Source organism: Oryzias latipes, chromosome 4 (genome assembly GCF_002234675.1).
Source record: "Oryzias latipes chromosome 4, ASM223467v1".
NCBI lineage: Eukaryota > Metazoa > Chordata > Actinopteri > Beloniformes > Adrianichthyidae > Oryzias > Oryzias latipes.
Genome location: NC_019862.2, coordinates 2098206 through 2386563, shown reverse-complemented (window position 1 = coordinate 2386563; position 288358 = coordinate 2098206). Strand labels below are relative to the sequence as shown.

Genomic DNA, 288358 nt, shown 5'->3' with positions numbered 1-288358 from the left:
TGTAAAAGAAGGAGTTTGTTGTAGATGTTAAATCTGTCTGCGCATTTATTGGGTTGCTTTAATCGCAGCTTTCTTCCCCAGTTCTAATTGCCTTTTTTCTCTGTTTGTGCTGCTTTCTATGCAAGGATTATTGGCTTTGACACTTTTGGAGAGAGCATCATCAGTGGGGCTCTGCGCTGAAAAAAGTGCTGTGTACAGGCAGTGCAATTAGGAAGGAATACTGGTGTGTCACTTCCTGGAGGTTCCAATTTGTGGTAAACCAGGTCAGTTCAGTGACCCAGAAAGGCAATCAACACGCTGTACTCAATCATTCGGCTCCTGTGAAGAGGACTACCTGAATGAAAGGTTATATGAGCTGATGGTGAAAATGAGAATGAGGGAAGGTGGAGGAAAGAATGCATGCACAGAGACAAGGCACACTGATGGGAAAGCTGCACCAGAAGGGTTGTTAGATGCTGAGGTAAAAAAAAGAAGAGTCAGCAGACCAGGGAAGCTGTAAATGAGAGAGTAATGAAGCCGTGCTGGTGGGGGCAGGTGATCCATAATGAATGAAGCTGAGAAAGGAGGTGAAAAGAGGTTAGGAGCTGGCTTTTGCCTGGTCTGTAATAAACAGACATCCAATCAGAAAGTCCCTGACCGGCCTGGGGGAGGAGAAAAGGGGGAAAGGGTTGGTTTTGATCTTTAATGGTCCTCCAGGTGTGATTATGAGACCGACAAAGAGAGATGGCCCAATGTGTTTTTTTCAACCAGCATCAATGCCACCATTTATCTTATTATTAGGACATGCAGTCTAACAAATGTTTATTTGGGATAGCTTTGAAGCAGACAACAATGGGTTTCAGGGAAAGGAAAAGTTTAAAGTTTTTAGATTTTCAGGTAAAAAAGATAAGGACATGGAAAGAAATTCCCATAAGTGAAGGACAAACTGCCAACTCGGAAGTTGGTTAACGTACACTTGAACTTTAATGCTAATAACTAAATTGTGAGGTCAAGAGAGAATCTGCATAAAGAACACTGTTATCTGCTGCATATAAAGGAAAATGTGAAGACAGTTTGCTGCTTAAACCTACCAGATAATCCAGAGGCGCTTGTGTATTACAGTATTACAATTTGATAGGGTAATTTACTCATTAAAAACAACTCTCAATCCCAGGTCACTGTTGCTGGATGGTAAAACAAGAAAACTGTGTTTCCCACCTGCATTCTTGACGATTGAAGGTTCTTCAAGATCCTGTCACAAGTCCATTGAAGAAGCGGCAAAAAGCAGTCATCCTTCAGATGAAGCTCCCGCAACAAGAGTGAAGCTCACCGTTCTGAGAAAGACTGAATGATTTCATGAACTTGAACTTTTGAAGAGCTCTTCATTATAAATAAACCCAGTGTCAGACCGTGCATTACACACCTGGGCCTTCAGTAGTGCTACGTCTGAATCACTCAACCTCTCAATAACCATTTTACGATGCAGAAAGGAGCTTTGCATATTGAAAATTCCTGTAGCCACAATAAATGCCTCTAAATAAACTGAATAAAAAAACAGTAAACAAATCTCCTACTGGAACTACAGCCAGGAAAAAACATTGAAAATAACCACATAAATTTGGAACATTATTTATTATTATATTAAACATAATATATATTAAACAAAACACCTCTCTTTCTTCAAAAACAGTTCATCCCCCTGTCATATAGATTATGGTCTTCAGTTCCATCAAGAAGTCCTTTTCTACTCCATCAAGGCCAGTGCTGAGAGCTCAGTCTGTCCAGTTGTGTTTCTGTAGGTATGAATTCGCTTTAGAGCCGAAAATGTCCGCTGAACAGACACAGTGGACACGGGGACGGTCAGTGCCAAACACACAAATCCTTACGGCTGCTTCATGATTCACTCAGATTTTTCTGATGAAGGACATGAAGGAGATCAGTGGGAGATGTTCCTGCTAAATCCTCCATGGAGTCAGTCTGTTTTTAACTGAGACAGATCTAAAAGTGCTCCGTGTCTCTGTGTCAAACTGGACAAGGCTACATGTGACTTCCTGAAACTTCTGTCCAATCAGAAGGTCTGAATACTGTGACGTTGTCTAAGTCTGCTAGAAAGCCCTGCTGACATCAACTCAAAATCTGATTGGTTGAAGGAGATGAATGACCGACATTGTTGTTGCATTAGGGGGCCTTCAGAACAGATAGTGAAGATTTCTTTAGCTCTGATCCTGCCTGGCAACAGAGCACAGCTGAAAGGCTATTGGTTAAATGCTCCAATATGAAAACACATGTCTGTCTGGATGCAGCATAACCAACGTAAACAGAATAAAAGGGAATGGACAGACCATGTGGAATGATTTAATGCGTATGCATGGACAGAATATAATTGACACATTATTCCGATATTTTTTAGGCCTTCAGAGAAGGTCTTGAAGGCCTGACGACCCACCACTGAATAAACCTGATCTCTGAACATTACCCGTGTCTTCCATGAATTGTGGATGAGATAAAGACAGACACTGCTGCATTGCGATCAGGATAAAAACATTTGACAGTAGCTCCTCCCCCACGCGTCTGGGGCGACAAGCTTATGAACAGATTTTTGGACAGGCATTATGCAATGAATTTTACGCATGAGAGAAGCATGTCTAAAAAGACACATCTGGTGCGAATTTGACACGCAAACTTAAGGGGTTTTTGGCTTCTTGGAACCAGCAGGTACTTCCTGTTTGGAAGTTGAGAGGGCATAGGTCACTCAGTCCAGTTCTCTTATACATTAAAAAAATATCAATATGCATTTGCAATTTGCTTCCTTTTATGGAAGCATATTGCAGTCAATTGAGAAAAACTGTTATTTTCATTCTAATTTTTTTGTGTTTCAAGAGAAAAAAAAACAACCAAGGAGGATCATTTCTTCAACTCTTTTCCATGATTTTCTTTCTAATATTTAAAAAAAGCAACGAAAGCAAAGAACAAAAAGCCGGCTGGGCTCTAACCTTATCTGCTCATGAAAACTGAGACGACCTGCAATGACAAGTGGTAAAGCCACCACCGGTCTGTGTCATCAACATGATCTGTGTCCGTTTCATGTGCTTGTCACAATATCAAAACAGTGAACTGATATGCATTTTATACACACACCTCTGTGGCACACAAAGTTCATGTTTTGGATGTGTTCGTCGTCAACGCAAAACGTTGGGGAAGTATTAGTTATATCGACCAGAATGGACTGCTAATTTTCTTTGTGAGTCAATCCCAAAGACAACGTTGGACACATAGTCGTAGTGACTTGGTGGACGCTCACGTTGTGGGTGTGGTCAACTTTGTGGCTGGCACTCTGTTTTACAAGATTCTTTTTATTTTTTTGTTTTTCAATTTTTTTAAAGACTTTTTCATACACTTTTTTCTTTTCTATTTTTTTAGATATTTTTTTGTTTTTTGCTCTAATTTTTCTCATTTTTGCTTTATTGTTTCGGACCACTGTACAACAGTTGTAGTCCTAAAGTGAGAAGATAAGGACGCATCTACAACTTGCATTCCTCGAACATTCTGGTTTACTCTAAGAGAAAGATATTAGGGATTTCTGGGGAGTTTCTCGTAACAACAAGGAGGACTTGTGATGTCTTTTTAGATTACTTAAGGCGAGTTACAGAGAAACTGCTGTTGTTTGTCTGCGGTGTTTTCGTGAACTTTGTTGACGGTCCCTGCCTGTCTCTGCAGCTTCTCAAGCACATCAAGGCAAACCTCAAAGCTCAGGGGGCGTTCCAAGATGGTGACCTGGTCGGTCTGTTTTTTGCTTTGCTCTGCACCCACTTTAATTAAAAATAAAAGTTGTGAAAAGATACATAGCAACGAACCTTGCTTTCCAAAGTTTAATCTTGAATATTTTAGATTTTTTCTAATCACCATGGCGAAAAAGCGTGAATGTAGAGTTTCCGCCGTTGCCGCTAACTCCAAGTAGCCACCTGTAACAAAGAAAAAGGCTCAAAAGCAGGTTACATCATCATCCAAAGATGACATTTACACCCAGCTTGCCAGTAGAACCGAACTACTTAATATTAGGTTGGATGCTATTGAGGACAAAATAGCTGCTCTTAACAACAAGGTGGAAGCTGTGGCTAACGAAGAACAGCACAAAGGTGGCTGTTCTGGAACAGTGGGTAGACTCCTTGGAGATGCCTGTTAAACTTCTACAAAGAAGAATGGATGAGCTTGAATCTGACGCAAGAAGATGAACTCTGACGCTTGTGGGAGTTCCTGTGACAGAGAAGGAAAACACCCGCCTTGTCGTAGTAAAGATCTGTCAGAGGGTCCTCCCTTCCATGAAGGAAAAGTTGGTGGATGTTCTAGACACTGTACATGGACTTGGCAATAAGAGGCAGCCTTCAAGCAACACACGGAGGCTGAGATCCATAAAGCTCAAGCTGCGGGAAAAGTGGCCTATTATGCTGGTGCCAGGGCCTTCATCCAAGGAGAAGGGGAAATCCTCATTGGTGATCAATAACGTAACTACAATTTGAGGAAGAAAAAAAAAAGGTTCAGCTTGAAGTGTTAACACAATGGGCATATAAATGTTATTTTTCTTGACATTTTTATAAAGAGGCTGTTGAGTTCATGCTTTAATGTTCTCAGTAATATTTTTCACACTAGTTTGATTTAAGAAGGTGCGACTGCATTTGCTGTTGACCCAAGTATTTTTTTTGGACTAAAGTTTTCTTACAAGTTACTAAGGTTCTATTTTTCTACTTATTTTTCTACTTATTTTTCTACTTATTTTCTACTTTTTTGTCATTGTCTGTTTTCTCGTTAAATTTCAGAGGGTTAGGGAATCATGTAAAACGTAAAGCCTCATTTTTGCTCGCAAACCAGCAAAAAAATTATATATTTTTTAGGAATCTCATTCACTTGCTAAGGACGCAGATTTTTTGAAAGACTTATGGTTTTCACATGGCACAGAATTCTCTGCGGGGATATGTTGCATGAGGAATCACTGCACTCTGTAATTCAAATGGTCACTTTAGTTGTCTTTTTGTGGGGATGAGCAATATTCATTGCACAAGGATCAATATTTATGGCTATAACTGCAACTCAGATCTAACAATCAGCTTCTGGACACTTTAGAAGATAAAATCATTTTCTGGTGTCTCTTCCAGCCACCATGACTACTAATACATGAGATACTTTGCTCATGGATAACTGGAGACCTATCAGTCTACTTAATAATGACTACCGGTATACATTTCTGGCCACAGTTTTAGCCATGAGAAAGTAAAGTGTTCTTGATGTAGAATCATTCAGGTTTCATGAAAGGCGATGCATCTCCAACAATCTAGACTACTTCTTGATCTCATCAGACTTTATTACTGATGATGAAAGCTTCATTGATCTTTTGTAAGGCGTTTGATACGGTTGAGCATCCTGTTTTATTCTACTGACTTTAAAAGCTGGGTTTTGGGGAATATATGTGTAGTGCTGTTAAAACCCTCTATGCAAACGGAAATAGTTCTGTTAAGTTGAGTGCTGGCACTACTCACAGATTCTTTCTTCAGAGAGGAATAAGACAGTGGTGTCCTGTCTCTGTTTACTTTGTCTTTCTGGTGTTCAAGTATTCTGCATATACTACGCTGGCTTGGTCATTATTACAAACAGATGAGAGGCACTAGAGTTCCTTGTACTGCTGTTTGATGTGGTTTTCCTTTCTTCAGATTTTACACCGCATCAACCTCGTAGAACACTTTGGCCTGCTAATGAACCAACCGGTGAACTAAACACAGAAAAACCTTCTTAATTGCTCTCTTTTCGCTTTCTGTTGTGCTGACTTTGCATGTGCTGCTTTAGCTGAATTCAGTTAATCTGAACATTTAACCCTCCTATTATCCTTGGGGTCAATTTGACCCCAATTCAATGTTTGTCATTAAAAAAAATAATAGTTAACCTTTTCCTTTTTACTTTATATTTAATGACTTTTCCTAATTTGATGGGGACAACTGATTAAGCATAAATCTATCATGATGATCTTTTTTTCAACGTGCTAAACACATATTGCATACATTGGTGTTCCTCGGGGGTCAATTTGACCCCAAGCTGGTTTAGCTGTGTAAAACGTGTCTGTCTGTGTGTGTGACCTAACATCCCCACACCTTCAGGTGCAGAGTTGATACTTTTGAGTTGATAAATAACAGGGGGGTGGGGGAAACAACTTTCCCACAAAAACTTTGATATTTCTCGTGGCGAAGTGTGAAATCCTGCCAAAATGAGGAAGCCAATGTAGGCTTGTGAGTTGATCACATCCAAGTCTTTCCAACTACATATGCCTCCCCTCTAAAATTATCATCTCAAGTAAAATCTTTTAAATTGATGGTTATATATTTTAAGTTATACATATATTATAATGATGAACTGTAACACTTGAAGGTCACTTTACTTTGCTGAACATCACTTTGCTGCTGAACACCAGTTCCTGACAACAGAATTTGGGATTAATAAAGTTTAATCTCATCTCATCTCTCAAATGAAGAGCTCCAATAATGACTTTGTCTTCAACATGAGGGACTGTGTGTCTGGTGGGACACACTCTTAACAAGAAATACGTCTCCAAGGAGCATGCACCAACTCTCCTACTCTACTACTCATCCTGTGTACAGTAGTGCAGACTAAAAGCTTGACTCTGGGCATAAAGACCTGTTCCATGTTCTGACAATCTGACTTACTGTATGTTCTCATTATGATTTTCTGTTTCACACAAAAACATTAAAAAAAGAAAACAAAAAGGAAAAAAAAAACTCTGCCACTGCCGGTCCCAAGCCCGGATAACAAAAGAGGAGGGGTAAGTGAAACTTTATAGTGATTAACCACAAATATGTCACAAAAAAGGAGATACAAAAGAGTAAAAATGTTCCTAACAGGAAAGGGGGGTCACTAACATCAGCCAATAAGCTCTATTCTGTGAGAGTCGTGAATGTGCATCCCAAATTAAAAAAGATTTGGATTGAAATTTTTCAAGTATCATTAACTCTAAAACTGAAAGTTTAATCTGATGGTGGCACTACAGCAAAGGTCATATCATCACCAAAACCAATAGGGTTCAAACTCTTGCTCACTGAAATGTGTGAGTAATATTTGAGGATAATACGAGGGTTAAATATTCTTCAAACTTAAATATTATTGCTCCTACAGCTCCATACATGTGGTATAAAGTGTAGAAAATACAAATATTAAAATGTACAAATTAAAGAAAAAAATCATTTAAACGTTTTCAGTAGCACTACGGCAGAGCGCCCTCTGGTGGCTAAATAAATAAGCACTCACATATCAACAGCTGCACTCCCACCATCACTACAAACAGTATGTGATCCTGAATAGAAGCTTATACTGTAAACAAACATTAACAGACTCTTCCTCAAGTAAGAGAACAGTCTGCTGGACTGGTCTTTCCAGAACAGTCTTGGTGCCGCGCGTTCCTCCTTTATCTTCAATAGAGTCACCAAGAAGAAGCTTAACCTTCCTGACCCTGCCGTCGGCTCCTAGAGTGACCTCTGTGACTCTGGCGCTTCCCCTGGTTTCTTGGAACACACTCTTCTTGTAGCAGAACATTGTCATTTACCTTTGCGTTTCTTCTGGTCTTCTTCCACTTACTTCTCTGTTGCAGATTTAACAAATATTCCTTTCTCCATCTAGTCCAGAACACATTCCTCAAATACTGCACTCTTTTCCATCTTCTCAGCAAGTAGAGATCCTCTTTAACACATTTTTTTAGTTGGTGGTGAGATCACTGTGGATTGTTACTGGAGCCATCCCGGGTGCTGTTAGACTTCTGTGTAGCAGTTCTCCTTCAAATGTTCTCCTCCCAAATGAACCAAATTGTGGTGTGGAAAGATTTGGCACTGACATATTAAGGCTTTTTTAAACACGAAAAAATTTGAACGAATTAGATCGCCATTTGTTTTTTTATCAAATGTTTATCTTTTCTATAACATCTTTGGATCATGTCGAAAAAAATGAATATTTTAAAGGGACTTTACTGACATCTAGTGGTTGAAAAAAGTGACGCATTGACGTCACCGTCGTCCAAACAACACCACGTGCCCTCCACAGTCGGAGCAAAGATGGCGTCTTTGATCTGCTGTGAAACGCAGAGCAGGTAAAACCGTTTGAACGTGATTAGAGGAACTGAAGGCGCGTCTGTGGACGCTCTGCAGACGCAGTGACGTGTCCGATTCCCTCTGCTTTAGGGTGAGTTCGGTGCTAAACAGAGATGGAAAGAACTACGGAAAGAAGAACATGTTCGACTGTGATGAGGAAACCTGCTGGAACTCAGACCAGGTAGCAGACACTCACAGGTCAGGACGGACGCTCCCCTCAGGTGGAGTCCTCACTAAACACACTTGGATGAGGCAAACATAAAAGTCCACGGACTTCTGATGGAAAACATACTCGAAACCTGCTGAAAAATCAGACTAATCTAATCCAAAATGAAAAACATTAAACAAGTTTTTATTGATAGTTCTCATGAGTTCAGTTCTTTGATTCTAACATTCATTTCAACAAGAGATCAAATAAACACTGATTTTTGAGTCGGGACAAAACGTGACCCACATAGAAAAGTCTTATTCATATTAAAGAGAAATCTATTTCTCATAATTGTCATACTCACCAAGTTAGAAGATCTAAAGGAAATTAGCATAGATAATTACTTGGGGGGGGGGGGTTATAATCTTTTAATCTGTTTTCAAAGTGTTTCTTTTAATGATAATAATGCCGGTTTTAGTTAAAATAAAAAAAACCTGTATCGTTTTCTAAAACATAGATTGTATCTGAATTCTCACCCAGAGCTCTTCTAGGGCCGGCGTTTGGGGGTGGGGGCCTGGGCTTGCTCCGGGGGGGGGCCGGCGCTTTCTGGCTCCTCTCCCTCTGTGTGGGGTGGGTGGTGCTGGGCCTGGGGTGTCGGCGCCTCCGGGGGTGGGGCCCCTGGGCTGGGTGGGCCTGGCCCCCTTGCTGGGGGGGGGGGCGGGGGACAGCTGTTTGACCACCGGGGGACAGTCTACCAGCTGTCCTCAACTTACCCCCTTCCTCATATAACCTCATAATAGGGTGAGGGGGTGGGGGGATTAGCCTGCGATGAGCCTTGGGGGGGGGGGGTTTACTAGGCAGTGGCCCCCCCTCCTATGGTTGCCGTATGGAGTGGTCCCCCCCTCTTTCGGTTTTATTTGCACCTTAGACATGTAGGGCCCTTGGTAGGGGGGGTGCTTGGACATCACTGCCAGCAAGCAGCAGATGTCCTCCTAGCACCCTACCCGCCAATTTTAACCGCACCTTAGACATTTAGGGCCCCTTGGTGGGGAGGGTGAGGGGACATCACTGTGAGTAATCAGGAGATGTCCCCTTAGTGCCCTACCCGCCAATTTTAACTGCACCCCCCTTAGTACACACACCCCTCCCCCCGCAATATATACATCCCAACATAAACACACACACATGCACACACACACCCTCTTAAACACACATATACGCACACACATTTTGCAAGGAAGGTGGGACCTAGGACCATCTGTCCCCTGCCTCTTCCCTGGTGGGGGGTGCGGGCCCCTTTGCAGCGGCGGCCGTGTCCCCGGGGTGCCGGCTTCCTGGGCCCGGCGGTGCTCTCTCCGCGCGGTGGGGGGGTTCACATTACATCTGAGCCGGGGGTGTTGGTGTCCCTGGGGGGTGGGTTCTGGTCCTTGCTCCTGAGCGCTGGGCCCCGCCTAACTTCCAACTGTGGCCGAGCCTGGTCGGGCCATATTTACAACACCCCTTGTGGGCCCTCTTTTTTCCCCGGGGTTCCCCCCTCCTGGGCGGGGGCGGCGGGCCCCTGCCTTGCTCCTCCCTGGACCAACCGTGGGCCGGGCGGATGGCTGCCTGGAGTGCGGGGCGGGTCTCCCTTGGGGGGTCCTGGCTCGTACCTGGGGTTGGGGCGGGGGGATGCCCGGAACTCCTGGGTGGTGGTGGGGTGCTCGTCTGGGGCTGTGGGCGTCCCTCTCCGGTGGGGCCCTGCGTTGGGCTCTCCCGGCGCGGCGGGGGGGCTGCTCTCCTGGTTGGGCTGGGGCGGCCCTCTCTTTCCCTCTGTGCCTCCCTGCTCTCTGGCTCTGGGGGGCCTTGCGGCGGTCCTGCTGGCCCTGGCCTGGGTGGCGGGCTTGGTCGCCCGGGCGGCGGTTGTTCCCTGCCGGTTTCCGTGTGGCGTGGGGGGGATTCCGGCTGCCGCTGCTGCTGCGGTGGGGGTCTTGGGGTGGGGATGGCTGGGCGCTCTCCTTCCTTCTTTACACATTCCACCATCCATATTAGAAGAACATGAGCACTCACCTGAGCACGGGTGTTGGCTCACCTTTGCACTGGCGGTTTGCGTGACTGAATGACTGAAATGTTTCACACTAGTTGGTTTTAAGGCATAAGTATGCGTGTGAGCACTATCTGTTTTGTGTACATGTCGACAGATGGACATTTTTGCAACTAGCAGGTGTGTTTGACACTTGGGTGTGTGTGTGGACAGGCTCCGCCCTTTTTGTACTGCATTTGAGCCTTACCATGGTGATTAACAACCAGTAAACTTGTTGCTCTATGCTGCTTCATGGTCTTACCCCCCTTCCCCTCCTATTATCACCCTCCTACCCCCCCCTCTCTCTAACGTCCCTCTCTCTTCTTCCCCTCTTTCCTTTTCCGTCCGGTCCAACACCAAAGATCTTCAAACATGTTTGAAATTAATAAATTTTGGCCTCAATTACAAAAGGGGTTTATTCAGACATACCTTTGGTTTGTCTGAAGATTAATAACCCCTCTTGTTAAAGTAAAATATGTCCAACACAAGAGGCCCTCAGCTCTCATCTGTTTGCCCAGCTGTTGGACAGGACAAGGTAAAAAAAAAAAAAAAAAAAAAAAAAAAAAAAAAAGAACACATTCCTCAAATACTGCACTCTTTTCCATCTTCTCAGCAAGTAGAGATCCTCTTTAACACATTTTTTTAGTTGGTGGTGAGATCACTGTGGATTGTTACTGGAGCCATCCCGGGTGCTGTTAGACTTCTGTGTAGCAGTTCTCCTTCAAATGTTCTCCTCCCAAATGAACCAAATTGTGGTGTGGAAAGATTTGGCACTGACATATTAAGGCTTTTTTAAACACGAAAAAATTTGAACGAATTAGATCGCCATTTGTTTTTTTATCAAATGTTTATCTTTTCTATAACATCTTTGGATCATGTCGAAAAAAATGAATATTTTAAAGGGACTTTACTGACATCTAGTGGTTGAAAAAAGTGACGCATTGACGTCACCGTCGTCCAAACAACACCACGTGCCCTCCACAGTCGGAGCAAAGATGGCGTCTTTGATCTGCTGTGAAACGCAGAGCAGGTAAAACCGTTTGAACGTGATTAGAGGAACTGAAGGCGCGTCTGTGGACGCTCTGCAGACGCAGTGACGTGTCCGATTCCCTCTGCTTTAGGGTGAGTTCGGTGCTAAACAGAGATGGAAAGAACTACGGAAAGAAGAACATGTTCGACTGTGATGAGGAAACCTGCTGGAACTCAGACCAGGTAGCAGACACTCACAGGTCAGGACGGACGCTCCCCTCAGGTGGAGTCCTCACTAAACACACTTGGATGAGGCAAACATAAAAGTCCACGGACTTCTGATGGAAAACATACTCGAAACCTGCTGAAAAATCAGACTAATCTAATCCAAAATGAAAAACATTAAACAAGTTTTTATTGATAGTTCTCATGAGTTCAGTTCTTTGATTCTAACATTCATTTCAACAAGAGATCAAATAAACACTGATTTTTGAGTCGGGACAAAACGTGACCCACATAGAAAAGTCTTATTCATATTAAAGAGAAATCTATTTCTCATAATTGTCATACTCACCAAGTTAGAAGATCTAAAGGAAATTAGCATAGATAATTACTTGGGGGGGGGGGGTTATAATCTTTTAATCTGTTTTCAAAGTGTTTCTTTTAATGATAATAATGCCGGTTTTAGTTAAAATAAAAAAAACCTGTATCGTTTTCTAAAACATAGATTGTATCTGAATTCTCACCCTAACCCCTACATAGTGCACTATATAGTGTGTTCACCATTTCCTAGTGCTGTCTGAACCTACAACTCCAAAGGGCCTGGAAATTTCCCAGAAGTCTCTGCGAAAAACCAGTGTGCATCGATGCTCACTAGATCGGTGAATACAGACCACAATGCATTGTATCGGAACATTTCTTACCAAAAAAATGTATTTTTTCATCAACGTTTTTATCTTCAGAAGACAGTGGATTCATAAAAAATCGTCACGAAACGCTCATATCAATAAGATTTTGACTTCGATGACGTCATACTTACGTTAAAAAAAAAAGTAGTGAGCATGGTGTCTGAATTGCTTTCAAAATTCACAGCACTTCATAGCTTTTTAGTAGTTAGGGAGGATGATGGGAATTCGGACACAATCATAGAGCGGCAAGAGTTCATGAGAAGTTCACCTCTGAGCCCTCATTTCCCGCAATCCCTTTGTTTACTCTCTCCCTCTAGCTTACAGCCCCTCACAACTCCAACATAACATTACAACAGTGCAACAAAAATGGCGAGCCGACTGCACCTGCGTCACTCCTACAAGCTTTTTTTCATCTGCTCCTGATTCACAACAATTAAGATAAAGAAATACTCAGAAATGTGATTTTAATCTTAAATTAGTTTATTTCTATCTTCCATTATGAGAAAAATGCTACAAGAACGTCTTAAAAACCCAATTTTCTTCAGATTGGGTCTTTGATCGATGAAGCAGTTGTTGGAAATACTGTTATCTCTCTTCTCCTTGGCAGAAGGTCACAATAGTCTCCATTGACAGACATTAAAAAATGTATCAATTCAGAGGTCATGATTCAAAATATATCAAACGGTATATGACATAAAAAACTCAAAGTTTTTGCCATTGCAATCGGCCTATCAAAAGTCTGTCCTCTGCTTTTGTCAACCGTCAGATTTTCAATAAAAATGAATTTATTCAGGTAAAAACCTGAATTTTTGCATCCTTGAAGACCTGTTTTCATTCTCCTAGCTGTGGTGGATGCAGCAGGACCACACATGGTCCGCTCAATTGAACCTCTATATTTTAGATAAAAACGTCCATTTTTCCTGTGGTCACAGCTGCACAACACCGTCCCTCTGTCACAATACTTTTTAAACCCCCAGTGGAATCAATTCTTGCTTGTTTTGGAGAAAGCAAATAGCAGGAGCCAAAAAAGCTAGCTAGCTGAAGCAAGCATGCAACTTTGTCGATTTAGTCAGTGTCAACGCCATCAGCGTTCATGTCTGACAGAGCTGACAAATCCAACAATAACTGCCTAATCCCATAATAGTGTGTTTTTTTCCTCATGGTAAAGGAAGAGAATAACATTTAGGTGGTGTTCTTCTGCACATTTACAATCATACGCAGTTAAAAAGAAGAAAGTGTCAATGGTGATGTAGTTTTTTTTTTTTGGCCGCACAGACCCAGAGGAAGGTCTAAGTTTAGGATTATGGTTACGTTTCTGGTTAAACCACCAAATAGTTCCTGTTTCTGCAGCTCACCTCTCCTACAGGATCCTACGGATGACATGTTGAGAACACGTCACACACCTAGGAGCGTGACAGCTGACGGGACTTTAGCCAACAACAAAATGCAACCTTGGAGGTACTTAAAATACGTGCGGTCAATACAACATTGTGCGTCTTGGCTCCACGTCTTCCATGCGGCCGATGCGAATTTCCATCAGGTTTGTGCTGGTCGCACAGAAATACGTGCGAATAACATCCGCCTAAAAATATGTAACTTTTTTTTTATTGTTGAAGGAAAGTTTGGCTGGAGAGAAACTGTCAGTTTAGGGGTGATGGAGGAGAAATGGAAAATCAACGCAAGCAACGAGAAAAGTCCAAGTGTTTGCTTTGTAAGCTAAGGAAAGACAGGTGGAGGAGAAGTCAAGATAAAAAGTGATACAGATAGAGAGACACGGCACCGAGGAAACACTGAAGGAGTAGTGGAGAGAGGAGCAGGAAGAAGATAGACGGCCTAAGCCATCTATTTTTGAGCGATGGCGGGGTTACACCCTGGACGGGTCACAGGGCCACAATCACACACCTAGATGCTCATTCCTGGTCCTTAAGATCTTTTTTTTTTTTTTTTTTTTTTTTTTTTTTTTTTTTTAACTTGTCCTGTCCAACAGCTGGGCAGACAGATGAGAGCTGAGGGCCTCTTGTGTTGGACAGATTTTACTTTAACAAGAGGGGTTATTAATCTTCAGACAAACCAAAGGTATGTCTGGATAAACCCCTTTTGTAATTGAGGCCAAACTTTATTAATTTCAATCATGTCTGAAAATCTTTGGTGTTGGACCGGACGGAAAAGGAAAGAGGGGAAGAAGAGAGAGGGACGATAGAGAGAGGGGGGGTAGGGGGTGATAATAGGAGGGGAAGGGGGATAAGACCATGAAGCAGCATAAAGCAACAAGTTTACTGGTTGTTAATCATTATGGTAACGTTCAAATGTAGTACAATAAGGGCGGAGCCTGTCCACACACACACTCAAATGTTATAAACACACCTGCTAGCTGCAAAAAATGTCCACCTGTCGACATATATACAAAACAGATAGTGTTCACACGCATACTTATGCCTTAAAACCAACTAGTGTGAAATATTTCAGTCATTCAGTCATGCAAACTGTAAGTGCAAAGGTGAGCTAACACCTGTGCTCAGGTGAGTGTTTATGTTCTTCTAAAATGGATGGTGGAACGTGGAAAGAAGGAGGGAGAGTGCCCAGCCATCCCCACCCCAAGACCCCCACCGCAGCAGCAGCGGCAGCCGGAATCCCCCCAACGCCACACGGGAACCGGCAGGGAACAACCGCCGCCCGGGCGACCAAGCCCGCCACCCAGGCCAGGGCCAGCAGGACCGCCGCAAGGCCCCCAGAGCCAGAGAGCAGGGAAGCACGGAGGGAGAGAGAGCGCCGCCCCAGCCCAACCAGGAGAGCAGCCCCCCCGCCGCGCCGGGAGAACCCAACGCAGGGCCCCACCGGAGACGGACGCCCACAGCCCCAGACGGGCACCCCACCACCACCCAGGAGTTCCGGGCATCCCCCCGCCCCAACCCCAGGTACGAGCCAGGACCCCCCAAGGGAGACCCGCTCCGCGCTCCAGGCAGCCATCCGCCCGGCCCGCGGCTGGTCCAGGGAGGAGCGGGGCAGGGGCCCGCCGCCCCCGCCCAAGAGGGGGGGAACCCCGGGGAAAAAAAAAGAGGGCCCACAAGGGGTGTTGTAAATATGGCCCGACCAGGCTCGGCCACAGTTGGAAATATGGCGGGGCCCAGCGCCCAGGAGCAAGGACCAGAACCCACCCCCCAGGGACACGAACACTCCCGGCTCAGATGTAATGTGAACCCCCCCGCCGCGCGGAGAGAGCACCGCCGGGCCCAGGAAGCCGGCACCCCGGGGACACGGCCGCCGTTGCAAAGGGGCCCGTACCCCCCACCAGGGAAGAGGCAGGGGACAGATGGTCCTAGGTCCCACCTTCCTTGCAAAATGTGTGTGCGTGTATGTGTGTTTGAGAGGGTGTGTGTGTGCATGTGTGTGTGTTTATGTTGGAATGTATATATTGAGGGGGGAGGGGTGTGTGTGCTAAGGGGGGTGCAGTTAAAATTGGCGGGTAGGGCACTGAGGGGACATCTCCTGATTACTCACAGTGACGTCCCCTCACCCTCCCCACCAAGGGACCCTAAATGTCTAAGGTGTGGTTAAAATTGGCGGGTAGGGTGCCAGGAGGACATCCGCTGCTTGCTGGCAGTGATGTCCAAGCACCCCCCCTACCAAGGGCCCTACATGTCTAAGGTGCAAATAAAACCGAAAGAGGGGGGGCCCACTCCATACGGCAACCATGGGAGGGGGGCCACTGCCTAGTAAACCCCCCCCCCAAGGCTCATCGCAGGCTAAGCCCCCCACCCCCTCACCCTATTATGAGGTTATATGAGGAAGGGGGTAAGTTGGGGACAGCTGGTAGACTGTCCCCCGGTGGTCAGACAGCTGCCCCCCCCCCCCCCCCCCCCCCCAGCAAGGGGGCCAGACCCACCCAGCCCAGGGGCCCCACCCCCGGAGGCGCCGACACCCCAGGCCCAGCACCACCCCCCCCACACAGAGAGAGAGGAGCCAGAAAGCGTCGGCCCCCCCCAGGAGCAAGCCCAGGCCCCCACCCCCAAACGCCGGCCCTGGAAGAGCTCTGGTCAGGCCTCGACGGGACCGAGGCAGCCGACCGGCCGGGGAAACCGCCGATGGCCTCAGCGGAGACCCCGACCCGTCAACCCCCCCTGCCCCGTACCAATAGAGCCCCCCCCCCTCCCCCAGAATGCCCCCCCACAAGGCAGGGCCGACAAGACCCCCCCACCCCACCACCCCCCAGACCCCGCAGCCAAAGCGGATGACACCCAGAGCGACCGGGGGCCCCAAGAGGGCTGTCCCGTCCCGCCCCAGAGCCAGGGAAGGGCCGATCCCAGCCCCAGGTGTAGGTGGGAAGCCCATCCAGCGCCGCTGGGCCCCCCCCCGAGCAGCGCCCCCCGCCAACCCCCCCCAGCACAGGCAAAGGGACCACCCCCCCAAGCCAAGCCAGACCACCACCCCACCCCCCCACCACGCACCCCCACACCCAAGCCCAGAGGACCACGCAGCGCCCCAGCCCGCCCAACCCAGGCGCCGGACCCGACCCCCCGACCAACGGAGCCCCCACCACCCCCCGCCAGGCACCGGAGGCCCCGACCCCCACCCCAGCCCACGGCAGAAGGGCAAGGAGCGGCGACGACCAGGCCCCCCCCACCCCCTAAGTCACGGAGTTAGCTATGGGAGACCAGAGAGACTGAGTTCTTTCAAAGTTACTTGAACCTTGGGCTGACATTTTTTCCAAGCTGATATGATCAAGCAGCAGATTTCTGTGTTGACTTATATTTATATTTTTCTTGCTTTTCCAATTTATTAAAATAGTTTTTTTAGCAATGCAAAGAGTTATGAAAATGATAGAGCCTAATCCTCCTTCTACATCGATGGCACTCATGTCACCAAGCACACAAAGTGACGGTGAAGCTGTGATTGAAACCTTAAGCCAGACTGATAGATCGGCACATACCTGCTGCCAGAGAGCCTGGACAGGCGTGCAGAACCACAGTGCATGCATGTAATTGTCGGGTAGATTACTGTCACAGTGCTGACAAATGTCTGAGTTACTGAGACCCATCTTGAACATCCTCTGTCCAGTGTAGTAAATTCTGTGAAGAGTTTTGAAATGGATTAGCTGCAGATTTGGACTTTTTGTCAGTTTAAAGGTGTTTAGACAAAGTTCTGACCAAAAGCTTTCATCTGTGCTGATGCTCAAATCCGCATCCCATTTTGTTGTCGGAAGTGAAATATTATTATCTAAATTACATAAAAGTTTGTATATTTTGGAGAGAGTTTTATTCATTGTGAAATTGATCAGAGTGGTAACTACATCTGGTAGCTTTAAATCGTTGTCTCTGTATTTAAACTTTTTAGTAATAATTGATTTAAGTTGCTGATATTCCAAGAAGTTATATATTCCATGTTTGTCTTGAAGTTCCTGGGGAGTTATGAATCTTCTATCAATAATTATGTGCTCTAGTTGTTTTATGCCCCCTGCTTGCCAAGCTGGGAAGTGGATAATCTTTTTGTTTATGAGGATGTCTGGGTTGTTCCAGATGGGTGTCATTTTGCACGGTTGAATTGATGATTTTGATATTTTGAGAAATTCCCACCAGGCTGTTAAGGTGGCATTTATATTGGTACTTTTGAAACAATCCTGTCTTTTAACTATTTGGCTGATAAATGGAAGATCTGACAGGTTGATCTTTCCACATAACGCCTGTTCCAAGTCTAACCATGAGTTGGTTTCTGGATTATTTTTTAACCATTTTAAGATATATTGTAATGTATTTGCAAGAAAGTAATTGTGGAAGTTAGGTAATTCTAATCCTCCACAGCTTTTTGCAGATTTTAAAGTTTTTAGACTAATTCTTGCAGGTTTATTGTTCCATAGAAAGCTTGATATGGATGAGTCTAATGTTTTGAACCATTTTAATGGCGGTTGTGTGGGAATCATTGAGAAGAGATAATTAACTTTGGGTAAGATTTTCATTTTTACCGTGGCTACCTTGCCCATAAGGGACAGAGGCAGGTTGGTCCAGCGTGTTAGATCGTCCTGTATGTTTTTCAGTAATGGGGTGTAGTTTAGCTGCACCAGTTCTGATACTTTGGGGGGAAAATAAATACCTAGATATTTTATATTGCCTGATTTAACTGGTATTGTGGGTCCTTGCTCCGCATTACTGTTCAGTGGTAATAAAACAGATTTATTCCAATTAATGGAATAGTCTGATATAGAAGAGAATTCATTAATGATTGTTGCCGTTTCATTTACAGAATGTATATTACTTAAAAACAGTAATATGTCATCTGCATAGAGACTAATTTTATGATGGCTGTGTTTGGTTTTAATTCCTTTGATACTCTCATTCTGTCTTATTGCTGCAGCTAGAGGCTCGATAAATATTGCAAAAAGAGAGGGGGAGAGTGGGCAACCCTGTCTAGTTCCTCTTCCAAGAAAAAACCTGTTGGAAGTCTGTTTATTAGTTCTAACTGATGCATTGGGGTTGTGATATATTTTGATCCAATTGATGAATGATTCTCCAAACCCAAACTTATGGAGGGCAGCAATGAGGAACTTCCAATTTACTCTATCAAAGGCTTTTTCAGCATCCAGTGATAGTATAGTCATTTCCTGGTTTTTGATGGTGGCAAAGTCTATTATGTTAACGAGTCTGCGGACATTGTCATCCGAGTGTCTGCCTTTGATGAATCCAGTTTGATCAAGGTGAATTATGTGAGGAGTGACTTTTTCTATTCTCTGTGCTAGTGCTTTGCAGATAATTTTTACATCTGCATTAATTAAAGAAATGGGGCGATAGCTTGAAGGACTCGTGGGGTCTTTGTCTGGTTTTAGAAGAAGGATAATGTTGGCAGAGTTCATGTTAGGTGGTAGAGATTGGCTTTCATTGATAAATTTTACCGTTTTATAAAACGTTGGTGCCAGTTGTTCCCAGAATTCCTTATAAAACTCTGCTGGAAAGCCGTCGGGTCCTGGTGCTTTGCTGTTAGGCATAAGTAACAGAGCTTCATGAAGCTCAGACAACGAGAGCGGAGAGTCTAAATTTGTGATTTGATCTTCGTTTAACTTGGGCAGGTTTATATTGTTAAGAAATGAGTTGATGCTTTGTTCTGATGGATTGATCTGTGGAGTGTATAAGTTTTGATAAAAGTCTTTAAACGCATTATTAATTTTTACCGGGTCATGGGTGACATTCCCTGTTTTGTCCATAATAGAAGCGATTGTTGATTTTTCTTTATTAATTTTAAGCTGATTAGCTAGAAATTTGCCAGATTTATTCGAGTTTTCATATCTTTCCAGTCGAAGCCTTTGTATCTGGAATTGTGTTTGTTTATTGATGATGTCATTAAACTGCAGCTTTAAATTTTTCAGGTCCCCCAGTATGTGTTCCTGTGCAGAAGCAGCATAAGCAGTCTCCAGGGTTTTGATTTTATTTTCTAATTCTAATAAATCTGCTTTCTCTTTGCGTTTTTTATGCGTTGAATAAGAGATGATTTTCCCTCTCATGACTGCTTTTGCTGTTTCCCAAAGAATACTTGGTGATATTTCAGAAGTATTGTTGAATTCTAAGAAGGTTTCCCACTCTTTTTTAAAGAATTCAATAAATTCCTGGTCTTTTAACAGAGACGTATTAAACCTCCAGGTTGAACCTGAGGGTGTGGGTACTTCCCTTGAAATAGTAACAGAAACTGGTGCATGGTCACTGATAATAATTGGATGAATGTTGGAACTTTTAATTTCTTTCAAAAGGGAGTTACTGACTAATAAATAATCTAAACGAGAGTGTGAATGGTGAACTGGAGAGAAAAAGGTGAACCCCTTAGTGTTTGGGTGACATGAGCGCCAAGCGTCGCAGAGACCCAGATCATTCATGTACTGCTTTAGAATACTTGCAGACTGCCATGTACGCTGATTTGCTGCTGTGCTGAGTCTGTCAAGTTCAGGGTCCATAACAAGGTTAACGTCTCCTCCTATAATGATTGTGGAGTCAGAGTGAGCTGAGAGTGAGGTGAAGAATCTGTGAAAGAAGGAAGAGTCGTCAACATTCGGACCATAGATGCTGGCGATACAAAAGTCTTTATTCTGAATGGATATATTAATGATTACAAATCTGCCTTCTGGGTCAGTAACTGTATCCTTATGAGTAAATGTAACATTTTTCTTAATCAAAACTGCAACCCCTCTTTGTTTGGAGTTGAAACTGGCAGAATACATAACTGGATACTGGGAACAGCACAGGAGATTACCAGCTGATAAAGATAAATGGGTCTCCTGCAGCAGAGCTATATCTGCTTTAAGATCATTCAGGTGATTTAACACTTTCAATCTCTTTGGTCCAGCGCCAAGTCCACGCACATTCCAGCTAACGATGTTAAGACTGTTCATAGCTGTTCTAACCGGGAGAGTGCAAGGCTAAATAGTGCGTGTGCCCGTCCGTGTGCGCGTGCCCGCTGTGCGTACCTGCTACACTGACAAGCGCTGTGCGTAGGAGGTGGACATGTCTTGGCTGTGAGCTGCATGTTGCGTGCGTCCTGTGTGAGCCTAAGTGAGGTTTTTGCAGTTTGTCAACGTGTGTGTGCTGGATCGCGTGTGCATGCTCTTATGCGCGCTAGTATGCGCGCGCGCCCGTTCCGTGCATAAATAAATACTCACCGTGGTTGCGTTGACTTTACCTGATTCACATATGAGGACATGGGAAGGGGGGGGGACAAGAGAAAAGAGAGAGGAAAAGAGAAAGAACAAAAAACAAAAACAACGAAACAACAACAGAAACATGAATGTGAGAGAAAGAAAAAACACTTTTCCTGAGAGGTGTGGATTATTGATGATCCGATTATTTCCTATTCAATTAAATAAGTTTGCGGGTTTCTTCTGGGCGGCGCAGATGTCAGTGCACCTCTGAAAGCCTTCAGCACAGCCAGGGTGTTACCTCTGGGTCCCGGAACAGCTTGCCATTCACAAAAAGTTTATCAACGGCAACCACCGCGCGTGCTCCAGCAGACAGGTGCTTCCTCCTCAGCGGGAAGAGGATTTTCCGCCGGCGGAGGATCTCGCCTGGAAACTGATCATTCACGCTGTAATGTGTGCCTTTCAGCTCGCGTCCTCTGCTTTTTACCTGCTCCTTTTGTTTATAATGTTCAAATTTAGCAACAATAGGACGGGGACGCTGATTGTCCGGCCTTTTCCCTCCGAGCCGGTGAACCCTGTGGAAGGAGATCTTCTGGACTTCCTCCTTGGGGATCTTCAGATGGTCTTCCAAAAAGGACCTCACCGTGGCCTCGGGGACTTCTCCTGCCTCCTCTGGAACCCCGGAGATTTTTCCAGATCTCCAAGCCCTGCTAGCTGCTGATCAGACATCTCCACATTCAGCAGCAAGCAGTGCAGGGAGAGCTGAAAGCAGGCAGAGTGGTAGATCCTAAATCAGGAATGAGCAGCCCTGACTTAGTCACCCGTTAACCTGTGCTGCAGGATTTTGGACTGTGGCAGGGAGCCGGAGTCCCCGGGGGGGAACATGCAAACTGCATAGAGAACGGTCCCTGCTGGGACTTGAGGCAAGAGCGCTAACCACTGTACCACTGTGCCACTGTGCAGTCCATGTATCTGCATGGGTTAATTAAACCCTTTCTTTTGTTTTTGTCATTTATGCAATGAAAGATCATCATCATCTAAATCCTTCTGTGTTTTATTCAGTGAAGGTTTGTTTTTCTATGTAGGCCCAGTAAAATAAAACAAAAAGTGAAAACGCCATTAAAAAAAAGTGTGTTTTCAATGAAGCGTGAAACTTAGGCTGTCTGAATTCCCATCATCCTCCCTAACTACTAAAAAACTATATAGTGTGGTACTATGTAGTGCCGTGAATTTTGAAAGCAATTCAGACATCACGCTCATTACTTTTTCTTTTTTTTAACGGTAAATATGACGTCATCGATTTCACAAAAGTAAAATGTCATTGATATGAGCGTTTTGCAACGATTATTTATGAATCCACTGAGTTCTGAAAATAAAAACGTTGATGGTTTATTAAAAAAATAAATTTAAATACATTTTTTGGGTAAAAATTGTTCCGACGCAATGCATTGTGGTCTGTATTCACCGATCTAGTGAACATCGATTTACACTGGATTTTTGCAGAGACTTCTGGGTAATTTCTAGGACACTATTATGGAATTGTAGACTCAGACAGCACTAGGAAATGGTGAACGCGCTATATAGTGCGCTATGTAGGGGTTGGGTGGGAATTCTGACACCACATTAGTCTTTAGTATAGATATGACATTTTATTGCATGTCAGAGTACCTAAACACTATTACAAGATAACTCAGAACTTAAGAATCATTCTATACCAGGGGTGGGCAATTCCAGGCCTCGAGGGCCGGTGTGTCTGCATGATTTCCAGATAGTCTTGCCCTTCTCATGGCTGATTACCTGGTTCAGGTGTGTCCAGCCAATTAGAACATGCCAGAGCAGGGTATGCTGGAAAACATGCAGGAATGCGGCCCTCAGTGCCCACCTCTGTTCTATACTGTGAGTGTTTGACGGAGTTTACATAAATCAAGGCATTAAGGTGAATCCCCTCACACGTCTCCCACTTTGGGCTAAACTTCACAAAGGAAACTTGTCCTGCACGTCTGTTCCTCCCCCCGTGATAATCACAAAAAGTTCAAGTCTTCTGTCTTCTGCTGTAGCTGGGCAGGTAGATGCATTACCCTTTGACCAGTACAGTGGTCCTGGGATCAGTAGAATATGCATAGTATGATAGCAGATATTTTACTACACACTTTCTACACTTTTCTAAAACAGACATGAACTTTTTCTCACGTTTCTCTTGTTTAAATTCTTAAGTCCAGACCTTCACAGAAGAGCTTGTGGGACGTGGAAGACAATCTAAGCAGCAGACTTTTCCAGTGGTGCACAATTTTCCAAAACGGCGTCCAGTCCAATATGAAATCCTGCTTTATTTTGAAAGGAAAGAAGCATTGCTGTAATGTCCCACGTGTCCCTGCAAAGACTGACGTGCACATCACAGTGGCGTCATGAGAAATCCCTGTTGTTCAGGGTGAGTGCCAGTGGGTGTCGCTGGAGTTTCCCGGGCCTGTACGGGTGTCAGAAGTTAAAGTCCAGTTTCAGGGAGGCTTTTCAGCCAAAACCTGCAGATTAGAAGGTAAGACCAAAACGCCAGCCCACCACTGGATTAGTTACAGTTGGAACTGCTTTGTTTCTGACTGAATGTGTGAAAGCAAATGTAAATAATTATCCAGAATGTGTTTTCTGCAGGGGGCTTGAAAAATGGCGACTTCACCGAGCTCGACCAGTTTTACCCAGAAGACAACAACGCCCTTCAGATATCCTTCCTACTGCTCTGAGAATGCTGCCTCACCTATTAAATGGTAGTTACCTTCACTTAAACACAACTTGTGTGTCAGAATTGTGATAATCTCATTGAAAGCGATCATCAATCAAAAAGAAAGTCAACAAGTCAGAAAATGATCACTTCCTCTGTCTGCGTTACATGGACCATAAAAAGAGCTGCTGAATATTTTCCCAGGTCTCTGGATCTGTCTTTACGTTATTCTTAACTCCACACCCACAGCTTTCCCATACAGGAGGCCACTACAGTGAACAAAGTCAAAATATTTTTTGAGAACAGTGTTGACTTTTTTGGGAGAATTATTGTTTATTCCCTGGATGTCCTCGGGGAAAAGGCCTCATGACCGTTTCCTCCATGCTGGTGAGAGACGTAAAGGAGAACGGGTCCTACGGAAATTCTTGTCTTACGCTGCCCCCTTGAGAACTCTAGGAAATCTGTCTTTTCTTTGGCATAAGTGCCTTCATGGACGGAACTGCCAATCCCCCACATCTCAAATCAATCGGATGCTTTGGTTTTGAATGCATCTGTTTCTGAGACTGGATTAAGGCATCAACATGTCTGCAAAGGAGCATTTTTAAAAACTTTATTGCAGTTTTTTTAAGACAAAATATTTCTACTGCACAGCAATAGCATGTCATACCTCTTCTCTAGACATTTGACATAATGTAATCAAGTGTATTCAAATGGAATAAACTGCTTTTACATCAACACGTTCAGCTTCCAGAGTTCACCTTTCATCGTGTCTACAGACTTTCTGATAACGTTAAACGTATTTTTGGGGGCCCCCCCTCCATCTCATCAGATCTGAATGGCTTGTAGGTCTGTGATCAAATCCGTTGGGTTTTTTTCAATGGATGGGTTGTAGCTTGGTGTCATGTTGGTGGCCTGTAGAGTTTCAGGATGTGGTCCTCCAAAACCTTCTGAACTGAGAAAAAAAAGAAAGAAAAATGATTGGACATTTCTGACTTAAACTGCTTCTAAAGTAAACTACTCCCACCATCTTTTGATCTATCAAAGCGTTCACAGTGCTCTGTTCATTATGTCTGTTCAGGTTTTAGGCAAAGTTTTAATAAGCCTGTGCTGTTTAACCCTTGTGCTATCTTAGATGACCCCCCCCCTTACATTGACGTGTTCTCCCTACCATGACAAAGGTGGATAAAGGTGGAAAGATTTCATGTAATCCATAGACACCGGTGAAGATCACAAATTATTGAAGAAAAAAGGTTCAGAGCACTGTCTAGTGGGTCTAGATGACCCAACTCCCAATGTTAAAGTGCCTAGGATAGCACAAGGGTTACGACATATTTATTGTGAAGCAGCAAAAATTGCCCTCATGTCCCATGATTCCTATGTTTACACCATCTCCCCCTAGCTTACAGCCTAACATTAGTGGTGTAACAAAAATGGTAATCAACATTGGAGCCGTCGGTCCAGTTCTGATCCAGATTCCAGCTCAGACCTGGAAAACAAAGACGTTCATGGATCTGTGTGTCCTACAGTGGATGATCAGAATGGAGCAGAGCAGGAAGACTTGGGTCGACTGAACATTACAATCGTTTTTTAAACTGCATTTTTTTCATCTGCTATGATTTTAAAAAAATAAAAAGTCGATCTCAGAAATGTAATTTCAGGCTGAATTTTCTTTAACCCTATCGTACTGTCGCCGGGTGATTTTCACCCGAGCAAAACTATTTGCATTAATTTCCACGTTTCAAGGAGTCTGTGCCTTCACCAGGGAAGACTCATGTCCCAGGAATGGGGGGGACCAAAAACCGAGTTTCTAGGATCATTTTAGTATTTTTTTGTTCTCAGATTCCTATTTTTCAGTGATTTTTGAGCATGTGTTTAGAAACTTCCTATATTTTTCATTTTGTTACACATACCACTGTTGAAAATAAAAGAAAACCACTCTAATTTATCATGTGCTGTCTTTTTTTGATCTATTACTGATAAAAAGTACGTTTTGTTGGATAAATTATATCGGGGGGAAATTACCCAGTGATGGTGTAACGTTTTATAGCAAAAGTGTTAAATATGTCTGAGAAAAATGCTACAAGAACACAATCTTCATTGGAGTGGGTCTTTAAGCTCAACACTTAACTCTGAAAGCATCAAAACTTAAGCCAGCATGGCTTAAAGAAACTGTTTCATAGGTTCTACAACCAAACGTGGATAAATGATGCCAGGTACTCTGTATGCAGTTTTTATTTTATTCAGTTTGAGGCTTTATTTTTGTCAAGTTGCACAGACTGTTTGGTTGTAGCCACAAACGATCTCTTAGCAAGTTCTAATCATCCAAAGTATATCAGGTAGAGCAGCATGATTCATACTTTTTTTGTGTCCCAGAGCAACCGCTAAGGCCATCGGACTGTAGCCAGAGTCCGACTCAATCGTCATGTCTGCTCCTTTGGCTGAAACGGACAAGAGTGATCAGAATCAGTTTTGAAGGCTTCCTTTTCTACATCTAAAACATGAGGCATACCTAGTAGCGCTTCTACACATTTGACATGGTTCCCTCGTACTGCGTAAAGAAGAGGAGTTCCACCATTCTGAGAACAAAGAGATCCATCATGAATAAATCAAACGTCTCACTATGTGTATGGAAAACAGACTCTACATTTTACCCAGTCGTAGGTGTTAATGTCCACTCCGTGTCTGAGAAGTGACTCAACAATGTCCACGTAACCCCCAGAGCTGGCCAATGTCAGGGCGCTCTCTCGCTCCCTGGCAATGGTTTTGGGGTCGGCACCCTTGATAACGGATCACATGAACGTCTGTGAGCTGCTGCGTGTCACGTGTAAAATAAAACATGTCTTTGTTCCAACCTTTTCCAAGAGAAAGTCCACCACTGCCTTCTCTCCGAACGCTGCTGCCCACATGAGAGGAGTGAAGCCTCGTTCGTCCTGCCTGCTGAGCAGCGAGCTGTCTGCCGGATAAAGCAGGAAACAGTCCATCTGAAAGAAGCCTCAATGGTTTAAGCTTGAAAGAAAAAGGTTGCCGTTGGTGAAACTAGTCTGGCACCTTTACTCAGACGTGCAGCCACCTGTGAAACCTCGCCCTGCGCCGCCAGCTGATGCATAGACAGAGCTAACGGGGAGAAAAAGAGCTGCAGGTGAACAAAGCACTCATTCGGCCTCAGCTGTTCTCTGCCCGTGAGCCACGTACAGTCCAGTGTTGCAGGGCGAACAGAAACCTCATTGCCTCGCTGCTTGTTGGTCAGCGCGGTGGAGTGCTTCAGCAGATCATCTTCGTCTACATCGGGGTTGTCTGGGGGCAACAGTGACGGCCTTACTAATGAACAATTGCTTTGTCTGCTGGCATGATGATATGGACGACATCTGACTGACAAACTGTCCACAGATTTCTACCCTGCAGCACCTCCGAACAGTCAGTGAACGGCTGAACGTGTTGCTCACCTGCCACCTCGTCATCCCCTCTGGTCTCCATGGTAACTTCAATAAAGAGCAAAAAGGCTGCATGGCATAAGATGACAGTTAGGGCATCATTTCATTATATAGCAATCCACTTTAGGTTTGCACCCTTAACGTTGACAGCAGTCACCTCGACCCCTCACGGTGGGGGTTTGTGGGATGATGATTGGATGAAAACATCCCGGTGTTCATGGGGAAGGTACTAGTGCTAATAATGAGCTCGAAGCAAAAACACGGAAATGGTCTGCTTGATCATGAAAATGACGTCAATCAAATACAGGTAGGATATCGTTTTATCGCCCGCTAACTGGTCAAAGTGAATTTTTAAAAATCGTAACCGGAAACTGGCAGGTTGGCACATATTAAAGCACACATATTCATTTCCTACTCACCACATCGATCCTCACAGTTGCGCTAACTTAACTTAATGTGAAACTAAAAGTGTTTTTTTTTTCTAGATCCCACAAAAGCTCTTCTTAGTGGTGCATTTGGAGCACAGATGATGTAGTGATGTCCCGAAAGTGGTTAGCTGTTTAACAAACCGTTGGTTCAAACCAAAGCTGGACAAACATGTTGGAATCGCGAGCTCGTTTGTCGAGCCGTCTGGTTTCCAAGGCGGAACTTTTGTTACAGTAGAGATTTCTACCCGGAATACTATCAACGTGGCACACAACATCGGAACAGCAACAAATTGGGCGATTCCATTGTTTTTTTAACAGGTTGGGAAACCCGAACAGAAAAATAATCAAATAAAAAAGCAGCACTATGGAGGACCAGGAAATGCACCTGAAAGTGAGACGAGGTAAACCACACACACGTGTACGTGACCTTTCAACTCAGAGCTTTGATGGGGGCCGTCATTTACAAATGACGCAGACATGTCTTTGTTTATGCTTGTTATCGCCTTTCAGTCAGCGACAAATTCACCGAGAGCATGTACGTCCTGGCGAATGAGCCGTCCGTGGCTCTCTACAGGCTCCAGGAGCACGTCAGAAGGTCTCTGCCGGAACTGGTCCAACACAAGGTATCGGTGGGAAAACGACCTCATACCGAACAAGCACGCGCCGCTCCTCCCAATAATAACAACTATTGACATAGATTAAATGCTCATTGCTGGGGGGTATTCCAGAGAACAGGTTATGCTAGCTCCCACGGTAAGTTTGAGGCTAAGGAAGTTGATAACCTCAGCTTTCGGTTCCAGAAATGGAGGTATGTTTCAGGATATGTCAAGTTGCCATGGCAACTCATGCTCTGAACATAACCTGGTATGGAGCAGGTTTAGTTGAAGGTTAGTTTGTTTTCAGAGAGGTGAAGCAGCATGGCGTGTCCATTTGAAGATGATTTAGTGGATGAAGAAGCTCAGATAATACTTTTTCCACCGTGAGAGGCTGATAAGACCACATAGGGATGTTGGAAAGATAAACTTTTTACTTTGATCTAACTTAATTATTTGCTTCAGTTAAGATAAATCTTTTTTTTTGTTAAGTCAGCTTAAAAATAACACATAGTTTTCAGACAGTTATTTTACTTTCATTCAAATTAATTCAATTAAGTAGGTGTAACTTTGGTGCTGCTGTTAGATCGGCACCGCAAGGGATTGTGGGATTCCATTCCCTTTGCCTATCTGGATGGATTTGGGTTTAAGTGTGGGTTATTGACCAAATGTGTTTAGTTGTTTAGCTGTGTTACTGTGTTTTACCGTGTTCTGTTGAGTTATTTTGTCCTACTAAGCTGATGTCTCTGCACCATAAGTGAGAGGAAGGGATTGCGTAATTACACTAACTCATATCAGTCTTTTGGAACCGACATACCCAGAGTAAGCAAGTTCAGGCGGATTTCAGCCAGAGTTGAGGCTTAAAGTCAGGCTAGTTTAAACATGCTTCCTGAGGGGTATTCCAGGAAGTATGTTTTACGCTAATTAAGCTCGACTTGGTAACCCTGGGTTAATGCACGTGCACAGCAAGAACATAAAGACATTCTCAATGGATCGGCGATTTCCGGAGTCACCATGGAAACGTGTGGAGAAAAAAAGAGAGCACTGTACTTCAGTGAGACGGAGTCTGAGATTTTAATGACAGCGTATGAAGATTATACGTCCGTCAAAAAAGTAACACGGCTGCATCATCAAAAGAAAGAGTTTCTGCTTGGAGAAAAAAGAACGGACAAAGTAAACGCACAAGTTTCTGATCTTATTTCCATTTTCCTTGTAATTGAGTTAAATTTATTCAACCTAATTTCTTACGTCTATAAAAATAATTGTTTATACAACTCAAATTTACATATTTATCTAACTAATTACAGTAAACCCTTGTTTTTCGCGGGGGTTACGTTCCAAAAAGACCCCGTGATAGGCAAAATCCGTGAAGTAGAAACCTTTATTTTTTTAAACTATTATTATACAATTAAAAACTCTATTATACATTGAAAAGAAAGAACAAACCAATTTACATTCTCAAGCATTCGTTTCACAAATAAAAGTACTTTAGAAACCTTTTTTGCAACAAATAACTCTGTACTGAACTGTCAAATAATAATTTTAATTCAATTCAATTCAATTTTATTTGTATAGCCCAAAATCACAACAACAGTCGTCTCGATGGGCTTCGAAGTAAAACATGAATTCAAAAGGATCATGAATACAAAGAGTTCAATAGAAAAATACTAAAATGAACTAACAAACTAACTAAGCTATACTGGCATCCCTGCCCTTAGACCCCCCTTCGCGGTAAGGAAAAACTCCCAAAAAAAACGAATTCCGGAAAAAAACGAAGAAACCTCAGGGGTGCCCACATGAAGGAGGGATCCTCCCCCAGGACGGACAGGCGATTTACCAGAATTCTTAGAGAAGAATTAACTTATCTAAATCTACAACTACATATATAAAAGTCCAGCAGACGAGCTTCAACCAGACGGAGTTGGGGGGACAGTCGAGGGCGCGAGACGAGCCGTAGACAGGATCCACAGCCAGGTGTAGAAGCAGGAGCAGAGACGAGGTAAACGGTCAGGAACTGGAGCACGGATGAAACAACTGGAGTCTGGAAGCACTCCCACTCCCCAGGAGGGGAGAGGAAAAGAGGGACAATACATGAATCGCACTGCACCAAACAGAGGCATGGAGAACTAAATGATGAATTATGATCAAGAATAGAGGAGAGGAAGGGTAGAAGTAAAAAAAGGAAAGAGGACAGAACCCCAGTGTACCATAGTTACCCCAGCTTCAACTTCTAGCAGCCTTTTAAAAGAAATAGTTATTAAGTTTAATTTAAACAAATTAACATTAAGTTAAATAATCTCTGAATACTAACTAGTCTGACAATAAGCCTGTCCAAAGAGGAATGTTTTCAGTCTAGCTTTGAATGTAGAAACTGAGTCGGCCTCTCTTACATGAGCTGGGAGTTTATTCCATAAGACAGGGGCTTGGTGGCTAAACGCTCTACCTCCAACCGTACTTTTACTAATTCTAGGAACCACAAGCAGTCCTGCATTTTGCGAGCGAAGTGTTCTGATTGGATGGTAAGGGACTATGAGGTCCTTAATATAGGACGGGGCCATTCCATGTAAGGCCTTATAGGTTAACAGGAGGATCTTGAACTTGATTCTGGAATCAACTGGGAGCCAATGGAGCGAAACTAACATAGGAGTGATGTTATCTCTTCTGCTAGTTCCTGCTAACAATCTAGCTGCTGCGTTCTGAACAAGCTGGAGACTTCTTAAGGAACTCTTAGGACACGCTGCTAACAAGGAGTTACAGTAATCCAGCGTCGACGTAACAAATGCATGGATGAGTTTTTCAGCATCACTCTTAGAAAGTATATTTCTGATCTTGGCAATATTCCGCAGGTGAAAAAAGGCAGTTCTGCACGCCTGAGATATGTGAGCCTTAAATGATAAATCCTGGTCAAGTAAAACCCCAAGGTTTCTAACTGTGGAATTAGGGGCTATACTTATGCCATCCAATTTTAATGAATGTCAACAGAAGGCTTCAAATCGCGGAGATTAGCCCCGCCCACCGCAACCCGAGTATTGGATTAAACGGGAGAAAATTAAAAATGATTATGAAAAAAATACAAAGTACAGTAGGACAAATAGTGACTCAGGTGTATTTCACTGATCTACAGACTCAGTCGCTGCATCCTGACTCCGCTCTGCAGTGTTTTCTTCTTGAAGCCCGCGGTGCAGCTGTGTTTGTTCAGGAGAAGAACATAGTGGTAGGCTGTTGTTGTCGCTCCTTTTTTCTGCTTTGCAAAAAGATCCTTATACACTGACATGCCACCATCAAGAGAATTTGCACGTAGTAATGAAAATTTGGCAAGCTGATTTACGTACATGCACATATTAAACTGCAACGTTATTGACGCACAGGTAGAGAAGAAGCGGAGTGACTTTTTAGCCAATCAGAATGCAGAACACAATGCACGATGCAAATCCGTGAAGTAGCGAAACCGTGAAAAGCAAACCGCGTTATAGCGAGGGATCACTGTACTCCAATTCAATTAATATTATTTCCATCTTAATTAATTATAATTCTTGAACTCTCATATGTCTAAGTTTAAGCCGACAGATATGCTCATTTGTATAAAAATAAAAAGAACAAAACTACATACATATTGATTTGGGAATTTTCCTACATTGTCAATACATTATGGAGCAGTAGGGGTGCTATCTAAACTCATCATCCTCTCCCTCCCTCTCACTCATGGTGCAGAGACTTAAGCATAGTAGGAACAAAAAATAACACGGTGAAACACAGTAACACAGCTAAACAACTAAACACATTTGGACAAAAACCCACACTTAAACCCAAATCCATCCAGATAGGCAAAGGAAATGGTATCCCAGAATCCCTTGCGCCGCCGCTCTAACAGCAGCACCAAAGTTACACCTACTTAATTGAATTAATTTGAATGAAAGTAAATAACTGTCTGAAAACTACGTGTTATTTTTAAGATGACTTAACAAAAAAAATGATTTATCTTAACTGAAGCAAATAATTAAGTTAGATCAAAGTAAAAGGTTTATCTTTAAAACATCCCTATGTGGTCTTATTATCCTCTCACGGTGGAAAAAGTATTATCTGAGCTTCTTCATCCACTAAATCATCTTCAAATGGACACGCCATGCTGCTTCACCTCTCTGAAAACAAACTAACCTTCAACTAAACCTGCTCCAGACCAGGTTATGTTCAGAGTTGCTATGGCAACTTGGCATACCCTGAAACATGCCTCCATTTCTGGAACCGAAAGCTGAGGTTATCAACTTCCTTAGCCTCAAACTTACCGTGGGAGCTAGCATAACCTGCTTCCTGGAATACCCCCCTGGTTTGTCCGTTTTTGTTTTGAATAACTCAGTGAAAATGGAAGAGACAAATGAATAAAGCACTGAGGTGTTTTTATGATGACCAAGATGTTTAGCTTTAGCTGTTGGCATATGGGACTCCTTCCAAAGAAAAATGTGTTCTTGGAAAATTGTGTTCTTCATGTTCTTGTGTGGGATTTTCTAATGATATAAGTCACAGATACAAAGAAGTTGAGCTTCAAATGGCGTGTCTGAATATTTCTATCTTCAAATGTTAATTAGCAGAAGACAAAAACTGCTGTTTGAAAAAAGCAACGTGTGGTTGTGTTATGATGTCGAAGCTACTACTATCACACGCCCATTGACTGGATGACACCTGGACAAAGCGAGTGTGACGTCACCCATAGACTATGCTCCAGCCAATTTAGTCGCTAATCTTCTGCAGCACAGAAGCCACTACTTGGAGCCACAGAGGTTAGTAAGCAGTGATTGGGCCAGGTCATTCTGAATCAACGTTTCTATGGCAACTACTGTCGCCAATCAAGAGGGAGCTTGTTGGGAGACCACACCCCTTCGAGGGAATCTGTCAAACGTTTGGATCATGCGTATTCTGACAAACGTAATGACTGAGGAACAGCTGTTTGTCTTTATAGACGTCTGTGGGATTTGGCCTCTTGGAGCGAGCAGGTACTTCCTGTCTGGAGCATTGCGGCGGCGGCGGGGGGGGGGGCAGTTTTCACATACAGTCAGTGGAGGATCCACAAGCTCCCTGCTCCGCTCCATTCTGATGCATCCACTCTCAGACAAATAGATCTGTCATTTTTGTGAGCTGGAATCTGGATCTACACTTCTGGATAGCTCTGATGTTGGGGTCATTTTTATTGCACCACTAATGTTAGGCTGGGGGTTTGAGAGGGGCTGTTAGCTAGGAGGACCGATAGTAAACAAAGAGATGACGGGAAGGGGGGGCGGGGTTACTCCATGCCAACAGTTTCTGATGACCTCTGAACCAGGTTTTTTTTTTAATTGGCTAAAAACGGCATAGTACATCATGAAAAGATCACTCAGAACATTTGAGAATAGATGAAAAGATGGACAGATTGAGACTTTAGAATGTTAATTCTCATTTAGCCATGTATTTTGCTGCAAACAAAAACAAAACAATCTTTCTCTTTCCTTCCTCAGACAGACATGCAGAACTGGGAGGAGCAAAGCCAAGGCGCCATCTACACTGTGGAGTATGCCTGCAGGTAGGATACTTCATCCTTTAAAGACGTCTGAGAAGAGAAGCTGAAGTTATGTTTTGTGTTTTTTTGTATGTTCAGCGCCGTGAAGAGCATGACAAACAGCAGTTTCTACTTCAAAAACATCGATAGTCTTCTCCGTCAAGCCATCAACTGGAAGGAACAGAGCAGTAACTCTCAAGGACGCAGGTAGGACGCAGTAATGTCTTTACCAGAGTTACAGATGAGGAAGGTTGTTTGACACGCCCATAAAATACCCCCCTTTATAAATATGTACTTCATATTATATTTTTACACATATTTATTAAATGTGTTCTATATTTTAGTCCTCTGGTGGTGTTTCTGCACAGACGTCCTTAACTTTTCATGCATTCGCACAATAAAAGTTTAATAGAGTCCCATTGCATTTAAAACTTTAATAAAATATCCGTATGTTGGTTTTTAATCCCTTCAAGAGTTATTTATATGAACGATTGGACATGTGGATGTTGGATGAAGACCCTCCTGATGCTCAACTAGATCTTTACTATCATCAGTTCATTAATTATCTACATGTTTTTTTCTTTTTTGGACCATTCCACTTTTTCCTACTTCTTTATGAAGATGCCAGCTACTTTATTTATGGATATTCTGTAGGTGAATGTTAACTCAGTCTACTCATACCTGCAACATCGTTTAACTCCTGTCTAGTTTAGACCAAACTTTAATGTGAGACTCTCCTTTTTTTTCTAACCTTTTATCCTTGCATTTATGATTTTTTTTTCTCTAATGACATTTGCATGCAGATTACATGATGTGACCCCTCCTCCCAGTTCCCTTGTCTCTACTCCACATGCCCCACCCACTTCCTCATGACCTGTGTTCAAATGCACCTGAGGTTAGTACTTCCTCTAGATGTGATCAAAGTGAGGTGAAGCCAAAAAAAGAAAGAAAAGTCTTAACTAACCCTTCAAACCCTGGAGTCTGTCTTTATGAGTTTATTTACAGTTGACTCACAAACGCCTGAACACGGCAGAGGGAAGAACATGATCAGAATGGAAGCTATCTGTCTGCCTGATTGATACTTGGACCACAACATTTTTATTCATTTCATTTGTGTCCATTTAAAAGAAGAGAATGTTGATGAGTTTTCCTTCAATCAAAACACTACATTTGAGCACAATACAAATATCAGAATAAATGATCTCATACAAAACTGAAAGTTGGATCTATGAACTTGAAATTCCTTCTTTTTCCTGGTGTACAGTCACACGAGAGTCGAGTCTTTAGCAGAAATCCCTGACTTCCGTGCGAGAACACTCCTCATTTCGTTGTTGACCCCATTCCAGGGTTTAGTCTGGGCCTGTAGTAGAGCCGACTCGGTGGACAGAGTCCTGTGCATTCTGGGAAAACTGCCCCCACTATTGTAGCACTCGTTGTCGTTGATGTGTCCCTGGAGCCCCTCAGCGGGAGAGTGCTGCTGCTCATACTGCTCCTGCTGCCTCCGGCTGCTGCACGGTTGGTACGGGACCGGATGCTGAAGGTGAGACTGGCTGCGGTGAATCCGCGGCTGGTCCACGCCCACCCTCAGCTCGCAGGGCCTTGAGAGGGGCAGGCTGCTGCTTCCCTGTTGGTTCTCATACAGGCTGTGGATGTGGTCACTTCGGTAGTGTCTGGCAGAGTGGGAAGCTTTGACCAGAGAATGGATCACAGCCACAAACAGGATGAGGATTCCTGAGGAGAGGATGCAAGCGCTTGCAATGCCCGTCTCCGTCTCAAATATCAGGAGCATGAAGATCGACATGGCTGTTGAAAAAGAGGAGACGCATACATTTACAGACTTTCCTTTTTATTCTCTTCCAAAACTTCCTGAAAGACGGAGATGGCTGCTTCTTGTTGAGCTTGTCCTGTTTTTCTTCAGGAAAAGGGCCGTGGACTCCAGCACGCCGAAGGAGGGCGGGGAGAGGCACCGGATATGACGGCCTTTTCCGGATTCGTGCTGTCCTTTTGACTGTGGCTGAAGTTAGGCTGGAAGAGGCAACTCCCACTGCAGGGAAATGCCTGCCTCCAGCGGACCCCCCACCTCCCAGCACCACCAGGTTCAGCATCAAAACACTTCAGTCATGGCTGCTCAAAGAATGCATTGTTCTTATCCACCGGATCAGAGCGGACACACCAGAGCTGTTTGCCTCCTGTTTTTCCAAACAGTCACAGGGATTTGAACACTTGTTTTCAGGTTTCATGGCAAATTCTGAGAAATCTTCTAATAAAATACAAAGGTTTCAAAAATGTCCTGCTTTTCAGTCTGCTTCTCTTACCTATCAAGTAAACTGACACTCCCAGACAGAAGAGTCCAATGGCCACGTGTCGCACTCCTATGCTGTCCAACAGGAACCAGTCTGCTCTGTTAAAGGACGTCAAAACGCTGGTCAGCATCAAGACCTGATCAACACACTCCTCAGGCAAAGCATACATTTCTACTTCTTTCAATGGAATCATTATTTGGCTACATTGATGGATCTTCTGACAGCTTCATACTATTTCCATTCTTGGAATTCCCCCGTCAGGAGGGGGTTCCTGGGGTAGATGACCCACAGTGTTGGCCTATGTGGGGAAGGGCCAGCTAGAGGCTGGGGGAATAAGGGGGGGGAGGCCATTGTTGGAATGAGATTGATCCGAGCTGGGTGGGGGTTGATCGACCATATCAGCGTTTGCTCTCTGACGCGGGGGGGGCAGCACCATACCTCTGAAACGGGTTTTTCTTTTGGCCACACAGCCTAACAGCAGAGTTTGGTGTTGGGGATGAGGCTGAAATTTAATCGTGTCAAAAGAAAACAGGAGCATCTTTGTGGGGTTGGGATGGATTTTCAAACCTTAAGTGCCCCTCCCATCATCTTTTGATCTACTCTAAAATCGTTCCTGTTTTCATAATGATGATGCTGTTTTAGTCGAAATCAAAACCTGTGTCTTTTTTTAGGACATAGTTTCTGCAGAGCGGCAGGAGATCTTCAGAAATACTCCTCTGAGTTGAGGGCAGGACTGTAAGCCAGCCTCCACTTCCCGTCATCCATTTGTTTAGTGGTAGTTTACAGCCTCACATCCCCAGCCTAACATTAGCGGTAAAACAAAAATGGTGATCAGTATCACAGCCATCCGGCCTCACAGTTCTGATCCAGATTCCTGCTCAGATGAAGAAAACAAAGACGTTCATGGATCTGTTTGTCTGACAGTGGATGATCTGAAGCTTGTGACCCACCCAGCGTATTTTCTGCCTCACAAACAGCTTTTTTGCTCCCAATCATCACGATTTCAATAAAGAAATACTCAGAAATGTAATTTTACTTTCTACATGTCCTCCATGAGAAAAACGCCACAAGAACATGTTAAAACAGCAAAAACATCATTTTCATTGTGTGGGTCTTTAACCTCCACAGGTGTGGACATCACTTTTTGGGTTATGCTACCATGGTAGTACATTCTGCTTAATACGGCCCCTGGACTGGTAAAAGTCTGGCAAACAAGAGGTGGGGTCTGAGGTTAAACACACCTTCATTATCCTTGAGTTTGATTCCCTCCAAACTTTGGTTATATTTCTGAGTCTGAACCCTGAAAATAAAAAAGCTTCACTTGTCAAATAGAAATCCAAACTCTGATTATAAAGGAACATGTGTTAAGCTGCTTATGCTTCTTGTAAACTTGATGATCCAAAATTATAAACTGCAAGAGTGGAGCAAAACTTTTTAAAAGTAACTCTGCAATGAGAACTGCCTTCCTTCAGCCTCGTGTGGTTTCTGGCCTCGGAGCCTGACGCGTTACCGGGCTGGGGGCTCTGCGTCACAGTCACCGAAACGGCGCACGAAGGCTCCTGGCTACCACAACCATTTGTGTTGTGATTGTAAAAAGTTGCTCCCCTCTGAGCGGACCCCCCTCCTCAAGCTCAGGTGTTTGGGAGCGGGACAAATACCTGTGGGTGTCCTGCTCCTCCCTGCAGACTTCGGTTGAGAAGTAGCTGTGGAGGAGGCACACCAGCACGGAGCTCAGGTGGAGGGTGAGGGACAGGGCGGACAGGACCGTGGAGACGGGCTGCAGGACGGCCCAGACCGAGGCGGGTATGAGCGCGGAGTCCCCGCCCGCCGCGCGCAGGGACTGCAGCTGGAAAATGAGAATGACCGATAACGCTGCCATGATGGCAGACAGGACCCCCTGTAAGGACAGAACCAGCAGGGATCTCTGGCTGTACTGGTGCGCCATGGCGTTCCTGAGGTCCAGAGGTGGTCCTGCTCCCCAGGACGAACGGTCTCTGACTGAGCGGCGCGCGGCGCGTCCGTGCGTAAAGCGTCCAGCACGGTCGCTGTCCTCGGACTGGATCTCCGCTGCCCCGTCCGAGCACGTGACGGGGTTCCAATCCCCAGATTAACAGTTCCCAACAACAATGGAGTTTTTCTCCACCGCCACAGAACAATGCACGGACGTGTCCGCGGGAGAGGCAGAGCTCAGCCCCAGCCCGCCACAACAAGGACCTCCACCTTCATGGGATTCTACTTTGCTCTTTCTGGGAATCTCTCATTTCATCTCTCTGTTTAGTACAAAATATTGTCAATTTCTGTGAATTAAAAATACTACATGATAGTTACTAATAGTTCTTAGTTAGTAAAAACGTTTGGATGTTTTTGTCTGTTAAAAGTTGTGTTATAATCACCCTTTTAGTTAGTTTAGTTAATGCAGTATTTTTACTTTTCTAATTGATTTTAAAAAAATCAAACTGTTTGTACCATGTCTTTTATCTTTTCTTGCCAGAGAGCTGTTTGAACTAATTTGTGGGGATTAATAAAGTAAACTATCTATTTGTCTGTCTGTCTGTCTGTCTGTCTGTCTGTCTGTCTGTCTGTCTGTCTGTCTGTCTGTCTGTCTGTCTGTCTGTCTGTCTGTCTGCCTGTCCATCTATCTATATTTTTATCTATCTGTCTGTCTGTTTCGTTCTTTTTCTCAGCGTGGAATCCTAAGGCCGTTTCCTTTTCATTCATTTGGCTCTAAAACGGCAGCAGCAATCTGCAATAGTACTTTTTTGATCAAAGTGTATCCTAACTTCGTTTTGCTTACAGCTAATATGGAGGTTTATTCAAAACACTTATATTTGATATTTTCAGTGCTCCAGAAAAATCCAATCAGAAGAGATTTTTATGTTGTTGTTTTTTCAGATGAAGTCTTAAGAAACCTTGTGGAGCATGTGTCTGTGCTTCAGAAAAGAGAAAGTGTGTTTAGCAGGCTTGTCTTCTGTAGATTAGCCTACTTATTATGCTGTAACATTGATCACTGTTCTAATGAAGCGATTAAAGGATTACAGGAGCTTCTCCTAGGAGACTGTTTAAGCATGTGTGTTGTCTAACACAACCAAAAATGGTGACGCACAAATTCTAGATTAAATGCAAACGGTTTAAAGAAATTCCTGGGGGAACTCTGAGCCACTTCTGGGTTAAAATAATGTGGAGTTCTTCCAAAGTGAAATGGACCTGAGCCAGGTGTTTGCCACTGCAAACATTTGCAGCAGGGCAACCCCTCAGGCTCCCCCAAATATTTCCTGGTTTCCATGGAAACTTGCACAGTTTGCCACAGATTAACAGAATTTCTCCACTTATCGATACACTTTTGTGTTGCAGTGACAGAAAAATTCAAATGTGTTTCTCTTATAACCCTGGACCACAAGCTCCTTGACACACTTACAGTGTGTGACCTGTGTTACAGAGGAGTTATTGTTCTGTTTGAGACTGGAGGCTGGTGCACAGGGAGGCAAAGGTGTAAGCCCTCATTCTGTTGAGATGTAGATAAGACTGTTGCTATAAAGAACCCTGTGAGCAAGTTCTCTCACACATGTACACTGACCATGGAGGCTATTTCTGAATCCAGAAGCTTCACCACAGACTCGAAAAGGTCGCGGCTGATCTTGTCAAAAGCAGAAGTGAGAAGTTTCGGGAAAATAAAAAAAAGTGCTTGAAGTTTTCAAAGAGAGCTTTATTTTTGTGCAGGTTCTTGTCTTTGTTTCTTTCTCTTCTTCAAGGAATAGTGCAGAGGAAGCATCTGCAGAAACACACTGCACACAGATCTGCTGCTGCTGATTATCTCGCAGTGTTTGCAGGTGGATGCAGACCCTTTCTCCTCTGTTTGGGTTTTTATTTGGGGATTTTTATGTGTTTTCATTTGCCAGTTTATTTGTTACACAATTATTCTTAGTTGAAAAATAGCCGATAATGCAGCTTTGGCAGTGGCTCCATTATTAACTATCAAATAATTGACATCATGCCTGCTTTCATTTTCCCACAATTGTTTTTTCAGATGCTATCAGTGATATGATGAACATTTATGTTTTCTACAAATCAAACAGCGCGGTTCATACAGATTCAGCTCAGAGGTTGAGTGCAGGAACTGACAGCTATTTTTTTGGTTGTTTTTTACAGGAGTACAGGCATTTTGGCAAAAATGCCATGGAGACGGGCATTTTTGCTCGAAGTGTTCAACGGTTATTAGAAACTCCAGAGAGTAAGCTTTGTTTTTTAAGCAAAGGTGGTGTTGCTTTGCTTTAGTTTAATGGAAAGGCTTAAAACTGTTTCATAGCCATCCACAGAACACAAGCCACCTCTTCATTCTTCAGTTAAATTCAACACAGTTTGCAGTCTTTACATCATAATCCTAATCTAAATATGTGTCAGTAAAATGACCAAAATCTTTGATTCTGTTTGTTTCATATCAGGTTTTCACATGAACATCCACTGAATTAATTCAGAAATTGATGATCATACTCTTAAAACATTTTTGCTCTTGTGTATGTATAACCTGTGTCATCAGAAGTGGACTAACTGTTTTGATGCATACTTATTTGGCATTTAAAACATCTTTTTGTAAGCCTATTTTGAGTTATCAAGTAGATGCAAACTAAAGCAGACACTAGGAGAAAAGAAAAACTCCATTCCTCAAAATAAACCGACAGTCTGAGTGGGTTTTAGAACATCTCAAAAAGGACTGAAATGGTGGAGGAGCCTGTGTGTTTGGGTGAAATAAATGCTGAAATGTAAATCTAGAGACCTTCCCAGCTGTGGAGCAGTTATGCTTTCAACTGATGCAGAAGTTTTTGTTTTAAAGAATATTTTAGTAGAAGGAAAGGCGAAAGAAACACATCTTAAAATAAAATGTCAAATCATTTCTAGAAAATGATTGAAAATTAACTATGAATGATCACCACCACTAAAACCCCCACTGACACAATCCACGATGAAGTTGCTGACTAGAAATGGGGGCTGGAGATTTCACCGCTACCGTCGTCTTACCAGAGCACAAATGAGACAGAGCATTTGTAACACCTATCAGTCATTACTGTTGGGTGGCCTTACTTTTATTTTCTTAAACACACAAAAACTTTAGGATAAACTGTAAAAATGTGTAATTTTCTCATAGAATACAAGCAGTGCTATTTATTAGGTTTTAAGAAATTAGTGAACATTAAATACACTTCTGGGATCACTTTTATAGGATCAGTAAAGAATCAAAGCTGGACCTGAACAAAGTCCAGCTGAACATGGGCTATTGAGCAAAAAGTGGCGACCCAAAAAAATGTCACCGGCACTGAGCCGGAGGATTCAAAGAGATGTCCGCCAAGACATGGGACTGTGCTGGACCCAAATGAAGACGGTCGGTGGTGCTGACTGTGGCTCAGTAACAATCAGACGCCATCTGCAAGAGAAGGACTCTTTTAAGGAACTCCGAACAGCAAATGTGGGACATTTAATAGTGGTTGAATGTTCTCGATTAGTAAAAGTTCTCTCTTGTGATGAGAAAAAACTGGCATGACAAAGAGATCCCACCGGACAAGTTTTCTACGCGGCACAGTGGAGGAGGAGCCATCATGGTCTGGGCTGCTTTTTCCTCTAATGGAACAATGGCCCCAGGTTGTGGAAGGCTGCATGGAGACTTTGCACGGCCATGCTTCATGATTGAGGGCCTCGTCTGTGTGGTGATGACTGGGTTTTTGGACAGGACCTGACACCTGACAAAGGACTTTTTTAGAAGAATAACCTCACTCTGTTGGACCGTCCTGCATGTTCTCCTTATATAAACCCAGTTGAAAACCTTTGGGGATGGATGGTGGGGGAAGTTTACATAAATGGACATCAGTTCCAGACGGTGGATGCTCTTCAGAAAACCATCTTCACCACTTAGCACAACCTTCCCAAAGCCTTTCAGAAACCCTCAGATCAAGCAAACCAAAACAATTTTTGAGGTGATCAACAAAGAACGAACGGTGGACCAATCATTGCTGTTTTGATGGGACCCAGGACGTAACAGGGTTTTTTGTGTTATGGTCCTAAACTTTTAATCAGCTGATGAACAGCCCATTTCAGTTAAATTATTGTTTAAATTAAAGGCCTTCCTGCCTTTTTGTAAGCCTTTCAGAGTAAACTATATCCATATAAACAGTAATATATTCTATTTGACACACTAAAGAATTATTTTTTTATGAAATATGATTTATCTTATTTTTATTTAAAATGACTCGATCTGTGAGGCTCCGCCTTTCACTCCTTGTGGGTGCCGCCCATTTCATGACATCAACTTAGAGCCGGCCTTGGCAGTGTGTCTGTGTTTCTCTCATTAAAACAAACAACATCCAAACTTTTGCAAAGATGGATGTGCATATTGTTCGTATGAGATGAAACAGTTTCACCGATCACCGCTTGCTCCACAAAGACAGTTTGGATGTGTGTTAACCTGGGGGTGGTGCTGGCCGTGGAGACTCTTCCTGGAAGGGGCTGGTCCTCACTTTGTGATGTCTCAATGTGAGAACCCACTCATTTTTGTGGGTTGGGATGAGCTGGTGCTCAGAGCGCATGTTCTTAGAGGAATACTCTAAGAATTCTAAGAATCAAAATATCGTTTTGGGGTTGTTTTTGGGTAGAATTAGCATTATAATACACTTAAACGCTGAAAAAAATTGATATTACATGATATAGGCCCTTTAAAGTGTCTGCTCAAAATGTTTGGCCTCTTTCTTTTTCCCATTTCCTGCAAATTCATGCAATTTCTTAACTGGTCTTGTGATTTTGATCAGGAGTGGATCTTATTAAATATTACATTATTTTCTCTCACAAAATTCAGATGTTCCGTTTTCTTGCTTTCTATTCAGCCCCATATCCCCTCTTACTGGAACACGGAAAGATGTCTGCGAATGCCGGTGTTCGACGTGGGTGTTGCCAAAAGGCAACTTCTGGGAGAAAGTAGTTAAACTGCGGGGTTGTTGGTGCCCTGCGGAAAGGGGGACCTTCCTGTTTTCAGCCCATAAATTAGTGGTGTCCTGTGCAGGTGCACCTCTTCTGTTTTGTATTTTCTTTTAATCACTGTTTGGGTTGTGGTGTGTTTTTGTGTGTATTGGGGCCCTGAGCAGGTACTCCTGGTGAGGGTTTGGATTGGACATCTCCCTTGGCATCGTTGATTGGCTACCCACCGGTGCAGTGGGGCTGAGGAGATCCTGGAGGCAGCCGCCCTCATGCAGTGTTGGAGTACGGTCCAACTGTCCGAGTTTATTTTAACCTTCTCTTTTATGGAACTTGTGTCAAGTTTTTAATAAATTGTATATTTTTAACCACTATCAAATCCAGTCTCCATTTGGGGTGCAAGTGTAAGAGGGCATACGGTCACACTAAGTGCAGCCAAGTAACCCAGAACATATCAAAGCCTCCTCCATGTTTCACAGTTCTTTTCTTGATATGCTTCTTTTTTCTGTCTGTGAACATAGAGCTGATGTCCTGTTGTTCCATGTGGACTTGCTTGTCTATGATTTTCTTTCTAATCCCCTTGTTTAACTCTTTCCTTCACTTCTTCTGGTCCATGTTGAGTGTGGTGCACCATCTCACCAAACAGCTCAGTGTTTACCTGTGACTACCCTTATATAAACCCAAAGATTGACTACAATACTGTAGACACCTGTGATGTTAATTAGTGGACACCTTAGACAAACATGTCCCTTTGGTCACATTAGTTTCACTCTTTTCTAGTTATTCCATTAATATTGTTCAGTCCCTTTTCATGATTTCACGTTTGGGATTAATTCATCGTTGAAAATCAATCTCTGACTTTCACTGGTAAAATTTCATAGAATGTTTATTTATCATTACTTTGACAATTGTGACTTTTTCCTTCATTTACCGAAGGGTACCAACAATATTCTCCACATGTGTATCTATTTAATCAGTTTAGTGTTGCACCTGTCATTTCTATTTCCAATACCAACCTGATCTGCACCAAATTGGTCCCTCCCCATTGCCTGCCCCAGCCTTCTGCCAGTGGATGGTCCAGTTGCTCAGGCTGCTCCTTCCTCATTCCTGAGTCACAAAATCTCCCCCCTCCCCTTTCTTCTCCTCTACATGTGATCCATGCCCTTCACCTGCAAATCATATAAGCCTCTGGCTCGTCTCTGCTCTGTACCTGGCCGTGTACCTCGTCTCTGCTCCTGCTCCTACACCTGGCTGTGGATCCTGTCTACGGCTCGTCTCGCGCCCCCGACTGTCCCCCCAACTCCATCTGGATGAAGCTCGTCTGCTGGACTTTATATATGTAGTTGTAGATTTAGATAAGTAAATTCTTCTCTATGAGTTCTGTAACATTGTCTGTCCGTCCTGGGGGAGGACCCCTCCTTCATGTGGACACCCCTGAGGTTTCTTTGTTTTTTTCCGGAATCCGTTTTTTTTAGTTTTTCCTTACTGCAAAGGAGGGTCTAAGGGCAGGGATGTCCAGTTTAGCTTAGTCTATTTGTTGGTTCATTTTAGTATTTTCCTACAGAATTCTATGTATTCATGATCCTCTTGATTTTATGTTTAACTTTTTCAATTACCAATACGAAGCCCATCGAGGTGACTGTTGTATTGAATTTGGACTATACAAATAAAATTGAATTGAAAACTTAGAGCTCTGCTTTCTTGCTCAGCTCTCTCTTCACCACAGCAATGTGGCACAATGACCTCATGACAGCGGACGCCGCCCCTGTCGATCTCACGCTCCGATCTTCATTCAGGCCTTAATAAGACCCCACTCTATCCATATTTTTTAAACATTTTGATTTAAATAAAACACTTATATATTTATGTTAAGCATTTAGAATAAAGATTTATATTTAGCTTTTATGTTTTTTATACTAAGCTTTAGAATCAGCATGTTCTTAAATGACACACATTCGTTTGGAGTCTGACATAAAGGCAAGAAAAATACTGGTGTCAAGCCAGCCCTCTCTCGTCAAACGGCTGTCAAGTGAGCCCTCTCTCAAATACGGTGTGCCGCTTTTTTACATACATTGCGGTAACAGCAAGAAAGCCTTCATTCGAGTAAATGCAAAAAGTAAGAACTGTCATTATACTCATATGTATATATTTACACATAAGCCCCCCTCCCCGTATATAGCTATATATTTATATGTGTATATTTAATTATATGTTTCAGGTGAATGATCAATTAAAGACGAAATTAAAATCATATGTTGAAGAGGATTTACTGTAATGTTCATTTATGTTTAGGAAAAAAACTCCTAGTTTCCACAGACTCATTTCACATCTCACTTATAGTATCCCACCTGGTGATGTTACAAAAAAAGTTTCAGATAGATCTGATGTGGAATTTCAAAATAAAATCCCAGTGAAATCTGTTATAACAGCATTATTGCCACATGTTGACAAAGCTGTAAATTGAAAACTCCTAGTTTCCACAGACTCATTTCACTTCTCACTTATAGTATCCCACCTGGTGATGTCACAAAATAAGTTTCAGAGGGATCTGATGTGGAATTTCAAAATAAAACCCAATTGAAATCTGTTATTACGGCGTTATCGCCACACGTTGACAGAGCTGTAAAATGAAAACTCCTAGTTTCCATAGACTCATTTCACTTCTCACTTATAGTATCCCACCTGGTGAGGCCACAAAATAAGTTTCAGAGGGATCTGATGTGGAATTTCAAAATAAAACCCAATTGAAATCTGTTATTACGGCGTTATCGCCACACGTTGACAGAGCTGTAAAAGGAAAACTCCTAGTTTCCACAGACTCATTTCACTTCTCACTTATAGTATCCCACCTGGTGAGGCCACAAAAAAGTTTCAGAGGGATCTGATGTAGAATTTCAAAATAAAAGCCAATTGAAATCTCTTATTTCAGCGTTATCGCCACATGTTGACAAAGCTGTAAATTGAAAACTCCTAGTTTCCACAGACTCATTTCACTTCTCACTTATAGTATCCCACCTGGTGAGGCCACAAAAAAAGTTTCAGAGGAATGTGATGTGGAATTTCAAAATAAAACCCAATTGAAATCTGTTATTACAACATTATTGCCACATGTTGACAAAGCTGTAAAATGAAAACTCCTAGTTTCCACAGACTCATTTCACTTCTCACTTATAGTATTCCACCTGGTGAGGCCACAAAATAGGTTTCAGATAGATCTGATGTGGAATTTCAAAATAAAACACAAGTGAAATCTGTTATCAGAGCATTATTGCCACATGTTGACAAAGCTGTAAAATGAAAACTCCTAGTTTCCACAGAGTCATTTCACTTCTCACTGATAGATACCCACCTGGTGATGCCACAAAATAAGTTTCAGAGGGATCTGATGTGGAATTTCAAAATAAAACCCAATTGAAATCTGTTATTACGGCGTTATCGCCATATGTTTACAGAGCTGTAAAATGAAAACTCCGAGTTTCCACAGACTCATTTCACTTCTCACTTATAGTATCCCACCTGGTGAGGCCACAAAATAAGTTTCAGAGGGATCTGATGTGGAATTTCAAAATAAAACCCAATTGAAATCTGTTATTACGGCATTATCGCCACACGTTGACAGAGCTGTAAAATGAAAACTCCTAGTTTCCACAGAGTCATTTCACTTCTCACTTATAGTATCCCACCTGGTGATGCCACAAAATAAGTTTCAGAGGGATCTGATGTGGAATTTCAAAATAAAACCCAATTGAAATCTGTTATTACGGCGTTATCGCCATATGTTTACAGAGCTGTAAAATGAAAACTCCTAGTTTCCACAGAGTCATTTCACTTCTCACTTATAGTGTCCCACCTGGTGAGGCCACAAAAAAAGTTTCAGAGGGATCTGATGTGGAATTTCAAAATAAAACCCAATTGAAATCTGTTATTATGGCGTTATCGCCACATGTTTACAGAGCTGTAAAATGAAAACTCCTAGTTTCCACAGACTCATTTGACTTCTCACTGATAGATACCCAGCTGGTGATGCCACAAAATAAGTTTCAGAGGGATCTGATATGGAATTTCAAAATAAAACCCAATTAAAATCTGTTATAAATGCGTTATCGCCATATGTTGACAATGGTGTAAATTGAAAACTCATAGTTTCCACAGACTCATTTCACTTCTCACTTATATTATTCCACATAGTGATGCCACAAAATAAGTTTCAGCAGGATCTGATGTGGAATTTCAAAATAAAACCCAATTGAAATCTGTTATTACGGCGTTATCGCCATATGTTTACAGAGCTGTAAAATGAAAACTCCTAGTTTCCATAGACTCATTTCACTTCTCACTTATAGTATCCCACCTGGTGAGGCCACAAAAAAAGTTTCAGAGGGATCTGATGTGGAATTTCAAAATAAAACCCAATTGAAATCTGTTATTACGGCGTTATCGCCATATGTTTACAGAGCTGTAAAATGAAAACTCCTAGTTTCCACAGACTCATTTCACTTCTCACTTATAGTATCCCACCTGGTGAGGCCACAAAAAAAGTTTCAGAGGGATCTGATGTGGAATTTCAAAATAAAACCCAATTGAAATCTCTTATTTCAGCGTTATCGCCACATGTTGACAAAGCTGTAAATTGAAAACTCCTAGTTTCCACAGACTCATTTCACTTCTCACTTATAGTATCCCACCTGGTGAGGCCACAAAAAAAGTTTCAAAGGGATCTGATGTGGAATTTCAAAATAAAACCCAATTGAAATCTGTTATTACAGCATTATTGCCACATGTTGACAAAGCTGTAAAATGAAAACTCCTAGTTTCCACAGACTCATTTCACTTCTCACTTATAGTATTCCACCTGGTGAGGCCACAAAATAAGTTTCAGATAGATCTGATGTGGAATTTCAAAATAAAACACAAGTGAAATCTGTTATTAGAGCATTATTGCCACATGTTGACAAAGCTGTAAAATGAAAACTCCTAGTTTCCACAGAGTCATTTCACTTCTCACTTATAGTATCCCACCTGGTGATGCCACAAAATAAGTTTCAGAGGGATCTGATGTGGAATTTCAAAATAAAACCCAATTGAAATCTGTTATTACGGCGTTATCGCCATATGTTTACAGAGCTGTAAAATGAAAACTCCTAGTTTCCACAGACTCATTTCACTTCTCACTTATAGTATCCCACCTGGTGAGGCCACAAAATAAGTTTCAGAGGGATCTGATGTGGAATTTCAAAATAAAACCCAATTGAAATCTGTTATTACGGCGTTATCGCCACACGTTGACAGAGCTGTAAAATGAAAACTCCTAGTTTCCATAGACTCATTTCACTTCTCACTTATAGTATCCCACCTGGTGAGGCCACAAAATAAGTTTCAGAGGGATCTGATGTGGAATTTCAAAATAAAACCCAATTGAAATCTGTTATTACGGCGTTATCGCCACACGTTGACAGAGCTGTAAAATGAAAACTCCTAGTTTCCACAGAGTCATTTCACTTCTCACTTATAGTATCCCACCTGGTGAGGCCACAAAATAAGTTTCAGAGGGATCTGATGTGGAATTTCAAAATAAAACCCAATTGAAATCTGTTATTACGGCGTTATCGCCATATGTTTACAGAGCTGTAAAATGAAAACTCCTAGTTTCCACAGAGTCATTTCACTTCTCACTTATAGTGTCCCACCTGGTGAGGCCACAAAATAAGTTTCAGAGGGATCTGATGTGGAATTTCAAAATAAAACCCAATTGAAATCTGTTATTATGGCGTTATCGCCATATGTTTACAGAGCTGTAAAATGAAAACTCCTAGTTTCCACAGAGTCATTTCACTTCTCACTGATAGATACCCACCTGGTGATGCCACAAAATAAGTTTCAGAGGGATCTGATGTGGAATTTCAAAATAAAACCCAATTAAAATCTGTTATAAATGCGTTATCGCCATATGTTGACAATGGTGTAAATTGAAAACTCATAGTTTCCACAGACTCATTTCACTTCTCACTTATATTATTCCACCTAGTGATGCCACAAAATAAGTTTCAGCAGGATCTGATGTGGAATTTCAAAATAAAACCCAATTGAAATCTGTTATTACGGCGTTATCGCCATATGTTTACAGAGCTGTAAAATGAAAACTCCTAGTTTCCATAGACTCATTTCACTTCTCACTTATAGTATCCCACCTGGTGAGGCCACAAAATAAGTTTCAGAGGGATCTGATGTGGAATTTCAAAATAAAACCCAATTGAAATCTGTTATTACGGCGTTATCGCCACACGTTGACAGAGCTGTAAAAGGAAAACTCCTAGTTTCCACAGACTCATTTCACTTCTCACTTATAGTATCCCACCTTGTGAGATCACAAAAAAAGTTTCAGAGGGATCTGATGTGGAATTTCAAAATAAAACCCAATTGAAATCTTTTATTTCAGCGTTATCGCCACATGTTGACAAAGCTGTAAATTGAAAACTCCTAGTTTCCACAGACTCATTTCACTTCTCACTTATAGTATCCCACCTGGTGAGGCCACAAAAAAAGTTTCAGAGGGATCTGATGTGGAATTTCAAAATAAAACCCAATTGAAATCTGTTATTACAGCATTATTGCCACATGTTGACAAAGCTGTAAAATGAAAACTCCTAGTTTCCACAGACTCATTTCACTTTTCACTTATAGTATTCCACCTGGTGAGGCCACAAAATAAGTTTCAGATAGATCTGATTTGGAATTTCAAAATAAAACCCAATTGAAATCTGTTATTACGGCGTTATCGCCACACGTTGACAGAGCTGTAAAATGAAAACTCCTAGTTTCCACAGAGTCATTTCACTTCTCACTTATAGTATCCCACCTGGTGAGGCCACAAAATAAGTTTCAGAGGGATCTGATGTGGAATTTCAAAATAAAACCCAATTGAAATCTGTTATTACGGCGTTATCGCCATATGTTTACAGAGCTGTAAAATGAAAACTCCTAGTTTCCACAGAGTCATTTCACTTCTCACTTATAGTGTCCCACCTGGTGAGGCCACAAAATAAGTTTCAGAGGGATCTGATGTGGAATTTCAAAATAAAACCCAATTGAAATCTGTTATTGTGGCGTTATCGCCATATGTTTACAGAGCTGTAAAATGAAAACTCCTAGTTTCCACAGAGTCATTTCACTTCTCACTGATAGATACCCACCTGGTGATGCCACAAAATAAGTTTCAGAGGGATCTGATGTGGAATTTCAAAATAAAACCCAATTAAAATCTGTTATAAATGCGTTATCGCCATATGTTGACAATGGTGTAAATTGAAAACTCATAGTTTCCACAGACTCATTTCACTTCTCACTTATATTATTCCACCTAGTGATGCCACAAAATAAGTTTCAGCAGGATCTGATGTGGAATTTCAAAATAAAACCCAATTGAAATCTGTTATTACGGCGTTATCGCCATATGTTTACAGAGCTGTAAAATGAAAACTCCGAGTTTCCATAGACTCATTTCACTTCTCACTTATAGTATCCCACCTGGTGAGGCCACAAAATAAGTTTCAGAGGGATCTGATGTGGAATTTCAAAATAAAACCCAATTGAAATCTGTTATTACGGCGTTATCGCCACACGTTGACAGAGCTGTAAAAGGAAAACTCCTAGTTTCCACAGACTCATTTCACTTCTCACTTATAGTATCCCACCTTGTGAGATCACAAAAAAAGTTTCAGAGGGATCTGATGTGGAATTTCAAAATAAAACCCAATTGAAATCTCTTATTTCAGCGTTATCGCCACATGTTGACAAAGCTGTAAATTGAAAACTCCTAGTTTCCACAGACTCATTTCACTTCTCACTTATAGTATCCCACCTGGTGAGGCCACAAAAAAAGTTTCAGAGGGATCTGATGTGGAATTTCAAAATAAAACCCAATTGAAATCTGTTATTACAGCATTATTGCCACATGTTGACAAAGCTGTAAAATGAAAACTCCTAGTTTCCACAGACTCATTTCACTTTTCACTTATAGTATTCCACCTGGTGAGGCCACAAAATAAGTTTCAGATAGATCTGATGTGGAATTTCAAAATAAAACACAAGTGAAATCTGTTATTAGAGCATTATTGCCACATGTTGACAAAGCTGTAAAATGAAAACTCCTAGTTTCCACAGAGTCATTTCACTTCTCACTTATAGTATCCCACCTGGTGATGCCACAAAATAAGTTTCAGAGGGATCTGATGTGGAATTTCAAAATAAAACCCAATTGAAATCTGTTATTACGGCGTTATCGCCATATGTTTACAGAGCTGTAAAATGAAAACTCCTAGTTTCCACAGACTCATTTCACTTCTCACTTATAGTATCCCACGTGGTGAGGCAACAAAATAAGTTTCAGAGGGATCTGATGTGGAATTTCAAAATAAAACCCAATTGAAATCTGTTATTACGGCGTTATCGCCACACGTTGACAGAGCTGTAAAATGAAAACTCCTAGTTTCCACAGAGTCATTTCACTTCTCACTTATAGTATCCCACCTGGTGAGGCCACAAAATAAGTTTCAGAGGGATCTGATGTGGAATTTCAAAATAAAACCCATTTGAAATCTGTTATTACGGCGTTATCGCCATATGTTTACAGAGCTGTAAAATGAAAACTCCTAGTTTCCACAGACTCATTTCACTTCTCACTTATAGTATCCCACCTGGTGAGGCCACAAAATAAGTTTCAGAGGGATCTGATGTGGAATTTCAAAATAAAACCCAATTGAAATCTGTTATTACGGCGTTATCGCCACACGTTGACAAAGCTGTAAAAGGAAAACTCCTAGTTTCCACAGACTCATTTAACTTCTCACTTATAGTATCCCACCTGGTGAGGCCACAAAAAAAGTTTCAGAGGGATCTGATGTGGAATTTCAAAATAAAACCCAATTGAAATCTCTTATTTCAGCGTTATCGCCACATGTTGACAAAGCTGTAAATTGAAAACTCCTAGTTTCCACAGACTCATTTCACTTCTCACTTATAGTATCCCACCTGGTGAGGCCACAAAAAAAGTTTCAAAGGGATCTGATGTGGAATTTCAAAATAAAACCCAATTGAAATCTGTTATTACAGCATTATTGCCACATGTTGACAAAGCTGTAAAATGAAAACTCCTAGTTTCCACAGACTCATTTCACTTCTCACTTATAGTATTCCACCTGGTGAGGCCACAAAATAAGTTTCAGATAGATCTGATGTGGAATTTCAAAATAAAACACAAGTGAAATCTGTTATTAGAGCATTATTGCCACATGTTGACAAAGCTGTAAAATGAAAACTCCTAGTTTCCACAGAGTCATTTCACTTCTCACTTATAGTATCCCACCTGGTGATGCCACAAAATAAGTTTCAGAGGGATCTGATGTGGAATTTCAAAATAAAACCCAATTGAAATCTGTTATTACGGCGTTATCGCCACACGTTGACAGAGCTGTAAAATGAAAACTCCTAGTTTCCACAGACTCATTTCACTTCTCACTTATAGTATCCCACCTGGTGAGGCCACAAAAAAAGTTTCAGAGGGATCTGATGTGGAATTTCAAAATAAAACCCAATTGAAATCTGTTATTACAGCATTATTGCCACATGTTGACAAAGCTGTAAAATGAAAACTCCTAGTTTCCACAGACTCATTTCACTTTTCACTTATAGTATTCCACCTGGTGAGGCCACAAAATAAGTTTCAGATAGATCTGATGTGGAATTTCAAAATAAAACACAAGTGAAATCTGTTATTAGAGCATTATTGCCACATGTTGACAAAGCTGTAAAATGAAAACTCCTAGTTTCCACAGAGTCATTTCACTTCTCACTTATAGTATCCCACCTGGTGAGGCCACAAAATAAGTTTCAGAGGGATCTGATGTGGAATTTCAAAATAAAACCCAATTGAAATCTGTTATTACGGCGTTATCGCCATATGTTTACAGAGCTGTAAAATGAAAACTCCTAGTTTCCACAGACTCATTTCACTTCTCACTTATAGTATCCCACCTGGTGAGGCCACAAAATAAGTTTCAGAGGGATCTGATGTGGAATTTCAAAATAAAACCCAATTGAAATCTGTTATTATGGCGTTATCGCCACACGTTGACAGAGCTGTAAAATGAAAACTCCTAGTTTCCACAGAGTCATTTCACTTCTCACTTATAGTATCCCACCTGGTAAGGCCACAAAATAAGTTTCAGAGGGATCTGATGTGGAATTTCAAAATAAAACCCATTTGAAATCTGTTATTACGGCGTTATCGCCATATGTTTACAGAGCTGTAAAATGAAAACTCCTAGTTTCCACAGAGTCATTTCACTTCTCACTTATAGTGTCCCACCTGGTGAGGCCACAAAAAAAGTTTCAGAGGGATCTGATGTGGAATTTCAAAATAAAACCCAATTGAAATCTGTTATTATGGCATTATCGCCATATGTTTAAAGAGCTGTAAAATGAAAACTCCTAGTTTCCACAGAGTCATTTCACTTCTCACTGATAGATACCCACCTGGTGATGCCACAAAATAAGTTTCAGAGGGATCTGATGTGGAATTTCAAAATAAAACCCAATTAAAATCTGTTATAAATGCGTTATCGCCATATGTTGACAATGGTGTAAATTGAAAACTCATAGTTTCCACAGACTCATTTCACTTCTCACTTATATTATTCCACCTAGTGATGCCACAAAATAAGTTTCAGCAGGATCTGATGTGGAATTTCAAAATAAAACCCAATTGAAATCTGTTATTACGGCGTTATCGCCATATGTTTACAGAGCTGTAAAATGAAAACTCCTAGTTTCCATAGACTCATTTCACTTCTCACTTATAGTATCCCACCTGGTGAGGCCACAAAATAAGTTTCAGAGGGATCTGATGTGGAATTTCAAAATAAAACCCAATTGAAATCTGTTATTACGGCGTTATCGCCACACGTTGACAGAGCTGTAAAAGGAAAACTCCTAGTTTCCACAGACTCATTTCACTTCTCACCTATAGTATCCCACCTTGTGAGATCACAAAAAAAGTTTCAGAGGGATCTGATGTGGAATTTCAAAATAAAACCCAATTGAAATCTCTTATTTCAGCGTTATCGCCACATGTTGACAAAGCTGTAAATTGAAAACTCCTAGTTTCCACAGACTCATTTCACTTCTCACTTATAGTATCCCACCTGGTGAGGCCACAAAAAAAGTTTCAGAGGGATCTGATGTGGAATTTCAAAATAAAACCCAATTGAAATCTGTTATTACAACATTATTGCCACATGTTGACAAAGCTGTAAAATGAAAACTCCTGGTTTCCACAGACTCATTTCACTTCTCACTTATAGTATCCCACCTGGTGAGGCCACAAAATAAGTTTCAGATAGATCTGATGTGGAATTTCAAAATAAAACCCAATTGAAATCTGTTATAACGGCATTTTCGCCACATGTTGACAGAGCAATAAATTGAAAACTCCTAGTTTCCACAGACTCATTTCACTTCTCACTTATAGTATTCCACCTGGTGAGGCCACAAAATAAGTTTCAAAGGGATCTGATGTGGAATTTCAAAATAAAACCCAATTGAAATCTGTTATTAGGGCATTATCGCCATATGTTGACAGAGCTGTAAAATGAAAACTCCTAGTTTCCACGGAGTCATTTCACTTCTCACTTATAGTATCCCACCTGGTGAGGCCACAAAAAAAGTTTCAGCAGGATCTGATGTGGAATTTCAAAATAAAACCCAATTGAAATCTCTTATTTCAGCGTTATCGCCACATGTTGACAAAGCTGTAAATTGAAAACTCCTAGTTTCCACAGACTCATTTCACTTCTCACTTATAGTATCCCACCTGGTGAGGCCACAAAAAAAGTTTCAGAGGGATCTGATGTGGAATTTCAAAATAAAACCCAATTGAAATCTCTTATTACAACATTATTGCCACATGTTGACAAAGCTGTAAAATGAAAACTCCTAGTTTCCACAGACTCATTTCACTTCTCACTTATAGTATCCCACCTGGTGAGGCCACAAAAAAAGTTTCAGATAGATCTGATGTGGAATTTCAAAATAAAACCCAATTGAAATCTGTTATAACGGCATTTTCGCCACATGTTAACAGAGCAATAAATTGAAAACTCCTAGTTTCCACAGACTCATTTCACTTCTCACTTATAGTATTCCACCTGGTGAGGCCACAAAATAAGTTTCAAAGGGATCTGATGTGGAATTTCAAAATAAAACCCAATTGAAATCTGTTATTAGGGCATTATCGCCATATGTTGACAGAGCTGTAAAATGAAAACTCCTAGTTTCCACGGAGTCATTTCACTTCTCACTTATAGTATCCCACCTGGTGAGGCCACAAAAAAAGTTTCAGCAGGATCTGATGTGGAATTTCAAAATAAAACCCAATTGAAATCTCTTATTTCAGCGTTATCGCCACATGTTGACAAAGCTGTAAATTGAAAACTCCTAGTTTCCACAGACTCATTTCACTTCTCACTTATAGTATCCCACCTGGTGAGGCCACAAAAAAAGTTTCAGCAGGATCTGATGTGGAATTTCAAAATAAAACCCAATTGGAATCTGTTATTACAGCGTTATTGTCATATGTTTACAGACCTGTAAAATGAAAACTCCTAGTTTCCACAGACTCATTTCACTTCTCACTTATAGTATCCCACCTGGTGAGGCCACAAAATAAGTTTCAGAGGGATCTGATGTAGAATTTCAAAATAAAACCCAATTGAAATCTGTTATTACGGCGTTATCGCCATATGTTTACAGAGCTGTAAAATGAAAACTCCTAGTTTCCACAGACTCATTTCACTTCTCACTTATAGTATCCCACCTGGTGATGCCACAAAATAAGTTTCAGAGGGATCTGATGTGGAATTTCAAAATAAAACCCAATTGAAATCTGTTATTACGGCGTTATCGCCATATGTTTACAGAGCTGTAAAATGAAAACTCCTAGTTTCCACAGACTCATTTCACTTCTCACTTATAGTATCCCACCTGGTGAGGCCACAAACAAAGTTTCAGAGGGATCTGATGTGGAATTTCAAAATAAAACCCAATTGAAATCTGTTATTTCAGCGTTATTGCCACATGTTGACAGAGCAGTAAATTGAAAACTCCTAGTTTCCACAGACTCATTTCACTTCTCACTTATAGTATCCCACCTGGTGAGGCCACAAAATAAGTTTCAGAGGGATCTGATGTGGAATTTTAAAATAAAGCCCATCAGAAGTCTGGTATAAATGCGTTATCGCCATATGTTTACAGAGCTATAAAATGAAAACTTCTAGTTTCCACAGACAAGTGGAATGAAGCCTGCACCTTATCTTGTTGCTCCAGGAAATGCATACGCGTTGGGCACAGTCATAACTGGGTTTAGAATTATGGTCCCCAACAGTAACCCAGGTGCTGACACAGGTGGAATAATTCCAGTTACACTGGTGGCAGGTGTGATGGCACTTCATACTGTCAGCAGCAGCGGAAGAAACTGTAGCAGCAGCAACAGGCTTGTTACCTGGTCTCAGAATAGGAGCCTCTCCTACTCTATTTAGTGGGAGATTAAATTTGAATTTTGGCCAATATGTGAATGGTACCTCATCCATTTTTTCCCTTGGAGCTGGAAGGTCGCGTGCAGTGCAGCTCCAGCAACTAGCTTGGATGAGTCAATCCATAGGCGAGGACACTCATGTCTTGTTTTTTCTGCCTCCGCTGAAACCTGAAATAAATCAAAGGTATTATGATAATGTTTTGAAAAACTCTGTGAAATTGAAGAAAATAACGAGCTGTGTTCACCACTGAATGAGTGTTCTCTGTTTGAGCTCAAACAGCTGGATCATAGTTTCTTCCATCAGCCTGCGATTGCTCAGCACTATATCCCGAATATGGTGGTTATCCATGAGGATTTTGGACCACCTTGGGGTGATGACTCCAGCCTTTTTGTCAGGAATCTTATGTAAACTGCTAAACTTATGCATTTGGCCTCCATCAAGCGGCTGGTACTTGGCCACTGAGCTGGACCCCATAGGATGTCCAATGAGACACCTTTTGACACTTTCCACTCCTGGTGTCACCACGGTGCGTTTTGGTACCTTAAAGCGGCCGTGACTAAGTTGAGGCTGGTAGTTGACCCACTTTTTGTCCACATCCAGGAGAGCGGTCCATAATTGAATGGCCTCTGTAACAAGTGGGTCAGTGAGGTAAGGAGCCTCACGGAGTCCCACTAAGTAAGAAACCAGCTCCTGGACTTTGTCCCAGCCAGCTATGCCATCGGGTCCAACAACAATCAACCGATAAATGCAAAAGAAAGTTAGGAATGCTAAATCAGATGAGACTGAAATGAAAAGATGGTCCTTTAGAACAGGTTAAAACATCTCACCTCTGCCTTGTCTGAATTAAATTGTGTTTTATTTTGAAAATCCACATCAGATCTATCTGAAACTTTTTGTGTGACATCACCAGGTGGTTATCTATCAGTAAAAAGTGAAATGACTATGTGGAAACTAGGAGTTTTCCTTTTACACCATCGTCAACATATGGCAATAATGCATTCATACATGAATTCAATTTGATATTATTTTGAAATTCCACATCAGATCCATCTGAAAATTATTTTGTGACTTCACCAGGTTGGTCACTATCAGTGTAAAGTGGAAAGAGTTTGTTGAAACTAGGACTTTTCATTTAACATCTTTGTCAACATATGTCCATAATGCATATATGCCAAATTTCAAATGTGTTTTATTTTGAAAATCCATATCAGATCTATCTGAAACATTTTTTGTGACATCACCAGGTGGGTATCTATCATTGAGAAGTGAAATGAGTCTGTGGAAACTAGGAGTTTTCATTTTACAGCTTTGTCAACATGTGGCAATAATGCTCTAATAACAGATTTCACTTGGGTTTTATTTTGAAATTCCACATCAGATCTATCTGAAACTTATTTTGTGGCCTCACCATGTGAGATACTATAAGTGAGAAGTGAATGAGTCTGTGGAAACTAGGAGTTTTCATTTTACAGCTCTGTAAACATATGACAATAACGCTGTAATAACAGATTTCAATTGGGTTTTATTTTGAAATTCCACATCAGATCCCTCTGAAACTTATTTTGTGGCATCACCAGGTGGAATACTTTAAGTGAGAATTAAAATGACTCTGTGGAAACTAGGAGTTTTCATTTTACAGCTTTGTCAACATGTGGCAATAATGCTCTAATAACAGATTTCACTTGTGTTTTATTTTGACATTTCACATCAGATCTATCTGAAACTTATTTTGTGGCCTCACCAGGTGAGATACTATAAGTGAGAAGCGAATGAGTCTGTGGAAACTAGGAGTTTTCATTTTACAGCTCTGTAAACATATGGCGATAACGCCGTAATAACAGACTTCAATTGGGTTTTATTTTGGAATTCCACATCAGATCCCTCTGAAACTTATTTTGTGGCATCACCAGGTGGGTATCTATCAGTGAGAAGTGAAATGACTCTGTGGAAACTAGGAGTTTTCATTTTACAGCTCTGTAAACATATGGCGATAACGCCGTAATAACAGATTTCAAGTGGGTTTTATTTTGAAATTCCACATCAGATCCCTCTAAAACTTATTTTGTGGCCTCACTAGGTGGAATACTATAAGTGAGAATTGAAATGAGTCTGTGGAAACTAGGAGTTTTCATTTTACAGCTTTGTCAACATGTGGCAATAATGCTCTAATAACAGATTTCACTTGTGTTTTATTTTGAAATTCCAAATCAGATCTATCTGAAACTTATTTTGTGGCATCACCAGGTGGAATACTATCAGTGAGAAGTGAAATGAGTCTGTGGAAACTAGGAGTTTTCATTTTACAGCTCTGTAAACATATGGCGATAACGCCATAATAACAGATTTCACTTGTGTTTTATTTTGAAATTCTACATCAGATCTATCTGAAACTTTTTTTGTGGCCTCACCAGGTGGAATACTATAAGTGAGAAGTGAAATGAGTCTGTGGAAACTAGGAGTTTTCATTTTACAGCTATGTAAACATATGGCGATATCGCCGTAATAACAGATTTCAATTGGGTTTTATTTTGAAATTCCACATCAGATCCCTCTGAAACTTATTTTGTGGCTTCACCAGGTGGAATACTAGAAGTGAGAAGTGAAATGAGTCTGTGGAAACTAGGAGTTTTCATTTTACAGCTCTGTAAACATATGGCGATAACGCCATAATAACAGATTTCAATTGGGTTTTATTTTGAAATTCCACATCAGATCCCTCTGAAACTTATTTTGTGGCATCACCAGGTGGAATACTATAAGTGAGAATTGAAATGACTCTGTGGAAACTAGGAGTTTTCATTTTACAGCTTTGTCAACATGTGGTAATAATGCTCTAATAACAGATTTCACTTGGGTTTTATTTTGAAATTCTACATCAGATCTATCTGAAACTTATTTTGTGGCATCACCAGGTGGGATACTATAAGTGAGAAGTGAAATGAGTCTGTGGAAACTAGGAGTTTTCATTTTACAGCTTTGTCAACATGTGGCAATAATGCTCTAATAACAGATTTCACTTGTGTTTTATTTTGAAATTCCACATCAGATCCCTCTGAAACTTTTTTTGTGGCCTCACCAGGTGGAATACTATAAGTGAGAAGTGAAATGAGTCTGTGGAAACTAGGAGTTTTCATTTTACAGCTCTGTAAACATATGGCGATAACGCCGTAATAACAGATTTCAATTGGGTTTTATTTTGAAATTCCACATCAGATCCCTCTGAAACTTATTTTGTGGCATCACCAGGTGGGATACTATAAGTGAGAAGTGAAATGACTCTGTGGAAAGTAGGAGTTTTCATTTTACAGCTCTGTCAACGTGTGGCGATAACGCCGTAATAACAGATTTCAATTGGGTTTTATTTTGAAATTCCACATCAGATCCCTCTGAAACTTATTTTGTGGCCTCACCAGGGGCCTCATTTATAAAACTTTGCGTAGGATTTGCGTCAGAAGTGGCGTACGGATGAAACATAGGACGTGCGTACGCACAGAAATATTCGGATTTATAAAACCGTGCGCACGCACATCCTACGCATCTTTCCCTTAATAAATCACAACCGATTCTAAATGCAGCGCAGCTTTTGCGGCCCCACTACACGCCCATAGTTGCCCATAAATAGTCCGTGAAACGCCCACAAATGAATATTCATTGATTGCGAAACCATGGCAAACACAGAGAGAAAATCAAAAAAACGTGACTTCACTCAATGTGAAGTAGAAGTTATCGTTGGCGAGGTGGAAAAGAGGGGAAAAGTGTTGTTTGGAGGGCACAGTGTGGGCATTACTAATGCCAAAAAGGCACGTGAGCGGCAGACGGTGGCCGGTCCGAGGTTGTGAGGCTACAGCGCTCCATGGGAGGGAGGGGGGGACCGGAGCGCCAGATGCATGCACCGGGTGACACGCGTGGTTCCTCCGAGTGCTCCTCTGTAACGCCGGGCCCAAAAGCCCGCAGAGGTCCAAAAGGACGGCTCAAGGAAGTCGGAACCGGCTCAGAAGCCACTCGTCCTCATTTTCCAGCAAGTCTTCTTGCTGTCTGAAGATGCGTTCACTCCGAATTCTTCCATTTGCTACATCTTCTAAGAGCGCAAGATCAGCCATTGTGCGTCATTACGCATTGTGATGGGGCATTTTATTTCCCTCCATTTAATTACATCTGACAAGCTACAGATGTCGGTAATAATCCACGTGGAAATGGGAAATTGTTCCGCGCAAATGTAATTTCTTGTGGCTTTCTGAATGGTTGAGACATACGCCATACATTGTTTCATCAAAAATAAAACAAACTAAAGGCATATGCATGAATACCATAATTCCATAGCTTATGAAGAAATGTTTTAATATGAAAACAACTTTCCCCAGTGGACAATAAGTACATCTGTCCGTCCGTCCGCACCTATCTGCTCCGCCAGACGGACACACTGACGAGAATATCAGTTTTGTACATTAGTTCGTTCTGTTAACTATATTATTTATGAGGATGAATTGCACAACATGCCAATATTGTAGAACATATATAACTTTTCTTTTTCCAAATATGTGTTCATTTGAATTTATGTTGTAATTCTCGTTTGATCTGTTTTGTTTGTTTCACTGCTGATCGATCAAACGGGTGTTTGTGTAGGCTGTTAATTGTAAGTCTTGCTTTGTGAAGTCTTGCGTTCATTTATGAGAGGCAGGATTGTCATTTCCACTGTCACTTTCACGTGTTTCTTCCATCTGCCGACGGTGTCGCCGTTTCTCATTTCACCCGTTTTTGTGCGTACGCCTGGGTCAGAGCTTGCGTGAAGGACCGCACATTTTCCCGTCAAGTTTGCTTTTTATAAATCTCAACTATTGCGTAGAGAGTGGCGTACACCTTCTTTTGTGCGTACGCAACGTTTATAAATGAGGCCCCAGGTGGGATACTATAAGTGAGAAGTGAAATGACTCCGTGGAAACTAGGAGTTTTCATTTTACAGCTCTGTCAACATATGGCGATAACGCATTTATACCAGACTTCTAATGGGTTTTATTTTGAAATTCCACATCAGATCCCTCTAAAACTTATTTTGTGGCCTCACTAGGTGGAATACTATCAGTGAGAAGTGAAATGAGTCTGTGGAAACTAGGAGTTTTCAATTTACACCATTGTCAACATGTGGCGATAATTCTGTAATAACAGATTTCACTTGTGTTTTATTTTGAAATTCCACATCAGATCCCTCTGAAACTTTTTTTGTGGCATCACCAGGTGGAATACTTTAAGTGAGAAGTGAAATGACTCTGTGGAAACTAGGAGTTTTCATTTTACAGCTTTGTCAACATGTGGCATTAATGCATTCATACATGATTTCAATTGGATTTTACTTTGAAATTCCACATTTGACATATAACTATCTAAATCTAATAATATATCTCGGAAGGGGGGGGGGGGTATACATTGAAATTTTATGTATGCTTTCACTTTAGAAGTAAGTCCTTCTTGCAGTTACCGCGATGTATGTAAAAAAGCGGCACACCGTTTTCGAGAGAGGGCTCACTTGACAGCCGTTCGACGAGAGAGGGCTGGCTTGACACCAGTAGAAAAATGATGTAAATACTAGAAAAGTTGATTCAATCGGGCAAAGCTATGAGCTAAACTTTGTTTGCTGAACTTTTACATTCGGCGCCCCATGGGGGTGATTCTAAGGGAGGGTGGGAAGTGAAGGAAGGTGTCCAATGGCGCGGCTGATGAGGCAGCGCGCAGGAAGGACTGCGCTTGCGCAGAGATGGCCAGCTGTTGGAAGGCAGCGCGCGGCGCTCCTTCAACACTCGCTGTTCTGCATCAGAGCAGTCTCCCACCATCAGCAGACTCTTCCGCTCCTCTGAGGCTTCTGACTGACACCTGCGCACTTCTGCTCACTTCCAGCAAATGAGAGAGACTACAAAAGGCCCCCAGAAAGTTCGGCAAAAGGTCAGATCAAATCATTCACCTTTTCCTTCATGTATCTCTGTATTTTCTTTTAGCCAATTTATGATGTGTAATTGAAGTGAAATGCGTCATGACAGCTGAAGCAGGCGCTTGGCTGCTTGGTCATTTGGAGGCAGAGTCTTTTCAGTGATCCGTTTTCATCAAAGTACTGAGGAAAAGTCCTATAAAGGACTTACTGTGAAGTCTCTGTTACATTAATACTTTCTGTGGAAAAGAGACACCAGTGGCCTGAGCCCAGATGTTCCTCTTGGAAACCCTGTCATGTTGTCTTGTTGAGTTTTTCTGGAATGGAATGCTTGATGGTCACCATGCAGATGGATGGAAGGAGAAAGAACTAGTATCACAGCATCTCATTGATCACCTGTTAAAAACGCACACAAATATTTCTTCAACATCCATCTGCCAGACAAGTGAGCTCCAACATTCACTGTCTGACCCTCACATGCGCGCGCACCCCCCACGCGCGCGCGTGCACAGCCTTTCCCAGGGGACAGGTACAGCTGAGAATGTATGACCATTTCAGATTGAGAAGTAGATATGCAAACGTTCACCAAGACCTGCCGAAGCAGATAAACGCAAAGATGTGATCACCTAATCCTGATTTAAATGAGAACTTTACAGATTTCATTCAAAAGAAATCCTAGGAAAAATTATTTTAAAAACAATATTTTATTTAACATGATAACTAAAGGTTTTTTGTTTTTGACTTGGTTATTACGGTGTAACTTCTTGGTGTGTTAGCTACTAAAAAAGAAGTTAGTCTTTGATATAATGCATGCCATCCTGAGACTCACAAATGACCAAATCACTGAGATGATAATCCAGAGTCACAAGAACATTTTGTCAAAACGTGCTTTTAACAATTGCAAAATAGCTTTTTTTCCACCAATTTTGATCATAAATAACAAGAATCTGTGGAATCTGCTTGGTGTAAGTTGAGTTAACTGCCTTGAACATCCATGCACGCGGCTGTTATTTTTTTAAGACCCAAGCCAGCATGTTCTGAATGAGTCATGGAAAGAGGAGCACCGAGGCAGAAGCCACATAAATGCCCCGCTCAAGTTCCTTTCTCATTAATGCATACAGCGCTAAGGTAAATGTGAAGGATCGTGAACTGTATCGGAAAAGCCGATCAAAAAGGGCTTCGTTCAAAAATTTTGATTTTTTTATTTTTATATTTGGGTTTGATGCTGAACCTCTAAAAGAAATATCAGTTCATGTTGCTTACAAGCCTTTCACCAAAAACCAAGTCCACTTTACCTGTTTCTCAGAACCAACATGACACAAAGAATAATTGAGTTAACCCCTGTGCTATCTTAGATGACCCCACCCTTACATTGAAGTGTTATTCCTACCATGACAAAGGTGGATAAAGGTGGAAAGATTTCATGTAATCCATGGACACCAGTGAAGATCACAAATTATTGAAGAAAAAAGGTTCAGAGCACTGTCTAGTGGGTCTAGATGACCCCACTCCCAATGTTAAAGTGCCTAGGATAGCATAAGGGTTACAGCGAGACTCGCGATTCCCTCCTGAGTGTCGGTGTGGACATCTGGTCTCTCTCCATTGAGAGAGAGTCATTTTCATCTTCTTCCTGTCTGTCTCATCTTAGATGGCAAACTGAGGAGTTGGCTTTTGGGAAGTAAGGTCTTGCAGACCAGGAGCACGCTGGTTCTTTCTGTATGCTCGACCTGAAACGGCAGCTGTCAGTGGTGAAAACACCAGGACCGGGTTTTCTCAGCTGTCTCAGCCTTCTGGTAGTTTACAAAGCTGCATAACCACAAAGCTAACTGCTGAGTCCACGCTGTTGGGCTGGACATGAAGCTATAATCATTCAGCTGTAGTGGTGCTTTTTCACTGTGCTGTCAGGGCTCTGTTAGCTGTCTTTTGGTTGTTTCTTTGACAGGAAAGAAACTTCTATAAAACCGCAAGATAAGGATCTTCTTGCACTGTTTAGAACACATGTCCAACTTCTCTCTTCACACCACTGATATGCCTTGACTTGTGGTTTATTTGTCTCACTTCTGGTCTGAAAAACTGAACGGTTGAGCTAATTGGCACTGAATGCTTTGTGGTAGCTGAGTTGTCAGCAAGCTAGACCAACAATGGTTTTTGTGGTTTTACTTGTCCATTGCGTGCTTTTTTTCACCTACTGTGGCAAAGACAATAATGAGTTTGGTTGGCGTCTGCAGCAGATTCAGGTCTCAAGCAAACAGTCTTTATAAGGTAACTTTGAGGGCGAAAAGGTGAATTCCACCAGGTTGGACCCACATGCCCGGCACCAAGCGTCATGTTGAGAAGCAGTGGGCACTTCAGGGGTCGTGGGAACAAGGACGCCATGTCAGTTTAGGCAGCATCAGCAAGGATAAACAACTAAATTTAGAAAAGTCCAATAGATGTTCAGCATTAGGAGGGGAAACCAGTCAAATATCCCCTAAGGCTTTCCAGGAGCATTGCACAGTCTGGCCAGAAAAAGTCAGGCCATCACTTCATAACTCAAAATTAGAGTTTATCTGCTGGCATTTAGTAACTAGGATGATTTAAATAAATACGAAAAGTGTGTGTGTGTGTGTGTGGGGGGGTTGAAACCAGTTTCAAGTCAACCTAGAGCCTTGTCTCGGTCCCCCAGATCTTCAAGTTCTTTTTTTGTGTGACCTGGTCTATGAGAGAGGAGTGGGTGGAAAAAACACACCGGTTTCCTTCTACTGTTTGTTTGCAGCGACTGGCTGCTGGACCTTTAAAAAGAGTTGTGAACCTTATTTTTAACCCCGTCTCTTGGGCCTCGGGGGGCTGTGGAGCGCTGGGCCGATGGAGTGGGGGGTAACCCAGACTGTATATGAATAAGTCTGTGTGGACTGATGGTGAGGAACAGACTAAGTTTAGACCACATCACCTAATGATGGTAAAAATAAACCCTCTGCCCCTACCAAAAGGATGAGACCTGAGTCACTTTAACCAAGCAGAGGACATTTTACAAACATAGAAAGAACTGCTAAACCCTTGCAGTGTGGTGAGAAGTGGTCCTCACTCAAAGTCTCCATTTGTTTAGCAATAACGGCTTGTTTGTAGATGTTCCATTTTTTGTTTGTTTGTTTACAGTTTCCCATAATTCCTTCTTTCATTTATTAAATATTTCTAGGCCAAAACAAGCAAAACCTGATTCACAAATGTTAACAATCAACAGCAGAAAACCAGATTTACAAACATCAAAAGTAAATTAAAAAAAAAACCTTTCAAGATTATAATCAATTACTCAACAGCTATTTTTGTAAACAAAAAAAACTGTTTAAATTTCTTTCAACGAAATGTTTGGGGAAAGAGGGTATTTCACTTTTATTCAAAGAAAAAACAGTTGTCCTAATTATTTCTGTGAAAGGTTAACGCTGGTGCAAATGCAGAAGCTGGTTATGACATACAGCTGTAAGCAAGATTTTTACTTCTTCTTTTACAGGTTTTAGAAAAGAAGAAGAAAAATGGGAAGAAAGAAAATACAGATTTCTCGTATTCTCGACCAGAGAAACAGACAGGTGAGCCTGCGTTCTGCACACTTGTACAGTTCTTTTCCACATATCTGTGAAGACTCATTCATCCAAGATGGTTTTCTGGCAAAACAGGAAAAAATGAATAAAAATGAAGAAGAGAAAAACTGGGTTTAGTAGTTTCAAGCTGAAGAAATGTTGCCTCTCATCCAAGAAACATTTTCATAAGAGGTGAAACTTCAACTTAAAATGAAAAAAATAAAAAAAACGTTTTCCGCGTTCATTTGCACGAATTAAAAATCTGGAACATCCTGAAGCTAACCTCTGACGTTCAGTCAGGCCAATCTTAGTACCTTCATGTACCAGGGTCACCATTTTCTGACTCGATGAGTTGCTATGCATGTTTAGTATGAGGCAAAGGTGCACTGCAGACACGGCCACAAGCTCTGCATACTTGAAGGAGCAGCACTGGTAATGGGGCAGAATGAGCGTGAGCATTGCTTCCACTGCTCTCTGGTTTACCCCACAAAGTCCAGCCGCTCTCCATCCATCTATGTATCCTTTCTGAGTCACTGGGTCGCCAGAGACCTGCCCTGGCTATTGTTGGGCGAAGATTCACTCTGGTCTCTTCGCCAGTAAACAAGCCAATCTCATATTTCAATTCAGCTGTAACTTGTGTTGAGTGACAATAATAGTCTCTGGTACTCCTACGGTTTAATAAAAGTAATTGAACACTTTAGAGTCATTTTTTTCCCTCGTCCTGTACAGAAAACAGATCAGAGCTGAAGGCCTCTTGTGTTGGACAGATGTTACTGTTACAATAGAGGGTTACAAGGCTTCAGACACATGAAGGGTGTATTTGAATAAACCCCTTTTGGATTTGAAGCTAAACTTTATATTTGTGTGTATTTCTTTTTGGACCAAAAGAAGACGGAGGAAGAGTGTGATAATAGAGATGAGGGACCTGGTACAAGAGAGGAAAAAGGGGATGAAGAAGTTGGAGGAGGATCATAGAAACACAAAGGGGGGGGGGGGGGGGGGGGTCAGGACTACAAAGAGAAAGAGGCAACAAGTTGCCAGGGGTTCATTACAATGATTTTTGTATGAACATGTTTATCAAAAGAGTGTGGCCACAGACACACTGAAATATTATAAATATACCTGTTGACTGCAAAAGCCTCCGCACAGAGACATTTCAGCACACACACACAATATGGTATGCATCATATTCCATCTATGGCGTATGGGGTAAGATAACTGTCAAAAAGACACATATGCATAAAGACAACATTGTGCACAACTTTAAAAAAATGAATAAATAGGGCCTACAACATTTAGTTTTACGTTTAACACGTCTGGCTTGAATATGACTTTTCTTTGTGTCTTGAATACGACTTTTCTGTCGTATTTTGTCAATAAAAAACCAGCTTCCTCACTACTGGTCCGACACTAAATGTATCCGTTTAATGTAATATATTCTAATTAGAATCGATTTCTTTAAACTCTGTGTCATTCAGTTTCACAATCGTCTGTATCAAAATATGTAAACTGAACTGGAACTGGAGGTGTAGGAGCCAAAATGCAGGAAACTGGGGTTGGAGGCAGAAACGTAAACATTACATAATTCAACTTAAACAAGACAAAAACCGTGGAGAAACAAAAATCAGATAAAACAGATGACCTGACAAGGTAAAACTGAAGACCAGACAATTCAACTCACTAAAGACAATGAACAGAAATGTAGACGGCTGTGGATGATGAACATGAACCTGGAGTGACTGACAGAGGATTGAGTAATTATCTATAAGTACTTTATTTGAAAATTTCACTTCACTTTCATATTCTTCAAAAGACAAAAAAAAGTGCGTTTTTGTTGCCGTTTTCCAACTTTGAGCCCCGCCCCCTTAAAACCCTGTGTCCGTCCCTCAACTTTGCTTTGAAGTGAAGAGCGTCTCTTACTCAGTAATGTCTTCAGCTTTTCCAGAGGTGAAAACTATTGCAACGGATCAATTATTCAAGTGTCATCGGTCAAACTGGGGAAACCCTTTGGCTGAACTCTTGTTAAACAAATGACACGATATGACTTAGAGCTTATATGTAAGGTCGCATTCCCATAATTTGAAATTCTCCTATAAATATAATGTTTGTAAAATTAAGCAAATTTTAAGGCTGAGGGGCTTTATTAATGCTTTAAAAGTGGTGTATTTGATATCAGATTACACGGTCAGGGAAAATACATCTTTTTATGTCTATGTTTTGTCAGTTCAATGTAGATGGAGTTCGTTTTGTTTTGCCGGATGTTTTTATCCTGAGTAGCATTTAATTCTTAAACACTGGGACCAGAAATGCAGGATTTGACTGGTCTCCAACAGATTTGAGTGATTTTATACACTTTTATACATCTCAAGTTTTGTACATTTTATACAACACTAGCTTTTTCTGTTCTGTTCCTATCCAAAAAAAAAATGTTTTTAAGTCTGCATGTTTAACCCTTGTGGTATCCAATGACCCCCCCCCCCCCCTTCCATTGACGTGTTCTCCCTACCATGACAAAGGTGGATAAAGGTGGAAAGATTTCATGTAATCCATGGACACCAGTGAAGATCACAAATCATCGAAGAAAAAAGGTTCAGAGCACTGTCTAGTGGGTCTAGATGACCCAACTCCCAACATTAAAGTGCCTAGGATAGCACAAGGGTTACTTGCATTTTTAGCATTTATTACTTGTGAGAAGCCAAAGCAGGAAAATAAGATCCTATTTTTTCCCGAAGCAAAGAGTTTTATCCTGTAATTCACGTTATTGATACAATAAGAAATTCTGTCTTTTTTTCCTTAAGTGTATAAAATGCTGCAACATCCTTCAGTGTGTTGAACCATAATCAGACTGTCTTCATGAAATCACCGTTTCATCTCTATGAAAGTAGACTGCTGCAGGAAACACAAACATTATCATCTCAATGACAGTTAGGAGCTGGCATGACTATGCGTGAGTGTTCTGTAAAGGCAACTCGGTGTAGAAGGCTGGTAAGCACAGTATGTCTTACTTATCTGATCCTAACATGATGCTTTAAAGTGATAAAATTCAGTTCTACGTGTTCTCTTATCTGGTTTAAGGGCATGAATATGTATATATAGTTTCTGTTGGTTTGCAGATTGTTGAGCCAAACCCTCTGAAATTGTTCAATTTAGCTTTGGACATGCACAGTGCCGCCGAGACGTTGTTTAGAAGCAATGTTAGATTAGAATCTTCTGCCGTAGAATGAAACATCCTTTGGAACTCCCTGGACATGAATGAATCTAAAAAAGAAAGTATTTTTTGTTGTATCTAATAAACTGCCTTCATTCACTCCTTTCATTTCTTTCTTTTGCCTCGTGGTAGGTGACCTTTACCAAACGTAAGTTCGGTCTAATGAAGAAGGCTTATGAACTAAGTGTGCTCTGTGACTGTGAAATCGCCCTCATCATCTTCAACAGCACCAACCGTCTGTTCCAGTACGCAAGCACAGACATGGACAAAGTGCTTCTCAAATACACAGAGTATAGCGAGCCCCACGAAAGCCGCACCAACACTGACATCCTGGAGGTACAGTGGAACAATTCAAAGGAATCCTGTGAGCAAATATACACTCAACGGCCACTTTATCTGGTCCACCTTGCCAGTATAGGGTTGGACCCCTTTTGCCTTCAGAACTGCCTTAATCCTTGGTGACATTCAACAAGGTTCTGGAAACATTCCTCAGAGTTTGGTCCATATTGACACGATAGCATCACACAGTTGCTGCAGATTTGTCAGCTGCACATCTATGATGCCGATCTCCAGTTTCACCACATTGGGTGCTCTGTTGGGTTGAGATCTGGTGATCTGGTGAGGCCGTTTGAGTCCAGTGAACTCATTGTCATGTTCAAGAAACCAGTGTGAGATGATTCCAGCTTTATGACATAGTTTCTTATCCTGCTGGAAGTAGTCATTAGAAGATGGTACACTGTGGTCAGAAAGGGATGGAGATGGTCAGCATGTGGCCAAGAAAATATCTCCCACACCATGACACTACCACCACCAGCCTGAATAATGATACAAGGCAGGATGGATCCATGTTTTCATGTTGTTGATGCCAAATTCTGACCCTACCATCTGAATGTAGCAGCAGAAATGGAGACTTATCAGACCAGACAAAGTTTTTACATCTTCTATTGTCCAGTTTTGGTGAGTCTGTGTGAATTTTAGCCTCACTTTCCTGTTCTTAGCTCACAGGAGTGATACCCGGTGTGGTTTTCTACTGCTGTAGGCCATCTGCCTCCAGGTTGGACGTGTTCTGCGTTAAGAGATGCTCTTCTGCAGACCTCTGTTGGAACCAGTGGTTCTTTGAGTTCCTGTTGTCTTTCTATCAGCTGGAACCAGTCTGACCTCTGACATCAACAAGGCATTTCTGTGCACAGATCTGCTTCTCACTGGATATTTCTCTTTTTTGGACCATTCTTTGTAAACCTTAGAGATGGTGGTGGGTGAAAATCCCAGTAGATCAGCAGTTTATTAAATCCTCAGACCAGCCCGTCTGGAACCAACAACCATGCTGCGTTCAATGACACTTCAATCACCTTTCTTTCTCATTCTGGTGCTGGTTTGAACTGCAGCAGACTGTCTGGACGATGTCTACATGACTAAATGCTTTGAGCTGCTGCCATGTGATTGGCTGATTAGAAATTTGAGTTAACAAGGAGCTGGACAGGTGTGCCTAATAAAGTGGCCGGTGAGTGTACATGAATGGACAACAGTCAAACATATGATAATAGTCACACATAGTGGTGAAAAAGATGGATAGCTAAACTTCTAGTTACCACCTTCTGAATAGCAACCCTTGATCTTTAGTTTGGGCTGGTAGCATTGTGGGTAATTTCTAATATGTACACTTTTCCTGGATCAGACCCTGCGGAGGAAAGGTCTTGGTCTGGACAGCTCAGAGCTCGACAGCGAGGAGAATGTGCGGGTGACAGCTGACAAATACCCCCTCAGTGAGAGCTTGGATCTCTCTGTGGCTCGTCAGCGTCTCTACGTCAGTCTCTACACACTATTTTCCTATCAGCACATTTAATGCATATATATATATATATATATATTTATATTTATAAAGACAAAAAGAGATGAGTCAACATGTCAGTAACCAAGCATATTTACGTTGCTCCTCAGGGCCCTGCACTGCATTCCCCAGAAGCACAGCTCATGGCGTCTGCAGGCTGTGAAAACAGTTTTCCCAACTCCTCTGCATCAAACTTGACCTCCAACAGGCCGCCAAGCTTTAAACCTCTGAGCTGTAGGCCAGGCTCCTCCAGCCCTGCTGCATCACATGTGCACGGTACGCTCATGTCTCCTCACACAGGTGAGCCGGGCCCGATCAAGTACCAGATCATTGCAAACTGAAGGTATTTCTGTAAAAAGAAAATCTGAAAAAATGACAAGGGATTGCATTTATATTAATAAACATTGGGGTTTTTTTTCTGAATCAGTATCAATAATGCATATCTGCTAATAATTATTTGAAAATGAACCATCCATAACCTTTTGAATCATTTCCTGTAGTTAAGCAGCTTTGAGATTAATTTTGCATGTTTGTCTTTGGTTCATTCATCAGAACATCTTCATTTGTTACTCATGAATGTTTAATGAATTAAGGGGTTAATACATTCTCTGAGTCAGAGGCAGAATTGACTTTTTACCGAATAATAGGTGCAAAATTCACACGTACTGCCAGCCATCTGTGCAGGTGGCTGTGAACTCACAGGAAGTCTGCCTATGTGTGTTTCTGCTCGTCCACACATGCGTTCAGCCTGTTGCATGAAACTGGCTCTCAGCCAGTGCAACAGCAGCTCCGTGGTTTCTGCACAGAATCCATCACACCTGTCAGTCAGTCAGTCAGTCAGTCACTCTCTCTTGGTCTATTCAGATGACGTGCTACTAGATCATGAGAAATCCTTGTTTGGTTTACCGCCGGGTTTGCAGAGAAATGGTACTCAGAAGCCACAGATTTTGGTCCAGATTTTAATGTCAGTTCAATGGTGACACATTTAGATTAGATTGGACTGCAGGGAAACAGAAGGAAAGATACAACTTGTAGCATAAATAGAGGATATGCAGAAATAAAATTCAAATATATTCTTTCATTGAGAATAAAACAAGCTAAGTTTCCCTTCCTGTTTCTTTGTATCACTTGTTAGGTATTGGTTATTCAGTGTTCTCCCATGGCAGCGTGAATCGAGCTCTGGACATGAAAAGTCCTCCTCCTCTGAACCTGGGCAGCGACAACCTGCAGGCAGATGCTGCAAATCCAGGCATGGGATCCACACGGGCGAACCATAACTCTGCTGTGAGTGTCTGTCAGTCTACGGCCGAATCAAAATTCATTCCAAACGCCCAAAGCATCTCTCTCCCCCTACATTTAGCCCTAAAAACGGCGCGTTAGGGAAAGTAGTGTCTTTAAATCCGGTCGTTACTACCACTCAATGATGTCATCAATAGTCACCAGTCATCTACATTAGCGCGCAGCTTAACAGCACTAGGAAAACACACATCTTCAGTTTTAGAACTTTAAAAAAGTCATGCATAGACATGAAGTAATTTCTTACATTTAAATGTAAACTTAGGTGCTTCAGAGCACTAAAGCACTAAATCTCCTCGGATCACCCTAACGGCGGAGGGATACCCAGCTCTAAGTCGCTATGGCTCCCCTTTAAAAAACAACATCGGACCTAAAGCACCACTAAAGCTTCAAATGCACCTGGAATTGGAGGGATAGGGAGGAATGGGAATGAATTCAGACTCAACCTACATAACCAGAGCACATAACACGTAATGACTCACAACCCATCCACACAGTGTGGAGACAAACAGCTTTTTTCACTCACACAGTTTGTGGAGATTGACACCATTATCAGTCAAATTGACATTTTTTGTGTGACTGTGTGTGTTTCTCTAATCATCAGAGGGGTTTCTTGTACCAGGGCCTGCAAGCGGGCAACTCCATGGTGGCCATGGGCAAGGCGGGGCTTTTGAGTCACGGTTTGGGCGGCTATGGCTTTCCGACCTCTGGAACTCCTGGTACGTCAGCTGAGAATCCTCTGCCATGTGGTGAATTTAGAAAATGGGTTTGAGTTTTTTCTTTTAATGTGTTGCATCTGTTCTTGCATGTGAAGTATCTGCAAAGTGACAGAACCCATGCTTTTTAACAATTATCTGAGTCCAGTCACTAACATGTGAAGAATGATGTAAACCCAAACAAAGGCATGTCAATAATGACAGAGTCATCACATAAAAATACAATATTTTGTATGTGAATTATCAATAAAAATGTGATGTGCCAATAATTCAGGAGTAAACTAAAATAAACTTAAATTTTATAAAACTGTAAAAGCAAAAAAAAGAAAAAAGTCTCCAACATTAGATGTTATCAAAATTGTAGCTTGTCTTCAAAACCACAGTTATGTCTGATAGACTGTTCACTGTACCAGAGATATTTTTGTGGCTTTTTGAGGTGAGACAGACATGCTCAGAATTGCATTCATTTTTTTAAGATGTGCCACTTGCACAGCACAATGGCAGATATGCTAAATGCAAGCCACACAATGACCAAAGCCCTCACTAGATCCTAATCTGTGCTGTAAATTCTGAGCTGTAAATTGTTTATGGTTTATGGCATAAAAAACTTCATTTTAACTTCATTTTGAGCTTAGCAGATTCCACAACGTTGAACTCTAAAGAAAAAGGTGAGACACTACATTTTTTGGAGCAATAATTTGTTAGTAACAAAAAAATGAACAGCCCTTTGTTTTAAATCTGTACACTCCATGGTGAAGGCCAAGGGCTTAAGTTCTTTTTCACAGGTAGGCAGTGCTGCTACAGCCTGGTTTGGTTTTCCAATAAACTGCAGAACCCTTCCTACTGAGGCTCACACAAAAGCCTGCAGCGTTTGTCTGCTAGCCAGTCTTCATTATGTTAAAGCCGTGTCAAAATTTCAGTCTTTTGTGATACATACGTGACACATGTGTCTTGCATTTGTGGTTCACTGATGTGTGCAGATGTTCGTCGAGGGTTTCGGCCGATCAGTCTTTATGTGGATTCGGTTTTGAGCTGTTCAAAATTCTTGGTCAGTTGAGAATTACACAGTTTATGAGTATTTTACGTAGTTGTATACACAATTACTATGCAAATCTCACGCAATTGTGCATGATTTTTGCAAGAGACACAAATTTGTGGCTTTCCAAGACCATTCCACTCATGTCTAGCGGACTTTTCACACATTAACCACGGATACATAACTTTTGTTTTGTGCACATATAATGTTAAAGTTACATAATTGACACATGAACCGCTAATGAATTGTATATAAACAGCACAATAATCACACATGGTTCATGATCTATGTTGATTTCCGTGTTCTTTGCGTGTTTTATTCGTACTTCTACCATGGTTTTAATGTGGTTCGTTTGTGATTCATCTTTGAAAATTTCACGTACAGACCCCAACTTTTTTCACTTTCTCCACATTTATTCACGTATGACCAATTGTCATGCAACATATACAAAATGTATGTAGTGGCTTTGTGACACGGCCTTTCTTCTAAAGCACAGCCCCTCGTTTGCAGTAAGATATCTTAACACATTCTTAACTGTTAGCCACCGTTTCTCTGGCTCGTAAACGTTTAGTGATAATTTGCTCACCACAAACAGTTTGGTCAAGTACACGTCATAAGATATATAAGTCTTCCTACAGCCTCTCCAATATCTTTACATCTCTTATCTTCATAGCATCTTCTGTGTGAGTGACTTTCTGGGTTCACAGTTCTGCATATTGAACCTCTCCAGTAACTTGTTGACATGTTTCTTGTAATATTTTCAGATATCTGTCAAACTGAGGGAAATCTAGACCAAAACAAATTGCTTATGTGTGGCCAAGTCCTTCCCCTTCAGACTGTCTGAAAGGATGTCTGTAACATCTTTCATTACTTCTCCATTGCTTGCTGTGATGATCGGGTAACATGTGTGACACCATTCTTGGTTAGATACTACGACAGTTGTTCTATTCCAGTTGCAGCCAGATTGTTTTATCCCATAAAAAGTCTTTCCCTTCTTCATAACCTGCTGGCTAGTCAATGAAGATGTTATACTGAGTGGGAGCATGTATGTAAGCTGTTTCCACATCCCTAAGACTAAAGTAACAATCTCTCCTTTGCTGCTTTTTAAAGTGTTCTTGTGCTTGTTGAAATGAGCTGTTGGGGAGAAGATTTCACTAAAACATCTTCCTTCAACTGTAAATCTTGATTTGGATTTATCACAACTGTCAGTGTCACTCTTTATTCTGTAAACCCACTTTCTCCCTTTTTTCTTCCCTGCGTCAGAAAAGTTCATAAAACTGTTATTTTCTTTTAACAATTGGATTTCCCCATTCATAGCTTTAATCTATTGCTTTGAGTGTGACACAGTAGCACTAATCTAAAGTAGTTGGGAGATAAATTACACGTCTCTTTGGACTATTCCCATCAGATGTTTCTCTTTGAAGATTTTTTTATCTTATTTTTAACTCGTGAAGTTCCTGATAGCTCATGTCATATTCTTATGTGGCTGTCAGGCACAGGCTCTGGTAAAGGCTCTATCAGTCATTTGGTTTTACCTTATTTGTCTGTGCAAGCCTTTCCACATTTAACCACTAATGTATCCATTCTATATTTCTGAACCTTTTCTGGGTCATGCTGATAAACCTAATAGGTAAAGCTGTTTTATTATGACCAATTAAAAAAATACATAAAATTATAAAACCAAATTAACGGCTTCATCTGTCTGTCAGAAGACGGTTGGCAGGAGTTACAATGCTTCCCCCATCTGTCATGTGGCTGCAGTAAGTCCTGACCAATAGGAGCATTATCTGTCATGTGGCATTGACTATTTATGAGAACGGGACTCGGTGAGCCCTCCCCCCTGGCCTTCCAAATAGAATGTGTCCGCTGGCTCCAAAAAACTAGAATCCATTTTAAGAACAACAGCAACTCAGCCACCAAGTGGTAGATCCCATAAAGTGATGGAGAGGGGTCAGAGGATGCTGAAGCTCATAGCGCAAAGAGGTCACCGACTTTCTGCACAGTCAATTGCTACAGAGCTCCAAACTTCATTTGGACTTCAGATTAGTCCAAGTACAGCACTCAGAGAGCTTCATAGAATGGGTTTCCATGTCAGAGCAGCTGCATCCAAGCCACACATCACCAAGTGCAAAGTGTTGATGCAGTGGTGTAAAGCACGCCACCACTGGACTCTAGAGCAGTGGAGACGCCTTCTCTGGAGTGATGAATCACACTTTACCATCTGGTAAACTAATGGACCAGTATGGGATTGGAGGTTGCCAGGACAACGGTACATCTGGGACTGCATTGTGCTGAGAGTGAAATTTGGTGGAGGAGGAATTATGGTGTGGGGTTGTTCTTCAGGACTTGGACTTGGTCCCTTTGTTCCAGTGAAAGGAACTCTGGATGCTTCAGGATACCAGAACATTTTGGACACTTCCATGCTCCCAACCTTGTGGGAACACTTTGGAGCGGCCCCTTCCTCTTCCAGCATGACTGTACACCAGAGCACAAAGCAAGGTCCATGAAGACATGGAGGACAGAGTCTGGTGTGGATGAACTGGATTGGTCTGCACAGAGTCCTGACCTGAAGCCCATAGAACACCTTTGGGATGAATTAGAGCAGAGACTGAGATCCAGGCCTTCTCCACCAACATCAGTGTGTGACCTCACCAATGCTGTTTGGAAGAATGGTCACAAATTCCTAGAAACACTCCTCAACCTTGTGGACAGACTTCCTAGAAGAGTTGAAGCTGCAAAAGGTGGACCAGGATCATATTGAACTCTATGGGTTAGGAATGGATGGGACTTCAGTTCATATGTGAGTAAAGGCAGGTTAGACAAAACGTTTGGAAATATAATGTACGTCCACTTTCAATGAAGTCCATGTAAACATTGTTTTAGAAGGTGATGGAGGATTACTTAGTGCAGTGTTTTTCAATCAGTGTGCCGCGGGGAATTACACATTTTCACTGATCTAAAAACATTTACCATAACCATAATATCAATATTACCCCTGCAGCTTCACCGCCAATGAACTTGTTAGAAAAATGTGACAGAGGTCTCTTGCAGCCTCCTGGCACGGTAAGTGAAAAACAAAAAAATAGACAGATTTCTCAGTATAGAGGTTACAGCAAAGCTAAGCAGTTAGAAAACTAACATCGCATCACACTGGGCAATGACACAAAAACTACCTATTCACATTAAGTACATAAAATAAAACATCACAGCAGAGTGAAATATTGTAAACTCTGTTTCTAAATGAAATGTATACACACACAAGATAAATAAGATCATTTAAGGCTGTCATTGCTGCAAAAATAGGACAACCACAGCCAGCTGGCTTGCTGGTTATATTGCGGCTTTATATTCCGACCATTTGTGTGAAAAAAAAAAGCTTGACTTAAACAGAGTTTTAATGCTTCAAAAACATCCCTGTGATAATATCCACGAGACTGCAAACAAATGTTGAATGAAAAACAGAGGCCAAAGCGGGTTTGCAAAGATGGATTGTCAATTAAATGGACGGAATTTCTGTTCATGTTATCTTAGTTTTATCGTCTTCATTCAGATATTTTGTAATACTGACCGAGAAAAAAAACGTTTTTTTTTATTGATCTAAGTTGTCAGTTTATTTTTCATTTTACTTTGAGAGAAAAATATGAAAAGTCATCATTTTACAGATTAAAACCAGACAAACATTTTGTTTCGTCTGACAAACCCTGTCTGTTCTTTCTTTTGATGTTGCTGGCATTATTTCATTGTCTCCTTCTTTCACTACAGAGTACAGCCAGCCGTGTTTCTACCAGTCTGTTTCCTTTCAACGGGGAACTGGGAATCCTTGGCAACCAGCAGTTCTGCCTCAGCACGCCTATGGGTCGCATGTGAGCTCTGGGTAAGCTGGTGAGGCTAGATTCTAAGCATTAACAGATGATCAGTCAGGTGGAGCCTGTGGATGGCACAGGTACAATAAAGAGCAAATAGGAAGTATTTCAACAACTCCATCATTCATGGGTCCAATCATGTGATCAACTCTCAACAGAAGCACAAAGAGCGTGCCTCCAAGTATCAGAAACTCTCTGAAATGAGAAGTTTATTGCCCACAGTTCTGATTATTCCAAATCATGCTCATTTCTTTATCGTCAAAATATTTTACCAAAAATGGAAAGGACCAAAAGCATGGGGGAAAGTTTTGTGTTCAAGTTAATTTCAAAATAAAATACCTATAGATTTGACATAAATGTCATGATTAGTTATAACAATTTTAAATATAGTCCAAATATTTTATTGAGATATTATTTTCCAACTGCTTTCTTCCGTCTCTTTGTTGTTGTGCCAAGGATGTCCAGCGGAGGGGGCTCTTTCCCAAGTCAGACTTGCTCCTCAGACTCTGCACACTTGCCCTCCCTCAACCTCAGCATCAAATCAGAGAGAAGCTCTCCTGAGCACATGCCTTCACCTTCCACCCCTCCTCTTCACCACCTCCGGCAGGGATCTCCAATGAACAACCCTGATCCCGTTTGCCGCACGCCTCCGGAAACACATCTAACCAATGGGGTCAAGGTGTTTCCCAAAGCTGGCTACCTCCACGAGGAAGAGGTGGGAGGGCATTCACTCAGGCCGTTGGAGACGGATGACGGCTGGCAGAGATAGCCAGCTCTGCCCTCCACCAGCACCTCCCTTTCAGCTGACCTGGAGGTCATGGAGAAATGCCCCACAGATGTTTGCCCTCACAGAGCCGGTCTCTCCTGGGTGGTGGAGAAATCCCCACTTGCTTGATCACATGAAGTGAAAGGTCTGACACTGACTCTGATTAGTGTCACTCTGATTAGTTTCTTTTTAGTTTATGTTGAATCCTAAATTATTCAACTCAAAGTGTTTGTTCACAACTTCAAATGCTTTAGTGGTGAAGTCAACTGAATGCTTCTACATCCAAAGAGTTTTGGCTTCCATCAAATATTCTCTGAAGCCTGAGCGAATCTTAAGCTTTCTTACCTTTTCTGACTCAACCACCTTTCTAAAGATGCTAAAAGCCTGATTGACGTGTTGAGTGATCACAGCACAGGTTTTTTTAAAGTTCTCCTTTCCTATGGATAGACTTGGCCTGTCTACATTTGAATGGCAACCAATGTCTCCAATCAGGAGTGAGCATGTTAGAAGGCCACGCCCCTACCACTGAAAGATACATCATTCAGTCTAAAACATTGGCTATGTTTACACTGCAGGCTGAAATGACCCAATTCTGATTTTTTTACTCCTATGCGACCTGTATCTGATCTATTCATTACAGTCTGGACGACACAAATCCAATCTTTTCAAATGTGACCCAGGCCACTTGGGTATGTCGTCCGGAATCCGATACCTATCCGATCTTTTGAAATGCGACCACCGTCTGACCGACCATGCCACATGAATACGACCTGTACGTCATTGTTAAGCTACAAAAGTCATCATTCTGCGTTGAAGTAGGCGGGAACGAGAACATAAACCACAACCATGGTGGACGATGCTGCTGAGACCAGTCAGTGGAAGGGAAGCGAGGTCACCGATTGGATTCATATTTGGGGTGACAGCTCTATTCAGGCCAAACTCAAGGGCTTTTATAGCAACCAGGCGGCTTTTGAAAATATTTCCAGCGAAATGGCCGAGCGTGGTGTTGAACCTTCCCCGCGATTACTTTTTTCTCTCGTTCCGACCGTGGTCAGAAGCGCGGAGGATCCAAGGCGGATCCTCCTTCGGGGTTCACTTCCCCGTTCGGACCCTCAGATTCTCCAGAGCGGGTTAATAAAGAGTCCATAGCATTTATTCTGGGGGAAACCTTCTTTTATTATCCTTCTCCTTCCTCTCTAACACACAACATGAATGTGCCCACACTGCCCCCTCATTCTCTACCTCGCTGCACGCGCTCTTTCCTCTCTCTTACACACACGCGCGCGGCCCCAGCACATACACATCCCCATTCCACAACAGTGGGTCCAGACGATCCTGGCTCCAATGCCTTCTTAAAATGAGAAGATTGTAATTGTGCTGGTTCCTTTGTGAAAATGTATGTATTAATGCAAAAAGAGCTCCTCTGTTGACAACACTGTTGACATCCATTGCTAACGTTAGCTACTTCTGCAAACAACAAGCAACGTCGTTCACTGTACAGTACAATCCTGCGCATGCGGGTCAATTCTGGGTCATTTCACGGTCACACAGGAGATCACAAAAGTTCTCATTTAATTGGAAATGTGAACAGCCTTGCAAAAAATCAAATAAAAAAAAAATCGGAATTGAGCATTAAGCCCTGCAGTGTGAACGTAGCCATACACTGTCAAACTCCTGGAGGGGCGGCCTCCTGCTGGTTTTACAGAAATCCTGCCTTACCTGCATCAGGCATGTTTATCCAAAAAGGATAAAGAATAGTCTTTACTATTCAGAGAAATATCGGCATCAGCTATCTCAGACACTTCCTCATGCAAGGCCTTTTCATGAACAGAACAGTCGAGTTTATTTGCAGGGTAAAATGAAGAAACACAAATAGATTCTATTCAAGCTGTGACCTGTGGGCTATAGATACTTCACATATCCCTCAAAGCACTTAAAAAACAAAAAAAGAATAAAAAATCACATTTCATTTTCTGCAGTTCTGCAAAATCGATGTATTCATTTGTCTTGATGTCTGTTCTAAGGATTATCCTGCAGACCTGACTGTCTACCTGTCTTAGTGGTCATGATTGACAAAGAGTCCTGCTAAAACACCTTTGGCCTGCTGGACCAGTGTTACCATGTAGATGGGTCAGAACATTTTTGACTTCAAATGGAATAATAATCATTTTGACACTAGATTTGACAAAATATCAACTTTTATATGTACCAGTATATGGAAGATTAAGATTTGTTGCTAGTTTTAAAAAAAAATAATCATTTTTAGCAGTTCTGTTCATGTTAAGGATTTTTAGTTAGAAAAATCCCCAAAACAAAGTCTCAAAGTTGCCAAACTGTATAAAATATTTGGAAGTGAAGAATTTTCATTTGACCTTGGTAAAGCCTGTCTGTAACCCTTGTGCTATCCTAGGCACTTTAACATTGGGAGTTGGGTCATCTAGACCCACTAGACAGTGCTCTGAACCTTTTTTCTTCAATCATTTGTGGTCTTCACTGGTGTCCATGGATTACATGAAATCTTTCCACCTTTATCCACCTTTGTCATGGTAGGGAGAACACGTCAATGGAAGGGGCGGGTCCTCAAAGATAGCACAACAAAACTCCATGTTTAAATATTACTGACATTTGATTACCTTTTTTTTGTTGAAATGTTCACAATATCAACATTAGAAAACTGAGGTATTACAATACCAGAAGTGTTTGCTGTAACAAAGTGATGTCAGGCAGTAGTGATTACGTTTTTGTAAATATTTTACTCTTTACATGCCACAGAAAAAATCCGTTTCCAGCTTGTGTTAAAACTCATTTCTGGCATGAATTTTCTTTTAGGCTTAGTAGACACAAACAGTGATTTGGTTTTTGTTTTCCTTATCTACATTTCCTCTGCTTTTTTATGGTTTGTTTTGACTAGATGAACATTTTTTTAACCTCCTTTTGTTTTGTGTTTCAGTCCTTTTTAGACGCACAAAGCTTCTCTCTTCTGTTTTTTCTTTCCAAAGCAGAAATGAAATAATATAGGATTTATGGAATGCATTACATTTCTGAGGCGTCAATGTTGTAAACTAATAGATTACTTTTGAATTATAATTGCAATTAATTTGCATTGTGTTCCAGTTTCCAAATCACTTGAACAACAGTCTTCTGAACGGAGCAGAACCCAAACTATGTTGATTTCCAGTCTGTCAGGGGGGGCTCTGTATCCACTCACAGACTTGATTAGAAAGTACAGGGCGCCAAAAAAATCTATTGTTTTCCAATGATGTTGTTTTTCTATCAGCTATGAAACTGATGATGGAGGTCCAGTTTGTTTCAGCTAACTAAACAGTTTGACCTGTATCTGAGTTTTTTATGAGCAGAGTTTTTATTCAGCTGTATTTTGTGAGGCCTTTAAAATAAAATAAAATAAAAATTACTTGTTTATCTTGTGTGAATGACTTTTTATCATAAGTCAATTGCTGAAAAAGAGCCATTCTCTCGGTCCAATGTCTTTGGTGGGCTGATAGAATACTGTGAAGCTCTACTGTTTGTTTTACCTTTGAAAATACCGAACTCATTATGTCAGATAGCTCAAGTAAACAGCAGAAAGAGAACGGACCACTCTTATTACGGAAGAACTTAACATCCTAAAAAGACATTCTGTGTAAACTACAGACCCTTCCACTGCATCTGACAGTAACCTTGGCCTTCTCTGGGGCTCCAAGAGCATTTTCAGCCAACGGCGAAGAGGGAGGGAACATTGGAGCTGCAAGGATCATGGGCCATCCTTGCTGTTTGTCGCTTCCAAATAGGAAGACTCCACCACCACTAAGTAATCCTTGTGCTATCCTAGGCACTTTACCATTGGGAGTTGGGTCATCTGGACCCACTAGACAGTGCTCTGAACCTTTTTTCTTCAATGATTTGTGATCTTCACTGGTGTCCATGGATTACATGAAATCTTTCCACCTTTATCCACCTTTGTCATGGTAGGGAGAACACGTCAATGTAAGGGTGGGGTCATCTAAGATAGCACAAGGGTTAAATAAAAAATAAGCATGCACACATGGATCATATCAGACATGACTGTTGGTCTACCAACCACACAACACAGCCTGAGGCCTTCACTGCAGACACTCAGAAGCCCGGCGGGCTGCTTGTTAGCACCGACCTGCAGGAGAAAAGACCCACTCATGAGACGATGTAGCAAAAAGAAAACCAAATGAGACCACACTCCTGTGGACAGGACTGACCTTTATGGTTCCTGATCAGGCGTGGAAACCAAATATCCCCCACAAACAACTTTCATACCAGTATCCTCTCCAAGGTTTTGCTGTTACAAAGTTTGTCTCGTTTTGTACTTGTCCTGTCCAGTAAGTAATTAAACAAAAGAGCTGATGGACTCTTTTATGTTAGAAAGATGGTACTGTCAAAATAGGTTATGTACCTTAAACAGTTGTATCAATAAACCCCTTTTGGCTTTGAGCCTAAACTTTATTTTTATCATATATGAGTGTATTTCTTTTACGACCAGATGGAAGACAGAGTAAGATTAGAGATGGAGGTTGTGGGTACAAGAAATAAAAGAGGTGAGAAGTGGTTGGAGGATGATCAAGGAAATCACAAAGGTCGGGTCTTGTTTTTTTCCACAGCCCTTCTGCTGTACCTGAAGTCTGCGGTAGGTAGAGTACATTGGAAGGGGGTCAGAACACTACCCTGTGTAACTCCCACACCGCAGGTTAGAGTGCTGGACACACAGTCCCCGACTGTCTGGTAGTCCAGGACCCACTTAGCCTGGTTAGTGGGTCCTGGAATCGGCTGGATGGAGTTGCAAGAGGCGGAGAAATCGCACAGAACTGCAGAGGTTCTCCAGCTGGCCTCCTCCACTCCTACGCTGGTCCAGTAGGCGGACTTCAACAGATTCATTGCTGAGCTCACCCAGGGGTGCAGGTTCTCCAGCGGTTTTAGGAGGCGGGATGTGAGAGCCACCGGGCTGAAGCTGTTTGGCTCATTAGCCTGGGGTGATCTAGGTACTGGTACTACACAGGTGAACACAGGTGACCGCCTTTTCCAAACTGTGGCTCAACGTCTGTCCAGCTATGTGGCGTTCAGGCCAGCGCAGTCGTTTAGAATATTCAGGTTATGTGACCCGGACTCCTTTTTTAGGTGTCCTATCACTTTTTAAAGGACAGCCTGCAGCCAATCAGAATCCAGTCTTCACTAGGACCATGGGGTGAAATAAACCCACCAGCTGGAGATTGTTGATTGTTAGTAGTTTTAAGCTCATTAGCTAAACATTTTTCAGATTGGAGTTTTTGTTTGTTTATTGATTATATAATTTTAATGAAACTATCCTCAGATCTTCCGGAATGTGCTGTTGTACAGCAGCAGCATAAAGTTTGGAACTTTGATTTCTAATTCAAATAGAGCTGTGCTTTAGATGCTAAACGCTTGATTTTCTCTCATTGCTGTTATTCGTCGTCTCCCTAAAGGACACTTGGTCAAATGTTTGGAGGATTTGTTAATTCTTTGTTTTTTCGGATACTTTATTTATCCCTCAATGGGGAAATTCTTCTCCGCATTTGACCCATCCCCTGGGGGAGCGGTGAGCTGCAGCTGAGTTGCCCTTGGGGGGGGGGGTAACGTTAAGGGTCTTGCCTAAGGACCCTCACTGAGTGATGTTAACTGCTCGCCATTGGTATGGTAGTTGCCCCCAGTAAAATTGTTTCTTCCCCTCTGGGAATTGAACCCTGGATTCCTGCATGGCAGCCTCTCACCTTACCAACCGAGCTACTCAGCCAGTTAATTTGAATTCCAAGAAAGTTGCTCACTCTTTTCTTTAAAAAGAATTTAATAAACTCTTGGTTGTTTTTGTTTCAACCTCAAATTACATGTAGATTTACTTTGATTAAAACTCATTATTTCAAATGTATTCAACCTATTTATCAATTTCAAATATATTAAATACATTCCAAATATAGAAAAGGTTCCTGATTTCTACAGGGTCATCAGGTCCAGTCATGATTAAAGGAGGACGTTTTCAGGGGGCTGGGGTCAGAGGTCAGGACCCCACGCTGAGGCTAAACACAGCACTGACTCGACGTCAAACACAGCAAAGGTCTTTAATGCATCTACTCCGTCAGGAAAACTCAAGTAAAAGACGATGTCCAACAAAGGGCTCATGTTTATTCTGCCGCTCTTCAACACACCATGCACTGAAAAAAACAACACAAAACTGAAGCAAACTAAACAAAAGCCTTCAGCATCATTTTAGACCAAGGAAAACAATTTAACTGAAGAAGCAGTTTTTAAATATTCAGAGTTTTAAATAAAAACAGGTCAAAAAAGCAAGTTTAGTAAAATGTGAATGAAAGGGAGAGTCTGGAAAGAACATCCAGAGACAGAAATGTTGCATGTTTGCCATTGAGAGGAATCCACTACCTGCATAAAAACCAGACATTTCAAACAAGACAAACTCATCGGCTTCTGCAGACCCCGGGGTTAAACAGACACTCCAGTGCTTAACTTCAACAAATAACTTCAAACTCATAACACTCTCACCTCATTTGCAACTCAGTCAGCTCCCAATGAGAACAAAAATTTAAATTAGCACTCTTGAATCGGTTCTTTAAGAGAGACCAAGTCTCCCGTACAAAAAGTATGTACTATCATCCACCAACAACTATATCAAAGGTAGCATTCAAATGCAGCAGCAGCAGAGAAAACGGCTAAATGAAGCTGGATGGGGGGCTGGATGGGGGGCTGAAGGGGCCTGTAGAATAAAGTCAGATCAGCTAGTTTTTCAGCCTTTCAGCTCATCTCAGACTATCTGTAGTTGTAGTGGCGTCACAGGAGCACATCCTGCTGTTTTTATCATTAGACCATTGATAACAGTTTTGTCATCAACTGACTGTTAAGAGCAAATCAAACACATAATCAAAAACAATTATTGCAGTTCTTACTTCCAATTTTTACCTTTGTTTTTTTTTTTAATCCAGCCAATATCCAACAGTCCATTTGACATCATTAACGGCTAAAAGTATCTGGCAGGTTTAGCTTCAGGCAGAAGCGTCAGAAAACATCTGCACAGCTGGATGGATCATCTGTCCTGCAAGCTTTACACCGAAACATTTTTCCTGGTTTGAAGCAGAAAAAACCATGGTGAAGTATAGATTACCATGGATATTCATGTATTGCTGCCACATCCCAATTGATGTCTATTTGTACACGCTCCCACCACAGATTAAATCTCTTAAATCTATGGATTTAATAGAGTCTAAAGCCGTGTTTGTTACGATGCGACTCGTCTTTCTGCTACAAAGACCTCAGAAAAGAAAGCGTACATTTTCCTAAAATGCTATAGAATTGGCACAGACAATTTTGAATTTGAATTTTGTAAATCAGTAGAGGGTCAAGATTTCTGGAAAAGAATAAGGACAACAGATGAAACAGCAGCTGTTTGCATGAAGGAAATGAACTTCTTCATTCAACTCCTCTTTAAGATCAGAGTGAGACGTCGAAACTGCAATGACAGCCATGAAGACCCTCTGCGGTGGCAGAGGTCTGGGCCGTCCTGTAGGCTGCATCATGCTGGAACTCCCTGAACTTTAAGAGCAGAGATGTTCAGACGTGTACCTGACCGTGTAGAACCTCCTGTGTGAAACAAGCCCCAGCTGTTTTGGATATTTGTGTTGCTGTAGTCTGCTGGTGGAACTGCCTCTCTGACCACAGAGCTGCACAGAAAAGCAAACTTTGTCTGTTGTAGGATTTCCATAAAAGGCCTCTGTTTCTGCAGGAGGACACCCTCACAGCTGAAAAATGAGCCCACAGCCCCTCAGCTGCTCTAGTTCTGCATTAGATACTGGTGGAAGTAGATCCCAAACAAGGAGCTGATAACTTGGCAGGCAGCCACCCACCAGGTCAGGAAGGCAAAGAAACCGCGGAAGAAAAGTGGGGTAAGGACAGAACGTAGAGCCGTAAAGGTCTCCGACAGGCGAGCTGCTGTGGCCTGGATGTCTTCCTCCATGTCCTCCATCCCATCTTCATCTTCATCCACCCCACCGGACAGGACAGGTGCTGCTGTGGACATCACCAAGGCTGGAGTCACTCCAGGAGTCTCCTCGTTCCCCATTCCCCAGGAGAAGTCCCCTGAAAGCAAACAGTGATGGTCCATTATCAGCTAAAACACAGAATTCATTCAGGCTGTTTAAATGTTTACATTATGAGATACGAGTGTGAAACATTCGTACTACTGCTCTGTGTTCTTGAAAAGCTGACCTGACCTGACCTTTATTAGATTTAGAATGAAATAAAACTGACACTTATTTTTCTGGTTAATCAGCACAAAGTCATGAATTGATCAAAGTTAACTATTAATCCAAGTTTACATTTAAAAAAAATCCTCAAGCTAAACAACTTGAGGCATTAAAAGTCCTGCTGATTGAAATCTGTTTCATAAAGACACACTGCCTTAAAAATCGGATTCTGGTTTGGTATTTTCCACCTGTCCGCCAGAGCACCTGTCCGCCAGAGCACCTGTCCGCCAGAGCACCTGTCCGCCAGAGCACCTGTCCGCCAGAGCACCTGTGGAGCTGTGACGGTGTGGGATTTTTGATCACTGCTGTGATAAACCAGCAGGGGGCACAGTGTCGCGGTTGTGGGAATTCTGCGTTTCATAATTTTATTTTTAAGTTGTTTTAAACCTGTAAAGCTGCTGAATGAAAAGTGCTTCATAACTAGAGTTTGAATTTGAAAAATGTGTCACGCTGACTGTTGATTGGTCAAACAGGTCTAAGGTTTGAAAGCAGGTAGTCGAAGTCCCTTGAACAGAACTTTCTTTGACTAAGAGCGAGTAAATACTTCTGGTATTTCTGACACCACATTCCAGTTTAAAAATAAAACGGTATTTTGTCTCACTGGGATGACAGGGAGGTTTTTTGGCAGAAACTGTAGCCACAGTTACAGTTCAAGCTGCAGAGTGTTTCCTGAAGAAAAGTGAACTGTAACCTTTATGCTTTCAAAGAAAAGTTAATGAAATTGATTGAATCTCTGCTTCAGATTTCCATGGCAGCTCTACCAGTCAGGACCAAACAGCAAAACCTCAAAAAACTTTACAACTAAAAATCTCCATTATGATACTTTTTTCATACAATCAAAAAGGAATAAAAGCATCTTTTACTGCCCAACTGAGTCCAACTGAATCAAAGATCATTCTGAAGAAGTGTGATCTTTTACCGGGATGTTATAGTCTTTATTCATTCCTGAATAAACTGATGAGGACTAGAAAGACAAACCTGCTATTCTAATACAAACATGGTGTTTTACTGATTGCACACAAAGCTGTCCTGAGCTGGCTGCTGTCATCAAACTCTTGGCAGTGAATGTTTCAAACGGATGTGGTTTTCCTCCATTGGAACAGTCTGGATCAATGAAAATGTCTCCCAAAAAGAGCAGCTGGAATGACAGAGTTCAGGCTGTATTTGACTCACCCAGGGCTTTTAGTGAGAGAGTGGAGAAGAGGATGAGGAAAACAGGAACCAGATACTGAAGAGTAACTACAGTCAAGTAGCAAAATACTCGAGTAACCTACAGGAAACAAGAATGAGCAGTTAGGGTTTTATAATGCTGGTTATTGATACAATTGAAACAGAGAATATACGTACATCATTGATTGTGTATGAGACCTGGACTTAGTGCCCCTGTTCATCTTTATCACAATCAAGAATAGTTATTCTGACCAATAGAATGACTGAGAAACAACTGTTTATTTCTCTAAAGAAGTCTAGGAATTTTAGCGTCTTGGAGCCAGAATGTATTCCCTGCTTGGAACGCTGGAGGCGAGGAGTCAATCAGTCCAGTTCTCTTAAACAGTCAATGGTTAGAGCACATACTTTGGCCTTAAATTGGCTGGGTTTACATGGACAAAAGTAATCGGAATAAACGCCCGATCAGATTAAAAATGTGTCATGTAAACACAGCGTTAGGAATCCTCTGCCCCGATCAGACTCATGTGGATCAAAATTTCCTTTCGATCCAGATGGGTGGGTTATGCCGATTTTATTCCAATCGTGGGTCACTACTGCACAGGTTTTTATGTCACGCGTAGATGGTGTGACGCTCTAGAGGAGGCTTCGTGTGAATTCATGTTTCCAGCCGTGTCCAGACAAAACAAAGGCTGACGTTTTTCCCCTATATTTACATTCTGTCTAGATGCAGATTGCAGCTTTGAACACATTGATTTTAGGTTCATCCATGGATAAATGTTGTTGTTAGCACACAGCCTAACCCTAACCCTCCTTCTGGATCCTTTCTGCCAAGAATAAAGCATTCGCTGCACATATTTTAAAAAATAATGATCGAACTAGCAGCTAATAATAATCATAACAATAAAAGCACATTTAGAAGATCCTCTCTCTCTGTGCTGCAGCTTTATTGTTTACAACAGAACTCACTATTTCTTCTTCTACGGCTGTTTCCAGTATTTTAAACAGTTTTGCACATGTACATTTATTCTGACCAACAGTGTGGTGTATGTAAACGTTTTTTTTAATTTCATTAAGTTTTTCTGGGCCCATGCACACAGTTCAGTTCTAATCAGATCTTTGATCCGATCACAGATATTTGGCACATGGAACCACAGCGACTGTGATGTAAACCAGTGAGAACAGCCCCTTCCAAGAGGAGTCTGCACTGCCAGCAACGCCTGCAGGCTAACACACACACACACACACACACTTTCTCCATGGAGCTAGCGCTGATCAGCTAGACTCTTTCCTTTTAAATGCATAATACCATATATGATCCAATTGTGTCCCATTTCCAAAAACGCTGGGTCTAACAGGTGCTGGTTACTTTAGTGGCCGCGCTCCTTTGAGAGCCATAGTCTTGTCATGTGTGCAGAGGCAGGACCTTCTAATTTTAGGATCTCTGTTAGAAACATTAAGAACAGGGCAATTTTGCGAGGTCTGCCTCACATTTTACATTCTTTACAAAGAATGATTTGTATTTTCAGAGCAACATACTTTCACATGGTATTTCAAATTCTTTTAAAAGGAAATAAAACGTCTGTAAACCTAAAGATTGTAAGGGCAATTCTTTTCCTGTGGTGGATCTTAAGAGTCCATTCATGGTAGGCTGTCCAGCAATATCACAATGGAAGAAACGTGAAGGAAACATTTACTTTTGGCTACATGTGGGGTTCTTCTATGTTATCTCTTATGCGCTAACAATGTACTAGGTTACATTTTATTACAGTCTTCTACGTTTATTCCAACAGAAATGTGGAGAAGTTCAGGATTCTTCTAAAAAAGACGGATAAAGGAAGAACAGGAACAGTAAAGATGTTCGACCTTTCTCTGAATGTCAATAGCAGCAATGCGTCCCGCCTCCTTCTTCATCTGCTCCACCCATTTGTTAGCCAGGTTGAGGTAGGCCTGCAGGTGGTACCGTATCAGGCCCAGCCGCAGAGCACACAGCGCCACGATGATCCACAAGCGCATGCTGTCAAATGCGGCACTGGACACTCTGCAAAGTGGATAATATCAGGGAAAAGGGCTGCTTTAGTGCCTGTGGGCACACGCGTCCACTCACAGAGTGACAGAAGTCTTTCCCATCGGTGCGTTTGCCAGAAAGTCTCTAGCGATAGGCTTCACCCACAGGACCAAAACCACGACTGGAGACAAGAAACCCATGTGCAACAGGATCCTATAGGGACAGACAGACACTGGTAGAATCGATTTCCATACGTTATATCGTCTTCACGCTTCGACCTACTGGATTAAAGGGCGTTCTGAGTTCATCTGTACCGCATCCAGGTGAGTCTGAGCCAGACGCAGTCCAGGAAAAGCCAGTAGGGCACCGATGTACGCACACACAGCTGCCAGAAAGAGCTTGACGGTCAGCCTGGTCACAGGGATGCTGGTGCACAGGCCAAATCCAGCAGCACGTCACACAGACAAATACTGGTCAGCAAAGGCGGCTTTTATTTTACACACAACCATATACCATATAATCAAACAAATACTTACGACCACTCCGCATAGCCCTGCTGCTTGGCAAAGATTTCCAAGTTGTCAAACAGGCTGGAAAATCCGGACTCAAGGCCGAATTCCAAGTAGTCCTCCTTGACGACCAGCACAAGCATGGCCACAAGGAGAGAGAGGAAGCCAAAGGCCAGACACACGGAGCGCTCCCCCCCCTCCTCTGAGTGGAAGTAGTGGCTCATCAAAGTATGAAGGGTCTTTCTGAGCAGCTCAGGTTAAAGGTCGTCCTCTGAGTCTTTGTCCCGCCGAGTGACTGGTCATTTTAAAGCACCGGGAGGATTCAAGTGTGTGATCGTGTATCACAACATACACAATGTGGCTTTAAAGGATACAGACCAAAGACAACAATTAGGAGACACCACATGGCTCCAATGTTGACCTCTTTGCTGGCGTCTACTACGCTGTAATAACACTCAGTGAAGAGGAAGACTCCAACAGCGTAGACTGCAAAGTCAACCAGCCACTGGTACTCCAGGAAGAACCGCAGAACTGGAAGTACAAATGGTTAGAGGTTTCATTTCACAACAACAGGATAGTTGGAGAGCGTTTACAGTAGTTTTGTATATTTAGATTTTCAAAGGAAATCTGATTTTTACCCAGGGCATCCATCGCTTTGACGGGAGCTGTCTCCAGGTGCAGGTCGATGTCTTTGGGCACCGTGAGAGGTTTGCTCTCACCGTTTTGTTTTCTACTAACAACCATGAAAGACAAACATGACAACATCAAAGCTTGAGAGACAGACAGACAGATCTCATTGTAGCAAATGTTCTGGCTCTGTGTGGATTCCTTAACCAACATCTAAATGCAGGGCTCCAGACAGCGACCAAAATGTGGCATTTTGCGACCAAAATTTGAGAGTGTGCGACTATATTTTACACTCAGTCGCACATGTGCTACCAATAAATTTGCCTCCCCCACCCTCCGTATTTTTTATACATTAAACGTTGAAGGGGCACGTCAATGATCAATGAAATGAGCAATGAAATAATCAATGAGACGCGAGCGCACACACGCAGACAGACACACACTCGCACACATACTCATGAGACACGAGCACACTCTCGCGTTTCATTGAGTGATGCCTGAGGCGGCCAATGCGTGTGAGAAGAATAGGGAAAGTCACTGTAAGTGGCTAAAATGCGTAGAGGGGGAGGGGCCTAGAGATAATCGAGTGCGCGTAAACATCTGTGGGAAGGAAACGGAGACAAATATCATCACAACCTGATTTGTGCGTCTGAACTATGGGTAAGCGTAAGGAAGTTGTAGTCCTTAACATTCAATTTAGTTTTAATATGCCTCTCCCCCTAAGTATGATCAGTGATATTACATCTTTTATAATTATTTTAATGTTTTGTAATGGATGTAGCCTTTTTTTAATCATTTGGTATTTTAAATTATCTTGATTGATCACTGAACTACAAAAACCATCAGGACACATGTCCCATAATGCATTGTTTTGTAGTCTGTAGGGCAGCTTTCAGTCAGTTCAGTACTAAAATTCCAGCTGCGTTCGCTCAGGTTGGGGTCTTGCTTCCACCCCTTTCTCGTGATATTTTTGTGATGATTGACAGGTGATGTTAGAGAAAAAACAAAAATACACGTCTCACACCACGTGATCTGAACAGCGTTGAGTCCACCTGGGTGATCTCAAACTATTGTGCATCTTGGCTGCACCTATTTGGTGTCGTCAACATGAATTTCCATCCCCTAATGTTTACATACATTTAAGTGTTGTTTGTAACTGTGAAATGACCGAAAGGTTACTACGGTAATCACTTAGTTACTAAAAACTTTTTTTTTAATTATAAATGTATGGTATTTTTTTTACTATTTGTACTGTCATGACAGCGATGGTGCTGTCAGTTTACCTTGTATTTTCAAAAGTGCAGATTAAAATGTGACACTGAATTAGAAACAGCACATTGTAATTTCTGCATCTATTATTAAAGTATTTATTAGTAATACAGTGGAAATTAGTAGATTTGGTTAGCATGTTGATTTACGGTATGCGCCCCTAAATTTTCTGGTTGTGCCCCTAAAGTTTTCAGTTGGGGGCCACAGTGCTCCTAGTGAAAACAGTTAGTCTGGAGCCCTGAAATGGTACCTGTGCTTAAAGACCCACTCCAATAAAAATGTGTAGTTTTTTTTTCTTACGATGGAGGACATGTATAAAGAAAATTAAGCTCAGTGTTCCTGAATATTTCTATGTATTTAAATTGTGAATCAAAGCAGACGAATAAATGCCGTTTAGAAAGGTTGTAGCTGTTAAGAACAAACTACAATCTGAAGACCACCAGCTCCCTGCTCTGCTCTATTCTGATCACCCACCTGCAGACAAACAGATCCATGTTTTCCTGGTCTGAGCTGGAATCTGGATCAGATTCAGATCTGCACGGCTGCATAGCTCTGATAAGGATCACCATTTTTGTTGCAGCACTAATGTTAGGCTGGGGTTTTTGAGGGGCTGTAAGCTAGTGGGAGAGAATGTAAATAAAAGCAATAATGGCAGGCTTATTCTGCGCCATCAGTCCCGCCCACTAGAGGGGAATTTCTGATGAGCTCCTGCTGCTCTGCAGAGAACTAAGTCCTAGAATCCGATGCAGGTTTTTGGATTTTGAGTAAAAACTGCTTTAACATGACGAAAAGACCAATGGGAACACTTTGACAATGGATCAGACGGTGATCAGAGTGGGTCTTTAATGCAGTTGTTGTAAAGTCACTGAATTCCTACCTGTCTCTCCTGTTTTGCTTGGGCATCTGCTTCCCTGCCAGCGCACACAGTTCCCCCTCTGAAGGATGCTTGAACCTAAATAAACTGAGGGGATCCAAGTGTCAATCATCAGTGGGAGCAGCAGGAATGCAGGTCTGGCTGCACTGCAGCAGCAGGTGAGCCCTACCTTCCGTTACAGAGGAGCCAGCGAGCGAAGGAGAAGTGAGGAGCCATCCTCTGCATGATGCTAGCAGCCAGCAGGCTGACCACCAGCTGAACCCCCATCAGAGCCTCAGAGGAAACAAACAGCAAACTTTCAACAACAGCCCTGTGTGTATTAATACGCGCTGCAAAAGTAGTTCCAGCCTAAAATAACAACAAAATTACGCGCATTTAACGCCAAGACGTGGCATGCTGAAACCTTCTGCACAATGAATTGAACACAGCAAATGACTGCAAATCTAAATTTAGCCAAAACTCCAGCAGCAGCTGTCCGCCTGTTGGTACTAGTGTTAGCCGGAGCTAGCATCTACGGCTCCTGTGCGCGCGCGGGTCGACCCTGCGGTTCCTGCGGGAGTCAAGAGAAAACGTCACCGTTAACTCACCATTTCCTCTAGCAGGGCACGAGCTCACAGCTGTCTCGCGGCGTTCCTGGACATTCTTGAACGTCTTCTGAAAGTTACAGCGACTGACATGTGAGCGACCCGACCCGGATGTCGTTGTGACGTCATTACCTGCTTTCACGCGCTTCATTTTTTTTACAACAGTGAATAAGTATTTATTTAAAAAAAAAGAAGAGCGAAAAAAATTAAGAACGGACATAAATGGATTTAAATAGAGTTTTAAAACGAAATAAAAACTCATGAAGTTTTTACATTTTAACTACATCCATAAGACCATAGAAATACTCTATATATAAGCTGGGTGTTTCTATCTTAGAATTCTGGATAACATGCGGCTCCATTGAGTCTCCACTGTCACTTCAAATAAAAATTCTAAGAATTAAATATATTATGGAAGTTAGTTGTTTTACATCGGATGTATTTTGATGTTTGATTTGATTTGATTTGATTTGTTGAATTTAAGCATTGTAGTCGATACAAAAACAATCACAAAGATTGATCACACTCATTACAGAAATGATTAAATGCATAGATATATGAAAAACAGACAAATAAAAACAAAGTCACACTTAAATCACATTTACTTAATTAAAAATAGTGATCATTAACGGAAGTCAAAGAGAGCTTGATTTATTGCTTGAAAAGGAGCGGGAAGAAGCGAGTTTATATAATCCCACATAATAATATAATACCAACTACTGAGTAAATTCATTTTATAGTTTTACATCGTTTTTGTAATCCAGTTCTGATCTGATAGTTACAAAATCAGGAGCTCATTAATGATTGATTATCTTCAGAAAACATTCATTCATGATCCTCAGAAAGAATTCTTACATCTTTTCAGTAAACATTAATGATTCACACTTTAGGTAACTGAGATGTAATAATCATTTATTTTTAGAACACATAATCACATTAAACTAGTGATCATTGCTACACATTGCAGATCAAGTAAAGAAAATCAACATCTTATTGATTTTAATTTAAACGTTTCATACACAGGTTCTTGGGTAGGAAGAAGCAGGTAAGGAATCTTCACACTGGAGTAGATTTTTAAGGAAAACAGCATTATGGGCAGCAGTGGCTCAGGTAGTTGAGCATGATGGCCAATGATCGAAGACTCAGGGGTTTGATCCCCGCTCCCCCCAGTCAACTGTCGTTGTGTCCTTGGGCAAGACACTTCACCCTCCTTGCCTCCAGTGTGGCTCCACTGGTGTGTGGATGTGCATAAATGTCCCGGTGACGGTCAGAGAGGCCGTAGGCGCAAACTGGCAGCCACGCCTCTGTCAGTCTGCCCCAGGGCAGCTGTGGCTACAACAGTAGCTCACCGTCACCAAGTATGAATGAATAATGGACACATTGGAAAAACCTGGAACATCTGTGTAAAAGCATAGATAAAACCAATTAACTGTTATCATTATTAGCATGCTGGGCAGAGCATAGAAAACATGAGGAATGGAAGAAGACCAGGGTCAGGGTCAGGAATGGGAGGACCGGGCAGAGCCCGAACCTCGGCCGGAGAGCTGACAAGGACTGACCATTTTCTTGCAGACAGGTGGTGGTGAGCAAGGTAATATGAAACTAAGATGAACAGGTGTTATAACAGGGAATGGAAGCAAAGGGGGAGGGTCAGGACACTGTACACACTCATAGATTTATCTCTTTATTTTTACAACCATCTTCAGTTCATTGAATAAACCTGAATCACATTTATGAACCTGTTACTTGAACTTGTTTTTGGTATTCATCAGTTGACCTGTGCTAACAAAAGGAGTATGAACTAAACCCCTTTGGAAACCTGAGTAATGTTGTGGTTCAGTTCCACCGCTTACTTCTTTCCACTGGTCTTCCTCTCATGTGCAAATAGTCACATTTCAAACAACAACTGTCCTTTTCTTTACCTCTGCGTTCTGGGCGGGACCATTTGTGCAGAGTAAACTTGTGTTTTGTTTCCTCTCTCTCCCCCGCTAGCTTACAGCCCCTCACAACTCCAACCTTACCAGAGCAACAAAATTGCAGCCGTCCAGTTTTGATCCAGATTCCAGCTCAGACCAGGAAAACCAAGACGTTCATGGATCTGACAGTGGATGATCAGAATGGAGCAGAGCAGGAAGCTGGTTGTTTGCCGATTGTACTGCAGTCATATACTGACCTTCATTTGTTACCTTTAACCTGTCTTATTTTCTGCATTGTTTAAAGCTCCTCACACATGACGTTAAGCCAGTATTGGTTGATCTTTGTGTTTAAACTCAGACACAGAACGGACAGTTAAGGTTCTTCTAAGCTGTTTCTTATTCACTGGGGCGGTAGCGTGTTCTAATGTAAACTGGAAGGTAATCATAAAGTGATCAGAAATGATGGGGTTAAGAGGAAGGACACTCAGCTGGCTGATCTCTATACCATGGGTTAAAACAAGGTCCAGGGTGTGCTTATGACAGTGAGTGGGTTCATTCACACTTTGGGTGAAACCAACATCATCTAATAAAGCTGCAAAAGCCACTAGGCAGTCACTGGGGTCATCAACATGAATATTGAAATCCCCTAATATTATAGTTTGATCAGAATCTAAGACAATAGTCGATAGGAAGTCGGAAAACTCAGTTAAAAATTCTGAATATGGGCCGGGGGGGCGATAAATAATTATGAATAAAACAGGTTTTCGAGTCTTCCTGTTTGGGTGACTTATAGACAATATGATGCTTTCAAAGTAGTTATAAACATTTTTAACTTTAGGGCTGAGAAGTAAGCTAGACTGTGATAGTACTGCCAAACCACCTCCTTTCCTGAAATCCTGGATCTCTGATAGTTAGCATAAGTGAGGGGGGGGGGGGGGGTGCTTCATTCAATCTAACATAGCCATCCTGTTGGAGCCAAGTTTCTGTTAAAGCTAGAAGACTGAGGTTGTTATAATTAATTAACTGCTTGTGAGAACCGCTGTCTGTCCCTTTAAGGTTTCTGTGACGCACTCCTTTCTCTTTTCTTTTAGCACATAAGTTAAAGCTATAACTGCTTGACTTTCCCTGCATGGGTTTTGCACCAGCACTAACCCTAAGGGAGGCTCAGAGGAGCGTTTTACACTGCTGCTCTGCACCCGGGTCTCGTCTCTGGGTTGTCAGGTTGACAGACTAAGACTAGCAGAAATGTTTCTAGAAAGAGGAGAACATGCTCCAGTTATCCACAAAACCAACGCCGTTTTTTGGGCACCATCTAGAAAGCCAGCGGTTAAATGATTAAAAGCGGCTGTACATTTCATCACTGACTAAGTTCGCCAGGGGACCAGAGAAAATTACAGTGTCGGACATTGACTCAGCAAGTGATGAAGAGGACAGACTGGGACATGTTGTAAACATACTTCCTTATTAAAGAAGATGTTACCCAAATTTATGTGAAAATTAAATTGTTTTTAGTTTTTATTTACACAAACGACAAACTTCATTTGAGAAAAATGTTGAAATAGATTCAGGAAATGATGAAGAGCAGCTTCCTTTTTTATTTAAATTTTAAACAGGTTTATTTTTCTCACACTTAAAACTTCTCACACTTGTGCTTTGGATGTTTTCATTTTCTTTCAGTAAATTTTTTACTTTTATTTAATCTGTTATTTTCTTTTATAAAAAAATAAGGAGAAGAAGTTGAAGCTACAGCTTGTTAAAGCCAATATTTACTAATGCTTCTCAAGAAAAATTGTTGCCTTGCATCTTTGTTAAAAATCACTTCATGTCTTTGGTTTGTTTACTTTGGCATCTTTTTTTTTATTTTAAAAGAATAAATCTCTGAGACCCTCCACCTTTTACAGCCTGAAAACATCATCAACTCTTTGATTTAAGGGAATTTGATTAATTAATGTATCATTTACGCCAAATTTTAGAAATAAAAGCACTGTTCTACAATCTGTGCTAAAATCATTTTCATTTATTAAAATCTAAAAATGACATAACTTGCATGTTCTCTTGTGGAACAAATTGCAAATGGATTTCACAGTGTTTCATCTCAGACCTCTGTGGCCTTTTTAGGCCTTAGCCTACACCAGCCCAGTTTTAAACTTTTTATTTCGTTTATTTCAATTTATTTAAAGATAACTTTTACAGCACAGCGCAGATCCTAACCCAATGCTCCAGAGCATATTTTACTAATTTAATTCAGACTATGAAGGAACCGGAGACCTGGGGAATGGTTAGTCTCACTAAAGGATTTGGACAGATTCTCCTCGTGTCTGCTGTTGTCAGAAGCAGACAGGGATGTTGGAGAAGCTGGTCCTCCGTGCAGCAGCCCGGGCCTCCGCTGCAGGGCTGCAGGTTGCACGGCCTGACTGAAGGTGCTTTTTGGCTGCGCGGTGGTCACCGTGCGGCGGGATGCGCATGCAGGCCTCAAGGCCTCTACGCGGCTGCAGTTCCACCATGACGCCGTTAGGTGGCGTCTGACTGACATTCATGGAAAGAAATGTGTCAAATCTGTGTCCGCTTTGTGTGCAGTTAGCCAGGAACAATGGGTTTGTACACACATCATTTAATGATTTAGGCCGCTTTATTTAATCACTTTCTCTAATCAAAACTTCAAACGATTCCACTCCGCGTGCTTCTGAAGGGATTTCCTGACTTTCGTCCATAACACAGAAATATGCATCAATGCTTTTCTGCCAAAGAAAAAACGTTTTTTTCTTTCCCAACAAGTGAAAGTGGAGCCGATGCGCCAACAGCTCCAGAACCCACAGACGTCTTCTGTCCAACACTCCACTCTCTTCGTGGTTTAAATGAGGACTGGGTCCAGCGAGCACGCGCATTGGACAAATCCATGGATTATTTTACCCTGGCGCTTGACGTCAGCGCGCAAACATTCACGCAACCTTCAGGAGCTCCTGCTCCATGCGGCGTCGGCTCTTCAGGCGCTGTTCTTTGCACCTGCAGGGATCTGTTGGTCCTGGGAAAGTCCTCGATCTGCGCTCTCAAACCCGCGCTTGGCACAGATGTTCATCATGACCCAGCGAGGAAAGCGCATGACGTCATGTAACGCAGGAGCCCAGCACCAAACGATGCCCCTTCTTCTTTTCGGGATGTTGCGGAGCTGCGGCACGTCGTCACGCCGCTGCTGCTGCTCCGCTTTCATCGTACCGCTGTCTCCACGGGCAGCAGACGCGCGGGGATCCCATCACGCGTGAAATGACTAAGCTGCTTCTGGGTTGGCTCCATGTTTTCGCAGGATGTGGTCACAGGTGCACCCAGAAGAAGGTGTTCCGCGCAGCATCAGGACCTCTGGTTGGAGCTGGGGAGCTCTGACTGACTGAGGTTGGGATCACGTGAGGACAGAGAGACCCGGCTTTTTTCCTCCGAGGTCTATGTGGTTCCCAGCTCCACCCCCCAGTTATGCCCCACCAGCACGCAGGACACAGGCGGCACGTGGCTTCTCACGTCCATCAAATGCTGGCAGCCTGCGGAGAAGAGCAGAACCTTTGCGCAAGGAGAACGACGGAGTTCGCATTTGGACGAACGCGTGAGGCAAATTATGCACACCAACAGCTGACAGTCTAGGCGTGTGCGTGGCGTTTGCGTGAGCCTGCGTGAGCGTTTGTAAAAACAAGATGAAGTGAAAGGAGAGAGAGGCGGAGCGGCTGCTCCCGGCGCACTGCCCGCCAGATGAGGCCGGACGGGACGCACGGACGGATGGAGGCGGTTTCTTCGTGAGCTGCGTGACGGCAGAGCCCAGCAAAGGTTTCCATGAGCAACGAGAAACAAGAGTTTGTGTATGGAATCCACTCACTGATTATCAGCGGGACTGTTGGAAGCTATGGCTGAAGGCTGACTCCAAAACCTGAAAGGACCTGAAGTGGACGTGAAGGAGCGACAGACTGTAAGTATCTCTGCCTTCATCAACTGAGAGAAATGAGAGATAAAGGACACTTTGGAATGCGAGGACGCCTGTCTGATGATCAGAATAATATTTATAATCAAGTGTAGAACATGACAGAAAGCAGCTCTAGTATTAGTAGTAAAGGGAGTGGTGTGCGTGCTGGTGTCTGTCCCGCGTCAGCGGAGCCTCCATTGAGGGCTGATGAGGCGGCCTGAGTGCGTTTAAAAAGCAAACAGTTGCGTGATTGTTAGCAGAGCCTGGGAAAAGCCTGGGAGCCTGGGAGGTGGAGGGACTTGACGCCAAAGCCTCTTGTTAAGGGGAGCCGCGCGCAGCAGACACTGTTGTGATGTAAATGAGCAGCAGCGCGCAGTTGAACTTGATGTTGACTTTCTCTTTTCTTCCATGGTGATCTTATTCTTTCAGGGTTTATTTCTTTATCCTCTTTTTCTTTCTTGTTCTTTCGCTTGTGGGAAAACATTCAGCGGATTAATTTGGCTGAAACAGAAAACGAACCTGGTTCCGTAAAGAGCTGATTGTATTTCATAGCTTTTAGGTTTTCATAGGTGAATATTTTCTGGACAAAGTCAGACGGGACCAAAGTATGTTGACTCTATCAAATAATTAAATGTGATATTTTAGACACTATTGCTCTTGAAAAGAATAGAAATAATCGCTTGGTTTTTAGCCTAAATCTTACAAAGCAGAAACATAATCTCTTTGTTCATTTTTTGTAAAACGTTATTTAGTAGTAAACCTACTGCAAAAAAAGGTGATTTCTTGTCGTTTACAATAAAACAAAACCTCTGAATTATTGATATCTAATATAAAAATAAAAAGTTAATTTTCAGGGCTTTAGTTCCACCTATAACTGCAGTCACTGAAACACTTTGATGTTTTTTTATTTAAAGATATTTTAAAAAATCATAGGTGCCTTAAATTAATGACGTTAACTTTCCTTATTATTTTTCCGAAAAATAAAAGCCAATATTTTGGAAAAAATTTCTAATAATTTAAAGGTTAATATTAAGTTTACATCTATTTGCACGTTGCTGCTTTCCAAATCTGCAGCTGATATTTTCGTTTCAGCACCAAGGACAGAGGCTTTCTTCCTCCAGCCCTAGATCACATTCATATATTTATATATATTAAAATAATATATTAAACATATTAAATATTGAAATAATTTTTGTCATTCATTTGAAGCTATATAAATGTAGTTTTGCCGCACTAAAAAACGCAATGCAGAAATCAAAGGAACTCACAGGATTTTAGAACCAAAAACGTTTGATTTCAGACTGAGAAAAAAAGTTTTGGATTTATTGACATTAATAAAATAGAAATGAGTCTCTGCTGCTCCCCCGTTGTTGTTATGGGGTGTCAAAGCAAATCACCGTGAGGCGGATTCAAGGAAGAACTGACGTGTTTGCGTGCAGGCTGTGTTTATTTTTATAGAAAAGCTAAACCTTCAATGGATAAATATAAATACGAACACGCAGAAAATCAAGGTTCCCGCACTGGAACCCGTCAAAGTTCTCATTCGTTCTCATCCACATGAGCGTTTTTGTAGAAATGAATTAGTAACCCAAGACTTATTTAACATGTGAAAAAAATAGTGAAACATTCATATTCAGGGATTTTTTATTGTTTCAATGGTGTGAAAACCTATGGACAAATGTAACTGTTTTGAAGAACCCCAGGTATGATGTTGCCTGCAGCTGATTTCTGACATTTCCTTCCTGTTTCCCCGGACATGCTTCCATTCATATTGAAAGAACGGGTCGTTCATTGCAGCTCGCGCAAAGCTATTCAGAAAAACGGCCAGGGGTTGATTCCTGCGGACAGAGACTGAATTTGAGCCCTGACAAAAAGTTAGGAAGTGATGGAGTCTACTGCTTGCACGTGAGCGCGCGCGCTCTACGTGCTGCTACAGCAGCAGAGATGAGAGGCCATCAGCGGCTTTGGAGACATGATCCACAAAAAAGAGACTTCTCAAAATCCATCAATTACTCTTTAAGAAGAAAAAATCCAGACTGACATGCGAAACGCAACTATAACATTATATACAGTGAATGGTAAGGTATATAAAAACTAAACTCTGACATAAACTCAACATTTCTTTTCTTTCCAAAGGCGCACAGTGTCCTTTTAGTAAACCTGACTGTGTTTGAGAGATGAATCTTATACTGCCATCATCATCTATAGAGGCGGGCGGGGGTTATGGGATGAGAGGGGGGGGGGTCCTTAACTACAGGCCTGGCGCAGGTTTTTGCGAATCACTTTTTAAACTTCTTTCTTTCTGTTTGGTGGAAATGTCTGATACATGAAACTTTTGCAGTGAATTTTGGGTGGAGGCTGATCCAGGCTGTGGCGGTGTCCTGTGGAGGTTTTTCCAGCACCCCAAACCTGTTCATGATCAGCATGGTTCCTAGTTCTCATCCATCTCTGCGCCAGTCAGCGCGCACCGTTCTGCGCACCTTGGGACCGCGATTTCAATTTTAAAGTTTCAAACTCCAAACCTGTTCCGCTCCCTTTTGTTATCATTTATGTTGGTTATGATGCTTGTTTTTTAGCTTTTGTTTGGAAGAAAACAGGAGATTTCATACAAACATTTTAGACCTTTGGAGAAATGAAACCACGTGGTTCCATAATTTATCACAGACATCATTGCAGGCTACATCCCAGACATCATCGATCAAAATGATTCATTCAGATTAGTCTTAATCCACTTTTGTAAAACCAATTAAAAATGTCTAATCAACAAATGTGTCCCAACACAAGTGGCTGATTATCTGAAAAATTATCTGATCACATAGGAATCTAGAAGACACACAGCCACCTTCATCCTCCGTCAGCCCAAAGTCATCTTCATCTTCAGTTAGCCTGCAGTCATCTTCTAGCCTGCAGTCATCTTCATCTCCTGTTAGCTTGCAGTCATCTTCATCTTCTGTTAGCTTGCAATCATCTTCATCTTCAGTTAGCCTGCAGTCATCTTCATCCTCAATCAGCTTGCAGTCATCTTCATCTTCTGTTAGCTTGTAATCATCTTCAGTTAGCCGGCAGTCATCTTATAGCCTGCAGTCATCTTCATCTTCTGTTAGCTTGCAGCCATCTTCATTTTCAGTTAGCCTGCAGTCATCTTCATCTTCTGTCAGCCTGCAGTCATCTTCATCTTCATATTTTAGCCTGCAGTCATCTTCATCTTCTGTCAGCCTGCAGTCATCTTCATCTTCATATTTTAGCCTGCAGTCATCTTCATCTTCTGTCAGACTGCAGTCATCTTCATCTTCTGTCACACTGCAGTCATCTTCATCTTCTAACCTTCAGTCATCTTTATCTTCTCTCAGCCTGCAGTCATCTTCATCTTCATCTTCTAGCCTTCAGTCATCTTCATCTTCTGTCAGACTACAGTCATCCTCCTGAATGCCTGTGCTAGTTCATCTGCTTCCACTACCACCCAAACGGTGGTAGAAAATGGGTGGATTTGAGTTCGATAACTTGTTAGTTTGTGAGGGCCTGGGCTGTGCTGAAGCGTCCATTACGTTGTCTGGTTGGTTAGGAGGGAAATTGGCGCTACATCGATGGTGGGTGTCCGTGGATGACGGATGGGGGTGTCACCCTCCAGGTGGACTTGCAGAGGCCCAGATGGAGCCTGCTGCTCAAGAAGATCTGGATGCGTGGATTGATTCTCTTTGCTTATGGACTCTGCGGGTTCATGCGGGCTTTTCATCATATTTCCTTCACAGCGCAAAACCTCACGGACGGGCTCTGTGGAGAGAAGGTTCGATTCCACAGAAAACAACAAAGGCAGATAGTTCTAACCTGTTTGGTGCCTGTGCGCATTCAAGTGCGCACACTAGAGTCTAAGGGAGAGAGAGGAAGGCGCGCGCGCACGCAGGCGGATTGCAATAGTTCCATGTGACCACAACACACGCAGCTCCGCGGCCCCTTTAAGAAACGTGGCTTAGTTTTTATCTTTGGTTATCTAGCTGTATGAGTTGGTGTAATATCATAAAGCTAGAGAACCGAATGTAGAAACTGATTCCGCTGCCAGCACCAAGGAGCCCGGACAGCACGCGGGAGGACGCCGGATCGGAGGGACTGATGGATGGATGGATGGATGGATGGATGGATGGATGCAGACTCGGAGGAGCGGGAGACCGCAGGGGCGTCCGCGCAGCCAGAACCGCCTCCTCAACCCGCGGAGCCGCGTGTTTGCGGGGACCGAAGGATTCGCGGCGCTACATTTCTTTCCCGGAGGATGCATGGAGTGACAGCAGTCTATGATCGGGGGCAGACTGCATGCACAGGGACGACGGTGGTGATGATGAGGAGGGGGCTGCTCGGCACTTGTGCTGCTGCTGGTGTTTCTTCATGGAGCAGACTTGGATTTTAGTCACCGCCTCTTTAAAATGCCTGAAACACGTTTCCTGATTTGTATTCCTGACAGTTGTATCTCGAGCAGAAAGGACACAGAAGGTGTGAGGAAGATGATGGGATGGGAGGGCTCTTTGGAGTCACGTGTTCCACAGTAAATTCCGGCCTGTTTTGGCTTCTGCAAAGGCATCTTCCGCTGGTGCCTGCTGGGTTATCAGCTTCAGCACAGCGTCTTTAAAATCTGAGTCCTGCATTCTCCAGTTGTCTGTTTTTAGTTCCCTGCACTAAGCTCAAAGGAGAATACTACAAGGATCATGCATGAGTTTAGCATTTAGAAAAGAAAAAGTCCGACCAAATCAGGAGACAGCCTCCAAGTCGGACCTGTACCAGTCTCATTTTCTAGGAAAGGGGGGCATTTAGCTTTTTATCAGAGGTTAGTCAAAGAAAAAACAATCCTAAAAATGAGTTTAATTGTGGCTACATTTTTTAGATTTAATGCACGGGTGTGTTAACATCAGGAAAGCAACACAAAGGATTTATCTTTTGTGAAAGATGTTTGCTGTTTTTGCTGATGAGCAGCCATTTTTCAAAGATGCTATAATCGACAAATACCAGAGTGAAATGTAAACATGTTCTAATGTAGCTGAGGTCCATGCAGAACAACGGCAGGTCAGCAGGTCGTGCAGGGATCTTACGGATTTTCAGAACTGTTTTGAAAAGCTGCTTGGACCACATGTCCGGATCTCCTTCTCCTCTCCGTCTGAGTCAAAGGGGGCCGTCTGAGTGACAGCTTGTCCTCCACGGTGGAGGATGTTGAATTTTAAACACACCAGCTCTGTGCTGGCTGCTGAGGCTGGAGCCTTCTGTGCTTCTGACGGTGATGGCGTCGCTGCACAAAGCCTGCTGCTGCTATTCCCGCTTTAGTTCCATCACAAACTGGAACAGCAACCAGTTTAGCTGAAGCTGTGGTTTGGTGATGGTGCACAGTTCCTGCAGCTTGCTAACCTTTACATTCCACACTTCAGTTTTATGCAACTTTCATTTTTCTAATGTTTGTATTTCTGCAGTTTGATGGGATTTAATGTAAAACATCCTGAAATTTCATGTTTTCCTCCCAGCAAATCATTAGCATGTTTCTACTGAAAAGATGCAAACATTTCAGGCTGAAACTGAAGACCTGGGAGTCCCATACAATAGTTGGTTACTGAAAAGTGCACATTCAGCCTTTCAGCTTTCTCTGATTCCTCTGTAATGTGTTAGTGCAACATTAGGCTGGGCATTTATAACCCAGCAGGATCTGTCAAGTGCGATTGTTCTATTCGGAGTCCTCCACCCTCCCTGCCTTTGCCCTGTTGCAGTGAAAATTAATGCATCGCTGAAGGCTAATAAATAGAGGATGCGGGGAGAACCTTTTGAGATTCAAATGTAGAGCGGCGAGTAGCTGAGAGGAAGGCGAGACGTCACTTTTCCCACATTATTGTACGTCTGGCTGGGGCCCTCTCCACCATCAGGAGGAGGCCCTTCAGCACCAGATGGAGCCCAGTCTAGACTGAGTCTAGCTTCCAAGCATCTGCCGTTTGGCTGCATTAAGTTTGTCATTGTTCAGTGATTTCTCCATCCCTGTTTGCATGCTCCTCACAGTATCACCAGTTTGGGGCACATTTTATGTGTATATATGTATTTCTGTTCATGCACTTCCGTTTGAGTGTGTGTTGGGGTACACTGTAACTGTGTACCTGCTTATTGCATCATGTATTCATAGGTTACTTACAATAAGCACAGCAGGCTGCTGTAGGCTGTAACAGAGAGGCTTCTTTCTTCACTTCTGGCTCTTGTCACTGTGGGGTCATAACTGTAATGTATAGTTCATGTTTCTGAAGAAGGCTGCCTTTGTCATTTTTTTGAGTAAGAGGAAAAACAACAAGGTCAATCTGTTACATTTGATTATTATTCACCTGCTTTACCTTGATTTGAAGTGATGGACCTTTTTCTTTAAACGTGTGGTCTGAGTTTGGTAGCTTAGCAGCAGACACTAACCCCTGCAAGAGAAAAAGGAAAAACCTTCTGTAGATGTGTGTGTGTGGGGGGGGGGGGGGGGGGGGGGTTAATGAGATTGGTTTTATTTTGGAAGTACTATAGAAAAATGTGTAAAGAATTCTACCTTCTTCCACATTTAAAAAGCTTTTTATTTTCCCTCGTGTTTACTACATGCTCTTTTTTTTGTTGGTAACGCTCCGAGGCCGTGTTTGGAAATACCTCCTGTAGTCAGAGGGAGTCTGTAAAGTAAATTCCTTTAAAGCTATTTGGACCTATTGTGTTTTTTAATTTAGGAATCTACATTTGTTTCAATTGTTTGTGAAAATGCTGATTTCAAATGTGTGCATCACTTCGACCTTGGAAATAAAACACAAAATGTTCGACATAGGTATTTTCTAATCTGTAATAAATAGGGTTAAAGTGGAAACCTGTGTCACATTTCAGCTTTAGCATTTCCTCGCAGAAGGATTCGTGTGTGTTTTGCAGTAGTCTGTGTTTCTGGAGCAGAGCTCAGGTTCTGTCAGTTACTGCAGGTGAGACACAGTTCTACTGAAATGCTCATGATGTCCTGCAGCCAACAAGCAAAGATGACTGAAAACTCTCAGATGCTATAAGCAGGTGCACCTGTTCTTTCTTTGGGGCCTCGTCTCTGGAACGGTGTGGGGTCAACCTGATGCCATGTTGTGAGTTTATGGTCAATAAGGATTCAAACTTGTTTTTAAAAGGATGTTTGTTGGCTTTCCCTCGTCTTCTTGCCTCTCATGTCTTCATTTTTACTCGTCTGAGCTGACTTCCCTCGTCGTGTGGAAGTTGTAGTGAGGCTGAAACGAACAGCCTTTGTTGCTTTATTTCCTCTCCGTTTCTGTCAGATTTGAGCGACACAAAGAAAGAATACTCTCACTGGCCTACTGCTGCAGCAGGCCATGCAAAGGCCAAGAACACTGTTCACGCTTCCTGTGGAGAACACAGTGGAGGGAGAGCTGGATGAGGCAGAAACAGCCCTGACCATGGAAGAGGTGGGCCATCATCAGGGATTTTCTTATTTCCCTCCAGGGTTAGATGAGCATTCTGTGACATTGGCCAAGTTCTGGATCAGCTTGCCCCCTCCCGCCCCCACCAACCGTTTGAGGTTTCATTTTAAAAACAGACAAGAAAAAGATCAGAGGAAATTTCACAGCCTGTGGCCATCCTCTGCCATAGTTTCCACCACCTCTGCCTCAACTCAATTGAGGTTGCAGGTTTACTTAGTCAATATTATATTTCCAAACTAAATAAATCAATGCAAACAAGCTTTGGCTGGGTGCACGCTTTGGAAGTGGAGGCATAGCTTTGGGCCGAATTTCATGGAGAAATGCATCAATTTAGAAGTGACAGTCTTCACATCTTCACATGAAATTAGAGGTTTAGATGAGCAGGATTGCATTTGTGCTGCATTTTTCCCCCAAATGTTCAAGTTGTTCATTTGTTTCAATTTGTCAGGAAGCCTTTTCTGAAAAAGGACTGTTCTGAAAACACTGTCAGTTTTCCAGACATCCAAAAAGTGTCTGAAGTTACAGAGACGGCCTACTCTGGAGCGCAGAGTGAAAATCATCATGCTCACGTACTGTTCTGCTCACGCACACACACAAAAAGGGGGATGCAGACAGGCTTCACTTTTCTTCCATTGGGTCAGGCCAGACTTGTCCGAAGACGTGACTGACCCGGTTCTGTGGTGGCCAGGTGCTGGTTGCAATGTTTTTTGGTTTTTTTTTTGCAGCAGTCTTCATTTTGATTAAAGAAAGGCAGCACCAAGTGAACTTTATTTCTTAGTTCTTTTTCACCAGCTGGGAGAGTTTCCCCTCACAGATTGTGAACAGCATGATGGACCTTCACAGTCTACTAGATTTATTCTGCAGTTGTTGTTTTTTTTAACCTTTTAACTCAACTTAACACAAAAAAGAAAATAGTTTTTTCCTTATTGCTTTGGCTAAATAATACACACTATATACATTTAAAAAAAACACGTTTTCCAAATGTGCTCAACACAGAACGCAGTTAAAACGTTTTTTACACAGTTGTTGAGTGTGCATTCAGTTTAATTCTTTTTTTCAATTTAGTTTTTCATTGCCCAGACTCTCCATCTCCATCCATTTTCTATCCAATGTGCTGTGGAGCAAAGGTGGGAGCAACCCCAGACAGTGTGAATCCATCGCAGTTTGACCCTTGACCTTGGCCCTGGACTTAAGAACCGTCCAGGATGGACCTCGTCTTCAACCTACTGATGCTATGCTGAACCAGACACACAAACACACATTCAGTTCTGAGGGCCAGTTAGAGGAATCAATGGCCGTGTTAAGCAAGGCTTTGGCCAGATGAACACATGCATGAAGACAACACACAGGGAAGCTAGCTGGGATTTGAACCGGGGACTTCTTGCTGAGCAGCCCCCTGCATCTATGTGAACAAGTAGAAGGCTTTGCTGTTCCTGAATTTTAACCTAAATGATGCTCTGCATGATGTAACAGGAAATAAAAAGATTCAAACAAATACGCCAAAGACAGGAGGCCAGCAACACAAAGCTTAGGTGCACGAGTGCAGGATGACTATGGAGTGGCATATGTTAGCAGAAATTCAAGTCCAAGTCCAGTGAGTTGGAAAAGGTAAATGATGTATACTTCTATAGCACTTTACTGCCTTGTTTTAAGGCCCAAAACGCTCCTCAGTCACATTCACACACACAGCTCTGCTGCCGAACACTGGCGCCAACCCATGACCACCAGGAGCAACGTGGGGGTCAGTGTTTAGCTCAAGGACACTTCAATACATGGGTGGGCCAGACAGGAATCGAACCTGGGATCAGAGGTCAGTCCGTCTACCTCTGCACCACAGCCACTCAGTTAAAATAAAGAAAGGGCGAATATTTGGATTTAAGCATAAAGGGCACTTTCAGCGGTTGGAGGTAAAGAGGAGACATGAGAAATGGAGAAGTGGATCTGCTGGGGTTCTCTGGATCTGCCGCTGTCTGCATTCCAGAAATACATTTTCTTTTTTCCACAGCTATTTCTTTATTTTCCTCCCTAGAGCACAAAGGTCTTTGGCGTCTTAATGCAGACTGGCTGAATGGTGACGGCGTTAAAGACTGGTTGTGGCTAAGATTGAGGCATGCAAAGGGTGACCAACAGAGGAGGGGGGTACAGGGGTCCACTGAAAGGCAACAAGCAGTGGAGTGAATGGGAAGGGAATGGGGGGGGGGGGGGGGGGGATGAGCAGCACAGGCAGATTGGGGGTGCTGGAGTGATGGTGGGGGCCTCTATTGGTTCAATGCAACGGACGGAGCAGCTGTGAAAAGAGGTCTCCCCTTTTTCCCACGCCCAGTACGAGGCAGAGACCCTGCTTTAGTGCGCCAGGGTCAAGTCACAGTTCCAATACTCAGAGCTCGTCGTCTCTCACAATGCACACGCACATTCATTTAGCTTGTGTATGCACACACACACACACATACACACACATACACACACAGCTTTTCAGACAGAGATGCGGGTGGGGGCCACAGCTCAGACAGGCTTCTGCACCACAGTTTTGTCTTGGATTTTGCATCCTAAAAATGATCAATTCAAACTTTGGTCTGTCTCTTATTCACACATGAACACCAAATATACAACTACACACATTTTAGAATAAAACCATTTCATAAATGTCTATGAAACGTTTTGTGTCCACTGGAGTCCCCACACTTTTTGTCTCACTCAGTCGTCATGTCTGAAGTGCCGTTAACATATAATCATATTCCATGGGGGGGGGATGTATAACACTTTGAAAGCCCCCAGTCCAGCCTCGCACCCCCACCACTGCTCCCTCACCATCACCACCGCCAGATGCCCTCCTGCTTTGTGTGTGGGTGCTGAGGGCAGATAGACAGGCCGGCAGCCCCCCCCCCCGCTCCATTATGTCAGCAGAGTTGTTTGTCTGGCAGGACCCTGAAGAAACCGGAGTTCATTCATGAGCAGAAGGCTCTTCAAGTTCAAGAAGAAGTTCAGTGTGGCAGGAGAAGGCGGCGCTCTCAGTAGGAGGTCGGGGGGGGGTTTGGACCACAAGTTGTTGTCTTTGTGTGTGTGTTGGTGTGTGGCAGTACAGTTTAAGCGTGTGTGTTAAGTGATCTGTTCAAATTCATGGTAGAGACACAGTACAGACCAAAGGATTCAAATGAATGGGAAGGTGTGTCCAAACCTTTGGTCTGTACTGTAGGCTTGGAAAGGAAGTGAAGGGAATGTGTCAGATCTTTAAAATGATCTTCGGCATGAGAAGATATCTTGAACGGCGCCGTTTCCATCATTTGTTTTTTAGGCTTATGTAGGCATGTTGGCATGATTGTGCCATTTAACTGTCAGACTGATGGCAGCAACATTCTCAGGTCCAGGATGACCTGCAGAGTCCTGGACCTGACTCCATTCCACAGACAGCAGCCTCATCGTTTATCTGCTAAATGCTGGCTAGGACACAGCCATTTGGAATGTTTGGACTCTTTGAGACAGTTCTTCTCGTCTTTTCCCGTAGCCATGTCCTCCTCTCTCTGGATGGATGAAAAAGTGGAAGACAGTTGTGACGGCTGACTGAACCAGCGGACTGAAGAGATATTTGGTGACAATAACTGTGACAATAGCAGTCACAGCTATGAAGGAGCAGGATGGAAAGTAATGTAACTTCCTGCTGTTTTCAGTCTTAATGCAGGCAGGTTTGTATGCATAGTGAAAGCCTTAATAAAGAAATGTGCTGTGGAGAACATATACTCCACATGTACAGAACAGAATTTACACTTCTTTCTTTTAAAGGTACATTATTTGAGGTTCAGATTTTCCTTTTAGTTTAGGAATACTGTCTATGTTTTTGCTACTTTCTTGCTGCTAATATTTATAGTTTGTTGTGTGAATGCTGAAAAGCTGGAAGAACAAGCTAGTAGCTCTTTTGCCTAATTTGGCGTCTACTGTTTTTATAAGCTAATTTGCAGCTTAGCTAACATTTTAGCAACATGCTAGCAATTTTTACTTATTTATATTTTCGTACAAATGTTATGCTATATCAGAATGTAACCATTATAATTCCATTGTGCTTGCTCGTTTAGTTAATTCAGACGTTTCTTTAACTATATACAATATCTTGACTCGTCTTTAAGCCAGCTGCTGCAACACATGAAGCATTATTTCTCAGCTTTTTATCAAACATTTCTGCTGAGGCAAACTTCAAATCCTGCAACTATTTTAGCATTTACAAAATAGCTTCAGCCTCTTCCACATTCAGCTTACAGCCATCACACTTCCAATATTGAAGGTAATGCTTTATATCTAGTTATTTGGTTTGCACATTTTATTGTATACATTAAATTCGAACACATCAGCTTTGTAAAAGATAAAAAGAACATTCAAATTTTTTTTCTGTGTAAAATTGTTCATTTTTCATCTAGTAAAATTACTTTAAACACCCTTTTCCACTGCCAGTGGTGGAACTTTTCTGAAAGTATTCAAAATTGTTTCCTAATAAAAGTCTGAGCGGTGATTGACATTTCTGTGACTGTTCCCTGAGCTACACTGGACACGCTTCCTACTATTTGCGGCTGACTGAGTGGGCCGCCTCGCCGCCGCTGCTCGCTCTGTGTGTGTGAATGTGGGTGCAGAGTGGGGTCTCTCAGGGAGCATCCTCCTCTGGTGGAGCAGCCTGAGGGGATTTCTTTCATAAAGTCGAATAACACCCAGTCGACCCCTCTTCCCTTTTTTATACGAGTTCTTTAGCCTTGGTAAATGAAGTGGAGGAGGGGAAGGAGTGGAGGCATGGAGGGAGGAAGAAGTTGTGAGCAGTTGGAGGAGGAAGCTGCGATGGAGGGAGGTGAGATAGCGGGAGAGACAGCAGCTCCCTATCCGGCTGGCTCTCAGGATCAATAATGGTGGGAGAGGGGCCGAGCAGTCCTGTCTGGCTGCTTCACCATGGGGTACGGGAGACGTGCACATGGAACAATGATGAAGAATAGTGCTGGGAGAGCATCTTTATGTCATCCTCTGTTTTAGTGAGCATGATCTGAGGAAGAGGAAGACGAAATGAGGGGAGAGAAACACTATTGTGGGAGGAAAAGAAGCAAAAATCTACACACTGAGACAGATCCACCTGACAGGAAAGCACACTCACGTGCACAAACTCAAACTCTGAGGTGTCCTTTGCAGAGACACAGGCCTAACCCTTTTCAGTGCACTGCTGAGTCATGTGTGTCTTCAGTGGGGCCTGAGCGTTGCTATGTGGGCCTGACAACTGGATTCCAACAATCCTATGCTTAAATAACACAATGATCAACTGTGTTTGTCATAAAATGTCTAGATGTGGCTGTGCTGTAGTTTAAACAGCAGGTTGTCAGATTTGGCTTCAGTGAGTCCTTTCCCATCACATGAGGGTCATGGACACCTGAGCACTGCTCCTCTTCTCTTTCTATCTCCTCTTTTTGAGTTCTCTGTTCAGACCAGTGGTTGGACTGGTTTCATGTCAGACCCTATTTTCACAGACTGGTCTGTACAGAAGGTCTTATTTGAAGATTTTTCAAATGAACATGCTCCTACATAGAATGTAATTTAAAAGGACAGATAGATGATTTACAGAGGAGAAAGATTCAATGAAACAAAGTTTTTGATTTTTAGAATTTGTCTCTAAATTTGTAAAAAGGTAATAAAGGCATCATTCCAGGGTATTTTCCATAAAACAATAAAAACTCCATCCAGGCTCAGATCATCTTTCAGGGAGAATCGACAATTCCTAATTTAATTTTAAAATAAATCTTGATTTATTATGTTTTGTTTTGTCAACACAGAGGAGTATTTTTTTATGTCTGCCTTATTTAGCTTTGCTGTAGGAATATTCTTAAATTTACTCTTGACAGTTTCAACACATCAGAAACGTTAAATTTTCATTCCCTGTAAACTATTTGCAAATCTGTTTTAAACTTTTTTGTGCTCTCGGTTTCATTTAGGACCTATTAAAGCGTGGAGGCCAAAAACCAGACGCAAACTCTTAAGGTGTAGCAGATGAATACCACAAAATAAGATGTTTCCGTCACAAAAATGTGTATTTTCTACATTTATGAATTCTTTTTTTGACTGAATTTGCATACATCTAATGTATGTATATATATATATATATATATATATATATATATATATATATATATATATATATATATATATATATATATATATATATATATATATATATATATATATATATATATATATATATATATATATATATATATATATATATATATATATATATATATATATATATATAACTCCTTTTTCAAGCTGTATATATATATATATATATATATATATATATATATATATATATATATATATATATATATATATATATATATATATATATATATATATATATATATATATATATATATATATATACAGCTTTAAAAGGGAGTTGGAGGACGAAAAAAGACAGAGAGAGAAAAGAAAATTATAAAACCTAGTTATCTCCCTACACATTCAGAAGTTAATAGTCTATGTTGCAGCTGGTGGCTTCTTCGATTTAATTTCACTGCTATCTTCCAACACTAATAAAATAACACATGAATGAGGGCAACTTTATTAGCAGAATGTTTGTAACATTAAAGAATTAGTCGCCATATATTAGGCAGAGCAGCTGGGTGGGAACAACTGTCGCAATAAATCCAGACTCCAAGTGAGATGTGTGTTAAATCCAGAATTGTTTTTCCTTCAGGTCGAAAGCTCCTCTACCGTTTCCTTCCTGGCTCTTTTTCCCCAAAGAAACTTCCCAGAGACGTTTATTTTGTGCTTTTGTTGGCTTTGGGCTTCTGCTTTAGCACTCAGATTAGCTGCTTTAAGAAAGTAGCAAATGTATTTAAGACACATGATGGAGGCAAACGACTGGACCTGCATCTAGAGTGTTGACTGTATCAGAAAACTGGAGTGAGTGAGTGAGTGAGTGAGTGAGTGAGTGAGTGAGTGAGTGAGTGAGTGAGTGAGTGAGTGAGTGAGTGAGTGAGTGAGTGAGTGAGTGAGTGAGTGAGTGAGTGAGTGAGTGAGTGAGTGATTGAGTCAGTGAGTGAGTGAGTGAGTGAGTCAGTGAGTGAGTCAGTGAGTGAGTCAGTGAGTCAGTCAGTGAGTGTGATGTCATCTGGAGAAAATAATTTACTTCGGCTCCAATCAAGTGAAGTCAATTTCAGTCGCCATTTTTCCGTAGGACAGACGCCGCTATGTTGGAGTCAAACGCTGTCAGTAAGCAGTGATTGGTCCGAGTGACAGTTTCTATGGCAACCACTCTGACCAATCAGAAGTGAGCCTGTTGAAAGTCCAGACTTCTACCACTGAAAGAGGGCTTGGGAGAATCCATCAGTCAAACCTTTTGAAATTTGGATGGGAGACCACATGCTTTCATTAACGCATCTGATTGGTCAGTTTATAACTTGAATAACTTGAACTACAGCAATAATATCATGAAAAAAGTGAAGATTATCAAGAAGATGTTAAAAAAGGTATCAGATCAAGAATGCTTATTCTGACCAATAGAATGACGGAAACTGTTCGTTTCTCTGTAGAAATCTGTGGGATTCTGGCTTTTTGGAGCCAGCAGGTACTTCCTGTTTGGAAGGGGAGGGGGGAGGGGCCACTCAGTCCAGTTCTCATACAGGCTACAGTCAATTGTCCAGAGTAAGTCAGGCAGATGTGGAGTAGGGAGGCCAGTGGTTTTCCTAAAGAAAACTTCCTTCAGAATCTGATAAGTGACAAAATGGAAATAATGTAAGTTACCGTATGTATGTTTTTTGTCTGCGGCCTGGCACCAACTGACCTACAGACTGTACCATTTCACAGCGTTGGGGACCATTGGTTTAGAGTCCACTTTGCTGGTCTCTGTCCTGTAACCATCCTCCCTGTCCTGTGTTAAATCTGATATCTAATCTTTTTTAAAGAGTACGCTTCTCTTTCCTCCTCCTTTGCACCGTCGCTCTCCTTTTGACACTGTCCCTTTTCCTTTTTTAGCATGTCCTTGTACCGGTAGAGCCTCTTTTATTCTCCTGCGCTTTCTCTTCCTTCATCCATCCCTTTTTGCTTTCTGTTACTTTCTGTCCTTGACTTCTGGGTGATACTTCCTTTAGTCATTTTACTGGTTCATAATAAAGTTAGTGATTGGGGGAACGTGGTCTGTGCTGGTTGACTAATGCAACCGTCCCGTGGGCCACACACTACGATCTCTACCGTCTCTTCCTCAACCGCCTCTGAGGGACATCCGTCCCTCCATGGCAGCATCACCCAGTTAAATGAGGTGAAGGCCTTCTTTAGAAAGCTCAGAGTAAATACGCTCAATCAATACAGAACAGGAATATTAGTTTACAGGATGCAGAATGATACCTACAGTTTTTGTGTGTTTTAGATTTTTCTGGTCAACTATTACTGAACACAAATCCATCTTTGTTGATCAGTTTGTTCATTCTACAAGGCAAATGTACTCTAGACCACACAACTCCCAGTACTGTACCTTACAGTACAGCATCTTCATCTTCTTTCTTTATCACACAAAAACAGGCACAGGGAATGAGGAGGGAAGGTTGCCATGGGAACAGCTGACCAGAGTTTACAAGAGGGGCAACAAACAAAGTAGTGTTCATGAGAAGAGCTTTGTCTGTGCAGAAGAAGCAGTAGTACGCTAAGCGAGAGTGTGCAAATGAGCTGCGGCTCACTGTCTGTAAGGGATCAGTTCAGAATGTACGGCGGTGCTGGACCTGAATACCATGTCTTACTGTGACAACAGATCTATCTGCTGCTTAACATGAACGCAGACATTTTGTTACTAAATGAGTTAGGATTCTTTAGACGACAAGTCATATTGGGTTTCTTTTGCTTTGGAAAAGAGGACGCAGTTGTTTAAAAATCATTTGATACTTTGCTGTCTTCCTATTGGCTTAAAAAACTCTTTTTTTAGGTAGTTCTGATTTTTTTCTGAGTGTTGGTCTGACCTGTCAAAACAGACGAACGCCCTAACTCCAAACATCTAAATTTCACCACTTTATCTGTCTTTTTGCGGTGGAACTTTCTGATTGTAAAGCATTGTAGAGGATGATGCTGTTAGAATAATGTCATTCTGCTTTTCCTTCAACATCTGCATCCTCTGCCTTCTCTATTTATAGCTGTTATATTATGGGATTTATTAGATTCATTTTAGTCAGTCTTAGTTTCCTCTTTTGTGCATTTCCTCTGAAACACCAAGCTCTGGTATGTTGGAGCACAAACACCCTCAATGTAATCACCAACTCTGAGTGGCTGACACCACCTTTCTTCCTCTTTTCTATCCTTCACAAGTGACAGGCAGACAGGCAGGCAGGCAGGCAGGCAGGCAGGCAGGCAGGCAGGCAGGCAGGCAGGCAGACAGACAGACAGGCAGGCAGGCAGACAGGCAGACAGACAGACAGACAGGCAGGCAGGCAGGCAGGCAGGCAGGCAGGCAGGCAGGCAGGCAGGCAGGCAGGCAGACAGACAGGCAGGCAGACAGGCAGACAGACAGACAGACAGACCCTCCCTCCATCCCTCCATCCACCGTGCCTGTTTGAATCCAGTGCAGGTGATCCGTCCTGCAGGGACACTGCAGCCCTGAACCAGCAGCATCACAGAGGCTGCCTGAATGTCAGTCTCATTGTGCTCTGTCAGAGGGGAGTTAACACCCATGTCTGAGCACGATGAAAAGCATTTTTGTGTCTGAGATGGACTCCGCAGTCCGGTCTCCATCCATGTCCCCCTAACTCAATTTACCCCCTCCCAAACGTGCTTTCCTTGCCCAACAGTGTTACCCCCTTACACGCCTGCTGCCTCCCTTCAGCCTCTCAACAGAAATCGTGAAACTCTAAAGGCTTGGCCGCCTGGACCTCTGCATTTTACTGCTCTACTTCTCTGGCAGGGAGTGGGCATTATTTGAAGGTGCAAAAGGGACAGAGATGTAGAAAGTACCAAGATTTGGGGTTGGTGTGGCGTGGTGGGGGTCGAATTTGGCCATGGCTCCTTCTGTGTTTAGGAACATAATGGGACCATGGATCCTGAAAGAAATGTTGCTCCGTCTGCGATTATCATAAGAAGAGGGCCGCTGAACCCATCTGAATGACTCCAGATGATACAAAAGCTGAGATGTTTCTTTGAGCAAGTTTCCATGGGGCACCACTAGCCTGCCAGAAACATTTCCACTCTTTCACATTTGATGTTTTTTCAATTATTCTACGTATCCATAAAGAGATAGAGATAAACATATATGTATATATTGCTTACTCCCTAAACACTGTTCTGTAGGGCAGCAGGTTCATATTTCTACTGTAACTAAGAGTGGACGGCAAATCTTGACTCCCTCCTGGTGAAAGAACAGGACTGACATTTAAAGGAAGAGGAAGTAGAGGAGGAAAAATGAGAGGCAGAGTGGGTGGTGAAATGCAAGGAGAGAAAGACTGAAGTAGTTGGAGGAGGTGGCTCAAGTGAACCCAGAGCAGGTGAACGCAGCTGTGGATCGCCATGGGCTCTCTGGCTGCTCTCCTCTCATGGCCCCAGTGTTACATTCAGGGGTCCCATGGAGCTTGCAGGGGCCAGCCAAAGCAGCAGCAGAGTGGGCAGACTGGGCCAGCCGAGCCAGAAGAGAAGCAGGTGAGGCGGGTGAGCTATGTTCTTGTTCCCGCTGGCTAGGAGCCTCCTCGGCAGAACGGAGCAGAACGGAGCAGCAGAAATCAATACAGAGGAGAGAGGCTAGCAGAGGTTGCCCAGCACCGCCTGCGGGCCTCAGAGCCCAGGGACCCACCACCACCACTCCCATCTCCTCTCTCCATCTTTCTTCTTTTCAACAGCAGTCCAACCGCCAGCCTGGGTTAAGGCGCTAACCTTGTAACTGCTCCACATGCAGCATGTGTGTCAGAACATTCATTTTGAGTGCAGAAAACAGAGAAATCAAGAGAAAAGATAAAGTAACTGTGTGTGGTTCCGCTGGAGGGTTTTTCCTCTCTGGCACCCAACATCACTTGATAAAACTTTGTCAAAGAGACACAGGGACAGCCAACAATAGAAGCAGCACCGTGTGGAAGGACTCCTGTGCTCCAGCTCCCACTCTCTCCTCCTTCACTCCTTCGTCACTGGTGGAATGGGAATTCATCGGACTTTTCAGCTCAGTCCCATTTGCAAGCTCATAGCAGACAGTATTCCTCAGATCTCCTGAGCCAGGATGAAAGACAACTTTTTCTCTCATCTACTGTAACAGCCACCGCCTGTCTTTTTGCCTTAGATTTTCTTACCTTCACAAGAGCAGCTCTAATCAGAGGCTTTGGCAGAGCGCTATTGATCTGAAAGGTGGAAAAGAGAGAGGCGGGCCTGGGCTTTCATACTTCTACTATGTGTGTGGAGAAATGCCATCTGAAGTCCACTTCCTGCTCGGCAGCAGAGACGGCGGGACACTGTGCTCCTTTTCTTTCCCCTTCAAATGAACGTCTGAACCAAAAGTCAACCTTCAGACAGATCAAGTCAAATCCTTCCAGACTGAGGAAAACCATTGAAAACAATCAGGAACAGAAATGGCTGATTTTGTGTTAGTGAACACATGAACATCTTCAGTGCAGATAAACAAGAGCAAGTCAAAAAGGGAGATCTTTATTTACACATTGTGCGCTGGATGGACCATAAAGGATGAACGGCCAGATTTCTGAGTGTGACTATGTCCAGAGATGAATGCATCTCTTTGTGAGTAGGATTTAGTTGTACATGTTTGCAAAGATTTCTAACAAAAAGTGATAATAAAAATGTTTTTGTCCAAGCCGTTGGAATGAGAAAACATCTCTTTGCTTATCTAAAGTTAGTTTGAGTTAAATTTGCTCTGCACCGGGCTAGGAGCTTGTTGTTGTTGTTTGTCCCAGGAAGGAGGTTCTGGCAAAGCTCCTCCTCACCTGCCAAGCTGTAGCACAGAAAGACCCTCAGCATGGCAACCACCCATAGGAACAAAATGGGAGCTTCTTGTCTGTTTTCTTCACTCAAAAGTGTGCTTAATCAGCTTTTAATGCCTGCTGTTTCCCATCTGCCCTTTAACTGCTAATATAAATGCAAATATCTTGCAATTGTCTTTGCATGTGATTCTCTTTCTGGGTTGTAAATAATAGTGAAGATGTGGGAGAGCTTACAGCAAACACAGAGTTGGCCTGGCTCTTTACTTCCCTTTAAGCTCACCATGTGATATTTGTCAACACTTGTGCTGTTTTCGCATTATGAGGCTTACTGAACGACGCACCAGCGACTGGCTTTTCTCCCAGTCGTCCATGCAGAGCCGCTCCACACAGTGCAGCGTGTGACATGTGAGCTGGGCTGCGTTACCCGAGCACGCCGGTGACAAGCAGGCTGAACACTGTAAAGAAGAGTAAAAGCAACAGAGAGGCATAACATAATGACCTCATTAGCATGCTCTGCACCCTCTGCTATAGGCCCTGGTGCGGTGCTGCGCCGTGGGACCCAACGGCGTACACCCTTCTCACAGCACTCAGCATGCAACATTGTGTTCTTCCCACACAATGCAGCACTTCATACAGGCTTTCTTATGCTTTGTCGAAGCGCAGGGGATCAGGAATATCAGCGCAGAAGCAGCAGGAGACGCGCTGCGGTGGAAGAACAGGAGCTGTCTCTTTGCTTTATGGTTTTTAATGTGGTGTTAGCTGAAGCCTGTGTGCTGATGCTGCCTGCTGACATATATGTTGGGGTTTGCTTCATGTGTTGCTGTTTTCACCAGTCGGTGCTGATGGCTGTAGAGGGATTGGTACGATGTCTTCTTCAGGACTCAGCAATGCAACGAGTGAAGAGCTTTTGTCTGCAGCAGGGCGTCTTTCATCTGCTCAGGAAGAGCGCAGGCGACTCATCCAAACATGTCCTTGCTGCTTCTCTCAATGCTTTTGACAAGATGGAAGAGAATTATTCATATATGTTGAGGTATTCTTAATTATTTAGATGTGCTGGCGATTCTTTTGAAGGTTTGACTGGACATCTAAACTGAGTTTTTGTCATGACTACATGTGGATGTTATGACGGGGAGCCATTTTTTTAATAGGACTAAATACATTTGATTTATAGCTTATATCTTTAAACTTTACTTTCCTTCATATTCTAAAAGTAGGCCACAAACACACAGCACTGAGTCCCATTAAATTTAGTTTCCTTTTTGCCGATGGTGTCGTCATTTTCGAACCCACAAAACCCTTTTTCCAACGTCTATCAGAGCAAAAAAAAAGAAAAGATGAATGTAATGTTTCCTGCAGAACACCATCCCAGTCATGACCACATTCTGGCTGGTTTTAGCCTGTGGGGGATGCTGCTTTTGTGCTGTAGCACTTGGCAGCCTTTCAAATATTATCAATGTAACAAATTAAATCATTCGTCTCAAACAATTATACAAATAATTTTTTCATTTCTGAAAAAGTACTTTTCTATATCATTTATGTTTCAAGTGTGGGTAAGTAAATGCTAAGACATTTTTTTAAACCGCACTTGGGGGGGTTTGTGCCACATCCATGGAATTGAACTGCTTTGTATTTGAGCCACCACACTTTATTACACGCATGTTAATGAACCATGTCAACATGTGCACACACAGCATAAACACACAGCTCCACACACTGACTCGCAGGTACAAAGCACTCTGGAACACAATGTCCTGCAAAAGCTTTTATGCTAATGACAGGTGCCATACGTGTTCCTGCTGCAGCCTTCCAGCCACAGCAGACGTGTGCAGCAGACCCCGCTGTGGGGCGGCGGGCTCCTCACGGCTCCTCAGAGTTCCTGTTTGAAAGGCTCCAACATCTCAGCTGACAGAGGGCAATCCTAAAACCACAAAAATAGGATCTTAACCCATTAAAAATCTGCTAGTTTTCATTTAAAATCCTTCAGGGTCACCATAGTAACTGAATTATTACCTTTTCTCCCAGAAACACTTTTTGTGTTGGAGTAGCCAGCACTGCTTCAGTATGGCATAATGTTTAGAATATTTAAGCTAAGCTTTGAAAGGATTCATTTACTGCTGTACCTCATCTATATCAGCTGTTTTATTAGTGTGTATTTTGCTGTTAGTCCACTGCAGCTTCTCTTGACTTTAACCTTTTAGTTGTTTTGGTATCTCTACGTGGGCGAAATGTCCCATCAATGCAATTCAGCTAAATGGAGCTAAAGTTTCTATTCACTCATTTCAGACTCTCTGGTTTTGCATTTTATTTAATAAGAGGTTTTGTTTGGAAGAAAGAAGAAATTCATTTTTTTTATTGAAACAACAGTGTTTCAAACTAAATTCCTGTAGTCAGTGGTTGAGGTCATTTTCTGGTTGAAGCTGACCTTCTAAGGACGTCATTCCTGAGTCTATGGTTTTCTAGAAGCTGCAGGACTGAGCCTCTAGTCTGATTAGGAACAGAAGGAAAAACATGCAGGCATTTGTCCAAGTCCCTGATTATGACATTTCAACAGGCTGCAAACACTCAGATGGGCTTGACAGCTCTGAGAGGTGAATTATGAAGCTGGAGTGGAATGGCGGCTGCATGAAAAGGCAATGAAAATGGAGTAGTGCTGTATGTGTGATTGAACTGCTTTGTTCCCAGCAGAAAGCCACGCTGCTGAAACACGGGTCTGAGACTTGACCATAATGAAAATGTGAAAGTGGTGGGCTTTGAATGCACAGGAGCACACAGTCAGCCTTACACTCACTGTGCCCACATGCGCTGAAGGAACCTAGGAGCCAAAACAGAGACGCTTCATAACACATTTACATAATGATGTTTAGCAGGCTTTGAAATCACATGCTATGCATCCATCATCCATCCATCCAATATTCATTCATCCATACATCCATCCATCATCCATCCATCCATCTATCCATCCATCTTTCTATCCATCCATCCATTATTCATCCATCCATCCAATATTCATCCATCATCCATCCATCCATCATCCATCCATCCATCCATCCATCCATCATCCATCCATCCATCCATATTTCTATCCAACCATCCATCCATCCATTATTCATTCAACCAATATTCATCCATCCATCCGTCCATTTTTCATCCATCCATCCATTATTCATCCATCCATTATTCATCCATCCATCCAATATTCATCCATCCATCCATCCATCCATCATCCATCCATCCATCCATCCATCATCCATCCATCCATCCATATTTCTATCCAACCATCCATCCATCCATTATTCATTCAACCAATATTCATCCATCCATCCGTCCATTTTTCATCCATCCATCCATTATTCATCCATCCATTATTCATCCATCCATCCAATATTCATCCATCCATCCATCCATCCATCATCCATCCATCCATCCATCCATATTTCTATCCAACCATCCATCCATCCATTATTCATTCAACCAATATTCATCCATCCATCCGTCCATTTTTCATCCATCCATCCATTATTCATCCATCCATTATTCATCCATCCATCCAATATTCATCCATCATCCATCCATCCATCATCCATCCATCCATCCATCCATCATCCATCCATCCATCCATATTTCTATCCAACCATCCATCCATCCATTATTCATTCAACCAATATTCATCCATCCATCCGTCCATTTTTCATCCATCCATCCATTATTCATCCATCCATTATTCATCCATCCATCCATTATTCATCCATCCATCCATCCATTCATCCATTATTCATCCATCCATCCATTATTCATCCATCCATCCATCCATCCATCCATCCATCCATTATTCATCCATCCATCCATTATTCATCCATCCATCCAATATTCATCCATCCATCCATCCATCCATCCATCCATCCATCCATCCATTATTCATCCATTCATCCATCCATCCATCCATCCATTATTCATCTATCCATCCATCCATCCATCCATTATTCATCCATTCATCCATCCATCATCCATCCATCATCAATCCATCCATCCATCATCCATCCATCCATCCATCCATCCATCCATCCATCCATCCATCCATCCATCTATCCATCCATCCATCCATCCATTCATCCATCCATCTTTCTATCCATCCATCCATCCATCATCCATCCATATTTCTATCCATCCATCCATCATCCATCCATATTTCTATCCATCCATCCATTATTCAACCAACCAATATTCATCCATCCATCCGTCCATTTTTCATCCATCCATCCATTATTGATCCATCCATCCGTCCATTTTTCATCCATCCATCCATTATTCATCCATCCATCCATTATTCATCCATCCATCCATCCATCCATCCATCCATCCATCCATCCATCCATCCATCCATCCATCCATCCATCCATCCATCCATCCATCATCCATCTTCTGCTCATCTTGGCCCTGGTCATAAGGTCAGCAGTCTTTGCAATGATGCTCACAGTTTCCTCTCCCTAAGTGATCCTGCCTCATCTTTTCAGGCTGAGCCTGAAAGAGGAGCCCCCACCACCAGGCACTCCCCCACAAGCCCCAACCCTCAGCCTGGCTCCAGGGTGGGGCCCCAATGATGCCATTAGTGGGCTCTGAACCGCTCCTTGTTGGACCAGTCACCATCTGCCATGGGAGATCCTACCAGGGGCATCAGCCATAGGTAGCTTGGCTCTGAGGATCACTCAGGCTCTCCAACCCCTTTACCACATTATGGTGACGGTTCATGGAGGGGTAAATCCCATGCAAGTCTGAAAATGCTGTTGCCCTTAGAAACAGCTGGATGAGACTCCAGTGGTCACATAAATAATCTATTGATGCAGACAGAGCACGTCAGTCATGAAGCGTGGGAAAAGGCTAAATGATTGGGGGTAAGGGGGCCGTGATGGGGGTTGTTCATGGCCAGACATCCCAGCTGCGCTGACGTTCATTCAGAAATAGTTTAATAAGAGCCTCAAGGGTCAAGGTTAGAGGAGGTGGGGGAAAGGGGTCAAAGCTGCCGCCCAGACTCACACCAGTGTGTTTTTGCATCAGTGGCCTGTGTTCATGGCAGTAGGCTGCTTTGCCTGTATTTATGCTATTTCTGTTCGTCTAAGATGCTTTTCTAGCTGAGTGAAAAATGAACAGCCCCACCCTTCAGCTGACTCCGTCCAACCCAGGGCCAAATCAGTCCTGCAGCCTGGTCAACGCCTTGGTTTAAAAACAACCCCCAGCCTTACGCAGCCAGAGCCAGTCAGACACTCTGACAGCCGCTCTTGTCGGTCTCAGTCTGCTGCCTCTTGTAATTCAACATGTCTGCTCAGGTTTATGGGCTGTGCACTCCTCAATCAGATTCCAAAGAAGCCTTGGAGTGTTTTGTGTTTGTTTTGGTGGATACTGTGTGATATTCACGTTACATGACTTCTCTGCCGAAGCTTAGCCATTTTTCTTTTTACTTTTTGTTCCATCTCCTCAATAAAAAATGTATTGATCTGTCCCAAAAGAGTTTCATCAAACCAACCAAAAAAGATTCCAGCAGCAGAAGCTCATGGTGCTTCTGAAATATACCGTGCAAGCCCTTTAAGAGGAGGGGCTGCAGCACACGAGGGGCAGGACTGGAAAAGAGGGGATTGGGAAAAAATAGGAAGCAAGAAGGCAGGCTGGTTAGCTGGCTTCATCTGTGGACACGAGCATGTCGCCTGTCCTCATTCTTCATCACAGACCTCAGCTTCATCAGACTGCCTTCCTTCCTTCATAGCCTGGAGGCCCCTCCAAAAACAAAACCAGCCTATTTCTACCCCTCCAATCATCTCGGCTTACACTGATTCTAAGCTTAGTAGCAGGAATGTTGTGAATTTTCCCAAATCCCCCTCCATCAGCCCCCCCTGCCTCCTATCACCCTCCAGTCCCCACTGCCCCCCTTCTCTACTCATTCACCTAGGTCAGACACACAACCCACCCACTGCTTAAATCCTTATCAGCATGTCGAGTAAATGTCTGCCCAGCTTGAGTTAACACACATCCAGACCCACCCAACCACCAATTCACACCCACATGGATTCACTCTCACAGCCATTTGCTTGCTTCTGGGGGTGAGCGTTCCTCCCTGCTGACTCAATTCACCCCCGGTTGCTCTCTTCCCCTTTTTGCCATTTTTTTCCCCCTTCTTCTCTCCGGAGGCACTGATCTGACAGGATGGTTTGACAAGCTGACTACATCTGTGAGAGGTTTATTACAGAACTGTACCCCTTTTTAGCCTTCCACAACTAAGGGATATATCTATATATACATATATAGATATATCCCTTAGTTGTATATATATATATATATATATATATATATATATATATATATATATATATATATATATATATATATATATATATATATATATATATATATATATATATATATATATATATATATATATATATATATATATATATATATATATATATATATACCAGTTAAATTGCAAAGGTGCTTTTCATTTGCTCTCTTCATGATATAGTTTGTTCATTCTTTCTTATTTATTCTAAAACGTTTACCTCTCCGGCCCTTGTCTTTCTTTCCTTTTTGGGGTTCTCCATATTTTTTTTTTTTAACTTGTCCTGTCCAACAGCTGGGCAGACAGACGAGAGCTGAGGGCCTCTTGTGTTGGACATATTTTACTTTAACAAGAGGGGTTATTCATCTTCAGACAAACCAAAGGTATGTCTGAATAAACCCCTTTTGGAATTGAGGCCAAACTTTATTAATTTCAATCATGTTTGAAGATCTTTGGTGTTGGACCGGACGGAAAAGGAAAGAGGGGAAGAAGAGAGAGGGATGTTAGAGAGAGGGGGGGGTTCTCCATATTTTACCAGACCAATCTGAGCTGCTGGATAAAGTTGCTGGATATTGGATAAAGTTTTTCTGGGCCCATGTACACAGTTCAGTTCTAATCCAATCTTTGATCCAATCAAAGATATTTTGCACGCGGCTAGTGTTGATGTTTGAGTTTCCCCGTGGAGTCAAAGAGGCTGCTGGGTAGAGAGGTGGACAGCTTGGATTCTTTGTGTGTGGAGTCGGCATGCTCTCTCTGTGCCGTTGTGGGTTGTTTTTCTTACTCTGGTTTTTAAACATAAATAAAAATGTGCAATTTAGTTTTTTTTGTGAAGGTATCTGAATTATTTTCTTGGACTGAGAATGAGTGTTTAATGGCAACCCATCCAGAGTTTACAGCAGCACCCCGTCAGCCCTGAGAAGTGGGTATAAAGAAGAGGGTATCGTGAAATTCTGAGCCACTGCAAGAAAACACATCCACACCTTACAGACCAACCTTTAGCAAAAGTAGTCTATATAGATGGATAAGTGTACTGCAAGCATACTTAGTCTATACTGAAATATACTTGGATTTTACTTTTTATACACTGTAAATGTAAACATAAAATGTTCCAATGTTAGTCTGAAGAAGTATTCAGTTAGTATTCTTCACTTTACCACGCGTACGTGGTCTTTAGCAGGGGTCTGCAAAAATGAGGCTCTGGAGCCAAGTTGTGGCTCCTTTATTGTGGAAGAAAAATCCAAATGTTTTGAATAAACAATAGATTATTACGTTTAGATTTTAGAACTGAGGGGATCTAATATTAGTCAAATAACTGCTGGCATTACACTAAAATCAGGGGGTTTGGGGGCTGTTCCACTCCTCATAAACTCAAGCCTGTCAGAACAAAATGGTGGTAGAAGGTTGTATCTACTGTCACAGCTCTTCATTATTAGAAAGAAATTCAAGCAAATATTGTCTTTGATAAACAACAGTGTCTAGTTGCTGTTTAGGGGCAAAGTGTGTAAACTGCATTTACAAGTAAAGGTTGTTTGAATTGGATTCTACATCCATGTTGTGATGTTTATATTCAGTATTGAAAGTAGAAAAACGCAGACGGCTCACCAACGGCTCAGGTCATCGCTGTAAATGAGAAATTGCTTTCAATCGACCTGCTCCGATAAACAAGGGTTCAACAACAACCAAAGTCATGATCATAGAAAATTCCATATTTGCATTTTTAATTCAAGTAAATCTGCTGCAGCAAGAGGATCTTTTTTAACACAGGGTGTCATTTATTTTTGAAAGGAACTTATATGAACTACCAACTAGAGTAAAAGGAATGAAAAAAATAACACTGAAATAATTCAATTGTTGTAAATATTTCAAAGCTCTGTTCAATTAATAAATGGCTTAAATGCTACAAAAACATAAATAAAGAGCTTTTTTTTTAAAGAATAGGGCCTTTGCGGCTCTCGCTGGGTTTGATCCTTCCAGTGTCAAAGATTGCAGACTCCCTAGTAGACTTGCTATCCTCATACTTATACTGAAGAAAACTTAATAAAGAAAACGTCCAGTGGTTTTGCTAAGGGAAAGCAGACTTCAATGTGAGATGTACGCGCTATAATGTATAAGAATGTGCTGTGTGTAGTACATTTTGAAGTACATTTTCAGTACTGTGAAGGTTCAGCAGCATGTGTTTATTTCTGAATCCTCCAATAATGATAATAAAATTGTTCCTTTTCTTACGTGACGTTAAAGAAGTGCTATGAGTCCAGAACAGACGACCAGGCAGTCCGATAGCGTGTTTGACAGAGAGGCGTGCACACATCAGACTGGTTACCACCTTCCTGGTCCTGACTAGATTGTGATCGGTGCTTTTGTCTCTGTTACTCTGAGACCCTGTGTCTTCTGGGGTTGGACCCTTCCTTGATTGCTTTGCGAGGAGGCTTTCGGTGTCTGCCACATCCTGCTTAACTGTCACAAAGTCTGTTGTTTCCAGTTTAGCTGCATCATTATCAATATTTGCCAGTCCAGGCGTTTCGCTGAGAGAGCCTGAAAAGACACAGCAGCGCGGCTGAAAACTGAGATGATGCCTGCCGCACGCTAAAACCCTTACAATAGCACTTGTCTATTTTGTTATTTCTCTGTCTTTAGTTGCCACAAATTGTTTGTTGTGTGTTTGTTACCATTTTGTTCCTCAGACAAAAAAACAACAAAAAAGTCAAATTCATTTAAAAAAAGATTTTCAGATTATTTCACTGGGTGAGATTTTTGTTTGTCCATGTAAAGATGAATTAGAAACATGTGCTTTGTTGTGATTTTATTTGTTACAGTTTAGAGATGTAAAGCGTTGGTAAAGCTCTGGGGGGAAGCACCCGTCGCTGGTTTATGTTCAAGGCCAAAGGGCTAAAGGGCTAAAGGGAATTAGTATGCGGCGAGGCCGACAGACGGCCCTGTGGATCTAACAGGGAGCTGTGCTAGAGAGGGAAAGAGTCTGTCGTTTGCTTCTCCTCCCACTCTTTTCTCTCCTCTCTTCATCTTTTCATTCACCAGTGCCTGTCTAAAACCTTAATGAGAAGTCAGACAGACCGCCAGCAGTTTCCTTGTTGTTACTCCCCCCCCCAAAGGGACACCCTCCCATCCCCCCTCTTCTCTCTTGGCTCTGTTTGCTCTGACATGGTCAGCACCCATAGCTGCACCCCTTAGTTCCAGGGAATTTTCCAAACACTTCTTATGATCACCCCCTTAGCCTAACACTGCCTAGATAATGTTTGTGGGGTCCACACTGAAGGGAAGACCCCCCAGGTGCGAGTCTGTTGCCTCTGGCCTTTCTGTTTCCTTCTGCCCGCCTATCTTTATTCCCGCTTTGTCTGGTCTCACAGAGGTTGCTGGAGCCTGTCCCAACCAGTGTAAGGCCAAGGCAGGGGGCACCCTGGACAGTTTGCCAGTCCATCACAGGGCCACACACATCTGTTTGAGAGGGAACATTTTTAAAAAAAAGGCTTTATGAAAACGTTTTTGGACTGTGGGAGGATGTCAGAGTGTTTGGACGAAACACGAGAAAAACAGGCGAACCCCACAGAGAACGGCCCTGCAGGATTTAAGGATTTAAGCATGAGGCCTTTGTGCTGGGAGGTGACAGTGTCAACCACCAGACCACTGTGCACCCCTCCTCTGTCATTTTGCACTATAACTCTGTTTTTATTGAAGTACAGTACAGTACGGCTTTTTTCCAGGCCGTGAGTTTTTGGTGTTGTCATCAGTCTTCTGTGTCTTTCTCCATACAAAGCCCTCTCTATTCTACTGCAGTCAGGATTCTGTTTGCATCTGTCCCGGTGATCCCTGGCAGAGCGCCTCCAGACGTCACAGATTCTGCAATAATCAGGTGGATCAACAGAATGAACACTCGGCTCGTTTAGGAGTTTTCCTGTTGGCCGGTCAGAGGCCTAAATGAGCTGCACTCAGCGCGAGTGTGTGTGTGTGTGTGGGGAGGTAATTTAAAATTATTTCACTCTTGGTCTTCAAATAAAATGTTCCACAGATGTGTTTTAATTGAACGCTAGTTGGATCCTCACCACGTGTCTCCTTTCCTCGTGCACACTCAGTGCATGAACAGGAAATACAACGACCTAAATGTTTCATGTCTGTTTCTCAGAGGAGTGACATTTGTCCAATTGCAAACATTTTTTGAATGAGCCCATCTTCATGTTTCTTTTTTTGTCGCCAGATCGTCCCCCGGTCTCCTCTGCGTTCAGCAGCACCCTCAGCCCCTCTGCTGCCCCCCTCTGCATCAGCACACACAGCAGAGTCTTGCTTCATGACGACCAAGAACATTCTGCATCTGAAGCAGAGTGTGTGTTTGCACATGTCTGGGGTCAACGTGGTCTGTCTGGATCTTAGTCCCAGAGGTGATATTAGTCTGGTAGAGGAGGAGCCCACCCCCTGACAACGTCCCCTCAGCCCAGAGAGCGTATGTGTGTTTTGCTGCAGGCTCTGGGGTCAGCCAGAAGGCTCAGACGGGATCTGCTTTGGCCTTTGACCCAGCTCTGTCTACGAGCTCAGGGGTCATGCAGACAGCTGAGAGACGCATAAACGTGCTTGCACGCACAAACCCCTGCTGCAGACATTAACACTTCGGTCAGCTTGAAGTTAGGACACCATAAGCTGCATCATCCTTCCCAAATAAGGTCATTTAAGAAACATTTCCACACCTGCACTCATGCTTCACTGCAGGGAAAGCTCCTCAGTTTTTTCACAACTTTCGAAGAAAAACTAGAGTTTTTCAAGAGATCACTGCAACATTTTGGGGACTTTCGTTTGACTCACAACACTTTGTAAATGTGTTCACAGATGCAGTCTTGGAAACGCCAATACGATGATGAAAAGCCGCCGTTCCACTGAGCCTTGAAAAGAAAGCAAACAGCCTGTAGCCCATTTTTTGAATGTCATAAGTTCTGGCTTCATATAGAAAATGTCGCGTCCACGTCCTTACAGTCCAAGCCAGAGTGAGCCAAAAGTCACTTTCACAAAGGTAAGTTTGGAGGTAAAAAGAAAGTAATAAAGACATGTATTCATTGTTTTCACTTATCAAATAATATTGAGATTGTACAGAACTGAATTTTCCTTTTTTCAGTCATTTAAAATCAAAAATGTAGTCTTCTGTGGATCCTATGAAGTCATTTTCATTGTATATCAAATATTTGATTGTAAAACATGGATGGACCAGTTTTGAATAAAGTTCCTAATGAGGTCAAATTCAGTTGTTGTGTTTTTAATCACTTATTTTGGAACATTTTGTCGCGCTTTAACTGTGTAACCTTATGGACAAAGGATGGTGTCATAATAAATGGGTGTGGTTCTTTTTGAAGCATTTTTTTGCCTTTTTTTGTTGTTGTTTTTTGCATTTTACCCTGACAATCGAGTCTATAAAAATAAAGACATAATTCCACATTTCCTTCACAGAGGCATTTCTGTGGATTACACACAATGTTATGCATGTTTGAAGACCAGAGAAGTGGTTTGACGTTTGGAAGGGAGGCCTGAATCTATCATGTCAGTTGCTTTAGTGTGTGAACATTCAGTGAATTCAAGGAAACGTACAGATTTATAGGCAGAATCAGTTTTTGGGCGGATCGTACCTTCTTCTGTTTCACTCAACAGAGGAAATGCTCCAGTGCTCAGGCTAAAGCGAGTGCACTGTTCCCATCCAGTTTCCCGCCTTTCCCTCTTCAACACCACCCTTGGTTAGTTTCCCCCCCCACCTCAAACAATCCCACAGCCTCCCCCTCACCTGAAATTAAGACCAGGCAAACCTCCATGGTTGAGTCAGCATAGAAAAAGACCCGTGTGCTGCACCACGGCCCTGAAAGAAAGCCAGAGATTATCCTATTCTGTGTGTCCAGTCACCAGTGCAGTATTGACCACGCCGGGCCACCCAGGGAGCGTCCAGCCAGCCGTGAGATGGCCTGATATACCGTATGTGCTTGCAGGCTGAGCTAGATTCCCCCAATCTCAGTGGGGAGAAGGCCATGCCCTTTAGGCTTTCCAACAGCACAGTGTGCAGTGGCCGGCCCTCCATTCTCAGTGATACACTCTCAGAGCAGAGCCGTTTCAACACAGCCTTCTGTACAGTAAATACTTGACTTTCAGGTTGTTTTCTGTATCCTGTTAGGCGAATCATAGGTCAGTGGGAAGGAAGGAAAACCTCTTCAATAGTGAGAATGACGGCTTTACATTTAGGCTGGAAGAAAGAGCCATGAAAGACAAATATCTGAAAATGAGCCACAATATTTTTAACAACCAACACATCTAACTGCATGCATTTCTAAAGGCCGTGTATTACTTACAACAATTTGCGCATATATTTAACAAATGACAGTTGTTCATAAGTGAATATAAGTGGGAAAAGTGAGAAATTTGAACGTAATATGTGCGCCGGATGCTCAATATAAAAGTTCGGTGGTGCATGTGTGAAAAGTCTGTTAGACATACGTGGAATGGTCATGGAAAGACACAAATCTGCACATGCACCTCGCAGAAATCACACACAATTGTGTAAGATTTATGCAATAATTGTGTATAAACAACGTAATTCTAACTCACCAAACATTTTGAACAGCTAAAAGCTAAATTCACATCAGCCGAAACCCTGGATGTATATCACGTGTGTATCACAAAAGACAGAAATTTCATATGTGGAAAAAATGGGCTAAATATAAGAAGTGGCTGTGTGACACGGTGTTCAGTAAGACCAACAGGTGTTTTAGTTGCAAAAGCATCATGAGAACAAGAAATAGAATACTTGAAATGAATACTGCAGCTTTTGATGCTGCTCGTTTTTGAGTAGTTTGGTTGATACTTAAGGCTTTATGCTGACTTTGAGACTTCCGTCCCTTAAACAGGATCGTAGATTGGTCTTGAAGTTTTTCGGATGTGAACATGAATGCACCCATTCATGTGTGATGACTGTGATTCCCGCATCAAATTTGCATGTAAATGTATTTGACTTTTTGGGAACCTGCTCTCTCTACAAAGACAAATTCCTCTGTCCATCTGTCCAGAAATAAAACACAGTCCTAATCTTTTTTTCCTTTGCCCCTCTGCAGGCTTCACTCTGCAGGAACTAGCCTGGACCTTACAGTACAGGCTAGTTTCTGTCGGAAAAACAGTTGGATGGATTATAATCCACTCTGAATGTTTTTTTTAACATTGATTTCAGGCAGAATTGTTCATTACTTTATGTGTCAAGCAGAGAAATGAAGGTTTAAATGAAGGCCGCATGCAGCCATTGTGTGTTATAGGCCAGACAGCCACTATGAACACTTTGTGCATGTTCCATGTATGTAATTTTAGTCTTTTGTGATACATGCGAGACATACATAATTCATAAGCGTTTCTTGCGTTATTGCCATAATTACACATGGTTCATGTACCACGTCAATTAATTCTTTACATGGTTTATTCGTACTTCTGTGTTTTTAACAAGGTTCAGTGGTGATACGTCTGTAAAAATGTCACGTAAAGACCACAAGATCACTTTGTCCACTATATTCATCTATGACCAATTTTCATCCGTGCACTGTGCACAAAATGTACGTAGTGGCTGTGTGACACAGCCTTCAGCCATGTATGGATTAAAATGCAATAGATGCCTCCCGAGTAAAAGGGTCTGAACTCCTGCCTTAATACTTATAGACAGAGTTATGGACCATATGACATACAGCCTGCATACAGTGTACGACTGTCAGGATAAGACTCAGTCCACGTGATGACATTTGAGCAGACAAACATGAAAATGGCCTACATTAAGGCCCAAATTTGTTCAATGCTAAGGGTGCGCGATTAGCTTTAAACAGAATCGTACTCACCATCAAAGTTTCCCTCCACAAACAGCCAAACCAGAGCATTGCACACATCACCACACATATCCATCCACAGGAAACAGAAAGTTACTTCAAATGTCAGAATCATTATTTTTGTTGTTTTTCTTTCTGATTTTGTTTCAAACTTATTGATGTATTTCATTTGTTACGATCTTTTTTTTTTACATTTCTGTAATTTTGGGGTTATGTTTGACGTTGCAAGGCAGGAATTTCTTTTAAAGAAATGTGTAGTAAGCTGGTAAGCCTGTGGGAGGGCTAGGCCTTTATAGGGGGGGGGGACTTTTACCAGTTTAGAGAGAGCAGTCTTGGTTGCAGGTGAGGCAACAAACTCTCCCAGAAACAGTTGTATTCTTTTGGGGGGAAAAATGAAATCCAATTGTTTGTTCTTTACATTCTAATGGCCTGGTCATCTTGTTTTTGAGTTTTTAGTTTTCACTGAAAGAAGAACCCTGTCACACTGTTTCTGTGGGTTTTATGGTCATTTGGTCTTTTTAACATGAACAGTTTTCCTTTGGTTTCATTGCTTTTAGCATTGAAATTGTGTAGGTGAACAGGGGTTCCATTATGTCATCTATGCTCTTTTGATTATGCATTTACTTAATTCCATATATATGTAAGGGTTAATGGCCGACGAAGTATACATCATCACTTTTTAACGCACGCTGTGGAAGCCTGAACTGGAGGACGGTTGGTTCCGCGGAGTGCATTAAAAAGTGATGATGCACACTTCGAAGGCCATTAACCCGCTTATACCATAATCACTTACAAAAGAAACAAATATTAACCAGTTTTTAGTCTGTAATTCTTGTTTTTTTCCGATTTGGATTGCTTTTCTCACGAAAAGCAGACTTTTTGTTACATGGTGCTGTGCCTTGTCATGGTAACGTGACATGGCGCCGCCCGATGGGTTGAATAAAGCATCAATTCAGAGAGAAGGTTCCCCTATTACCGCTTGTTTTTGTCCAGATGATGAAGCTAAAGCTTGTTTCACAGAAGCCAGCGCAGTGATATAGAACTTTTATGCTAGGTGACCGGAACTACTTTTTTTAGGCGTGGTATATCACTGTGGTACATCACTTTTTAATGCACACCCAGCAGCCAATCAGAATAGATTGACCCGGACCATGGTATTAGCATGAATATAGTATTGTGAAATATGCTTTCTTGCTTCAAAAGGAACAGGGAAACCTGCGTGCCAGATAAGATGTGCCGAGGTCAGCAGTAGGCCTGTTTTGGACTTTTGGTCTCTGTTTTCTTTCTGTTCTTGAGTGTTTATGGAGCCACAACACCTGCAATGCAGACTAGACACAAACACAACAGTACAGTGACGTATTCTGCATGTTTATATTTTTGCCCTGCTGGATAATAAAAAAACCTTTTTGCCTTGAGGACGGAGAGAGCGGAAAACCACAATGTCTAACAGGTCGTGTTTTTTTTCATCTCTCCCCTTTTGCAAAGGTTTGGAAAATTCATGCAGACTCCTGTGTGTCTTTTAATTTCCCAACTGCACATTTCATTTTGGGACGTCCTGAACCATATTAATCACAACCACAAAATCGTATGGATAGTTTTCTTTATGACACTGACATTTGTAAAGGAGATGTATTGGTGTTGGAGCTGAGTGTCTGTTACATCCTTACAAAAACAGCCCCTATTTCAGCTGCATGAACCTGTGGGGGCACATGTGTTGTCTTGTTCCGTTTCAGTTGTTTGTTGGTTGAGGAAGGGTCTAAAAAAATTCAAGCTTTAACAGCACAAAGACCTTTACGAGAAACTCACAAAAGCTTAAAACCCTTAAACCAAACCAGATGATTGTAACTACCGGTACATGTTTATTTTTCGGTAGTTACACTCAAAAAAGAACTTCACTCTGTTCTGCTTTTATTTTACAGCCATAAAAATAATCAACAAACAAGACTTTTAATTTGAAATGTTTTTTGTATTTTTCCAATCAAGAATATCAGCACACAATATTTAAATATTCGTTGGTTATTCTCAAAGAAATTTATTTTTTCTTGAGCATCTCTGCATTGAATTCGGAAATGCACCCAGTGTTTGTAGGCTGGCAACGTGCAGACAAGAGAATACACACATGAAACATCAGAAGGGCAGAGAAATACAGTATTTCATTATAAAGAGCAGGCATCAAGGAAACCCATTGGCTCATCCAAGAAATTTACCAAATTTTACAGATCATCTTTTTGTCATGGTTTCAGTTTGTTGTGTCTTGTTTTTCGCTTTAGTTCTTGTCCTGTCTTGTTTGGTTCTGTTTCCTGTTTTATTTTGAAAGGTTTCCTGTCTTGTCATGTTTCTTGAGTTTTACTTCCTTTGGTCCCCATCTGCCCTGATCGTGTTCACCTGTGTCTTGTCTGCCCTGTCTGTATATAAGTCTTGTCTCTGCCTTCCTCCTGTGTTGGTCCATTATTCCTGTCTGGTGTTCATGTCATTCCATGTTCCATGTTTCTCGTCACGCCACGCCACGCCACGCCACGCCACAGTGAGTTTTTGTTCTGACATCCTGCTCTGCAGCGCTTTTTGTTTGTTTTTTCTGAATTAAACCCACTAGCCCTGATCCTCTTGTCTCCGCCTCTGCAAATGGGTCCAACCAGCTCTCGAGCCACCCTCCACCGTGACACTTTTGATCAATAGTCAAAATGTTACCATGGTCATTTAATTATGATTCTGATGTTTTTTGCTAAAATCTAAAAAACGTTTCGTTTTTAAGGACATAGTTTCTGCAGAGGGGCAGGAGTCCATTAGAAATTCACCTAATCATCTTCTGGATTTCCTGAAATCCCCTTTTCCGCCTTTTTTCTGCGCCCTCACACCCCGTCACCAACATCCCTCCCTTCTTTCCTCTTCTTCTTTTCCGTCCGGCCCAACAAAAAGAAAAAGAAGACAAATGTAATCAATTTAAATAAAGTTTAGCCTTAATTACAAAAGTTTTTTTTCTTTCAAATATTCACGTTGTGTCAGAAGATCCAGAACCCCTGTTGTTACGGTAACATCTGTCCAACACAAGAGGCCTTCAGCTCCTGTCTGCTCAGCTGTTGGACAGGACAAGTTCAAGACATTCACCTCTGAGTCATGGGCAGTACTGTTGGTGGGGAGTAAGCCTTAACTTATTTTACATCATCCCTTTGCTTGCATTCTCTCCCACTAGCTTACAGTCCCTCTCAACCCTAAGCTAACAGTAGCGGTGCAACAAAAATGGTGATCAATATAAGAGACATCCAGCCGTCCAGTTCTGATCCAGATACCAGCTCAGATGAGGGAAACACAGACGTTCATGGATCTGTTGCCCTGCAGGTGGATGATCAGAATGGAGCAGAGCAGAGACTGTGGCCTACGGTTGAAGCTTCTATGTCACAGCTACAAGCTTGTTCAAACAGCATTTTTTTCATCTGCACCTGATCCACAACAATTTGAACACAGAAATCCTCAGAGAAACTAATTTAAGCTTCATTTTCTTTAATAGTAATTCTATTTATTATTAAAGAAAATGAAGTATGTCTTAAATATGTCCCCCATTCATTCGTTTTCTAAAGCCGTTTTCTCTCTTTCGGGGTGACAGGGCTGCCGGAGTCCATCCCGGCCCCTTGTGGTCGGAGGTGGGGTCACATCCTGGACAGGTCGCCATATGTCCTCCATCAACAGGAAACGCCACAAGAACATGTTGAAAACCCCAAACACAGTTTTCATTCTAGTGGGTCTCTAAGCAGTTTTTTGCTGCCATGAATATTTGTATTTTAATAAACTGTTGAGTTTAAAAAACAAAACCTGGTTTTTCTTCAGCTGAACAGGTCTGTGAAACCCACCCATGTAAGTGTTGCCTCCTGCCCCCCTCCTACCCCCTGGTCTCCGTGAACTTGGCAGCCCTCTTGACACTCAATAAAGTCTGTTTTTTAACCCACCGAAAGCCGGGTGGAGGGGTTCAGAACATGGGTGGGTGGCGCCGATGGGGAGCATGTGGCCTGTATTTAAAAAGTCTTAGAACCTGGAGCCCAGTGTTTCATGATAACTGCAGCAATGCCATTGAATTTGGATGGAAGGAGCAGAAGGTTCACAGGACCCGAGCCATTCTCATGCAAACTCTGTCAGGGGCTTCTCTTCTGCTGTCCACCCACCGAGCACTGGCCCACCCCCGTCTTCCACATGCTTTTAAACGGGCACAGCCCACTGAAACAGGGTTCTCCCTTTGAAATGTGTCCGATGAGTAAAACTTATTGTTCATTCAAAATGTGTCCTGTTTGCTTGAAAGTCTTAAAAATATAAAAAAGGTCATGCAGCAAAACCTGCAGAGTATCTGCACTTTCCACACAAAACAGAATCACAACATTTAAAAAAGGTTTAAAAATCCTTTAAGCCTAGAGCTTTATTAACAAGAAAGGGTTTTGCAGTTTGCGTTAACTCATATTATCTGTAACTTCCTGTGACCCTGACAGAGCCTAGATGGCAAACACTGAGTTTTCCTTTTCTCACTGTCACCATCACATTTTCATGGAAGCATAAATTAGATTTGAAACACAATCATTTTGAAATGAACCATCTTTTTTGGTGAAGAGCACGTTGTATGAAAAGTGTGATGTAAATAAAGACGGAGTGATTGACACAAGCCTATATTCCTGTTTTCTTCATTTGTTTCTGCCTGGAGGCTTGAAATCATGAACATGAGTATGATGCACGGACCATAATTATGCAGGATTCAAGATTTATGAACTCAGCTTATCTGCACCATGGCGTCATGTGTGTGTGTGTGTGGGGGGGGGGGGGGGGGGGTCTCCTGATCTGCACTAAGTGCTGCCTTGGCCTGAACACTCCCTCATAGTCGTGTAGGCCAGCAGTGACCTCAGAGCTTTCACAGAGAAGTGGAAAAATGTCTGATCTGAGGGTCTAAGGCAGGGGTGTCCAACTCATTTTCACTGAGGGCCACATCAGCATAGTGTCTGTCCTCAAAGGGCCAGACAGAACTTATACATGTAACTAAAGGTAATGAAAAATAAATGTAACTACTCCTTAATGTTAAATAACTCATTATTTATTTATTATAACTTTTTAAAGTGACAATCACAGTTCCATAGAAAACATATGTTTGCTTGTTCCTCTTGCATAAATCCTTTTAAATTTGATTCTGTCAGGTTAGGTTATATGGACAAGTCCTATTGTATAGTTGCCCAATCCCATATTCCACGTCCGATCCCCCCTAGATATGAATAAATACACACCAATTTTTTTTTTTTTTTTAAGAAATTATAAACTTTTATGGTCTCGCAGGCCACATACAATGACATGGAGGGCCACATTTGGCCCCCAGGCCTTGAGTTTGACACATGTGGTCTAAGGGCAGGAGTGCCTAGTCACTTTACTTTAGTTTACTTTCATGTTTATTATACAATAGGTCTAAGTCTAATAAAGATCAGCCTTACATTCTTGGCAACACGCTGTATACGTCACTAGAGAGCCATAAACATGCAGACACGTGTAAACATGGCCTCATCAGAACTTCATTTGGAAGAAACTGAAGGCCGACACATCATGAGGGGATGCAGGTGGGTACCCTCTGCTGTGACCCTCAAACCAATCCTCAGGTACAAGTACATGAGAAAACACTAGTGGTAGCTTTTTTATTGGCATTTTTTAGGGCTTTACTTTGTATTTGGACATAATTGTCTGCCCACGCCCCATCAGAGGATGTTGTGGTTCTGTGGGCATGCTTCCGCAGTGACTACTCCTCACCATCTCATCACCTGCAGCTCATTACAGAGATGATTTATTCAGAGATGGAGCCGTCGGCAAACACCAGATTATTGTGCCTCATGAGTGAGATTCTGCCAGCCTGTGTATTTGCCTCCCTGCAAACTCCGCCAGTCTGCTCACCTGCCTTCCTGCCAGTCTGCTCACCTGCCTTCCTGCTCACCTGCCTTCCTGCCAGTCTGCTCACCTGCCGGCCTGTCATTCATCCCCTCTGCACATAACATTAAAACCCAGTTCGCCACCCTATTTTTGTGTCCGCGCTTGGATTCTGCAAAGCCCCACCAGTTTATCAACAGAGGAAGTTATTCATGTGAGATCTGAATACATGCAAATGGTCCCCTCCCGCTTCAGGCACAGATCCAGGTAACCTATGGCAACAGAACCTTCAAGAAACCGCTTTCCAGCCATCCTTCCTCATCTTCCTCTGCCTCCATCACGTGTCATTTATTGCAACGACACACTTTCCTCACGATTCACTTCAAACCTCAATTTTTGGGTCAGGGCTTTGTTTTGCATCGATACATTATTTGTGGATTACAAAACAACAAACATTCTAAAATGTCCTATATTTAATTTGCTAAAAAGCAGCTAAACATTTCAGTTGGCTTAACGTTAGGGTCAGACCTGTGTTAGCCTGGTGTGATGTAATAAAAGGATAAACCAAACACCCTTCCTAGATGTGACAGAATCCATGAATGCCGTGCAGTAGAGATGCCACCATTCACTTTCCCCACCATTATGTTTGAATGGTGTGACACCGTTTGCTTTCAAACCCAGAAATGCTGCACCCCTGCTTCTTCCTCACTTGCATTGATTCAGTTAATGCAGTACCAGGATGTTGGGTGAGCTCCCATAATTCATAGCCAGGGTCAGACGAGCACGTATGGGGAGGGGGGGGGGGGGGTTCAGGACAAAAACAACCGAGGGAGATGATGGTTGAACGAGGAGGAAGAAAAAAAGACGGTCTAAACACGCTGACATGACGTTCAGATGAACCAGCTTCTTTACTCTATAACAGGAAGACGACCCCCCCCCCCCACACACACACACACACACCTGTTTTGCACCTCTGTATGCTCCTGCTTACCTGCAGCAGGTGTTCAGGTGTTCATTCAGTCAGAATGTAAAAAAGCGATCAGCAGCAAGACGGGAGAACTGGATAGGAGCAGGCTGGATGTAAATGAATCATTTTAAACATATTTCCATCCTACATGCCTGAAAATGATGCCTTCAGAAGTGAAATAAAAATTAAGGATTATTTCAAAGTTAAAAAAAAAGAAAGTTTATTGTCTATTTGTGCTTGACTCCTTGTTCACATAGATAGCTGAGCGGTGACAGTGGTCTAAATCTTTACATCAGTGGGATCTAAACTATTTTCCTCACATAGAGTGGGGGGGGGGGGGGGGTCATTTACATGTGCAGAGAGTCTTTGTTTACCGCCCTGCTCCATTTCTGACATCCACTTTTACAGGCAGACTTCCACTCATGCTGCTGGGAGTCTCGCTCTTGCATGGCGCCCTCATGTGGAAAAGGAGGCTTCCTGCTCAGGGCCGCCATCCTTCACTGCAAGGTCATGCTGAACAGACGTCTGTGGATCAGTTGTAGCCATGAAATGTCCACGGCAATGACAAAACACTCCAATAAAGGAACTCAATGATTCCAACATGAACCATTTGCTGATTTACATCGATTTTTATTGATTAGGGTCTATGACACATACATGAGGACGTTCTGATTCAGCTCAGTCTTGGAGGGACAGAGAAACTGTGCAGGCCTGCTGACACAATCCTCTCCCATCAGTATAAACTCACTGGTCCCAGGCACCAGCATTACTTTAGCATATATTCACTTTGTAGCACAAAATGATCAGTAGAACTAAACTCCAACACGGAAACTAAAGAGACTGTAGTTTAAGGTTAAAGCAGAAATGACAGTTTGCTTCAGTAGAAATCATTAAAACCCAGGATTTTCCTGCTGATTCAGGGTTTTTTCTAAGCGTTCTAACCGCTCCAAACGGCAGTTCTTTAGTGACAGTCTGATGTGCTGTGATTTGACAGCCAAGCTATGATGTCCATTAAAAAAACGAGCCTCGTCTCTCTGACCGAAAGCTCCTGATGTGCGTTTTTCCCCCCACAGCTGGACTGCACAGAGCAGACACCGTCCTCACCATGGTCTCTCTGGCTCACCCTCCATTCAGCTGATGGAGTAACCCATCTGATGCAGCTTCAGCAGAAGGTCGTGAGTGATGTCAAAGGCGGTGAAGCTGATCCCCACGGCAACGGGCCCTTTCAGCCAGTTCATGCTCAGGCCCTTGTACAATCCGCGCACCACTCCTTCCTTCGTCACGATCTCCCGGATCGTCCCCACAATCGTAGAGTAGGATGAGCCTGTGACACCCGCCGTCTGCATGCGCCGCCGCACCACGTCCAGAGGGTAAGAAGCAGACTGTCCGATGAGGCCGGCACAGGCTCCGAAGACCAAGCGCTCATGGGGGTAAGGCTGACATCGCTTTGTCCTTTCTGCACATACATTATTGGGATAAAAAAAAAAAAACACCAACCGCTTGAATCCACGCCATTTCACTCATCAGAATTCAAACGTGTCCTGAACAGAACAGCGATTACCTGCATGGAGTTTTTTCAGGGTTTCATAAGTAAAGAACGTGATCCCTGCATATGGGATGACACCGAGGATGGTGGGCGTGAACCCTCTGTACAAAGTCCTCACTCCTTCTTCTTGGGAAATGCGGACAAAGACGTGCATAATGTTGCTGTACCTGTAGGGGAAAATTCAGTATCGGATAATTAAAGCTCCTTTAATCCTGACAAACTGACGTGTACTCTCCGATTCAGTACGTTTCCACACCGACTGGTTTCCTACAAAGGTCAGTCGTGCTGCGCTCTCTGCTAACGGCTGCTTAGTGCAGACAAAAGCGGCGCACATGAACAACAGAGCTCACTGAAAACGTTCCCACCAACCCCACTGCCTCCCTAGGCATTCTGGGTAGTTTAGTCTATCACATTATCTGACCGTTTTGCTTGATGCAGTCAATACTGTGGAGTCAAGTCAAGTCAACTTTATTTATAAAGCGCTTTTAAAACAGCAGAAGTGGAGCACCTTATGGTCTGATAAGCAGAGTTCCACTGATGGCTGTGGTACAGTGGTTAGCGCTCTTGCCTGTCCTTGTGGGACCTGAACCAGGACACCAAAGTCTGTGTGGACTTTGCATGTTCTCCCGTCGGTATATATGTAAATAATATGTTTATGTATATTATTTTTATCTTAGTATTTTTCAATCATAATTCATGATTAGTATTTATGACAGTACTCTATAGAAAGTATTATATTTTATAGCCACATAGATTATATTATAAAACATTATATATAAATAAAGAAGCTGCTTGCTAATGTCATTAATATTGATGAGGAATAGGGGGTGAGTTTATATAAGTTTATACTTCTTCTCACTCCTTTTCGAATATGTATAGTCTTATAATTGTTCATAATATATGTGTTCATATTTCTTTTTCTGTTTGTGTTTATAATAATGTTTTTTTTCCTCTTTTTTCTCGAGTGTGAGCGTTTTCTTTATTTTCTCTTTTTTTTTTATATTTGAAATAAACTTGTTTCCATTCCATGTGTGGGTTTTCTTCTGGGACCCCGGCTTCCTCCCACCGTCCAAAAACATGCTTCATTGGTTCCTTGGTCACTCTAAATTGTCCCTAGGTGTGAGTGTGAGTGTGCATGGGTGTGTGATTGTGGCCCGGTGACAGACAGGTGACCCGTCCAGGATGCCCCCTGCCATCCCCCACAAGTGGCCGGGATAGGCTCCAGCAGCCCCGTGACCCCGAAAGGGACCAAACGGGTTAGAAAACGAATGAAAAAACATTTACAACCAGCTCCAAACACAGAACACCATGTGATCAAGTGCCTACATGTTTCTTCAGTTATTAGTGTACCGTGAAACAATCTCAGTGCTATAATGGTAATTTAGTTAAACAAGCAAACAGCTGCCTCTGAACCTGCTTTAGTAAATACTGCTAAACAAATTGTGTTGTAGTTCTTTAAATGATCCGGCCAATAAAACAAAGCATGACTGAGTCGTAAAGGTCAGATATCACGTTTTATGAACCCTTTATGGCTGTAGGAACATACATCAACACTAAAAGCCCAGTCAGAACTTTTAGAGGAGATCTAGAATTCAATCATTAAACCAATCAGATCACAAAGAGATGAGCTCACATTTCTCCCCATGAACGGCAAAAATTCAAAGTGGACTCGTCTCGGTTGTGTTTGAAGACTTGGATTGCTTCTCTTACACACTGCTTTGTTCCTGTACAGCTATGCTGGGATCCCATTGGTCCGGAAATGAATGCAATTCTGTCTGCTGACTTAAACAATAATCTTGTTTTTACTATTGGGTTTGATCGATGCTGTTATAAATTAAACTAAATTAAAATGTTATAAATACAATAGCCAACTTCACAAAATGCATACTTTCTGTGCTAGAAAGGGTCTTCTTATAAACTGGGTCAGAAAGTCCTGCTGAACTGTGTGTCTCTGGATTGTTTGACCTGTCGACTGTACCACAAAGACGACGTTTGTGCAAAGACATGGGATATATGACCACAATTATCAACACAGCATTTATGTTTCAGTGTTTGTCCTGCGTCACTCTTCTTATCTCTTCTGTACGCTTTGAACACGACTCCCTGTACATGTATTTCGTTTTTGTATTCAAATGTTGCGTTCTGGTTTGCTGCATTTAGTTAATGTGTTAAAAAGCTCTCTATACACATAAAAAGTAGGTTCAGGTTTTTAAAATAAGTCTAGATGCCTGTGAGAAGTCCTCTCGCGTTGTGGTTTGGGGTGCTGGCCAATGATGGCCAGTTGAAGGGCGGCTCTCTGATCACTTACATTTCTTTGGCAGTGACTGCCATTCTGGCTCGGACCACGTCCAGAGGGTAGGTGAGCGTGGCGGCAGTGGTACCGGCCAGAGAACCTGCCAGTAAACGTGGGAACGGAGGTAGGGCCCTGAAACAAAGACAGCTAATCTTTACAGTCAGTCTAAAAGGCAAACACCCCCCCCCCCCCCCCCCCCCCATCAGTCATGCCGCCTCCATTTGGAAGACTCTCCAAGCTGAACTCCAACCGGACAAACTTGGTCTGCCAGCATCTGTGTTTTAGTTTGTTATTGTTATAACACTAAATTTACTGCTGCTGCTACTACAACAACTACTACAACAACAACTACTACAACTACTACTACAACTACTACTACAACTACAACTACTACAACTACAACTACTACTACAACTACAGCTACTACTACTACTACTACTACAACAACTACTACAACAACAACTACTACTACAACAACTACTACTACAACTACTACTACAACTACTACTACAACTACTACTACAACTACTACAACTACAACTACTACTACAACTACAGCTACTACTACTACTACTACTACTACTACTACTACTACGTGTTGTAATTCTTTAGCTGAGTTTAAAAGTGGGTACATATCACATCTAGATGTTGATTCCTTCATATAAAAGCTGGAATTCTTAACTTTGGTCTCATTTTTGTCGTTTGCTCTGAAATCCAAATGTCTCCAGTACATAAAAAAACAGGACTGGACTTTGCTGCTGCAATACTTTTGGAAGGGATTGTTTGCAGAGGAATTCACTCATCAGCAACTCAAACAAGCTGCACTTGACGGAATAGACTGGGAAAGTTTTAAGATGCAGAATGTGTTCTCAGACAGAACGAAGCCCAAACTTTGTCCTTACCTTTCCTGGGAGCCATAATCCCCCCCCAGCAGTTTCTTGTACTGTTCATGTGAGCAGAACTGGATGGCGGCGTAGGGCATGACCCTCACCATGGTCGCAGAGTTCCCCCTCCACAGACTGAGCAGCCCATCTTTCAGGTACGTGCAGTAAATGAGCCGGAAGGCCTCCTGGACAGAAAACGGGCCGATGCCGCTGATCTTATTGCATAATCAGAAGTGATCCAACATGAACAGTTCTGAGGATGACTGTATTAACGTCTGAACCAGAATAAGTACAAGAACAATGGAGGGCAGAAATGGCCGTGAACTTTCTGCATTTGTGCTTTTCCAGTGTGCTGCAGAAACCCTGACAAATGTCAGCTACTGGGAAGCGCTGATACAAATGATCACAAGCACGTGCCATTTACTGCCTGTGTTATCACTGAGAGAAAAACACCATAACATTTACGAGCACCTCGTGCTGGACTCACCCTGGCCGAGAATCTTTTCGAGGACACTGCAACAACAAGAAGAGCAGCCGTTAGAAACCCGTCCAGTAAAAAGAGTCAAATATAAGCAAAGAGAAGGTTGTAGGTTAGAGGAAAATAGCGACTCTCTCACAGCCATGCATAGCCTTACCCTGGAAAATGATTTTGGTGCGATCCAGGGGAGCAATAACTGTTTTGGCCACAGCTCCAGCGAATGCACCACAGAGCAGGGAGTCCACAGCAGACAATCGGGGCCTCAAGTCCTGTTGGCAGACACATTTCTCACCTTCCAAACAGATCAGCTTCCATTCTAAACCTCCTCAAAGCAGCAATAAGGTGCTTGTTTTTAAAGTGATAAGGTTTCCCTTTTTTATCAGTTTATCATTGTGTAGGTCACATGCTTATCAGCACCCACTGCTATCTGTCAGGAGAAATTGGTCCAAAGAATGCACAACACTAAACTGTTGACTCACAACAAAGAGAGAAAACACCGTCATGGCCTTTAATCAAGGCGAGCCGTTTGTTTGAGTTAAAAACAAACGTGTTTCACCACTCACACTGGACAAACAAAGGATTCATTCATTTTGAACCTTTTGGTGGGCTGAGTGGCCTGAAACCCCCCCGTAAAGACCCTCTCTAATCAAAATTGTGTTTTTTTAAACATGCTCTTGTAGGATTTTTCTCATGATGGAGGACATAAGTACAGAAAATTAAGCCTAAAACTGCGTTTCTGAGTATTTCTTTGTTCAAATCAGGAGCAGATGAAAAAATGTCGTTGGGAAAAGTTTGTACAAACAACAACCATCAGGCCATAAGCTCCATTCTGATCATCCACTGTCAGCCAAACAGATCCATGAACGTCTCCGTTTTCCTGTCTGGGCAGGAATCTGGATCAGAACTGGCCGGATGGACAGATCTGATGTCGCAGCGCTAATCTTAAGGCCCGTACACACCGGGACGAATATTCGCCAGGCGTTATTCGCCAGCGTTTTTCGCCACGTTTTTTGTGTTCACACCCAGGCGATTTTCGCTGACGGTGAGCCGAGTGAACATGCAATTTCATTCCCTGACATTAGATGGCGCTTAATGTAAACAGAAATACTCCTGTACACAAGGTGGCGCTGCGCAACTTTACGCTTCTTAAAGTCGCTTTTCACTCAGAAGAAGAGAGCAAGTATTTACGCGCTTGTCAGAATAATACAAAGAAAACATGAATATTTCAAGCACTAGTAGCTCCAACTGGTGCTTGGTTCGGGGATATTTTAGAATGTCCGTCATTATTTCTTTGCGGCTGTGTAGACGCTACTTGGCGTCTATCTTCTTCGCTGGTATGTGTGCTCAGCAAGGCAGTTTTGTGTTTGAGCGCCCCCAAGTTGTGTTTTACTGTAACTTCAGAAGCTCCAGACACGTGTGCAAAAGCGCCATTCTCATTGGTCGAATAGATTTCGACGCGACGCGTCGAAAAAAAAAAACGAACCCGAGGCGTTTTTTTTTTTGACGCTTTGGCGCGTGGCGTTTTTTCGCGTCGGTGTGCACACTCTCGTTGGTGCCCTTTGTTTAGTCACGAGGCGTTAAACGTCGGCGAAAATCGCCGGCGAAATTCGTCCCGGTGTGAACAGGCATTTAGGCTGGGGCTGTGAGGGGCAGTAAGCTAACGGGAGCGCATGTTAACAGATGGATGACGGGAAGTGGGGGCGAGCTCACTCTGTGCCAACAGTCTAAAGAACTACTGCTGCACTGCAGAAACTATGTCCTAGAAAGTGATACGGGTTCTTTTGATTTGGGCAAAAAATTGACCTAACCAACAAACATCTAAACAAACAAACAAAGCTCTGACGCAATTTATGGCCACAGCAACATTTTACAATTGAGTCCTTTGATTTTTTCCACTGGACCTCAAGGAAAATGCCCCAAACTGTAGATTTGAAAGTGATAGTGTGGACATGTTTGCACTAAGATCAGGATTACAAGGTTGTGTCTGCATGCTTTGCTGCAGCTTCCTATATTTTTATAAAGCAAAATCAGGTTTGAATGCCAGATAAATGTTTCACAGATAAATCACTTTAACAACAAAACTAGGCTAAAAATGAGAAGAACAGTCTTTCAAAAAAAAAAAAAAAGGGCCAGAATGGTCAGTGTGCAGAAGTCAAGATTAATTTCACAATATTTGGAACTTTTGCACCTTTCCCTAAGCCTGTGATGGGAAATAACAAAAAGGTTGAACTGTCACTAGTTTGGCTGTTTAAACATCAAGTAAAGAAGTATAGTTCTTGAGGTAGCTCTGAAGTAAACATGAGCAGCCTGCAAGGGTCTCCAGAGTCAGCGCCTCCATAAATAGACTTGCAGGTGTGACCTTTTTGTGCCTGTTTACAACATGTAAGCCTGTAGGAGTCCAGAGCAACACAACCCAGCACGAGCCTGAAGAGTCTCAGCCACACTGACAGACATGTCACGCACTTTTCAGCGTTTTCCTGGATGATTAAAAGGTTCCTGCAGCCATAAACAGAACAGGCATCATGATCGGGTCACCTGTCTGTAAACTCACCTGGGTCTGGCTGGACGCAGGCAGGGCCAGCACCGCGGCCTGAGCCACGGGCAGGCGGCTCTGGTGCTCCTGCACGGGGTGGGCCATGCGTGACCTAAAAAAGACCCCAAAGCGGTTAGAATGCCGTACACACAAATACATGCGCACGTGCATGAATATGCCCGTGTTTGGTCGGAGTTACTCGATTCGTACGTGAGACTACAGCTGTGTTTCCAAACACCTCAGTGTGCCGCGTTCAGAGGGCGAGCGAGCGTCGGAATTCCAGCTTTTATGAACCAAACTCACTACCGATTATGTGTACGGCATTACCAACAGAGAGATAATTAATGGCACAAACAAACACAGTCTGATTCAAATAGACACGTCCATGACCGCATGTGTGTCCAATAATCTCCGTGTGTCTGAAAAGATCCAGTGTTTACAAACCTCCGAGCCTGGGGAGATGTCGGTGGGTCAGCAGTCTGCCCTAAAGCTCCTGCAGCACAACTCTTGTTTACTTGCAGGAGGCGTAGACTCTAAACTCAACCTGACATGCGTCGCCACGTCTTCCAGGTTGTTGACGTCTTGGGAGATGTTTGCCGCAGACACCCGTCATGCGTTAATATCCCGCCTGGCAGAAGACGTCTAAGCTTTCCGCTGCGGCGCTAAAGATTCTTCTGGATCTCGAGGAGGGGCAGAGCGTGAAAGCAGTCGACTCCAACCTCCAACTGCGAACATTGTTATTGTGCTAAAGTCTCGCGATATTTTAGTCAACATTGGGTTGCCAGATTTGGTGTCAACCCGTTTTTATCAGTTTTGCTTTTAAAATTCTGTCAAAAACATACTGGCATTTTTTTTGTATTTGTATTACATTCTATGTATTGAATAAAAATAGAATATGGCGTGGGGAAAAACAATTGTATTGCCTTCATAAAGCTCACTCAAATATCTGTAAAATAATAATAATAAAAAAGTTGTGAACAGTAAGTAAAAACATCCAAATTTATTTAGAAATACAGAAAAGTCTGTAGATGTATTGTCAAGTACAATATTTTGTGAAAGTCTCCCCTTAATTTTACTTGAAAAAAAGTAAATTCCCGTGGAAGCAAACTGAGCAGTATCACTATCAAAAAAATAAATGTTAATGTTTTACTATACATGCAAATTCATCAATCATTTTAATAATTGTGATCCTATACGCCATTTACTATTGGTTTTTGGAAAATGCAAAAAGCAAATGCATTAAATTTCCGTCATACCTGGCAACCCGCGGTCTCGTCATAAGCGCTGAAATACTTGTTGTTGTCTGGGAAAATGGCGTCAAACGTAGAGGCCCCTGAGCGCTGGTACCTCGCCCTTCTCGGGTTCGCGGAACATTTTCGAACCTCTAGTCCGCCCAAAATTCGACTGTGTGTGCATTGTCTCCAGGCCGTGTTTCAGTTTAAGCCTCCACAGAGGATCGAGGCTCGGACACACCTTCAGCTGGGCTCCGTTCTCTACCATCACACCAAGAACAGCGAGCTGGCCCGCAACCATTTGGAGCAAGCGGTGAGGGGCGCGTGATCTGGGAAAGAGCGGGGATGCTGCGTAGAGCGGGAACGGTGTAGGCCGCGCGCGCACGGAACGGCCATCGGCGGAAGTCCTCAATTAACTCCTCATTGTTGAAGATCATTTTTGCAAGAAGCTTGTTGAAAATTCGCGTTTAGAGTTGAAGGGACTTCGCTGGTTGTTGTTATGAGTTCGGGCTCAGACGGTCTTCCTCCGGTGTGGTCTACTGTGGTCCACTGTTGGGTGAGAATGAGAACTAATGCAACCTTTGTCTGTGCTCGTCGTTGTTCTTCCAGTGGTTTATATCTCAGCAAGTCCCTCAATTTGAAGATGTGAAATTCGAAGCGGCCAGCATCTTGTCCGAACTTTACTGCCAACAGGTTTGTAGTGGACAGGTAGAGAACCGGCGGAAGTGGACCTCTGTGGAGCCTTCATGTGGTTCCATGATCTCGTTTCAGAACATGGTGGACTCTGCAAAGCCTCTGCTACGCAAAGCCATCCAGATCTCCCAGCAGACTCCTTACTGGCACTGCAGGCTGCTGTTCCAGTTAGCGGTATGTATGTAGCACTGGTTCATGTAGACCGGGTCAGCCCTGTAAGACCCAGTACACACACACACGTGCAATCATTAACATTTGTTTTGTATTGATTTATGTTGATTTGTGATTTACGTTGAGGTTTTTCTACTAGACATGAAGTTCATTTCCCTTTCCCTTGATGTTTTTATCTTTGTAGCAACTTCATACATTGGAGAAAGACTTGGTGTCGGCTTGTGACCTTCTAGGTGTTGGAGCCGAATATGCCAGAGTGGTGGGCTCCGAATACACCAGGTATTCCAGAGGATTTTTGGTGTACTTCACACAGTACTATGTATTGTAGTACAGATATGTGTAGATGTTAAAGACCCACTCCAATGATTAAGCTGTTTTGAACAAGTTTTGTGGCATTTTTCTGAGGATGTAAAGAAAATTCAACATGCATTTCTGAAGATTTCTTTACTCAAATCGTTGTGAAACAGGAGCAGATGAAAAATGCAGTTTGAAAAAGCTTGATGTAGAAGCTACAATGGTACAAGCTCCCTGCTCTGCTCCATTCTGATCATCCGCTGTCAGACAAATAGATCCATGAACGTCTCCGTTTTCCTGGTCTGACCTGGAATCCGGATCTAAACTCTACGTCTGGATAGCTCCATTACTGCTCACCATTTTGATGATGTTCGGTTGGCGATGTGAGGAGCTGTAAGCTAGTGGGAGAGAATGTAAACAAAGAGATCAGGGGAAATGAGAACAGGCTCACTCCGACATGAAGTAACTTAATTTCTGATAATGCAGACTTTGTGTGCCACTAACCCACCCATACGATGGTCACTTATGAAATAAATAACTGTTTAATCAGTTTTTTAGTATTTTTATTCTGGTTATTTTTTTGGTTTGGATCGCTGTTTTCACTAAAAACGGACTATTTGTTGCATAGTTGTTACGCTAACGTGACAACGCGCCGATCCGACCTCTGATCTCGACTGCAGCGGCAAAGTAAAGCGATCCATATGCTGTTCATCCCGATGGCCTAAAGCATCAGTTCAGAGAGAAAGTTCTCCTCTTACCGCCTGTTTTTGTCCAGACGATGAAGTTAAAGGTTGTTTTCAAGAAGCCAGAGCAGTGATACAGAACATTTAAGCTAGGTGACCGGAACTACTTTTTTAGGCTCGCGGTTATCACTGTGCGTTTTTCCTTTTGAATGCACACCCAGCAGCCAATCGGAATCGAGTTTTCACCTGGAGCATGGAATAAACTAAAGTCAACCAAGCTCAAGTTTATGTCTCCAACTTCAATTTTCTAAAAGATGCAGAAGATCTTATGTTTTAGATGTCTAATGATTTGTTTTTTTTTTTTCTTTTAAAGGGCCTTATTTCTTCTCAGTAAAGGAATGGTGAGTTTGAGTATTTTTTGTCTTAATTGCACTGTCCACCTCCCAAAAAAATCCCTCATTTGTTTGATCATGACACTTTTGCTGTAGCATCTTTATAATCGGCAGTATCTGCAATTTCACAGTCAAGTTTTCTGGATTTGCATCTGTTTTCACCTGGTTCTTGTTTTATCTATCGACGGCTGTCCTAAAGTCTTCCTCAGCTCGCCCAGCAGATTCTTTGTGGGGTTGAATTCTGCGACTTTCTCTATTGAACACAGACACCACTCCTGCTGTTTAGTGTCGGCCTTAACCCCAAATGCCCTTAGGGGCGGATACAGGCTGTCTGTGGGAGAAAAAATGGTCAAACCTGTTCAGGGCTCACCGTACAGGCCACCCCTGACCCTGTGCAAGGAGTCTGTTGAGCCTGGTTTCCACTCAGCAGTCCGGTCTGGTCCGGTATGGTTTAGAATGGTCCAAGGAATTCAAGTGAGCGTTTCCACTCCAAGTTGGGCCGTCACGGCGCATGTGGAGTGAAGCTAACTACGACAACAATGGAGGTCCTCCAGCAGCTCATTGGCTTTTGCTACTTCGTATAAACAAAGCTTTTAATGTTGTTAGAGAGCAGATTGTGGGCGGCGAAGAGCGGCTGTCTTCTTGGAGCTTTCTTTTGCTGTACTGACCAATGAATGGGTGCCAATAGTAGCTCCACCCTAACCGGTCTGTTCCATTTTTCTACGGACCCACAGCCAATGGGGGCCTAAAATGGTACAATTCGGTCCAGCTTAATGGGTCATTTTATAATGGAAACGGTTAAAAAACCAGGCTTGTCTAGACGGGACGCTACCGCTTAGTGGAAACGAGGTTTTGGCGTCTGCATGCAGTTTGACTGTTAGAATGAGGGAAATGTGTCGTTTGTGTGGACATCCTACAGGCGTCTTAGAGTATCACGTGTTTATCACGTGATAAATGGTAAATGGTGTATACTTTTAAAGCGCTTTTCTAGCTTCTTTGAAGGCCCAAAGCGCTTAACAGTCACAGTCCCATTCACACATTCACACACTGTTGGCGGCTCCGCTGCCAAACACTGACGCCAACCTTCCACCAGAGGCAAGGGGGGGTCGTCTTGCCCAAGGACACTTCGACACGTGGGTGTGCAAGGCAGGAAACGAACCTCGAAACTTACGATCATTGGTCGACCGCCCTACCACTGCACCATGGTCGCCCTGTGATTCACAAGTCCAAGGCCCTCACCACATTTTGGCTAGAGTCAGGACATCGTACAGCAGCATCACCTGTACGACATAAGTGTGTGTAACTTCCGTTATCCTTACAAATACCTCACGATACATTTACCGCATGACGTCCCTTAAGGTGGCCGGACGAGCTTCAAAGGAACTGCAGTCTGATCCATGCCAGTAATCTCATCCTGTCCCACAACCATGGCTTATGACATGGTGGAGTGGGGGCTTTAGATATCGTTAAAGTATTTATGCCATTGATTAGGAGGCTCTTACTTATTTCCTGCAGCCAAAAAGCTTTATTTGACATGTTTGTTTCATTCATCAGAACATAACAGCACATTTCATTGATGGTCTAATGGAGAACAATGCCATCATATGATGCTGTGAATGTTTGTTTTCTACACTTCAGTTGCTTTTGATGGAGCGGAAACTCGGGGAGGTGCATCCTCTTCTGTCGCTGTGTGGAACCATCGTGGAAAACTGGCAGGGAAACCCCATCCAGAAGGAGTCTCTGCGGGTCTTCTTCTTGGTCCTACAGGTTACTCACTACCTGGATGCTGGACAGGTGGGAACTGTTTCCTGAACCTGGAGCTGTTGGTACAAAAACAGGCCCTGCTAACAAACCGTGCGTGTCTTCAGGTCAAGAGTGTGAAGCCTTGTCTGAAGCAGCTGCAGCAGTGTATCCAGACCATCTCTACACTCCACGACGACGAGATTCTACCCAGCAACCCGGCTGATCTCTTCCATTGGCTCCCCAAGGAGCACATGTGTGTCCTCGTATATTTGGTAATGCTAAATCAATCTACATTTTTGCATTGCAGAAAAAGCAGTGAGGGCTTTTAGGAGTTTCCCTTTCCATGGGATGATGGTACTTCCTGACATGACTCAAATCCCTTAGTATGAATCCATTTAGGTATCACTCTAGGTCATTAATACTTCTATTACAGCCATGCATTGAAACAACAGCCTCAGTCATTATGGAAGTAGTGAACAGCATAAATACTTTACTGATTCAAATAAAACCATTCAGTAATGTTTGCTTCAGTGAAGTGCAGACTAATGCGAAGTTTTGTCCTGAAGGTGACGGTCATGCACTCCATGCAAGCAGGCTATCTGGAGAAAGCTCAGAAGTACACGGACAAGGCCCTCATGCAACTGGAGAAGCTAAAAAGTAGGTGGAGTGATGGCCAACCTGCCCACAGTCTGGACTGTTGTTTGATCGTTTGTTGAATCCGCCTGTCAATCTCTTCATCTAGTGCTGGACTGCAGCCCCATCCTCTCAACGTTTCAAGTCATTCTGCTGGAGCACATCATCATGTGTCGCCTGGTCACCGGCCACAAGGCCACTGCTTTACAGGAGGTAGGCGGTGTCTCCTCACAGTCCTCTGCTGTGTCCTGTTTTCAGGACGTCTCATCCTAAAAACCACACTGGAACGGGAGGGTTCAGGTGGTTTACCGTACACGGAGCTGAAGCTGCAGGCCTCAGCAGCTTTCTGTCTTTGTCTGTCCAGATTTCACAGGTCTGTCAGCTGTGCCAACAGTCCCCCAGGTTATTCACCAACCACGCTGCTCAGCTGCACACACTGTTGGTAAGTATGGGAAGCAGCTCATTTTAGCAAACCTTGATGCACAATAGATGTGTTTCAGAGTCAACAGGAATCAGTTACTAAAAGTTCCAGCAAGAAGATGTTTGACTCTTCATGTTTTAGACATCACTAGTGGAACTAAACAGATGATTTAAAATAACTTATAGACAAAAGCTGTTTTTGTTTGGCTGCAAATACAAGAGGTTGTTTTTAAAAATCCCTTCATGGGTTGGACCAATCCGTTTTCTAAAGAATGAATTAAAAGAATTCCAAAGTAATTTTTTATGCAGCGCCGGTGAAAACCAGTTTTTCATAACGTGTACGGTGTTCCCTCGCTGTATCGCGGTTCACCTTTTGAGGTTTCTTTCAGCACCTTTTGTTTTCCTTAAACAGCACTTTGTGTTCTGCGTCCTGATTGGCTGTTGATCCTGTCAATCAATCTCTTCCATGCCATGTCTTCTGTACAGAGACGCTGCATGAGCAGCTCGCCAGAGTTACATAAATCTTCATCGTGATCTGGGGCCTCATTTGTAAAACTTTGCGTAGGATTTGCGTCAGAAGTGGCGTACAGATGAAACATAGGACGTGCGTACGCACAGAAATATTCGGATTTATAAAACCGTGCGCACGCACATCCTACGCATCTTTCCCTTAATAAATCACAACCGATTCTAAATGCAGCGCAGCTTTTGCGGCTTCATGACACGCCTATAGTTGCCCATAAATAGTCTGTGAAACGCCCACAAATGAATATTCATTGATTGCAAAACCATGGCAAACACAGAGAGGAAATCAAAAAAACTTAACTCCGCACCGGAGAGCCAGATGTACGGGTGACGCGTGGTTTCTCCGAGTGCTCCTCTGTTACGCCGGGCCCAAAAGCCCGCAGAGGTCCAAGAGGACGGCTCAAGGAAGTCGGAACCGGCTCATAAGCCACTCGTCCTCGTTTGCCAGCAAGTCTTCTTGCTGTCTAAAGATGCGTTCACTCCGAATTCTTCCATTTGCCACATCTTCTAAGAGCGCAAGATCAGCCATTGTGCGTCATTACGCATTGTGATGGGGCATTTTATTTCCATTCATTTAGTTACATCTGACAAGCTACAGATGTCAGTAATAATCCACGTGGAAATGGGAAATTGATCAGCGCAAATGTAATTTCTTGTTGCTTTCTGAATGGTTGAGACATACGCCATACATTGTTTCATCAAAAATAAAACAAACTAAAGGCATATGCATGAATACCATAATTCTGTAGCTTATGAAGAAATGTTTTAATATGAAAACAACTTTCCCCAGTGGACAATTAATATGTCTGTCCGTCCGTCCGCACGCACCTATATCTGCTCCGCCAGACGGACACATTGAAGGGAATATCAGTTTTATTCATTATTTCGTTCTGTTAACTATATTATTTATGAGGATGAATTGCACAACATGCCAATATTGCAGAATATATTTCCCTTTTCTTTTTGCAAATAAGTGTTCATTTGAATTTCTGTTGTAATTTTTGTTTGATTTTTTTTTTTTGTTTTCACTGCTGATCGATCAAACGGGTGTTCCTGTAGGCTGTTAATTGTCAGACTTGCTTTGTGAAGTCTTCATGTTATTTCTGAGAGGCAGTATTGTCATTTTCACTTTCACGTGTTTCTTCCATCTGCCGACGGTGTCGCCGTTTCTCATTTCACCCGTTTTTGTGCGTACGCCTGGGTCAGAGCTTGCGTGAAGGACCGCACATTGTCCCGTCAAGTTTTCTTTTTATAAATCTCAACTATTGCGTAGAGAGTGGCGTACGCCTTCTTTTGTGCGTACGCAACCTTTATAAATGAGGCCCCAGATCTTTGTTTTCAGTCTTTAACCCTGAACTTCTTTTTCTATGAACGTTTGAACTTCCAGGGATGCTCACACTTTTCTGGCGTTAGCATGGCATTTCTAAAGCCAGCTGGCTTCATGAGAAGCACGTGCCACGGAATAGTGGCAGTGAATTTAAACACGCATGTGCAGTGACTTATGTTTCAGAGGACGATTGGCCGTTCTGCATGTCAATCAAGTCCCGTACTTCTTGCTGAGGATTTTGATGATTGACGGATTTTTTTAGAAGTACTTTTTTATCTTTGCTGTGATCTGCCCTCATGTCCTTGAAGACACCGGTCGATCACGATCGACGTAATGAGCACCCCTGATGTAGATCCTTTCAGAGTAAACTATATCCATAAATACGATCATATTTGGAACGTTTAAGAACATTCTTTAATGAAACATGACTTATTTCCACATCTTATTTCCCATCCCGAAGTAAGACGACTGGATCTCTGAGGCTCCGCCTTTGGCTCCTTGTGGGCGCCGCCCATTTCATGACATCATCCTAGAGTCTGCCTTAGCAGCGTCTGTGTGTTTGACCCACAAAAAAAACAACTTCCGAACTTCAGCAAAGATGGATGTGCATATAGTGCATAGACAATGAAAGTGTTTAGCCGATCACTGCTAGCTCCACAGAGAAAAGTGGGTGTGTAAGACTGGGGGGCGGGGCTTGCAGTGCAGACACTTCCTGGAAGGGGCGGTTCTTCTTCTTTTCTTGGATTGGGAGGGGCTCGTGCTCCGGGCAGGTTTTTAGAGGGATACTTAGAGATGCATGAAAAGATCAAAATACCACTTTGGGCTTGGTTATAGTGAGGAATGGACATTATAACACACTTACAGGTCATTTAACCAAGAGAGAGAGAAGTGTGAAACTGCTCATGTCTAATAAAGATGGATTCAGTGTGTAGTGAGGAGCTTTACTGCCTTTAAACATCTGGAAATGTTGATGGATTTCACCTGTGGCGGGTTATTTCTGGAACGTATCGACCACAATAACTGAGGGGACAGTGTGCTGGCGTGAATGTCGTCATTGTAAGGACCTGCTGAAGTGTAGCTGTGAGGTTACTGAAGACAGCTGGAGCACAAACACCAGTTTTAACAGGAACGTTGCTGTGGTTTTCCTGTCTCAGGGTTTGTACTGCATCTCCGTGAACTGCATGGATAACGCAGAAGCACAGTTTACCACAGCTTTGCGGGTGAGTCCGTGCTAATTCTTCCCCATCACGCATGCTCGTCTGTTTTGCTAAATGCTGCTGCTTGTTGCTTAAACCGTGTCTACATTGCTTGATGTATTGAAGCTCACCACACACCAGGAGCTTTGGACGTACATCGTAACCAACTTGGCCAGTGTGTATATAAGGGAAGGAAACCGACACCAGGAGGTCAGTGAAGTCAGAGCGTTTCTTTGCTTGACTTACAGCTAGCTAAATATCATGGCATATTACTTTGAATAAATACTTTTCAATAGTATTTTCTATTGCCTGATGTTTTAATCTTCCAGTTAGAGACCACATTGCTATGGAAACATAAATCTCTTCAACCTTTTAACACCTATTCTGGGGTAGTTTGCCATTGCGTTGCTTCTCCACTAGAGGGCACCAGTGAGCCCCATTTCAAGATGATCAGACTATTCAGAGATCAGAGTTTTTGGCAGCTTATTTTAGAAGATTGTACAAATGGATATTGTGAGGAGAAGTATCCGTGTCCTAATTTATTTGACGTTCTTTCCTTCAGTTGTACAGTCTCTTGGAGAGAATAAATCCTGATCATAACTTCCCTGTGAGGTAAGAAATGACACCACGGCTTTCAAAGATTCGATTCAGAATCCTAAATTCAGTTCAGTCAATCCTAAAGTAGTGGATTTGTCCGTATCTTCTCATTGTCTTGGGTCTCCTCAGCTCCCACTGCCTCCGCGCTGCAGCTTTCTACATCAGGGGCCTCCTCTCCTTCTTTCAGGGACGCTACAACGAGGCAAAGTAAGGCTAAAACCCTGACGTGTGACGGACGAAACCATCTGCTTTGTACCTACTGTTTTTGTTCTTTCAGGCGTTTTCTGAGGGAAACCTTGAAGATGTCTAATGCCGAGGATCTGAACAGACTGACCGCCTGCTCTCTGGTTCTGCTGGGCCACATTTTCTACGTCCTGGGAAACCACAGGGTCAGTGGCACAAACTAAAGGCGCTTTAGCTGCTGGAGCCTATCCCAGCCACTCGTGGGCGAAGGCAGGGGACATCCTGGAGAGGTCTCCAGTCCTTGGCAGGGTCACACAATATCACACACCCATGCACACTCACATTCACACCTATGGACCATTTGGAGTGACCAATGAAGCATATTTTGGGACGGTGGGAGGAAGCCAGAGTCCTCGGTGAGAACCAACGCATGCACGGGGAGAACATGCAAACTCCACACAGAAAGGTCCCCCATTGATGTTCTGGTTCAGGTCCCCCAGTCGGGACTTGATCATGTGATCATGGTTTAATGTCAGACTATATTTTCACAGAGTGAACTTTAAGACGTGGCAGATAAAAGCAACAAAATTAATTCATAGAACATGTATTAAAAACTGTATTTTATAAATATAAGAGACACTTTGTATGAAACTTTATTAGTAGTGTCTTTGTAACATTACAGCGCCCCCCCCCTTCGTGAGAGCGCTGCATCTTTATTGTCAATGACAAGAATCCACAACATGATCATGTTTTTAGGCTGTTTTTGTTCTCATTTCATGTAAAAATGAATCACCTGGAGGCAGAATTAGGAAAAAGTCTGTCAATCTGCTCCCCTTCAGTAAATCTGTCCACATTTTCTCAGCAGCTTTGAATTTGACTTTACTGTTAGAGGACACGACAGAGCTACAGACGTGTTCATGCCGTTTCTGCTATTTCATTTTCTTAAGAAAAAATGTAAAAAAAAAACATTTCATTCCTTATGAGAATGAAATGTTGGTCCGCTGTGCAAAAGAAAACGGTGTGAAAGTGGCAAAAGTAAAAAGACTTTGATTAGAAATTAATAAAGGGGTTTAATCTTTATAATTTCAATCAAACATTTTTGAAGTTTTAAACTTTTTCGAACTTTTTGTTTGACAGAAAAGAAGCAAACCAACCAGAAAGTTTTTGTCTTTAAGTTTGAATTCTGTTTTGACTTCCTCTCTTCTCAGCATTCAGCATGTTATCATTTCAGAATGATAAAGTTAGGATGCGCTGCTTCTCTGTAACATAGGGTCATCGTTTGGCCGGTAAAACATGCTGGCTGGCGAGTCAGAAATGACGTTTCAGCCGTTTTGGTTTGGGAAGCACATCTGTGGTTGGCCATAAAAACAGCTGATCAGTAAAAGGCCAGGAAGGTTAGAGGAAACCAGGTTGGAGGGGGGGCATAGTTGTCAACAGGGATAGGGGGGAGGATGGGCTCTCAGCCACCGCGCTGGGCCCAGCAGTGGCAGCCTCCTACTTCCTCCTCAGTAGCCTGGTATTCTGAGAACTTTCAGAGAGGCCTCTGCCGTACCACCACCAGGAAAAGGTCGTTTTAGATGGACTGACTCTCTTTGCAAGGAAGCGTGGAAATCAAGGATCCATGTTCATTTAGTGCCTTTTCTGGTTTGACTGCTGTTTCTTTTTGTATAAACAAACTGTTCTCCATTGATCATCATGTTTTCAGTCTTTTTTGTCTGATTTGCTGATGTCTTCTTTAGCTATACTTTGATAAAAATGTCCGGTTTCAAGCCACAGCCACCAGCTCATCTCGTTCTACTCGTTCTCTGTAGATCCCCACTGGCGTCCTGCTCCTGTTCTCTGATCTGCTTTATGCCTCCCAATGGTTCATTGCCTTTGGCCTGCAGTCCTCCTATTAATATTCTGGAAGATTCAGTCATTTCTGATGTCTTCTCCGTATAAACACTCTTCTGTCCGTGAAGATCACAGCATTTCCAGAACAGATTTTCTTTAATGCGTCTGTCTACAGAAGATTTCTAGTAACATTCTGACTTTCCTCATCAGTGTCTTCAAAGCGTGGTCATAGTTTCTTCAAATCCTTTAAGAATGTGCTTTTCTGTCTTTGTGTTCTTTAGGAAAGCAACAACATGGTTGTGCCTGCCATGCAGTTGGCTAGCAAGATTCCTGACATGTCTGTTCAGCTCTGGTCTTCAGCCCTACTAAAAGGTACAACATGGTGTTTATTTGTTCCTCTGAAAGATTTCCACCTCATTTTCAGACTTGACATACCTTGAAAGTCGACAGTGTGCTGCGCCTTCTTTATGCATTGGCTTCTAAATTCCTAGTTTTCTTTGGTTAGAACTGAAAAATTTCAACAGTGGTCATTGAGTTTAAGCCATAGGAACCCATGGGGTGAAGTCAGTGCAACAGAAAAACATCAGGGGTGTGACTTCCATATAGGTTTCTATTGAAGGAAAAATGGGTTCTTGTGGGTTTATCAAATTTGACTTATTGCAGTTAAGAGACACTCTTGGAAAAACATCACAGCTCACTAGAAAGTGTACAGACTTTCCCATCATCCCTCTCTCACACTAGAGGGCTGCATTGGGATCGGGTCCCGCCGGGTCCCGCGGGACCCAACCCAAATCTCGCGGGATTGGGCGGTTTGGATTGTGCTGCGGGCAGGAGCGGGCGGCAAAAAATAAACCCCGCGGGATCAGTGCTGCCATGAACATCTCATGAATATATGTTAGCGGTCTACGTTAGGCTGTGCAGCTGTTGGATTCTTATGTACTGAAGCTCTGTGAACGCACCAGGTAGAGACGCCCAATGGGCTCTGTCATGTAACCTGATGTTGGGGGTGCGCCCCGCCCCGCCTCTTACTAAGAGCGCGCTTCAGGCCGTCTGTCTGCGCGCGCACACACGGACACTTTTAACCGAACAGGATTTGTGAAAATATATTTAATATTTAAGTTGCACATTACACAAGAGGAATGCATCAAAAGATGAGGCTGGAGGAGGGACATGAATCTCTTTAATAATATCAATAAAAATACGTGTTTTTTTCCTGCGGGACGGGGGACGATACAAAATCAATGCATCTCTATTACTGTGCGGGACTAAATTCTCTGAGTTTTGCGGGTGCGGGCGGGAGTGGACATACATATTGCGGGAGCGGGCGGGAGTGTAACGCATACGTTGCTGGAGCGGACGGGATTGGTCAGAAATTCAGCGGGCGCGGGCGGGAGCGGGATGAAGAAAATAGTCCCGCGCAGGGCTCTATCTCACACCACGTTTCACTTGATCTGCTTTATAACCCCATCTGTCTGTGGGTTCATCAAATGTTCTCTTGATGTCATGTGACCAGCTGAGTAAAAAGATGCGTTTCTCTGATAACAGTCAACCCTACTGGCCTTTTTAGATAGGGAAACCTGCTGAGAGGTGAGTTTGGTTGAGAGATTGTGACTTTATGTTGTACTTGCAGACTTGAACAAAGCTCTTGGAAACAACATGGACGCCCACGAAGCGGCACAGATGCACCAGAACTTCTCTCAGCAGCTCCTTCAGGACCACATCGCTGCCTGCAGCCTCCCTGAACATAACCTCATCAGTGTACGTGACGCAGCTTTCAGCCGTTATGTCAGTCTTCCTGATCGAAGATTTCATCAATCTAAACCAAATAGCTTCTAAGTAACGAGTAGATTCCCAGATCACAATCAAAACTTTAAGATCCTTTCATCCACAGAAAAGAAGCTACAATTATTATCATTTAAAAGAAGAAAAGCTGAATTATTTTAGAGCATCTCAATGGAAAATGGTTATTTGATGTGCTAAAGACCTGTAGCCTTAGAAAGACCTCCACACGTCCTGGTTTTGGCCGGTATTGTGGCTCCATAAACATTAAAGCAAAAAAAAAGAACTGAAGCTTGTTGCCGCCCTTATACCGTGTGTGGTGTTCTAAAAGAAATTACTGACCAACCTTTGAGCCACAATCACAACACGTCAGCAGAAAATGTGGGGTCTGTTCAGCGGTAAGGGTCTCTGTGGCAGGGAGGTGAAGGGGTCCAGCTGGTCTGTAACATTCCTCTCCAAACGCTCTGCGGCTGGCGCCAGCGGAGCCGCCACCAGTATGGGGATGGGGCTGTGACTGTAAAGCGCTTTGGGTCTTTGAGGAAGGTAGAAAAACGCCATCCAAGTAAATGATGCGTATCATTTGTTATTTTTCTAAATAACCTGAAGTCTATTGGCTTTCATCTGGAACAACGTAGAAAATGAAAAGGCCCGGTGCACGGTTTATACGTCCTAGCGATTCATTCTCTCTCAGCCCAATTACTGCTAAAGGTGACACAAGCTGATGAACGCGAGTGAAATTTTACACCCGTGACACAATCGCCTGCAAAAGTTACAATGGGGCAAAAAGGTGTGTAGTCAGCCACCAATTGTGTAATTCACTCTGTAGTTCCAGTGTTTAGCATGTGCAATGTTGAAGCAAACCCAACCCAGAAAATTGTCTTTAGCACAATGAAAAAACGGTATATCAGGAAGTTTGGAAATGCCACAACCGCTATGATACTTCAACTGACATGTGGAAGTACCTGAAGTGCACTTGGTCATGTAAAATATGCACATCTTGCACTATAGAATGGAATTTGCCTCTATAATGCTAAATGGTGCTTGTGTTTCGTGGAGGAACTCACCACTTCCTCCTCTGTCTCACGTGTCCCTGCACGTTCGCCGACGCAGTCGGGGTATGAGCAAGGTGTCGTCCTTGCTGCAAATCCAAGTCCTCGAAATTCTGGAGACAATCGTGTCAGGCTTGAAACTTTTCAACGCCACTCAGAAGTATAAGTAGTAACCTTGGTATAAACTAGACCGTGCAATAAACCAGACTTAAACGTTCATCCCCTTCCCTTCGTGTTTATTCAACAGTTCTTTTGGCTTTCCAGTTTGGGGGGGGTCTCACTGGTTTTGTGTATTAGGGGACAGCTAAATGCAACAGTGATGTTAAAAGTTTAGTTTAAACCAAAGCTATGACCAAGAACAACCAAGGTAGAAGGATTATTGGACAGGGAGCCCATTCTAAAGCCCTGGGTTTTCTCAGAGAGGGCAGTTTGGACACATGTTCTCCCGTTGAGGCTGCTCTGGTGGATCTCCTATACTTTCATATCTGCCCAACTGGACATTTAAAATAAACATCCTTAAAAAATTCAAGTTGACAAATCTGTAAATGTGACAATAGTGTATGGGAGTACAAAATGAGGATTCTCAGCTTCTGTTTATTTTGAAACTGAGGTATTTTGATTCTTTTTTTCTTTTAGTGGACCGATGGCCCCCCACCTGTTCAGATTCAAGCCCAGAATGGTCCAACCACCAGCCTTGCTAGCCTTCTATGAGGAGTCCTGGAGTGTCCAGCGGTATCTGGTGGACCCTCTCTGACGCCTATTCACCTCCTACAGCCACTACAGCGTGGGAGGATTTCATGAGTTGACCTTCTCTTCTTGCTCATCCAGATTTGTTCCTGGTCGTCAAAACGTCGTTTTTTTAAAGTTGTACAATAATTCAAAGCGCTGTTGTATTGAACCCTTTCTAAATGCGCTGTCGTTTGTACGGCACAATTGAACTCTTGAAGAGTGAAGGACACAAGGTAATGTACACGAGGCTTCACAGCCTCTGATATGGGGACTATTCATTTAAGGGGGGCTTGTTTTTGGGAGGTAATCCCATGTATTGGAAACAGCTGGTTAGTTGGGGGGGCATAGAAATGTAGAAAAAAATAATTTATTTGTGTTGCTATTTTTGTAATTGTTGGTAAATATTTTGCCTTTTTTTGTATGGATGGTGGCGCTCTTAAACATGCATGGACGTTAGTGATGTGTACTCGCTGTAAAATAGGTCACTAACAAGAGCCCCCCCCCCTCATGAAAACAGAATAGGAAAACTAGAGCTCAAGTCCTGATTTCAAAGTCTGAATTCTTTCATAGCTGAACAGAAAAAAACATTTAGCTACAGTGGAACGTCAATTCTTGACTTACTTCCTTTAAAAAAAATAATCCTCATTAAATAAAGAAACCGCCATAAAAAAGAAGAATCCATTTTCACAATTTCATTTTGACTTTTGGAGCTTTCGGCAGATATGGAAAGTTAAGATTATATTTTATTGTATTTTAATTTGTCATGATAGTTATAGTAAAAAAATATCTCACAGTATGTTTGTATAGATTTGCCTCTTGAACATTTATTGTACAGTGACATTTTATAAATTTAATTTAGTAAAGTGTGATGTATTATTTTAGCAACCTTATGTAGGTTTTAAATGCTTGCTATTTAAAACACTGTAAGAACATGCAGTTTGAGCTCGAGTACTAGCCATATTTTACCCAATTCCTATGTTTTTAATTCTTCTATTGTTTTCCAATAAAATATAATTGAATATATTCCTTGTCATCCGAGTTTCTTGTCATGTTTTTTGGATTATTGTGGGCTTCCTGGGTTCTGCTCAGGTTCTTGTGGAGATGTGTGGGACATCTTCAAACCACCCTGGACATTCTGAGAAGCTGAGCGTCATTCCAGGACTCCCTCAGAATGCTGGGTAATGTAGTTTGCTAACGATGTACCAGTACAATTAAGGAAGTTTTAGACCTTTATTTCCAAGTTGCTTATCCACAGTCTTACTGTACAAAAGGATCTTATTCTATGTGAATGGCAAATTGCTGTTTGCCTCATATATAATAGTAATACTGCAGGCCCAACTCATTATGCTCATGTGTTTATTGTTAGGATAAAGCAAAATGTAAACAGTTTTAATGGAAGCTTTTATTGGTCATGAGAGGACATTTCGTTAGAATTTGATTTGGTGGTTTCGAGGAAAGTCTTAATATAGTCTGTAAAGTAAAAAATAAAAATGTGCTTCAATGCAAAAAAAGAAAAGGTGGGAAACAAGAAAAATCCGTGTCTGTGTGTGCGCGCGCGCGATGCCCCTGTTTGTGCTCTGGCACCTGACACTGAACTAACATTTCCGAGTTGTCTCTGAACGCAGCATGACGCCGCCTGTGGTGGCTCATGACATTATCTGGCAACCGGAGTGGCAGCGGACAGGAGACGAGAGGGGATCCCGGGATTTGTACGCTAAAGCAATTTACTGTCGTCGAGCTACTAAAGATCGAGGGTAACTCGGGCAAGCTCCTCCTAAACTCTCTAAGTATGTATCCGACTATTTCGCCATCGCTCTACTGTAGTCCTGGGTACTTATTTGAGTTGAAATGTGACGGAAGTTTCTCTGTCGGTGTTAGCTCAGCTAATGCAAGTTAAGCTAGCTAGCAAGGCTTGATTTGAGCTAACGAGTTTGTGTGGCTCATCTGCACACATACACCTACCTATCGATAAGACTGCCAAAAAAACCTTAAGTACAGGAATAGGACCTAAACTTTTCCTACAAGACTTATTTTTTAGAGCGGCCACAATTGTTTAAATGAAGTAGTACGTTGGCATATTTGTAACATAAATATAAAAGTATAACAACACTGGCATTATTTGTAATTAACCTCGGATTTGAGAGAATACCTTGAGTGTGACTATCTGGCAGGCGAGTGGCCAGAGTTAGCGTTAGCATGCTAACTTAGCTAGTTAGCATGTCTTTTAATTCGCCCCGGTCTTTCGGACCGGGTCAGTTTCATTGTCTGTTGTGTGTCGCTATTTGAACGCACAGTAGTTACACCCCTATAAATGACCTAAAGACAAGCCCGTTAAAGGCAGCACAGGCTGCAGGTTTAGCTAGTCAGCGGGTAATCTCCGTAACTACCAGCAGTGATCATGTGCTGGTAGCTCGTTATGTAGCCACTTGTTTGGAATCCGGACAAATGGACCGACAGTTGTCGGCAAGCCAAGTTGACGCTAGCAGCATCATGTTCTAGCTTACCAGTGATTAATTATTTGAAGATAAAGAGCTACAGGGTTGGAGCCGGTTGCATCGCGTAAGTTTACAAAAACACAACTATTGTTGACAGTCCGTAGATGTGAGCGCACTCGTTCCATCACAGCGGGCGTTTATTTAATGGTCTGATAACTTTGTCAGCCGTGGAAAGGCTCTCCACAGAGGCGTAATGGTGGACTACTGCGTCTCAGTCGGAAGGTGTCTGCCTAGTAGCAGCCGCCCACACAACACCAAGCCGGAAAACATCTACTTTTAACAACACCAAGCCAGGAAATCATCTACTTTTAACAGTCTGTAGGGGGTGGGGGGTCCGATTAGATGCACTGCTTATTTAAATACTAAATACTTCTGTCACTGCAACCTTCTTTAGTCATTAAGGTCACGTCATTTGAGCTTATTTATGAATGGTGACTAACTTATTTGTTTGTTTTTAATCTGTGCTTTTGACCATTAAACCACAGGTCAAGCTGTTTAAGCAGACGAGACACATTTCTATTCACCCAATATCAATTTTGTCCAAGAAGGGGATCAGCAGTGTGTTTATGATCTGTTTTAAGCAAACTCCCTTCATTCAAATCAAGAAGACAATTGGTACCCTGGACTGGGGTGGTCCAGGCCGTATCATAGGATGCAGATGTCACATTGCATTCTATGATACGGCTTGGAGTTGCCCAAAGAAAGTTGCATCTTATGAAACGCTTCACTGAAAATGATGTAACTGGACATGCATGACTCCATTCGCTTTTGTTTTCTAGCAAAAGGCTCAAAGTTACCCCTCTGCCTAAGGGGTAGCTCTGTTACCATGGTAACAATAATAATAATAATGCTTAATATCAATATACAATAATTGTTCTTAATAAAATTATTATATTATATTATAGTATTGTGTCATTGTGTGGTGGGATTTGGCCGATAAAATGGGTTTGTGTTGCACTCTTGTGTGGTAAAACTACAAGACAAACTGATTGTTGTGTTCTGGTTATCAGCTTCAGTTCAGATTTATTGCCTTATTAAAAAGAAAAGTTTGTTGGTTTCTGTAGTGGATAATGCATCGTTCTTGCTTTTATAACTTTAGCAAAAACAGAATGTTTCTGTTGAATAAAAGCCTGTTTAGGGAGGACAGGCCTCAAGCAGCTCTTTCATTTAAGGAATAGAAACTGAAGCAATTGAACCAAAGCTTAACTGTTTGTCTTGTTAAAAGTAATAGTTTACCAGCGGTTGTTGAAGAATCCAATTTTAACAGAACATTAATGAAAATCTGAGTACATTGCAAACACTAATACTTTTTTCTTCTCAGATTAATATAAGTCAGCATGCTCTTTTAAAACAACTTTCTAGTTTTGGATTGCTGGTTGTTGGGCCCACTTCCTCCAGGGGATTTTATGATGTCATGAAATGGCTAACTGTGATTTAAGCAAAGCCATAAGGGTCATAAGGGTGAGGGACAAAGGCACATTGAAGTGTTGGTGGTGTCCGCCTGGCCCTTTCAGTGTCTTTGTTGTGCTGCTTAGAAAGAGTAACACTACAACATTTTTTGATTTACTAAGGTGCCTTTGTGTGTTTTGGCTGTGAAGGCGATGTAATGTTTCTAGTTTTCAAATGATGCCATAGATGGTTTATTTTTGTCAATCAGCTGCTGCTTGTGTTGTTTTAAATAAAAGTTGGATTTTCTGCACAGCTTCCTTTTTTATTTTTTTAAACCAGGAAGTGTTTTTAATGAGTTCTGCTGAGTAAAGGCCAGTGTGTGTGTGTGTGTCATGTATGTTTTGAAATAAACAGTATGCAGTTTAGTCTACCTCTAGGCCTCTTTCCTGGGAGCTCCAACCTCGGCATCTTTCTAAAGCTGCATTCGCACGAGTTTCAGTGTTAAGTCAATGTACAGATGCTGCGGTCCTGCGTCGGGTGGAAATGAAATCTGTGTCCAAACAAACAAGTAAACTAGAATGAATGTCAAATCCATTCACACTTAAGTGTCCTAAAGTTCACCACTGTTGTTTTTCCACATCCAAAGAATCCATAGGGAACATTCTTAGAACATTCTAGACACTGGATGGTCACATGACTTTATTCAAAGTGTTTCCACTCATTGGACTGGAATAAAGGACTGATCAGTTTTAATGACATCAGATGCCTGTTGTCCGCTGATGCACTTGGTCATTTTCACATTAGAGTGAAACAAACCTACCTGATTTTATTTTGAAGAAAAAAAAAATTATAATGCTTTAGATTGATTTGATTGGCAACTTGCCTCAGATATATCAAACTGGTTTGATAAATGGATTAATCGATTAACCGTTACACCCCTACATTTAAACATTTACAGACGAACTAGTACCATGGAAAACAGGGATTCAGTTTATTCTTGAATATTGAGTTTTAATCCCACTCAAGGATCAAAATGAACACCAGTTTATCTGAGTTGTCATAAAACAAAAAACAAAAGCTTGTGAATACAATCTACCATAGAAGTCTTTTTGTTATGGTACTTACATTTTTTTTTCTGTTTGATAATCCAGTCTGGAAAAGTGGAATCTGTTCCTGTTTGTGGTGCTTGTCATTTGCTGTAAAATCCGACAGAACAGAAGCAGGTTAAGTAAATAATCCAGAGTGAAGATAAGGAAGTTGACATCTAGAGGTTATTTATTATTTCTCAGTAAGAGATAAACATCTTTGACTACGCTCTGACACAGCTCGGCCTTATGCCTCACTCCAATTTTACTTAAGTGAATTACAGTTCAGCTGTTTGTTGTGGGAGATCTTTTCTTAAAAGCGGATTGCTGGAACTTTTCAGGGAGTGTCGGGAGTTTCAATTATTTTAAAATAATATTAAGGCAGAAAAACTTAAATTTTGACACACCTCTAACATGTAAAGGCGTGTTGATGAATTTAGGTTTTATGGCTATTTTGACTCAAACTATTGCTAAAGAAAATGTTCACATTGGCTGATTTTTATGTAACAAACATAATTATTAAATAATTTCCCAGATGGATAATGTATTAAGATTATCGTACATCAACATTTTGTATTTCAGTATGTAATGTCAAAATCATGTCTTCATTTCATTTCCATATAGCGCATTTTGTCAGTTATAAAAAAAAACAACAGATAACGGTGTGTTTGCAAATCTGCCTTGCCTTATCAAGTTTTCACCATGTTAACAGCTGGTGATGTTTCTGAAAACCCATTCATCAATTTGATTCCCTTTTATCTGGAGCCGGGTTATGGGGCAGCAGTTTAAGCAGAGATACCCAGACTTTCTTGACCCAGCCAGGAGCTCTCCAGCCACCCAGAGAGGACAAACCATCTTTCTCTGGTCAGGAACATACCCTCAGACTTGGCAGTGATGACCCTAGTCCCAGCTGCTTCACACTTTGTTGTGAACCACCCTAACACACGCTGGAGGTCCTGGCCTGATGAAGTCAACAGGACATCATCATCTGCCAAAGGCAGAGACGCAATCCTGTGGTCCCCAAACCAGACTTCCATTGCCCCCTGGCTGCAACCAAAAATTCAGTACTTAAAGATCTTGAAGAAAATCTGGGATAAAGGGTAGCCCTGCCGGAGTTCAACTTGCACTGGGAACAGGTCCGACTTACTGCCGGCTGTGTGGACTAAGCTACTGCTCCGGTCATACAGGGACAAGGAAGCCCTCAGTAAGGCTCCTCAGACCCCATATTTATAGAGCCCCCTCCACAATAGACCACGGGGGACGTAGTTGAACACCTACTCCAAATCCACAATACATATGGACTGGAAGAGCAAACTCTCACAAACTCGTCTCTACCCTATGGAGAGTGTAGAGCTAGTCCACTGTTCCACAACCAGTAAAGAAACTTTACTCTTTTCAAATCTGAGTTTTTACTATTGGCAGAACTCTGCTCCGGTATACTGGAATAGACTTTCCCAGTAAGACAGAGGAGTGTGATTTCCTGGTAGGTGAAACATACCTTCCATTCTCTTTTCATAAAAAGAGGAACCATCACCCCAGTCTGCCAATCCAATGGTTTGGACCTGACTGCCACGCAGTGTTGCACAGACAACCAAACAGCTTCCCATCATCCCTTTGTTTGTGGGTATAATGGTTATTGTAAACTATTTAGGAGTAAAATGTACCGTAATTTCCGGGTTATAAAGCGCACCCAATTACAAGCCGCACTCACACATTTTCACGTGTTGAGCTTCCTTCTTACATACATAAGCCGCATCAGCGTACAAGCCGCATGCATTAAGGAACGCGGCCAGCCTAACAAAGCATGTCCTGACTCAGACTGGCTGCAGCTTTAAACCTCACGGTGGGAGGAGTCAGTATAGCATGATCTCATGTATTTGAAGATACCCACATCTGCCAAACAGCATGGACCTCACTTCTGTTCACAAGTTCCTCAGTTTTTTTTTTTTTTTTAGTTTTTTTTTTTACTTATTGACAATTGAGGTATCATACATAAAATTACAAACAGTAACCATATAATCAACATTACATCCCTCAGTTATGATGAGGAAATTTACATCCGCGATTCCCCATTTCCCATGAGTCTTAGTGGTTTAAGGCGGGGCTAAGCCCCGGGTCGCCACACTGTTGTCAGTGTTTAAGAATGAGCAAGTATCAGCAGTGCATGGAGGGGTAGGGATGGGTATCGTTAAGGTTTTAACGATACTACTACTCTTATCGATACTGCTTATCGATCCGGTACTCTTATCGGTACTCTTATCGATACTTTTTGAGGACGAAAAATAATAAATAACAAATTAAGAACATAAAGTGTTTTATTTCCTCACTATGCAACAACATTGTTTTTTTTAACAAAACATTTTACTTTATACATGAGAATGTTCCAGACAGGATATTCATTTAATTATTTAATCTAATTGTTTTTATTATTTATGAGTGTGATGTTTCATTTGATCTTTTGTCCATTTTCCACAACCTTGAATAGACTTTTCTGTCTGTCAAACACCAGAGTTAAGTTAAGTTAAATGATGGAAACAAATTCACTTTGATGCAGACTCCTTTCTATTTTGCCAACTCCATTTATTTTTCTTTAAATCCAGTAAACCCAATAAATGATATTAATTTTACGGATGACAACTATCATTAGTTATTAATTATTTTTAAGTATTAGGAAGCAGCTGATAGTTTGTCGCGGGTCTGGAATCATAAGCGGTGAGTCTAAGCCCCGCCTCTCTACCTGTTTGTTGTATGCTCCGCGTGCAACGCCCCCACCCCCACCCCCCCCTCCCGCTGTCCCAGCCTGTTCTGCACAAACAGCGCAACATACGGTCATCGTAGTAGCAAGGTGACAGCATAGTAGGCAAACTTAATAATTTTTACGAAGAAACGTTAGTTCTTAGTCTGGGGCGCTCACGTGTCCCCTACAAGATCGCCACTGACTGTGTGTGCGCTGCCTTGTCTTGTGTGTGTGTGCGCGGCGCGTGCTGTCTGAACAACAGCCCCGCCCCCCGTGCACACAAATAGACAGACAGAGCTCTCCGCTTCAACGAGAATACCGAAATTAATATCATCATTAATTAACGGAAAATTGACTGACTTGGTGAATTAAATATGGCAGATAACGCTTATATTTTGTGGGACACAAAAAAAAAAAGAAAAAGTAACTTCTCCAGTACCGATAGCAGAACCGTTCAGGTCAGATCTTAACGATACTGCGGTCTTGAAGAATGCGGCCCCGGGGCTGTTTCAATACCGGGGCACGGTACCCATCCCTATGGAGGGGAGAACGGGATAGCAGCTCTCCTTCCGCTTGTGTCGCGGCAGCATTATGGTAGTAACAGGGCTGGTTAAAAAAACACACCAGTAAAATAAAGCAGTGGCGACTGAAAAGCGCGCGCCTCAGCGCGGCACGTGCGCCAGAAGTTTCCTTCCACAACAGTGACACACTGTTGCTCCGCGGACGCCTATGCGCTCCACCCTCCCCCCGCGGGCTCCTTGTCTCCCCTTCTTATCTTCTCCGACACGCCTCGCGAGGGCGGTTCCAGAGAGTAGCGCTTCGTCCCCATTGCGCCCAATCGCTGGGCGCGGCTGCCGGTGGACGGGAGAAATCGTGTCTGTGCAGAGCAATCGGACTTAATACTGTACGTTTTGTGGATGAGGGGCGGATGTGTTGTTACGTGTGGGAGCTTTCAGACTGCCATCGGTCCCGCAGCTCTATGTGAACGAGCAGCAGGAGAAGATGGTGACGGTGTGAGCTTTTCAAAGCAAAATTCTGCTCAATCCTTAGAAACTGTTCAAACAATCACATGGATTTGTGTTTCCAGTCGTGTCCCGACAAAATAAAGGCTGATGTTATTCCCACATGTTTACGTGCAGCCAAGCTGCAGATTGCGGAATTTCCCGCATGGATTTATGTTCATTAAAGGCTAACTGTTGTTGTTAGCGCCTGTTAGCCTTCACCTAACCGTTCTTCCGGCTTCGTTCTGCCACAAAAAAGCACTGACCACACAGATTAAAAATAAAATGAGCGAACAGGCGCTTCATAATAACCATAACAATAATAAAAGCACGTTTAGAAGATCATCTGGTATATTACGGAGCTGCTAATAGATGGGCTAGTGTCACTATGACTCTGAGGTAAATTCACTCCTGAGCATGCGCTGTTCTCTCCGTCATGCAGCTGACTGGCTTTTCCAAACCCGTTGGTGATGGTGGATTTTTTCACGCTGCTTTTAACGATTGCTTTTAACTTAAAAGCTGTCACGCTGTCATATTGTATCACGTGCAAGTTGAGTCTAATAGCACCAAAGGATTCTGGGATGCGGCTGGGCATGCGTGTTTCTTTTTGTTGAACCATGACTGAAGTGTCTAAGACCTGAAGTCAAGGCCATGCTGTTTGGCTGCTTAGAGGTATGTTGAAAAACAAAAGACTTGTTGCTTGGAGTTGGTTTATGCATTCAACCCATGCTCTAAGACTGAAAGTACGCTCAAGGCGGCCGCCAAATATATCCACAAATTAGCCGCGTCACTGAATAAGCCGCAGGGCTGTTCGCGCAAGACAAAAGTAGCGGCTTATAGTCCGGAAATTACGGTATATTTAATGCTTTGGTAATGCCTTGGAGAACTACTTCAAGACTTTTGAATTTAATGAGGTTGAATTTACTTTGATCAATTTAAGCAGCTTGTTTTGTTGTTGTGAGACATGTGCTACTCACGGTAGTTTTTACTTTGTATGGGTACCGAACCAAAGCTCTGTGCCATGTTGCTGTCAGTATCATGTAAAAACGCAGATTGCTGTGTTTTAAAGTGAATGTGTGAGGCCGTGCAGCTGTGCAGCGGGTCATGCACAGAGCGTCAGCCAAAATGCTGTTGGCAAAGAAGGTCAAAGTTCTTCAGAACCTCACAGCAATAGATTGTAGTTTAGCGACCTGATGGATCAGAGTCATGTGCACAACACTCTGAAAAAAGGCCAACGTCATGGCAATGAGCAGTGAAATTGTGTTTACTTCCACGTGTGAGAAAAACGTAGCTGCAGCTGCAATGCAGACTGTCATGTAAATAAAGCTTCTTAGCCACATTGAAGCCTTCTCCTTCGCCCTGTTACGTTCCCTCATTATGCTTAATGTTTCTGGAAAGAATTAGTGTTTTGTTTTGTTTTTCCTTTATTTTTTAAACACCATTCAGGCTCCTGAACCGTTTAAAAGTACTGAAAAAGCTACATTAAGCAATGCTGAAAAGAAACAGAACTTTATTTCCTCAATCATACTTATAGAACTTTATTGGTTAAGGCACATTCATTCTATTATTTTCTGATACTGAAAAAAGTTGTTGTAAAAACCAGACAATCTGTTACCTTTTAAGAACTAATATTTCTTAATTTACCAAAATAAAAGCCCTATGAATTTGGTTGGGTAAAAGCAACTTGTATATGAGATACATTTGTAGAGCTTAACATTGTAATCATTAAATAAAATCAATGTCACTATTTTATTACAATGAAAGACATTAGTATTCAGGTAGAGGTTCTTTTTTCTAAATTATACTCTTAAAAAAGAAAAAGGGGGGGAAAAAAGAAAATAACATTTATTTTGGTACAATATGACAATATGTATCTAATCCTTGGACTAAATATGTATCTTATCGTGGGGCATGGCATCTATTTATGATTGTGTTTAAGTCCAAGTCCTGAATTTGACTTGTTTTGAACATTACTAAGCATTTTCTTTAAAACCAGTACTTAAAGCAGATTAAGGAGGACACAGTTTCTGTTAAAGGAGCAAAATCTATTGAGTGTTTTTACTGTGCATAAAACACGTCTGTTAAAAGCAATAGTCTATTGGAAAGCTCATATTGTTTAAAATATTAACAGTAAACAGTAAGGAATAATAAACCCAACAATATGTCATTAAATGTGAAATGCCAATGGTTTCACTTGAACTCAAGACACACAAGAGCCAGAAAATAACAATCAAAATGAAACGTGAAATCTGTCTCAGCTTCCTATTGTTTTTATATCTTATATTTACATCAGACATAAACATTTTTTGCACATTGTCAAAATAAACAATGTATTTTATTGAAATAGATGTCAGCTGTTGCACTGCTTCTTCTTTAATTTTGTATTGTTTGCGTCCATTTGTTTTAGGATAATTTGAATTCTTCTTCAGTACATGAGAACCTTTGTGTGTATGAAGTTCAAGCAACGCTTAACAGTTTAGCTTAAAGCATTGCTATGCAGTTTCAGGCTGCTTAGGACTGTTTTTGGCATCCTTGTCATGCTAAAGGTGAATCCCAATGCAACTTTCAGTGGCGTTCATTTCCCTGGCATTGCTCTGTTTCTTAATGTTCCCTCAGTCTCAAAGACACGCAGTGACGCAGGCTGGCAGAGAGGGGGTTAAATGCTTCCATTTTGTTAGGTAACACCCTAATGGTCTGATCAGTCAGTGGTGTTAAAATGGCAGGGGCTTAACCCTTGGTGTTCAGGACACAGGCAGTGTGGCCACACACACACACACACACACACACGCAACTCTGGCAAGTCTGCTGCACAACAACTCAGATAGAAATCTGTGTGTGTGTGTGTTGTAGGGAGGGGTAAACGGAGTGTAAAGACCAGGAAGAGTATGTTTCACTTGGGTACAGTCAGATTATTGCTAAGCTAACCACATTGACTCAGAATGCTGCTCCCTCCCCCAACCATGGCACCACCTCATCTGGGTCCCTGCCCCCACTGCAAGACTGGTTCTCTGACCAAGATAGGTAGTCTCATCTTTTCAGAATTAATAATTCTTTGATTGCATCTACACAGAAATGTAGGTATGTTTTTAAAAAGTGCCAAATTGTAAATGGTGTCCTCAATTTAATGTAAACCACAGTGGTTAGAACGTGGGCAGATATAAGAGAAAATCATTTACCCAAAAATAGCCCACCTCTTTTTACTGAGCTTGTTTTTCCTTTATTGGTCTTTATAATTATATAATTTTTCATGTATTGAACCCTGCTGAGACTGTTGTGAAGCTTATGTTTTTAAACTGGCTGTTGATGTGCTTGCTGGCCTTGCTGTTCACAGAGGGGCAATCATTGCTGCAGATGAGAGGAAGGCCTGTTATCTCTGTCATTGATTCAGTCTCTCTAAGCTGTGAAGTCTATGTTGTTAAGTCACAGAACTGTATTATAGTGGGGCAGCTTATCCTGCCATCTTCCACATGGCTTTTATATACACAATGATTCCCTGTAGCCAATAACAAATTGAAAATACTTTATGTATTGATTTGGGAATTAACTATACTTGATAACTGCATGCTACAGGCCTTTCTGCTAGGGGTGTATATCTTTCCCTCTCACATGATTTGAGATGCACCTCAATGCATGGTCCACCAATTGATATAAAAAAAAAGTCAATTGATTTTGTGATGATACAACACAGTCCCCAATTTTACCTCAATAGATACAATAAAGCCCCTTATTTCTGAATCTGTGGAAACCATGTTATTTGGGTAGATGTTTGAATAGTTACGGTAGTTCAAAGAGTGTTATTTTGTTGTCCCTAGCAACAGCTCTGGTGTTAAAGGTTGAAGTGTCAGTGTAATTTATTTTAAAAAAATGATGGTTATCTTTAGTGTAAGGTGATTGTTATTGACCCAACCTTGTAGGAGCAAACTTGTGCTTGGACATTCTTCTACTGCCATCACATGTTCATACAAATAGACTGTAGACAGCTGATGACCACACCCCTCTAATCTACATGACTTTTTTTTTTTGAAGAAAACTGTGATGAATTGTGCAAAATACAGGATATCATAGGTTTTGTGGTGGTCCTACTCTGGTGAATACAGACATTAGTGAAGCTGTTTTATAGTATGTTTGAACAGAAAGTGTATAAGTGGTTTTACAAAAAATCCAAAATTGTTGAAAATATTGTCAGATGTAAGTGGGCACCCCAATTTAGAAAATAAAAAAAAAAGGTTTTTATGGCATCCAAGGAATATAAAGGATAAAATGCTTTTACAACTTATGTTTGGGGGGGCTATAGGCCCAAATGTGTTTTATTTTATCTGGCCATGTGGTGGCGCTAATGAGTCATATTGGGTAGAGTTTGGGTAGAAAATTCTAAGGTACTGCTCACCAAATTAAATAACTTTACCTTATGTTTTTGAGAGTTACATTATCTGTCATTCTTGACAGCTTTGTATTTGCAGTACAGACCAAAAGTTTGGACACACCTTCTCATTCAAAGAGTTTTTTTTTATTTTAATGACTATGAAAATTGTAGATTCACACTGAAGGCATCAAAACTATGAATTAACACATGGAATTATATACATAACAAAAAGGCCTGAAACAACCGAAAATATGTCATATCGTAGGTTCTTCATAGTAGCCACCATAGTAGCCACCTGATTTCATTACTGCAGGGGTGGGCAAACTATGGCCCGCGGGCTGGATCCGGCCCGCCTCCATGTTTGGTCCGGCCCACTGAACAATAGCAGAGACCCGTGTTTTTTTTTTAAATCTCGCCACATGGTCAGGACGTGACATTTCCTTCCACCCTTATGCAGTCTGTGCTCCAACCTGAAACCCTCTAAAACTCCATGTCAAACAGAACAGAAGACAGTCTTCTCTTTCTATATCACAGTTCATCTTTCCCGGTTTAGCTCATTCTTTTAGAGCCATTATGCTGCCTTTTTTAAACTGTGCACGCTGTTCTGTGTCCTGATTGGCCGGAGAACTTTTCAATCTCCCCAGTCCATGCTGTGTCTCCTGTACAGAAACGCGGAGCTCTTTAGATCAGAAATCCGTCATCATTCAGATCTTTGTTTTCATTCTAAGATCCTGGACCTAATTTTTAGGAAGGTTTGAGAATTCAAACAAGAGAAAAGTGTGAAAATATTCATGTTTGTGTGAAAAAAGTGTATTTAGGTTAGGGTTTGGGTTCAGGTCCGGTGACTGTGGAGGCCAGGTCATTTGGCACAGCCCCCCATCACTCTCCTTCCTGGTCAAATAGCCCTTACGCAGCCTGGAGGTGTGTTTGGGGTCATTGTCCTGTTAAAAAATTATGATGGTCCAACTAAACACAAATCGGATGGAATAGCATTCTGCAGCAAGATGCTGTGGTAGCCATGCTGGTTCAGTATGCCTTCAATTTGGAATAAAACCTCAACAGTGTCACCAGCAAAGCACCCCCACACCATCACACCTCCTCCTCCATGTTTCACAGTGAGAACCAGGCATGTAGAGTCCATCCGTTCACCTTTTCCGCGTTGCACAAAGACACGGTGGTTGGAACCAAATATCTCCAATTTGGACTCATCAGACCAAAGCACAGATTTCCATGGTCTGATGTCCATTCCTTGTGTTCTTTACCTCAAACAATTCTCTTCTGCTTGTTGCCTTTCTTTAGCAGTGGTTTCCTTGCAGATATTCTAGCATGAAGGCCTGATTCACACAGTCTCCGTAGAACAGTTGTTGTAGAGATGTGTCTGCTGCTAGAACTCTGTGTGCCATTGACCTGCTCTCTAATCTGAGCTGTTGTTAACCTGCCATTTCTGAGGCTGCTGACTCGGATGAACTTATCCTCTGCAGCAGAGGTGAGTCTTGGTCTTCCTTTCCTGGGGGGGTTCGCATGTTAGCCAGTTTCTTTGTAGCACTTGATGGTTTTTGGGACTGCACTTGGAGATACTTTCAAAGTTTTCCCAATTTTTGGGACTGACTGACCTTCATTTCTTAAAGTAATGATGGCCACTCGTTTTTCTGTACTTAGATGCTTTTTTCTTGCTATAATCCAAATTCTAACAGTCCATTCAGTAGTAGCTGTGTATCCACCTGACTTCTGCACAACACAACTGATGGTCCCGACCCCAGTTATAAGGCAATAAATCCCACTTATTAAACCTGACAGGGCGCACCTTTGAAGTTAAAAACATTTCAGGTGACTACCTCTAGAAGCTCATCAAGAGAATGCCAAGAGTGTGCAAAGCAGTAATCAAAGCAAAAGGTGGCTACTTTGAAGAACCTACAATATGACATATTTTCAGTTGTTTCACACTTTTTTGTTATGTATTTAATTCCACATGTGTTAATTCATAGTTTTGATGCCTTCGGTGTGAATCTACAATTTTCATAGTCATGAAAATAAAGAAAACTCTTTGAATGAGAAGGTGTGTCCAAACTTTTGGTCTGTTCTGTATGTCACTAGATTTGTCATATCTATCATTTACCATATCTTCTGGGGTTTTTTCTTTCTTTCATAGTTTAGCCAAGGTTGCAACTTGAACTCAGGAGGGACTTATTTGTGTTTAAAAATTTTTTAAAAATAAACATAGGCTCATATATTAGAAGAAGGGCTGTCCCAAACAAACACTGAGGAGAATCTGATCGTTCTCCCAGTCAGCTTGATAGATGATATATTTTCCTTATTTGCATTAAAACAATATTATTATTTTTTTCTTCCTTGGACTAACACAGTGCTTCTCAGTTATTTTTTGCAAGCCCCCCCTTGGAAAAAGATAATGTTTTGCGTAAGATCCTGGTCTTGCTCAATAGAGGCAGCGCTCCGTGCGCCGTTCCACCTGGCAGCCTGAGCCCCCTCCCCTCTCCTTTACCTTCTCACAGACAGGAGCAGCTGCAGTGACGGCAGTTCAGTTTCAGGCCATCACAAACTGATGTAACGGATCATAGGAAACCCATAGTGGCACCGATTTTTTTTTCCCAAACACTGAGGTGCTGCCGCCACTGCCCCTCGTTAAATTTGAGCCCCGGGCAATTGCCGTATTGCCTGTGCCTAAAACCGCTACTACTGCGCGCCCCCTCCCTGGCGCGCCACACTATTTAAGAAGCACTGGACTAACAGAAGTACCGCTAAAAGCACAGTCATTAAGATGCAGCCCCTGCAAGCTAAAGTTGTGGTAAGAAAAGGGAAAAAAAGACTGAATGATCTCATGAACCCAGACATGGAGACATGTTTACCGATGCTTTTGAAGAGCTTTTCAAAATAAATACACTTGATTCCTCCATGTCTTCTGTACATTGAGATATACAGTCAATGCTTCCATGTCGCCATGAGGTTAAAAGCTTCTCCCACATGTGACGGCAGTGTCTAGTTTATTAACCCATTTTTAGAAAAGCATCATATTTGATGTCAAAAAAGAGCCAGCAGACACTAATTTGATGTGTTAAATGGTTCATGGTGAACACATTATGCTTGATGGCTCTGTTCAGAAGGGGTTGCACTTTTCTGCCAAAAGTGTGACTATTCTGAACGGCGTGTTTACATGACGCATTTTTCTTCAGATTCTTTCTGATTACTTTTGTCCATGTAAATGCAACTACAGGGATTAAGATCTGGGAATTTTCCAGGCCATGGACCCACAATTTCAATGTTTTGGTCCCTGAGCCACTTAGTTATCACTTTTGCCTTGATGGTGCTCCATCGTGCTGGAAAATGCATTGTTGGTCACCAAACTGTTGTTGGATTGTTGGAAGAAGTTGCTGTTGGAGCGTGTTTTGGTACCATTCTTTATTCATGGGTGTGTTTTTGGATGAGAAGCAACCCCAGACATGAATGATCTCAGGATTCTTTTCTGTTGGCGTGACACAGGACTGAGGGTAGCACTCACTTTTTCTTCAAGCCTTTTTCCAGATGCCTCAAACAAACAGAAAGAGGCTTCATCAGAGAATGACTTTCCCCCAGTCCTCAGCAGTCCATTCACCAGACTTTTTGCAGAAGATCAATCTGTCCCTGATGTCTTTTTTGGAGAGAAGAGGCTTTTTTGGTGCCATTCTTGACACCAGGCCATCTTCCAAAAGTCTTGGCTTCACTTTGCGTACAGATGCGCTCACACCTGCCTGCTGCCGTTCCTGAGCAAGCTATGCACTGGTGGCACTCTGATCCCACAGCTGAATCCTCTTTAGGAGACCATCCTGGCGCTTGCTGGACTTTCTTGGATGCCCTGAAGCCTTAACAAGAATTTAACCTCTTTCCTTGAAGTTGTCGATGATCCTATAAATTGTTGATTTTGGTGCAATCTTAGTTGCCACAATATCCTTGCCTGTGAAGCCATTTTTATGCATCGCAGTGATGGCTGCACGTTTCTTTGCAGCTCACCATGGTTAACAATGGAAGAACAATGATTTCAAGCTTCACCCTCCCTTTAACATGTCAAGTCTGCCATTCCAACCCAATCAGCCTGATATGATGATCTCTGGCCTTGTGCTCGGCAACATTCTCAGATGTGTTAACAAGACAATGACTGAAATGATCTCTGCAGGTCCCTTAATGACAGCAGTGATGAAGTATATTATGTTCATTTTCATGGCAAAGAAGGACTATGCAATCTATCTGATCACTCTTCCTAACATTATGGAGGATATGCAAATTGCTTTTATTAAAAGCGAAGCAGCAACTTTTCCAATTTGATGTAATTCTCAAAACTTTTGGCCTCATTTGTGGACACGGTCAAGACGATCTGCTGCAGTTTAAACCGAGCATCTGAATGAGGAAGAAATGTGATTGACGTGACTTTGAATGGTTAACAGAGGAAAACACCTCTAGGGTTCACAGAGAAAGGTTGGAAAAACACCTCCAACCTTGGACTACAGCAGCTGAAGACCACACCGGGTGCCACTCCTGTCAGCTAACAACAGGAAACTGAAGCTACAATTCACACAGACTCACCAACACTGATTGGAAAAACATTGTCTGGTCTGATGAGTCTCCATTTCTGCTGCCACATTCAGATGGTAGGGTTAGACTCTGGAATTTGGCCTCAACAACATGAAAGCATGGATCCATCCTGACTTGTATCAACGGTTCAGTCTGGTGGTGGTGTAATGGTGTGGGGGATATTTTAAGCACACTTTGGGCCCCTTAGTACCAACTGAGCATGGTTGTGTTGTTGCTGACCATGTCCATCCCTTTATGACCACTGATGGCTACTCTCAGCACTATCAGCCAAACACCAGCTCTGTAATGTTAATAAGATGCAGATTACTCCGGTTCGTGAAGTTTGTGGTCACATACTGATGACTCACTGAACAGCTCAATAGCATAGTGTCATGGCTTAGTGCTTAACAAGTGGAAGTGGGGATTGGCTCATATGGTCTAGCCAGCAATGACCCCTGTCCTGAACCCAATGGAGCACATCTGGGACCAGCTGAACCAGAGACTGGATAATTGTACCCCACCCCCAAGTGACCTGGAAGAACTGTATGTAGCACTTGTGGAAGAGTAGAACGCTTTGTCTCAGAACAACATCAAAAGGGTGGCGAGGAGCATGAGATGTTGCTCTCAAGCTGTCATTGCAGCAAATGATGGAAATACCCGCAACTGACATGGTCAGTTTTTGTTATCTGGACTATCTTTGTACTTGTTTTAATCTTGGGTGTAATAAATATCGAACTAATGAAAATGGTCTGCCTTCTCATTCATTATTGGTAATATCGAAAGGAAAATTCTTCATACAGTGGCGCAAAAAAGTAATTAGTCTGCCACCAATTTTGGAAGGGTTCCCTCTTAAAAAGATGAGGGCTGCAATTTTCATCATAGGTATACCTCAACTATAAGAGACAAAATTAGAAAAAAAAAAAAGAAAATCACATTGTCTGATTTTTAAAGAATTTATTTGTAAATTACGGTGGAAAATAAATTTTTCGTCACATACAAACATGCAAGATTTCTGGCTCTCACAGACTTGTAACGGCTTCTGTAGGAGGATCCTCTGTCCTCCACTCATTACCTGTATTATTAGCACCTGTTTGAACTGGTTATCTATATAAAGACACCTGTCCACAACCTCAAACAGTCTAAACCCCACTATGGTCAAGGTCAAAGAGCTGTCTAAGGACACCAGAAATCAAATTGTTGAGCTGCACCAGGCTGGGAGACTGAATCAGCAACAGGTGTGAAGAAATCACCTGTGGGAGCAATTATTAGAAAATGGAAGACATGCAAGACCACTGAGAATCTCCCTCCATCTGGGGCTCCCCCCAAGACCTCACCCCGGGGGGTCAAAGTGATCACAAGAACGCTGAGCAAAAATCCCAGAACCACATGGAGGACCTAGAGAATGACCTGCAGAGAGCTGGGACCAAAGTAACAAAGGCTACCATCAGTAACACACTACACCACACCAGGGGAACACCATACCTACTGTAAAGCACGGGGGTGGAACCATCATGGTTTGGGACGGTATTTCAGCAAAGGGACCAGGACGGGACCGTGTAAAGGAAAGAATGAATGGGGCCGTGTATGGTCAGATTTTGAGTGAAAACCTTCCATCAGCAAGGGCATTGAAGACGAAACATGTCTGGATCTTTCAGCATGACGACTATCCCAAATACACGTTGCCCGGATAACGAAAGAGTGGCTTCATAAGAAGCATTCCAAGGTCCTGGAGTGGCCCAGCCAAAGGATATATAAAGTATTGAGGTTTATTTTTCTAATTTTGTCTCTTAAAGTTGAGAAATATACCTATGATGAAAATTACATGCCTCTCTAATCTTTTTAAGTGGGAGAACTTAACACAACTGGGGGCTGACTAAATACTTTTTTGCCTCACCATTTTTTATGATAATGTAGACCAAAAAATATAACTTGTGTAAATAACAGGATCTCTAATTTGTTTTGAGTAATGTATCTTTTGTAACTTTTCAGGCGACATCAACTCCAGGTTTTCTTCTCCTTGCAATCGAACTGCCTTGTTTTCTTTTTGCAATTACAGTCATTTCTGATGGTTTTTGCATTTTTTTGTTTTGTTTATCTCCAGAGTGAGAGAAGCCATGTCGGAGGAGGCCGTGCGTCAGACTCGCAGCCAGAAGCGGGCTCTGGAGAGGGACCATGCATCTGTTGGTGACTCCCTGGGAGACATGGACAGCAAACGGGTGAAGCTGGAGAAAAGTGACCCAGCCGTGACCCCTTTAGCCCTTGTGGGATCTGGAGCTGAAGATGTCAGGGTAAAGAACGAGCATAGTGCTAAGATAGCAGCCAGTATCCTTAAGACGGGGGAAGTAAAGGCAACCATTAAGGTGGAGGTGCAAACTGGAGATGAACCTGTTGACATGAGCACATCGAAAAGGTGAGACATTTTGCAACATAAAATAAGTTAATGATTAACCAAATGGACCAAAGTGTTTTTCTAAAGTTTTTCTTAAAGTTTTTATTTGCTCAACAATCAGAAGAAGACGATAAACACGTTTTTGTGGATATGTGTGTGATACTGTTTTGGTTTGGGCTTTTAAACTTTCATGGTGGACAACTCCATCTACATCCCTTTAAATAATATCCAAACACTTTGTTGCTTTTTTCAAATTGTCTTGTTCACTTGATATGATAAGATCAAATTGAACAGATCCCAAAATGGCCACATGTCTTGTTGAGAAGCTTAAGAGTCCCATAAAAGGCCCGTACACACCGGGACGAATATTCACCAGGCGTTATTCGCCAGCGTTTTTCGCCACGTTTTTTTGTGTTCACACCCAGGCGATTTTCGCTGACGATGAGCCGAGCGAACATGCAATTTCATTCCCTGACATTAGATGGCGCTTAATGTAAACAGAAATACTCCTGTACACAAGGTGGCGCTGCACAACTTTAGGCTTCTTAAAGTCGCTTTTCACTCAGAAAAAGAGAGCAAGTATTTACGCGCTTGTCAGAATCAAACAAAGAAAACATGAATATTTCCAGCACCAGTAGCTCCAACTGGTGCTTGGTTCGGGGATATTTTAGAATGTCCGTCATTATTTCTTCGCGGCTGAGTAGATGCATCTCGGCGTCTATCTTCTTCGCTGGTATGTGTGCTCAGCAAGGCAGTTTTGTGTTTGAGCGCCCCCAAGTTGTGTTTTACTGTAACTTCAGGAGCTCCAGACACGTGTGCAAAAGCGCCATTCTCATTGGTCGAATAGTTTTTCGATGCGACGCGTCAAACCAAAAAGACCAAACCCGAGGCGTTTTTTAAAAGTGACGCTTTGACGCGTGGCGTTTTTCGCGTCGGTGTGCACACTCACAATGGTGCCCTTTGTTTAGTCACGAGCCGTTAAACGTCGGCGAAAATCGCGGGCGAAATTCGTCCCGGTGTGAACAGGCCTTAACACATATCTTTCTTCTTTTTTTTTTTTACCTCAAAGGTGTTGAATGTGTGTGTGAATGAATAGCAAAATGTCTCATATGCAGAGGTGTCTCTTGAAGCTGCAAGTTTTTTTCTTGTTGTTTTTCTGTTTAGATTTGCAATAGCAAGTGGTCTGATAGGAGTCAAACAGGAAGTTGCTGTGTGGTTGTCTGCAGCCTGCCCCCATTCTGAAAACGTTGTGGCTCCTGAGGCCCAGGCTCCATTTTCTCCCACAGCAGCACCTTAACTCTGCCTCACACTTTTTACAAAATTAAGGCTATGTGTTGAAACGGGTTTTAAACTGGCCATTGCCATGGTTTCAACAAAGGAAGAAGCAGTTGAAAGTAGGGCACAGGATGGAAAACGGGTGTGTCACATGACCATAAAGAGAATGTTATTACATGTTGGGAAGCAATAAATACATTGCGATGAGATGGCGGTTAAAGTGAAACAGATATAGCTCAGCTGCTTACGCGTAGACTATGGTGCATCATCATTTTGAGCAACTGTCACCTTTGGCCTTGGTTCAGTCCAAGAGCTTGCTGCTTTAGGCCAAAGTGAATAGTTTATTGTTTGTATGGAAGTCATACTCCACATATATTCATTCATTTATCAAACCCAGGGAATCCCTTTTGGGGTCACAGGGTATCTGGAGCTGTGGCTGTACCCCAACAGGTCGCCAGTCTGTCACAGGGCTTTGGAAATAATCATTGAAAAGGATTCAATCCATTCCATGGTGGTACGGCAACAAAGCCCACGAGAATCTTCCTTTGGAGATAGTTGTGCATACTTGGTAAATATTGAAAAGCATTAGCTGTCGTGCCTTTCTTAGTTCAATGTGGCCCTCAGCAGGTGTACGTTGCTGTCTAAATGGAGGAACCCACTGCACTGATTCAGCAGTGGGATCATTTTGAAGCTGAGGCATGCAGAAAAACTGGCCCTTACACAACCAAGCAGGTGTGTTGTGATGCTTGTGTTACTGGTTCTTAATAAATGGTAGCGACCGATCAGGACCTGATCTCGCATGTTGGCAGCAAGGCCCACGTTCAAGTCTAATTCTTTTGCTAGTGATCGTAATTACAAAGATTCTCGAGTGTATTTTTTTTTAAACAAGCCATCAAAAATGTGAGGAATTTCTTCCTTTTGATGGATTTAAATAATTCTATTTTGAAAAGTTCAATTTTTAAAGTGCCATTTCCATGACAGCAGTACTTTGAGAATGCTAAGGTTTTTGGAAGTTTATTACACAAATCAATATAGTTTTACCGGAAGAAGCAGGTTAATAGCAGACCAATGAGGTCTAATCACTCTAATGCTCATTAGTTTTCTGATTAGATAGATGAAGAACTGGTAAATTTCTCTGATTGTCCTGCTGGAAGGGCTGTTGGTCTGTGACTGCAGCTGTTGAGAGCGGAGAAGATGGCAAATGAACGGCTATGAAAACGGGGCTGAGCAAAGCCAAGAGAAACATCAAGTCCGTGAGTCAGTAAGTTGGAGTAAAGAAAGAACGAGCACGGGTGGGGGAGGGTTGCGTGAAGTGGCGACCGAGTAAGTGTACACAATAGGTTGGCTCCTGGCCATCTATTCCCTTCCCCCTCACTGTCACCCTCCTGAGCGTCTCCAGCGGACCTCTGCTCGTGATGTTAGCAGCTGGGAGGGAGGGGAAAGCTGAGGCCCGGGCTGAACTGACCCAACTAGGCCACAGGCCCTGCCACAAAGGTAGGGGAGGGGTTAGGCTTGTCATGGTGGCGCATTGGGACTGAGCTTCCAGGCTCTTACTTTCCAAAGTTTGACTGCATAAGTGACTGAATACCATAACAGTTGGACCCAAACGTCAATCTTCTTTCTGCTGTCGTGTAGCTACTCTCGGCACATGTCTGTTCATTTTCCATTCCATCCACACCTCTGAACTTGAGATCTGTGTAGAAGTGGCTCAGTAGCTCGTTTGCTAATTTCACCTCATTTCAGCTTTATGAAAACATGGGGTTTCACTAATCAGCTTGTTTAACTGTCACATTTGTTCAGGAAAACCTAACGGCTGATTTGAAAATGCGCTTGGTTGCATAGAATTGAAAAGGTGTTTTGTTGTTGAAAAAGAGATAACCGGAGCTCTGTTGATGCAACTTTCTGATGAAGATATAATGGGTTGTTGTGCTCTTCCCCTGCCACCATTTCCCCTTTATTGATCTCTTGGTTTCTGTCTTCTTTCTCTCTCTGTCCTAAAACAGTCATGTTACAGCTTGCCTTAGTTGATGCAAAATGACTCAATATCACCATCTACTGGACAAATGGAAAAACTACAAGGTTTCTCGCTCGTTGATTACCTTTTGATGTGTTTCTCATCAGTGACATCAAGACAGAGCAAGAACCACCTTCTCCAGATGATGTGATTGTTCTGTCCGATAATGAGCCCGCCAGTCCAATCATGAACGGCCATTGCTTCACAAAAACAGACACGGAGAAACTGAAGGTAAGGATACGTATTCAGTGCAGTCAAGTTCCTGCCTTTAACTGTGGAAAGGAATTACCCACTGTTGCAGTAATCCCTTTTGGGATTTAAAACTTTAAAAATTAAACATCTATGTTGTTTGAAATCACATGCCGTTTTTAACTTTACAAAGTTTTTCCAATTCCTTGGTAGTTTTCTTTGATGAAATCATACACAGGGTAAAGAGAATCTTTTCTTTTTTTCTTGTTAATTGCAGAAGAGTTCACCTGAAGAAAGGGAAATGATCATCAAACAACTTCAGGAAGAACTGAGACTTCAAGAGGCCAAATTAGTGCTTCTGAAGAAACTCCGGCAGAGCCAGATCCAGAAAGAGAGTACTGTACAGAAGGTAAACGGGGAGAGGGTTGAGTCCCTGCCAGGTGTCTATAGTACTTGTACTGCACACACATTTTGCATGCATGTTCATGACTTCAGTTCATATTGTCCTTGTTTTGTCTGCAACATGATTTATTACTGACCTGCTCCTTGTTTGGTTCATTTCAAGGCAAGTGGCTCAGTGGCCACTCCTCCACCTCTTGTTAGAGGAACCATGACATCAAGTAAAGGCCCCCTTCAGGTAATGTATGCATTAGGGGTGTAACGATTAATTTCAAAAACAATTCCATTCAAATCAAAATTATAGATTGACGATCCAATTCATTCTGAACGATCCGATTGGATCCGATTCACTGATCTAAATGGATCCAGAACATCTTTATCCAGAACTTCCAGCAGTGAGACTCAGACAGAAAAACAGTGAAGTTTTCCAGATTCTTGGATTTCTTCCAGATAAACTAGAGAAAATGAAATCTGTGTCCAAACAAACAAGTAAACTAGAATGAATGTCAAATCCATTCACATGTTAGTTTCCTAAAGTTCACCACTGTTGTTTTTCCACATCCAAAGAATCCAAAGGGAACATTCTTAGAACATTCTAGACCCTGGATGGTCACATGACTTTATTCAAAGTCTGTCCACACATTGGACTGGAATGATGGTTTTAATGACATCACATGTGTGTTGTCCACTGATGCATTAAATAAACTCATCAGATCTCAATCAAATGGTATTTTCTAATGTAGATCATAATTGATTTATTACAGTTTTAAATCATTTTATAATGCTATAGGTTGATTTGATTAACAACTTGCCTCAGACAGATCAATCTTGTTGGATATTAGGATTTCGTCCATTCATCCATTCGTCGATTAATCGTAATGCCCTTAGTACGCAGTCTTTCCCTTTTCTTAGAAAATGCATACTGGTAGTTCCAAGTAAAGCTAACGCATTTTTTGTGATATTTTATGGCCATAACATAAACGCATCATGTAAATGTAATTATATTTGGTGTTTACAGGTGACAGGGCGTGGCTCGGGCACAGTGATCCCTCCTCCTTTGGTACGGGGAGGCCAGCATGTCCATTCAAAGCACAGCTCTCAGATTGTCATGCCCCCGCTGGTAAGAGGAGCCCAGGTTGGTGAAGAGCTTTCAGTCTATATTATGATGACAGCTGGATGCCTATTCTTTAAATTGCCCTGTTTTATCCCTTTAACACCAGATGTTGCCGGTGACACCTAAATAACTCGTGGTCTTTGACATACTATAAATGTTCAACCGTTAACGCAGTCACCAGCTGATTGTGGCATGGAGAAAAGCGTCTTTTCACTTGACTTATGTAAATGGTTGCATATTGGCACTAGGCTGCATTTCTCCACTTCTGCATCTGTTGGAGTTACGTTAGGCTTTAGTCACAGGTTTTTGGGTCGTCCCGGCCCATGGAGGGCTGTAGACTGAAGGAGCTTTATTTTAAAGGGAACACAGGTGTGTCTTGCAGTTCTGAATGTCATGAAAATGGAACGTACCATTGTTGTGAGTGTGGCAAGTGTTTCGTAAAGCATCTGGAAGGAGAATGGAAATTTTTGACTTTTAACTTTTGACATTAAAGCAGCTGGGTAGCTCAGTTGGCCGGGTATAGGCTCAGTAAAGGTTAACGGCCGACAAATTGTTCATTATCAGAAATTAACGCACGACGTGGAAGCCTGAACGGTTCCACGCAAAGATCTGGACGGCTATTAACCCACTTATACCATGGTCAAGACATTACAAAAGAAAGAAATATTCAGTCAGTTTTGAGGACGTTATTCTTGTTATTTTTTTCGGTTTGGATCACTTTTTTCACAAAAAGTGGACTATTTGTTAGGTGGTGCGTTGCCGTGACAACGCATTAAATAAAGCATCAGTTTAGAGAGAAAGTTCACCTCTTACCGCTTGTTTTTGTCCAGATGGAGCTAACCTTTGTTTTAAAGAAGCCGGCGCAGTGATATAAAACATTTGTTGTGTCACCGGAACTTCTTTTTTAGCCGAGCGGTTATCACTGTGGATTATCCCTTTTTGTTCCATGATCCGGGTGAATGCTTGATTCTGATTGGGTGTGCATTAAAAAGTGATCATCCACGGTGATAACCGCTCGCCTGAAATAGAAGTTCCAGTCACTTAGCTTAAATGTTCTGTACAACTGCACTGGTTTCTTTAAAATAAGCTTTAACTTCATCATGTGGACAAAAACAAGCGGTAAGAGGTGAACTTTCTCTGAAATGATGCTTCATTTAACCCATCGTGACGACCAGCATATAGATCGCTATCTTTGATGCTGCACTCGAGGTCTGCACAAAGGGCTGTCCTATGGGTTCACTGACTGCTCTAGGATCTTGACGCTTCCTGCTGGCCACCTGTGTGCCCCTACAGCCCGTTTTTCGTCCACAGACGGCCTGTATCCACCCGTAAGGGCTGTTGGGAGCAAGGCAATAATTGTGTCAACGGTTGAAGAGTTACGGTGGTCGAAAGACTAAAAACTGGAGCTAAAGCTTTGGTGTTAAAGGGTTAAATGAGCAATTTCACTGTTCTTGTTATTCCAACAACTGATTATCCTGTCATGATCTACTGCTTGTGCCTGTGTGCTCTCCAGCCAATCGCAGTGACTCCCCAGCAGATGGCTAGTTTACGCCAGCAGCAGCAGCAGCACAGTGGATCAGGCCCTCCCCCCCTCCTGCTGGCCCCCAGGGCATCTGTCCCCAACGTCCAGGTCCAGGGCCAGAGGATCATTCAGCAGGGTCTGATCCGAGTGGCTAATGTCTCCAACAGCAATGTCATGGTCAACATCTCTCAGGTCAGATTATCCTGTAAAAGGTCGGATTTGCTCACACTTATTCGGAGCGGTTTTGTGCGTCTAACCTAAGGATTTTGTGTTCACTTTTAGGCTTCTCAAAGTGGTCTGAAAGGCTCCTCAGCATCACCAAACTCAAGTATCAACGATTCTCCAGCGAGCAGACAGGCTGCTGCTAAATTAGCACTGCGTAAACAGCTGGAGAAAACGCTGCTGGAGATTCCTCCACCCAAACCTCCGGCTCCTGAATTCAACTTCTTGCCTTCAGCTGCTAATAATGAGTTTATCTACTTGTTGGGTTTGGAGGAAGTGGTGCAAAAACTTTTGGAAATGCATGGAAGGGGTAAGTAAATACGTTTACATTTCAGTGCTCCAAAATCCAGGTGACGCTGACTGTTGAATGTAGAAGTATGAGCCTAGAATAACTCTGTGTTGTGTTACCATGCACAAAGGCAATCTAGGACCAGCTACTGCAATGGCCAACTCCATTTCCAAAGAGCCACATACCTGTGCCCAGTGCAAGACAGACTTTACCTCCCGCTGGAGAAAGGAGAAAGCTGGGACCATCCTCTGTGATCAGTGCATGTCGTCCAATCAGAAGAAGGTCCTGAAGGCTGAACACACCAGTCGGCTTAAATCTGCCTTTGTTAAGGCCCTCCAACAGGAGCAAGAAATTGAGCAGCGCATCCTTCAGCAAACAGCCTCCTCTTCCTCCTCTGCCTCCCCCGCCTCTAAAACCACCTCATCCTCTCCCTCATTGTCAAAGAACGAGATGCTTCTTTCCCAGGGATTCAAGCAGGTCCGACCTGCTATGCAGCACAGATCTGTGGGTGCTCACCATTCTATGAAGCAGGTTAGTCTGACAGGTTCAGTCCAACATCTTATTAGGTTTTTAAGTGGGATCTTTACTGCAAAAGCAGATTCTCAAGAAAGCAAAAAGACCCTTGTGTCAAGAAAGAATGTCGTATTTTCTTTTTTACAAGAAAAATGATGTGAAAAACGTTTTTATAGCAAAAAAATCTTAGTTTTCCTTAAAATAGGAATTCTTGGTAAGCCCTTTTTTCTTGCCCTTTTGGCAGATTATTATTATGTTTGCTTATTTAAAGAAGATTTGTTTAATTTAGAGAATTTTAGACTTCTTTCTTGCAGTGTAGTTGTTCTTTTTCAGAGCCTTAGGCTGTGTTCACACCGAGCACGATTCACACATCAGGGCCGTCCAGTTTCCTTAAGTCAACACACTGCTGCAATCAGAGGTCCTGCGGCGCGATTTGGGTGTGGGGCCCTGCAGTGGCACAACAATGGCGACGTTTCTGAAAAAAAGTCTCTGTTCAAATATCTAAACGTTGGGCAGAATCTGCATGGCGTTAACCAATCAGGATCCGAGCTTTGGCCCATGATTTAGTGATGACATGAGCCGTGTGTGGAGTTCAAAACCAACACGGAGGAGAATCTGATCATTCTCCTCATGAATATTCATAATCATTATGTTTATACTTTTCTTATTTGCATCGAAGCAACAATGAAGATATATCCTTGTTTTTTTCCCTGCACTAATGCGGGACGGGAAGTCCTCAGACTGGGTCACAGAGAGACAGGAGTGCAGCTGACAGCGGCCGTCATTCAGACGCCGCTCTGGCAGCAGATGCTGAAGCTCTTATACCGATGCTTTTTGATGCTTTTGTAGAACTCTTTCAAATAAATCAACCTGACCTCTAAACATCATCCGTGGATCGGAAATGAAATATACAGTCAGTGCTTCAATGTAGCGATCAGGCTAAAAACTTTTTACGTTTCTAAACATATTTTTGAACAGGAATCGAGCAGCAGATTTGATGCTCATCTCAGCCGAGGCAGAGGATGCCAATTTACCAGGCAAATGGCGTTGGGTGTGAACGCAGCTTTATCTTCAGTGCGGCTTAATGTTTCATCGCCTTATTTGTCTTTGCAGAGTCAGCTGTCTCACAGCATCCAATCTGCTGTGAGCTCTCGTGGAGTGGCTCACTCCTATACCTCTTCCCAACTCCAAAATGCGGTGGCGGCGGCGGCAGCACTGGGCAGCAGGTCAGATAAGCACGTCTCTGGCCGCTCCCTTCAGCAGGGAGCAAAGGGCAGCAGTGGCAGCAGTGGCAGCCAAGGCAATGTGGTGGCTTGGAGGAAGCAGAGTGGTGGAAACACTGGTATGTTGATGTTAGATCAGAGAAATGCAGGCCATTTCTTCTCTTTGATGGATTCATTACTCTTGCTTGTCTTTGAGCATTTAGCTCCTTGTCTGTACTTTTGGAAAGACCACGTGGCTAATCACAGCCCGTGCTTTTTGGGCTTAGATGGATGCGACTGACTTTGTGTTTGTCTGCTGACAGGTGTGACCATGGCCTACGTGAACCCCAGCTTGTCCGCTCATAAAACCTCCTCTGCGGTTGAACGTCAGCGGGAATATCTGCTGGACATGATTCCGTCGCGTTCCATCTCCCAAGCTGCAAACACGTGGAAATAATGCAATCCCACTCCCAAAGGACACCATAACTGTTCGCCCTCTTGATACCACGAAGAGCCATTCTCACCATTCTAAAGTTTTCTATGGACTCTGTCTTTGGCTGAAATGGCCACTGGGTAGTATTCAACGTTTTCCCTGCTTGGATGGAGATGCTCTTGCCTTTGCTTCTTTTGCTACCTTCTTCCTGTTTTGGATTCTTTCCAAAATGGAATTTGCTGTAACAGCTTCTGGGATATAAAGACTAAAGAAAAAAGTTAAAAAGATTTTGGGTACCCTTTGGGGGGGGCTGGGGTTGACACCAGTGGGTACAGTTACACTTAAGACTCCAGTGAGTTAGCCTCTCTTTCCCCATCTGCTTTTTCAGCCTCCTGTCGTTGCACCTGGAGGAAGTTGCCACAGAAATCTGTGATCTCCTTTGCCTCTGCCCTTAGGCTGGACCAAGTCTTTGGCTTCTGTGTGCAAGATATTGGCCTTACATACGTCCCTCCTCGGCCAAAGGCAGTAAGACTCAGGCCATTTGGTGACCTAATTACCGTCATCTGTGGGCCTCATGGCAGAGACTGTTGAACTTTGAGGACCGTCTATAAATGAATCGCTTCAGCTTTGCAAAAAGGACCAGGAAAAAGGAAATAAGAACCTGCGTGTGCACACAAGACTGCCTCGTCCCTCCAGCTTCGTGCGTATTGGAGAGAAGTTGGTGTGTGTTTGATAATTTAGTATGATTGAATGTTTGGATGTGCTCTTTCATCTGTGAGTCCTATACTGTGTTTGAAATGTTGTGCTCGTGACACTTTGGAAGAGGCCTCTCTTTGAGGTCTGACTTTACAGGCTAATGTTACTGTTAAGGTGGTTTTACATCTGCTGGGTTCCATGTGGTGGCCTATTTTATTTCCTTTATTTTATCCCTTTGTTTGCTAAGATGAAGAAAAAAGTCAAAGGTTTCACTGACTTTGAGTGAGAGCACAAAGCACCCGTGTGGAGGCCTGCTCTGACGACCGGTTCGCCCAACAGTAGCTAGGATAGGCTCCAGCAGCCCAGTAAACCCCCAAAGGGATTGAGTTGGTTTTGAAGATGGGTGGGATGGATAATTGTAAAACGAACCTTCCAAAGAAACGTTGAAGCCTAAGCAGAAATCCCTTCTGCTTTTGCTGAACCCCCTGGAACATGAACTAATGCTAAACTGAGTGGGGGTGAGGAATGTCCCATTTCCTGACTTTACTTTGCCTCATATCATAGGTTGTGGTGCTTCTTTTTTCTTTTATAAACAGATGTTTATTTAAAGGGTAAGTAGAGATGTATGCTTATGAATGGATGTTCACTTTAAAGTTTGTGTCTCCTGCATCATGTGGCTCCAGTTGACTCAAGAGAATCTGGGCAGGATTCGTCGTTGTTATGGAAACGTCAGACAACAGAAACCCAGAAACGGCACAATCATCCTTATCAGGAAGATTTCTATGGTTTCCATCTGGCTGTTCAGTCGAGTCATTGTACATCTGAGTTGTCTTGCAGTGGTGCAGGAAAAGCTGCAGGACTTCTCATAGATATGATGGGTTATGGAAGTCAGTTTCTGAATTAACTCTCAGTCGATTTAAAATGCAATGCAAAAGTTAGGGCTGACTTCACTTCATGGGATTGTGGTATTTTAAAGATTTCTTTTTGAAAAAGACCAAACCCGACAAACGGCCTTAGACGGCTTTTGTCCAGCCTGCAGACGTCTGTCATGTGTCCCTGCAGGATGCTGGATTTGGACAGGCTTCAACTGGATATTGTTGAAAAGACCCAGATATTTTCAATTTGAAATCTCTGTGATGAATAAGAAATATTTCACATTCCCAACGGGCAATAGATAAGGAACCTACATGTTTAAGAAAGAAACAAGAGGGGGTTTAGATGAGCTCTTTTTGTGCCCTGCTAAATGTAACTGTGATGTCCTGACTACTCTGTTGCTGCTGTCTGCCAGCAATATTACCATTCCATTCATTTGCTGCCATCCATTCAGTGCAGCCCTGACACAAAACAGTGTGACAAATAATTCTTTGGGGGATTTTTTTCTTTATCAAAATAATAAAACTAATTTTAACATGTCTTCAACGGTTTCGTTGTTTTTTGTTTTAACGTGTTTGTGTAAAATAATAAAAAGAAACCACTCTTTGGTGAATACTTTTATAAGGTGGATTAGATCTTTTCCTTTTGAGAAACTGTAAGTAATTATTATAACACAACTAGGATAAAAATAGGTCACCAGAACTTTGAGTAGTTGTGTACACGTGAACAATGTTGTTGCTACCCATCTGTTATAGAAGCAATGGTCATAAGAGGCCACAACAGGTCTGAACCAAAATCATGATAAGCCATCCAGCTGTGCTCAAATGTTTACATACCTTTAAAGAAATGATTTCTTGGCCATTTCTTGGAGAATATGAGCTAGCGGTTGGGTGAAGCCATTTACTTAAAAACAAAAAATCTTTTTACCCTTTTTAAACCCTAATGACAACAGAAACTTCCCAAATGACCCTGCTCAGAAGTGTACATACCTCAGTACTTTATCCCTTGTATTGCCTCCCTTTGCCTCAATAACAGCTGGAAGTCTCCTATGGTTGTTGTGGATGAGGCTCTATGTTCTCTAATGGTAAAACAGCCCATTCATCTTGGAGGAAAAACCTCAAGTTCCTTTCAATGCTTGGGCTGAAATTTCCCCAGATCAATAATAAATCAATGGATCAATAACATTGAGGTCAGGGAGACTAAAATGGCCACTCCAGAACCTTCACCTTATTCTGTTGGAACCAGTGACCGGTGACTTGGTCTTGTGTTTTGGATCCTTGTCACGTTGAAATGTCCAAGTGTGTCCCATGTGCAGCCTCCAAGCTGAAGAGTACAAGATTTTCTCCATTATCTTCTGATGATATGCATTCATTCATCAAGTTTCCCGAGCCTTTGGAGCTCACACATTCCCAGACCATCAGCCTCCTTGTTTCTCAGTTGCAATAGTGTTCTTTTCATCAAAGCTGTTGTTGATTCCTCTCTCCAAATGTAGCGTTTATGGCTGTGGCCAAAAAGTTCAGTCCTGGTCTCATCACTTCAAATGACTTTGGTCTATAGGTTTGGAGGCATGTCTCTGTGATGTTTGGGGGGTTGTAAGCCAGCTATTTTTTGGTATTTGCACAAAAAGGGCTTTCTTGTGTCCCTATTGGGCATCAGGAAACATTTTTCAGAGTCCTGTCTCCCAGCTGAAGTTATTTTGCATCCATTCATTCATTTTCTGTACCGCTTTGTCCCTTTCGGGGTCACGGGGCTGCCGGAGCCTATCCCGGCTACTTGGGCGTAGGCAGGGGACGCCCTGGACAGGTCGCCAGTCTGTCGCAGGGTAGAATATCCACAATCACACACCCGTTCACTCTCACACTCACACCTATGGACAATTTAGAGTTGCCAATTGACCTATGAAGCATGTTTTTGGACAGTGGGAGGAAGCCGGAGATCCCGGAGAGAACCCACGCATGCACGGGGAGAACATGCAAACTCCACACAGAAAGGTCCCCAATTGATGTATTTTTCATGTCCCCCAGCCGGGACTTGAACCAGGGGCCTTCTTGCTGTGAGGCAAGAGCGCTAACCACTGCGCCACCGTGCAGCCTATTTTGCATCCCTAAAGATTTTTTGGCAGTTTTTTTGTGACCGTGGTTAGGTTTCAACAGAAGCCCTCACTTTCTCGTTCTTGATCAAAGTCTGAAGAATGACTGCCATTCTCAGATCCTTGGACATCTCCTCATATCCCTTCCCTGGTTTGTACAGTTCAGTTACCTTTTCCCGTAGATTTGATGACAGCTTTTAACCATTATGCTATCCTATGGGGCCAAGATGACCATTGACGTGTTCTCCCTACCATGACAAAGGTGGATAAAGGTGGAAAGATTTCATGTAATCCATGGACACCAGTGAAGATCACAAATCATTGAAGAAAAAAGGTTCAGAGCACTGTCTAGTGGGTCTAGATGACCCAACTCCCAATGTTAAAGTGCCTAGGATAGCACAAGGGTTAAACCTGTTTTCTTATTCATATTCTCAGAAATAAACTCATTTCTTTTAGGATATGTAAACCATGAGCACAAGTGTACCTGTTGTACAATTCAACAAAATGCAGTTTTGTCTCATCTGGCCAAAGGACATTGTCTCAGAAGTTTTGTGGCTTTTCAATATGCATTGTGGTAAATGCAGTAGCAGACCGTGCATTACACACCTGGGCCTTCAGTAGTGCTACATCTGAATTACTAAACCCTTCATGAACCATTATACGATGCAGAAACCAGCTCTGCATTGCATATTGAAAATTCCTGTAGCCACAATAAATGCCTCTAAATAAACTAAATAACAAAACCGTAAACAAATCTCCTCCTCATCACAGAGACAGTTTTAGTTAGTGGTTATTTGTGGATATACCAAAAAAACATTTTATGACAAACAGTTACAAAACTTCATCTACAGGTAAACAATAACTGTTTACAATGGGCCACCTCCTGCCACAAGGCCTACCTCTGCATCATTGGCTGCTATGAGCATAAATATAAACTGATGGTGTGGCCCCCATCCCCCCCCTGACCTCAATCCTGCTGAGAACCTTTGGAGCATCCTCAAGCAAAACATCTGTGAGGGTGGGAGGCAGTTCACATCCAGACAGGAACTCTGGGAGGCTATTCTGACAAATTCACGCAGAAACTCTCCAAAAACTCACAGTGGATGCAAGAATTCCCATTCGTGGGATTAATAAACAGATCTAATCTAATCTAATCTAATTAATTGAAAAGCTGCTACAAATAAGGGGTCCTATATATAAATGGAACTTGACCTGTGAAAATGTTTTTGATTGGAATAGATACAAATTTCAATAATTTTGACGTCCTAATGCAGCAAATCCAACAAATTAGCATTTTCACCAACAGAGTCTTTCAAAACCCCGTTGAGTGTAATAATTTAGAGCTGCCAGGACCCCCCAACACCCCCACAGCAGCAGATAGGGAACAATCGCCCGCCGGGGAATCTCATCCGCCCCACAGGCCAGGGCCAGCAGGTCCGCCACGGGGGCCTCCAAAGCCAGAGAGCAGGGGGGCATGGGGGGACAGAGAGTGCATGCTCCAGCCCAACCAGGAGAGCAGCCCCCAAGAGAATGCCAAGAGTGTACAAAGCAGTAATCAAATCACAAGGTGGCTACTTTGAAGAACCTATGACATATTTTCTGTTATTTCACACTTTTTTGTTATGTATTTAATTCCACATGTGTTCATTCATAGTTTTGATGCCTTCAGTGTGAATCTACAATTTATATAGTCATGAAAATAAAAAAAACTCTTTGAATGAGAAGGCGTGTCCAAACTTTTGGTCTGTACTATATGGATGTGGGTTTGTGTGCGTGTGTGTGTGTGTGTACGTTTTTGAGGGGTAAAGGGTGTGTGTACTAAAGGGGTGCAGTTAAAATTGGCGGGTAGGTCACTGACAGGACATCTCCTTCCTGCTGGCAGTGATGCCCAAGGACACCCCCCACCAAGGGTCCTTCGATCCTAAGATACAATTAAAATAGAGAGGGGAGCCGTTCCCATTCGACAACCAGGGGAGGGGGACCACCGCCAAGTGACTCCTCCCCCCAAGGTGCATCGCAGGCTGCCCCCCCCCCCCCCCCCCCCATCACCCTAATAAGTGATTATATGAGGAAGAGGGTAAATGGGGGACAGCTGGTAGACTGTCCCCGGGACACTTGGGAGGTTTGTCTGATAACATTTTATTTATACTCTGGGAGTCAATGACTTTAAAATGCTGCTGACTGTCACTGGCACTGACTGTTTGAATGTCATGAAAAATATCCTTTACACAATACTTTGGAGGTGACAGAAAATCAAATGGTTGCCAAACTGTTTTTTTCTTTTTACAGTTTCATAAGCACCTAATAATTAGTGCCAATCAAGTCCCGTGAGTGTGTGCGCGTTTGTGTGCGTGTAACTGCTCTCCAGACGTGTGTTGTCAGTGTGCAGACTACAGTGTGTGTATTCGTTGGAATTCTGGCGCGGATGACAGAATGCTCTCAGCCAATCAGATCCCGAGCCGTTCCCTGATGATCTGTCTCTGGCTGGGTCTCAGCTGTTCCGTTCTATTCCAGGCCGTTTGTTATCTCCGGGAGAGAACCGGGGACGCGGCGCGGCGGGGACACAGGCAGCGTGCGCGCGCAGTTCCTACGTGCACGCGCAGGGCGGCCGGTGATTTTCGTCCAGCGTCTGGGCCAATCAGAAGAGGAGAAACGCAGACAGAGGGAGCCCATTTTAGTCCTCCTGTTGGTTGATTAAGGTCCAGAGAAGCGGAGGCGGGTTTCTCCTCATCCGTTCGCCTGATTGTCGAGTCGTTCTGGGCGAAAACAGCGGAACAAGATGATGAACCACAGCTCAGCTGAAGGAGAGGCGGAAAACACCGAACCTCTGCGATACCTCAGGTAAGCACCTGCTATTCTGTTCTATTCTATTCTATTCTATTCTATTCTATTCTATTCTATTCTATTCTATTCTATTCTATTCTAGTCTAGTCTAGTCTAGTCTAGTCTGTTGTAGTCTGTTCATGCTACAGGCCAGTTTCAGATATAATCAGATCAAAAGAGGATTTGTTTCAGGTGCGTTCTCAGTCATTTCCCACATTTCCATCCATGTCAGCTTTATGCAGCATTGCTTTGAACTGAAGTTCTGTCAGCTGCATCTGTCTGAGCTGCTGCATGTTCTGTGGTGTGACCGCCTTTCTGTACATGCGTGGTCGTTGCAGCATGTTTAGACATTTACTGCTGCGGCTGTAAAAACTATGACTGTCCTGACCGTCTGTTATGATTGACATGCAGACTCAGTCAAACTTCATTTGCTGTCAGAAAGGCAGTGAACAAAAATCAGTGAGGGAAACACAAACGCAGTTTAGGACAGTTCCATGTGTTAGATGGTCACAAACCATTTCTAACAGGGATGCTATCATTTACTTATTACTCATAGTATTATTTCACTCTTATTTTTAGTTATTTCTGAGACTCGTCTGTTATCACAATAAATGCTAAAGAAAAATGGACAGAAACTTATAGTAACAGCTCTGTTGCTATGACAACAGGACATTGCATTAAGAGTGGGTTCTTGGGAGGAAAAAATAGCTTCTCTCTTCTTTTTTTTTCTGGAGAAATGAAATTTAGCTTTCAGTTTAAAAATGAACTAGGTTCAGCAGGTCCTGTTGTTCCATGGTTTCTGCAGACTTGGTCTGACTTGCTTAGAAATGTCACTTTGTTGTTTCCTGAGCAGAACCTTCGTCAGTTGTGTTACTCTTCCTGCATGACCACAAAGACAAACAAACATCTTTCTTCATTTAATCCAATAAGGATGTGACTCGTGCGGTTTTAGATCTTAATGTACCTCAGGTGCACTAGGATCCTAAACCAATTACACTTAAACTATGCCTCACTTTGACACTGAGATACATTAGGAAATCTGTCTTTTAGTGGGATCTAAAATGATGCAACATGAGCGTGTGTGGGTTTGTGTACGGGCCGTGCACCTAATGTCAAGTTATGCTTTATTGCATCAGCATGATCTGTGCCTCTCTATTTAAGTGGGAGGATACTCATCTATTTAGACGAGAGCCCTTATTCTTCTGCAATCGCATGAGATCTAAACATGAGAAGAAGTACATGAGTCACACATGGACAGAATAATACCTATTCATTCACAGAAAATAACCAGAGTTTGGCACCATCCCTCCATCCATCCATCCATCCATCCACGCTGGAGCCTGTTTTCGCTAACGCCGAGTGAAGACGAGATACACAAAACCACAATGACACACAATTCATACCTAAGGGACAATTTTAAAAAATCAACAAAGTTTACCACAAGAAAGTTTTTTTCTTTGAGTAAAAATGATCCATTCTCAACTTTTCCAACAGGAGCTTGGCTAAACCAATAACTTGATGCAAAAGCAGTGGTGGTTCTACACTGAATTACTCCCCTTCTTACCCCCCCCCCCCCCCCCCATGACGAGGTCGACGACCTTGTTTTAATGCAATTATAATTGAGAACTGGATACAAAAGAAGTTTAACACAATTCTGCAGAGCATAATAACAGTTATCAGAACAGAAGCATGGCAAAAATCTTCAAAAGTCTATGCAATGCTAAATCAATTTTTGACGTGTTTGATAGAAATTTAAAAATACGGTGTATGCACAACATGCACATCCGTCTTTGCAAAAGTTTGGATTTTGTTTTGTTTTTGTGGGAGAAACACAGACACACTGCCAAGGCTGACGCTAGGATGATGTCAGAAAATTGGCAGCACCCACAACGAGCGAGAGGCGGAGCCTCAGAGATCGAATCGTCTTAATATGGGGTAGGAAATGAACTGAGAAAATAACTCACATTTCATCAAAGAATTTGTTCTTTTGTGTGCCAAAGGTAATGTAATATATTATTATATATTATCAAATCATATTGTCTGCTATAAAAGTCTTATGGATAGCATGGTATAGGCCCTTTAAATCAAACACAATATTAAATAAAATAAATATTATAAAGCACACATTTTTTATCACACAAAGAACACATCAAAATAATCATAACACTATTGCTCTAAGAACAGAGAACTCCAACTAAAACCTAATTTTCCTGGCCTTTGTTGATACAAGCTCGTCAATAATATCATCATATGAAATCTTCTCCCCTGCCGAGGGATTGATGGGGATGATGATGCAACGTCTTCATCCTCACTATCAGATCTTTGCTCAGATAATAACTGTGGAAATATGTGATCAGAACAATCAGCTCATGTTTTTTGTATTCAATCCTGTCATTGGGACATTTTTAGTTATTGAACTATGTTTTGTCACCATAGAGTTGTAATAAATGGTAAATATTCATCTTTATAATGACAGATTTTATGAAAAATCCACTGCTTATTTATGTAACCCAACAAGATGGAAAGAAATAAAAAATAAACTTCAGACATGCAGGCTTACAGTCAGCCACTTTAACTGTTAAAGCCTCAGTTAACTAATGAAATGTTAATTCATAATTATTAAAGTTATGACTAATGTTATTGTGGCAGCAGCAGCATGCTGTATAACCATCACAGCTCATTCAACATTTATGAACTAATTATACAATAAAACCGTCGTGTTACAGCAGACACACGGGTCATGACATTTGCTGAGGGTTGCCACTAATGTTATATACAGCTGTCAATGCAGGTAACGGTAGAACAAAAGTTTTAGAAGAAAATAAAAGCTTATAAAATAAACAATAATGTCAGTTGCAACATTTGGTTGTCGACGTCATTGTGGCAGGTGGCAGAAAACGTGCATCCTGCCTGTTCATGTCTGTCTCTCTGGCGTTTGCATTTGGCGTTTGGCAATAAACCTTCTTACCGAAAGGCGCAGACTAAGCCACTTTTCACATTGGTGAGCTCACGTTTTTCTTTTTGTTCCCGTTTTACATTTGGCCATTTCACACAAAGATTTACAAAAAAAACCATGAATTTTACATACTTAAAATGTGGGTTAAAGATTGTCATAGTATGTCTGACATGTAACCCTTGTGCTGTCCTAGGCACTTTAACGTTGGGAGTTGGGTCATCTAGACCCACTAGACAGTGCTCTGAACCTTTTTTCTTCAATGATTTGTGATCTTCACTGGTGTCCATGGATTACATGAAATCTTTCCACCTTTATCCACCTTTGTCATGGTAGGGAGAACACGTCAATGGAAGGGGGGGTCATCTAAGATAACACAAGGGTTAATGTGACAAAGATCCTTTGTATACAGGCTGCACTGCACCATTGCAGCTCTGCTTTCTCACATGCGGAAGTAAACTAGTAACGCTGATCACCACGATGTCTGCCTTTATTCAGAGCGTTGGACACATCCCTCTGATCCATCAGGTCGCTAAACTAGAATCTATTGCTGAGGTTCTGCAGAACTATGGCCCACATTGCTGAAAGCATTTTGGCTGATGCTCCATGCATTAGCCGCTGTGCAGCTGCACTGCTTCACTCGTTCTTATCTGAGCTACAAAGCACAACAATCCGCATTTTTACATGATACTGACAGCAACATGGCACAGAGTTTTGGTTCTGTACCTATCCCAAGCAAAAACTACCGTAAGTAGTTTATGTCTCACAACAACAAAACAAGCTGCTTCTTGCTAACACCATGTAGTTTTATTTGTGTGGTGCAGAGCTGCTCAGAGAGGCTCCGTGTTCTCTGCTGCCAACTAGCGGTTGGGGGTTCAAGAGGACAACAAGAGTCGGACGCTGAAGGACGCTCGTAAAGAAACATTGTCCTGACAGCATTTTGAATCGATACAAGTATTGCCATATGAACTATCGCCAAATCAATTTTTCTAATACCCCTAATGGACATTGGAGGATATTGAAGGATAGGCATTCAATAAACTTCATATGCTTCTGCCTCTAATTAGTTTTTGGTTTTTTGCTTATATCGTATAATATGTAAAGAATACAAATGGTACCAATAAAGGAGAGAGAAAAAAGACGAAGACATGGATGTAGATTTGGAGCAAAGCAAAATGAGAGAAAGAAGGTAAAAAAAAAGTCTACCTGGGAATTGTTTATTTTTGATTAACGTATAACCTGACAATAAAAAAACAGGAGGGATAGTGATGCTTGTCATCAACAGATGGTGTAATCCTCTGTGATATTCACTCCTGCTATGTGTTGCTAGTGTGTGCCTAGTTCCCCTCAGGGGCACTAAACTTTAATTTCAGTTCACCTCAGTCTACTCACTCAGAAAACATGTTACCTTGTAGAATAGTTGAGGTTCTTCCCTAACAATACTAGTGACCATTATCTCTGTTCTCCTGTGTTGTTTAGCAAATTCTAATTCTGCAGTATGTGTGTGTGTGTCTGAGGGCAAACCGGCGTGTTGTGTTTACGGAAAAACAGCTTCCAGAGAAAGTTAGCGAAACTTCATTAGAGGTGTTTCAGAAATTAGAAATATCATGCATTGCAACACAGGCTGCACGGTGGCGCAGTGGTTTGCGCTCTTGCCTCACAGCAAGAAGGCCCCTGGTTCAAGTCCCAGCTGGGGGACCTGAAAAACAACATCAATGGGGGACCTTTCTGTGTGGAGTTTGCATGTTCTCCCCGTGCATATGTGGGGTTTCTCCGGGATCTCCATGCTTCTAAATTGTCCCTAGGTGTGAGTGTGAGACTGAAGGGGTGTGTGATTGTGGACATTCTACCCTGCGACAGACTGGCGACCTGTCCAGGGTGTCCCCTGCCTTTGCCCACAAGTGGCCAGGATAGGCTCCAGCATCCCCGTGACCCCGAAAGGGAATAAACGGAATAGAAAATGAAAAAAAAAAATCATTGAATGAATATGTTGCACCACACTGCACTGCTACAGGGGCTAACACCCACAGGACTTTGTTTTACCCTCATTGGTCTCTCTTCCGCCTTCTCATTTACTCAGTTTTCCTAATCAAGACACTATATCTTTTGCAATACATTTGAACATACAAGCCCCAGCTTTAAATCCTCAATATTATAATGATTTATTATTTTCTTTAGTCTTCTTGATTAATTTTTTAAAGGGTCTTTAGATTTTCCAAAGTAACAAATTAACGTCACTAAATAGAATAAAACGTCTTTTTACTTTTTATGTTACAAACAGGAAACAAGCAAAACCAACAAGTTATACTTTAAACTTTTTTTTTCCAAGTCCTTTTTAAAGAGGGTCTATATCATAATTTTCTTAAGCCTATCAGAGTAAACTATATCCATAAATATGATAATATTTTACTTTTGGTACACTAAAGAACGATTTTTTAAGGAAATATGAGTTACTTTCAAAGCATATTTTCCTACCTGGAAGTAAGACGACTTGATCTCTGAGGCTCCGCCTTTCTCACTTTGTGGGTGCCGCCCTTTCATGACGTCATCCTAGAGCCGGCCTCCGCAGTGTGCCTTGCCCACGAAAACCAACATATCCAAATTTTTGCAAATATGGATGTGCATATCGTGCATAGAAAATGAAAGAAAGGGGATGTGTTAGCCTGGGGGCGGAGCCTGCCGGCAGACTTCCTGGAAGGGGCTGTTCCTCACTTTGTGACATCACAATGTGATAACCCGCTTCTTTTTGTGGGTTGGGAGGGGCTGGTGCTGAGAGGAACACTCGGAAATGTGTGAGCGGATCAAAATACCGCTTTGGATTTTTTTGCATGAGGAATGAACATTATTATACAGGTTGATGTCCAGGTGTATCCAAAGAAATATAAATCCATACCCAAACAAAAGACACTCGAGTAGGAGCTGTCTACGGCTGCTCAGCTTCAACAACAGGAGTTTTTTTTCCTTCAGATACTTCCAGACTCTGAAAAAAACAACATAAGGTGACACACAGAAATACCATGACTCTCATGGGTACGTGGGGTATTACAGATCAAATGGGAAACAAGCAAGAATCAGATCCAGATCATTTCACAAAGCCAAAGAGTCGACTTTCTATGTAGAATTGCTACAATTGGTTCATGCCTGAGCCCTAAACATGTCAACCCAAACCAGGGCTTCTCTGACTCAGGTTAATGTTTATTCATTCATTCATTCATCTTCTTTACCGTTTATTCCCTATCGGGGTCACGGGGTTGCCGGAGCCTATCCCGGCCACTTGGGGGTAGGCAAGGGATGCCCTGGACTGGTCGCCAGTCTGTCGCAGGGTAGAATATCCTCAATCACACATCCATTCACTCTCACACTCACACCTATGGACAATTTAGAGTTGCCAATCAACCAATGTAGCATGTTTTTGGACGGTGGGAGGAAGCTGGAGATCCCGGAGAGAACCCACGCATGCACGGGGAGAACATGCAAACTCCACACAGAAAGGTCCCCCATTGATGTTGTGTTTTTTTTTTTTTCATGAACCGGGGGCCTTCTTGCTGTGAGGCAAGAGCGCTAACCACTGCGCCACCGTGCAGGTTAATGTTTAGTGGATTTAAAAACACGTTTGATTTTTCAAAACTAATTTGTTTAAAACTATAACAAGCACAACCAAAGCACGTTTTTTAAAAAGCCACAAAGAAGTCATCTCTCCTCAATAATGGAAGCTTCTGAGTGATCTACAGACCCAGAAGATTCTGTCAATGATAACCCTTCATTGGTCTCTGGCACCACTATTTTCCAACCTACATAAAGCATGACCTGTTTTAACATGCTTCCCTTTCAAAGGTCAAAAATGTATGAATAATGTCTTACTCAAGTAAAACTAATTTGGCTCAATGGGACAAATGCAGGATTGTAAACAGAGAAAATCTGAGGACTAAAATGAACTTTCTAAAGATCCGTTTCTCACAGTGACTCAGGAAACATCCCTGAGGTGAGCTGTGGGTGACAGCTGCTGTCACTAAACTGGCATGGGTAAATGCCAAGATCCCCACATGGAGACACCGGTTTGCTCGCACACGCACACACACACACACACACACACACATGCACGTACACGCATGCACACGCATGCACACACACATCCACGCTGCAGACTTAGAACAGAGAATAATGTAACTGTCTGTGCTCATTTCTGCAGCCTTTTTATAGTTACAAATTCTGAATGTTAAGATAGTTACATTAATGAATTAGTTTGCACAAAAAAACTTGGCCTATCTTCTGCCCTTCCTTTTTCATTTTTACAAATTAGGAAGAGTGGAGTCCTAATTATCAGACAAGACCAACAATACTAAAATACAAAGACAATGAAAGGACAAAATGTAACTAAAAATACAATTGCTGCTTAAATAAGACAAAAATAGCAAAGTGTCATTCATAATCTGGCTTATTAGGATGGTGAACAAAAATTCATGAAAGTTGTGACTGAACTGTTACTGTCACTTACAGTAGTTTACTTTTCTTTAATGTTATAATCTAACCACAGGTTCCTACCCAAAAATCAGAAAAGGTCATTCCGACTGTCTCTCGCAAAGTCCAGCTGTTGACGGCAACTACCAAAGACAAGCTTGTTCCCAAAACAGGATCAGTTTCTTCAGTAATGGGAACTGGTTTGGTTTTCTGACTTCAGACTTGGAGCATCAAACCACACGCTGCAAAAACTGTTGCTGACAAAAGTGGAAGTACGGCGGATTTGTTTTGAACGCCTGAAACAGAGGCTCTATCAAGTGGGAGAAGAGATTCTTCTACTGAGATATTCCAGCGCAGCTCACAAAACATCTGCCCCACTGCATTACAAACATTTTTGCAGCTTAATTTAGTTGCACTTTCAAATAAAGTCAACTTCCAAAGGAGATGCTAAAATGGAAGTTTTTGTTAAATATATTCTGGCTTTTTGTAAAGGGAGGAGGCCAAATTACCCAATTTAAATTGAAAATGAATTTGGTGTGAAAAACCTGTTAGATCCTTTAGCCTAGCCTGGAGCCCTCCTCCCCTCTTGCCCCTCCCGTATGGTCGTCCCCGGGGCCCTCTCCTCGGGTTAGCCCTGTCAGTGTTGGGGCCTCCCTGGGTGGCTGTGGTCCCGGGGGCAAACAATGAGTTGTTGTTCTGGGGGAGTGAAACGGTTGGTTGGTTTGGCAGTGTCCATCAGTGCATGGGAGTTTTGCACTCACTGCTGAAAAAAAAAACGTTTTATGCTCATATTGTTGCTTTTCCTGTGGACTTTTAGATTTCTGTGGGGAGGATTTCCAACTCATTTTTCTGGAAATAATTGATAAAAAATGTTTTTGCGTTTCCACCTTAAATGTGTTTTTAAGGAACACCACTAGGTGTCTGTAGAGAGATAGAGATTCTAAGTGGAGGTCCGTACAGAACTTTCTGTTTAACTCTGTTGCTTTGTGTTAACAGATAATGTCTGCATCATCCTTTTCAGTTTCTTTAATGTCTTTTTAACTAAAAGGTCTTATTTTTCCTAAAACAATGGACCACATGTTATAAAAGCAGTTCATGCTTGATGCCTCTCTGTTAGATTCCACACAATCTTTTCATGGTCTGACATTAAGAATCTTGTTGTCTGTATGCTCTTTGCGTGGTAGTGTAGACAGTTTATCTTTAAATTATGGTAACAATTGCAACATAAAATGTGAGCCTATGGTATGAAAAGATTTTTGCTGCTGTTTATTTATAAACCAACCACTTTTCTGCTCAGGCAGCTTCACCTGTGTCAGAGAAAGTTTGTTCTCTTAGACTTCCACAGGTAATAATGATGTACTCTGCTCTGTTTCTGTCAGCAAAGGAGAAGCAGCAGCGATCGAAGCAGAACTACTGAGGGACTATAGGTTTGGACAGCAGCAGCTGATCGAGCTTTGGGGACAAGCGTGTGCTCTGGCCATAGCTAAGGTCTGGACCTCCTCTCATTTCTTCTTAATAATAAAAACTAAAAAACAGTGAAAGGTGAGACGTGTATTACGCATCATCGAATCCACCTTCATTCATTGGGTGATATCAATCTGTGCAATCACGGGGATCATCCAGTTTCACAGGTATGAATGTCTGTTTTCATTGAAGAGCCACTTTTTAAGAGAGATCATTCTGTGGATTTTTCTGTTGTACCATTTAAAGTCAAACCAAGCATCACAAGCTGTGTTTCCATCACACATATGTTCAAAACTTTATTTGAAATTCAAAAAATGTTGAAAAAACACAATTTTACAATAACACTGTTTCCATAAATTATAATAATGTGATTAAAACCAAATTCAACTCACAGGATAATTCATTCAAAAGCACGGATGTGAACAATACTTTGATTTACTGCAGATACATTTACATTTTTGCCACTAGCGCTCAAAAGGAGCCGTTGGCGTCTTCTTCAGGCCATGGAGTGGCGAGCTCCTTACATGTGGGAGGGGCTACAGATGAAGCCATTTTGGAAAATGGTGGTTGGTGATTTTCCAAAGGAGCTGTGGATCCAAGAATTCCACACTACACGCTCCACTTTTGATGATTCGTGTGATGCTGTGGGACGTCCGCTGTGCAGCTCCCAAGGCAGCCAGTTCCTACCAAGAAGCACATTGCCATCCGGTCGTTGGTCACATGACTCATTTCATTAAGAAAAAAAAAGTGTATCATTATTGCAAATCCAATTTTCTCAGTCAATGGAAACGCAGCTAGTGTCCTTTCTACTTTTTCACATTTAAACATGAAGTATTGGTGTCCGTGAAACCAGGGTTCGACTCCGGGCTGCTCCCTGTTCCCTTCTCTACTTCTGTGCCGGTCCCAAGCCCGGTTGCTTTGAGAGGGTTGCGTCAGAAAGGGCATCCGGCTTAAAACATTGCCAAGTTTACCATGCGACTCGTTCGCTGTGGCGACCCCTGATGGGAAAAGCCAAAAGGGAAACAAACAGTGTGTTTCTAGCGTGTATAAATTGTTCTAAAAAATGTTATTTTTGTGCTTTCTTTTGCTTTTCTTGTGTTGCTTTACTCTTGCATTATAGAACGATCAACTGTTAAATTTTCCATCCCCAAAACATGTAAAAAAGCTTCTACAACATCCAACTCAGTGGTTCTTCAAAAGCTCATATAAAGACACTTCATGCTATCATTTTGAAGCTGCAGTAGTCATTTTAGAGCAGCTCACCTTAGGGCACGACACCTGAGCACACCGCATGGAGGGGCCTGTTTTTCCAACAGCAGCTCTTCTCTCTGGTGTGGCTGCAGTTTTTCTGAGCTGTGGTCTGGATTCTGTTAAACTGAGACAAGAATTGAGTCAGTGGACAGCTGGGAGCAACACGCTGACCTAAGCACCGGCTTAGCTGTGTTTGGTGAATCAGCATCCAAGTTACCAGATACAAGAAATCCTGCTTTTGCTGTTTGAAAGAGGAATGACTAAACATGAAGAGCAGAAGCCCAAATGAGCAGTTTAAAAGCAACACCAATAGGAGAAAGTAATAACCTCAGCCTTAACTATCAATAAAAAAGCAGGAGCAAATCAAGTTGTGTTGGAGCCTGAGTAAAACTAAATGTTCCCCCTGTAGAGCGAGTTATTAAATCCACCACATGCACTTCCCCTGTAGTATCATTTCCTCTTCTAACCTCAAGCTTGGTCTTCATCATCAGACCAACAGCTTAGATTTACTAGACAAACATGGTCTGTATGCTGGAGATCACGGCTGCCCGAACCAAACCATTTACATGACATCACAGCTATTTAGGGGAAAATTACTGTAGAAGGAGATGCAGACAGTGCACTTTCACTAATTTCATTGCCAGCTTGTGGTTTTTGGCTACCAAACAAACAAGAACATGCACAGATTCTCATACCTACACCTGTGGTTACAAGATGAATGATAGGTTTTCTGTAAGTAATCTCGGTAATGTACCAGAGAGTGGCCGCAACAACCAGCTCCAGACAGTGTTTCTCTATCAGTCTCAGGCCTTCCCAACACCTAAAACACTAGCAAGCAACAGCATGCAAGAAGTTAGTCTGTAATTCAAATGAGGCGCTGGACTGTAGTTTGGTTTCATTAAATAAACATTAAAACCTAGACAAAACAATAAAAACGCCCCTCTTAGAGGTAAGATCGGGCCTAAAAAAATCCAGCCCGACCCGACACCGGCCCGCGGGCATTAAAGCCGAACCGGACCTGAACCCGACCAATTAACTTGATTTGCAGGCCCGAGCCCGAAGCAAACCCGAAATTTCCATTTATCCCATAGTATTTTTGGCAGAAAAAAAAGCAAGATTTCGGTTCGTACGGTAACCGTTCTGACATACAGCATTGATAAAGAGCTGTTTGACAACCGCCAGCCTAAGGAGCTTCTTTTCAGCCATTACAATATATTTATTAAAAAAGTCAGCGAGAGAGAAGCCAGGCCCGACCCGACCCGAATGTAATGATTGTCACTTAGTGCCCGACCCGACCCGGTTCTGACTCGGGCTTAAGATCTTACCTCTAGCCCCTCTCACCCTCCGCGGGTGGTTTCTCCTCCAAGCTGGGGTCCTCTACCAGAGGCCTGGGAGCTTGAGGGTCCTGCAGTATCTTAGCTGTTCCTAGCACTGCACTTTTCTGGACTGAGAGGTCTGAGGTCTTTCCAGGTATCTGTTGTAGCCACTCCTCCAGCTTGGGGGTTACTGCCCCGAGTGCTCCAATTACCACAGGCACCACTGTCACCTTCACTTTCCAGGCTTTCTCCAGTTCTTCTATGAGTCCCTGGTATTTCTCCAGTTTCTCATGTTCCTTCATCCTGAGCTTCCCATCGCTTGGCACTGCCACATCCACCACAACGGCTTTCCTCTGTTCTTTATCCACCACTACAATGTCTGGTTGGTTCGCCATTACCATCCTATCAGTCTGGATCTGGAAGTCCCACAGGATCTTTGCCCTCTCAATCTCTACCACCTTCGGAGGTGTTTCCCATTTTGACCTTGGGGTTTCCAGTCCATATTCTGCACACATGTTCCTGTATATTATTCCAGCCACTTGATTGTGGCGCTCCATGTATGCTTTCCCTGCCAGCATCTTACATCCTGCAGTTATGTGCTGGATTGTGTCAGGCGCCTCTTTGCACAGTCTACACCTTGGGTCTTGTCTGGTGTGGTAGATCTACACCTTGGGTCTTGTCTGGTGTGGTAGATCTACACCTTGGGTCTTGTCTGGTGTGGTAGATCTGAGCCTCTATCGCTCTGGTGCTCAGGGCTTGTTCCTGAGCTACCAGGATCAGCGCTTCAGTGCTGCCCTGTAGGCCAGCCCTTTCTAGCCATTGGTAGGACTTCTTGATATCAGCCACTTCAGTTATGGTCCGGTGGTACATCCCATGCAGGGGTTTGTCCTCCCATGAGGATCTGTCCTCCAGCACTGTATCCTCTGCTCTCCATTGCCTGAACAAAAGTAATGGCACACTCATCCAAATGGTCAAAATCAGGTGTCCTAATCTCTTGCCCTGGCCACAGGTGTATCAAATCAAGCACTCAGGTATCCAGACTGTTTTTACAAACATTTTTGAAAGAATCGGCCGTTCTCAGGAGTTCAGTGAATTCCAGCTTGGAACTGTCATTGGACGCCACCTGTTCAACAAATCTAGTGGTGAAATTTCCTCACTCTGAAATATTCCACAGTCAACTGTCAGCTCTATCAGAACAAAGTGGAAGACTTTGGGAACAACAGCAACTCAAAAACCAAGTGGTAGACCCCATAAAGTGATGGAGAGGGTTTAGAGGATGCTGAAGCTTATAGTGCAAAGAGGTCACGGACTTTCTGCACAGTCATTTGCTACAGAACTCCAAACTTCATTTGGACTTCAGATTAGTCCAAGTACAGCACTCAGAGAGCTTCATAGAATGGGTTTCCATGTCAGAGCAGCTGCAACCAAGCCACACATCACCAAGTGCAAAGTGTTGATGCAGTGGTGTAAAGCACGCCACCACTGGACTCTAGAGCACTGGAGACACCTTCTCTGGAGTGATGAATCACACTTTACCATCTGGTAAACTAATGGACCAGTATGGGATTGGAGGTTGCCAGGACAACGGTACATCTGGGACTGCATTGTGCTGAGAGTGAAATTTGGTGGAGGAGGAATTATGGTGTGGGGTTGTTCTTCAGGACTTGGACTTGGTCCCTTTGTTCCAGTGAAAGGAACTCTGGATGCTTCAGGATACCAGAACATTTTGGACAATTCCATGCTCCCAACCTTGTGGGAACACTTTGGAGCGGCCCCTTCCTCTTCCAGCATGACTGTACACCAGAGCACAAAGCAAGGTCTATGAAGACATGGAGGACAGAGTCTGGTGTGGATGAACTGGATTGGTCTGCACAGAGTCCTGACCTGAAGCCCATAAAACAGCTTTGGGATGAATTAGAGCAGAGACTGAGATCCAGGCCTTCTCCACCAACATCAGTGTGTGACCTCATCAATGCTGTTTGGAAGAATGGTCACAAATTCCTAGAAACACTCCTCAACCTTGTGGACAGACTTCCTAGAAGAGTTGAAGCTGCAAAAGGTGGACCAGGATCATATTGAACTCTATGGGTTAGGAATGGATGGGACTTCAGTTCATATGTGAGTCAAGGCAGGTTAGACAATACTTTGGTGTGCATGTGTGTGCATGCGTGTGTGTATATATTGCAGTGATGATCACAGACACATAGGGCCTGCTGTCAGGTGTGGCAGTGCGGGGAGTTGTCCCTTTGCCTGTCTGGGTGGATTTGGGTTGATTGTGGGTGTTTTGCCTTTGTGTTTTGTTGTCTGGCTGTTCTTCTGTGTTTTGCTCTTGGTTGTTTTATCCTGTTGTGTTGTTGATTTCTGCATCATGGGTGAGAGGGAGGGAGAGGATGACCCCCTGTGATGTTAAACGCATGGCGTTCTTAAAAATAAAGCCAGAGTTCTTCAAACTGCTCCTCTCAGCCACAGAACAACAACAACAGCGTTCCAAAAATATACCATTTTTTTACATCTACATCCACCATCAATAGAGGGTACAGAACAAACCTTTTCCAATGGCAGACTGCAGTGAAAAATACAGATGGTTGAATCAGTTTAGAGCTACTCATTTAACTGAAAGTAATGCACATCATCTCATCGCTGGTGGATAGGAATCCATGTAAAATGTACGGTGGCCGACAGGGCTCACACTACATACAAAAGAAACAACGCAACGGCATTACACAACAACGCAACACAACAACATAAACCGCAGCACAACGGAAATGATGGAAACAGAGAAAATGAGGACTTTTTTTTCCTACCGGCGGAAAAAAATCAATTCAGTTTCAAACAATTCGTTGCTCCTGAGAGCTACGTGATATTTGGACTAGATTAAGGTGTTTTCTTACTAGATAACATAAATTATTACAAATACACGTTTGTCTAAAAATATAAATTTACCCAGCTCTCCACATAGGGACATCTGCATCTAACGCTCTTTGTCTTTTTTTTTTATTACGAATTTTAAGTTGTAAATTTACAAGATAAAAATCTCGTTAATTTACAAGTTTTTATCTTATGAATTTACGACTTGAAATATGGGATTGGGCAACTATACATTAAACATTGTCCATATAACCTAACCTGACAGAATCAAACGTAAAAGGATTTATGCTAGAGTAACAAGCAAACATATGTTTTACATGCAACTGGAATTGTCACTTTAAAAAGTTATAATAAAAAAAATAATGAGTTATTTAACATTAAGGAGTAGGTAAAGTTATTTTTCATTACATTTAGTTACATGTATAAGTTATATCTGTCCCTTTGAGGACAGACACTATGCTAATGTGGCCCTCGGTAAAAATGAGTTTGACACCCCTGGTCTAGTGGGTCTAGATGACCCAACTCCCAACGTTAAGTGCGTAGGATAGCACAAGGGTTAATGGAGGAAGAAAGGATTGAAGTGGACAGCTGCACACCAACGCCGTCGGAGACAGCTTCATCGGGCTGCAGAGATCCTGCAAACCACCATCAATAAATAAAACATTAATGAATCATAAATCAAACAAATGAGCTTCCAAACATTTGGAACATTGTCAATAAACGTTCAGCTCACCTGTTCAACTAAGTTTAGTCTGTCTGCTCTGCTGCAGCGCGGCGTTCACTTGCTGCTCTGTATGCTCACCTCCACTTTAATCTCGTAAAATTACGAGTTTTGTTTCTCGTAAATTTACAGTTGAAAATCTCGTAATTTGACTCTTTTTTTTTGGCGGCCCTAAAACTCTGTTGTACCGAATAGTTTGAAACTGAATTGTTTTTTTTCCGCTGGTAGGAAAAAAAAGTCCTCATTTCCTCTTTTTCCGTCATTTCCGTTGTGCTGCGGTTTACGTCGTTGTGTTGCGGGTAATGTTGTGCTTCGGATAATGCAGTTGCGTTGTTTCTTTTGTGTGTGAGCTCTGTCGGCCACCGTAAAAATGCATTTATAACAATAAAAAATTGGGTCAAACTATGCAGTCAGGAATTTGCCTCACAAGAAAAACATTTTGTGAAATGTTATTTTCATGAAACAATTAGCCACATAGCAATCAAATAATCAGAGCTGATGTCTGCAGTAACCTCATCGCATGACTAATGAATAACTGTTTTAGCATGATTTAAAAAATTAAAAAAATTAATCGTCAACTTTTCTAGTCTTTGATGGCATCGGATCAAAAAGGTGCCTGAAATTTTTCTGTGCCTTCAGTGAGTCAATGTTTTCAGTAACAGTGAAACGGGCTCTCCTCAGAAATCACATTTGAACTCAGATTTACTGCTTTAGTTGAATCAAATCAACAACAACAAAATTAAAAAATACACAAATCCTCCGAAAAATATTAGTTCAGACCTACTTGTGTGTGTCCATGTGTGTGTGTGCGTGTAGGTGTGTGTATGTATGTCTGGGTGTGTGTTTGTGAGTGTGTGTACATGTGGGTGGGTGTTTATCACGCTATCTGTTGAAGGAAATTCTTACCTGATTGTTTTCCATGATTCTGATATTTTGTGTGGTTTTATACGTGAATCACACATGCAGTGTTGCTTAAGTGTTTGGTCTCTTATCAGCAGTGGCTTGAGGTCATTACCTGCTGTTGCTTCATTACTGCCACACTACATTTACGCTGCAGCATTTCTATGAAATCCTAGAACTTGATCACAGACTCAGTAAATGTAAAGGTTTTATGCGTTTGGTGCTCATTTCCATGGATTCGTTTGGGTTAGCTTACTTGTGTAGTTGAATCTTCTTGGTATATGTTTATGACCACATTCAGCTGCCCGAGCTTCAAAATAAAAAGCTTTTTTATTTGTTGTCCCATAATCTGAATCTTTACTGCTTTAACTTGGCAATCATCAGCCGTTTCTGTCCTCCATGTCCTCAGTTTTTCGTGATGATTCTAAGCAAAGTTTTTATGTTGCAAATGATGATTTCTAAGAAATTGATGAAACAACTATTTCTTGTTTTGGCATCATATCAAATGTAATGACTTTTATATACATAAAAACATTTCAACATCAAACTAATATTCCCATCAAATTGATATTCATAAACACGAGCCAGCTAAAGCAAATAAAGTAGATTAAAAGTAAATATACTAAAATATTAGAGACATTTTTTCCTTTGTATTATTATTCACTTCTTTTTTTCATTGTTAGTTTTCTTCAACTTGTTTTGTCCAACAACTGAGCGAACAGATGAGAGCTGAAGGCCTTTTGTTAGTAAAGTTATTCACCTCTTAAAATCTAATTGTATGCTTGTGAGTCAGGGAAAACTGGTCAGTCATTGTAAAACTGACATTCTTTATTTCTCATTTGTTCTCTTTTAATGCCTTACAGTTTCCTCGCTAAATTGCAGTTCAGCTTTTGCTGATTTTTCCTGTTGATTTACAAGCTTTTTTTTTACAGCACACTGTGTTCTGCAACCTGATTGGCTGTAGATCTTGTCAGTCAATCTCTTCCATGTCGCGTCTCCTGTGCAGAATGTGTTCCGTTTGTTTTCATTCTCTAATCTTGGACTTATTTTTCTATGAAGGTTTGAACTTTGAGAGTTTAAACCAGAGAGAAAAGTGTGAAAATGTTCATTTCTGTCTGAGAAAAGTGGATAAAGTGTGCAGTGAGGAGTTTTACAGCCTTAAAACATCTGGAATCCTATTATGCGGATCATTCGCAGGTTAATTATGGGACGTACTGTAACCCCCGTGATAAACTAGGGAACTCTGTATGTTATCTTTCATATGTAAATAGTTGGTTTTGCAATATGCACTGTTTTTTACTTTGTAGTGGATGAACGGGGGTATAAAGTCCCAAACTTATTGTTCTGACCCACATTTTTGGACTCAAATAAACAAGATTTCTGCCTAAACCTTCAAAAGCTTTTTCTGGAATTCCTTAGAGTCATTGGCCTTGACCATATCAGATGATAAATTCATCACATTGAATGATTCAGTAAGGCAAAATTTAACAGTACAGCTAAGGAAAATTCCATTGTGGGCCATTTACTGCTGCAGGGGTTGGTGGAAAATCTGCAGGCTAAAAAGAGGAACCTGTTTGGACTGTCAGGGTCTTTGGAAGCAAATGCCTGTTTGGTTGAAAACAGATGTGTGGGATTGACAAGGGACTGCAGGAACAACACAGAGAAGATGCCAGCAGCTCACTCCAGTTGGGACAGAAAGTGGGTTATTTAAGGAACCATCTCTCAAAGAGGATGCTGGTATTTTTTCCTCTGCACTCAAGGTTATTTACCAGAGCCTTCTGTCACTATGAAAAGGATAGTTATCTTATGATATAGCTGGCCTACAGGTACAGATAGCGTAAACCTGCACTGAATGGGAGGAATAAATTGGAGTCACACTAACACACATTACTGGAAAGCTATGTTCCTCCTCCCTTATTGTTTTCCATTGATGACATTTTTTATTAAATGTCCCATTTGATCTGTTTGTCATTTTTCAGGTTTAGTACTTCACTTAATGTTGCTCTTGGAACACTGTATTTTGTTTTTTCACACTTTCTTTTCAGGCTTACCCTCTCAGTTCTCTCACAAAGAAGCAGCCGACAGTGCTGGTGATCTGCGGTCCAGAACAAAAAGGCTCCATTGGTCTTGTTTGTGCACGACACCTGCGCATGTTTGTAAGTAAAACGCACCGTAGGTGAAGGTGAATCATAACTATCCAGCTCAAATGGAAAAAAAGTGACTCTCCCTTGTGTTGCACTAACAGGCAGGAGTGTTTTCAGGCCCTCATGTGTTACAGAGTTTCATTCAGCTCCTGCAGACGTCTCAGGGCAGTTATCACATTACCTTCTCTGCAAGACTACTCAGACAGGCATGATATCATGCTATTGTCACTCCCGTTAAGGCTGCCTTCAACCCGCTTTGCCTCCGCAGCCGCAGTGTGATGTCATGACCATTATGTCTGCCACACACTTACTGCATATCCAGTTTTAAGAAGAGTAACTCAAACACTACAGATCGACTGCAGTGGAGGAAAAGGACTGGGTCAATCTTTGGATTTGAATGGAAACACGTTTTACCACATGTGTTCTACACGCCACATTAACAAGCGTGTTAATAGTTTAGACTAAAACTATGTTTGAGCAGACTGTGTTTGTGAAGTCTGATGTCTCCCAGTATAGTCTTCCTCTTTTCAGGCTTAGTTTTCCACTCAGTTTTCAAGCCAAAAACCAGGTCAGAGACTAAAGTGTCTGAACCTTTCCTAAGGAAATTCACACAGACTGACTTCTACTACATGCAGCTTTAGTTTCTAATGACTTTACCCCATGTCCTTTTATTTTTTGACTTGTACTGACAAATTTATATCATTGAGAAATTTTTCCAAATAAATAAAGTCTCACTTTGCTGATTTTTAAATGGACTACAAAGCACACCACAGCAACTGGGACCACACTCATCTGAGTTTGATGTAATCTGAGAAACCAAAATGCTTACTTTGGACAAAAGATGCCTTTCCCTGCACTGGCATGCATGTTTTTAAAGAGCAATACAATCCCTGTCAGCAAGACGACACACAGGCACAAGCATGAGAAGCAGACTTGAACAGCCCTGAAGCTGTGGTGCAGATCTGTAAAGGGCATCAGAGTGCAGATATGATTGATTAGCCACAGGGCAAACTTTTTCTTCATGTTAACATGAAGAAAAAGTCCTTTCTACACCTTTGGTTTAGGGAGAGAACATCATGGACTACTGAAAAAAAATAAAGGTTTAAAAAACTTCAGGAGACAAAAAAATAAATATCTCAAGGTCTTGGTTCTGGGGTTTTGTTTGTATCAAAATGTGTCACATGATGGTTAGGCAGCATGTTCCATAAACCATCACTTCATATAAGTATGATAATGTACTCAACATTACATGATTATCTGGTTTTCTCCTTGTTTTTATGAACATGGGAAAATGAGGCTTGTTTAAATGAATGTTCCAGATCTCATATGACTATTTTAAAAAGTAAAACAGCAGCAAAGTATCACAGTCCAGGAGGATAAAGTGTTACCCAACAAGATGTTGGTATTATCATCAAAAAGGCCCACAAGGACATGCTCTTTTGGTTGAATTATTTTTAAATGTCATTTTTAAAACACTACAGCTAAATAACTTTTCTGCTTTAACCCATAAGAACCCAGACCCATTTTTCCTAAAAAAGTAAATCATGTAGAATACTCCACAAACAAAGTGGACCACTAAACACATGTCTGATATTTTTCTGTTACACTGATGTCACCATGGTTTCTTACGGGTTAAGATCTTAAAGACCCACTCCAATAAAAAAACTGTGTTTTTGGTGTTTTTAACATGATCTTGTAGCATTTTTCTCATCATGGAGAGATGTGTAAAAAAAAATTAAGATTAAAGTTGTTTCTGAGTATTTCTTTATTCTAATTGCGTAGGATTAGGACCAGATTAAAACCAGATGTTTGAAAAAGCACAGACATATGACCCAACTACTGCCGTGGGCGGGCCAAAGTCTTGTTTTCTCTGCTACAATTCTAGATCCATGAACGTCTTTGTTTTCCTTGTCTGAACTGAAATCTGGGTCTAAACTGGACGACTGAATAGCTAAAACATTCCTCAACATTTTTGTTGCACTGGTAATGTTAGGCAAAGGTTATGAGGGGCTGTAAGCTAGCAGGACAGTGTGTAAACAAAGGGATGATGGGAAACAAGGACAGACTCACTCTGTGCCAACATTCCTACCTACCGAGACGAATTACTGATGAACTCCTGCCACTCTGCAAAAACTATTTCCTAGAAAACAACAGAGGTTTCTTTTTCTTTTAGCTAAAAAACGGCATCATCATACTTAAAAGACTACTGTGAACACTTTGACATTAGATAAACAGAGTCAGACTTCAATAAAAAAAATCTGAATCTGACCTTTCCACATGGTTTTTTAGAACTACTGGCTCAACAAGGAAAATAAATCACGAAGTGGAAGAGGTAGAATGTACTGTTTGCCCACATATTTTACTTATAACTATACTTAGTTTCATCACTATAGACCAGGGCTGACCAACCCTGGTCCTTAACCCTCCCTGTGTTCCAGCTCTCCCTGCACTGCCTGATGCTGACTACCTAAACCAGGTGTGTTCAGTCCATCAGGATGTGGAATCACTTGGGTCAGCCAATCAGCAGCGAGCTGCTCAGGGAGGACTGGATGACAGGGGGGGTTGTGGCTCTTGAGGACCAGCCCTGCAATAGATAATTACATTTTTAAAAGATATATAAAGAAGAATTGAACACAATCCAACCTGGAAGCAGACAGACTGCAGGCACATGGTGGTGTTGCAGGTTTTGTGGCTGTGTAAAGGTCATAGGTCACAGGTACTTCCTGTTGTGTTTCACAAACCTCTCAGGCTGCACAGATCTGAATTTCTACCCTTTTAGTGCCGGGGAAATGTTTTTTATTCAGAAAGCAGACTATAGAAACTACACTTTCACACAATCAACAGCATTCTCACTCATCCCCAACCTCAAGTTAAATCTGCATGACCAAATTCTGCCAGCTGTGAGACCTTTTTAATGTACCTAACCTTTTTCTCCTGGTCATTCCTCTTTCTTGTGTATCATTTTTCAAAATTGCCTTATTCCTTCTCTGATGCAGAATTTTGAGCCGACCGTCTACCACCCGAAACATTCTCCGCACAGTCTGCACCAGGACTTCACAGTGCAGTGTGAGAAGATGGACATCCCCTTCCTCTCATATCTTCCCACAGAGGTCAGCCACATTTTAAATGAGCGACACACTTGGAGGGGGCCTAGCTGCAGACGAGATGGTGTCCAGACATCACTAGCCAAAAGCAGAAATTCTACAAGATTTCACTTTACTACTTACTTTACTACTTTTTAATATGAATCAACGGTTTAGTGTGCGAGATACTAATCGCTTGATTCCTATCTAAAAGGATATTAACAAAAAGGTTCCGATTTGTAAACCCAGCAGGAGGCTGGAGCTTTAGCTCCAGTGTTTACGTACTTTGTCGTGGAGTAAAGTGGCTTTGCTTACAGGCGCAAAGCCACTTTTCTCCGCGGATCAGCTGATTCCCATTGATTGTGTAATGAGTTACGGTATGGCGAACAGCATAGTAGATTTTAAAAGAGACATCTCTGGTGTTAAAGATTGAAATGGAAAAAGGACAAAATTGTTGGGGTCGCCTGTTAAATTAGTCTTTTTCGACCAAAAAAAAGAGAGTATTTTTTGACTGAAATGGGGTTGGGGACAGAATGGGGACTTCCAGATGTGGCTTATTATATCTGGGCACCATTTTGTTGTCTGTAGCAAGTTCCCACTGGACCAATTCAGCTATGATGCTATTCGCTGCACAGCTTTTCCTATAGGTACAGCAAAATCTGCTGCCTATCAGTTCCACTCAGCAGCAAAGCAAGGCTCTGTGCTAAAGCAACGCAATTTGGAAACTAGCACAGCTGTAGAACATTTAATACACCTTATCTACTAGCTACCATGCAGTAGCTCTAGAGAAGACTAGTTCATTATACAGCCTTAGAGGCAAATGTTTCTAAACAATCTGCAATCTGCAGAAGTTTTTTGTTTAGGATGAGCCGGCCTTCATTGCCTGAATAGGTGAAGTTCCAGAGGCAAAACAAAACACAATCTTACTCACACAGCTGAGTTTAGGATGCAAATGTTCTATGACATTAATGCTGAGATGTTTTCTTTCAGGTGCAGCTCATAAATGATGCCTATAACCTAGTAATTGATGCCATGCTGGGCCCTGAAGCAGACTGTTCCAACATTAAGGAACCATACTCTGGCATTCTTGTTACCCTGAAGCAAGTCAGGATCCCCATTGCCAGTGTGGATGTGCCTTCAGGTAAGGGTCAAAGTGCACAAATGAACCCTGAGGCAGGTGGGTGATAAAATGGTGAAAAAGGAGCCCCATTCAAAGAGAAAAAAAATTATTTGTGAGGAAGCATACAGAGGGCCAATGTCACAATTTATATATTGTACTTCATAAAGGAAGACATGTTAAAAATACTCTTACTTTTTTGGCAGGCTGGGATGCAGAAGAAGCAAACCAAGATGGCATAAACCCCGATGCCCTCATCTCACTGATGGCACCAAAGAAATGTGCTAGTGCTTTTCTTGGAAAGCATTTTTTGGTTGGACGTTTCCTGCCCTATGACATTCAGAAAAAATACGAGCTCAATCTCCCAGACTTCCCTGGTACAGACTTCTTGGTCAAATTGTAACTCTAAAACATGAGTGGTGTGGCCACTGGACCCTTGTTGGTTTTATATACATTGTTACTGTTGGTTATTAATGTCCATATTTTAGTTGTTTAGATCTAGATTCAATTTAGGCAAATGTGTAGCTGAGGTACCACAGAAAGAGAATAATTAGAAACCGGGTCATGGGAGATGACTTCTAAGAAAAAGCCACGAGGAGTCCGCTGGTAAAAGGTGTAGCATTGGTTTTCCCAAGAAAGATTCCTTTTCCATAACGCTATTAGCTGGAATGTTTTTTTTCTTATAAGAATTATTATTGTTTACCTTGAATTGACCTCACTCCATGAGTTGGCTTCTGAAGATGACAAGGGGTTACTTTGCAATAAAAAAATTCTTGTTTAAATGAGTTGCTGTTTTTGGTTGACGACATCTTTTTCCCTGCAATTACCTAAATTAAAAAAGAAAAAGGTCCATCCTCGTCCACAAAATCAAGCTTTCGTTTAAATTAGTAGAAGTATAACTATTCATTTGAACAATGGTTCGATTTGTATCAAAATTTGTAGCTGATGATCCAATTCATAGTCAATATTGGTTCATTTTGAACAATGCGATTTAATCTGATTCATTGACATAAACGGATCCAGATCATCTTTATCCAAACTTCCAGCAGTGAGACTCAGACAGAAATTCCTGCTACTGAACAGTGAAGTTTTCCAAATTCTTGAAATTTCTTCCAGATCTTCAAGTATAAATGAAATCTGTGTCCAAACAAACAAGTAAACTAGAATGAATGTCAAATCCATTCACATGTTAGTTTCCTAAAGTTCACCACTGTTGTTTTTCCACATCCAAAGAATCCAAAGGGAACATTCTTAGAACATTCTAGACACTGGATGGTCACATGACTTTATTCAAAGTCTGTCCACACATTGGACTGGAATGATGGATGATCAGTTTTTATGACATCATGTGTTGTCTGCTGTGATAATACTTGGACGTTTTTACGTTATAGTAAAAAATCTACTGTACCAGCAAGGCCAAGTGGGCCCCATATGGTATAAAAGTGGGCAGAAAATGTGGGCCCCGATTGGGTTTGTCTGCACTTTCTGTGGTGGCCCTACCTGTGTTTGCCCACATTGGCTTAAGTTAGTCGAGTCACTCAGTGGACTGGTGTGCTACGCCAGCCAGGCGCCCGGTGGGGAGCGCAGCGGACTCCACTTCCCAGGAGCCTTGCTGGCTGGGTTATAATTGATTAATTTCATTTTCAAACGATTTAATAGATATAGATTGAATTGATTAACAACTTGCCTCAGACAGATCGATCTGGTTGGATTGTAGGAATACAGCTCTAGAAAACCGTCTCTTCTGAATGCTTTTTAAAAAATCTTAAGACCAACTAAGAACAAATTTAGACAATGCAGATTTATCAAAGGCACAATCCTGCATATTTCCTCTTTTCAACACTAGATAAAGTTACTAACAAGGAAAATAAGAGACACGAGAAAAAACAAGGTAAAAATATTCCAACCTATGTGTGATGGGCGCCAGCACAACCCAATGGAGACACAGCTCATTCACTAAGATTTAAATCAGTATTTTCTTTGCGTGACATCAGAAATTTGTTTTGTTTGAAATTATTTGGACAACAATAATGAGGAATGGACAACAGGGAATGGACGGCTCTATAGGCTGTGACATCATGGAGAAATGGAACTTTCTTTTCCTTTGTGTTAAGTTAGTGGATGTGTTTTCACCCCGAGTGTAGTGTTTATGATGTGAACTGATCCCCTACAATACATGTTCCAAGGTGAGCCCTTGAAGCTGTATGGGAGGATTTATTTTTTGTTAGGTTGCTGATTATGTATGTGTAAGTTTAGATTAAGTTGACCTCTTTTAGGGGCCCAGTCATTGCTCAGTATTTTCTGAATATTTTTGGAAATAAAATATAGTATGCGCTTCTGTCTTTTACTGCTTCATACTGTGTTTTTTTTAAACTGTCTCCTTTATGCTCGTCAGATTTGGACTAAAACAAGAGGCATCACCTGCACTTATGTCCAGGGAATATTGGATAACCCTATATGATTACTAATTTTAGATCCCTATGGACCAGAGCTGGTAAATTTCGAGTGATCCCCTGCTGCTCTGGAGAAAATAAGTCCTGGAAAATGACACAGGTTTTTGGATTTTGGCTAAAAACGGCATTATTATATTTGAGAGACCATTTGACCATCAGATTGGGACTTTAAGCTTTTTACAGCTTTTAGTTCTAATTTTCACCCCTTATATCTTTTTACTTAGTCAGATAATGTTCACATTGAAATGAGGTATTCCTTTTTAACTAGAATAAAAATTCAATTAAACTGTCTTTTAAAACATCACTTGGCTCCACTCTTTCAAATGTTGATAACTAATTTTACTCAAGTACTTCTGTGCAAAGCTGGTAGAAGTCAGAACTCCATCTCCCACTCTGATCATCTGCGGGAACCATCTCCAGAGTTCTAAACACACTACATTTCCCAGCAACCCCAGCGTTCAGTTTCTGAGTGCTGCACACCTGACTCTCATTCACCAAATGAATCACAGTTCACTTAAGCTCTGCACTGAGCCTCACTCAGTACAAAGTATTGTTTGTGTCACTCTGCCTGCATTACCAAGCATTATATCCAGACCTGATCTTCAGATTTCCTGACCCTGTTTTGTCTCTGACTCCATTTGTCTGCAACCTGCCCCGAATCTCGCCTGGATCCTGACTACTCATGTCTCTTCTCTGATGCTCCCATGCTCGTCGTGATTGACTCCTGCCTGTCTGACCCTGATTTAGCTTTGTGGACTTTTAGCTGAGCAAATAAACCTGCTGCATTTGGATCCAGCCGTCTGCCTGTACTGTGACAAAAACACTGGACTTGTACTAATACTTTACTCTACAAGCAAACGATTGTTCAAGAGCCAGAGAACTGTCAAGTTCAAGTCTGGGCTCTTTGCCTTCAGTGCATTGCTGTACAACCAGCAACGATTCTGAGTTACTAAACCAAACCTGGACTTAAACCCGAGGACCAAGTAGCATCTGTCATGTGAGAAGAGAAAATAGAGAGGAAGACTGAGGCAAATGGAAAACGTGATACTCCATATCACAGAACCTACTACATGTATGAAATGGGCACATTCAAGGCAAAACATGATCCTAAAACATTAGCAAGGCAAAATAAAGCATTTTGGAAGAAAGTCTGAAGGTAAAGCTTTCTGCACGACAAAACAGAAACCACATTAGATAGACACACTCATGTCTGCACACACACATGTGTGTGAACACACTTCTGTTCTGTGGACAAACAGCTTAATTAAAAAAAAAGAAAGCTGAAATAAGCCACAGCAAGAAAAATAGGATTCAAAGGTGACACAATTCTTAGCCAAATGAGAAGAAACACTTCAGTGGTTTCATCTCAACTACATACATTCTGCCTTTTTCTGTGTGTGTGATTCTGTCTCCATCCATCCGTCCAGGTCCTCCCTTTTTTTTTGGCAGGGACCAATTTGCCAAGTTTCATTGGCCAATTCCAGTGTGTAAGGGGCTGAACTGGAGAGCACTGCTGATGCCTTTCTTATAAAAAGCTTCTGTTTTCTGCTTAGCTACTCGATTTTCATGAGAAGGAGCAGCAGCAAGACTCGACCATCAGCATCACTCCTGTCTGTGGATTTCAAGCTGGACATCAGAAAGCTGAGAAAGAAGCTTTTCAATCATCCTGAGATTTGCATCAATGCTGTAGAAAATCTGAGTAAAGAAATCTCGTTTGTCAGAACAATGTTGGAATTGAACAAGCTGCGACTTCTGCTGTCTTTGCTGGCCTATGTGACTCTGGGTCAAGGTAAGTCATGGCTGATTTACTGCACAGACAATACAAAAATGTTGTTGTTTACCTTTCAACACATCCCGTCAGGTGTTGCCACAACCAGAAACTCAAAAAGTCATGGAAATGTAAAAGCAAGCTTGATGTATAAAAAGTGTAACAGGGCTTTGAATAACCCAAAAAGAATTTTAAAACTATGGTTTAAGAAAACAAATCCAGTATGAGACGTCCAAAGGTGTGTGTAAGATTTAGTACATTTCAGAGAAATAGCTCTGATTCATTGTCTTTTTTAGCTTGTGGGATTGAGAAGCAAAGAAAACTCCCAGTATAGTTTATTCAAACAGTAAAGGTTTACCAAAGCCAGAAGCTGATCTGCGTATGATAAAAAAATATTCATGTTTATGCCAGGATTGACAAGAAAATATTGCTATGTTTAGTTCTGACAAATGATCAAAGCTAGCATTCTAAAATGTGGCATAGATCAAGAAATAAAACTTGGTGTTAGGTCTCAGACATGTGCCTCTGCTCTAATTCATGCTGTAGGGGGATCTGATGACAAAGATGTTGTCTGAGGTTTATTCACATATCAAAGCCCATCTATGATCTATCAACAAAGCACCATCACCAGAAACCTGCACTGCATTTTTTATTTCACACATTTTATTTCTCAAAATCCACTGGTCTTACTAAGGGACACTATTGTTTATTTTTATTTTATTTCAGTTTACCGTATTTATCCTTTTTACATGTACAGTTTTACGTATAGTGTCTGTCACTTTATATTGGGGTGTGAGTTCTCAGGGTGGTAAATATCTGACCACAAAGACCTACCACACTAAGCAGTAGGGTGATGTGATTTAGCCTTTTTTCATCCACAAATGTGATGTCAACTGTCACCAAAGATCTAAACCCAGTCACCTTGGAAACCAGATGCATTGATCCTCTTTCATTCAATTTTATTTTTTCCAACACAAAATGAAAATAAACTCCCTCTGTGAAACACCTAAGGAAATGAGACATTTGCTCATTTTTAGTGATCATTTCTAGCCTTACAGTTCCATTGGTGACATCTTGTATTTCTTTTTTGAATAGATGTAAACTTCTGCTTTGATTTAAACCTTCAGCCAACCCATAAGTCCACACCACAAATTGATAAGCACATTTCATTTTTTGTAGCACGTATGCAGTGTTGTATGTTTACTGGAAGTAAGTTGATTCTGGCTTTAACCCTTGTGCTATCTTAGATGACCCCCCCCCCTTGCATTGACTTGTTCTCCCTACCATGACAAAGGTGGATGAAGGTGGAAAGATTTCATGTAATCCATGGACACCAGTGAAGATCACAAATCATTGAAGAAAAAAGGTTCAGAGCACTGTCTAGTGGGTCTAGATGACCCCACTCCCAATGGTAAAGTGCGATAGCACAAGGGTTACACATGATGAGTGCTGTTTTAAGTTTCACTGGTTCCCATAAATTCAATAACTTTAAAAATAGTGTATTTGTATGTGTCCAATAATCCACTCTAAATTATTCCAATAGCTTTTTTTTTTGTAAGATATACACTGTAGAATTGTTTTATAAGTATGTCCCCAAACTCTACACTGTACTGTAAATATGGTAGTATTATCGATCAACATGTTAGCAGACGTGCTTTGTGAGTGTGTTTTTTTTTCCAGCACTGCTATGCTTTAAGCAAGTTTAGCTCTGACTTGTTTTTTTTTTGTGGTCTATAATCATCAACTGTTGCTCAGTTTTGCACCCTCACTGGCTTTGTGTTTTACTAAATGAGAAAATGGAATGATGGAAACAAAAAATAAAGACTGCAGGTAAAATGCCCCCCCCCCCCCCCCCCCCTTTAATTTTCGGTTTCCTGTTTGATGAGCATCTCAGACGCTTCACAGCATTTAATGCACCAGCACAGTATTATCTGCAGCCTCCTTCTGTTTTTGTCCTCATCTGTTTGCAGTTTGTTTCTAGTCTGTCTCACTTGGACAAATACTTTCCCTACCTTTTTTCCCCTCTGCATCCCTCCCTGCCATGTCACTTCATCTACACATTCTCTACTAATTTCTATGTCCTCTCCATCAAACACCTTAACTTTTCACCTCAACCTTTCAAACCTATGAGCTAACGTCCTACTTAAAGATGGCAGCTGTAAGGAATGCACACAGAAACTGAGGACCGTCGTTTTTCTAGCTTCCTGTCTCCCGTCTGCTTTTTCTTTTAAATTTTGTTGAAAAATTAGGAGTGCTTTTCCAGATGCTGACTATTGTCTGCTTCAAACACAACTCTGTCTAGCCAGCGGACTTAAGTGAAGATAATGTAAATGTAATTAAAGAAAAATGTACAAATTCTAACAATAATAATACCAAAGCCATGCCACATTTTCATTTTTCTGTTTCTAGTCTTCTTGTTTACACTCATTTATCAAGCAATTAGTTCTTGTTGAAATGACATGGTCTCTGCAGAATTGTTTCATTTAATTATTTCATTTATTTCCAACTATTGGCTCTTTTTCTCTATTAGAGTGCAGAAGTTCAACACCACCTTATTGTTTTTAACAGAGTCTGTTCTGGGTTCCTTAAAGATCTCCTTTTTTGCATCCAAGTTCTTTACAAATCCGTAAATCACGTGGCTGAATTGCATCACAGGCCAATGCCATGCAGGGACAAATGAGCTAATTTGAAGAAGCAACAGATGTTTTGAAGATCAGACAGATTTTTGAGATCGAGGAATGTTGGGCTGAGGAGGAAGAGCAAAGTTTTCTGAAACCACATACACCTCAAGCCAGGGGCTAGCCAAAACGTAACAGCTTCCATATGACATGGCTAATGGATCATCACACACAAAAGCCCACTCAGTCACATCAATCAATTCTAACACCAAATACCACTTAGAGCCAAGCTGCAGCTGCAAAAACTACACAACCTGATAAGCTAAGGCAGTTTGTCGGGTAAGCCATGTCATTTTTAAATCTTTTCCCTCATTTTATAGCTTGACATATTATAACCAGAACCTTTATCCTATCCTGTCTGCCAGGCGAAATTTGACACAACTAAGAATGCAAAATATGGATAAACATTTCTATGTGTAACTTCAAAAGTAATTTCTTTTACCAAATGTATTGATTGTTTTATTTAAATGTTAGGAAACACAGAACTCCGACTCACACAGCAAATAAGAACAGATGAGGTAATCCAGTAGATGGCAGAGAGTGATGATTGGGCCATGTTTTAATAGACGTGACAGAGACGATGAGGACAGATGGTGGTTGACTTTGCTAAAAGAATGAACATGTCAGTGGTGAAAACATTCCTGAACAGGGCGGAGCATAGGGGAATGTAACTGGATTAATGGAACAAGTAAGACCTACAGACCTGTGGAAACTACAGAGGACTAAAGTTGATGAGGTTTTTTTGTCCTGATCTGATTCCAAGATATTCAATTTTGAGTCCTGGCCCGATACTTTTGTAACACATTAAAAGATGGACCAATTTAATGAAAAGGCCCCGATTTGCTCCAATTTCTATTTTGTTAATCATTTAACACTTAAACAGAGCACCTATGTGAAGTACACTTTATTACTAATAGCATTGTCTAACCTGCTTGACTCACATATGTCCCATGATCATAAGATTGCAGGTTCGATTCCCGCCTTGCACGCCCACGAGTCGTAGTGTCCTTGGGCAAGACACTGAACACCACCTTGCCTCTGGTGGTTGGCGGGCGCCTCTGTTTGGCAGCGTAGCGGCCACCAGTGTGTGAATGTGTGTGTGTTCTGGGTGAATTGGACTGTGACTGTAAAGCGCTTTATCCTTGTAGGTAGAAAAACGCTATATAAGTATACGCCATTTACCATTTACCAGTCCTGAAGAACAACCCCACACCATAATTCCTCCTCCACCAAATTTCACACTCAGCACAATGCAGTCCCAGATGTACCGTTGTCCTGGCAACCTCCAATCCCAGACTGGTCCATCAGTTTACCAGATGGAAAAGTGTGATTCATCACTCCAGAGAAGGCGTCTCCACTGCTCTAGAGTCCAGTGGTGGCGTGCTTTACACCTCTGCATCGATGCTTTGCATTGCACTTGGTGATGTGTGGCTTGGATGCAGCTGCTCTGACATGGAAACCCATTCCATGAAGCTCTCTGAGTGCTGTACTTGGACTAATCTGAAGGTCAAAGTTTGGAGCTCTGTAGCAAATGACTGCAGAAAGTCTGGGACCTCTTTGCATGATGTGCTTCAGCATCCACTGACCCCTCTCCATCACTTTATGTGGTCTACCACTTCATGTCTGAGTTGCTGTTGTTCCTAAACTCTTCCATGTTTTTCTGATAGAGCTGACAGTTGACTGTGGAATATTTCAGAGTGAGGAAATTTCACTACAGGATTTGTTGCACAGGTGGCGTCCAATGACAGTTCCACACTGGAATTCACTGAGCTACTGAGAACAGAACATTCTTTCACAAATGTTTGTAAAAACAGTCTGCATACCTGAAGACTTGATTTGATACACCTGTGGCCAGGCCAAGAGATTAGGACACCTGATTCTGACCATTTGGATGGCTGAGCCAACACTTCTGGTAATAGTGCATGAGCAGACACGCCTTAACAATCAAGCAAAAATAGTGCAACTATCAACTAGAATAAATAGCTGACTGTAAAAATAGGTGATAATTATTCATGTTAGAAAATATGGTGACTGAAGCTTTAGTATGCTCAGAACTGTTGAACATTTTGGTTAAATGTAATTTATATCTCCATTAAAATGTCTTAGAGAGCAATGCTCACTAAAAAGTAAAAAAACAAAACAAACATGATCTGTTTTCTTTTAAAATGGATTTGAGGTCGTTGTTTAAGCCAAACCTGTGCACTTGAGCACTTGCTGTCAGTTTAAAGGTTTTCACTAACTTTACGGAACTGTTTTAGTTTACCTCCTACTCAAGCTAGTGTAGTATTCTGCTGCGCAGTAAAATATCCTCATCCGTTTATGTTATGAAGAGTTCCAGTAAAGTATTTATCTAAGTTTGAAATATTCAATCACTGGTCATTTTATCAGGTCCACACCTAGTATCGGGTTGGACCCCTTTTTCCTTCAGAACTACCTTAATCCTTGGTGGCAGAGATTCAACAAGGTTCTGGAAACATTCCTCAGAGTTTGGTCCACACTGACATGACAGCATCTCACAGCTGCTGTAGATTTGTCGGCTGAACATCCATGATGCTGATCACCCGTTCCACCACATCCCAAAGGTTCTGTATTTGGTTGAGATCTGGTGACTGTGGAGCTATTTGAGTCCAGTGAACTCATCGTCATGTTCAGGAAACCAGTCTGAGATGATTCCAGCTTTATGACATTGTCTATGGGGGCTCTTTTGGCCATCATTGTCTCCTTTCATTCCATGTTATTCCCCCCTTTCCCCTCAATTACAATGAAGGCTCATTCTAATTCCAATAATAGAGATTACATTACGAAACAAATTAGGAAAGGAAGTGAAACCATGTAAAACCATGAAACGGTTTAAACACAGAGGATTTCCTTTTTTAAGTCATTGTAATGATTTAGGACAGAACCCAAAAAGACAGAGACCGAGGAGCAGAAGAAAGTTCGGCTGAGTGATGCAGATATCAAAGGATGTCAGGTTTTTGGAAGGATGTAGCTCAACCCCAGAATGCACAAAACTCAGATAGAAGGAACACAAGCTTTATTTAGCTCGGTTTTATCACTATTGAGTTTGAGAAGGTTTAAGGTGAACCCGTTTTTGATTTCAGATAGACAGAAGTGGAGGGAGGAGGGTGGAAGAGAGGAGGCAGGTCTGCTTGATACATAGAGCTGGGTGTCATCGGCAAAACAGTGAAAAAGTAATGAAAAGAAGAGGACCAAAGACAGAACCTTGTGGGACACCATAAGAGACAGAGGAAGGTTGAGATTTAAATATTTAAGTTGAATGATTTGGGTGTGGCCTGAGAGGCAGGAGTGGAACCAATGGAGGGGGTAGGAGGTGATGCAGAGGGAGGAGAGCCTTTGTAGGAGGATGGAGTGAGAAATGGTATCAAAGATCACTCAGATCAAGGAGGATGAGGATGTGAGGAGGCCAGAATCCGCTGCACTGAGGTCATTGGTGAACTTGAGGAGAGCAGTTTCAGTGCTGTTTGAGGGGCGCAAACTGGCCTGAAAAGGTTCCAGAAGATTGTTATGTTTTAAGTGGTCATAAAGTTGGGAGGTGACAATTTTCTCTAGAATTTTGGAGATGAAGGGAAGGTTCGAAATTGTACTGAAAAACTGAAAAATTGTACTGGGATTTGAACCGGCTTTTGAAGGGTTGGTAAAAGCTGCCCTTTTAAAAAGTGATGGGACGGTAGCAGTTGATTGTGAGGAATGAATAATGGCGGTAATAAGCCTGGAGTTGCCTCTGCCTTTTTGGAGTTGCCTTTGTTTGTGGAGATGAGTTCAGAGAAGTAGTCTATTTTTGTGGTAGAAAACAGGTCCTTCTACTGAGTGAGATGTGATAGTTAGGTTTCTTTATGAACGGTTAAGCCAGTTCTTTTATAGAGTCGCTCTGGCTGGCGACCTTTGGCTTTCATGAGACGGAGCTCAGGGGTTTATGTTTTGTTTCTTTTTCCTCTGTTGATTAGCATAAATAAGTGATGCATGAAAGTGGAAAAAAATAAGAAAGAACAGTTTCTGTGCAGTCATGCTTTATAAAGTATTGTCTTGTGAATGAGCAGATGTGGTGTGAAAGGCTGAACACAAAGCCAAATAGAAGTCAGATGTTGGATGTAGAAGCTGTCAGACGTCATGGTGATGAGAAAGCCAACATACGGAACTATGATAAGTAATCTGGAAGCTTGTTTTGTCTTTCTATATGAATCAAGTTTGTAATTTTGGATTTATGAATGATCATTTATAGGGTTATATTAAAATTGAACACATGAATACATAATGGAACTGGCCCACCATAGATGGGGTGTATTTTGGTTTAGGAGCAATCTTTTTCTGGAATATCTCTATGATGATGATAATAATTTGAAAACAAACATCAAAAAGTAACAAACAGCCTTTACACTTTAGGATTTATGCTTCAGAGTAGAATTTAAGGAAAGGAACAAGAGGAAACCATTGGCCTTACAGCCTGACTCTGTTGGCTTTAAACAACAGCAGAACTCTTCAGTCACGTGCTACAACATGGAGCCGTGACGGCCACTCAGCCGGTAACATGTACTGATTTTCAAAACCTTTGACCTGTGCTGGCTCACACCTGCATGAGCAGTCATTTCTCCAATTGATTTCTGTAAAGACAGCATTCACTTTGTTAATCCCATCCTGGAGAAACTACTTCTAAGCAGTTTTTTCTTTTCCGTTTTTGCTAATCTGGATTTTCTCTTTAGTTTTATATTCCATCATCCGTCTAATAAAACTCAAGTGCTTGTTTGCTATTGGCTTTTTTTTTATTTTGAAACACATTGAAATTAAAATCAGGAGCTCTGCTGTTCTCTTCTTCTGGTGTGAGGGAGGGAGGTAATGAGCTCCGTTTACGGAGGAGCAAAAGCAAGAAAGGAATGGTTGCATTTTAGAGCAGGAATGAACGCTCCTCTCTTTCAGACAGTCTAGCAAACACTAACCTGCAGCACCTTTTAGAAAAAAAAACACTTGCATAACTGTGAACATTAAAGTCAGCGAAGACAGAGCATGGAACACTTCTATAACTGCTTCTGGGATGCAAAAAAAGACTAAAATGTATTATCCAGTAGAAGAATAATGGGGAAACTATTTGAATATTTGACCTGGGAAACTGAATCCACAGACAGACGTACATCTGCTGAACAGATTAGAAGAAAGCATTTGAATGTGGTTCTCAAGTCAACCCACTGTCTCAGACACAGCGGCTAACTCAAAAACCTTGCAAGGATTTTCTAAAAGCCAAAAACATTAAAATCAACAGTGATATTTTGCTAAATCTATCAGGAAATGTAAATAAAAATGTAAAGGTTGAAAGGAAAGACTTGGCATGACAGTAAAGACTTGACGGGAACCATAAAACCTGCACAGACTGGGATCAGTACCGCTCCTGCTTTTTGGATTCTCAGCTAATAAAGTCTGCAGTGTTTCCACATATTGCAGACACAAACACAAAAATCTTGTAGGAATTACTTTTGGTTGGCATCAATAAGGTTTATAATTTCTCCACGACTGATTTTACCTCAAAGTAAAAATGCCAGGAAAAAACCCCACAGCTGTTCTTAAATGAAAAGAACTCTAGCTGACATTAAATGGGACTTTTCCACCCTCATACTTTAAAGGAAGAGGACAAAAGATAAAATGTCACGTTTTAGATCAATTCTTTCACAAAAAGCAAAAATTGCTCCCATCTTAAAAGGCAGTAGATCAGAAAGCATTTGACTGTGACTCAAGGATGATTATATCATACTAACATTGCCATGTTTGTGCTAAACATCTGTTTCACATTACTGTTTTATTTTATGTTCTTTTATTGATGACATGATTCCACTGTTGGGAGTAACAGATGACCACATCCATGTAAGCTTTGTTGAGCTTCAGTTTCAGGAGTCTTTGTCTTTCTGTTAGTTTCTCAGCGTCATGGTGGAACAAAACGAGCTTCAAGTGAAAATGATCTTAAATGAAAATTACACATCAAAAGCAAGAAAAACACACTAAATAGAGGGCAAAAAGACGGTAATTTTGCACCACAATACGTAACCCCGTAATAAGTTTAAATGATATTCCTGTCAGATAAGAAAGAACTTTTTCTGCAATTTTTGCAGAAAAATAAAATATTAATTTTTTTCTTTGTTTTCTTCCAAACCTGTGCAGGTTCCTTGAGGACCAGGAACATTTCAGACCGAAGCAAAAGAACGGCCTCCAACCGGTTCAGCGACACACAGAGGACAGGTACTGAGTCTGGATGCCTCACATGCCAAAATATAGTAGTAAGATGGTAGCTGGAAACACACATGCTGAAAAAAGGCTTTATGAGAACGGGATTTGGGATTGGTCAGTTCAGAATCAGAAGTTCTTTATTGATCCCACATGTTGGAAATTTGTTTGTTACCGTAGCAAGTAAACATAAGCGAAAATAGAATTATATAAAAACCAATAATATAAAAAACAAAAATGTAGCATAAATGTTAACAAATAAATGGCCTTTCTCTAGAATCTATACCCAATGTTACAGTAGCTCTGAAGAATGTAAAAACAAATTTACAAAATTGTTCTTTCTGTTGAGTCTTTTCAAATCCAGCACATTATGTCCTTTGAGGGCCAAACTCATAAAGAATGTTTTTTCCCTAGAAACATTTCCATGTTCAGGCTCACGATGAAGGAGGAATGCGTGTGCGTCCACAGCTCTCACATTATTCACACACTCATGCTTTCGTGCTTCCCAAAAATCGGGTTGTCAAAAACAAAAGAAAACTATTTTTTTCGTTTAATATAAAAGAAACAGACAGGAGAAGATCTGCTTATTAAAACAATCGTGCATTTTGTGGTACAAACTTGTATGGCATGGATGTACCATAGGCACATAGCCAAAAAAAAAAAACAAGATTATGAAATATATAAATAACAATACAAATACTAGTATTCTGTAGGAACCCCTCAAGTTTAAAAAGTGCATTTTGTGCATGAACAGCCCACATTGTTGAGATGGGGGCAAATAGACATTGTTTATGTTTATAACAATAGAATTGAATGATACTTTATTAATCACACGATGACTGCCATCTTTACATTTTGGCTTTTTTTTATGACTAACCTCTCTGACAGAGGTTTCCGACTAAGATACTTTCACACCAAATTTGGTGCTTTGTGCCACAAAATGCATGATTTGTTCGAAGTATCGCCCTAACCAGCTCCGCTAACATTGACTATTATTGTTTTGATCAGACTGATTTTTGTTTTGCCATCAATAACCGCAGGCCTCTGTGATGTAAGGGCAGCCAGTTTGGTAAAGTTTAATCTATGGTTCTTCTCCTACTCCAACAAAAAAATGGGCAGTTAGATCTTTCCTTTTAAATATAATCCAGGATCAACCATGAATTGTAACAACTGGCCTCCTATTTTATTGTCATTTAAATCCAACTCCGATCATCTTTTAACGATTGTGAATGTGTTTTCAGTCGTCCTTTAGTTACTATAATGCCATTTTAAGCCAAAAAAAAATACTATTGTAGTTTGTCTGGGACATAGTTTCGGCAGAGCGGCAGGAGTTTTTGAGAAATTCACCTCTGAGTTGTGGGAGCGACTGTTGGGGCAGTGCAACCAGGCCCCCTTCCCATCACCCATAACTACATTTTCTGTTTACAATCTCTCCCATTAGCCTACAGCCCTCACACCCTAACATTAGTGGTGTGACAAAAATGGTAATCAACAGTGGAACCATCCAACCGTACAGTTTAGATCCAGATTCCAGCTCAGACGAGGAAAACAAAGACGTTCATGGATCTATTTGTCTGCAGGTGGGTGATCAGAATAGAGCAGAGTAGGAAGACTTTGGCTCCTCCCAGGGTAGTTTCTTCGTCCAAAATAAGCATTTTTCCAAGCAGCATTTTTCATACTCTCCTGATTCTCAACATTTCAATAAAAAAAATACTCAGAAATGCAATTTTGAGCTAATTTGTATTTACATCAGAAAAATGCTACAAGAACATGTTAAAAACACAGAAAACACAATTTTTATGGGAGAGGGTCTTTAAATGGTTTTACCTGGATAAAGAGGTTAATATTTCTGTACTATACTGATTAATACATGCAGTAAAGAGCTCTGTTACTTCTGTTTGTCAGTGCTGTCATCATCATTAAAGGGTTGTTTTAAAAGACTTTTATATTAAATGCTACTATCATTTTTAGGGTGGAAATTCTCTGAACCTTATGAAATCTTTTTACACCACATAACTACACATAATCTATAAATTCAATGTTATATGTATTCACAAACCTTTTTTAGTGTATTGGGGAAACTGCACAGTGTTTAAATACTGGATTTACCTGAGTACCATCACTTTTTGTAGTTTCTTCACGTTTTAAAGTCAGTTTAGGAATAGTTGTGTAAACAACACTGGTTCCATATTTGAAGCAACCACAGGCCTAAAACCTTGGCTTCCACTGGTTTTCCCATCAATTTTAGTCTCTCCATGGTGACATTTTAGAGACTTAAGAGGAAAATAAGGAAAAAGGTTGCAATTGTAAATATCCTAAAATCTGGAAAAGGTTGGTTTTTATTATGATTAAACTTTTTTAATATAGACTTTTATGTTTCATTCTATGCCAAAGACAAAAAAGAGGAAAATCTGCCTCAATACTCTGGTGCATATAAAGTCAGTCTCTAGTGGCCTTTCCCGCTGAAGCTGTCCCTATGAAGATGCATTGCTCATGCTGCAAAAGCCGAAATTGGTTAGATGCTTGGGCTTTTATGAAGGCCAGTTGCCCATACCATCATTATATATGTTTTCTTTGACGCTTTCCTTACTTTGTTGAATGTTCCCTTCCAGGCGTGACCGAGTGGACATCTTGGTTCAACATCGACCATCCCGGTGGAAATGGAGACTATGAGCGATTGGAAGCAATTCGTTTCTACTACAGAGAGCGAGTCTGTTCACGGCCTACAGCCATAGAGGCTCGAACCTCTGACTGGCTGACAGCCGCAGACACTGGTGAAGTGGTGCACTCTAGTTTGGAGAAGGGCTTTTGGTGCATCAACAAAGAACAACCAAAAGGCAACATCTGTTCGAACTACCATGTCCGCTTTCAGTGTCCCCCAGGTAGTCCTGTTGACAATAGTAACGCTTGATAAATATTCCATTCTAGTTTGCTTAGAATGTGAAATCGTTTGGTCTCTCATGGTTAAAAGAGCTTTTTTTCTTTTACAGTGCAGAGTTACTGGACTGAATGGAGTGAATGGGGTCCCTGCTCAGCCACAGTTTGTAGTGATGTGGGAATCCAGGTGCGCCAGAGGAAATGTTTGAGTTCTCAGCCCATGCCTCTCTTGTTTGTTCCAGCATGTCAGGGACACCACTCAGAGAGAAGGGAGTGTTCAACCCCACAATGCACAGGTGAGGACTGCAGCATCTATCAGCAGCTGTAACAAAAGTGGAACCATGTTTTAAAGCTGAACTGAGAAGAAAGAACCTGTTCACTAATGCTGACTTTTCCCCTTTGCCAACAGTTTCCCCCCCCATTTTTCCAATAATACCTTTATTAAAAACCTGCCTCAGATATTAAAACAGTTTAACACAACAGGTCATGTGTGAAACACTTGACCATATTGCATTAAAACAGAGCCAAATGTTTTCTTCTCAGACTACAATGGATTTTGAACTTCAAAAACGGAGGCTGTGTCCTAATTTCCTCCTTACTACATAACTACAAAAAAAAAAAAAAACGATGGTGCGGGACTATCCATCCATCCATGCATGCATGCATACATGCATCCATCCATCCATCCATGCATGCATGCATACATCCATCCATCCATCCAATCATCCATCCATCCATCCATCCATCCATCCATCCAATCATCCATCCATCCATCCATCCATGCATGCATGCATACATCCATCCATCCATCCATCCATCCAATCATCCATCCATCCATCCATCCATCCATCCATCCATCCATCCATCCATCCATCCATCCATCCATCCATCCATCCATCCATCCATCCAATCATCCATCCATCCATCCATCCATCCATCCATCCATCCATCCATCCATCCATCCATCCATCCATCCATCCATCCATCCATCCATCCATCCATCCATCCAATCATCCATCCATTTTCTTAACTTGCCTTTCAGGGTCATGGGTGGGGTACACCCTGGACAGGTCGCGGGACTATCTAGTGACCTGGATTTTATAAGCAATTCAGACAGCATGTTGACTACTTTTTTAATTTATTTTTTTAACATCAAATATGACATCACCGATTTCACAAAGTAAAACCTAATAAATAGGAACATTTAGACAAAGACTATTTATGAAACTATACTGGGTTCTAAAGAAGAAAAATTGGATGGTTTTAAAAAAAATTAAAGAATAAATACAATGCGTTGTTTTCACATGAAAAATAGTTCAAATGCAATGCATTGTGGTATCTATTCACCTAGTGAATATCAATGCACGCTGATGGTTTTTTGCAGAGACTTCCGGGACATTTTCAGGGCACCGGATAGAATTGTGGATTCAGACAACAGTACAAAATGGCAAACACCTTATATGTTGCACTAAGTAGTGAGTAGTAAAGGGATTCTGATACAGCCGCAGCGTATTCCAACATTTTGTCTGAATTCAACAAATGACCCTGATGCACACACCTTGACATGAAAGTCGAACCACCACAACTGATGCTAAAAGATGATCTGAAAGAAATTATTCCCAATTCTCTCACCATCTTGTGTAATTGTGTGTGATTCAGCCAAATGGAGTCCATGGGGTCACTGGGGGATGTGCTCAGTTACCTGCGGTGGAGGTCAAAGAACCAGAAGACGGACCTGTGTAAGAACCTCAGTCTCTGTTCAGTGTGCAGGTCGTTCTGTTGATATACAGAAGTGTGGAAAGACACCCTGCCCTGGTATTGAAAACCACAGAACCCCTCAAATGTGTTGCCGTGTTTGTATGATGGTGTCCGTCATCAGCCATTGTATTGTTTCACAACAGCCAAATGCCAGCTTGTGTGCGAGGAAGGCCATCCTAGTGAGGACTGCAGCCTCTGTGTGTGCGAGGACCACGTGTTGCATGGAGACGTCCATAGTGTGACAGGAGTCCCTGTGGAGGGAGCCAGAGTGTCTCTGGCTAGCCATTCTAAAGCCCTCCATGCTCAAACCAATGCTAAAGGGCAGTTTGTGCTCGCAGGAGTCTGCTCCTCCACCTCTTCTTCAATCATCATCAAGAAGGAGAAGTATGTCCCAACCATAGTCTCTACCTCTAGTAACACTACTGGATTGTCCAGGTTAAAGGCTGTCCTCAGATCAGCTGGTAAGTGCAGACAAGCAGACATTCTTAATTTTGGATTATTATTTCAAAAAAGAATCTCATCTAAAATTCATATTCAGGGATCAAAATAGAAAACAAAATTTTGTGCGGCTGAAAATTAATTTTTTGAACCATCAATCACCAAAGCTCATTACAAATTCAGAACAATAATCATCAGGATATTTGCATTTTCTTTTTGGACAGAAAAGCCTTACGTTGTGAAGCACCCAGAGGACAAAGTGCGTTATGAAGGAGGACGGGTGCTGTTGTGCTGCTCAGCAACAGGATCACCGGCGCCCAGCAAGTATTACTGGTGAGAAAAATCTGACGGTTATCACAGCATTGGTCAAAGCAAACCTGAAACAAACATAAGGAAAATTGTTATGTTTTCAAAAAGAATAATTTTTTTTCAAATATACATCTAGGTACCACAATGGGACACTACTTGACAGAAAGATTTACAAATATGAAGAGGACCTTATGCTGCAGGATCTAAAGTTTGAGCATTCAGGGGAGTATTACTGCAAAACCAGCAATCCTGCAGGCAGCATCAAGTCCTCTGTAGCCATCCTCTCTGTAATTGGTATGTGAACAATTGCATCAATTTAAGGTATTACTGTACATATTAAACCATTAGACCATTCCTTTAGTTGTTCCAGTTTCCAGCTGTGTAGTAAGTAATGAATGCCTCTTCAAATGTCAGTTCAGTGCAGTGGCTGGGAATTGCAAAACACATTTAAATTTTAAGGAACTATTGTCCATTTAACCAAAACAAATTAACATTTTACTTCACAAAACAAATTCAGGGGGAAAACCTTACAACAAACTCTGAAATAAATTTAAAGGTAAAAAGAAAATCATTTTTTTAACTGAATAGGAACTAGCTAAAAGCAAATAAAAGTGAGCAATAAGTCTCTAATTTACTATAGTGGATTGGATTTATCTGCACTTGTCCAGATGCTCAAACCGCTTACAATGTGTCCATTATTCATTCACTCTTTATTCATTCTTGGTGATGGTAGCTACTGTTGTAGCCACAGCTGTCCTGGTGCAGACTGACAGAGGTCTACTCCTCTGTCGCATCCTCCAACTCCAGTTCGTGCCCACAGCCCCTCTGACCATCACCGGGACGTTCATATACATTCACACAGTTGGAGCCCAGTTGGCTGGAGGCAGTGGGGATCAAACCGCCGATCGTTCGATCATTGGCCGACCTTCTCAACTGCCTGAGCCACTGCCGCCCTACACAAAAACAGCAATACATTACAGACTCAATCAAAACTTAAAAGGACTTGTTTAGTTTCTGTCTACCTTTACAATTTATAAAGTTACAAAACCAAACAGAAGTTAGGTGTGTATTTTCCAGAAATTGGGAAATCTCTTATCCTTAAAAAAATAAAAACTTTTTTTTTTTTAACTTGTCCTGCCTGTGCAGCAGCTGAGCAAACAGATGAGACCTGAAGGCTCTTGTGTTAGACAGATTTTACTGTTACAACATGAGGTTATCTTATGACACACAAGGTGCATATTTGAATAAACCCCTTTTGTATTTGAGGCTAAACTTTATTTATATTACATTATTATATAAATTTATATTCATTATGTTTGTATACATTTCTTCTTGGACCGGATGGAAAAAAAGAGAAGAGAATGGGATTTTAGAGAGGGGCGATAAGGGAACAAAAGGAAGGGGAGAAAAGGGGTTTAGGGCGTTGGAGGATGAATAAGAAGTAGGAGAGGGTTGAATCACAAAGCAATAAGATGCTGGAGGTTTGTCATCACTACTTTCAAGTGTAGATGTATAAAAAATCTAAAAGGGGGAGGCCTGTCCACACACACACTCAAATGTTCCAAACATACCTGTTGGTTCCAAAAATCTTTACATACAAACATGTCAACATGTACACAATACAGCTCACACACACATACAAACACACACGTAAAACATACTTCTGTCATGCTATTAGTGCAATATGAGCTGACACCTGTGCTCAGGTGAGTGTCTGTTCTCTACAGTGGTGGATGATGGAATGTAAAAAGAGGGGGAGTGCCCGGTCACCAAGACCCTTGCTGAAAGCGAGACAAAAGTGGTTAAAGGGCCTGTATCGTGCAAAATCAACCTTTTGAGCTTTTAAGTGTATTATAATGTTCATTTTTTACGATGAAAAACCTTAAAGTGGTTTTATCATCCTTTCACACATTTCTGAGTATTCCTCTAAAAACCCGTGGTCTGAGCACCAGCCCCTCCCAATCCACCAAAACTAGTGGGTTCTCATATTCATACCTAAAAGTGAGAACAGCCCCTTCCAGGAAGAGTCTGCACTGCCAGCACAGGCTAATAGATACACCCACTTTCTCCACGGGGCTAGCGCTGATCAGCTAAACACTTTCCTGCTCCTTTAAGACCCCCCCCCCCCCCCCCCCCCCCCCCCCCCCGGGATGTACACAGTCGTGCAGACTACGGGCGTCTGTGGTAATTGTGTTCCAATTGTTGGAAGCCAGTGCAGCGATGGCCAAAAACGCTCTTTTAATGTAGCATTTAAACTTTGTGCAGTGGCATACGCCAAAGAACATTCTGGTGAGGTAACTGAACGTCATTTTGGGGTCAAACTTAAACGTTTCCCAGGATGGCGCAGGCAGATGGGTGATATTGAGAAGACGGCAGCAAACGATTTCCTGGCGAAGGTGCAAAGAAAGCGAGCGACAAGAACTGGTTTGAACATGGATTTTTGAGCAAAGACAGAAAGGTGCGCATGTCTCCAGGAAAATGATCCCCATGAAAGCGAGGAGGATTTTTGATATGGAGATTGATGATGCTTCAATTCAATTCAGTTCAGTTTTATTTGTATAGCCCAAAATCACAACAACAGTCGTCTCGATGGGCTTTGAAGTAAGCATGAACTCAAAAGGATCATGAATACAAAGAGTTCAATAGGAAAATACTAAAATGAACTAACAAACTGACTAAGCCATACTGGCATCCCTGCCCTTAGACCCCCCTTCGCGGCTTCAAACAGAAATGAAACGCCATGATGCCATTGACAGGTCATGAAATGGGCGGGACCCACAACAAGTGAATGACCCCGCCTTTCGCTTCTTGTGAGTTCACAGAAAAGAACTACTATTTCATAAAAACTTTGTTCTTTAGCGTGTCAAAGGTTTATATGATCATATACATGTGTATGGATATAGTTTACTCTAAAAGGCTTAAGAAACACATGATATAGACCCTTTAATTTATTTCCAAATTTGTAGATGTTTTCCCTCTTGTAAATTGTTTTTTGTGAAATGTAATTTTTTTTGATAAATTTAGCATCATTTTGTAAAATGTAATTTTATATAGAAATGTAAATTGAATGTGTTTTGTTCAGTATCTGTTTGCTTGGGGTAAATGTAATATTGCGTTCATTAGGTTTAAAGTGTTTTGCCCTTCCAAGGCACTGTACCTCGGCAACCAGCGTGGCAACTTACAGGACCTTTAAAGAAAGCATTTCGAATGAATGTGTCTGTATGTCATTTTATTGATTATTAGTGGGATATCATAAAATCTATGTTTAAAGACTGAATTCCTAAAACTCAACCTGAAGGCCTGTTCACACCGGGACGAATTTCGCCGGCGATTTTCGCCGACGTTTAACGCCTCGTGACTAAACAAAGGGCACCAACGAGAGTGTGCACACCGACGCGAAAAAACGCCACGCGTTAAAGCGTCAAAAAAAAAAAAACGCCTCGGGTTCGTTTTTTTTTTTCGACGCGTCGCGTCGAAATCTACTCGACCAATGAGAATGGCGCTTTTGCTCACGTGTCTGGAGCTTCTGAAGTTACAGTAAAACACAACTTGGGGGCGCTCAAACACAAAACTGCCTTTCTGAGCACACATACCAGCGAAGAAGATAGACGCCAAGTAGCGTCTACACTGCCGCGAAGCAATAATGACGGACATTCTAAAACATCCCCGAACCAAGCACCAGTTGGAGCTACTGGTGCTTGAAATATTCATGTTTTCTTTGTTTGATTCTGACAAGCGGGTAAATACTTGCTCTCTTCTTCTGAGTGAAAAGCGACTTTAAGAAGCGTAAAGTTGCGCAGCGCCACCTTGTGTACAGGAGTATTTCTGTTTACATTAAGCGCCATCTAATGTCAGGGAATGAAATTGCATGTTCACTCCACTCATCGTCAGCGAAAATCGCCTGGGTGTGAACACAAAAAACGTGGCGAAAAACGCTGGCGAATAACGCCTGGCGAATATTCGTCCCGGTGTGTACGGGCCTTGACTCATTTTACATCTACTAAAAGACCTCTAAAATGAAATTGAATTCTGTCTGATCTAAAGAATATATCAGTTAAAACAAGAACAATATTAACGTTTTAAGAATGTCCATTTCTAAAAGTAATATAGGTGTTTAATCACCAAAAAGGACCAATCTCTTGTGGTTTGTGTACATCCAATTCTATTTTATGACTAGACAAATTGTAATTTAAACAGCATAATTTAATGTTTCATTTGATTCACAGCTAAAGGAACACCAGCATGCGACTCCACTCCTGAAGCACATCTCATTAGGCTACCATTGGACTGTGTCCAACCTGGAACACAATCAAAGTACTACAATGCTGGCCGCTGCCCACACAACAAATGTGCTGGATCCCTGGAGTTTGACATGCGCTGCAAAGATGGAGCTGGATTTTGCTGTGGGGTTCAGAGTATGGAGAGTCGGGTCATTGACTGTGGTAGTTACAGTCTTCCTATCCGGGCGGTGACAAAATGCATCTGTCAGAAATGTATGCAGCCAACAGTAATTGTTCGTGGAAGAGTGGTGACAGCTGACAATAATGAGCCTCTGCGATTTGGGCACATCTACATTGGCAAAGAAAGAGTGGGTACTACTGGATACCAAGGAGGGTTTACTTTGAAAATCGCTCAAGACACACAAAGGTTAGTGGTAAATTTTGTTGATCCCACTGAAACGTTTCTTAACACGCCAAAGGTGTTCATCTTTGACAAAAAAAGTGGATCCATCTATCATGATGTAAAAGTCATGAGAAAACAAAAACCAATTGATATTAATTCCAGAGAGACAAATGTCATTGATCTAGGAGAAATTAAAGGGGAAGATCCAATAGGACAGTTAGTAATTCCTCCCAATTCCTTTCATAAAGACACTGGAGAGGTGTATGAGGGAACTGTGAAAGCTAGCGTTACATTCATTGACCCAAGAAACATTACAACAGCCGCTGCAACCCCTGGGGATCTCAACTTTGTAGACGATGAAGGTGACATGCTTCCTTTGAGGACTTATGGCATGTTTTCAGTGGATTTCAGAGATAACTCCAGCAACAAAGTTCTTGGAGCAGGAGCTGTTCAAGTCCTCCTTGACACACAGCATGTCAAAATGCAAGAGCACATTCCTCAAATGAAACTGTGGTCTTTAAACCCAGACACGGGGGTCTGGGAGGAGGAAAGTAAATTCTCTTACAGCACAACAACTGCAGATGGTCATGGACGGAGCAAGCGTGAGGAGCGCACTTTCCTTATAGGAAACATGGAGATAAGAGAGCGCAGACTCTTCAATTTAGATGTGCCTGAAAGCAGGCGGTGTTATGTGAAGGTTCGTGCCTACATGAGTGACAAATTCCTACCTACTGAACAGTTGGAAGGTGTTGTGATCACTTTGATAAACCTTGAACCCAAACCTGGCTATTCATCCAACCCTAGGGCATGGGGACGCTTCGACAGTGTTATAACTGGGCCCAATGGAGCCTGTTTGCCAGCTTTCTGTGATGCTATGAGGCCCGATGCTTACACAGCTTATGTTACAGCAATGCTAAATGGAGAGGAGCTTGAGGCTGCTCCATCCACACCAAAGATGAATCCAAACATTATTGGAGTATCTAAGCCTTTTCTGGATAAATTAGACTACCAGCGTTCAGATCACACAGACTCTGCCCTAAAGAAAACAGCCTTTAAAATCAATCTGGCAAAGCCAAACCAAAACAACCTTGATGAGACCAATGGACCAATTTATCCATATCAGAGTATGATAGCTTGTGAAAATGCCCCTATAGATGCAAATCATTTTAGATTTTTTAGAGTGGAAAAAGACAAGTATGAATACAATGTTGTTCCCTTTGAGGAAAATGACTTGACGTCATGGACAGGAGACTATCTCTCCTGGTGGCCTAACCCCCAGGAGTTTAGAGCATGCTTTATTAAAGTCAGAATTCATGGGCAGAAGGAAGTTATGGTCAGGTCAAGGAACCATGGAGGAACACACCCAGAAACAAAGGACAAACTTTATGGCATTAGAGACATTCGCAGTACTCGTGACATGAGAGAGGCGAACACCTCGGCTGCTTGTGTTGAGTTTAAATGTAGTGGCATGTTATATGATCAGTCAGAGGTAGACAGATCCCTTATATCAGTGCTTCCACAGGGTAACTGTCGCAGGATTAATATCAACAACCTCCTACAGGAATACCTAATTAAACATCCACCGTTCACTCAGAGTAATGGGTCTCATTCTTTTACCATGATGGCACCTGTGGATCCTTTGGGACATAACTATGGCATCTACACTGTCACCGACCAGAACCCAAGGGTGGCCAAAGAGATTGCTATTGGACGCTGCTTTGATGGTACCTCAGATGGTTTCTCCAGAGAGATGAAGTCCGACTCTGGAGTAGCACTGACCTTCAGCTGTCCAGAGAGGAAAATTAACAGGCAAAGTCTCTTTCAACGTCTGCAAACCAACCCAGGTCAGACTTTGTCTCAAATGGCAAGAGACATGAGAGACTTTCAGGGTGAGCAAAGGCAAAGGTCAGCTACCCAGGTGGTCTTTCCCTCAGAGCAGCGTGGTAGGACTCAGAGTCGCAGAATGAGCTCTGGAGCCAGGAGAACAGTGCCTGTGCGAGAACAGCAGTACCAATAAGTAGTACCATAGAAGGAGGGTTTTCTAAGATCGTTCCATCTAAACTTATATTGACAGCAGTTTCAGAGGGATTTATGTTATTTTGTTTTAATTTTGAGGCAAATGGTGAAAAATTGGCAAATTTAAAGAAACTTCAGGGTAAAGGTTGTCTGATCAAAAGCATTCATTCCCTGAAGACAATAAAAAGACTGTGGTAGACACCATTCAACAAAATCATTGTATGATTGACTGTAATCGTGAAGCAAATGGAGACTTGAACAATTGTGTATTAAGATGTATTCCTTTCTTTCTAAAAGGCAGGTATCATTTTGTCTTTTTGTAAATGTACAACAGGCTAAAATAGTTTTGTTGTAATTTCCTAAATGAATACATAATATTGGGAAATGACAATGGATTTTATATGACTTTTGTGGTATTTACTTTCTTTCAATGTACTGTACTTCACTGTAAATACTTTGTTGAATTTGTCTGAATTGACTATTGTTTTCTAACAAACTTGTTCATTTAGCATCATAAAGAAATTAAAGGGAAGTTTTTGTTTTTCTGAAACGGCCCAAACTTTTCTGTAGACTCAGAAAACCTTACAAAGGAAGATGCACTTGAGAAAGACAGAGGGCCATGCCGGTCAGAGGTGGGGTAGGTTTTAAACCAAGCATTTTTGTTATTATAGTCCTACGGCACAACTACAATCAGTCAAAAGTCTTCCCGTGCCTACTTCAGATGTAAGAGGCCAAAACCTTTTCCAAGGAAAGCATTGATTTCACTTAGAAAACCTCTATAATGATAATTATTTATTGTAAGATATAACCTTATTATTGCAAAACAAAATGTTATCTGAACAGTGTTCCTGCATTCTGCATCACTTATGCCTATAATTTTATTCACTGCTCAAACGAATTTTGTATTAATAGATGTTTGTAAACTTTCTTTGTATTTTGAAGTGCAATATTATCAATAAATTTGAGAATTACTCAAATTCAGCCTGTAGTAAATTATTCCTGTGGATGTAAACTTGTCATTAATGGCTTAAACTCTGAATTGTTAATATTATCCATCCATTTTTCCAAGTATCATGGGGTTACTGGAGCTATCCAAGCCAGTTTTGGGATCACACAGAGATTCACAACCGCACACACTCACAATTACACTTAGGAACAATTTAGAGACCCCAATTAACTGATGATAATGCGATATAACACAAAATTTCATTCCCTCATGTTTTTAGACTGCTACATAACTCATTTAGAATTCAGACCTTATTTAACAGTTTGTACAGCTATAGGTGTTCAGTTTAACCTGTCAAAGGGATTAAATATTCTCAGCTAATGGCTTTCTTTACAGAAGCAAAAATGTGCACTGCACAACGTAGAGTACACTATTAACCCTTGTGCTATCTTAGATGACCCACCCTTACATTGACGTGTTCTCCCTACCATGACAAAGGTGGATAAAGGTGGAAAGATTTCATGTAATCCATGGACACCAGTGAAGATCACAAATCAAAAAAGGTTCAGAGCACTGTCTAGTGGGTCTAGATGACCCAACTCCCAATGTTAAAGTGCTTAGGAAAGCACAAGGGGTTACCCTGACACTGTTGGTTTGGCTGGACAAATTGATCAAGTGCTTTCCATGTGTCATGAGTGATAGTGTAGTTACATACACAATAGATATTTGCACTACACATTATGATAATAATACAAAACATTTATTTATTTAGCATAGAGTCTTTCAAGTTCACAATGTAGCTACTCAACATACAACTTACAGTGGGCACCATTGTGGGAAGTATGGCAGAACACCAGGAAACACAGATTCTGCTCAGTAGGATAACCAAATGAAATACAGTCAGGACCATAAATATTTGGACAGATACACATTCTTTCTAATTTCTTTTGATGGTAGACTTGGATTTTGATACACCTACCTCCTGGAGGTTCAACTCCAGGCCTTTTATCTGCTTCACTCATAATGACATAACAAGGGAATTGCCCTCACCTGCCCATGTAATAGCATGAAAGTCAATTGTCCAATTACTTACAAGCCCATGAAATGAAGGGATTGTGTTTAAAAAATGCTTTAGTTTTTCACATTTTTATGCAATCTTTTTGTTCAACCCATGGAATAAAAGCTCAGGAGTTGATAACAGATAGACAGTTCGGTCTTGACATCAGCCGGATTGTAGAAATACAGCCCAGGGCAGATCAGAGCAGCAGCAGAAATTCATTGGTCGGGACAGAAAAACAGGTCAGAAATCCAGGTAAGCACAGACAACTCTGGAATCAGGTGCAGAGAGAGCAAAGATATTAGCAAACCATGTCAACTGAAGTGCTTAGAGAAACCACAAGGTGCTGATAAACAAATGTATTGCTTTTCATGAGAAAAGTGATTTTATTGTCTTATGTGGATGACTAAGACGCATAGTTATTCGCCAAATTCTAGGTAACTACTTTTTTGCTGCGATAAACAAAAGCATCCTAAAACATATATCACTGCATTTCCCCATCACTGACTTCTTTAATCATGGGCCAGAGGGCCACGAGTGTTGAGATCAAAAAGCTGCAGATGTAGCTTCCATCAAGTAAAAGGGATGATTGAACCCATGTGTAGAAAAGAGAAGCACTATAAAACTTTGGTGGTGTGTAAAATACCAAATCAGACCATCTAACAGATGTGATGTGAATAACAAAACATTTAAATGTAAGATATCTGTGCAAAGAAAGAAATAGTAATGCCATGTTCCCAAGGGAAGCGATTAGGGAAACTATTACTTAGGTTTGGATCACAATCTGCCAGCTAGACCAAGATGAGATTCAAATATTTGCACATGGATAAGGCAGTTTTCCTTGAACAATGCTTTGATTAAAGTCCCACTCCGATCCTCTTTTTATCTATTGTCAATGCATTCCCAGTAGTCTGTTGATCATGATTATGTTGTTTTTAGCCAAAATCAAAAAAATAAACCGCAGTCCGTCCGGCTTTGGGACAGGCAGAGGCGGCTTTTGAATGAAGAGTCCTGAGAAACCGTCCAGAACTTATTAACCTTATCCTAACCCTTCTTCCGGGTCAGTTCGGCCAAGTATGAAGCACTGCCCACACGGATTTAAAAAACTATAAGCGAACATGCACTTAGTAATAATCATAACAATAATAAAACCCCGTTTAGAAGATTGCTCGCTCTATGGCGCTCTCTGTCGTTATTTTTGTCATAGTCCCACGATTATATATTTTCTGATCATTAACTTTAAAATCAAGCACAAAATAATTTCAAAATATTCTACAATTATCAGTGATTTATGTGAACCTGGATCCTGCCTCTGGCTCATCTCTGGCTCGTCTCTGCTCTGTACCTGACCGTGTACCTCGTCTCTGCTCCTGCTCCTACACCTGGCTGTGGTTTATGGAGTTAATTCAGTCTCAATAATCAGAAATGCACACAACCGCTTTTACAAATACACACGCTCCGATTCACAAATGTCATTTTATGCAAACGGGAAAAATAAATTCGGAAAAATACACACCCTGTGTTTCACAAACACACACATTGTGTTTCACAAATGCACACTAAATGTTTTACAAATGCACAATAAGTGTTTCTCACAAATGTGCACACTGTTTTTCACAAAAAACATTTTAGAAATTCACAATAAATGTATCAGAAATGCACAGTAAGTGCTTCACAAACGTGATTTTTAGTTACACATGTGATGTGAACTCACAGATCATTCGAACTGCAGAATGTGCATTCAAAATCCCGTTCTCGTTTGTGAATCTCCCCGTGTGTGTGAGAGATATTTCTACGGTGAATATTGAGACTCATCTGACAGAGCAGGTCAACTAAAGTCACCATTGGCTAATGAATCTGTCAATCAAACTCATCGGCAAAGCAGGTGAGTTCGCTTTGAGCCAATTGAATGGCCCCTTGCTGGTGATTCACGACAGCCGGATGTGAGGAAATCGTCTGCCGGGGATTTCGAACGCGGAAATTCAAAGTTGAAGACGGGACGCAAACATCGCTACTTGGATGCGTTTTCCCTCCGGTGGTGTTTTTTCGAAATAGCCGGGGAACATGGCTAAATCAAGGTTGGACGCTAAAGCAGCGGCGGGTAGGCACAGCTGCGTTGTGACTGGGAAGGAGTGGGGAGAAGACGGGGGATGTGAAAGTGAGGATAGCATGGAGATGAGCTTTGGGATTGAAACAGGGAGGGAAAAGAGGGGAAATAGTTTTGATGGAGCTGATGCTAGAAAACAAAGAAGGGTGATGTCGACTGACAGTGACGAAGAAGGAGGGGATGGCTATAAAGTAATTTTGAGATTTTCTGAAGGACAAGGGTTAGGTTCTTTGAGCCCGATAAAACTGACGACTATCTTGAAGAATCAAGTGGGGGATATTAAACTTGCTAGAGTCCTGAGAGATGGGAACCTGTTGATTGTTTGTAGGAGTGAGGAGCAGAGGGACAGGGCCTCTAAAATGAGAGAAGTAGGGAAACATAAAGTTGTTAGTATGAGCAAGGTAGGACTGGGAGGTCAGGGGCGGAGGGGAGTTATTTGGGGCATACCTGTGGAGATGTCCATTACAGAACTTAAAGCTAACCTACGAGGGGCAGAAATAAGAGAAGTAAGGAGATTAAGTGTTTTTCGGGATGGTGTGAGGAGGGATTCTGAGGGAATACTGTTTGAGTTTATGGGAAGGAGCCTGCCGGATAGAGTATCCCTGGGATACATGTCTTATACTGTGAGGGAATACATTCCTAAACCTGTTAGATGTTTTCACTGCCAGAGGTTTGGACACACTGTTGCTGTGTGTAAAGGCAAGCAGAGATGCCCCAGGTGTGGAGAAGATCATGGCTATGAGTCCTGTGGAAACAAGTTGAAACCAAAGTGTTGTAACTGTGGGGGGGAATCATAGTGCTGCATATGCAGGCTGTCAGGTCATGAAAAGAGAAGTCCATATTTAAAAAACCAAAGTACTACATAGAATCTCATATGCAGATGCAGTCAAAATGGTTGGTAAGGGTTCTGATAGACAGGCAGGAGTCATACACTAGGTGTCTAATAGTATACAGGACAGGAATGTTGGGGGGAAAGTTTGGTTAGATTTGAAGAAACTAGTCACGTTTGTTGCTGGAGTTATAAATGCAACGATGGAAACTAAGTCGAAAACAGAAAGAATACAAATCATTGTGAAAGCAGCGGCGAATCATTTGGACATCAATGAGTTAACATGGGAAGAGGTTCGGAACAACCTCAGTGCCCAGTCTAGTCAGGAGGTGGGAAGTGTGGGATAAATGGTTCTTGTACTACAATGGAATGCAAGGAGCTTGTTGGCGAATGGACAGGAATTTAAAAAGTGTATAGATGACTTGGATCAAAAACCAGATGTCATATGTATTCAGGAGACGTGGTTAAGGCCGAATTTAGATTTTAGAATTTCCCAATATACGGGAATCCGGTGTGATAGAGCAGAGGGAGGGGGAGGTGGTTGTGCCACCTTTATTAAAAACAATTTCTATTACAGGGTGATTAAAACAGGAACACAAGAAGAATGTATTGGCATTGAAATTTATATTGGTCTGGGGAGAGTGTATGTTATTAATTACTATAATCCATGCAAAAAGTTAGATCTCAGTCTTCTTAAATCACTTATTCATCTAGACCAGTGTTTTTCAACCAGTGTGCCGCGGCACACAAGTGTGCCGTGGGAGATGGTCAAGTGTGCCGTGAGAAATTGCCCTCATTAACTGATCTAAAAGCAATTACCATCTCCAGGAAATCAGCTCTTTGTTCATCCAAACAGGCCCTGATAAAACACTGAGAAGTTAAGAATATGAAATATAATAAAATTATTTTTTCTTTGTGTTTATTTGATTCTATTAAAGACATTTTGATAAGAATAAGGGGATACCGCGATTTAGCTGCAGCTATAACTGTGTAAGGAAAGTCCCGCCCCTTTAACTGTCTCCACCAATCATTCTTGAAGGCTTAATCACATGTCATCAGTCTGACCAATCAGAAGTGGTTAAAGTATTCACTTCCTTGTTTCGATTTAGCGCAAAAAAGTCTCTCTGTTCTAACAAAAATACCAGCTAAAGCTCGTCTTTAGCGGTGTAGCTTTCCATATAATCTGGTATCAGACTGGAACAAGTGAACAAAACCATGAAGCTCAAAGACGCTGGTCTTTCTGCGGTCGGCGGATTACGGGCACTACATCTCCCATGATGCAGTAAAGTGACTGTCTTAGCGCACAATGAGTCTCTCCTCTTAACGTCTTAAAACAACGAACACACATCAAACAGTTTTTGAATCGTTAATTTTTAATACATCTTTTAGAAAAAACAGCTGCAGCTTCCAGCGTTTTCTGCAACAATTATCACAAAAATGCATGTGAGATTGCAGAGCGGCTGTAGATCAATACAGACTGAGCTTTTTCTTTTTTTTTATTTATCTATTTTTTTGGATGCTGGTGTGCCGCGGGATTTTTGTCAAGGTTAAAGTGTGCCGTGGCTCAAAAAAGGTTGAAAAACACTGATCTAGACAATGGGCATGTCATTGTTTGTGGGGATTTTAATGCACATAGCACATTATGGGGTGGGAAGGTGACAGATGCTAATGGTGAGGTGTTGGAGGATTTGATGGATGAATTACACTTGGTGTGTCTCAATGATGGGAGAGGAACAAGAATAGATGTTTGTACAGGGAACATGTCAGCATTAGATCTCACTTTTGTTTCAAGTGTCCTGGCAGGGTGTTGTGAGTGGACTGTACACAACAGCACTATGGGGAGTGACCATTTTCCTGTTTTCTCTAGGGTTGGTGGAGATAGAGAACCATCAAGTAATGACAAGGAAGGAAGATGGCTTTTTCAAAAAGCTAAATGGGATGACTTTACTTGTATGTGTGAGGAATATTCAAACATTAGTATGGAGAGCACTGCTGAAGAAATGGAAAAGAAAATTAGAAATGTAATAATTTTAGCAGCAGAAAAGACAATTCCAAGAAGTGAAACGACTATGATGAGGAGAAATATTCCATGGTGGACTGAAGACTGCAAGATAGCAGTTAAAAATAGGAATAAGGGTTTGAGACTCTTAAAACAGACTCACACATATGAAAACCTATTGAACTATAAGAGGCTTTGTGCACAGGCGAGGAGGATTATTAAAAAGGAGAAAAGGGAGTACTGGAGTGGTTTTTGTGATACAATTGGTCGAACAACTCCGGTTAGTACGGTTTGGGGTATGATTAGGAAAATGAAGGGTATAAGGAGAGAGTTGCAATATCCAGTATTAAATATGGGTGATGACCTGGCGATAACAGATACGGATAAAGCTGAAATGTTGGCTAAGACCTTTGTGAGAAGTCAAAGTAATGAGAATTTGTCAGGATATAGGAAAGGGAGGAGAGATGAAATTAGGGAACAGCACTATCAGGAATTTGATGGTGACACTTATTTGACAGCTATGGATGCTCCGTTTACATACTTTGAGTTGGAGTTTGCACTACAAAAATCTAAAATCACATCACCAGGTAGGGATGGTATAAGTTATGTTATGTTAAAACATTTAGGTAGAAAAATGAAGTTGAAATTATTGGACATGTATAATAGGGTCTGGAGTGAAGGTAAATTGCCGACTAATTGGAAAGAGGCTGTGGTTATTCCTATGTTAAAACCTGGGAAAGATCCGAGCAGCCCAGAAAATAACAGGCCCATAGCACTCATATCACATGTTGGGAAAGTAATGGAAAGAATGATAAATGAGAGATTGTCTTACTACCTGGAAAGTAAAAATTTACTGTCCCAATACCAGAATGGTTTTAGGAAAGGTCGAGGGACAATGGACCCTGTAGTCTGCCTTGAAGCAGACATTAGGAAAGCCCAAGTAAATAAAGAATATTTAGTGGCAGTATTTTTTGACATTGAAAAGGCTTATGATATGGTCTGGAAAGAGGGTTTATTGATAAAATTAGGTAGGTTAGGACTTCGTGGAAGAATTTATAATTGGATTAAGGGATTTTTATTTGATAGATATATACAAGTTAGACTAGGACAGTCCTTTTCTAATAGGTATATAGTGGATAATGGAACCCCACAAGGAAGTGTGATTAGCCCTGTGCTGTTTTTAATTATGATTAATGATATCTTTAATTCAATTGGATGCGAATTTGGGAAAGCATTATTTGCAGATGATGGAGCCTTGTGGAAGAGGGGAAGGAATATTCGTTATGTGGAGAGAAAGATACAAGACGCTATTACAGAGGTGGAAAACTGGTCATATGATTGGGGGTTCAAGTTTTCAGTGACTAAAACAAAATGCATGGTTTTTACTAAGAAACGTGATACTGTTTTGAACTTAAAATTACATGGAGAAGCAATGGAGCAAGTGCATAGTTTTAGATATCTGGGAGTCATATTTGATACAAAGTTGAAATGGAGAGAGAATACTGATAGTATAGTAGGGAGATGTAAGAAAGTCATAAATATAATGAGATGCTTGAAAGGTACTGGGTGGGGAGCTAGTGTGCAGGCTTTAAAGCAAATATATATTACTATGATTAGGTCAGTCACAGATTATGGAATCATTGTTTATAATACAGCTTGCAAAACGCTGTTACATAAGATTGAGGTAATCCAAAAACAGGCATTGAGAATATGTACTGGGGCTATGAGGTCAACTCCTGCTGTGTCATTACAAGTTGAAATGGGGGAACTACCATTGACTCTCAGAATCAAACAACTGATGCTTAATTATTGGGTGAAAATACAGGGTTGTGTAGATGTAGCACACATGGTTAGGAGAGCTATTGCTCCTTGTTGGGAAAGTGGTAATGGGTCAAAAGAAAGTATTGCTTGGAAATTAGCTAGTTTTGCGAGAAAAGCAAAACATTCATGGTAAAACCCTAGTTAAGACATTTTTGTACCTGACCTCTCCTTTCTGGGTTTTTCCAACCATACAAGTGGATTTGTATCTCCATAGAACAATGGAGGGTAGGAAAGGGAAGGGAAACTGGGATGAGATAACAGCAGATAGGTTAGACACGGTCCATGCTTCATTTATCCCAATATATACAGATGGATCTAAAGATCCAGACACAATGAGAACTGGGTTTTTTTTCTGTATCCCTACATTGGGGAAATATATCGGAATTAAGACGCAAAAGGATCTTTCAGTTTTTACAGTTGAAATGTTGGCAATATCATATAGTTTAAGCTGGTTAGAACAGAATAGAGTTGGAGATGGTATTATTTGTTCAGACTCATTGTCAGCTTTGATGTCTCTGAAGTCTTACTATTCTGATAGCAGATCAGATATATTGTATGAAATTTATGAGAGTTTGTTCAGGTTGGAAAAATTGGAAATAAACATTAGATTTATGTGGGTACCAGCACATAGGTAAAAGGGCGTTGAAACGAGGTATGGAGATGGAAATTCCATTAGCTAGAACAGAAATAAGGGCGATTATTAGGAGGCATATTATGGACGAATGGCAGACACAATGGGAAAAGGAGGGGAAGGGTCGACATTTATTTAGAATTCAGGACAAAGTAGGGAGAGGTCTGAATATCAGAGTAGACACCAGAGATCGTGGCATAATATCACGGTTGAGGATGGGTCACACTGGTTTAAATAATACATTGCATCTCATAGGGAAACACCCAACTGGTCTGTGTGAGTGTGGGAAAGGGGAAGAGTCAGTTGAGCACGTTTTATGTCACTGTGAACTGTATGGGGAGGAAAGACGACAACTGGAAAGAAGGGTACGGTTGAAAGAGGGTGAACACCTTAGTTTAAAGAAGCTTTTGGGAGGGGAGGAAAAGTTACATGGTGTGATTATAGGTTTTTTGAAGAGAACTAGGTTATGGGGGAGAATCTAGGGATGGGTGAGGGATTTTTAATATTTTTTATTTTTATTTTTTTTTCTCTGTATGGTTGGTTAGGTAGTCCCCACTCTGACCTATAGTCCAATGCAGTAGGTGGTGGTAATGCACCTTTACGATGGTGCCGCCCGCCAATAAAACCAAAAGAAGAAGAAGAAGAAGAAGAAGAATGGCCCCTTACACTCCTCACTTTCAAACTGACGAGGGAGGGAGCTGTTCAGCTCAGCAGTTGAAAGGACGCGGGCGGCAAACATGGCGGAGAAGTCTTCCGAACGGGATCAGTCTCAGCCCGTAAGTAATGCATTTATTTGATCATTCCCTCATTGTACGTCCTGTAATGTTATTGAATACTAAGTTGGGGCGTTCTCCTTAGCCAAGTGACATGTGTGAATGCTTTATGAACACTTCAGCCGAGTCGTTTGCAGAGTACCCCACCGCAAATTAGCTTAGCTTTGCTTAGCTTAGCCTGTGCGGTCATATTTTTTTATGGTTTTAAAGCGGGGGAGGACTTATGATGGTTTTGTCAAGTTTTATACTTGGCATACCAGCTCTTCAAACAACACGAGTAACTACAACCAACCAGGGGCCTCGAAACTAGCCGGCTTTCGACTCAAGTTGTGTCTGTCTGTGAGTGTGAGTGAAGTTCAAGCCGGTGTCTGTTCAAGCTAGCGTCTATTACCAATCTGTAGGGTCTTAACATGATTCAGACGGAACTAAGGAAAAAAACATGCCGGATTTACAGCAGCAAAGAAAGTTTAATAAAAAGTATTGATTTGGAGACGGTGATTTGTTTAAACACTGATGCTATGCTATGCTAACTAGCTAGTTGTTCCGTGTGCTGCCTTTATGTAAACGCGATCCGGGTTAAAGTTAGACGCAGTATTTTCACAACCCAGACTTTAAGACGGTGTGGATATGTGCAACAAAGTTAATTCATATGACATTCATCATGAAAACTGCATTTTGTAAATATAACAGACGTGAATCCACTGTTGAATGAAAGAAGCCTCATTAAGTTTCTAACGTTAGAACCCGTATTGTGCTGTAAAACCCTGTGAGATTGTGTCAGAGTGACAGCCACTAAATTCCCTGTATCTTTACTTCCAATGACGAAATGACAAGAATCCCAAACATTATGTTTTTAGTCTGTTTTGTAGTCGATAAGTAGTCACAGAAAGGGTGGATGGGAGAAATCAGCTGTCAACAGTGATAAGAGTAAAAGTTACTGTAAATATTCCACACAGGCTTCCTGTGATCAGTGTCTTGTCTCTGATTTTTTTTAATGATGTTCTTTACTACAAGCTCAAGTAATCATAGCAGGAGTGTTTTAAAAAAAATCCCCTTTCAAATATTTGAAAGTTATGTAATTTAATCTCAGACAGCTAAATTATCTAATCCATGTTTGTCGTGTTATTATTTATTCTCTAGGAATTACTGAAGCGTGACATCCTTCAAAGGTTGCATCATTTGACTGTCAAGCATCTTGGAGAGGCAACCTGTTGATGTGGAGGAGAGGCAACCTGTTGCTGTGGAGGGGAGGCAACCTGTTGCTGTGGAGGAGAGGCAACCTGTTGATGTGGAGGAGAGGCAACCTGTTGCTGTGGAGGGGAGGCAACCTGTTGATGTGGAGGGGAGGCAACCTGTTGATGTGGAAGGCCTGGACATTCAGCAACAGTCAGCTGTCCCAGTGCTGCTCCACAGAAAGACTAAAGCAATCGTTTGTTCCTTGTGCCATCAGGCACTACAACTCTCTGGCAGGGCATCTTACAAGTAATTTCTTTTAATTAATTTTACCCACTGATTTTCCAATTATTTACCTTTTTTATCAATCTTTTTAATTTGTGATATTTCTATTTGTAATGCGTGTGTGTTTTTATGTGGGATTATTAAATACCCTTCTATTCTATTCTATTTCATATTTTATCATCCTAAAAGCAAAAGCAAAGCATGACACCAAATCAGCTGTGGCAGTTGGGCTTGACCCAGAACCCTGTTTCTGATCCCCGGGTAAGTGCTTTATTTAATCTCACTGTACTGGACAACTGATTTGTGTGCAGTTTGACTAAAGTGGAAAGTATCAAGAACAGTATAATGAAATCACAATGACTACAGTGAATTTTCATCGAAAATGAATGAAAAGGATTATTGTTGTGTGGTGCAAACAATTTCCCTAAATTGTTTTTTTTTTAAATCAAGTAGGAAGAATAGCACATCTGCAAGTTCAAAATGCATCACAATGCATGGCATTATGAGCTATCAGATGTACTAATCTCACTACTTTGTTAAAAGTCACTTATTTGCAAATTAAAAACAGTTATGGAGATATGAGGTCTGCCTGCTAGAAACAATATAAGTTATTATTAGTGGGTCTCTGTTCCTACATAATCTAAAACATTAAAAAAAACAGTGCTGTTCATAAACAGTATCTTTTTTTTTTTTTTTTTTGTCAGGGTATGCTGGTTCCAGAGATTGAATGGGAGGAGAGTGGATCCATGACTGAACCTCATCCTGGGATCAATGTCCTGGTATGGGACAGTCCTCTTTTGGGTCCACAAATGTTGGAACTGCAAGACAACATCAACCCATTGTTTTATTCAGCCCGTGTGGGAGTGGACCTATATCTTTACTGTCCCGTTTGTTTAGAACTTAATTTAGGCGACATAATTACATACAGAAGAAGAGAGACTGAGGGGAGTAAGACAGAGTTCAAATCAATACTGCTGTATTGTTCAAGGGACTTCATTGTATGTAAGGAAGTTATGAAAATTAGTTCCAGTTTAAATAAAATTCAAATCAGTAGAGATCCCACATTTGCTTAAATTTTGATGTTTTAATCTGTCCATGTTTTCACTGAATTTTACTCTGCAATAAAGGGTGAATGTTTGCACTTTGTTGTTCTATGACCATCTTTTGTTGTGTAGTATTTAACCAGCTATAAAACCCAGAGAGATGAGGATCTTTTTTGCAAGGGTGACCTGGCCAATAAGTTAGAAGCAGAAATATGGTTACAATATAAAATCAATGACATTTGAGTTATTAAAATAAAATTAAGGTCCAGCAAAGTGACTTCAGGCTGATCAGGGGGGGTGTATTGGCTATCTGTGATTGACAGTGAGATGAATTTGAGGTAATGTAGTCCCACTGCGTGGTACGGAGCAAAGTGATGCCAGTTTCTCCACAAAACCTTCTGTGGAAGTTGCAGATTTTTCTCCTCCACCTTCATAAGATCAAGACCGAAGGGAACCGTGTCTGAGTCTTGAAATGACGCTAGCATGAAAGCTAAGAGAAAGGATAACGTACAAACAATCCCCAGTTTGTTTATTTTAGTATTTTCCAATTGAACTCTTTGTATTCATGATCCTTTTAAGTTCATGTTTTACTTCGAAGCCCATCGAGACGACTGTTGTTGTGATTTTGGGCTATACAAATAAAATTGAATTGAACCCTCTACATTTAAAGGCAGAGCTACTGCCTTGCTTAACCTTATGTTTTTTCAGTGCGGCTTTACATCAGATCCAAACACTAGGGACATGTGATAATTGTCAACAATGTATAATACAAGTGTTTAATAAAACGTTCAATTATTAGCATACACTGAGTAAACTAAAGGCACCATTCAACCCGGTTAGCAGCTGGGTAGCTTGGTTGGTGAGGTAGAAGGTAAGGTAGAAGGCTGCAACACAGGGATCCAGGGTTCGATTCCTGGAGCAATTACCATATCAATGGCAAGCAATTAACATCATCCAGTGGGGGTCCTTGGGCTAGACCCTTAACGCTACTGCCTCCCGAGTGCGGTTCAGCTGCAGCTCACCACTCCCCCAGGGGATGGGTCAAATGCATAGAAGAATTTCCCATTGTGGGATAAATAAAGTCAATTATTATTATTATTAAGTATGGGATTGCGCAATCTGATGTGAGGCAAAGCTCGGCGCTGTCACACTTTACAACCTACCCTCTAACTAATATGCAAAATATGCAAAAAGATTTTTAGCATGAAAAAGAAGAAAATTATTAGAATAATTTGTGAATGGTATTTATAATTCAGATTACTGGACACATTCATTTTATTAGAAGTCTACATCCTACAATTGTAACGGTTTCAGTTGCTTTACTTTTGTTTTCTGGTTGTCTTTTGTTTCTTCGTGTTTTGAGTTCAAGTCCTGTTTTATTCGGGCCAGGGGGCTCGAACCGGCGGCTCGGGCCAGGAGGCCGGAACTGGCAGCTCAGACCAAGGTGCTTCCGGCACCCTCCTAGAAGCAGGGATGGGTCGGGGTGCTTCTGTCACCCTCCTGTCCGACATCCCTCTGTCTGGCACCCTTCTGGGAGCAGGGACTGGTGGCTCAGGCCAGGGTGCGTCCAGGACCACCTCCAGAACTGAGACGGGACGTCAAGAAGGGCGGCGACGACGACGGGAGTCACATTCAGACGACTCCCGTCAAAGGTGAGGGCGGGAACTGGAAGCTGTCCGAAGTCCAATGGGTCTCGACCTCCTCCTCCTCCTGGCAAAAGTCCTCCCAAAGCCACATGTCCTGGTCCAGCGGGTCCATGAAGGACTGATGCTGGAGAACATCTGACACCACCACGGGGACAGGTGAGGACTCACGATGAGGGCGGCAGCGGCGATGACGGCCGCCTCTCACGACTCCTGTTGAAGAAAGAGGGGATCTGGGACCATTCAGGGGTCCACCAGAACCTTGGGAGCCTCCTGGCAGAATGCTCCCGAGGCCCTCAGGCAGGCAAACTCGAAACTCGACATACATATCAAATAAAAAGGAACAGGGGAGACCTAAAAGACAGGACTTAAATACATACAGGACTGACGAGACTGACGAGACACAGGTGGAAACAATGAGAGCAGATGGGGACCAAAAGTAAAACTCGAAAACATGACACACAACACAGGAAATCCTACAAAATAAAACAGGAAGTGAACTCAAACCATGAAGAAACAAAAGACAAACAGAAAACAAAAGTAAAGAAACTAAAACGTGAAAATGATGAAAGTTGATGGCGCGTCTCTGGTTGAAATGTAGTTAAATATGGAATTAAAAAACCCCGATTTGACCCAATTATCAAATTATTTTATTATCAAATCAAACTGTGTCTACCTGCCCAAAGTAAAATTGGAACACAAATTCAGAATCAAAACCACCCAATTAAGTGGGAAACCTCTCTCCACCTGTGGGGATCTGACAGGTGATCAGCATGGTTGCCTTTTTGGGCAGGCTCTTTCAAAGGGCCTCTGCCAGTGGTAATCTGCAGCCATTGACTTTCCAGATGCCTGTTTATTAGGGGTGTGTATTGGCAAGAGTCTGGCAAAATGATAGGTACATTGGGGTCATGAGGTTGTCAGAGCCTATCCTGGCTACTGTTGGAAGAAGGCGGGGTACACCCTGGACAGGTCGCCTGCCCTTGGGGCCACACAATCACACTACCACACCCACTCTCAGTCACACCAAGGGACAATTTAGAGCAGTGTTTCCCAACCCTGGTCCTCGGGGCACACTGTCCTGCATTTTTTCAATCTAACCCTGCTCAAACACACCTGCCTTTGATGACTGCCATTCTCAGGCTTCTGCAGAGCCTGATGATGAGTTGAATCAGGTGTGCATAGGCAGGAAAACATGCAAACCATGCAGGATAGTATGCCCTCTGGACCAGGGTTGGGAAACACTGATTCAGAGTAACCAATCAACCTATGACCCATGTTTTTGGACTGTGGCAGGAAGCCGGAGTGCCTGGAGAAAACCCCCACACACACAAGTAGAACATGCAAACTCCACACAGAAAGGTCCCACCTGGGATTTGAACCGATTCAGTCGGCATCCCATCATCTAAGAAATAACAAAGCCGCTTATCATTTGCTTCCAATCTTTACTGTGGAAACCCTCAAATTAAAGCTGAAATATCTCAAAGAAAGCTGGAAAAACCGATCCATGCCCATTAAAGACAAATCTAAGTGATGCTCCCTTTTTGGCTTGTTGTAAACCTTTACTGTTATAGTTATTACTATTTTTAAGCATAAGATAGCATCAGTTAATGATTCTTTTCTGTAGAAACTGTAGAGTAAAGTAAAGAACGTCAGTGAGGTGGCAGTGACATCACACCATCACTTCACAACACGACAAACTGAGGTGCGTTAAGAATTGAATGAAACAAGTAAAGTGAGACCAACTTTTGAAAAGAAAAACACAATAAATACAAAGATAACGAAAACTATGCATTTTGGACAATTTGAATAAGCAGACTGGAGTTATTTATCACGCAAACTTGCCTAAATGAAAAATAAGCCAGATTGCGTAGCACGACAACATCCATAAATTTCTCATTGCAGAACATAAACCAAGAACAATGTTACAGTTTGCATGGGATGAAATTTGGTGCGGAAAAAATGTGGTTTTGATCAGACAGCAGACTGGAGCAAAATCATCCATCATTAGCTTCATCTCGTCTGCAACCATTCTCCTAAGACTCCTTACTCATCTGGAGGAGCTTCTCTCCAGGTGGTGTTCATTATCTAAGCAAATGCTAGGGTGGAATCCAAAACACCAGCCCATGCTTGTCTAGCCGCTTATTCTGTTAAATCCTGTCGCTGAAGTGTTTCTTTTGCTATGTGCTTAACATCTTTAATATTTTGACAAAGACATGTCATTCTTTAGTCATATTTAACCTGAAATAGAACTTTTTGAGGACAGTTTTACTCCGAATTTCTAAAACTCACCGAAAGCACTAAAAGATACTTTAGATTCCTTTTCTTTCATACACGCTTTAAATATAAAGCTCTAAGTAGATTGGAAGCCCAGTGTAGGACCAATATCTCAAAAAGGAAGAAAAACTAGTCACAGAGCATACGGTGGTTAGAATTGTAGCATCTCTGTAAGATGCATTACCACAAGATATGTGGTACTATTTTTGCTCTGAGCTTCGCAGTGTGGTTGTTTCTTGATTGAGAGTATGCATGCTAAGATGTCTCTTAAAGACCTTGAAATGGACTGCTAAATGAAACAGCACGCAACCTGCCAGCTGAATGTATGAAAGCCTTCACACACCTCCCAAAACTGTGAAACCGATGTGCAGAGGCACATGGCATCCATAAAGCCATCCAGGGTGTTACTATTGCAGAAACCACAGGAGTCAGTGTCTCTTAGAACCATCTTAAACATTTGTTGCCCGGTGTAGTAAGTCTTATGAAGAGTTTCATACTGTATGAGCTGCAGATTTGGAACGTTAGGTTAATCTAAAGGTGTTTGAGCAAATTTGTGACCAAATAGTACCACAGTCCCCAGGTCTAATTCCCATTTTTGTTGGCATTGTAACTTTGTTTCCGATGTTACTTAGAAATGTATATACTTTCAGCAGAAGTTTATATGATGATAAATTCAAAAACATATTCACTGATTCCGGTGGGATCAAATTTGTCAGATTCAATTTAAACCTTGTGCTTATTGCTGACTTCAGCTGTTGATTTTTAAGAAGTTATTACTTATTCTATATATTTCCTTCAAATTTTCAAAAGAGAGAAAAGTTTTTTTTTGAATTATATGTTCAGTTTGTGTAATACCCTTAGTCTGCCATGTTGAGAAGTTAACCATTTTCTTGTTTATTAGGATTTCAGGATTGATCCATATGGGAATCTGTTTATTCGGTGTAGGATAAGAAATAGTCATTTGTATGTATCTAATATTTTAAACCATCTTTCAGGTGGTTGTACAGGGATCAAAACAGGTACTGGTAGTTAATTTTATGTAGGATTTTCATTTTAAATGAAGCTATTCTGCCCATGAGTGATATTAGCAGGTTGACCCATCATTTTAAGTCGGCCTGTATGTTTTTAAGTTGTCCTGTATGTTATGGTGGTTTTTATTCTGACTGCGGGTAAAAATTGCTTTAGGTGGATGGACATAATTTTGGGCTGGTTTGATATCTGTATATAGTTTAATTGCACTAAGTCTGATTGGCTGGATGAGTAATTGACACCAAGATATTTACTATTCCCTGTCTTTAACTATATATTTAAAGCAGCAAAGTATCATAGTACCATTGAGTGGTAATAGCACTGATTTGCTCCAGTTAATGGAGTACTCAGAAATTAACAAAAAGTGTCAATAACTGCCACTGCTCTGGGGTTTGACAATTCTGAGTTTCAGAGAAAGAGCAATGCATCGTCTGCATAATGACTAATTTTGTGATGGATGTTTTTTTTTTAAATTTAATTCCCTCTATATCTTCATTCTGTCTTAAGGCTGCAGCTAAAGGTTCAATTGAATCAGCTGATTCTGATGCAAAGAAAAGCAACTTGTCTCAATAACTTTGCACTGATATGCAACACATTACTAATGTAAAGTGTGCATAATGACACAAAGTTGCTTTTTCTCCATGACAAAATCATCTGATTTATGTTGATTGTGAAAGAACTTTGTTGATGTAAATTTTTGCATGTCCGTTTACGCTACTTGCGTAACCGGTTGTAGTTCCGTAAACGGTAGAAGAGTTACAGTGTGTCGACAAAATGTCAACACTGGAGCTAAAACTCTGGTGTTAAAGGGTTATGTTTGGCCTTTGTATTGTTAGTTGGTAGTAATAACGTTGTGTTTTTTAAAAGATACTTCATATAACTAAATGTAACTGAAGGCTATAAAACATCTGCGCAATTACAAATGTGAACATCTGGTTTGAACAGTTAACCTTATTTTTGACAGCTTCTTTTAGACAACTTTCAGAACTCAAGTCTGGAAGCTTTGTCACTGATATTGCTTTTCCTGCAAAAAATGTGGTCTGACTACCCTGTTGGAATTACCATTTTTCATTTATACTGGTTTAAATCTGATACATCTGAATACTAATCCCATGTCCACGGCAAAACGACAGCATGTCTTTTTTGAATTGGAGTGGTTCAGGCAGAAGAGAAAAACAGCCATAGATCTCACATAGTTTAAGGCAAGCAAGTTTCTCTCTCTTTTTTCATTCTTAGGTTTATAAAAATATGGTGCCGCGGTCAGTGTGGTAAGACTAGCTTGTCAGATGAGGAGCCAAAGTTAGAACCTGAAAAATGTTGTTGGGGTTAAAAAAAATTAACTTTGAAATGTTTTTGTCCTTTTTGGCCTGCAGCATCTGTCCAGAAAAGCAATGTCAAGTGCCTAATACGGGGAAATAGTTACTGCAAAATGACATGTTTAAGTTGTTAAACTTTTCCTGATATTAGTTTATTCCATTACTATCAGGTGGCATGAGAGTTGCCACTTTGAAATTGTTTGTCTTATGTGAGAAAGACATTACTTTCATTACAGGGTTTAACCGGTCAAAAATGTCTTTTTCTCACAAATTCTAAAAAATGCACTTTCGTTACAATCAAGGGTCAAATTTGGAAAAAAAATGTGAAAAGTATGTTGGTTTTGTTTAAAAATAGATATTTACACACATTACATTATAGTTTGAAATTGCACAGTTACCAAAACAGCTGCGGATTCCTGTGATGAGTGAAAATGTGACGATGGTCTTTGTGGAGACTTTTAGATAAAATAATAATGACTTTAGTTAAACAGATGTGATCTTGCTGCTGTTTTCCATCACATCATAATGTTAATAATCTTCTCTATAAACTATCTGGGATCAACAAAGTATATAGGTGAAAGTCTGTGACAAACTTTTCAGAAAACCAAGTAATATTTGACAATTCAATTAGATTGGTTTCCGGAGCAACCCATTTAAATTCAATGAAATGTAATTTATATATGCATTTATATAAATTCTTTAAAGTGGGTTTCTTTGAGATTTTCGATCTCGCTGTTCAAATTAACCTACCATTAAGTTGACAAACTGTCAGTTTCTTTTTAAGTTGGCAAACCTACAAAACCAGCAAGGGATCAAATATTTATTTCCTTCACTATAGTTAAGAAAGACATCTGTTGGAAGGACTTTACAGCCGTATTTGACAAAAGGCTTCTTGCAAAACTATAATTATTCTTTTATAGGAAAAAAATCTGTTTTCTAATTAGGTCATTTTGGGCAGAATAATAAAGTAAATTTTTACTATTTTGGAACCAAAAACATCGCAATGCTTTAATAGAAAATGTTTTTGATGATGATGATGATGATGATAATGACTTTATTTATCCCACGATGGGGTGATTCATTTATCTGTGGCAGCAAAAACAACATTCAGAAGTAACAGCAAAAAAAGGACATCAAAAATGACATTCTCATTATAGATAAATACAGCTACGAAAGTGGCGTGTGATCCACTGCAAACGTGATACAATTTTTTTTTTATATCACCAATCAAACAACCGTTTAGGAACAAGAACATTTGAAAAACAACAACTACAACAAAAGTGTCTTGATACTCTCATCTAAGAGTATCTTGTGCAAAAAGTATCATTTTCAGGTGCAGTCCATTCAGCCGTTTATTTGATCCTCTCTTTCCTGTATGTCATTTCATTTGTGTTCACATTTTGAACTGTTGTGACTGTTCAGAGAATATCTGTCTTTCTATTGCCTTTATTATTATTATTTTTCTTCTTCCCTAATACATATTCCTTAATGCTTTGATTGATGACCACTATCACATTCCCTCCTTCCTATTTGCCGTGTTCAATGGTTAAACCAGCCCTCCTGGCCCCATGGTCCTCATAAAAGTAACAGACTAATGGCTAAGGGCCTGTTCTATCAAAGCAGTTTCTTTTTTATTGTTCTTCTGCATTTGCTATTACTGCCATAAATACTTCACTAAAACCTGTTTTTTTTGCCTCAAATACATTTTCTTCCTTCCCGCTTTTCAACTTTTTTGTGCATCACTTAAAACAGTTGCGTGATTTACGAAATGTTGTTGTTCACTTTAACTATATACTTTCAGGGTCTAAAGAAATATATGAGGAGAATACTCATGACTAGACTGAAGAGGTAATCTAACAGATATATTAGAACATTATAAAACAAAGCATTCTGAAACTTTACAGCACTAGCTGCATTTCCATTACACAGATGAGGAAAATTTTTAAAATGTCGAAAAACACAATTTTGCAATTACACGGTTTCCATTAAATCATAATAATGGGAATAAACACAAACCAACTGACGCGATAATTCATTCAGAAACACGGATGTGAACAATACTTTGATTTACAGCAGATACATTCAAATCTCTGTCACAGCACTAGCACTCATCATCATCTATCAAAGGAGACGTCAGGGTCTTCTTCAGGCCATGAAGCGGTGAGCTCTTTACACGTGGGAGGGGCTACGGATGAAGCAACCTTGGGAAATGGTGGTTGTTGATTTTACTGAGGAGTTGAGTTTTAACAATTACACACGACACACTCAACTTTTGATGAGCTGTGTGATGCTGTTGGACGTCTTGTAACACCCGTTGTGCAGTGACCAAGGCAGCCAGTTCCTACCAAGAAGAGCATTGTCGTGTTTTCATTAGGAACATTTATTATCGCACATCTGATTTGCACAATTTTTCTAGTCAATGGAAACGAAGCTACTGACTGGTGTTGTTTTAGGACTACTTTCTGCCCCATATATGATTATGATCTTTGGACTTTCTGTTTCACCACTCTCAACATGTTTACCTACACTATGAATTTCCTCCCCAGTGTGTCCCCTGTCCTTTTTAAACAGCTCTGTCTGCTCCATTAATGGATTCTCCTTGTCTCCCTCTGGTCCATTTGACTCATTTTTTCTTCCTTTCATCTGCCTCTTTCTTTTAGGTACTACCTACTGGATCTCTGGATTTGGATTTGGCCTGGACCATGTCTAAGGATAAGGGATTTTTTAACTTATTTTTTGACCTTGTACTTGACACCCATTATCTTCATCTTCCACCAGAGGATTCTGCAGATTTTTCCCTTGCTCTCCTCCATAAGCTCCCTATTAAGTGTTTCGGATCAGCTGAAGGCCATCCAAACATCCTCCACCAAGATCTTCAATAAATCTGTATTTGGCATTATTGAAAGTAGTAGTTTTATCAATGGCTAGCACTATTTATTCTTTGAGCTTACGCTCACCCTCACATTGACAGAAAGCTGAAGTATTTGCGTATTTGTAGATTCTGTGCATTCACGGGGCCTTTGGACACTAACACCACAAATAAGGGGGGAATACTGTAACTTCATAAGGTATAAAACTTTTAAAACAACTTATGTGTCATGGTGCCTCTGTCAGCTCTCCTCCCCCTCCCCTCTCTGCTTGGCTCCTGATGCGACACAGCTGATACCACTCACCTCATCACTTGCCTGCCTACTTAAGAAGATCCTGGACGAGCATTCATGGCCAGTTCGTTGCCCCTGATGGTGCATTGTTTGGTCACTATTTATCTTGTTCAAGTACTTGCTTTTTGCCTAAATCTCGCTCTCTGTCTCATGCTCAGGAATTCATTCCCACGAGTTGTCACCTCTGTCCTCTATTCTCACGGATCCAAGCCTCAACCTACCTCCAGTTTCGCCACGAACCTCTGCCGGACCTCCAGCCACGCCACGAGCCACGGTCGTATCCTCCGGTCACGAGCCACGGACAAACCTCCAGTCACGCCACGAGCCATCTTCCGATCTCCCGCAATGCCAACTATTACTCTGGACCAAGAAAAATAAAACATTATTACTCACCTGTGTTTTCCTTCCGGGTTCCAGCATCTGGGTCTGTCTCGTCAAGCTAGCCATGACATTCTAAATCCATCTGAATATTGGGGATTTTAAATTATTTTGTTACTTGCGATTAATGACAGACTTACCATGTTATTTTTGTAACTGTATTCATCTCAATATTAATCTATAACTATTATCAATTACTAAAGGCATGATTCCTTATGAGGGGCCCGTTATGTAAGGGATAATGGCCAATGAAGTGTGCAGCTATCAGAAATGAACACATGCCGTGGAAACCTTAACTGTCAGACACTACCGTAAAGTGCGTTAATTTCTGATAATTGCACACTTCGTATGCCATTATCCCTTACATACCATGGTCACTTACAAAAGAAGTGAACGACCCTGGGAGTATTTCTGGCAGACAACTCTAGCAGTGCATTTACCTGGTTACTCCTCCCTGCGGGCGGTTCAGTCTAATCAACTCACCTGTTTAGCGTCCTACTTAAGTCCAAGTGCGGTCCAATCCTCTTCTTCCATTTCCGCGAGCTCTGCGTTCGTCACCGGTTCTCGATTGTCGTTGGGCCACCTGAATTTTGCTATCTGCATTATTCCCCGCGGTCATCTGTTCATTTTGTTTTCTTGTTCTAGGTTGTTCAGTCCCGGACCTCCGTAATCCTTGTTCTGGATGTTTCTCTGTCTTGCATTTCTGGTATCTCCTCTCTATGCTTGGAGTGGTGTTTCGTTATGATGATGACTGATTCGGGTCTTCGGTCTCCCTCCACTTGTTTTCTGAGGCTGCGCCCTCCGTTGGTTTTGGGGGAATTTTATGAAGACTGGTTTATAATTGTCCGGGCGCCAGATATTTAGGATGTTGAACCCAAATCCACAGCTCTAATGGTCCATTAACAGATCATGCTGTTCTGAGAGAATTCAGCCTTGGAGATTATTACAAAGGTTGTTTCAAGAAGTGCGATGATAAATAGTTTATTGCCGTTAAGCACATATCTTAGTACTTCAGATAAAAGCGTTGAATTTTAACTGCACCGTAGACATTTAGGGCCCCTTGGTGGGGAGGGTGTTTGGACATCACTGTGAGTAATCAGCAGATGTCCTCTCAGTGCCCTACCTGCCAATTATAACTGCACCTCCTTAGTACACACACCCTTTACCCCTCAAAATATACACTTCAATACAAACACACATACACTGACCAAAAATATAAACGCAACACTTTTGTTATTGCTCACATTTTTTAATGGTATGAACTCAAAGATGTGAAACATTTTCCACATACACAAAATAACCAGTTCTCTGAAATTTTGTTCACAAATCTGTGAACAGCATGCGGACAGCATGAAGCCAAATAAATTAAGACGTCACCTACAGACATTACACCCTCAACATGTCGACAAACCGCTTGATTTTTTTTCAGCGAAAATGTGTGGAGTACGGCCAACAATCATCCCGCTTTGAGAACGCTTCAACATTAAACCAGCGAGCACTTTTGGCCTCATTTAAAGTGGCGCACCAGATTGTGCAGAGCAAAAAACCTCACACAATAGCGGAAGAGTTGAAACTCCCTACAGCAGTAGACATAGTTTCTGTCATTGTTGACAAAAAAATAAAAACTATCCAACTGTCCAATGACACGATTGCAAGACACATATATGATATCGCAAATGATCTGCAGGAACTCACAGACAAAAGGTTTGCCTTACAATTTGATGAAACAACTGAAAGCAACAAAGAGTTTATTTATTGCTTATGTGCGTTTTGGCATGACAAACTCTTTGTGTGAGGATTTGCTCTTCTGTAAATCTGTCAAAAATAGAGCCACAGCTGAGGAGCTATTTAAAATGCTAGACTGCTTCCTCACAGAGAATGAAATCTACAACTACATATATAAAGTCCAGCAGACGAGCTTCATCCAGCCGTGGTTGTGGGGACAGTCAAAGGCGCGAGTCGAGCCGGAGACAGGAACCACAGCCAGGTGTAGGAGCAGGAGCAGAGGCGAGGTACTCGGTCAGGTACAGAGCAGAGACGAGCCAGAGATGAGCCAGAGGCAGGATCCACAGCCAGGTGTAGGAGCGGGAGCAAAGGCGAGGTAAACGGTCAGGAACTGGAGCACGGATGCGCCAACTGGAGTCTGGAAGCACTCCCACTCCCCAGGAGGGGAGAGGGAAAGAGGGACAATACATGAATCGCACTGCACCAGACAGAGGCATGGAGAACTAAATGATGAATTATGATCAAGAATACTATATTAATGTGATTTAAAAAAAAAAAATTAAAATTTAAAAAAAAAATCAGCACAAGGTTTTTTGTTCACAATAAAATGTTAAATAAATTGGTGCTGCTGTGTTCATGTTATTATTAATGTTAATGTAAATTTACATTTAATATTATTTATTCATTGGATTTATTTTTCTTAGCATTAAAAGGTTCAGTTGGTCAAAAATGTTTTAGTTTAAACAAGGAATGACAGAATTTTTTATTTCAGGCACTTTAAGCTTATTTTCTGTTTTATACTGTAACAGGGTTTATGTGGCAAAATAAAGTAAATATTTGTTGAAAGTTGAGTTATATAGCGGGGGGTGGGGGGCCTCGCAAAAAATAATTGAGAAGCAATGCACTAGAGAGTGTGTTCCCTTCATGGCGCTGTACTCGAATGGGAGCAGCCCAACGGTCAATGGTGCCGGGTCACACATAGCACTCATAATTGTAAGTCTGTTGAATATGGAATGCCTCCGAAACACACATTGAACTTAAACACACATAAAACTGATCTTAACATTCACTTTCTCTTCAAACTATTGCTGATCTCCTTTTTGGCATCAGTTCAGAGAGAAAGTTCACCTCTTACTGCTCGTTTTTGTCCAGATGATGAAACAAAAGGTTGTTTCAAAGAAGCCAGCACAGTGATATAGAACATTTAAGCTATGTGACCGGAACCTCTGTTTTAAGCGTGCATATTTTTACTGTGGATCATTACTTTTTAATCTACACCCAACAACAAATCAGAATCGAGCATTCACCCGGACCGTGGAATAACAGGACAGCAGAGGTCTAATCGCATCAGACGGAGTCCCTAAAGCCTAATAGTCTTTGATAATGCAACCCTGGAGGAGTATTGTCCCATTTACACCATGGTCATTCAGATATAAATATTAAATCAATTATTAGTACTTTAATCTCGTTATATTTTAAAGCTTAACTTGTTTTTAACAAAAGCAACTCTTTCTATACCACATTGTTGTGGTAACAGCTGAGCCTGCAACCATCTCGCATTCTGCAGCTGAGGAAAGTGGTATAAATGATGAACGTCATGATAAGCTAACCAAAGTATCCTTTCAGAGGGAACGTTTACCTCTTACTGTTTGTTTTTGACTAGATAATGAAGCAAAAATTTCAAAGACACAAAGTCTAAATTGTTCAATTCCTCCAGTATGGGCTTAAGGCCCGTACAAACCGGGACGAATATTCGCCAGCCGTTTTTCAACACGTTTTTTGTGTTCACACCCAGGCGATTTTCGCTGACGATGAGCAGAGCGAACATGCAATTTCATTCCCTGACATTAGATGGCGCTTAATGTAAAACAGAAATACCCCCTGTACACAAGGTGGCGCTTTTTAAAGTCGCTTTTCACTCAGAAGAAGAGAGGAAGTATTTAAGCGCTTGTCAGAATCATACAAAGAAAACATGAATATTTCCAGCACCAGTAGCTCCAGTTCCAGCGATGAAGAAATTATTGTTCCGTTGAATGATGACAGACGCCGGAAAAGACGCCGATTTTGGGTACATCCCATAGTTACGAGAAGAGAAGAACATGGGGAGTTTTATCCACTGGTACAAGAGCTGAAAATGTATCATGAGCGTTTTCGGGGATATTTTAGAATGTCCGTCATTATTTCTTCGCGGCAGTGTAGATGCTACTTGGCATATACCATCGGGGAGAGGCGGCTGGGTGGAGGAGGGTTTAGAGCAGGGGTCGGGAACCTATGGCTCGCGAGCCATATATGGCTCTTTTGATGGTCACATGTGGCTCGCAGACAAATCTTTAATTATACTTTTTTTTCATTAGACCAGTCCTTTTCGGGCGCGATGCGATGCCAGAGGTGCTTGGAGAAAAAACTATCAGTTTACTATTATCTATTATTTCACAGAGTTTGTACCACCCGGAAACCTGTGAATTGCCGTGCCTAAAACTGCGCGCTCTCGTCTCTGAGAAAGATCGCGTTGCGGGGACGGGATGTGTGAGGAAGAAAGCAGAGGGTGGGGGTTGTGGGGACAGGCTGCAGGTGAATCGCGCAGGGATTATAAAAACCTAAAACCCAATGCCCGTCACTCACTGCAGCGTGTGAGTGTGTGTTTGGCTCCCCGTCTGCATGTGAGCAGTCTTTCTCACATCTAAAGAACATTCAGACCAACCTAAGATCACGTTTAAAGTCTCAACGCCTGCATGAAGCAGAAACTCACCACGTATCAACCAGACTAGACAATCAACAAAACTACCACGAGAAATACTCATCATTTATTAGCAACAGCATAACAATGTTATTAAAAAGGATCCACAGACTTATTGTACTTTAAAAATGTTGAAATTACATCAAATGCACACATTCACTTGTATATTTAGTTTTAAAAAAATTGTCGCGGACTGAGTTTAACTTGGCTGTCGGGCCGCGTTAAAAGTTCTGGGGTTCATTGAAGGGATCAAGCAGAGATCTGATTGGCTCTCAGTTCTGTCGCTCAGCCTGTTGTTAGGTAATTTGGACCAATGGGGTTCAGCTATGGGCCGAATAAGGGAAATGGGAGGGCTGGAGCGGGGGCAGGTGAATATAAAGTTGGGAGAAACGCTCTCTCTCGTCTCGGCAGGAGAGATTCAGGAGTTGATGAATTAGTTGTACGGCGTTTGTTGCGGTCTACAGTAAGCAGAATGAAGAACTTAGAAAGAGGTTAAGTCTCCGTGCATCAGTGTGGGAAAGAGACAACATTATTGTATGGCTCTTTCGAAATTACATTTAAAAATATGTGGCGTTTATGGCTCTCTCGGCCAAAAAGGTTCCCGACCCCTGGTTTAGAGGGTAGAGTAGTGTGTGTGTGTGTGCGTGTGGGGGGGGGGTGGAGCTGTGGTTGCACGTGATCTCTGGGTTGCTTGGGTCGGGTGCCGGGGCTGGCTTTCGGAGACGGGGCTCTGGCTGGGTGATGGGCGGCTCATGGGTCCTCTGGGCCCTGGCTTCGTCCTTGGTCCGCGTCTCGGTGTCCAGCGCCCGGTGGCCCCCATGGCTGCCACCTGGTACGGCCAAGCATGCCTGTCCTGTGGCCTGGGGGCCCAAACGGCAGGTTCGCCTATGCCTCTCGGTGCCGGGGGGCCCCCTCTGCACCTGGCTGGGTGGGCGCCCCCCCCATCCCGGGCTGCTTGGGTCCCGTCACCTGGGGTGCTTCCGGCCTGGGATCTCTTCCCCCCTCTTCTGGTCTGGCTGGGAAGGATCTGGTTCCCCTTATGATCACACGGTTCACGTCGGCAGCATGCATGTATCACCACCCCCACGTGTACACTGCTCCCCCCTCCTAACCCACAGTGTATTGATGGACAGATGTCTTCCACTCATCTTCGTGTCAGAATTTCACCTTTGGATGTAATATTTGTCTTTCCAGCAGATCTGGTAATTGTTACAGCTTAAAATAATGACTCATTCAAATCAGTGCTTGTATCCCCCACTTTCTCCACCTCTCTTACTTTTATTCTCTACCCCCCCCCCCCCCCCCACACACACACACACACATTCTTCCCCTCTCCCTCCCCACACACACTAAATGTAATAAATAAATAAAAAATGATAAAGTAACAAAAAAGGGGTTTATACAAATTTAGATAAAGATATTACTTTTAAACGGTTCTACCCCCCTCCTCTTTAATCAACACCTTTCCCCCCAGACATTCCTCTCTCTTCTTCCCTTCTTTTCTTTTCCGTCTGGTCCAACAAAACACAGTTACAGATATGAGTTAATAAAGTTTAGCCTAAATCAAAAAAGGGGTTTATTTAAATATACACATAGTGTGTAAATGTTGCATAACCCCTATTGTATCAGTAAAATATGTCCAACACAAGAAACTTTCAGCTCCCATCTGTCTGCTCAGCTGTTGGACAGAACAAGTTAAAAAAAAAAAATAAAGTCCATATTTTAGAAAAACTCAACAACAAATGTTAACAATTTTTACATTGCTCTAAGTGTATACTTTCCCCAAACCCTTCTTCTTTTGAAAAACTAGTTGATCTATTGATTAAGTTAACTTCCTGCAGTGCTTTATCTCTCACATCTAGGTATAGTAACACCAGGACATTGCCAGGATATTGCAAAACTGCAGAGTGCAAAGGCGCGCATATAACAGGTACGTTCTCATAAAGACTAGAGATCCAAAATGCATATTATCTGAAAAACAAATGATTTACTTTATTTTTCCGAGGTTCACTTGAAAATTATTCTGGTCTTAAAAGTGTGTTGGATTGCAGAAATATGAGATGAGAAAAATAAGAGAAATATGAGAAATTACCTCTAAGTCTCTGTGTAAACACACAGAAATGGTAAATGGTAATGGCATATACTTGTATAGCGCTTTTCTACCTACAAGGACAAAGCGCTTTTACAGTCACTGACCCATTCACCCAGTCACACACACATTCACACAATGCAAACTACATACAGAATCCATATTCTTTGTTAGTAGTGGTTAGCAATTCAATGTTGACTATTTCAGTTTTTTGGTGGAGAAATCTCCTATAATTAAGACGTTCTTTAGGACTGTGAAAGGAGACAATGCTCATAAATTACATAAAATTATCCAGCTGGTATTTGACATGCTTTTTTGCTGTGACTTCGAGTTGCCATTGACACAACCAAACAACCCAATTGGGCATGTCAGCCATATCACACTTAAAGTGTCTTAATAAAAAGATCTTGTTCATGTAGCCACATCCACCCGTACCCTCGGATCCTCCTTCATCTGGATGTCCCCACTGCCTTGTCACTATGGGGAGCCTTCAGCTGCTCTGCCCCCACACTGGAACTCACTACCTCCTGACCTCAGAAACATTGGCTCTCTCTCACAATTCACCAAGAAACTAAAACTCACCTTTTCCAACTTGCCCATTTCCCCCCATAACTTGTTATCCCTAGCCTATTTTAAATGTATATTTTACTGTACATTTTATTGCTTTTATTTTAATTTTCATTTTAATTAACAGTGACTTTGGGCTCCTAGAAAGGTGCCTAACAAATAAAATGTATTATTATTATTAAAACAAAACAAGAAATATACTCCCTTCAAATCAAAAGCACACTTGACACTGAAAATGTAGGCCTGATTGCCATGTGGTTCTGGTTACTAATATTATTTTAAATTCAAAGCATTCACTGTACACTATGGGTAAACACATACACCCAAATGAGAAACCAAGTAAGAAATATGTTTCTAAAGCTTTGGGGACATTAACTGTCAGATAACTGAGAAGTCGTTGTTCTGCATGTAGCTCAAGCAGAGGAAGTGGTTTTTGATAAAAATCAATGCTGCACATGAACTGCAACAGAGATTATTATGAAACAGTTTACAGAGTAAGTCAAATACACACAAGTGTGCTGTACCAGCGGTCTGCAACCTGAGGCTCTGCAGCTACATACGGCTCTTTCAATCCTCTGTTCTGTCTTTTGGCTTTAAACAATGATCACTTGCTAAACATAATGTCAATTATTGGTGCTTTATTTCCAACTTCTGTAATGACTTGGTGAGGACAGCACAACCCAAAACATTGTGAACACATTCCACATTCTTCTAATAAATTAGAGTTCATTCAAGAGTATGACCATTTTATCTTGGAAAAATAGATTTTCCTGAAAACTGGACTGAATATCGACAGACATAACCGCCCGTGGTCTTATAAAGGTTGGGGACTACTGTACTAAAACATTCTCTGAGATCTTCTCAACAAACCCAAACAGAAACTCCACTGTCATCTCTCCTGTACACATCCATACAGGCTTGTTGTTAGGATGAATTTCCTTTCAGCTCATCATCTTCTGCAATAACTTACCTTATCATCTTCTGCAATATCAGACCACTGAGCTACTATCTGCTCCATAACAGTCTCCTCTAGTCCTCTGTACTGCCTAACATTTTCCTTATGTATTTCATCTTCAAAATTCTTCTTTCAATCACATTTGGAACCTGTCAACACCTTTAAATCCATGTCCTTGATTTCCCTGACCTGATGAAAATCCTTCAATCATTGTTTCTCTGCCTCACCTGTAAGGATCCATATCTCTGCTTTGTGTCCAATCTGTTATTCAAGTCTTCAAACACCCTTTATTTGGTGTCTTCCATATCCAACTCCAACCTTGGACTGTATCTCCCTGTACTTCTGACTGCTGTCCTCTTGGTGTCCCACTTTTAATATCTTTTTAACATCCTCCTGCATTTCTTGAGTCCACCTTCTAGTCTTTTTATTTTTTTTCCTCAATGACTTACAAGGTTCCTTCCTCCCAGTCTCCTTTGTCGCTTGCTGTAACTCATTTTGAAGAACCTCTTGATCTCCCAAAAGGCACACAGCACTCTTCTTATTTTCTAATTTCCACCACTTGATACTCTTCTCTGTCCTTCCCCTTTCATCTTCTTCACCAACAGAGTCATCATCATACCACTATCTTACGCTGCCTGGCTACATTCTTGCTAACCCCAACTTTTCCATCACTGATGTCTGCACAAGAAGTGTGCTCCTTCATCCACTCAATGTCATCTTTGCTTCTTGCTTTTTGAAAAAAATCCGTTCACCACTGTTGTTTCTATTGTTCTAACAGTCATTGTCTGTCCCTCTGCATTTCTGTTCCAAATGTGGCAACATGAGCGGTTCAGGACACACCAAACAAAATTGAGGACTCAACCAGGTGGAGGCGTGGTTCTGGCTTAAAAAAATAGTTTTAATAGCAATAATTAAAACCAGATAAAAACAGTAAGAGATTAAAACAAGGGTAAAAACCAGATAAAAACAGAACCTCATATAAATAATTAAAACAGAGTAAAACAAATAACATTAAGAGCCTCAAGCCCACCTGTTAACAGCACGGGCACCCAAACAACACTGGAATGGAACAAACAATACCCCGTAACATGCAGGGGATAAGGTGCAAACAAACAAAACACGGCAAACCAGTGAAGTCTGTGTACCCGAGTCCTTTGTACAGGTGGTCAGGAAGCGGTAGGTGCGCACAGACACACACACATCACTACTGGCCTCCAACTCCCAGGAGCACCTGCACAGTCACGTGGTTGGATGAGACGAAGTGGGAAGGGGGCCGTGTAGAGAGCACCTACGAAAACACTACAAGAACTAAAACTCTGTACAGCGGCAGCAGCAGCGGGTTCCACCAAACACCCGATCAGCGTTGATCGCACCTAAAGGGAGGGGCAGGGAGCGATGCGCTCCGTTCCACTTCGCCCCTTCCTGTCACCCGCCGATATGCTGTGTGACAATACTCACTGCACTGACAGGGGAGCAAGAACCCAGAGATAAGGACGCAATCTCAGCAGGAACTGAGGGAGAGCCAGCTCAGTCCTCTTTTGTAGCTGGCCAGGTGCTCATCAGCAGAACCAAGATGAGTGACTACACCTGTGGCTCAATTAGCTCATCCTGCCACAATCCACCCCCAGAGTTTGCATCGTCAACCCGACGATGAGAAGAGGAAAAAAAATAAAATAGAGCAGGAATGGACTATGTCCATGGCCGAAAGACAACAGACACCGCCTGAGAGGTGACACCAGGTTGACCTTCCACAGATCTTGGGAGTCTGTGAAGGTTAGAATGGTGACCAGCTGTAGCCCTTGAAGTGCAACGAAAGGGCACACTGCTACTACCAGCGCCGGTTGGTTGCGTCAAAGAACTGTCCCCCACCGCTGCCGGTACACTGGGTTGTGTCGCAACTGGTTCTAGTGGCGGCTCGGAGGGGGGTTCCTCCACCTCTGCCCTACCAAGGTGGTCTGGCCTTACTATGAATAACTCCCCATCCGCCCAATCATCCTGGTTTATCCGTGGTGGATTGGGCTGAGGAGCATCCATTGGGATGCTGTTGCTCTGCCTGGGGACCTCCCCCACAATAGCCTTTAGGAACGATTGGTGGACCTTTTTTTGTTCTACCCAGGTCATCAATTGGTGCAATGGTGTACACCGACCCCCCCTCCGGTGCTCTCAGGACCCTGTAGACCACAGCACTCCACAGGTCCTGCATTTTGTGGCGTCCCCGTGTGCTACAGTCTCGAATCAAGACTAGCTGTCCCTCCGACAAGGACGAGTTCCCTACGTGCTGGTCGTGGTTCCTCTTCTTGTGTGCTGCCCCAACCTGCAGCCTTCTTTGGACACCATCAAATGCGCCTTCTAAGCGCGACTGATGTTCCTGGATCCAATCATGCACCGAACCACCAGTGGGTTCCTGGACCCGACCCAACAAAAAGTCAATAGGGAGCCTTGGCTCCTGCCCAAACATCAGGAAGAAAGGAGATTCTCCTGTCGCCTGATGAGGGGTGGTGTTGTAGGCATAAAGGAGCTGTGGCAGACAAGAGTTCCAATCTCGTTTACGAGAATTGGGTAGAGTACGCAGCAGGTCATGCAGTGTTCGGTTAAATCTTTCACACTGTCCATTGCCAGCGGGATGATATGGGGTTGTGCGTGACTTCTCTATTTTATAGAGAGAACACAGCTGCTGAATAAGGGTGCCTTCAAAACTTCGGCCCTGGTCAGAATGGCTACGGGCCGGTACCCCAAACTTAGAGAACCATTCGGTGACTAAAACCTCAGCAACTGTTGAAGCGCGCTGGTCACGGGTGGCAAAAGCAAGAGTATACTTGCTAAACACGTCTGTTAAGACCATAACATTCTCCAGACCACTACGAGTGGGCTCCAACACTGTGAAGTCCATGGCCAGGATTTCATTTGGACGGGAGGCAAATAAGTGTCCCATAGGACTACGGGCAGGTGGCACATTGGCCTTGGCAACTTGACACCTCTCACATTTCTGGCACCAGTCAGTCACATCAGTAGACATCCCTGGCCAATAACAACGCTGCCGTAGCAGCTCCAGGGTCCTCTCTACCCCTTGATGCCCATGCTTTTGGTGGACTTCAGTCAATACCTGTTCTTTCATGGCTGCAGGGAGCACCACTTGAAAGACCTCCTCTGCTCCATCTGGGCGAAAGACCTGGCGGTACAGCACCCCATCCCGCTCCACCAAACGGTCCCATTGTCGGAGCAGTGTCATAACAGCTGGAGACAGCCGTTTGCGCTCCTCCGGTGTTGGAAGACGCTTCTGTTCCCGAAAAGAGCACAACTCCTGTATTATCAGGTCAGCCTGTTGCAACTTTAGCATATCTAATGAACTGCAGAGTGGGAAAGCAACTTGAGCTGCCTGAGAAGCCTCCACCCAAGGGGATGTTTGAGTCAGCTGCAGATCCCCGGGGAGCCTAGTGCCAGGAAGAACAGGATCCAGGTCTGGAGTACCTGGGGCATGCTGCCTGGATAGGGCATCAGCATTTTTGTTGCTCTTTCCAGACCTGTATTTTATGACAAAGTCAAAAGATGCCAGCTGGGCTACCCAACGATGTTCCATAGCCCCCAGCTTTGCAGTTGACAAATAACTGAGTGGGTTATTGTCTGTGTAGACTGCGCACTTTTGCCCAAGAAGGTACTCCCTGAATTTTTCTGTCATTGCCCACTTTAGGGCCAGAAATTCCAACTTCATGGAACTGTAGTTGGCTGGGTTGCGTTCAGTGGGCCGCAGGCCTTTGCTGGCATATGCAATTGGTCGAACCACACCATTTTGTTCCTGGGATGACACCGCCCCCAGGCCCCAATGACTCGCATCTACCTCAAGAATAAAGGGTGCCTCAAAGCTTTGTTGACATTCATCTGTCCAATGGGCTGACAGACTCCGTCCTGGCCTCTACCTGGCTTTGGCTCCATCTAGCTCTGCAACCAATCCATGCAAGGGGGCGGCCAACTTGGCGAAACCCTCCACAAATCGCCGGTAGTAGCTGGCAAGGCCCAGAAACGACCGCAGCTGTGGAATGTTACCTGGGGTTTGCCAGTTGGCCACCACCTCCACCTTGCGAGGATCAGTGGAGACACCTTGGTCAGAGATCACATGGCCCAGGTAGTCCACCTGACGCTGGAAAAAGGCACATTTGCTGGGCTTGACCTTCAGGCCTTCTTGCTTCAGACGTCCAAGCACCAAATTTATCTCTCCAAGTGCTGGTCGACTGTGGAGGAAAAGACCACAATGTCATCCAAATACAATAAAAGCGATTGACACTGTTGGTCACCGAACATGCGTTGCATCAGTCTTTGGAAGGTGCTGGGAGTATTGCACAGTCCAAAGGGCATGCGGTTCCACTCAAACAGGCCAAAGGGGGTGCAGAAGGCAGTTTTGGAACGGTCTGCTTCTGCCACAGGAACTTGATTGTACCCGCTAGCTAAATCTAGAGTAGAGAACCAGCGGCAGCCAGTTAATGCATCCAGAGACTCTTCTATGCGAGGGAGAGGAAAAGCATCCTTCCTCGTCTTTTGTCGTTTAACTGTCGGTAGTCAACGCACATGCGAAGACTACCATACCTTTTGCGCACCAGCACAATCGGCGACGCATAGGGACTGCTACTTTCCCTAATCACCTGAGACTCGAGCAACTGGTTAATATGCTCCTTCCCCGCCTCATAATCTGAGGGAGGGATGCGTCTGTAGCGTTGCCGCACAGGAACTTCATCCAGAAGGGGGATCTCATGGGTGATTAGATTGGTGCAGCCCAAGTCAGCATCATGTGCTGAAAAGATGGACGAGTATTTTGTGAGGAGGGATCTCATCTTGTGTTGCTCCTCCACTGGCAGAGAAGACAAATCCACAGAGTCGATGGAGTTAGGTGAGGAGGCCCCAGCCCCCTGAGTCGCAATAGTAGCCACCATTGAAGGAGTCTCAACCACTCCCTGGGGTAGGCTAACCACGCTGGCTGGTGCCAACGTACCAATCACTGTACGTGGAGGAAGCTTCACACTTGCAGCGCTCACATTCACCACAGGGACATATACTGTCCCCTTCTGTACCCTTACCAGAGCTGGTGAGACTAGAAGTCCAGCAGGGAGTTCTGACTCCGAAGGCTCAAACAAAGCGAATGTACCTGATCCCTGGTCAGAGCAAGTGGAAGGGATCATTTTCAAGGTACCACCCGGGATCCAAAAGGCCTTGGGACCGCGAACTCTTGCATTGTGAAGGCGGACCGACTCCCCTTCAGTGCCCTGGTGGCACTGTTGCATGGCTGCCACCAACGTGCCTGGAATCTTAGTTACCTGTTGGGGACTAAAAAGGGCATCGCCATGGTTGTCGAACAGTCTGGCATTACAACGGTTGATAATATTCATCCCCAGCACCCCGGGTGTTTTGTTAGAAGCACCAGGAGAGTCCTTTACCACTAAAATTCCACACTGAGGCAACAGTGCACCACAGAGTTCAACCTCGAGCTCCAAATAACCGATGGTTGATCCGTTGGCTGCCCTTAACTGCAACCAACGGCAGTCATGAAGATGTTTCAACCCATGCGGCTCAAGCTCTCAAGCTGCTTCCGGAAGAAGCTTTCTGTGATGGTGGAAACCATGGAGCCTGTGTCCACTAGACAGGAAACAACATGTCCCCCCATGGTCACCTCCAAATGTGGGCAATTGGCCATCAATTTGTTCACCTCCGAGCCAACCACTAACCCCCTTTGTCTCCCCCTTGTCGAGCTTTGTCTCTGCAGCTCGGCGGGCACTAGTTTTCCGATGGAAATTGGGTCTTTGTCTGCCCCACTGGTCCCTGAGCCAGTAAGGTTGTCTGTGATGATGAATTGACACGTACGCCATCACAGTCCCTGGCAAAATGGCCTGGCTGTTGACACCGCCTGCAGGTTATGCGGCGCTGAACCTTGAATGGGTAAGAGGCTTTGGGTCAGCTGGTTTATTTGTTGCTGCTGTTGTTTGAGTATGTCCCTGATTTCACTCAATTCTGATGACTGCCGGAGTTTTGTACCACGCCAGCACTACTTCCAACCCCACACTGAAACCCAATAAAGGAAGAAACTGACTGACTCCGGCCCTTGCCACCCCCGGAGGAGCCCTGACGCTCCCATTGGATAGCCTCCCCCCTGACCTCGAGCAATGTTGCCGTAGGCTGTCTGCGCACAAACTGTTTTAATTCCTGTCGTAGCATATGATCAGAAACGTTTTCTAAAAACTGATCAAGAAGCAAAACTTCAGCATTCGGAAAACCATTTGGTGCCCTCTCCTTAACAGTAGCCATAAGGCCCATCAGGGCTAAAGAGAACTCCTGTAGCGTCTCTCCGTCTTGTTGCCGACGGGAGAAAAATGCCTCCTGTAGGGTAACATAAGACTCTGTACATCCAAACAGTTCCTGTAGTGTGGCAATAATTTTAGCGGGGTCATCACGATCAGCACTAGGGTGGAATCTGATCTCCTCGCGGGCTTCTCCCTCCAGATGATCAAACAAAATACGCCTGATCTGATGCCTCCAACCGACGCGCCCTCATACACGCCTGCACCTCCTCCAGCCACTCTGCCAGCCCCATTCCAGTTCTTTCCCTGAACATAGGGCATTTCCGATCTCTGGGGATATACACTAGTCTTTATGCTATGTGAACATTTGCATGAGAAAGTGGGGGGACTGGAGCAGTACCGGCAGAGGCAAAACTGGGACCTGGCACAGCTGCTGCTTGGTCTTGCCTTAAGCGCTCATTCTCTCCCCTCAACATAGCAACCAAATCATTGAGTCCCCTCAGTTGCTCCTCCATGACTAGTTTCCCCTATTGCTCCGTGGACAACCCGCTGCTGCTTTGAAATAAAAAAAACAAGCGTTATTCACTCAATTTAGTTAAAAAGCAATAAAATAGAGTAAAAAAAATGTAAAAAAGATAAAAAGAAACACACGCCTCCCCCTAGTGTCAGATCCTGCTAACAAAACCAAGTTTGGCAACATGAGCGGTTCAGGACACACCAAACAAAATTGAGGACTCAACCAGGTGGAGGCGTGGTTCTGGCTTAAAAAAATAGTTTTAATAGCAATAATTAAAACCAGATAAAAACAGTAAGAGATAAAAACCAGGGTAAAACCAGATAAAAACAGTGAGAACCTCATATAAATAATTAAAACAGAGTAAAACAAATAACATTAAGAGCCTCAAGCCCACCTGTTAACAGCACGGGCACCCAAACAACACTGGAACGGAACAAACAATACCCCGTAACATGCAGGGGATAAGGTGCAAACAAACAAAACACGGTAAACCAGTGAAGTCCCAGAGTCTGTGTACCCGAGTCCTTTGTACAGGTGGTCAGGAAGCGGTAGGTGCGCACACACACCCACATCACTACTGGCCTCCAACTCCCAGGAGCACCTGCACAGCCACGTGGTTGGCCGTAGACGAAGTGGGAGGGGGGCCGTGTAGAGAGCACCTACGAAAACACTACAAGAACTAAAACTCTGTACAGAGGCAGCAGCAGCAGGTTCCACCAAACACCCGATCAGCGTTGATCGCACCTAAAGGGAGGGGCAGGGAGCGATGCGCTCCGTTCCACTTCGCCCCTTCCTGTCACCCGCCGATATGCTGTGTGACAATACTCACTGCACTGACAGGGGAGCAAGAACCCAGAGAACAGGAGGCAATCTCAGCAGGAACTGAGGGAGAGCCAGCTCAGTCCTCTTTTGTAGCTGGCCAGGTGCTCATCAGCAGAACCAAGATGAGTGACTACACCTGTGGCTCAATTAGCTCATCCTGCCACACAAACACCAAAGTTACTTGGTATCTGTTAGGTATCTGTTACCCACTGATTTTCCATCTGAATACATTCAATGGGCCCTGTTCCAGTACCAGAAACTGCTCTTGAACCCATATCTTGATGTGGTTGATTCCGGTCACACTGAGCTTCAGTTCACTCTGAGTTTTGCTCAGTCTGAATAGGCTCTGTGCTCGGAGCGAAACAACTGAACCAAAAAGGCCACCATAGCCTGGCATTACATTACAGAATGTAAACAGTAGAAAGGAAGCAATCCAAGAAGACAAACATGGAGCAACAATGAGACACAGCAACTCATTGAAATTTAGTTGGATGAATGCAGGTTCATCAAAACAACTTTTAACGTGACACACATTGCTTCTCACTATTTTCCCAACAATGTATATGTCATGAACACTTATCAGCATATCATCTTCTCGCCATCTTCTGAGTAAACGCCTTGCAGCATGCAAAGTGTTGTACCTGACATTGATACAGACGTTCAATATTGGTCAGTAAAATATACTGTTTAAAATGTGAACTATCCCAACAAAAACTGCAAAAATACTACTTACTACTTAAAAATACTAAATGCATCATTCTGTCTTTTGTTACTTTGCCCAACTCTCATAATTTCTGGCCATTGACTGAAGAGATCTTTGGTTCAAAACAGAAAGGTCCAGTTGAAAGGCAGTCTGAATACAGACAAAACACAAGGTTCAGGACTCAATCCGGACCAAATTAAGCAATTCGTCCAGACCAACAAACATTTCCAGTCTGAAACACCCTGGAGGTCGTTCCATGTTAGAAGTTCAGAGAAGTCTGTATTCTTCATTTTAAGTAGACTTCAATTGTCGGAGACAAAATGTAAAAAAAAAAAAGAATCCAGAAATTCAGATTTTGTTTTTTAAAGAATTTATTATTTTGGTGCAAAAAAAAGTGTCTAGCACCTATTAATGAAGCAAGAAATTGTCACGGTTTTAGTTTCTTTGGTTTTGTGTTCTGGTTCTCTTTTGTTTCTGTCATGTTTTGAGTTCAGTTTCCTGTTTTATTTTGAAAGGTTTCCTGTTATGTTGTTTCGAGTTTTGCTTGTGGTTCCCATCTGTCCTGAGTGTTTCCACCTGTGCCTTGTTTGTCGGTATGTATTTAAGTGCTTTCTTTCCCTTCCTGCTGTGCTGCTTCATAGTCTTAGGTCTCCCCTGTTCCTGTGGGTTTTTCAAGTATTTCGAGTTTACTAGTTTGGCTTGCCTGCTTATGCAGTGGTTTTGGTTTCAGTGTTTCTAGTTATTATTTATTAAAGATCTTGCTCACCTGGAACTCCTGCCTCCTCTTCTCTGCATCTGGGTACTCCCTCAACCCCCCTAAGTAACAGATTTCTGTTCCTCACAAACTTTTTAATTCTTGGAGAAGCTTTTCTACCGTCTCCTTGTTACTTGTATTAATATCTCTGTCCGGATTAGCAGATTCATGTTAATTGAGTAAACGGTCTAAGAGTAACAGTATGTCAAAGAGCTTGTGATATTTAGGTGTCGCCAGCAATATCTCCAATGTTACAGGGTTAAACAGTCAGACTGCAACCTCTCCACAATGGGCAAACATTAAGAGCTAAGGACACAAGAAACACAATTGAACAACTGAACCACACTCGGTTTAGCTAATCTATAATAGGCAAACAGTTTGGTAAGAAGATATCAACTGTTAGACCAATTACTAAAAAAAATAATGAACACAAGATCAGACAATCTCCCTCCATCTGGGGCTGCTTGCAAGATCTCTCCTCGTGGGGTACAAAAAATCCTGAGAACTATGGGAAAGCAGCTCAGAGCTACAGTACATAGTGGGCATTGGTCAATAACCTCTGTGATGTGGATGCTGATTGTTTTCACTGTTCAAGGTCTTCGCTATGTACCATAGTTCATCGCTTCCATTAGTTCTAAACTAAGTTAGAAATTCTATTCAGGAGCTTTAAGGAAACACACTGTGAAATAGCCAAGTTGTTGTTCTTCTGCACAAAACTATATGAGAGGAAATGGTCGATGATAAAAATCAATGCTGTGCATGAACTGCACCACTGACTTTCATGTCAGAGTCTGCAATTTCTACCATTAAAAAAGTGCTCCAACTTAGTTATTGACCGGATACTTATTTTCTGCATCATCATATAAGTAAATTCATATCTGACTTTATGAATTATTTTTTACATTCAGTCTCACTGTTAAAAGTGAACCTTTGATAAACATATTTTAAATTGGACAATTTGCAAAACTTTTGCAGTGAATGACAAATGTCCCCCCCCCCTGTATTGACAAAACATGTCCATTGCTGCAGTACAAGATGCTCAGCTAAAGCTGCTGAGATTACATACGTTATGAAGAAGTTTCTAAAACAAAAAAAGAAGTTGAGAGTGAAGCCCTCCCCAAAAGATGACATTTTATACTTTGCCCTGACAAGAACATAGTGCCATTGCTTTTCTCCTCATGTGTTGCCCTTTTTATTCCCCATCAAGAAAAACGTGATGGGGACATCAGACATCTTACAATATGTTTAACCTGCATAGAATAAAGGATAAACATCTAGATTTCCAGTTGCATAATAATAGATAACCTGTGCATATTTGTGTTTAGCCTAGGTTAGGTAGGCCCAATTTTGTCCATGCTTATAAGGTACAGTCAAAATGGGTAGTGTTGGTGGTTTTGGTAGGAGCAACAACCTGTTTTTACAATCTGATCCCCCATGGTACTTGATAACATTCCTTAAGTAGAATTGCGGTTCCTCTCTGTGAAATGTACTTTGTCATAAGGGGTTTTAGAGATGAATTATTTTGTTGTGTCTTTCAAACGTTGGCAGACATTTTCCTGTCTGTCTTCAGCTAAACTACAGTACAGACCAAAAGGTTGGACACACCTTCCCATTCATTCAAATGAGAAGGTGCGTTCAAACTTTTGGTCTGTACTGTAGAACAGGTATTTTCCTGTCCTCCAAATCTTTATTTTTCTTCTGTTCTTTTTGTTTTTTTAATTTTTTCAGTTTACTTGAAATAAACTGTCTTTAAATCAATGGAAAGCATTCCAATCCCTTGTTATCTGACAGATCCAGCATGAACTCCAAAGTTTTGGTTTACCAGATTATCCGGTCATTGTTCTCCAAGTATGACATACGTGATGTATTTCAATTTCAACAGTGACATCAGCAGTTGGACAGTGTTCTTATTCTTCCTTGCTAAACAATTCAAGCCGAGTTAGATTAGATGGAGAGTGTTTGTGGACGGCAGTTTTTAGATCTTGCCATAGATTCTGGATTGGATTTAGGTCTGGACTTTGACTAGGCCATTCCAACACATGAATAATTTTCATTTGAAAGTATTCCATTGTAGCCTTGGCTTTATGTTTAGGGTTGTTGTCGTGAATTTAGGTCAACATTCGATAAGTCAGCAATCATTAAGCAACTTCTGAAGGCGATTCGGTGCACTGAAATAAGGGGGTGAATTAGCTCACTGCACTTTTAAGATTGTTGTTGGGAAAATATAAAAACTCATGTACAATTGAATCGGTTAGTTCAAAGTCCAAGAGGTTTGTTTTTCCAGGAAATTATTATAATTGCATAGCTTAAAGGGAGGCTACACCAAATGATCAATACTTAACCCAGATTTAGCCCCAG

The 288358-nt window shown here is 42.1% G+C and overlaps 11 protein-coding genes, 1 long non-coding RNA gene and 1 other non-coding gene across 22 annotated transcripts; 9 read left to right on the top strand and 4 right to left on the bottom strand.

Annotated features, from left to right (window-relative positions):
• Nucleotides 1–7663: 7663 nt before the first annotated feature.
• nr2c2ap (nuclear receptor 2C2 associated protein) lies at nt 7664–24257 on the top strand. Of its 2 annotated transcripts, none has more exons than XM_023953931.1 (5): nt 7664–8116; nt 8208–8298; nt 23237–23342; nt 23456–23523; nt 23770–24257. In XM_023953931.1, exons 1-5 carry the CDS (start codon nt 8082–8084, stop codon nt 23890–23892), a joined length of 423 nt encoding a protein of 140 aa, XP_023809699.1. In that variant the 5' UTR covers nt 7664–8081; the 3' UTR covers nt 23893–24257. The 2 variants fall into 2 exon arrangements, with proteins under 2 accessions (XP_023809699.1, XP_004067645.1); XM_004067597.4 differs by lacking the exons at nt 7664–8116; nt 8208–8298 and adding exons at nt 10887–11354; nt 11446–11536.
• rfxank (regulatory factor X associated ankyrin containing protein) lies at nt 24117–27594 on the bottom strand. 3 transcript variants are annotated; one of them, XM_020702886.2, is made up of 9 exons: nt 27111–27365; nt 26966–27022; nt 26715–26816; nt 26571–26636; nt 26375–26475; nt 26174–26299; nt 26032–26098; nt 25880–25960; nt 24117–24474 (listed from the first exon to the last, which is right to left on the bottom strand). In XM_020702886.2, exons 2-9 carry the CDS (start codon nt 26994–26996, stop codon nt 24422–24424), a joined length of 627 nt encoding a protein of 208 aa, XP_020558545.1. In that variant the 5' UTR covers nt 26997–27022; nt 27111–27365; the 3' UTR covers nt 24117–24421. The 3 variants fall into 3 exon arrangements, with proteins under 3 accessions (XP_020558545.1, XP_011471878.1, XP_004067644.1); XM_011473576.3 differs by lacking the exon at nt 27111–27365 and adding an exon at nt 27373–27594 and having other exon boundaries at nt 24118–24474; nt 26966–27001; XM_004067596.4 differs by lacking the exon at nt 27111–27365 and adding an exon at nt 27373–27593 and having other exon boundaries at nt 24118–24474.
• A 38-nt stretch (nt 27595–27632) lies between these two features.
• Nucleotides 27633–35789, top strand: borcs8 (BLOC-1 related complex subunit 8). Of its 3 annotated transcripts, none has more exons than XM_023953933.1 (6): nt 27633–27782; nt 27892–28004; nt 33461–33525; nt 33601–33708; nt 34305–34396; nt 35420–35789. In XM_023953933.1, exons 1-5 carry the CDS (start codon nt 27746–27748, stop codon nt 34372–34374), a joined length of 393 nt encoding a protein of 130 aa, XP_023809701.1. In that variant the 5' UTR covers nt 27633–27745; the 3' UTR covers nt 34375–34396; nt 35420–35789. The 3 variants fall into 3 exon arrangements, with proteins under 3 accessions (XP_023809701.1, XP_023809702.1, XP_023809703.1); XM_023953935.1 differs by having other exon boundaries at nt 27665–27782; nt 27857–28004; XM_023953934.1 differs by lacking the exon at nt 34305–34396.
• On the bottom strand, nt 34457–38354 carry tmem221 (transmembrane protein 221). Its single transcript, XM_004075130.4, has 3 exons — nt 37463–38354; nt 35817–35902; nt 34457–35304 (listed from the first exon to the last, which is right to left on the bottom strand). The coding sequence occupies exons 1-3, from the start codon at nt 37747–37749 to the stop codon at nt 34766–34768; spliced, it is 912 nt and encodes a 303-aa protein (XP_004075178.1). The 5' UTR covers nt 37750–38354; the 3' UTR covers nt 34457–34765.
• Nucleotides 38355–62067: 23713 nt separating this feature from the next.
• mef2b (myocyte enhancer factor 2B) lies at nt 62068–79591 on the top strand. Of its 2 annotated transcripts, none has more exons than XM_011473556.3 (9): nt 62068–62278; nt 65749–65824; nt 69156–69359; nt 70699–70827; nt 70962–71151; nt 71987–72135; nt 72770–72866; nt 77662–77773; nt 78219–79591. In XM_011473556.3, the coding sequence occupies exons 2-9, from the start codon at nt 65771–65773 to the stop codon at nt 78529–78531; spliced, it is 1248 nt and encodes a 415-aa protein (XP_011471858.1). In that variant the 5' UTR covers nt 62068–62278; nt 65749–65770; the 3' UTR covers nt 78532–79591. The 2 variants fall into 2 exon arrangements, with proteins under 2 accessions (XP_011471858.1, XP_011471852.1); XM_011473550.3 differs by having other exon boundaries at nt 62071–62278; nt 72752–72866.
• A 5016-nt stretch (nt 79592–84607) lies between these two features.
• Nucleotides 84608–93978, bottom strand: tmem161a (transmembrane protein 161A). Of its 2 annotated transcripts, none has more exons than XM_011473537.3 (11): nt 93861–93978; nt 93443–93546; nt 93277–93360; nt 91142–91236; nt 90878–91034; nt 90531–90746; nt 90277–90420; nt 90094–90207; nt 89853–90027; nt 87993–88089; nt 84608–86652 (listed from the first exon to the last, which is right to left on the bottom strand). In XM_011473537.3, the coding sequence occupies exons 1-11, from the start codon at nt 93861–93863 to the stop codon at nt 86348–86350; spliced, it is 1494 nt and encodes a 497-aa protein (XP_011471839.1). In that variant the 5' UTR covers nt 93864–93978; the 3' UTR covers nt 84608–86347. The 2 variants fall into 2 exon arrangements, with proteins under 2 accessions (XP_011471839.1, XP_004067794.1); XM_004067746.4 differs by having other exon boundaries at nt 91142–91233.
• Nucleotides 93979–97673: 3695 nt separating this feature from the next.
• LOC105353806 lies at nt 97674–137885 on the top strand. 2 transcript variants are annotated; one of them, XR_002290102.2, is made up of 3 exons: nt 97722–99722; nt 130232–130412; nt 136838–137885. It is a non-coding gene; the product is annotated as an uncharacterized LOC105353806 (long non-coding RNA). The 2 variants fall into 2 exon arrangements; XR_908537.3 differs by lacking the exon at nt 136838–137885 and having other exon boundaries at nt 97674–99722; nt 130232–130636.
• On the top strand, nt 103669–103775 carry mir9b-1 (microRNA 9b-1). Its single transcript, NR_107091.1, has one exon. It is a non-coding gene; the product is annotated as a microRNA 9b-1 (primary transcript).
• A 2804-nt stretch (nt 137886–140689) lies between the features above and the next one.
• LOC101167609 (mitochondrial coenzyme A transporter SLC25A42-like) lies at nt 140690–149147 on the bottom strand. Its single transcript, XM_004067595.4, has 9 exons — nt 149071–149147; nt 148259–148539; nt 147833–147926; nt 145439–145550; nt 145291–145316; nt 144822–144988; nt 143935–144051; nt 141642–141793; nt 140690–141536 (listed from the first exon to the last, which is right to left on the bottom strand). The coding sequence occupies exons 3-9, from the start codon at nt 147917–147919 to the stop codon at nt 141211–141213; spliced, it is 987 nt and encodes a 328-aa protein (XP_004067643.1). The 5' UTR covers nt 147920–147926; nt 148259–148539; nt 149071–149147; the 3' UTR covers nt 140690–141210.
• mau2 (MAU2 sister chromatid cohesion factor) lies at nt 149098–164326 on the top strand. Its single transcript, XM_004067594.4, has 18 exons — nt 149098–149359; nt 149656–149739; nt 149818–149913; nt 150095–150189; nt 151261–151288; nt 152918–153073; nt 153148–153294; nt 153589–153679; nt 153765–153868; nt 154020–154097; nt 157082–157147; nt 157250–157333; nt 157686–157735; nt 157850–157927; nt 157998–158109; nt 160018–160108; nt 161367–161494; nt 163201–164326. The coding sequence occupies exons 1-18, from the start codon at nt 149126–149128 to the stop codon at nt 163273–163275; spliced, it is 1797 nt and encodes a 598-aa protein (XP_004067642.1). The 5' UTR covers nt 149098–149125; the 3' UTR covers nt 163276–164326.
• Nucleotides 164327–164926: 600 nt separating this feature from the next.
• Nucleotides 164927–194599, top strand: LOC101167110 (transcriptional repressor p66-alpha). Of its 2 annotated transcripts, none has more exons than XM_011473510.3 (11): nt 164927–165080; nt 183025–183333; nt 186709–186832; nt 187068–187199; nt 187356–187427; nt 188208–188309; nt 189817–190017; nt 190108–190357; nt 190467–190867; nt 191963–192191; nt 192375–194599. In XM_011473510.3, exons 2-11 carry the CDS (start codon nt 183038–183040, stop codon nt 192506–192508), a joined length of 1941 nt encoding a protein of 646 aa, XP_011471812.1. In that variant the 5' UTR covers nt 164927–165080; nt 183025–183037; the 3' UTR covers nt 192509–194599. The 2 variants fall into 2 exon arrangements, with proteins under 2 accessions (XP_011471812.1, XP_011471807.1); XM_011473505.3 differs by having other exon boundaries at nt 188208–188324.
• A 4055-nt stretch (nt 194600–198654) lies between these two features.
• On the top strand, nt 198655–222025 carry yjefn3 (YjeF N-terminal domain containing 3). The gene is made up of 6 exons (XM_004067592.4): nt 198655–198983; nt 207756–207864; nt 216942–217052; nt 220037–220150; nt 221114–221264; nt 221447–222025. The coding sequence occupies exons 1-6, from the start codon at nt 198922–198924 to the stop codon at nt 221641–221643; spliced, it is 744 nt and encodes a 247-aa protein (XP_004067640.1). The 5' UTR covers nt 198655–198921; the 3' UTR covers nt 221644–222025.
• Nucleotides 222026–225241: 3216 nt separating this feature from the next.
• Nucleotides 225242–247362, top strand: cilp2 (cartilage intermediate layer protein 2). Its single transcript, XM_011473490.3, has 9 exons — nt 225242–225482; nt 234302–234379; nt 236977–237246; nt 237355–237537; nt 238901–239056; nt 239143–239460; nt 239662–239770; nt 239883–240040; nt 243973–247362. Exons 1-9 carry the CDS (start codon nt 225260–225262, stop codon nt 246384–246386), a joined length of 3909 nt encoding a protein of 1302 aa, XP_011471792.1. The 5' UTR covers nt 225242–225259; the 3' UTR covers nt 246387–247362.
• The last annotated feature ends 40996 nt before the right edge of the window (nt 247363–288358 follow it).

Coding starts and splice junctions, on each gene's coding strand:
- LOC101167609 (XM_004067595.4), bottom strand. CDS start 147,919: ATGGCCCACCCCGTGCAGGAGCACCAGAGCCGCCTGCCCGTGGCTCAG. Junction 144,989..145,290: donor CGAAAAGATTCTCGGCCAGG/GTGAGTCCAGCA, acceptor TTTTCTGTCCAG/GAGGCCTTCCGGCTCATTTA. Junction 141,794..143,934: donor GCAGTCACTGCCAAAGAAAT/GTAAGTGATCAG, acceptor TTTCCCCTACAG/GTACAGCAACATTATGCACG.
- tmem221 (XM_004075130.4), bottom strand. CDS start 37,749: ATGGCGCACCAGTACAGCCAGAGATCCCTGCTGGTTCTGTCCTTACAG. Junction 35,903..37,462: donor GAGGAGCAGGACACCCACAG/GTATTTGTCCCG, acceptor GTCCTTTAACAG/AGCAGACTGGTTCCTGTTGG. Junction 35,305..35,816: donor AGTGTCAGTTTACTTGATAG/GTAAGAGAAGCA, acceptor CTTTTTCAACAG/CCATGTCGATCTTCATGCTC.
- cilp2 (XM_011473490.3), top strand. CDS start 225,260: ATGAGAAGGAGCAGCAGCAAGACTCGACCATCAGCATCACTCCTGTCT. Junction 234,380..236,976: donor CAGCGACACACAGAGGACAG/GTACTGAGTCTG, acceptor GTTCCCTTCCAG/GCGTGACCGAGTGGACATCT. Junction 239,461..239,661: donor GGCTGTCCTCAGATCAGCTG/GTAAGTGCAGAC, acceptor CTTTTTGGACAG/AAAAGCCTTACGTTGTGAAG.
- rfxank (XM_011473576.3), bottom strand. CDS start 26,996: ATGGAGACCAGAGGGGATGACGAGGTGGCAG. Junction 26,099..26,173: donor ACATTAACACCTACGACTGG/GTAAAATGTAGA, acceptor CTTTGTTCTCAG/AATGGTGGAACTCCTCTTCT. Junction 24,475..25,879: donor TGCTCTGGGACACAAAAAAA/GTATGAATCATG, acceptor TTTTTTTCTCAG/TTCAGAAGGTTTTGGAGGAC.
- tmem161a (XM_011473537.3), bottom strand. Junction 93,361..93,442: donor TGGCTCCTCTGTAACGGAAG/GTAGGGCTCACC, acceptor GGATCCCCTCAG/TTTATTTAGGTTCAAGCATC. Junction 91,237..93,276: donor AAGCAAAACAGGAGAGACAG/GTAGGAATTCAG, acceptor CATGGTTGTTAG/TAGAAAACAAAACGGTGAGA.
- mef2b (XM_011473550.3), top strand. CDS start 65,771: ATGGGAAGAAAGAAAATACAGATTTCTCGTATTCTCGACCAGAGAAAC. Junction 69,360..70,698: donor CCAACACTGACATCCTGGAG/GTACAGTGGAAC, acceptor TTCCTGGATCAG/ACCCTGCGGAGGAAAGGTCT. Junction 71,152..71,986: donor GCTCATGTCTCCTCACACAG/GTGAGCCGGGCC, acceptor ATCACTTGTTAG/GTATTGGTTATTCAGTGTTC.
- LOC101167110 (XM_011473505.3), top strand. CDS start 183,038: ATGTCGGAGGAGGCCGTGCGTCAGACTCGCAGCCAGAAGCGGGCTCTG. Junction 183,334..186,708: donor GACATGAGCACATCGAAAAG/GTGAGACATTTT, acceptor GTTTCTCATCAG/TGACATCAAGACAGAGCAAG. Junction 187,428..188,207: donor CAAGTAAAGGCCCCCTTCAG/GTAATGTATGCA, acceptor TGGTGTTTACAG/GTGACAGGGCGTGGCTCGGG.
- nr2c2ap (XM_023953931.1), top strand. CDS start 8,082: ATGGCGTCTTTGATCTGCTGTGAAACGCAGAGCAG. Junction 8,117..8,207: donor TGCTGTGAAACGCAGAGCAG/GTAAAACCGTTT, acceptor CCTCTGCTTTAG/GGTGAGTTCGGTGCTAAACA. Junction 8,299..23,236: donor CCTGCTGGAACTCAGACCAG/GTAGCAGACACT, acceptor CCTGTTGTTCAG/GGTGAGTGCCAGTGGGTGTC.
- yjefn3 (XM_004067592.4), top strand. CDS start 198,922: ATGATGAACCACAGCTCAGCTGAAGGAGAGGCGGAAAACACCGAACCT. Junction 207,865..216,941: donor GTGCTCTGGCCATAGCTAAG/GTCTGGACCTCC, acceptor CTTTCTTTTCAG/GCTTACCCTCTCAGTTCTCT. Junction 221,265..221,446: donor CAGTGTGGATGTGCCTTCAG/GTAAGGGTCAAA, acceptor CTTTTTTGGCAG/GCTGGGATGCAGAAGAAGCA.
- mau2 (XM_004067594.4), top strand. CDS start 149,126: ATGGCGTCAAACGTAGAGGCCCCTGAGCGCTGGTACCTCGCCCTTCTC. Junction 150,190..151,260: donor GTGGGCTCCGAATACACCAG/GTATTCCAGAGG, acceptor TTTCTTTTAAAG/GGCCTTATTTCTTCTCAGTA. Junction 157,334..157,685: donor AAGGAAACCGACACCAGGAG/GTCAGTGAAGTC, acceptor TCTTTCCTTCAG/TTGTACAGTCTCTTGGAGAG.
- borcs8 (XM_023953933.1), top strand. CDS start 27,746: ATGGAGGACCAGGAAATGCACCTGAAAGTGAGACGAG. Junction 27,783..27,891: donor GCACCTGAAAGTGAGACGAG/GTAAACCACACA, acceptor ATCGCCTTTCAG/TCAGCGACAAATTCACCGAG. Junction 33,709..34,304: donor AGTAACTCTCAAGGACGCAG/GTAGGACGCAGT, acceptor ATTTGCATGCAG/ATTACATGATGTGACCCCTC.